The sequence below is a fragment of the Dermacentor variabilis genome, chromosome 1, assembly GCF_050947875.1.
Source record: "Dermacentor variabilis isolate Ectoservices chromosome 1, ASM5094787v1, whole genome shotgun sequence".
NCBI classification, from domain to species: domain Eukaryota; kingdom Metazoa; phylum Arthropoda; class Arachnida; order Ixodida; family Ixodidae; genus Dermacentor; species Dermacentor variabilis.
Genome location: NC_134568.1, coordinates 130,847,137 through 131,135,494, shown reverse-complemented (window position 1 = coordinate 131,135,494; position 288,358 = coordinate 130,847,137). Strand labels below are relative to the sequence as shown.

At 46.3% G+C, this 288,358-nt stretch overlaps 5 protein-coding genes across 6 annotated transcripts; 3 read left to right on the top strand and 2 right to left on the bottom strand.

Moving 5' to 3' along the window:
• The first annotated feature begins 52,428 nt into the window (after nt 1–52,428).
• ubl (Ubiquitin-like protein 5) lies at nt 52,429–79,194 on the top strand. The gene is made up of 4 exons (XM_075694974.1): nt 52,429–52,621; nt 52,759–52,842; nt 60,367–60,404; nt 79,010–79,194. Exons 1-4 carry the CDS (start codon nt 52,566–52,568, stop codon nt 79,051–79,053), a joined length of 222 nt encoding a protein of 73 aa, XP_075551089.1. The 5' UTR covers nt 52,429–52,565; the 3' UTR covers nt 79,054–79,194.
• A 3,624-nt stretch (nt 79,195–82,818) lies between these two features.
• Nucleotides 82,819–171,210, top strand: LOC142584730 (solute carrier family 25 member 35-like). 2 transcript variants are annotated; one of them, XM_075694958.1, is made up of 4 exons: nt 82,819–83,034; nt 161,157–161,330; nt 162,605–162,897; nt 163,724–171,210. In XM_075694958.1, exons 2-4 carry the CDS (start codon nt 161,213–161,215, stop codon nt 164,273–164,275), a joined length of 963 nt encoding a protein of 320 aa, XP_075551073.1. In that variant the 5' UTR covers nt 82,819–83,034; nt 161,157–161,212; the 3' UTR covers nt 164,276–171,210. The 2 variants fall into 2 exon arrangements, with proteins under 2 accessions (XP_075551073.1, XP_075551080.1); XM_075694965.1 differs by having other exon boundaries at nt 161,136–161,330.
• Nucleotides 171,211–198,206: 26,996 nt separating this feature from the next.
• On the top strand, nt 198,207–208,511 carry LOC142585143 (solute carrier family 25 member 35-like). Its single transcript, XM_075695681.1, has 3 exons — nt 198,207–198,453; nt 201,199–201,491; nt 207,284–208,511. Exons 1-3 carry the CDS (start codon nt 198,207–198,209, stop codon nt 207,836–207,838), a joined length of 1,095 nt encoding a protein of 364 aa, XP_075551796.1. The 3' UTR covers nt 207,839–208,511.
• A 17,449-nt stretch (nt 208,512–225,960) lies between these two features.
• LOC142585071 (uncharacterized) lies at nt 225,961–227,383 on the bottom strand. The gene is made up of 2 exons (XM_075695594.1): nt 226,807–227,383; nt 225,961–226,025 (listed from the first exon to the last, which is right to left on the bottom strand). Exons 1-2 carry the CDS (start codon nt 227,381–227,383, stop codon nt 225,961–225,963), a joined length of 642 nt encoding a protein of 213 aa, XP_075551709.1.
• Nucleotides 227,384–238,371: 10,988 nt separating this feature from the next.
• Nucleotides 238,372–239,922, bottom strand: LOC142584954 (uncharacterized). Its single transcript, XM_075695366.1, has one exon. It carries the CDS (start codon nt 239,881–239,883, stop codon nt 238,372–238,374), a length of 1,512 nt encoding a protein of 503 aa, XP_075551481.1. The 5' UTR covers nt 239,884–239,922.
• Nucleotides 239,923–288,358: the final 48,436 nt, after the last annotated feature.

The window sequence follows — 288,358 nt, the reverse complement described above, 5'->3', positions numbered from 1 at the left end:
TAGGCTTTCGGGGTGCGTTTCTGCGGCTTCTGAAAAACTTCTTATCTCATAGGCACCAACTTGTGTCTATTGGAAAATTTCGTAGCAACCTGACCAAAATTAAAGCTGGCGTCCCCCAAGGTTCAATTTTAAGTCCGTTATTATTTAATTTATATTTTAACGATTTGTCTAATGTTGTGAACGTCAATTTATATCAGTATGCTGATGACACTGTCCTTGTTTCACACGCTCGAAGTTACACTGACGCCATCTCTTCTTTACAAATGGCAACAACAAAAGTGATGGACTGGTTTCAGAATAATGTAGTCCATATCAATGCGTCCAAAACTCAACTAATCTGTTTCCACAACCCTGTCAAGCAAGTTACCCTATCGTCCCCATTATATTTGCACACATCACATTGCAATCACTGTTCGTGTGCCCCAGTGCAATACGCTTGTTCAATTAAATACCTTGGCGTGTTTTTTGACAGTGATTTATCCTGGAACTCTCATTTCGCATATATTTGTCAAAAACTTCGCGCAGTGTCTTGTGTTTTGTATAATATAAAATTTTACATGCCATTGTCTGTCCGAAAGCTTGTAGCACATGCCTTATGCTACAGTGTGATCCGGTACGGGATATCTACATATGGTCATGGCGCTCAACATTTGGTAAACCGGGTCAACTCCGTCCTTCGTGGCATTCTGAAGCATCTTGCTTATGATGTCTCCCCCAAATCTGATGTGTTCAAAACTTTGTCCTTACCTGATTTCAATTCTTTGCTGCTAGAAACTGTTGTCTTAAAGCATTTTTGGATAAGTCAGTATAAAATTCCTTATGTGCCTGTTCGTTCCCTGAGACCAAAGAATCCTTACGTTACACCCCGCTGTAAGACGAGATATGGTCGAAGACTCCGTAACTATTATGTCCCAGCAATGTTTAATTTACTCCCTCAAAGCATACAAGATGTTAAAACGAAATATGGTCTTAGAAAGGCTCTTAGACACTGTAATGCGTGATGGGAAGCCTGTCATTTGTGTTTTTTTTTCTCACTGTTGTCTAATGTGTTTCTGATGGCTCTGTCGCTGTCTGCCAGGCACTGCCGTTCAAGCCCACTGTGGCTTTGGCAGGCCCGATTTCTTCCACTGTAATGATTCTCAAGTCATCAATAAAGTATTATTATTATTATTATTATTATTATTTTTATTATTATTATTATTATTATTATTATTAATGGCCCATACCCCCGTAAGCAAGAAAAGAATGCAATGACTCACACCCCCTAAGGTAGAGGCAGCAAGCGCTCACACCCGCCGTGGTTGCTCAGTGGCTATGGTGTTGGGCTGCTGAGCACGAGGTCGCGGGATCGAATCCCGGCCGCGGCGGCCGCATTTCGGTGGGGGCGAAATGCGAAAACACCCGTGTACTTAGATTTAGGTGCACGTTAGAGAACTCCAGGTTGTCGAAATTTCCGGAGTCCCCCACTACGGCGTGCCTCATAATCAGAAAGTGGTTTTGGCACGTAAAACCCCATAATTAAAAAAAAAAACAAGCGCTCAGCAAAGTGAAGCTAACCATGCATACACTTTTCGGAACCACGCATGCAACATAAGCAACAGCACACGTTGTAGTAAAGACCAAGCTCAAAACAAGCATCTCAACCACATAATTGATGATAAAGCCTTCCTGATTATAATGCGAAGCACGTAGCGCTTCCCGCAGACGTTTCTCGGTAAAGATTACGGTTGCGCAAGCCGCGGCCGCTTGCACATATAAAATATATAAACACGTATATAAAATAACCTGCCTAGCAACTGATTTCAATCTTGTTGCATCTCCTCTATGGGCGGCGGCGTGCTGCCAAATTACCATTGCTCCTATTCCTACCATTACTCCAAAATAGCACTGCTACCATTAAAACTATAAAGCATTGCATGCCACCCTCAGCAGTTGTAGTGGTGGTGTTCAACAACTTCGTTGGACATTCACTTTGGCGAGTCTTTTTTTTTCTTTTTTTTTTTACTTTTTGCGCCGTTGGCAATTTTTGGTACTATCTTTCGGTCACACCGACGACGCCGACGGATTTTGGCGTTATGGGGTATGTAATGCTTTCGCATTCAAGACCGCGCTTTTTGAACAGGACAAGAGGGAATGACAAACACCGCGCTCGCCTCCGTCGTCTCTTTTTCACCCGTTCAAAAGCGCGGTTTTGTTCGCCGACGTTGATGTAGCTTTCGAATTATCGCGCCCATGCACTTTTCGTTCCCGCCACAGGATTATCTACACGAATCCTGTTGTTGCTTCCCACATAAAACAACGCGTTTAATCAAATAGCTCGAACTATACTTCGCAAGGGACGCGCAGGGACGATAGGATTTTATCGCGGCGCCTGATTTGGCTCCTCCTGTAGCCACAGAAGGGATATCACCACATGATTTCACCTGACAAAAAGCTTACGTCACTTACGTAAGCGTGCAATCTTCCAGAAACCTAAGGAGCTTAAAGCTAAATGCGGAAGTTTGCTTAGTCTATCCTCTATTTCCTTCTTTTGGTGGAAAATTTCAGTGGAAAGAAAGTTAGAAAAAATGATTTCACATTTACCTCCTATTCAAGCGTCATACTGTTATTTATCCTTTACGTTCTTCTGTTCGTGTATGTGCCGGTAAATGGGGTAACTATGTATCGACAAATCTGTTTCGCTGTTCCAGCAGATGTACCAGCCTTAAAATTTATTGTGCGTTTCGTAACACATGCGCTATCTTATACAGCGTATTAATATCTACGAAATAATTTGTCTATCCTTTCGAAGAAACGAAAGCAGGACGTTTCGTTATCTCTTTGTGCTGTCATAGGCGGCAGCAAGATGAGCACGTAGACATTATGCTCCTTGCGGTGGAAGTTTCCACCATTGTTGTCGTTTATATCCTTCAGCCTGTGTTACGTGATCATATGTAATAGCCATTCGCTGGAGCTGACAAAGGGTCAAAAACGTATTGAATATGTTCGAGGCTGCTATAATCGTTTTACTATTGCATTGTCTACTATTGTGCGCACCTTGGCCTTCGGCGCCTTGAAAGCAAGCCTGTGACAAAAGCGACATAACATAGCCGGGTATATAGCGTCGGAGAAAAAAAAAATAATGCGTGTAATGGAGGACCGTACACACATTTCTGGTACCTCTGGTAACGCCAGGAATGCGCTGGCGGCTTTCAAGATGTTATCTCTAATCGTCAAAAAAGGCAGACTCGAGAAATTTTTGCCGCTGATGCTATCTTTGCTGGTATCATTTGTCCTCTTGCTGTGAAAGCGTGCTGTAAACGCTAGCGTTTCGTTGCTGCTTTCAGCATTGGTCTTTATTTCTTTTTTTTTCTTCGCTGTAAAGTGCTCAAAAGGGCTGGTTACTGCGATGGCCTTCCTGTATATATATATATATATTTGTGTGTGTACAGAAAATGGTCACATGAAATTTCAGCCGTTGTCGCTACTCTGAAAAAGAAAACTCTGTGCTCTTCCACTCTGTGAAGAAGGATGACCAGCGCAGCTGTGTATGTGGGCCATTAATGGCGAACTGCACCTCCGCCGCGGGCCGACCCGGCATTGCACTAGCTCCGGGATCGGCCCACATATGGGGAGCTTCTTGCTTACCACGACAACAACGACACGAAAATTTCCTTGGACGGTAGAGGTATACAGCTTCGAAGAAGTGTATTTGAACACAAGACGGTTGATTATACGTTCCCTGTCATTTGTGGCACTTGCGGCCGGAGGATCCGTTCCCAGTGTGCATCTCTCTTCTATGAAAGGGTTCCACGATGTACATTGCGTCTACTCGGGCTGTTTAGATAATCAATGTGGTTAAGTCAATTACGCGTGAAATTATTCAATAAATAGTGCGCACAAGAGCTCGAGTCCCCAAACATTGCATTTTAACCGCAACACAAATGACATTGTTTGAATTGCTTTCAGCAAACAATACATCACTGATACCTTCGTTTTTGAGCTCTATATATTATAACAGTGGTGGGGGGGAGGTAAAATTTGGTTAGATATTTAAAGAGGAAAACCGGGGAGAAATCGAGGGGTACTTTTTGGTTGGCTGGTCGGTCAGTCGGTCGGTCGGTCGGTTGGCAGCCCAAAGTACGGGATTTTTCTGTTAGCTTTTGAAATGATTAGCATGAGCAATGGTCTCCTTTTGAACACAAACGTTACATATAAACAAGCGAAATCACCTACAAGGACACGCAACGATTAAGAGAGCTGCTCGCAAATGATATGACGAACTTATCTGAGCACAAGGATGGCTTGGTGGGTTAGTTGGTAAAGCATCTTAAAGGGCTAACAGCGCACACCGACAGGGACAGAGTGATCGCCGTGTCCTGCTGTTCCTCACTCTGTCCCCGACTGTGTGCTCTGTTAACCCTTTAAAATTATCCAAGCAATTCTTGTGGACAGGCATCATTATTACATTTAAAAGAAACAACAATAACAATAACCAGAAATAGAGTCGTACTTCGCGATCCCTTCTTTACTTTGTTGTCGCACTTTGTTTAACAAGGAATGGAAATACAAGTTGTAATGCTGGCGGGCATGCTTCGGTTGAGGTGTAATGCTTTTCCTTTCTTACAGACTCTTGAGCACATGCATCATCATGTGCATTGTGAGCAAGCATGTGTCCAGCTATAAACCTGTCGGGCCTTTGGTCCTTGCCTGCTGTGGCGCTGTTTTACTGGTTCCCAATATGCGCTCGTGCAACGAAATTAGTGGAACACCAACTAGCAGAATTAGTAACCACTCTCTGTACGTAACGTAGTCGGGTAAACGTCCTTTCAACGTCTGAGCTATCGCTCTCAGTGCAGAGCGAAGTTCGCTTCCTAGCGCATGAATTCTCGTAAACGCGGCTACTAAAAAAGAAGCAAGCTTTCGTTTACTCAAGGCCGGCAGGCACTGAATATATTATATTTTTATATATATGCCGGTTTTCGCTTTATTTGAAAGCGAAAACCAAGCATATATCAGATTCATATATGAATAATATCAGGGATATAATTTATCTTGACCACTTGTTTACATAAGGTGGACAGCGTCCATTAGTTTTGTAACACCTGAATTTATTATTATCCTTTTCGAAAGGTACAAACTTCGGGAAGAAATCAGGCTCAACCCAATTTGTCTTAAACTTGTTCGGGGAGGGGGGTGAAAACCAGCAATTATCGTGTTTTACCCGAAAACGAGGGACCCTACTTATAGGTCGCAATAGGACCCGTAGCAACCGCTTATAACGAAAGAATCAGGGGCAAAATCCTAAAGTAGATGAGCCGTTTCATTGCGCAAACTCAAGAACGCTCTTGTATAGTGTCGTCAGAAGACTACAGCGGGACATGGCGGGTGACTTCCTCGTTTTTTGTTTTTTTTTTTAGTTTGAACAGATGTTTTAAGGATTCCTCAATTTCACCTGTTCAGGTGTGGTACCTGAAGAGTTGGACATTATCTGCGCAAGAAATCGCCATGTCCAAGTAGCTATGATGTAGAATGTAGAATGTACACTTCAGCAAAATAATAATAATAAACTGTGATACTAATCCTGGCCCCATAAGCTGTTAGCTCGTGTGCGTGAAATGCAAAAAAAAAAGAAAGATCAAAAAGATAGAGAATAGAAAAAAATTATGAAAGAGATGAGAGAAAGAAAGGTAATTAGAAAGATAAAAAGAACAACCATAAATGCTCTCGAATCGGGAAAAATATAAAATTATTAACTGTATAGCAACGTGGTTATACACTCCTCCTCTATAAAAGAAAGAAGTGCAACAGTGACTGCCTATTGTGACTTGGGGGTGGAGGACGAGAGACAGACTCTTGGTGCACACGAAGAGGAAACGACAAAAAGCTTTATGCACAATGTGCAGATATAGCAGGAAATAGGACAGATGTAGCGGTAAAAGCGCACCAGACCGACGGGGCTGCTGGTGTCGACTCTCTCCCCTAACAATGGGCGGGTTCTGGCTCAAATCCTCTTGGCGACTCATCGACAGAACGAACGAGAGGGGACGGGTGCTGACGTCACCCGTGTCACATTCTACTTTTGTCGCGGTAGAAGTCACGGCGCGGCGTACCACCGAACTCGACGGGAGAGGGTGAGCAGTTCCGCGGAACTTTGAAGGCTGTCAGTGGATGTTTGAAGATCAGCACAAGGGCAACCACTTCAAAAAAACGGGAGGGGGTAGGGGGAGCGTCAGTTGCCTCGATGATAGGCACGTAGTGTGGCGTAACACAGACATGTATCGTGTACATGAGCGAAGAAAAGAAATGTTCTGGCAAACTTACACGGCAGAAACAAACAAATAAATAAATGATTTGAAGATTAGGCAAAAGTAAAAGAGAGAGAGAGCTATACAACTGTAATCACGAAACGGTTTCACTTACTGCAAATGTAAGCTCGTAGGAGCCTTTATTAATGCATAATTAGGTTAAATTTATTAATGTAATATCCTTTTTAATCTAAGGAAGTCACAAATGACCTGCACTAGTTCATCCACATGTTAAGGGGCCCCTGAAACCGTTCGGGCAAATTTTGTAGACGCGTAGGGTACAGCTAAAGTTAATCATTCACACCACAATTTGTGTGAAACGTCTCATATTAAGAGAGCTACGGACGATTACAAGTTACCCTCCTCCATAGTCATGCATTTTCTCCTCCACTCATTCGCCGAGTGATCGGGGCTAAGCTCCGCTTTCAGTGGCTCTGCGTCATGATGGCACGTCGTGTCGTCGAGTTCCGGTTCTCTAGGAGCGAGCGCGCGAAGCCTCTGCAATCTCTCCGTCAGCTGCTTGGCAGTCGACCCCAAGCGAGAGCTATCGAAGCAGCGTGCGTTGCGACCATTCTGTCGCAGCGCCGAACGTGTCTGGTATTCCGGTAAGCACAGGCGAGCTGGCCGTTTCGACGTATGGCTGTAGGCATAAACTCAAGCTGATGAAGGAACCTTAGCGTAGACGCACTACGTGAGCGGTCTGAGCGGTCTGCACGGTCCAGCCACCTGTTGGCGCAAAGCTTAACCAGCCAAGCAAAGCGCTAATATTGCTCTAACCAAGTGTAAAACATTTCAAACATTTACAAAAACAACGTGTTAACGATTGCACGCCTGCGAAAAATTTGCACCAGCAGCAAAGAAGAATATATTTCGTTACTGCTACTGTGCGTGGTTGAGCTTTGTGCAACCAGGTGGCTGCACCGTGCAGACCATTCGTATTTACGCTTCTGCTCATCCTGTGAAACGGCACGGTCCAAGGACCAGGCCCTGTCCCCTTGCGCTTGCGTTTACCCAATACCGCTCGCGAAACGCTATTGCGCTAGTAATCTTCCGGTGTAAAGTGCCGGTCGCAAACGCGCAAATCCTGGCGCCGATCGCATAGCGGCAGTCCGATGCGCTGCAGCCAGTCCGCTCGTCTGCTGCCTTGCAGAGGGACACGATGTCTCAGCTGGACATATTGCCAGTCGCTGCGTTTCCAGTCCACAACACAACAAAGTCGAATCATAGTGCTCGCGAAAAGACTGGGACCGACTCTGACCGTGGAGCTCTCGTCAAAATGCAGTACATTGTAACACAAGCAGACCACGCTTGCTGTGTGCCCCAATTGCTTAAGTGTAGTGAGCAATTGCTCTCGTGGATTCTCTTTCTGTTACTTTCTTTTTGTAGAAATACACTAACTAACATTTCAACTATTAGGAACATCGTTTGTTCACCATAAAGGCAAAACAATTATCAATGAAACCCCCTGAGCAGCCAATCGGATAGCTCGCCCTACTGACGTCAATTGGGTGATTTACGACATATGGGGTAGGGGCGGCTGAAAATTCCACCGAGCAGTATAATGCGATCGGCAGCGATGTACATTTTTAAAACCTTATAATAAATTACACGCTTTACGCGCAGCATGCGTCAATTAATGATCAGAAGGACCTAGTCTAACGACTCAGTACGTTTGTACAAAATCGTCAAAATCGTTTCAGGGTCCCTTTAAGTAAACATGTGGCAATTGAAATGCCTCTATTCATTTGACCTGGTGTACTTCTGTGTTACTGATTTTAAAATTACTGCAGAAGTAATGTTTATACACAGCATCAAATACGAACTGCCCATGAAGATTTAGTATACCGAAGTGATTCGTGCCGTCGGAATAATCACCTCCCTGACGCTGTGTACCATATGCAAGAACAACTGCTATCCTGTGTAGGATAGAATTTATCTAGTTGAACTTATAAATGAATGATGAACCATATACGGTCAAGCCGTAACGTATAATAGATTGATCAAGGACCTTGTATACCTCCTTTCTAAGAGAGGCATTGCAACAAAAAATTTTAATTGTACAAACGGACACACAACAATCTTAGTGCTATTTGTTACGTATTCAATATGATCATTTCACGCTAAATTATCATCAAAATGCAAACACAAAGATTTAACGTTATGCGTCAAGACGATTGAAGAACAAGAGCAAGACTGACAAATGCTGCCACATGAGTAGATTGGATATGTTGGAACTATCTTCTTATACAGACTTCGAAAGCATAACTGATGTTTTCAGTTTGTTAATACAAATTCGGTTTGCATCAAACGAGCCGAAATTACACGAAATATCTTGCTCTTGAAGGACACGAACTCCTTCATTATAGCCGCTACATAGTAAGTAAAGTGCGGTAGCTAGACGTACAAAAGAAGTTTCCCTGTAGTTAGAAAGCTCATTGAATAATTAATGCAAATATGGAACAACAGTGGCCCCAAAACTGAACCATGAGGCACACCAAAGGAAATTTTTAGGGGGTGCTGAAAGCGTCTTTGTTAACCGACAGTGCGGTCTGTAAAGTAACATTTAAAAAGTGCACTAAATGGGTCAGGAAAATCCACGGGATAAAGTTTGTCAATCAATAACACGTGATCAGTGTCAAACTACTGTTCCGGGTCTATAAAAAGTGCGAGCACCATATGTTGCTTTCGCCTATTTGCTTACATAATATATATTTTTTTTTAATTCCCGAGAAGGTTTGCGGTATTGCGACCCTTAGGAAACTGTAATGCACATCACTTAGCAAACTGTATTTGTCGCAAAAAGAGACCATAATCCTATGGAATATGTTTTACAATATACAAGCTAAGGAATTCAGTATTGCAGGTAGCCTATAGTTGTTAAAGGTAATTTTAGTGCTTTTCTTAATAATAATATTTGGGGTTTTACGTGCCAAAACCACTTTCTGATTATGAGGCACGCCGTAGTGGAGGACTCCGGAAATTTTGACCACCTGGGGTTCTTTAACGTGCACCTAAATCTAAGCACACGGGTGTTTTCGCATTTCGCCCCCATCGAAATGCGGCCGCCGTGGCCGGGATTCGATCCCGCGACCTCGTGCTCAGCAGCCCAACACCATAGCCACTGAGTAGTGCTTTTCTTGTGGAGTGGTCTAACTATACTTGTTTTATGCAGTTGGGTATCTGCCTTGTTCTTATTATTTAACTTATAATTATTCAATTTAAGCTAAATAAAAATATCCTCTATTTGCACTTCCTTTAATTATTCACTTAAGGGCACATATCGCAATATTGAAATTGTAGCCGAGCAATAGGGAAGTAATGTTGGCTTAGCAGAAATTCTGACTAGCACCAATTTCGAAATATGCGACCTTAAAATGTGCTGCGAAATACATTGGCGCTTCAGCTAAGTTTCCCAAGCCTCCATCAATCAGTTCGGCTTCGTGCCCGTCCGTGCAATCCGCCAAACAGTATGCTGTGACACATGCACGACTTGAATGGAAGAATGGGCTTGCTGCACTCATCCTGGCGTTTCAACTCGACGATCTTTAAACGTTTGTATTAGTGTTGTAGCGTCATTTGTAAATGTTTGTAGCGCGTAGCACTTTTCTGTCAGTGCTGAGACAGGCAGTGATGCCAAACCAGGTGGCTAATGTAGAAACAAATGAACAACTAAACTAAAATATGTGAATTCAATGAATAAAACTTGTTTCGCCTCTTTCCTGGTTGAAATAAGTCTCTAACAATGGAAACACCCCCTCGAAACTGTCTAGCTCATTAGCACCGTACAACCACTAATTGGGGAAGTATTCTATATCAATTGCAGATTCTGAAATTATTCTTAGGCCTCACACTGCTGCGAATGTACATTTCAGAAACAAACAAATGCCCAGATTCCAGTAACCTTAATTCAGTTGAAGTGCGCCCCACCAGGTTTGGCCATTTTTTAATAAAGAAGCGCAGCGTATACATGAGGCGCTGGCGATCGTGTCTGCAAAGTATTGCGGCGGCTGCGCGCCGCCGCCCTAAAATAGCTAAAATTTCAAACCAACGCCGCGAAATTTCCTTCATTTAGGAAGCGGATCCCAGCCAGAGAGTCGCGGTTACACGCACGTATGTCCCCTCGCAGTGCGCATTTCGTTACTCATCATGACTAATCATCCAATGCGTAAGGCGCAATGCCGCAAGAAAGGAGGCGGGGTTACACCACAGTGCGTCCCTACGCTCCGGTATGGGAGAAGGCAGGGAAAGGACACCGTTTGGGAACCCTACTAGAGGCAGAGAGAGAGAGAGAGAGAGAGCGTCTCCGTTGGAAGTGACGCTCGCCTTCTGGCGGTATGCTAACGGGCAGTTAATTTCTTCTATCTCCTTCAATAGCAGAGCCCACTTGAAAAAAAAAAAATTCGTTCGGTAAAACGCTTCTCAAGCGTCGGTTTAGAGCTTCCAGTGTATAACCAAAATTAGCAAACTCGCCTAGTGAGGAGCCCTTTAAAGGCCCACTGCAAGGGAATAATGAAGCGTTCCGGGCGAAATTTCACGCCTGAAATGCCACTGGATGGCGTAACGAAAAGCTCGCATAATTAGGCATTTTCATGCTATTAGCATTCTTTGCTTACATCAACTGTTTTGAATCTATCTATCTATCTATCTATCTATCTATCTATCTATCTATCTATCTATCTATCTATCTATCTATCTATCTATCTATCTATCCTCTTAGATCTACCCAGTGGCCCAAGTTGTCTACCAGCTTGGACCACTATAGGTATGGTCGTTCCATATCATCATTCTAGCTTGGTAATCCGAGTCTTGTCGTGCCGTCGTCGTCAGGTCGTCATCGTCGTACATTCGTCATGCATTCGCTATCATATCGTCGTCGCAATTTCCCCTTGGTTTTCCATCGTCGTCACTCCAGCTTTGTCATTCTATTCTCTTCATGCCATGACCGTGACGCAATCATTGGCATAGTGTCGTCGCCACGCCATCATCGTCATACTCCCGTTGTCATCCCATTGTCCTCATCGTCATCCCATCCCATCGTCGTCATCCCATTGTCCGTTGTCATCCCATCGTCGTCATTGCGTCGTCGTCATACAGTCGCCGTCATGTATTCGTTGTCATAGCGTCGTCAGGCCCTCGTGGTGGTTCCTTCATCTGTGATTCTAACTTCGTCATCCGGCTCTCGTAGTGCCATCTCCGTGACGTCATCATCGTCACACAGTCATCTTAATACTATTGTCGTCATGTCATCGTCGTCACGCTGTCGTTTTACCATTTTCATCACTTCAGTAACGTCCTCCCATTATCATGCAGTGGTCATCATATGGTCTTCGTCGTTCCATCGACATCAATTCTTTGTCATTCTATCATATTTGTGCTGTCGTCATTCAATTATGAATGTGTCGCTGTGGTCATGCCATGTTCGTCATTGCATCCTCGTGAAGCAGTCGCTATCATGTATCTGTTGTCAAACGTCGTCGTCATGCCGTCGTGGTAGTAGAACCATTGTCACTCCAGCTCCGTCATCACGACGTCGTGGTCACGCCGTATCACTCATACAGGCTTTGTGATACAGTCGTCGTAACGCCATTGTCGTCATACGCTCGCCAACACCTCATTGTCCTCATACCATTGCCAAGCCATCGCCGTCATTGCGTAGTCGCCATGCAATCACTATCACGTATCCCTTGTCATAGCGTCGTCGTCACGTCATCGCGGTCGTGCCATTGTCGTCACTCCAGCTCCGTCATCACGACGTCGTGATCACGCCGTATTCATCATACAAGCTTTGTGATACAGTCGTCGTAACGCCATTGTCGTCATACACTCGTCGTTAAGTCATTGCCCTCATATCGTCGTCATCCAGCTGTCGTCGTTATATACCCACCCCCCATCGTCATCATTTAAGAGTTTTCATCTCATTGTGATCATACCGTCATCGTTATACCGCCTTTGTCATTCCATCGACGTCATTTTTTTCTTCGTCGTTCCATCGTAGTCACTGCGTCGGCGTCATACAGCCGTCATAATGCTACCATGAGCGACCTTGACAAGTGAGTGCCATAGCAAAGTTGGACGATACCGGAGTATGTCGCTGTCTCAAAATGACCACTACATTGTAGATGTAGATTCTTGAGATATAGTGGCACGTACCCACTCTGGCGGATTTGCCAAGAATCGGGTGGGCCAAAGTAAAAATGTCAAATAAGAGTGCAAAATTGTATACTTGCTAAGTCAGAATCGAAAGATAGAGATGGAGAGCCTCCATGATTTTGCTAAATAAACCTCACTTCAGAAATGCGGTGTGTCGCTACATTGCTCGAATGCTAATCGCATTACCATCGACAGCCATCGTCAGACGAGTTCTGTCGCAACTTTTTGACATTGAAGCTGAAAAAAACGCCACCGTTCGCGCTCATCGGAAGTGACGCACGACCGAGAACGCGTAGCTCCTGGGCATGAACTCTGAGATCAGGCGGCGCCCGCGGCTGAAAGATTTCAAAGGCGACGTGCTGGGGGACTTACGTCGTATCCGCTGAGTACTAGACGCACGCGTCTTCTGCTTATAGGCGCTGTTTAAGGGCTGCTAATAAGAAAATTATATAACTGCCAGCCCTGCAGGCGTGTCAAGGTTGCTTCAATAGCGTAGACTATACTCATCTATAAACAATTTAGCCAAAGTAAATTTTAGTTTCCATTGGGGTTTACCTCAATAGATGCGAACAGCAAGCCTGAACCTCGTAATACGTGTGGAAACTATACCGACTATACGAGCATAGTCACCAGCCCGTGCTTGAAAGCTTCTAAGAGAACTAACAGTAATTGTAATTGACATACTTTTCACATGTGAATAGTCCGTAGAGAAGAAAAAAAAAAGAGGGAAAAGGATCTCTAACCAAAATAAACCACTGAAAAAACCGTAAGTAAGTCTAAGCGCTTCTCTTTATGTTAAATAGTATACAGCGGTGGAAATACGCCATGAATCTCCACCATCAACTGTCCTTCGGTTCGCAAGCCATTCGCGAGTATAGCGGCAATGATTCTCGTTAGCGCCACATGCGGGAACTCAAAAAGTTGAGAGTTTGCAAGAATTTGGAGCTACGAATCCGGCTCTATGTGACAATGGTTTCTTAGTTATTCGGGCACTACAAACGACGTTATTTTTTGACATTCGCGCCAAAGTGTCTACGTGCGTGACATATTAATGAGACAATGTCGCGGCGGCGAGTTCTTAAAATAATAGTAATAATAAATAAATAAATATAAATAAAAGTGGACACAGTGCCCCACAGGAAAAGTAAGCGCATGCGTAATGGGTATCGGGGACATCAGAATTTCGACGTTCGTCCATCGTACACGGCGCCGTGCACGACGGCAGCCCGACACAGCGGGCTCGCGGCGCATCGCGCGCGTCCCGCAAGCCGGGAGACGAGCTGACCTGCCGCAGGCGGAAGTTCTCAGCGTCCTCGTGCAAGCGACCCACTCGGCGCAATGCAGCTTGCAGGCAGCCAGCGGCGATCCGGTCGTGATCAAGGAGCCGGTAATTCAATCCCCGACTTATTGAAAAAAACAAACAATAATAATAAAGGGAACAGGTTGAGCGGCGGCAACGCTGAGCTGTACAGGCTTTAACGACCCCACAGCGCGTTCGTAGAACCATCGCCGGGACCGGAAAAAGAAAACGCCTGGGAAGAAATGAGGTCGACTGTAAACATCGCGTGCGACGAGGCGGAGTCGTAGCGGGCAAGAAGTTAATGACCCATTAGCTACGTGTAAACACCATCATTTACAAATGTTTTCTTTTTCCTTTTTTGCTTTGTCACAGTCTCTGCCTTTTTTATGGAGCCATTACTTCCGTGCCCGACGTTATAACTCGATTGCTGCCTTAGTGGCGGGTGGACACACAAATGAACGCACTTAACTAACCTGTTCGCTGCTGTGCGCTGCTAACGCTAGCGAAGAGGACGAACGTATGTATACCTGCTTCTGTCTTCGTGTGCCTGGATGCGAGCTTTTGGAATATGTTTTCGGGTCGGTTTCTGAGGGAATGAAGACTGCTCGTACGCGACATAACGTCGCGATATGCGATGCAACAACATGGTTGTAGCTATAGCGTCGTGTATACTTTTTTTAATGCGATCACATTCCCATAGGGTACCTCACGAACTCGCCGTGGGCTATCTATCTACCATGTATATTTGTATATAACCGTTTTGCCGCCTACCTGGGTAACTGGATAGTCCACGGTCGAATAGGCAGCTAATCGGGCTGCTTTGCTGAGGGTTCGAGACCAACCGTCGGACCATATTGGGTCACTGAGTACGTGGCAGTGTGTACATACGTACCGCTCTTCAACGAACCTCTTTCGCGCCGACATGGGTCAGTGTAGGTGCGGGACATGGGTAGGCACCACTGTTCAATGAAACACTGAATACCCAGTGACCCAAGTGGGTCCGATGGTTGGTTTCGAAGCATGTTACGTCAGCCCTGCAGCCCGATGCGCTGGCCATTCCACCACTGACTACCGAGGGACCCAGGCAGTCGGGAAAATGGTTAAGTATAAACATATGTAGAAGCATACATACACAGGTCTGAGAAAGTGCGTGAAGTATCCAAGGAATGCTAATGCATTAAAATTTCTGTTCAGCCCGAAAGGCGAAGCATTGATTGCGATAGCAAATCGCTAAGCAGCTACAAGAAGCAAGGTTGGCAGTTTCATCGGTCATATAAATTCCTGTAAACATTCACTTATTAAATAAATTACTAAGCACGGTGTCGCGCGCACAGGCAAACATGAACGCATCTTACTCGATGACCGCGAAAACTCGCTGTCGGAACAACGGCGTGATGAAGAGCGGTAGCAGCTGTTAATGAACGCTTCATGCTGCCTTTAGCTTTAAGGGGGCACTAAATCAGGGGCCCCGGGAGGCGCTAGATGGCGCCGCGCATTCTTAGAGAAGAGCCAAAAAGGAGTCTCGCTGCTGTACACGCCTCGTAGCTGACTCGTTTCGACAGTGGCAGTCCGATGTGTGGCTATATACTGATTCAATACTAGACGCAGTACCGTCGACAGACAACGTGAGATGGGTTCTGCCGTTTTTTCTTTAAATATCTAATGAGCTTCACGCCACGCGCCCCATCCAGGTACTAATTCAACGCATGATAAACTCCGTTTTATCTTTTCACGCCTTAATTTTTAGTAAAGAAAGTAAACTTAAGTTCATTGCTTACGGGTAAATTGGCCAGGCATCGCGAACGAAGTATTGATTTTTATCACCCTATCTTGCTCGCTTGCGTGATTCGCAGGGGATGGAATTGGAGGGCGACTGAACTCACAGAGGCATGATTACAAAAATGGATGACACTTCAGCTCAAGGTGGCCTGCAGGGCCTTTTCCGTCGTCGCAGGACCGACGTGCACATACGTATAGATACGAACGTGTTTCCTTGCAATACGTTTTGAACAAGAATAATTGTTTAGCGAACCAGGCACCGAAAGACCGAAAAAAAGAAAGAAAGGAGGTAGGCCTGATGGAGAAAAAGTGCCGATGCAGTTTAAAGCGGCCATGAGCTGTTTAAAAATGAAACTTTTTTTTAGCCGTCACGCCTGCCCTCAACTTTGAGTATAGGTCTGAGGTAATAACCTCGGCATTTTAGAGCGTTCCTCTACTCTACATTCCGCATCGACTCAATAGCGATGATGATGATGATGACGATGATGATGATGTTTGTTGGCATCCGCTTTGAAACGAGGCGGCGACGAATAGTCACCTAGCCTGTGCAATTTAATCAGATTTCACTAGATTTCTCGCCATCTAGCCGTTTGCCTATGTGATCTCGATCTTACCTTTCGCATTTAAAATCTCTATCACTATATTCCACTGTTACCTGAGCTTGCAATCACTCCGGTTCTATCAATGTCCTCATTGCTTTTTTTTTTTCTTCGTCACTCCTCTAAACGCCTCTTATTTATCTCGACCGCTGACCAGTTAATCCTTCCATCTTCTATGAATCGCAACGCTTTTGGAAGGTGGACATTCCGTACGCGTCTCGGTGGGTGAATATCTTGGCATTCCATTACGATGTGCCGAGTTGTTTCCGGGCTCCTTTTGCAGCACACGCATGCCTCATCGTGGGGCGCATATTTGCTCCGGCATGTTTTTGTCCTCAGGCAGCCAGCTCGGGCCTTAAATAGCAAGACATTATCATATTATTTTGCCGTTTTTGTAAATCTGTATAGCCTTTTTTGTTTCAATCCTTTGCATACAATTTACCGTATCTGTTTCTCCCACTTTCGCCTTTAACATCTGGTTGTCTATTTACACTTTCAATTACCCTGTACTTGGTTGCCAACTTTCCTGACCTCTTTTTACATTCTGTGTCCACACTTTTGTTGAGGTACAGATATTTGCGTCCTTTAGCCGGCCATTTATTTCATCCATGTTCCTTAGTCTTTCTTCAAAGCTGATTTTGCTCTGCGCTTCTCTGACTTCAAAAGAGGCCCAACTCATGTCACCCTGCACTGCCTCATTTGTGGTTTTACCGTGGGCTCCCAAACTCTTTAAGAAGTTTGAAGACGACGTTTCTTCGATAACTGCACTGAAGACCAAAGTTAGCTGCGTCAAGACAATTGTTGATAAAAACACCAAAGCCATTTCCGGCATATCACCGCTGCACGATTCAGAAGATAGAGCTCGTCGTTCTAACCTTGTGTTTTTGTTTTTTTTTGCGTAGCTGACACTGAGCGGGAAACGTGGCAAGAGTAGGAAAACAAGATTGGGGAACTTTACAATTCTAAGCTTACCATCAAGTTAGAGCTCTTAGATATCGAGCGCGCTCATAGAATTGGCAAATCCAGCGCTAATGGAAACAGACATTTCCCTTAATTAACTTTTTCTCTCCAGACTTGCGGGTTTTCGCAGAACAATTACGTCAAACTGTTGCCTTTGCTTCGAGTTGTGGACAAATTCGACTTCGCCTTGCCATCTGCTAGCCGCCTGGTTAGCTCAGATGGAAGAGCGGCTGCCTCGGAAAGGCGGTAGTGCAGGGCTCGAGTCCCGGACGAGGACGAATTTTTCTTCAACTGCGAGGCTTTTCTTTCAGTTAACCCGTATGGGTTTCATTTGTAGCAATTGCTACGACTGGGTGGATGTCTGATTCTCCGTTAATTAATTACTTCTCTCCACCTTGCGGGTTTCCGCAGAACTATTACGTCAAACAGACCTATAATTGCAAAATAAGCACATTTAAAGTGAAACAACGTATCCTTTCAAATGCTAAACAACTAAGAGGGTCCAACCACAGCATATTAGGAGACTTCCCATCTAACACTTGGCATGCATGTAAAAAACTAATCGCATTAGGCAAGTACCAACAGAAACCTTTTAAACTTCGATACGATAAACTAATCATGGAGAACAGAACTTACAAGTACGGTAACGCTACAAATAAAGTCATATGAACTTCATAGCTACCATCACGCACTACTGCAAAACCAAATAGCATTCCTGCATCATTTGTTTATACTAACATAAGGAGCTTGCTGCACAAACGCGAAGCACTTAGCAGCCTCACTGATTTTTTTTCCGATTGTAAGCTTCTCGTACTAACAGAAACGTGGCTGAATTCAAAAATCGATAACCAGAGCTTAATTGATCTCTCCCTGATTTCGATATTTTTAGGCGGCATCGTGGAGGCAAACGCGATGAGGTATCCTGATAGCTTCCCATCGCAGCCTTTGTCGCTCCATTGTCAATATCGCTTCACCTCTATAAATTTCATTCATTTTGTGCAGTTCTTCATACCTACAAATTCTTATCGGTGTATGCTATCGACCCCCAGATGCAGATGCTTCCTTCACTATTCACTTTCACGAGGCACTGCAATCTGTCATGATGTCACTCAGTCATGCGCAACAAACTCCTCTTAGGTGACTTTAACATTCCTAGTACAACATGGTACGGACGAGCCATAACGCTTTCTCAGAATGAACTCGAAAGTAATTTTCAACACATGCCTCACCTTTGCTTCGACACAGCTAGTATCTACCCCAGCGCGAAAAAAAACGATTAGTGCTCTAACATACTTGACCTTATCATAACATCCCATCCCGACTGCGTTTCTTCTGTAGCACATCTACCAGAACTAAGTGATCACTCAGTATTACATGCGAAATTATCCTGGCAACTACATCAGAGCAAAAAAAAAAGAAAATAACACTTTACGATAAGAGTGATTACATCAGTATTAACAATGCGCTAACCGAGTTTTACAGCTGGTATATTGTAGATTTCTCGAAGCGCACAGTACTCAACAACTGGAAGCTTTTCAAAAATAAAATTCTACTCAACTGCTTCTACTCAACAGCCCTCCCTAGAATGCTGCAAAACAATCCCAACCAATTCTGGAAACACATTAACCGAAATAACTATAGAGCGTTATTATTATATGATGAAGACAATAACCGTATTCCTGACCCTAAAGCATCTGAAGTATTAAACTCTTTCTTTTCTTCCGTGTTCACTTCTGACCCTAACACTGACCTCCCAGACTCTCCTTACCTCAACCACCCAACCATGCCAGACGTAACACTTGAGGCATACGCGGTGTCACCAAACAGACTGAATCCCCCAAATTAGCACCCTCGGCCCGCACGGAAGGAGTGAACTCCGAAATGCTTAAGAACACTGCGCACATCTCTAGTGTACTTTTGTGTCATATCTTTCAGCAGTCATTATCATCTCCCTGCAAGACTGGAAGACTGGTGCCGCAAGACTGGAAAATAGGCAGTATAATTTCAGTGCGAAAAAAAAAGGATTATCGTCATCGTGCCACAATAACCGTCCAGTTTCCCTGGCCAGTCTTTCTTCCAAACTAATGGAGCATTTAACTATTTAATATCCGCTGATATCTTCAACTCTAATTAACATGGTTCTTGCTAAAGCTATCGCGTCTTAATCTTTACCCTTGTGGTTGTTCTCGAATGGATACGCAACTTTCTGACTAACCGTCAACAGTTCGTTTACGCTAACCAATGCTCGCCTAATTTGTCACCCGTTACCTCAGGCGTGCCGCAAGACACTGTCCTGAAACCACTACCCTTCTTAATATACGTTAACGACTTACCGAAAGGCTATTTTTCGAAAAACTTGTTTATTTGCTGATGATTGCGTAATCTATCACCCTATTACAAATGACGCTGATTCTCGTGCTCTCCAGTCCGACATAAACGTCATTGAAGCCTGGTGTAATAATCGGCTAAATGTCTCTCAACGTCGAAAAAAAGTCGCTACTTACTTTCCACAGCCGCCAATAATTTATTTAAGCTAATTACGTTATCGCCGGTTCTAAAATATGTACTGTAACTTCGTATAGGTACTTGGGTATTAACTTGTCCAGTAACCTCGGTTGGCGCTCCCACATTTAATTGCAGCATTAGCAATGATGCCAATCGTGTTCTATGTTACCTGCGTCGTAATCTACGTCTTGTTTCCTCTTCAGTAAAACTACTAGCATATTTAACATTTGTTCGACCCAAACTGGAATAAGCATGCTCAATGTGGGACCCATACAAATCTAACCTGGCAACAGCACTGGAATCCATACATGATCGCACAGCAATGTTTATTCACTCGGACAAACCTTACCACACTAGCGTCAGTAAACTTAAGTCACCTCTGAACCATCCGACCGTCGAGCATCGTCGCATGATAGCAAGGCTATGTCTCTTTCACAAGTTTTATCACTCGCTGCTTCACCAGACCGACATCACGCCTGCGCATCGCACTTCATCCCGTCATAGCCATTCAAAGGCTGTTTATCCCCCTCCAGCTCGCACCGCCGCTCATCTGAACTCTCTCTTCGTTCAAACAGCGAAAGACTGGAATCATCTACCTACCGAAGTTGTGCACCACTCCAGTCATTCATCGTTCGAGTCATTCATTGAAAATATAACCTCGATATGTCCACCCCGCAGTAAAACCCCAAATTGAGTATTTGAGGTATAAATAAATAAATAAATAAATAAATAAATAAATAAATAGCCGACGTAGAGAGCCTGGTACAGCCGGAGTAGCGAATGTTCACATGGGCCCTACTTCATACCGGCCAGAAATCGAAAAATTTGAGCAATTCCAGTTAATTTTTTCTTTAACATTGCCACGTGCTTCGACCATGAAACACGGCGGTCAATCACAACGCTTAGGCATCTATGGTGGGTCGCATATCGAATGGTATTGCCGTTGATAATAATCTGATACCGAAACATAAGCTTCCGTGTGAACGCTATCGAAGCTCCCTTATCTGCAGTGTTTGGATCGGACTGCTGGTACGATCTGTTGGGAACTCGGCGCTGACGCCCGTGGTTGTACCTGGGTCGCAAGCCCCAAGGGTAGCGTTGGCCTGGCGGCCTGGGGTACAACTGGAAGCATCCGAAGGTCCCGGCAAAGCATGAGTCGACTGGTAACAACGAAACAACTTGTTTATTTTAACATCGCAAAGAGTTGGCGGTCAGGTTTGACCGAAGTAGAGAGACGGGAGAGCACTTCACTCAACAGAAGAAATCGGAGCCCTCCTTTTGGCGTCCGGGGGCAGCTGATTTTATACTCTCGCAGTTGAGGGCAAGAAGGAACCCCTCAAAAGACGAGCACGTGAATGTACAATGGGCTAATGGTGACGCACACTGTCGTAGCGATGCCGTAGCACCATGTCGAGCACGATCTCGTAGCACCCTGTCGTGGCGCTGCCGGTCGGACACAATGACTGTAATGAGAGGATGGTCCCTGCTTTGGCATCGCCTGTTTCGGGCACAATGACTGGAACGAGATCCCTGCTTTGGCATCGCCTGTTTCGGGCACAATGACTGGAATGAGATCCCTGCTTTGGCATCGCCTGTTTCGGGCACGATGACTGGAATGCGAGGATGATCCCTAGGCGGTCGCATCGCCGCAGTCGCGCCTGGAAACACCTGGCGATGAGTGTTGCGGCGACGACGATCGGGCCAAAATGTCTGCCGCCCCGCCGCAGTCGCGCCGGCAAAACCACGTGTCGCAGGCGAAACGCAACAGACCGCCCCGCCGGGGGAAGGAGATCCCGATGGACAGGGGACTGCATCCGCTGTCCGGAGGGATGTCACTCGATGATGCTCATAACCGAAGTCGGGCGTCCCTCGACGTTTCTTGAGCGCAGCGCACAGAGAAGGCCTCGTTCTCTCGTTCAGGTTCGCACGGGACACTGCAAAGTGACTTCGGGAGAGTTCACATTTTTGTTCTCGTTCCCGGCAAGCGTTAGAACTACGCTGAAACTCAACCGCTCAGTCAGCAAGCACGGCACAACCCTCACTAAGCCCTGCCAGGCTCTTTCCCCTTTTTATACCACTGCCTAGTTCCTTACAGTAGTCTAGCATCACTCAGAACGCGTCCACAAATTGAAAAATTGCACTAGAAAGCATATCATCACTTTGAAACACTAAACAAAAGCAATATGTTAAAAAAAAATCCTGCCTCAGGAAGAAAAACATCAGTAACAAACAATTTTGAGGCTGATTCCTACGTTAGGGGCTTCGACTTAAGCCATCGGCGTTACCGTTGAGACTCCCCTTTTTGTAACGCACCTCAAAGGAATATTGTTGTAAAGCGAGGCTCCAGCGCAGGAGGCGGCCATTTTTGGGAGAGATGGTCTGCAGCCATTGGAGAGGGCAGTGATCCGTCTTAATGATAAACCTCGAGCCGGCTAGATAGCATGACAATTTCTGAACGGCCCACACGAGACATGCACACTCTTTCTCGGTGGCGCTATACGCCTGCTCACGACTGGTCAGCTTACGACTAGCATACAGGACGGGGTGTTCTACTTCTCCATTTTCCCGTTGGCACAGTACAACGCCCATGCCTCGCTCACTAGCATCGCACTGAACAATGAACCCTTTTGTATAGTCTGGCGATCGTAGCACAGGCTGGCTTGTTAGGGCACTCTTTAGGGCGCTAAAAGCTCTTTCCTTGGTCTCGTCCCAGACGACTGTTTGAGGCTCTGTCTTTCTTAGAGCATCCGTCAGGGGAGCCGCGATATCAGAGTACCTAGGGATGTACCTCTGATAGTAGCCGGCGACACCCAAGAACGACCGAATATCGGTCTTGGTGCGCGGTTGCGGAAAGTCTCGCACAGCGGCCACTTTTATTTCAGAGGGGCGGCGACGACCCTGACCAATCACGTGACCGAGGTAGACAACCTCGGCCTGTGCTATCTGGCACTTAGGAGCCTTGACTGTCAAGCCCGCTTCGCGCAGGCGGGTTAGCACTGCCCGCAAGTGTGCCATATGCTCAGACCAGGATGCGGAGAATATCGCTACGTCGTCTAGATACGGTAAAGCGAATTCTTGCTGTCCCCGCAACACTTTATCCATGAGACTTGAAAAACAGTATGGCGCGTTCTTCAAACCAAAACTCAACACTTTAGGACGGAATGTTCCCATTGGTGAAATGAACGCCGCATACCTACTAGCCTCTTCTGTATGTGGAACCTGCCAATAACCCCTGACAAGATCTAGGGTGGAAATAAACTGAGCGCTACTAACTTTCTCAAGGCGCTCCTCGATGTTAGGGATCGGATAAATTTGATCCTTAGTGATGGAATTAAGCCTGCGGTAGTCGACGCAAGGACGAGGTTCCTTGCCCGGTACCTCAACTAAAATCAAAGGGGAGGTATAATCACTCTCACCTGCCTCAATAACACCGAGCTGTAGCATTTTCTTTACCTCAGCCTCCATAATATCGCTCTGGCGGGGTGACACCCGATACGCCTTGGATCGTACTGGCTCTGGGGAGGTAAGTTCTATATCATGAGTAAGTACCGAAGTCCTACCAGGCCTCTCAGAGAACAGACCTTGAAACTCTTGTAATAGCTGGTGTAGTTCGGTTTTCTGCTCAGGCGACAGCGGTGCTTTACTGATAAGGTCACTAATGACTTGACCGGTGTCTTCCCTGTTCGTCACTGAGCCTAGTCCCGGAAGCTCGACTGGAAGCTCTTCAGGAACGTTTATCATCATGCACACCACTGCTTCCCGTTGTCTATAAGGTTTGAGCAGATTACAGTGGTAAACTTTCTGTGCTTTCCGCTTTCCTGGCAGACTTACCACGTAGTTAACGTCCGACAGTTTCTGAACAATTCGTGCTGGGCCCTCCCACTGCACGTCTAGTTTGTTGTTTAGCGATGTGCGCAATATCATGACCTCATCGCCAACCTCAAAACGACGGGCCCTGGCTGTCCGATCATAATAAACCTTGGCCCTCTGCTGGGCCTTTGTCATTGCTTCACCTGACAACTCCTGTGCCCTTCTTAAGCGTTCGAGGAGCTTAAGTACGTACTCCACCACGACTGGGTCGTCGCCCCTACCTTCCCACGATTCTCGAAGCATGCGAAGCGGAGATCGAAGCGAGCGACCGTACACCACTTCAGCTGGCGAAAACCCCGTAGCCGCATGCGGCGCGGTCCTTAAAGCAAACATCACCCCAGGCAGACACAGCTCCCAGTCAGTTCGATGTTCAAAACACAACGCTCTCAACACGCGCTTCATGACGGAGTGGAGCTTCTCAACGGAATTCGACTGTGGGTGGTACACTGAGCTGTGTAACAGCTTTACCCCACACCTTTCGAGAAAAGTTGTCGTCAAAGCGCTAGTAAACACTGTGCCCTGATCTGATTGGATTTCCGCAGGGAAACCAACTCGCGCAAATATGGACAGTAGTGCATTAACTATCTCAACTGAGCTGAGTTCTTTAAGCGGCACTGCTTCAGGGAACTTTGTCGCTGGGCAGATCACAGTCAAAATGTGTCTGTACCCCGTGGCTGTTACCGGCAGAGGTCCCACAGTATCAATAACGAGCCGTCTAAAAGGCTCCGTAATGATAGGTACCAATTTCAACGGCGCCCTCGATTTGTCCCCTGGTTTGCCCACCCGCTGACAAGTGTCACATGTCCTCACGAAATGGTCTGCGTCCCGAAAACACCCTGGCCAATAGTACTCTTGCAAGAGACGGTCCTTAGTTTTCTTAACTCCTAGGTGTCCGGACCACGAACCCCCATGTGACAAGCGCAACAGATCCTGACGATAGCATTGAGGCACGACCAGCTGATCGAACTCCACTCCTCTTCGGTCTAGATACTTCCGGTACAGGACTCCACCTCTTTCCACAAAACGCGCAGTTTTCCTGGCGATACCATCTTTGACATTGCAGCGCACGTTTTCCAGGCTGCCATCCTTTTTTTGCTCGGCTATCAAAGCCGTCCGGCTGACTTTTAGCAACCTATCAAGTCCGTCTGACGTAGGCGCGATGAGCAAATCAGTAGATAGCTCTTCTAACTTTCCCGCGTCGGGCGTTTCCTCTCCAGTATCTGGCGCCTTTAACGTTACAGACTCAAGTTTATTCAGTTCGGGCGTGCTCGGAATATCAGCTTGCTGCGCCTCTGACCCTTTTTCGTTGTTTGATAACGTCGGCCCCGCAACTACCGCCTTTGCAGCGAGCTCCCGAACCTTCGATCTGGTTAAGGCCTGAACACTAGCTTCACCAAACAAAAGCCCCTTCTCGCGCAGGAGGTGATCGGACCTGTTTGAAAATAGGTACGGGTACTGGGGTGGCAGCATAGATGACACTGCCGCCTCTGTCTCAAGCGCTCCGAAAGGTCCTTCAATAAGCACTTTTGCTACCGGCAGACACACGCTATGAGCTTCCACGGCTTGCTTGATCCATGCGCACTCGCCCGTGAACATATGGGGTTCTACGTAAGACGGGTGAACTACATCCATCGTAGCTGCGGAATCGCGAAGCACTCGGCACTCTTTCCCGTTTACGAGGAGGTCTCGCATGTAAGGCTCGAGAAGCTTCATGTTCTCGTCAGTGCTGCCTATTGAAAAAAACACAACTTTTGGTGTTGTTTCCGGACACTGCGCTGAAAAGTGACCCGGCTTCTGGCACGTATAACAAACGCGCGCTTGCCTCATCTCGAACCGCTTTCTGCGTTCGGCTTCGGCTGCCGCCGTCTCCTTAGGTTCGGTCGCACTGCTTCCACTCGCATCCGCACTACGCGTGTTCCCCTTTGCTCTCATGGGTGTGAACTTCGGCCTCTCAAACTTTGAGCCAAATTCACCCTTTTGACCGTCCTTAGCTCCGCGAGCTCGACGCGTCACAAACTCCTCGGCTAGCTCAGCGGCTCTAGCCACCGTACTCACGTCTGGCCTATCCAAGACCCAGTATCGCACGTTCTCCGGTAACCGACTATAAAACTGTTCTAGCCCGAAACACTGCAGAACTTTATCGTGGTCACCAAACGCTTTCTCTTCTTTGAGCCACTCCTGCATGTTCGACATAAGCCTATACGCAAACTCTGTATATGACTCACTTCTGCCTTTCTCATTTTCCCGAAACTTCCGACGGAACGCCTCCGCAGACAGCCGGTACTTTTTTAGCAGACTCGATTTTACTTTGTCGAAATCCTCTGCTTCCTCTCTATCCAAGCGAGCGACTACGTCGGCCGCCTCGCCGGGTAACAAAGTGAGCAAGCGCTGTGGCCACGTTTCCCGAGAGAACCCCTGCTTCTCGCACGTTCGCTCAAAGTTAACCAGGAACAAACCAATGTCCTCTCCAAGCTTAAACGGCCGCATCAGGTCCGTCATTTTGAACAATACGCGTTCTCCTGCACCGTGTGCCTGACTTCCATTACGAGCGCGTTCCATCTCTACCTCAAGACGCTTCATTTCCAAAGCGTGTTGACGGTCACGCTCTTGTTGCTCTCGCTCTTTCTGTTCTTTACGTTCACGCTCTTCTTTTTCTTTCTGTTCTTTACGTTCACGCCCTTCTTTTTCTTTCTGTTCTTTAAGTTCGCGCTCTTCTTTTTCTTTTTGCTCTTTAAGTTCGCGCTCCTGTCTTTTTGCAGTCTCTCTCTCTTCAATGGTCTCAAGGCATTCCGACAGCTCGTCATCCTCAGCCTCTAACTCAAGAATAGCCTTTATCAGTTCCGGTTTTCTTAGTTTGTCTGAGACATCCAGACCCAACTCTCTTGCAAGCTCCAACAATTTCGGTTTGCGCAACGACTTCAAATCCATGGCTGCTCTGAATGCTGCTTTCTCTACTGCCTATTATTGTCTTGCCGCAACTAACCCGGCAGCAACGACAACCACAATTACCAGCTCTGTTTCTGACACTAACAAAAAGCCTGGCAAAGCTTAGAAGAAGAAAGTCCCGCACTCACCAAACCTCGCAGGCAGGAATTCCGCGCAGTCGTTCCGCTGCAGGCAACCAGTCGTCACTCAGGGCTCGTTGCACTGCTCCCGGATCGTCGTTGAGCTGTTCAGCATACAGTCAACTGCATCTCTTCGCTGCTGGCCTCCGTTGTCGCGATCTCACCGCTGGCAGACAGTTGTTTGAAGTCGTAGGCGATCTCACCGCTGCCAACCAGATGTTTGGATCGGACTGCTGGTACGATCTGTTGGGAACTCGGCGCTGACGCCCGTGGTTGTACCTGGGTCGCAAGCCCCAAGGGTAGCGTTGGCCTGGCGGCCTGGGGTACAACTGGAAGCATCCGAAGGTCCCGGCAAAGCATGAGTCGACTGGTAACAACGAAACAACTTGTTTATTTTAACATCGCAAAGAGTTGGCGGTCAGGTTTGACCGAAGTAGAGAGACGGGAGAGCACTTCACTCAACAGAAGAAATCGGAGCCCTCCTTTTGGCGTCCGGGGGCAGCTGATTTTATACTCTCGCAGTTGAGGGCAAGAAGGAACCCCTCAAAAGACGAGCACGTGAATGTACAATGGGCTAATGGTGACGCACACTGTCGTAGCGATGCCGTAGCACCATGTCGAGCACGATCTCGTAGCACCCTGTCGTGGCGCTGCCGGTCGGACACAATGACTGTAATGAGAGGATGGTCCCTGCTTTGGCATCGCCTGTTTCGGGCACAATGACTGGAACGAGATCCCTGCTTTGGCATCGCCTGTTTCGGGCACAATGACTGGAATGAGATCCCTGCTTTGGCATCGCCTGTTTCGGGCACAATGACTGGAATGCGAGGATGATCCCTAGGCGGTCGCATCGCCGCAGTCGCGCCTGGAAACACCTGGCGATGAGTGTTGCGGCGACGACGATCGGGCCAAAATGTCTGCCGCCCCGCCGCAGTCGCGCCGGCAAAACCACGTGTCGCAGGCGAAACGCAACAGCAGCCAGTTTCAGTCATTGGCACTGCAGGCACTGCGATGCTAAAGAAACAGCTCGCTTCAATCTCGCACGAATCTGCGGTCGCGTGACTCCGGGCGCCCACATGCATACGTCGTCGGCGTAGGTACTGATGCGTACTGTATCAGAGAATCACTTCCGCAAGGCCAATAAGGGCAGCGTCAAAAAGGGTCGGGCTGAGCACTGCTCCTTGAGGCACTCCACACACCACGTGTGTTCTCGTTTTGCCATCATTCGTGGACATGAAGACTGTGCGACCATCTAGGTCATTTACAATCCCCATGCATAGACGGCCGCCGATGCCCAAATTAACGAGGGCATCAAGAATGGCTTCGTGCAGTACATTGGCGTAGGCACCACTTATGTCTAGGAAAACTGCTCCTACAAGTCGGCACCTGCTTTTTTTCGTGTCCGATAATAGACACGAGATCAATGGCCCCATCTATAACAGACCGTTCACTTCTAAATCCAGTCATAATTTCAGGATAAAGCTCATTCTTTCCCATGAACCCCTCTAACCTAGTAAGCACCATCCGTTCCATCACCTTACCGACATAGCTAGCTAAAGCCACGGGTTGGTAAGATGACACTTCGTAAGGCGCTTTTCCTGGCTTTAGGATGGCCACCAAACGGCTGGTTTTCCACTGCTTTGGAACTGTACAGTACAACCACGTCAATTTATAGTACGAAAGCAGGAATTTCCGACCTTCCATCTCAAGGTGGCGCAGAACAGTATATGAAATACCGTCAGGTCCAGGTGCAGAGGATCACCTCGAAACAGCAAGTGCACCGTCCAACTCCGGCATCGTGAAAGGAATATCAAGACGAGCATCTTTAGGAGGTGGTGTGGGTCGATCCAATGTGAGACATATTGAAATATCTGTACTGGTAACTCTCTTACAGAAGTCTTCGGTGACCTGCACTTCCGGCAGTGATTCGTTAAGTTCTACAGCATGGAAAGGATGTTTTTGATGAGGAGGGGCACGAAGAGTTCATACTAGCTGCCAGATCCAGAAAGTGGCTTTCGAGGTTCCAGCGACGACCAGAAGGTCCTCCACCGTTGCTTTCCAATTTTTTGAAGTTGACGCAGTATTTTTAGTTGAGCTCGTCGACATAAGACCAGGTCTGATGAAAATTTAGTTCGCCTACATTTCCTTTCCGCTCGACGACAGATCGCGCGGAGCCGTTCATACTAAATACCAATTATCGTTCTTGATGTAAGTGCACTGATAAACATTGTTGTCATCTGCACTGACGATGCAATAAAGCTTCCTATATCAGATGGCGAAGTGATGTCTCCACAATACTCTTCGACCCTTGTCGAGAATGTGTATCAATCAGTGCAGCGTGCTGCAGACACAGTTGATTGCGCAAACCACTTCATCTGCACATATGTTGGTATATGATCGCTCCCATGCAGTTCTACGTCCGAGCACCAGCTGACAGAGGGCAGGAGGCTCTGAGATACAATAGTGTGACCTAAGCAACTGCCGTAGAAACTGCCGCGAATGTAGGTGGGAGAGCAATGGTTGATGACAGTGAGACCTAAAATCCATCAAGTTCCTACCAAGACAGTTCATTGCGGCACTTCCCCAGCAAGGATGGTGAGCGTTGAGTACTTCAATAACAACATGAGGGGCTGGTGAACCTTGTAATACAGTCGATAGGTCGGAGAGATCGTCTTTGTCTAGGATGTTCGTAGGCACCTATGATCGAAAATACATATAGCTTAAGCTTTAGCGTCACCCACACATACTCACTGCTACCATGTGGATTGATCGTATGCCTGACACCCGGCGCCTTTTCTTGAGGACGGAATCAGCAGCCTCCTTTTGCATGGAGTTCTCCCTGACCATTTGTCTCAGAATTTGTATTTCCTCTGCCAGTTTGGCGCAGTCTTTGTATGTCGCTTCATGGGCTCCGGAGCCATTTGCACATTTCATGGCGTCAGCCTCAGAGGATTCTATCTGATGTGCACCACCACATCTTCTGCACGACGCAGGATTCTCATATACAGCACTCACGTGGCCCTGTTTGAAACATTTGTGACAGTGTAACTGTCGTGGCACATATGGTCGAAGTGAGTTCCTCACATAACCTACCTTGATCGATGCTGGCAAAGAGTCTGACTCGAAGACCAACTTGATGTGCCGGGAGCGGCCGAATCGGTGGATGTCGAGGATTTGCACTGTCGATGATAGAAGGGCTCGCAGGTCTTCATTCTTGATGTCAATGTCCACGTCTGATACAACACCAGTGCAGGTATCCCTCCCGTACGCCAGCAATGAGTGAACTGGGATATTGCCAACCACTTGCATAGCTTTCAAAGCCTCCAGTACCGCTTGCAAACTCACGTCCACCGTCAGAACGTTCTTCCGAGCATTAATGCGGATCTTTCTCACATGTCCTGAAACTATTCGATCGAAATATTCGGTCAGCGATTGCCTGTTCAACGAATTCAAATTCACTCCTGCCGTAGTTGATGTGTAGCCAACGGAGAAGACCCGTTCGCTACATGTACTTTTATGAGTGAAATCACTGCCTGTTGAAGTGCTGCGAAGCTTGCGCATCAAGTGATGCGATTGGACTAGCGTGTAATCACTGTCCGAATCCACCTCTGCCGTTGTTGAGCTGTAAAAGATGAATCGGGAAGCCGTGATGAAGTCTGAGATGTCATGGTTTCCCACAGACTGTGCTACCGCCGCAGGACACGCCTTGTCAGGAGGGCGCGGAGGTTCTCCGTCCCCCATTTAGGAGGAAGACGTCTTCCGGGAAGCACCTGATAGCCAGAAATCGCACAACTTCGAGGAACCGCATAACAAGGACGTCCGTTCCGCACCATATCCATAAAGGTCTATTCCCAGCTATTGAACTCTCTATGCAGTGTGTTAGCACAAAAATATCCTCTAAGCGTCTGCTTCGTTTGAACTCATTCTGTAATTCCCCCAGCACATCATTTTTCTTCGCCCACTTTGACAGCTCTAACTTTATCGCTCGCATTGTCATTCTACAGGGTGTCCCACATAACTTGAGCGAAGAATTTATAAATGAAAGGCGCGTCGGAAGCGAACTGAACCGAACGCATACTATTCGTAATCATCATCATCATCATCATCAGCCTGGTTACGCCCACTGCAGGGCAAAGGCCTCTCCCATACTTCTCCAACAACCCCGGTCATGTACTAATTGTGGCCATGTCGTCCCTGCAAACTTCTTAATCTCATCCGCCCACCTAACTTTCTGCCGCCCCCTGCTACGCTTCCCTTCCCTTGGAATCCAGTCCGTAACCCTTAATGAACGTCGGTTATCTTCCCTCCTCATTACATGTCCTGCCCATGCCCATTTCTTTTTCTTGATTTCAACTAAGATGTCATTAACTCGCGTTTGTTCCCTCACCCAATCTGCTCTTTTCTTATCCCTTAACGTTACACCTATCATTATTCTTTCCATAGCTCTTTGCGTCGTCCTCAATTTGAGTAGAACCCTTTTCGTAAGCCTCCAGGTTTCTGCCTCGTACGTGAGTACTGGTAAGACACAGCTATTATACACTTTTCCCTTGAGGGATAATGGCAACCTGCTGTTCATGATCTGAGAATGCCTGCCAAACACAGCCCAGCCCCTTCTTATTCTTCTAATTATTTCCGTATCATGATCCGGATCCGCCGTCACTACCTGCCCTAAGTAGATGTATTCCCTTACCACTTCCAGTGCCTCGCTACCTATTGTAAATTGCTCTTTTCTTCCGAGAGTGTTAAACATTACTTTAGTTTTCTGCAGATTAATTTTTAGACCCACTCTTCTGCTTCGCCTCTCCAGGTCAGTGAGCATGCATTGCAATTGGTCCCCTGAGTTACTAAGCAAGGCAATATCGTCAGCGAATCGCAAGTTACTAAGGTATTCTCCATTAACTTTTATCCCCAATTCTTCCCAATCCAGGTCTCTGAATACCTCCTGTAAACACGCTGTGAATAGCATTGGAGAGATCGTATCTCCCTGCCTGACGCCTTTCTTTATTGGGATTTTGTTGCTTTCTTTATGGAGGACAACGGTGGCTGTGGAGCCGCTATAGATATCTTTCAGTATTTTTACATACGGCTGGTCTACACCCTGGTTCCGTAATGCCTCCATGACTGCTGAGGTTTCGACAGAATCAAACGCTTTCTCGTAATCAATGAAAGCTATATATAAGGGTTGGTTATATTCCGCACATTTCTCTATCACCTGATTGATAGTGTGAATATGGTCTATTGTTGAGTAGCCTTTACGTAATCCTGCCTGGTCCTTTGCTTGCAGAAGTCTAAGGTGTTCCTGATTCTATTTGCGATTACCTTAGTAAATAGTTTGTAGGCAACTGACAGTAAGCTGATCGGTCTATAATTTTTCAAGTCTTTGGCGTCCCCTTTCTTATGGATTAGGATTATGTTAGCATTCTTCCAAGATTCCGGTACGCCCGAGGTCATGAGGCATTGCGTATACAGGGTGGCCAGTTTCTTTAGAACAAACTGTCCACCATCCTTCAACAAATCTGCTGTTACCTGATCCTCCACAGCTGGCTTTCCCCTTTGCATAGCTCCCAAGGCTTTCTTTACTTCTTCCGGCGTTAACCGTGGGATTTCGAATTCCTCTAGACTATTTTCTCTTCCACTATCGTCGTGGGTGCCACTGGTACTGTATAAACCTCTATAGAACTCCTCAGCCACTTGAACTATCTCATCCATATTAGTAACGATATTGCCGGCTTTGTCTCTTAAAGCACACATCTGATTCTTGCCTATTCCTAGTTTCTTCTTCACTGTTTTTAGGCGTCCTCCGTTCCTGAGAGCCTGTTCAATTCTATCAATATTATAGTTCCTGATGTCCTCTGTCTTACGCTTGTTGATTAACTTAGAAAGTTCTGCCAGTTCTATTCTAGCTGTAGGGTTAGAGGCTTTCATACATTGGCGTTTCTTGATCAGATCTTTCGTCTCCTGCGATAGCTTACTGGTTTCCTGTCTAACGGCGTCTAACTTCCGGCGTTTCCTGTCTAACTTTCGGCTATCCCGCTTGCGGAAGAAGGTATTCATTATCCGCACATTATTCTGTTCCGCAAACTCTACTAATTATTATCCCCTGCCATTCCTAGTGCCTATGCCATATTCCCCCACTGCCTTGTCTCCAGCCTGCTTCTTGCCTACCTTGGCATTAAAGTTGCCCATTAGTATAGTGTATTTTGTTTTGACTCTACCCATTGCCGATTCCACGTCTTTATAGAAGCTTTCGACTTCCTGGTCATCATGACTGGATGTAGGGGCATAGACTTGTACCACCTTCAATTTGTACCTCTTATTAAGTTTCACAACAAGACCTGCCACCCTCTCGTTAATGCTATAGAATTCCTGTATGTTACCAGCTATTTCCTTATTAATCAGGAATCCGACTCCTAGTTCTCGTCTCTCTGCTAAGCCCCGGTAACACAGTACATGCCCGCTTTTTAGCACTGTATATGCTTCTTTTGGCCACCTAACTTCACTGAGCCCTATTACATCCCATTTACTGACCTTTAATTCCTCCAATAGCACTGCTAGACTCGCCTCATTAGATAACGTTCTAGCGTTAAAGGTTCCAGGTTCATATTCCAATGGCGGCCTGTCCGGAGCCAGGGATTCTTAGCACCCTCTGCTGCGTCGCAGGTCTGACCGCCGCCGTGGTCAGTTGCTTCGCAGCTGCTGGGGACTGAGGGGCCGAGGTTTGATTGTTGCGTTCATATAGGAGGTTGTGGCCAAGTACTGCACCAGGGTGGCCAATCCTGCTCTGGTGAGGGAGTGCGTTACCGGTTCTGGTCACCGGGATCAGGCTACACTCCAGGCCTGTTTATGCAATTTTATCAACACGCGGATTTTTTTTAATCCGGTGGAAAATTGACGGCACCGGGATTCGAACCACGGACCTCTTGCACGCGAGGCAGGTGTTCTACGTCTACGCCACCGCTGCATCGCAATTCGCAATTCGCAATAGCCTATAGTAACTCAGACAATTTTTTGTTTTCCCCGTAACTCACTAACTAATTAGGTTAATAACCCAACTTTTTAAATTATTGCGTGAGGACCCCAAGTATGATACGCAGATTTGTAGAGCGCCTTCAGAAACCACGTATCGAGTTGTTTCTTTTACCATACGTCTCACGTAGGCCTTTTTTCCGGGTGACAAAAAAAGCCCGCGAAATATGAAAAAAGCCCCGTGACAGAGCGCTTGTGCAGTGGTATCGTGCTGCTCTCAAGCGTGCGTTCGGTGAACCGCACCACTGAGCGGCCTGGCGTGGTTTCGCGCCGGAGGCCAGAAATGTAAACAAGATAGGATAATCTGCCCCGACAAGATGACGGAGTAATGCCAACTTCCGGCGTCACTGAGCTTCACAAAGAGTGACGCCAGAGCCTGTCAGTTTTTCCTTCCTCTAGGCCACCACCTCGGCACCTAGAGAGGTGCATCGAGGCAGAGCAAGGAATGCTACCAGAGACCAGGCGGGGCAGCAGTCGAGAACGAGATCTAACTCGAGACCCGGAAGGAGGTCCAGTTCGTGGTCCGGAGGGGGCCGCCAGCAGACTCCAGCCAAGGGGCCTGCCGACCAGGGCCGGCGACCTTCTAACCAGGGCGGGGGCCCGCTTTGCCGCCCAGGGACCCCAAGGACCCGCGGGGGAAGAAGCAGAAAGAAGAAACTACCCACTTGGTAAGCTTTGGTAGCAAGGGCTCCCAGGCTGAGAAAGATGAGATTAGCTTACTTTAGAAAGAAATACAGGAGCAGAAGAAAGCAAACATGAGGTTAGAACGATTGCTGAGGGAAACCCAAAATCGGCTGATCGCACTAAAAACAGAGAAGGTACCTGCAGAGGCTCCCAAAAAATGCAATACCCAAATCGCTCCTCCTGCTCCTGTGCCAGCTACATCTGGTCAAGAGGAAGAGGATATGAATGTTGATTTTACGAGACGACCCCCTTCCAAACGTAAGCCGGGGGAGACCGACCCGCTGGCGAGCTTGCAAAAGAAAATTGAAACGTGGCTGATGAAAATGGACAAGGAGAACAAAACCATGAAAGCAGGACAGCTACAGAATAGAGGAGCAATTGCGCTGTTACAGGCACAAGTGAAGCAACAATCTTGCAAGATAGACGCCCTAAGCACGTCGATGGATACCTTAGGCACGACAATAGTTAGGCTGTGCGAGAAAATCGGGGCAATAGAAGCGATTCCTAATAGAAGTGGATAAACATTCGGGTAAGAAAAATGCCTCCACATTCTGGCAGTGGAATTGTAGGGGGTACCAGAGGAAAAGAGGGTTGCTGTAACAATACTTCGAGCTGCAACAGGAAACACCCCTAGCCATAGTCGTGCAGGAAACGGGTAAGGCCCCTGTTAGATTATCGGGTTACCAAAGCTTTGACAGCGGCAAGGGGAATGAATGCCGAGTCGCCACCTTCGTAAAGCGAAACATTGCAACCATAGTCCATGATGTCTCCCCAAGCGAGGCAGAGGCTGTTCTCGTTGAGATTATCACAGGGAAGAAAAATAGAGATAGTATATTCCTGCTGCATGTGTAGAGCACACCCAAGCAAAACAAAATTAGATTCATTACTTTATTCCGCAAAGCACTCAAAGCCGCAGATGGGAGACCTCTCATAATTATGGGAGACTTCAACGCGGCTCACGAGTAATGGGGATATACATACAGAGTCCCCAAAGGTAGACGAATATGGGAAGATATGCAAACGCTAGGGCTTACTCTGCATACTGACCCATGCGTCCCTACGCGCACAGGCAATAGTATAACCAGTGACACTTCACCCGACCTCACGATAAGCCATATGGCGGGAACAGTAACGTGGAAAAACACAGGAAAAAATCTAGGCAGCGACCACTTTATTATTTCGCTCACGCTAGGAAAAGGGGTCAAGACTCGCCTCATCAAACAACCGAAATTAACGGAGTGGGATAAATTCAGAGAGACAAGAAAGGAGGCCTCACTGCCGGACGATATCTACAATATCGACGAGTGGACACACCTCCTTAAAACACACATAGGGCAAGTGACTACAACTGCAGAGGATCAGAACGCACCCCCAGCACTAGACAGCAAACTTCTGAACATGTTGAGCCGAAAGAGTAACCTGGAGAAAAGACTCAAGGCACAAAGATGGAACAGGAATATCCGGCACGAACTAGCCAGGCTCAACAAAGAAATAGAAACATATGCGATTAAGCTCAACGAGCAGAATTGGTACAGCAAGTTCGATGAGATGGAAGCCAATATGAGTCTTTCCAAAACCTGGAGCCTTCTCAGACATCTCATTGACCCTAGTAAATCAAAAATGCAAGCTAGTACAAACCAGGTGAGAGCGAGGCACGGCTTTGTTGGCACAGATGACGAGCTCATTAGCGATCTCCAAGAGACATATCTTGGAAAAGCAAAGAGCGAGGTGTTTAAGGACTACGAGGTGCCTCCCAACCCAGATCTTGATGCCCCCATCTCCACGACAGAGGTTAGAGCAGAGCTTAATAACCTCAGAAAGAGATCGGCCCCCGGTCCGGACGGGATAACGAACACAGCTCTCAGGAATCTAGATGATGAGTCCATCATTGCATTAACCAAATACATGAACCAGGTGTGGGAGATAGGAGAACTCCCAAAAACATGGAAACAGGCGGACGTAGTCTTTATTCCCAAGCCAGGCAAAGTACCCGGCTTGAACAACATGCGACCAAGCTCCCTCACCTCGTGTGTAGGGGAATTGATGGCGCATGTTGTTCAAACGAGACTCACCAGGTACATGGAGGAGAATTATCTCTGGCCACATGAAATGGTTGGATTCAGGCCAGGGCTCAGTACACAAGATGTCATGCTCAGACTTAAGCATGATATCCTAGACCGATACGACTCAACTGACACCAGGGCGCTCCTAGGCATCGACCTCACCAAGGCATTTGACAACGTTAGCCATAAGGCTATCTTGGTAGGCCTCGAAGAGGTAGGTGTGGGACACAGGGTATACGCATACGTCAAAGACTTTCTGTCACAGAGGGAGGCGAATATAAAATTTCTGGATGTAAAATCCTCTTCCATCACACTTCGGAGCAAGAGGACCGCGCAAAGGTCGGTGCTATCACCCTTCCTATTCAACATCGCGATGAGGGGTCTTCCGGCGGAACTTAATAAGATTAAATCGATAAAATTTAGCATGTACGCGGATGATATCAACATCTGGGTTAACAATATGACTGACGCAGCCATCGAACTTAAGCTACAGATAGGGGCGAAAATGGTGGAAGAGTATGCAGCCAGAGGAGGCTTGGCGTGCTCGCCACAGAAATCGGAGCTATTAAACATTGAGCCAAAACATCAAAGGGGACACGCTGGGAGCAGCAGGCCCATCAATGTTTTCGTAAACGGAAATGAGGTTCCCAAAGTGGAGGAACTCAGAATTCTGGGCATGTATATCCAGAGAAATGGATACAACCTCACGACAATCAAGAAGTTAGAAGGATATGCGGCGCAGGTCACGGGGATGTTTAGGAGAGTTGCACTCAAAGGCAGGGGCTTCAAAGAAAACAGCCTCCTCAGACTCATGCAAGCCTTCATTACCAGCCGAATAGCATATGCCACACCGTATCTTGTATTTAAACGAGAAGAAAAGGAGAAAATAGATGCGATCATTAGGAAGAGCGTTACCAGAGCCCTAAGGCTCCCAGACTCGACTTCGACAGACCTCCTTCTCAATATGGGGGTTCACAACACACTAGTTGAGCTCATTGAGGCAGTACGAGTGTCTCAGTTGGAAAGATTAGGCCAGTCTAAAACAGGGAGAAATATCATGGAATGGGTAGGAATCCAATGCGACAGGGGTGCCCCGACTGGCAAGAAGGACATTCCGTTGAACGTGCATAAACGCTTCCGAATTTCCCCCCTACCTAAAAATATGCATCCTATCTACAACAAAGAGAAGAGAGCTCACAGGGCTAAGGCTCTAGTAAATAAATTTAAAAACACACCGGCGCATAATGTAGCGTACGTGGACGCCGCTTGCGACAGAGACGGGGCTGCGGTATCGACGGTTTCGACGGTTGTTAATGGCGACGGGTGCGTTAAGATAGCGTGCTCCACGTGCACGAGTGACGCCTGTACAGCCGAGGAGGTTGCAGTAGCGCTCGCTTGTGCGGGTACAAAAGCGGGAGTCATATTATGCGATAGCAAATTAGCTATCCGAAATTTTAGCAAAGCGAGAATCCGGAAGAGGCCCTCTAAACTCTGCTCAATAACCCTCCTAGGAGGAACAACTTTTATTTGTGTTCCGCCCCATGAAGGAGTCCCACGTAACGAAGCCGCTCACGAGCTCGTTCGAGCACTCTACCACCGGGCAACTCTAGAGCAGCCAGTTCCAGGGATCAAAGATAACATCATCACGTAGAGGGAAATTGTAGATTATTACAAAGCCGAAAGAAGAATCTTTCCGCCTCCGCATCGGTCTCTCTCTCTCTCTCTGGAGGACGCTCGCATCTGGCGGCGCCTCCAGGGAAACAATTATACATCACCACATTGGATCTACTTAACACAGACGAGGGACTATAACGACGCCCTCTGCAAAATTTGTAAGCAAAAATGTACGCTAAACCATAATATGTTGGAGTGTGCTGGCACCCCAGGGGCCAACGAAAACTTTGACAGTAGAGAAGCCTGGGAGGCCTTGCTCCAGAGCGAGGCTAAAGACGACCAGCATCGAGCAATCTGCCTGGGCGTTGAAGCCGTGAACGCTCACCGTCCTCAACGCGAGGGGACTTCATCCTCCCCCCCCCCCCCTATCTACGTGTAGGTTAAGAGGCCGGCACCCCAGCTCGGTGGAATAATAAAGTTTTCAATCAATCAGTCAAATCCTCCATGGACGGCGCTATCACCTCGCCTCCCCCTCCCTCCGCGTCACATTTATAGCCACTTGCGCGGCCACGTACGCGCCGCTATTATTCCCGCTACCCCTTTTTCCCGGCGCTGCAGCGCACGGAACAAACGCGAGAGAAAAATAACTTGGGTTAAGGCAAAGTGGGAAGTGGAAGTAGTGCAGCAAGAGGCCGTGTTCAAATCTGGTACCCGTTGTAGGTGCTTTGTTGTGTTCGCGCGTTCTTGTGATACAGTGTTAAGGCATTTTGTGAAATGCAGATGTTGTCAATAAATATTTATTGTTTTCATGCACAGGGAAACAACATATACGCAACACATATTGGCAACTCAATATAGAATAAATGTAGTGGCGACTTAATATATCGAATAGCGGAATTAATTGATGCCATTAAGCTATAGGCTTCAATCAAATAATATTTGTTCTGGATCAAAGTTACGCAATAAGGAAGTAGCATATGCAGTTGTAAGCTTTGTGCAACAAGCCGTGGTTGCTTACTGACTTTGGCGTTACGCTGCTAAGCACGAGATCGCGGGATCAAATCCCGGCCGCGTCGGCCGCTTTTCGATGAGGGCTAAATGCGAAAACGCCCGTGTACCGTGCACCCATTGCACGGTAATGAACCCGAGGTGGTCAAAATTTATCCGGAGTCCCCCACTACGGCGTGCCTCATAATCAGATCAAGGTTTTGGTACGCAAAACCCAGGAGTCCAATCTAATCAAAGTTTTGTGCCACCTAGCTACATACTACTGGAATTTCAGGGCTCAAAATCGAGGGTACTCTGAGAGAGAGTAAAACATCTTTATTAATAATATCTGAATGGCGAGAGCAGTGTGGGAGGAACCCTCAGTCCAGGGTCCCTAAGATGATTCCGGCGATGTTTCGAGCCCGTTGTATCACTGCTCGGAGGACCTCGGGAGGTCCGTGGGGAGGGCAGGTGACCATCGCACACGCACAGGGAATCGGTATGTTGTTTTGGACCAGTATACGCCTAAGAAAGGTTTTTGCGATATAAAAAGAAGGAATGACTGTTTAGTACATGTTCGCATCTGTACTATAAGTAATGCATGTGGGATATTACGTATGGACCAGATAATTCCTTCAATGCCGGATGGTTTTGTACAAGTTTAGCATTTTCCTTTAAATATTTCACACAAGCTACCGGGGCGGAGACTTGGAGATAAGCGGCTACCTTGCACACATTTAGAGACTATCTTTGTTAGAGGACTTGTGTTCATTAGTTGTAATGTTGCAACTTAGGAAAATGTGAATATTGAATTGTGAAGATTAAACACACATGTCGGAATATACGTGAAGCGAAGCTTTATTGAAGCGGCGATTTAAACATTTCACAATTAACGGTCATAGCTACACTTGTGTTTGTTTTCATTCTATGCAGCGTGCCACCTGATAAAACGATTATCTTGATTCACCATACAGGCGAAAGCTTTAATCCAATGAAATTTGTTTTTGTTCCATGCATGTTTAGGCACTACACCGCGCACAAGTTACACAGAAATAGAAACACTAAATCAGATGGGTACAATGTGAGACGTGTGTGTAACGATGCTACGAGCATGAAGGCGACGTAAGGCGTTTGTGGAAGGAAGAGTAGTGATGAAAGGTTTATGTGTGACGTTACACTTACTTACCGGTGCCGATGTTTCCGCATGCAATTCGAAAACATTTGGGGTTTGGCCTTAATTTTCTCCAGTAACAATAATAATAAACCATTTTCCGTTACGCGAATAATAATGGAACTTAAAAAATACCGGTCCACAGAAATTTCGTGCTGTTCTTTATTGCCTCGGCCCTTAAAGCGGCCTTGTCGGCCACTCTCTAGCTGTGTGGACGGCTGACTGTAACTTTCTTTGTGGTGCAAGTGCAGACTTTTCTACAAGCGTGTGTGTCGCGCTCCTCTTGTGTTCTTTTCCTTTCTCGTCTCCCCCCCCCCCTTTTTTTTTTGGTTTGGTGCGTTGAGGTGGGTTCAACGCAGGCCGAATTGCAGGCGGCATTTTCTTCCCGCTTTGTTCCGCCGTCATCGAACGGTGCGATTTAGCCACGGGGGACGTGTCGCGGATGCAATAAGTTGAGCGGTCGAGGTCACTCGGCTTTTACTCTTGCCAGTGGGACATGTCTGAGAGTGCCGTTTACTCTAAGACTCATTTCCCCGCTTCACGTTTCGGCGTTTTCATGGGTTTAGGTTGATATCCATCACTGCGCTCACATCGCAATCCCGCGGTTCCTACTGCGGCAGTAGTTGCTGTTTGCTTTGTGCCAGTTGCCGTGGCCACCTGCGTATAGTGCCAGATTTAAGATCCGCTTTGATGCGACCCTCTCATGACATTTCCTCCAGTTCCGAGCTGCGGCCTGCAGAGATACCTGCCCACTTGAGCGCCACAGCATGTCGCCAGAAATGATCATCATCAAACCACTACCCAAGAACATGCTCTCGGGACACCACGAAGGCAGAGGAAGAGCAAGAACAAAAGCCCTTCACAAAACCTACGGGGAAAACACATCTGCTGTCCCCACAGACGCTGCACAACGGGAAGCATGTGCTGTCTGCGCTACAACAGGCCCAACCTCAGTCAACAGTGCCAAAATCGCTGCGGTAGCGACGATACGAACCAAAAGGACAGAAGTGGCAGAGGAGGCAGCTATAGCTTTGGCCATTGTCTCAACGACCTCTCCGATCATCTTAAGTGACTGCAAAGCGGCCATAAGCAGCTATGCAAAAGGAATAGCAACACCAACCATGCTAATCCTCCAAAGACAGCACTCCTGCATTGAAGTAAGAACAATAGAATTGGCATGGGTTCCGGCGCACGAAGAACCTCGCGAACGAAGCCGCCCATGAACACGCTCGAGGATTCGTCAGCCGAGCGATGGACCTCTCAGACTCCGGACGACCCAGCGAAGGCCTATAAACATACCACGATATCACGCAATATTATCGTCTAAAAAGAGAAACAAAACCCGCACCACACGAGTCACACACCAAACACCAAGAAATCACCATGGCGATGACTACATGCCAACTCCTACCCAAACACGCACATATATGCACACATATACTCCGACCAAGTGAGCCCATACTGTAGGTTCTGTGGGGAAGTAGCAACACTGAATCACATAATATGGGACGGCAAGGGCAAACTTCATCCTAGTCTCATAGACTCTGCCTCACCTGAAGCAAGGGAGGTGGTGCTGCTCAGTCCTGGCCTGGACACCCAACTCAAGGCCATAGAACGAGCTGAAGAGGTCGCCATCAAACACCGCTTGATGGCCGTCTGGCCGGCCTGAAGAAACCACGCCTAATAACCCAACCTGACGCTGCAGCGAAATAAAGTTTTTCCTACCTATGTCGCCAGGATTGCGTGTCATGCACTAATACCGCGCTGTGAGCATCGAGCCTCGACTACAGGGCAAACGTCAATCTAGCGGCAACTTTAGACATTAGCTAGCGAGGCTTACTTTTTTGCTTAGCACCGCGAACGTTTGATAACGCTCGATTTCATGAAGCACTTGTGTTTCATTGAGCCTGCGCAGCCAAGAATTTCGTTCGCAAGAGTCGCAGCACTTGCGTAAACTTTGCCCACCAACCATGTATACATCTAATATACTTACTGCGTGAATGAGGAGTAAGTTCATCTTGATATATATATATATATATATATATATATATATATATATTTTTTTTTTCAGCTTAAGCTCTACTGTGGGCAATATACTCAAAGGTCACTCACCAGTGCCAAGAACGTTTCAACTATAGGTGATTTTCTAGCTACTAATACTTCTTATTGCGATAGCACTTATATGGACACTCCAGGCGTATTTCTGTCGTTGGCGTCGCCGTCACCGTGACGTTCCATATAAAGTCCAAGGGTGATAACATCGTCGCTGCGCGCCGTATGTTGTATGTGCCAGTGAAAGTGCGGGAGGGTGAGCCGACGATGGCGTTTAAATCTCGCGCGCGCAAGGGAGAAAAGCGGGGAGGAAGCGCGCTGTGTTCCGTTGCGCGTAAGGCACCAGGGGAGGGTAGAGAGGGGGGAGTTTCTAGTAAGGCGGCTACTGCGCATGGCAGCATCTTCTAATGGCCTATCTTGAAAGCGATCTGCGATGGGGACAGAGTCTAGAGGTGCGACGAGGGCTGATAGCTTCATGTGTGCTGCGTTCTCGCCGCTTGGTTCGCGTTGAATAGAGAGGCAGTACGAAGGTCAATTGGCTCGCCGCTGCTGCCGCGCTTCCTTGCTCCAGCGTTTTGACACCGGTTTCCGCGATCATCGAGTGAGATGTGTTCATGTTTGCCATGTGCGCGCGTGACACCGTGCTTGTTAATTTAGTTAGTCTGCCTATGTTTACAAGGTTATACGGCCGGTAAAGCTACTATCCTTACTTCGTATACACCGTTTTTTCGTGGGCACCACCATATTGCTACGCAGTGGCGCCATCTATGGGCAGTCGGCATGCTGGCTTGGGCGAGCGCTCCGTTTTGCATGGCAGGTATACGTTTGGCGATAGTTTCTGGTGTTTGTTTTCGCGCTCGCGCGATCTATTTAGCATTACGTGCGTCTTCTACGCGCTAAACGGTTGTGTAAGACGTACTGAAGTGGTTTAAGTCGGTATGGCCGGATTCCGCTGGCATTGAGGCGGACGGAGCACGCAGCGCGATGTGTGCGCGCATGTATTTGAGCCTACAATCAGCCTCGGAGATCAGTTGTGTCCTTTTTGAGTGCTGTGGAACGCCGTCTGTCCAATCCAGCTCGTCCGGCTAATCCCCGACCAAGAAAGCGTCCTGCCATACCTTACTTTCCAGGGATAAGCGAAACCTTGACTCTCATTCTACGCAGTTATGACGTTGAGGTGGCGCACGTGCCCGTGTGTAAGCTGAGGCGAGCACTCGTTGGGGGTAAGGACAGGCTTCCGAGAGAATCATTTCCCAGCGTGGTCTATAAGATACCCTGCGCAGATTGCGACTACGCATTCATCGGTGAATCGGGCAACTTCAAACAGAGACTGAGGCAGCATCAGAAAGATGTCGAAAAGAAACGTACAGTTTCGAATGCCCTTGCCGAGCACACGGATGCAACGGGCCACAAGATTAACTGGGATCGCTCGAGAATTATCGGCCAAGAAAGAAACCTGAAATCGCGGCTGTATCTGGAATCGCAGGAGATATAAGACAGTTTTAGCAGAGCGTTTACGGTCCGCTCTGCTCAGACCGCCCTATCGCAACAATTGGCACGCAGCCGGTCAGCAAAACGCTACCGGGAACTCTGACGCGCATGCGCACAGCACACATAGCGGCAGCGGAACGTGGGACACTGACCACGTTCCGCTAGGAACCTGATTTAGCGGTGCGTCAGGGGGCGCGTAGTTGCTTTCGTAATCGTTTTACCGCCAAGCTTAGAGCACGTCAGTGACGTCTCTGGGAGACGCGCTTGTTAGATAAGCGAAATCAATGCATTCTATGCAGCCACCGGTGCGCGTGAAACGTGTGCGGAGCGGAGCGCAAGCAAACGCTCTGCTAAAACTCTCTATAAAAAACACGTCACACGCTCAATCGAAATGAGGGAACCCTCCCCCCGTCGTACACGCGCTGCTTACGTCACGTTCTGAAGTATACATAAGCTTCCATGAACCTTCCGTCATCCCATTGTGAACAAGGCTTCCGCAGCGAAGCCGAAACGTCTTTTAGATTTATTCACTTTTTTATCACTTCTTTTGGTCGGTGTCCTTCGTTTTATTACTTCATGCTTCATCCCGACCAGACGGGTTCCCGTCGAACCCTCGATTTCATGTAGTTACCGATGCACCGAAAGGCTTCCCTGACGACCTTATATGAACGGACATGGCGTAAATTTCACAAAGCACGATCTAAAACACCTCGAAATTGTTCAGCAGCACGCGACAGCAATGCTTTCAAGCAGCGCCGCGCCGGATCGCTCAAGCCAGGGACGAGGAAAGGCTCGCCGCGCGCCCTATCCTCCTCGCCCGATGAAAAGGTCTATAGCTTTCCACTAATTTGCTATCGCAATCGATGCATCGCCTTTCGGACGAAACTGCGATTTTTTTTCTGGGCTCCTAAGAAAGCACGCTAAATCTGAAAATGTACCATGTGACTAAATGCTTTAGTGCACAATCACATTAGTGCCATCAAGCATGCTTCGAGCAGATCATCTACATGGACTGAACATGGTGTATAGGGCGTAACGGAAAATTACAGGCGACGGCCACGGCCACGTTTCAGTTGCAGTCTGTCAAAAGCAACAAAAGAAAAGCTGACAGGGCTTCTGTGGGCTATTTATCCCTATATCCATTTGCTTTATCACATCAGCATGCAAATTGGCAAAAGTGGAAAGCGGGACCGTTGTCTTGGAACTACCTCTTTTGCTTAAGTCTATTCATTACAGGTGGGTGAATATCAACTTTTTCTAGTACGAATCGAATACGAATAGTAAGAATAGAATATGGAACAGCCTTACGCAGATGCATATATCTATAGCAAAAATATTTCAGTATAATTGGGTACCACGCCTGTACTGTTTAGTGCAAAAGAAGACAGCTAACTCTTCGAGACAAAAGAACAGTTTTAAACCCAAGGTAAATAATTACTTATCTTGCTATTCGTGCTTCTTATCGAGAATTAATTCTCATTATAAGAACACGAATAGCACCTCAACAACTTAAGAGCCCGGTTGCGAACAAGTTTCTGGGAATGAATGGCTGCTGTATGACTAGCTTTTAAAAAACGCTGAATAGGTGCAGAAATAAAGATGAGAATTGTGGAAAGAGAAAGAAACAAAATCACGAATAAACTACTCTGGCAGTTGCGGAAGTAGGCGTAAGCTTTGTGCCACTTGCTCATCTCCACGCCGCCCGGCGTCATTATCAATGTTATCAAACGTGATGAGTATAAACGATAGCGCTGCGGCGACACGAACTGCAGCAGGCGGCGGCGCAAGGTAAATTGACGCAAGCAAACTACCGCAGATGGCGGCGCCAGGTGCGCTGATTACGTTCCGATTATTATAAGCAGCTATCGCTCCTGAGCGCCTTATCCATCCGAGTCAAACCATTATCAACCGTACTCCGACGACATTTGCGCATGGCGCGGCCGCGCAGGCCCTATCTTGAAAGCGATCTGCGAGCGGGGCACAGTGGGCCGAGTGCTAACAGCTTCGTGTGAGCTGTGTTTTCGCCGCTTAGCTCGCGTTTTAGCGAGGCGCGCGGGCCCTGTCTTGAAAGCAATCCGCGATGAGGACACAGTGCGCGAGTGCTGATAGCTTTGTGTACGTTGTGTTCTCGCCGCATAATTCGCTTTGAAGCGAGAGGCAGCACGAAGGTGAATTCGCTCGCTCCTGCGAGCCCTATCTTGAAAGGGATCGCCTTACGTGACGGACGGACGGAAGGTCATGTTTCCTCGTTGGGTAGGCATAGAAATGCTTACGCAATTAAAAAGCTGCTGACAGACTTTTGTGCGTACACAAATGTAAAATGGCCCATTGCAAGGTAAACATAGCAGGTTGTAATATAACAGATGAAACTGCTACATGACAAGACTGCAAGAAACACTGATTCACAGACTACAAGTAAAAATCACACGTTGTCATGTATTCTTCCCCGTGGAAACCGAAAACGAAGCTTGAATTACCAATTTAGGTTCCGCTTTTGTCATGTTCTCACTTCTGCTGTTCTCACTTCGCCGCGCGCCATTCGCTGTATGTGCCGGTGAAAGCGTGCAAGGATGAGCCGACGATGGCGGTTCAGTCTCGCGGGCACAAGGGAGAAAAGCGGGGAAGAAGCGCGCTGTCTTCCGTTGCGCGCAAGCCACCGGGGGAAGGTAGAGTGGGAGGAGTTTCTAGTAAGGCGGCTACTGCGCATGGCAGCATCTTGAAATTGCCTATCTTGTAAGCGATCTGCGATGGGGACAGAGCCTAAGGTGCGACGAGGGCGGATAGCTTCGTGTGCGCTGTGTTCTCGCCGCTTAGTTCACGTTGAAGCGAGAGGCAGCACGAAGGTCAATTCGCTTGCCGCTGCTGCCGTACTTCCTCGCTCCAGCGTTTTGACAGCGAATTTCCGCGGTCATCGAGTGAGGTGTGTCATGTATGCTTGTGCGCGCGTGACACCATGCTTGTTAATTTAGTTAGTAAGCGAACGTTTACAAGTTTATACGACCGATAAAAGTACTATCCGTACTTCTTATAGTTGTGTACTAATTTGTTATCGAAATCGATGCTTCCCCTTTCGGGCGCTCGTTTCATTCTTTCCAATTATTCCCATCATACCAACGTCACGTCTATATGACGACCAGTTTAAACCTGTCAGATCTTTCAGTGCGTGGTAGGTATTTCCATCTTTGCCTCTTCCATGAGAGTTACCATTATAACGCTGAAAGAAGCTCTTTTTGCTCCATCCACCTACACTTCGTCCTGCACTCTTAGGCAAAGTTACACCCTTTGGCTTGCCCCTTCCGCCACACAACGATAATCGTTATCTGCCTTGATGCGTTTCCTTTCTTTAACGCTGCGAGCCCGGTACTTTCCAGTAACGAACGGCACGCGCGTTATCAGCATAGAACAGTTTACACCCTTTGGAGTGCCCCTTCTGATAACGGGCGTGCCGTTCGTTACTGAAAAGTTCCGGGCTCGCAGCGTTAAAGAAAGGAAACGCATCAAGGCAGATAACGATTATTGTTGCGTGGGAACGCCGACGGACACTTTTCTTAAGCAGTCATGTTGGACTGAGACTCTCTCTCAAGCAGTCATGTTAGACTTATGTACTTTCTCAAACAGTCATGTTAGACTGATATAAATACTGTAAGTAAACCCATATTCCTCGTTCTCGACGAGAAGCAGTCCTTCCCTTCATCAACGTCCTCAGCGTGGATAAGTTGGACGACGGCATGGGCCAACTACCTTCGAATTCATGCCGGACTCCAATCTTGACAACGGATCACGAGCGATGGGATTGAGCCCCCAATCCTGACAGTGCTGACGTTGGACCATTTCTGTTGTCAACCTAGTCAATCTTGTGCCTTGCATGTCTCGCGAGACATTTTTGGATGGTCCCGATATGTCGAATGGCTTCGCCCAAGAGACTACAAAACGTGTTTTGGGTAGACTGCAGAACTTCATAGCCACAATCATTATGTACCTTTCACAGAGCGTAAAGCATATCTCACACGGCTGGTGTGCAGTAAATGCTGCGCTCCTGGCTGACTTCGTTCTCCGGTAGGGCGGAGTGACAAATTAAGGATCTTAACGTCGCTGTCGTGCAATTAATAATTATTCAAGATGACATGTACAATTGGGAAATACTGACTTATTACTAGTTATCATAATTGTAGCACTATGCCGCCACACATCACGACACGACAATTATTCCAGCTTCGCAGTCCAGCTAGCCTGTTACGAAATTATAAAATGGCCTTTCTGCTTTCTTGGCCACAGGTGGTGCCTCCACAGGTCCGTACTAGCATATAGCTGGCTCCCAAACTTGGCCCGGCTGTTGCCTACATATGGCTGGCTGGACGAGATAATCAATAGATAACTATATATCTCCCAACGCTTTACGACACAAGACTTTGGCCAAAGCTGCAGAAGCAGCGTAAGTATACATTTCACTTCTCCATTCTACCTGCGCTGCTATCTTAATTGTAAGCAAGCTTACCGGCTGAAGGCAACGAATGTAACAGCCTGATGCTTGCTTTTCGCCTTAATGTTCTAGTCATTACTAGAACATGAACGGCATGTACTAGTCATTACTAGTCATAGAGTTGTTACGGCTGTGCGCAAGTCGTCTTTAACTGTATGTGTAACAACTTCGTTTGGGAATGGGCGTTGTAAGGATTGGGGTCGGGCATGAAATAGATGGTAGCTGGCCCATGCCATCGTCCAACTCATCCACGCTGAGGACGTTGTTGAAAGGGGAGACTTGTTTTCATCGAGAACGAGGAATATGGGATTTATTTGCAGTATCTACATGAGAACGTTACAGTTCATCAGTCTAGCATGACTGAAAGAGAATGCACATTGAAGAGCCGACAACAGCTGCTTATAAACACTGTTCTTCCTAGATCCCTAGGTGAGGGAAAACGGCCGTTCAACCTTCGACTGATTCGGAGCGTGCAAAGTCATCGTAGCCGACCCGCCTTCTAGGGGGAGGGTTTACACACTCACTTCCGCACGGGTTTCGCTGACCACACCGAGGTGAGAGGGTTTTCGCAGACACGGGTCTTGGCCTGAGCAGGCGCCTCTTGATCCCACAGTTGACCCCGCAGACAGTGGCCGCCGCGTCTGTCCATTGACTGACGACTTCTAAGGCCCGTGAGACGGCGCCGCAGAACATCTCCTTCCAGGAGTTCCCCCGCTCCAAACAAACCGTCACGGCGACGGCGGACTCACTAACAATATTTGGTCCGCCGACTGCGTCTAGACATCCCGGCGCCGTTCGGTTGGAAACGTGGCATATTGTCGTCCGTACAAAGCGAGTCGCCGCAGCAGACATGTGGGCGCCAACGGGTTGTTGACGAGGCGCATGGTCGTCCTTAAAAAAAGAAGTCGCCGTAGCGGGCCGGGCAGATTTCGACGGTCGCTTCCCCGAAGATCGCCAGCCCCCGCAGGTCGAACGTAACAGCGTGTGCGCGTACGCGCAGAAAATGCTTGTTTGCGGACTGCTCCGACCACGGTGATTAGTTCCGACGGCGTAACTCTTGTTGCAGACTGAAATGCAGACTGAAACCTCGTGGTGCCCGCCTATTGCTCTACGTTTGACTTCGCTATTCTGGAAAGTGAAGTTGCTCGATTATGTCAGTAGCGCTTGCGTGGGGAGTATTTAGCGCTGACTTCATGCTTATAGAAGTCCAACATTACGTCAGTGGTGGTGGTAACCCTGAGTTGTTGCTTCAAGCGGTGTTAGCCTGGCAGTCACTGCCGGCAGTCGGTTACCGGTCATTGCCGGCAACTGGCTCTCTTGCGCTGGCGGTAGAGCTCGTTGTGCTCGCCTTGCGGAAAAGGTGTCATGTCGCACGGTCGTAAATACGGGTACTCCTTGTGCAGTTGAGGCGGATGGAGCTCGCGCTGTCTCATCTCACACATTTCTTGCAGTTCACGACTTCCCACTGCTCTTCCACATTTTAAATAAATAGTACTAAGTGATTCTTGGCCTGTCAGCGGCACGTTGGTGGAGCGGCGGGCGGTGGCTGATGCCTGCTTGCTCTCGATTAGCCACTCCACTCTTGATTCAGAAGGCGTTAAACGGCGGCGGACCTGTGGCGGTCCCTGGTGCACGATGCGATGACTGCGCATTGTAATTAGAGGTTAGATTGCGAAATATTTGGACGACACACACAGAAGAGAGACACACACCACAGAGCGCTCTGTGGTGTGTGTCTCTCTTCTGTGTGTGCGCTCTGTGGTGTGTGTCTCTCTTCTGTGTGTGTCGTCCAAATGTTGCGCAATCGAACCTCTAGTATGCTATACCAGTCTTCAACCTTGCTCATTGTAAGAGGTCAAAGATGGTGCAAGAGCATCGCAGTCGCACACTCAAGAGGCAGGAAGGAAATCGCGAAATAAGCTGACTTACCAGCTTCTGCCCTTGCACTGCGCACACTCTTGTGCAAAACTTAGAGTGAATAGCGCAGATGGCACCAACCGTGATGGCGTAGTGGCTTTGGTGTTGCGTTGCTAAGCCCGAGGTTGCGCGATCGAATCGCGGCCGCGGCGGCCGCATTTCGATGGGGGCGATATGCGAATACACCCGGGTACCATGAATTTCGTGCACATTAACGAACCCCAGGTCGTCAAAATTAACCATGAGTCCCCCACTACTGCGTGCCTCATGATCATAACGTGGTTTTGGCATGTGAAACCCCAGAATCTAATTTTTAATAGCGCAGATGCCTAGCGTGACGAAGGCGCCGCGTGCAGCATAACTGAAAGTTATTGGCAGATTTAAACTACAATGACGTTCTTACTGTACTACTCTGTCTTAATACACTTTCGGGGAACACCATGTTGTAACTATCATCTTAGTTTTTCGTTGCAGTTTTCACTGCATCAGCTTTCTAAACGGGGGACATCCTGCACGGGCGTTACAGATCAGCTCGTTAAATCGCTCCCACGGCGGCCAGTGGCATTAATAATTATTGGAGCCCTCTCCGCGTCACGAATCACGGAGCGCTGCGCACCACTGAATTAACGTTCAGCCTCCTCTATCCTAGTTCCGGATGAAACGAAGATTAAAAGAAAGAGGGAACGAAAAAGCGCGCTGCTCGGCATGAGCGAGTTTCGAGTCACGCGCGCTTCCTGAGCCAGGCCTACCGTACATCACCGCTCACAACACGCGCGCTTGACGGCATCGTGTTTCAAGCGAGCGAGCGCGAACCGCGACGCCCTGAAGTTCAACAAGTATCCGCAGCGGCGAATCCCGACGTCGCTCTGGAGCGCACGCTCGCTCTTCGCCGCCGCCGCGGCGAGGCGTTTCGCCGCAACAGCTCCGGGACGGCCTTCTCCAGTGATTACACCCGATCGGGTTTCTTTTTTGTAATAACCTCATCAGCGGCGCTCGCCTTTAACGACCGCAATCCGAAAAATAAACGTGACTCCCCGCGGCTAACACAATGAGGGAGCGAGCAAAGCCAAGGGCTCTCTCCTCGCACTCCGCGACAAGAAACTCAATAGAAGAAAAGAGGTCCCCCACACCAACCTTCTTCGTCCTCGACGCTCACGGTTGTACGCGCGTAGCTTCAAAAGAGTAAAACCCGCAAAGACTCACGCAGAAGCGTGACTGGGTGGTGGTGGGTTATAATTGGAGAACGTGCGAGAGAAGAGGAAGGGGAAAAGAAATCGCGAGATGCGGTGTATGTGTTTATGGTGGACGAGTGTATAGCGAGATATGAAAGACGAATCGAGGAGATTCGATGGAAAGGAGGTAGACAAAAAGAAAAGCACTATACGCACGTTTAAAAAAAAGAAAAGATGGGCAGAAGAGAAAACGTTTATCGGAAAAGCGGTCATTAAAATAGAATAAAGGGCTCAGCGCAGGCGAATAGATTTCGCCTTTATTAAAGAAACAGCCACCCCGCGAGAGAACAGGCGGTTTGGGGAGAGACGAGAGTGAACAGCTAGCGACGACGAGTTGCCGAGAGAAGAAAGGTGAGGGAGAGAGGTATTTATTTTACTTTTTAGGCGCACGCACTCGCGGACGGGAGAGAATTTCGCGGGAGGAGGAGGGAGCAATCATCCAGTTAATTATCCAAATCCTGTTCTTTGCAGCAGCGGGATCAATAAGAGCTCGGCGGAGGCGGCCCTAATCGAATGCGTTTTGCGAGAACGCGTCCCCTCGCTCTTCGCGGCCGACTGTTCTGACCACCCTCTCTCCTTTCCTAGCCTCGTTGCCAACGGCCATGACGTCATGGAGTCTGTCTCGCGGCTGCGCGCTGGCATCTAGCGTGCTTCGCTTTCGCCATAGACGCTCAAACTCCGTGCCCCCCCCCCCCCTCATCCGCCCCTTTTCCCGGAGCCCTCCATACAACGTTTCTTCATCAACTTTCGTGACGAAACGAACAAATCGCTCCGAAAACCGGAGAAAGCGAGTGAACATGTGTCGCCATCTATGGATAAAACAATAAAATGCACCCTTCAAGGTTTGTAGATGGCATTAGTGTGCAAGTACGTCTATGCATCATCATGATGAAAAACACGATGGGTAAGAGTAAAACAAAATAAAACACTGTTATTTGTAAAGTACAATAACTTACCCTGTATTTATTTAAAATATACTTTCTGAGAGCTATTTTGGCGTAAGAACTTACGAACGTAGTTACTTTTTTTAATAACTATTGCATTGTGCTAATTGTAAAAAATCTAATCACGAAGAAGGGTACATATGCTTTAAAGTTAACGATAATCTGCGTCACTCTCCATATAACTGATCCCGGTGATCCTGTGCTGGAGAACGTTGGTGCTGGTCCGGTCGACCGGTCCGACCGGGCTTGTTCTTGCCGCGGTGCTAACAACTCTGTGCACAACAAACGTTTCGTGTTTCTGTTGAGTGGCCGAAATATTGGCTTGAAGTTGGAGTTCAATAGGTTTGTCTGCTGAAACAAATTTAGATTTACAGGCTAGATAAGTCATAATGATCGAAATTACATGCAACGACAGACTGGGAAAAAAAGTTCGGGTCAAGTGCAAGTATCCTTTTTTTTGCGCTCCACACTCGGAGTGTGCATACAGCGATTGCTTTTTGTGCTTTTGTGTAACACTGAAACTTTTCCATGCGCGGAAATGTTTTTTTTTTGTTCAATTGATTCCTTAATAAAATGCTAAAGCCAAGATGACACAATTGGAGATCTGAAGAAACTCATAGCCGCGCAAACGGGAACACGGTGGGAGAAAATCGTCTTGAAGAAGTGGTAGGTGCTGGCTTGTCTCTTCATGAAGGTTTTGAGTTGGATATGGTTCTGACGCTTAAACGGTTTTGCTTTTTGATAATCGCAGGTGGCATTGCTTCACATTATGCAATGCGCGCTGCACATCAGACATATATGGCGTTAAACAAGCGCTATTTACGCAGCGATTAGCCCGGAGCGTTGTATCGTCTAGGAGTAATACTTGTTCTGTTTGGTTTGTTGGCATATTCGTGATTCCCTGTGTGCGGTTTACGGTCGGAGCAAGATCCTGGCTATGTCTGTTGGTGCAAAAGAATATTGACGAGTTGCTTGTGGATGTTCTGCCCGCAGGCTTTGTTTCAATGTATTTTACAACAAAATGCCCGCAAAACACGAAACGTTGTATTCGTGAGTTTTCATCAGCTTGGACATTTTAGCGTGCCCAACGTGGAGTGGCAGCTGTGTTCACGTGACTGTGCCGGTTTGGCCATAGAATTGAAAGGTATCGATCAGCAGTATTTACTTAAATATGGGCCGTCCACGATTCTAGGCCGATATCTGAAATGAAGACCGTCTTCGAATATTAACTCACAGGGAAGAATAACAATAACAAAACTGACATTCCATGTTACTTGAAACACCAGTTGCAAATCATTTACATGATTGCATGACATATAATATGCTGAGCTACTTGTCGAATGCTGAGTCTTTGTCATCTGGGTCAACATCACTTCAATTCTTTTTGCTTTTTTCCTCCCACAAGTGCACTACCATGACCTACGTCCAAAGTAGTTTAAATGCTGAAATGGTCCTGTGCTCACTTCAGTAACTACACTAGTATAATAATCACTCCAGTGATATGCTCTTCAAAACAGCACTATTCAAGGGCTGTATTCTGACTCCTATCCATGCCATGACAATCCCCACCAAAGTGGGGGAAAGGGGCATGTGAAATAAAGAATTATTAGTCAAAGAAGCGAAAAGGTGCCGGTGTGGAACTCCGCGAAAGACGCTCGGTCATCGCAATGTGCACCGACTACAGAAAACAAAAAATAATGGAAATTCGTAGGGTGCTCCTAGCAAAGCTTAATGCCTTGGGGTACTTTAAAACATGGAGTTAAAATGAAATAAGCATTAGAGACGTCCCCCTGAGAGGTGTGTACAATATTGTTTTGCAGATGCACCTGCATAGGACTCATAACTACTGTAGAAATACTTCGCCACCAGGGCTGAAGGCTCTACTGGAATGTGCAAGATTAGCATGAATTGGTGCTCAAATTTTCTTGCGACACTTCCTGTAAAATACTACTCATTCTACTGAGACTGTATTTTTCTTTGCCTACTTGCCTACTATTTCTGGCTCATCTTCTTCCTCTCCTTTCAAGTTTTGTCCTTTCAGGTTGCTTCTTTCAATTAACTTCACTTAAATATCCAAATAATCAATTCTTGTATATACCTATGCGGCTCCATATGCAATGTGCACTGCATATGGCTATGCATACACTGTGCAGACATATGCACACACATATCACTGCAGTTCTTTCTACATTCTCAAAGTTTGCATTTCTTGTGATTTGTGTGCACATTTATTTCTTTAATGTTAATCTTGAGGAGACATTCATTGTTGAGCACTATTTCCTCTGTTTATTGAGATGTTCTTTTTTTTAAATAAAAAAAAATTCCTACCTGTTTTTGTGCCTGTTAATACAATATAAACATGTAAATACGTGCTTTCGATGTGATGTGCTGAATTGGGAGTTGTGTACTGCACGCGTTACTTTGGACACCAATGATGATAATAATAATTAGTTGTTAGTTACAGAACCAACTCCATGCTGAAGCAAGTCATGAGGACAAAATTGTGCTTCATTACTGAAACGAGAGGGTGGGGGTGGTGTCACAGTGGGCCTTGAGTGCTGTTGACTGTAGCGACACCACTGACTATAGGCAGGCAGTTTGTTTTTTGGCCACGTTTGAAATTTAAAATGTTGTTTGCAATATTACAAGCATAAAACACAAGTAAACAGCTTAAGATATTGCAAAATGTTCCACTCTTGTAGCATAGAAGTATGTCGGTCTGCATTTTTTTTATCTTTTATATTTTTTTCGCATGCAGACTTTTTCAGACTAGTGTGGATGATCGAATACTTAAAATTTTTTATGAGAAAATGGTTTAGGAAGTTCTGTCTTCAAATAAAAATTTTTTTGAGAGTGTCATATTGATATCTGCAAAATCTTTTATTTGCAATGCAAAGGTGTGAGCGCAAGTAGTGTCCAGTATTTAAAAGGGCCGTGACATGGTCCTCTAACTATGCTCAGTTTATTATTGCAACTGAGAGTAACTGTGCTCTCAGCACAAATTATAACTGGAACTATCAATTTGAAATCACTGCCTTTAAGCCCCTCCCACAGATAGTGACAGCCATTTTGGCATGGATTATGTGACATCAGGAACCATAGGGCCACTGCTGTGTTGACTGCTTTGATACAGTGAGAAACTACATTGGATGTCTCCACACGCTGTGGCACCCAATGGTTCAGCAAGGGTGTCGCCGTTGAATTGTGCACACAATTCTTTCACTCGCACGATAAAAGCAACGCAAACCAGAGAACGCATGCAGAAGCTATCTCGGGCTGACTACCGAAGCTGTCGAGTCCGTGGCGATCATGGTGCATTTTTGGTTGCTACAAGCGCTTCTGTGCTTATTGTACACAAAAGCATGGCCTCCGACATTGGCTTTTGTTACGTTGAAGGAGAAGTAGCTTGGGGTGCGATTCATTTGGTCACCAGTTATTGTCGCGAAATTGATGGACGTTTCAACTGTGATGTTAAAAAAACTACAATGCAAATTTTCTGCCACACTGAATGCACTCAAATTTTACCAGCTTGCTGTGGGACATGTTCCGTCAGACGTGCAATGTATAATGCAAGTGTGAAAATTGGGTGTAATGGCCCCTTTAAAGGGGTACTGATGCAAAAATTTTAGCTCAAAATTTTTAGTTTACATTGCTGGTGAGCTCATAGGTATGGTCTGTGAAGTTTCACTAGCAAATGCCACTTAGAACGCGTTTTAATTTAATTTTAAAATTAATGCGAGCGGCAAATTGGAAAGTGCAGCACCTATCAATGTAGTCATAAGCATAGGCCTTCTTTGTAAACAGTATTATGCCGTGTATTTCGGCGATTGATTTCGGTGACGTGTGACATCATTGGCATGTCTCACTGTTCAGGAGACATTTCAGCACTGTTTGCATTGGGTGTCTTGCACTGACTGCACGTGAAGTGCATGTACGTTTGTACCCGAAGCATAGGCACAAGCTTCTTGCCATTTACGGATTGCCAGATTACCAGTGCCATTGGCCGGCAGTAGCAGAGCTGGTGGCGACATTCTCTGACAATTCATTGAACTGCAATGCATTCAATTGTTTTAATATGTGTTTGTCATGTCAGTGTTATTGTCAAAGGAAATTATCATAAAAGTGCATACATTATTGATTATGTCACTACCAACACTTTACATAGCAGTTAGGTCGAATGTGTAAGTTGCCGTATTAGTTTTGCGTCATCTCTGAGACACTGCATCACCAAATGTTGCTACCAGTGTTGTTCCTGGTGTGCGCCCCTATGGTTACTCAGCAAACTACAAGCAGTACGAAGTTTGCGGATACGCCAAACCATGGATAAATCTCTTTAATGCCAGGATGATACCGCGTAGTGCACTTCTGTCCAACGAAGCATTATGATGGTGTAGCAATGCACAGGTTTCCGATCAAACTAGCAGAGGAAAAGAGGAGCACAGATGGCATGGTAGTCGGTGTGCTGATGTGCGTCACAGGTTTGCGTGCTCATGTGATCATTGCTGTTTACGTGCACACTCGTGCGTCATGGGGCATTAGGTGCTCCTCGAAACAATCATCATGTGCTGGAGCAAACGAGTTTCTGTAGCAAGATTACTCAGTCAATAGCTACTGACTAAGTGCAAGAAACAGAGTCCAGAGAATTTTGTATCGGTAATCCTTTAAATGGAAGAACACGAGTGTTTACACTCCCAGAAGTTATTAGACACATAAATTGGAAAGCAATAAAGCACTGTTCATTGAACACCTATTTCAAGCCTTGCAAGGTACTGAATTCCTATCTCTGCAGCCTTCTGGTTCCAATGTTGCAATTATCTGTACCACATTTGTTTTAGAAGGTGCTAGGTGTGGCTTGGCCCTTCCATGCTTTCATTTTCTAGTGCGCTGTATCTTTTCCTCACTAGGCTGCCTCTAATGTGCTTGCTCTCTGCATTACCATTTGCCATCAACGATTGCCACTTCTCTACCATTTATTCCTGTCACCTCTCTAGTGCAACAAGGCTTAGGCATGCTCAAAGCTACAATGCTGTCGTAAATAACAAGACATATTGTTCAAGAAATTCATGATGTTGGCAGGGTAAGAAATAGTTAAAACTTCCGTCGACATTCCTGATTCGCCAGTCTTAAGGACCTTTTGGTAATGACAGTGAAACTTAAACAAAATGAGCAGTTAACGCTTTGAGTGCCACCAAACTTCCAGTGTGTTTTTCAGTGTCACATATTGTTGCCAAATTGTCAGCCAACAAGTTGAAGCTTCTTGGCTACATGTTCACCAACCATTATTGTTAGTGGGGCAGACTATTGTTAGTTGTGCAGGGTGACAAGGCTGCCAGCGGCACGTTTGTTGTCATGTGGTTGTGGACATTATCGACCAACTTGTTGAAAAAGCGGTGCTGAAGCACCAAGAAATGATCACTGCAACTTTGTGTCTGTGCTCTTTGTATGTTGTTTATACTCCCCTACCCATGTTGGTGTTTTTCACATTCCTGCCTTCAATCAGGCACGGTACACGCACAAGTTGAAGGTGAAGTGTGAGATGCAGTCTATTCTTCAGAGGCTGAGCAATGGGAATTGCAGTTGCGCTCTTGCGCACATGTTGCAATATGCTGTTGCGAATGGGGGTCCGAAGATGTGGAATTTACTTTGCTTGTGGAGGAGTAAGGGAACGTGGAGCTGGGCCCAATATCCAGGACGTTTTACAAACAAGTTTACGTTTACATATTTACAAGAAAATTCAAAGTAGTACAGAAAAAGTTCATGAAGTTGTAACAGCCAATCTCTTCAGGGGTTCGTCACTCCTTTTATCCCCTGGGTGGTCATTGTTCAGTCACCTCCCCCAATCCGCCGTCAGGAGACCGATGACATCAAGTCCCACCGATCCGAAGGTCTATTGCCCTTTCCCTCCGAAAGGAGCTTTGTCGGAAATAGATGCACATCACTGGGCATAAACAGGGGAAGGGGGATTGTACACTGACTCCGGCGTGAACGTGCCAATTTGTGCGGCTGACGGGTGAAGAACCGTATCCTTGCCAATTGTCCAAACCTCTCCCGACTGAGGTACTCCCGTGCTGGCCATAAATCATACATCTTGAGAACCATTTTGACGAGTCCATCGGCCCATTCCCCATAATTGCGCTAGCCGTGACTGGAGGTTGTCGTGGGTTGAACGGCTGCCGATCACAACAATGTGGTCAGTGTGAGAACCAACTTACACTCGGAGCACCTTTCAAAGCGTTTCTATAACTTGGCATGTGGAAACGATCCGCTACGGTGGCGGAGTAGCTATGACATTCTTTTGCTTTGCATGAGGTTGCTGGTTCAATTCCCAGCTGCTGCAGCCACATTGATTCAAAAGAGCTTGCATACCGTGGTTTGGGCGCACATTAAAGAACACCATGTGGTCAAAATTAATCCGGCTCCCCCCCACTGTGGTATCATTTATAGCCTGTGTATTGCTTTGCGACGTTATACCCAACAAATCAGTTCTTTCTTTAAAGTCCTATTACTCAGATGGAGCGCCGACACAAGTCAGCAGCGTTAAGATGAGAGCTCATGGACAAAGAAATCCATAAAGAAGTTAACATAAATGTTAAGAAAATAAAAACAAGCATCATCCCCAAATGACCCACTACAACAATGATTGTGCTAGCATGTCTTTATTAGAAATGGTGCCAGATCCTGTTGGCTAGGTTAAACTGAAGTTGTGTTCAAATTTGCCATATACAGTGGCAGTGGAAAGGAAAAGATTTAGCACAAGTGGTTGGCGGGGACCAGAACAGTGAAATTGCGATACACAACACCGGTGTGGAGGAATTGGCAAATAGTGAGAGTGCTGGGCTCTTTCCATGTTTCCAGTGCAGTGTTTTACAAAAGGGATTGTGCAATTGTGAATTTATATCATGACATTTCCATCTCACAATCATAAAAGACGAAAAAGCACAATCAGCAGAAGCACTCCATACAGATGGTTAATCATTAAAGCTGAAATGGGCAGCCCCGGTGTTTATCACTGGGTAAATCCCCACAGTTCATTAAAGCCTTTCTCAATTATTGGTTACGTCTTTGTATTTCTTAAGGAGGTTACACATTCTGCTGCGATGGAGAGAACAACGTCAGTGATGGTATGCCTGCAGTCCGCCGTTGCTTGCATTTGATGTGTCGAGTTTGCTCGGTGGCATGGTTAGCGGCATCCGCCAAGCATTGCCGCTTGCGATTCTTCAAAATTAAATCTGTCCATCACGTAAAACACTGAATGGCTCATACCCCCTTAAGCAGTGGCTCATACCGCCGTAAACGAGGCCTCCCCATTACAACGACAGAAGAGAAGTGAAATTCAACGTTGGAATGACGAGCAGCAACGGAGCCAGCTGTGGAAGAAGGTGACGACAAACACGGGAACAGTGGCACGAGTGCATTCACGTGGTAGCGCTGAGGGGTGCCAGCGAGCCAGCTGTGGAAGACGACGCTCGAGCCATTGCTGATAATAGTTTTTTCTACACGTGTACACGATATTGGGGAAAGTTAACAGCTTGCCTTAACAGCTTTGCTGTAAAAATTCTTCCCAAGCCGTAGCTGTCTACTAAACTATCCTGAAGTGTGAGGAGTGGGAACGGCCTGTTACTTTTACTATCAGGGCCACTTACTGAAATTTCATTGCTCTGATCACTGCGCACTTGTGGTAATCTTTTTATTGTGATAACAATTATACGGATTCTCGAGGTGGCTGCGTGCGTCACCTCAAAAGGTTATGATGGAGCTTTCAGAACACACCACGAGGTTCTTGATCTTCTTTTATTGTGAACATCTGAAACATATTCATTGCTTCCAGGCATATGTAGCCAAAACCTTGCCTTCTCATGCATTCATATACTATAGAGCACAGCTGGACACAGACCGTACTATGGTTGAATGAAAATAGCTGTAGAAAGCACACATAGTGAAGCAGGAAAGCTTTTGTGCTGTGTAAAATTACTGATGCCATTTACATTTTCGTTTTCTCTGACATAACAATTATTTTTGTGAAACAAACATCCTTGCTGTTGTTACCCCATGCTGTTATCCCAAGAACATATTGAGAAAATGTTCCTTTGAGTTATGAGTGAGTTTGTAGAGGTTACCTTTAATTTCTTTTTGTGAACATTTTCCTTGCAGACATTTCCACATCAATAATAATTTTTTTTCTCTCCTAAGGTACACCATTTTCAAGGACCATGTCACACTGCAAGACTGTATCCTTTGCAAGGTGGGGAAATAGTTGCTTTGTGAGAAATTCTAAAGTATAGAAATGATAAGCTGTGAGGGAGTCTAGTGTCAGTTCAGATTTTTTTTATTTATTTGTTTAATTTTCCTGTGTTTCTTAAATTTGTTACTTCAGGACATTTGGGAACTGAACACTGTGGCATCTGAAAAGTAAATTTATTGCACTATATGCATGGTTGGAATAATGCCTCAGTTGAAACTGTATATAGTAAAGTGATTCGTGGTGTTTCATTATCCATTTGCTTCTTAATGCAAGGCAACCAAAAGAGATAGCAGTGTACTAAACACTGTGTCTTGTGTCCTTTTTCAACTTTGCTTTGTTTTCAAGTCTGAGCAGATACTTGTTGCTATTCTACCTCTAAATGTTAGCCATATTTTCAGTGATGATGTGGAGACCTGTTGGGGTGCACCGGTATTGATGGGGCATGGTGAGCAATGATCTGTACAAGTGAATGTTCGCGGGATGCTTCAGTGCTAAGCATTTCATTTACTCTTTTTTACCTTCCTTTATAGTTTTGCGCAAGAAAAATTAAACAGAAAAGTGCCAAGATAGCAACGAAATAGCTAGGATCTTCTATAAATAGCTAGAACTTTCAACAAATCATTGACTTCAGACGTTTTTCCTGCCAGTGCAGGAAGCTAGCCAAAGCCCTGCTCCTCTAGAAATCTGCTAAGCGACGACTTTCTTCTAACTGTAGACCTATATTGCTTACCTCCAGTTCTGGTAAACATCTGGAGTATATCACACACAAGCAGGTAATAGAATACTCTGTATCCAAGCTGGGAGGCTGCACAGAGGAAGGTGAGGGGTGAGAAATATGAGAAAGGGTAATAGTACAGTGGTGACGGCAGCCGGTGAGACACAGAGGTGCTATCTCGCATAACATAGGTGCACTGATGTCTTTTGGCTGCAGAAACACAAATAGTAGCAGTGCTCTATCGCACTCATCTTCTTTCATTGCAGATGTGTGCTGGGAGTAAACTGCAATGAATGCATGCTGTAGAAGTGAGCACTGCACATTGACTTCATTTTGAGGCCACCATCATCACAGTAACAAGAAAAATTACATCATAAAGAGACGAGGAAACACACTAGCTTCAAATCGTCCGGAAATAGGTGGCACTCAGTTTTATGCGTAGGCACTGCTACAAAGGCTTGGAGAGACTTCTCTTGCTACTCGTATTTGCAGCCCAAAAATAGTTTGTCGCATATAGAAGTAAAATATAGGTGCGTGTAATGCAATTTGATCTAAAATTAGGTCTCATACTTTCATGTCACAAAATATGACGATTTATTACATAGAAGGCGTCGGAGATCTGATCCTGTTAAATACCAAACGATTGGAGTGACGTGTTTCTGTGGCCAGTGGCCACAGTGCTTTACTTACGCTCGCGACGAAAACGAACTATGTCACATACCGGAAGCACAAAGGTGTACAAATAATACGTCATTTGATAAAAACGTGAGTCCACAAGTCCTAGTTGCAATATGTGATGTTGACTTATTCTGCAGAAAGTTTTGCAGATTAAGAACAACTGCACTGCGGAATGCATGAAGTGAGACCACACTACTTGCGTAGCTTCTGCAGCATTGCCTGCTACGTATGGGAGTATAGTGTTACTGCATGGTGTTGTGCCCAAGCAGATGGAACATAGCCATAGCCACATAAAATAAAGGGCGAGGGGGAATGCTGCAGTTTGAGAGGAAGGCAATTTTTAACCGCTTGTAGCTCTTTAAATGTATAATGTGCCAACATAAAATTCTTGAAAGGGATAAATTGGCATCCACCCGAATTGTAGCGTGAAGCTACAAAGGAAACTCATACGGGTTTCTCAGAAAGAAAGCCTCGCAGTTGAAAAAAAATTCATCCTGGACTGGGACTGGAACCCGGGACGAATGCCTTTCTGGGCGGTCGCTCTACCATCTGAGCCAGCCAGGAGGGTAGCTGATTGCAGAGCGAGAGCGAATTAATCGACAACTCGAGTAACTGGGGCACTGAACATCGCAAATCAGTTCTGCAGAAGCCTGTAAGCACTTGCAGGCTTTCGCAGAACTAATTTGCCATAAATTTCTTGTGAGAAAGCATTCTATGAGAGATATTCTCTATGTCTAGGTGGTATTCTTAGGCATGGTAAAAATCATTTCAAGGACCCTTTAAGAACACACTGTAGCATAAAGCTGTAAAAATCTTTAATTTTTCAGTGATCTTCTTGAGTTCATGTATGAGGACTCCATACCTCAAACCTAAGAAAATATTGCACGTGCAGGAATAAAGTTGTTTGTTTCAAGTGAAGTCTGCCCGAAAGGCACCTAGGCATTTAGGAGGCTTACCTTATATGCAATTGACCCATGTTAATGGATGGGGCCAATGAGTTGTTCGATGGGCCGCAGATATTTGTCTGAATTGTGCAGAGTTGTATAAGCGTTGCGTAAAAAATATGTACAAAGCAATCTTGTGCATCCCTCTGCACAACCTTAATGGTAATGCAGCAAAGTCATAAAGCTAATGTATGAAAGGAAAAAATTGTCATTCACCCGAATGTGGCATGAAGCTACAAAGAAAACCCATACGGGTTTCTCAGAAATAAGGCCTCGCAGTTGAAGAAAAATTTGTCATGGTCCCGCCTTGTGGGATTCCAAAGAACTGATTTGCCAAAGTTAATGGCTTTGAAAAAAGAACAGAGATCCTGTGCACACATTGCTGGGATATCAGAGCCATAAATGTGCAAGTGTGTTAGTTTGACCCTCTCTTGCCCTTGCCTTTAAATGTACACAGTAGCTTGAATATCAAACATATTTAGATACATTTTGATTACTTATTATGATTGTTGTTCCTCCAGCATTCTTAGATGCATTGTGCTGTCCTGGAGGCCGATAATTTGAATTAACCCAATTATTGAAAAGCATAGCTTGAATTAAGCATCTTCAATGTGCATTAAGGTCATAGCAGATCAACAAAAATGTTATATGTGTTTGAATGTACTGGAATTTTTAATTATCAAGTTTCAGTTATTCTAAGTCAACTGCAAACTGATACTATCGCAACTAAAGAAAAGAACTTGTGGCATTACCACTTGCTGGTGCCGCCATTAATTGCCTAGAGGCATTTTTCTTCCAATGCTTTCTTCTAGCACACTTTGTTTATAACTTTTCAGCAATTAGGTCTCTTAACATCTTACATTATACATAGTAAAAATGTTGCATACATCTTTAAGATGTATGCAATGCATTTTAACTCTTTTCAAGTCCATTCATATTTGGCACTCTTATTTTTAATGTCTTAAGAAATATCAGATGCGATGTATACTGTGCTGCATCAAATTGTAGCCGGATAATTGGTATTTTGATTGAACGCAAAAAAACTTTCCGCAAGATGAGTGAATTAAAAGTATGATTTACAATTTTGCTGAAAAGTACTAAGAGTTATAAAACTGCTACATACAAAATGTCTGGCTTGCCTGTGGTTTTCAACTTTTCGGAGTTAGAACATGCTAAAAACAATAATCAATAATAATGCGTGACATTCGCTATCCTCCTCATGCTCTATTAAACATTATCAGTCAGATTATTTCTGAAAGCAAGCTGGCCCCTCCATGTATCTTGGAACTACTGCCGGAGTTTCTGTGTTCCGTGTTCAATACCAGTAAAGAATAAGCATAATATGAACTGATTGTGTTACGCAGTAAGAGATTCTTGAATGCCAAGTTTCCTTAGAAGTTGGATTGAAATACACTGCAGGCTTTTCAGTGAAAACTCCAATTGACAGGAGGCATTTCGTGATACATTGTGATACGCTGCTAAAACACTAATGAATAAAAGCTACACACTGTGGGGAAATAAGAAGTTGCACTTGTTATTACTTCAATTATAAGAACCAAACACCCTGCATATGTTTGCGAAATAAACGGAACTTGCTCAGACTCATTCCCAAAATGTACACTGTAGAACCCCATTGGTGAATTTTTTATGGGACCACAGAAAACGAATGTATAACTTGGAAAAAATGGTAATATCCAATAACACTTGCAGCAGCACTGTTGATAATACAAGAATTTACTCTTGCACACAACCTTATCTGAAGTTGAATAGGAAGACGACAAACTGTTAGAAACCCACTCAATAAATATTGTTACTGCCGCCAGCTGTTCACATTGAATGTTAAACAGTTTTCTGTAGAGGCTGCAGCTATGAGTCACTCTAACTTAACTCTACATTTTCTATCTGGCACTTTGGTTGAAAATTAAATAATAACAGCATCATCTCTTTGGGTGCTCGTAGCCCTATTTCAGTTTTCGTGCAGCCTTGTATATCAAAGTAATTACACAAGGTATTAATGCTCACAAGACAGCATCCGCAACATCGGTGTAGGGTGACTGTTTCTTCCTTTGTTGACTTCATCTTGGCTTTCGACTTTGCAAGCCATGTTGAGATTGGCCACGATAGGAACATGGTGATAACAATCCTTGTACACCACACGGTACATTCTGTGAAGTAAACTTTTTCAGTGGTGATGTGCAGTCTTCAGTGTAACGCTGCCTTCGAACTATGCAATGTCAGTAGTCTCAATTTTTGTATGCAACAGTTAGGAAGAGAAACATAATAAATGGAAAATTAATATGCATGACCCTATAGAAACTAAACAGGACTGGTGCTCCGAGTGCAAGAGCTGGGAAAACAGAAAGGTATCAATGAGGTTCTACTGTGTTTTGCTGAGGGCCCACTTCGACTTATACTGACTCAAAATCAGACCTAGCCAGACTCACTTGGACTTAAGACTCGCCAAAAGCAGATACTGATAGACTCACTCAACTGAGACCCGCAAGAATCGGACCCAGGCAAGCTCACGGAAACTCACGGGCTTACGGGCTTGCACCCAGTAAGGGTCACTGGGGTTCACTGAATCAGTTTCACTTAGACTATGGAATGATGGGCTCTGTCTAATTTCTTGTCAACCAGCTTGAAGACGGAAAAAAATTGGCTGGGGCATAGCTAAGGTTAAGCCTGGATATCTCGAAGTGAAAAGGTTCGGTGATGCTTATGGTTTAGCTTATGGTTATGCTTTATGATTTAGCCTATGGTTATGCTTATGGTTATGCTTTATGATTTAGCCTAGAGATATGCTTGCGGTTTAACTTATGGATATGCTTTGGTTAGCTTATGGTTATGCTATACGTCCGCTTTGTGTAGTTATGCAAATTGCTTGGCCACTTGGCAGTGGCCACCTGCGCTGCGCATGACGTCACGCGCGGCAGCGGCGAAAGGTCAGACGATGGAGTCGGCGGCAGTCACCTGTGCCGTGCGTGACGTCACTCGTGCTCCGACATACGCCGGCTCGCGCGAAGCGCGGTGTTGACTAGCGTAGTGAAGCTTTTCGCTTCAAACAATCACTCAGTTCCATTCCTCTTAATTACAGCTGCAAAGCGAGTGTGGCACACATGAAATTCTCCCTCAATTTCCCGTTTCTTATGAAGGGCCATATCATGTCTCATTCTGTTTCATAAGGTATACTACCACAACCAATCCCTGCACTATACTTTTGTAACTCCACTGTCATTTGTGTCATTTCGTCTTGCCCATGCACGTAAGGCTTATGGTCCTGACTCCAAAACTGCGTCCTTTTCAATTTCATTTCTTTCTAAAGCTTACAGTGAGTTGAACCAGCTCCCACACAGTATTGTGAGTATTGTAGATCTGTGCCATTTCGAAACACACTATAATTAATCTCATTGCACCTGAATAACTTCAGATAATCTTCTATGCAATCCGCCTTTTTCATGATCCAAGTGCGCATGCGCTGTACCATAGCAGTGAGCGCCGGAAACATTTTGTACAGCATCGGTGGTTCGTGCACCAGACGATGCGCACGTATGCAATGCAGTGAAACCTCGTTAAACCGTAGTTGGCCGGAGCTCGGAAAAAGTACGTGCTAAACGATAGTACTGTTTAACCGAAATAGCATGAGCTCGACCACTTACCTTTCAAAAACGGAACTCGGAGAGGGAGTGATGAAAGGGGAAAAAAACATGCAGTATTTATTCACTTCGTGCGACAAGTGTTATTTTCGTTTCATGCCGCGGCGGCCTAGCAGCGACAGCGGCCTCAAACTTGCTGAAGCTACGAGGCAGCTTTTCAGCCAGCCCCCGCTTCTTGGCAAATACTCGCATGGTAGATTCCTCGTTGGTGTTACGTAATCTCCGTGCACGTGCGCGGTAGCGCTGCAGAAGTCGCGGGGCCCCTTTTTCATTGCGGGGTGCTGTTCTCGTCACGACGATTGCATTCATGAGGCTGACGTAACGCGCAGCTTCTGCCACTGTCGGGCCTGAATCGCCCGTGCTATCGCTTTCCGTGTCGTCCTCATCACTGTTGCTAGCCAGCACTTCGGCAACAACAGAGGCAACGATGGCGAAAAGTCGAACCTCGCAGCCGACATCTCTTCGCGGTCGCAGCAGCGCTGCCGCACAACTTCTTCGCATTCCAAATGCCACACACCATAGTCAACAGCAGATCCCTCTCGCGTGCCAGCGCCGACTTCTTCGTGTCACGTTCGATAGCACGAACAATGACCAATTTTTCTTCTATGCTGAGCATCCGGCGTCTTTTTATCCGAGCTTCGGCATAACGCGAGTCCTCGCTTGCACTACGCCACAACGCTCTCTAGCACGCCGCCGAAATGATGTTGATGTGGCTTCACGCACAAACGCACAGGGCGCTTGGAGGCCATTGTTTCGATCTCTGAGGCTAGTTGATCTGCCGGGTTGCCCGATGGAGATGACGCACCGCCGTGTTTGCGCGACGAAAAGTGGAAACACTACGTGCTAACCGATACGTACGCAATAAGCTGGTACGGTTTATGCGGATACAAAACACATTATGTTCAATGGCTGCTGAGTCGAGGATTTGACTGTACTATTGTTTAAGTGGGTACGGTTTAACGAGGTTTTACTGTAGTGCGGGCAGCCTGCAGCATAGTCGACGAGGACGCAGACTCATGTATCATAGGTGCAGTGCCAACGACGCGGTATTTGCGCTGTGTTTTAGTAGAAACTTCAGCTGTTCACAACGGTAGTCGGTTAACGTGCGGTATTTTTACAATATAGGCCGACACGACACTGATATCAATAAGAAGTCCACCTGATGCCAGTGCCAACATTCGGCCGACAAGTTGGCAGGCTTTGTCAGTGGGAGACCTATATTGTCACACTAGTATGACGAGGACGCGACCGACAGCACAGTGAGAGGCATTTGTTCCGCCGACGCCAACAAAATCGGTGTGCCGATCGTGGTGCGATCAGCCACTGAATGAGAACAATGTACCGACAACGTAAATATCGCATGCAACTGTGCTTGTGTACTTATTGACGCTCAAATTGAGTCGAAACATACTTTGTAATTCGAAGTGCACGATTTCCAGCCCTTGCCAGCCATCCACATAGAGTTTGAGGCTGTGTCAATCTCGTTCAGCGCAGCTTCATTAGGCCTAACACAGCCTACAAGTTCGTCCACTACTGGCGGACCTGAGACAGGATAAGCAAGTACAACGAAGGAAACTGCTTTTATAGTTGAGTCCTGGCCATACCGATTTGAAATGAACGACTCTTAGCATAATAAGACGCACATACAGAAAGTGGGAAGTGGCGGCATGGTGCAGTGCCAACACCGCGGTACATCACCATTCTTGATCGAAGGCTGTCAGTCGCGATTGCCGGCACTTCCATGAACGAATGGCAACTATGTGGAGTGGTAGATCTGTGTGTATTCTTATGCTGACAAATTTATTAGTTGCCAAAAAACACAGTTTGCTTCTAATGCGAAACAGCCAACAAGTCATGGCCCTTTCAATAGTGCAGTGTAAACAACATCAGTCAATGCCCTGAAATTACAGCAAGCATCAGCATTTTCGATTGGTAGCTATACGCGCTCTCTAAATAAGTGCATATGTGCGCAGAGTTTACTCTAGCAATACACTTTCAAACACACAAACTATATGGCTGATGAATAACTCGAAAAGTGAAGACCACCCGTCAAAATCAGCAGTACCGCCTTCCCAAAAACAGCGACTACGTGGCCGTACCACATCCCCGTTTTCAAAGTGCCCGAGGCGCTCATGCCTTTTGTCTCGGTCTGATACAACTGATATGCTGAAATGCGCATGGGAAGTGTTCATATACCTATGTTTTGAGCATTTCGTCATTATTTCGTGTCAGCCATGCACGGTTTCTACAGTACTTGGAGAGAACAGCGAGGGGTGTCTGTACATGTGCCAATATAAACAAATGTGCCATTCTTGTGTTGCATAAGTACTCTGCGCACAGTATCACCCCTTTAAAGAGCTATGGCCACTGCAGTCAAAACTGAGCTATAAAAGCTGTTTTTATCATCCTATTGGCATAAATTCACTGCAAGTCTAACAGTGGCAAATGCATGAACTAGGCTCCTACAATATGGCTAACCTCCGTTGAGCAGAATTGACGACAGCTTGAACTTGATGTGGGCGGCTGGCGAGTGCTCATGTTCGTGCATTTCAACTTCCGTAGCATGTTTGGATTCATATTGAGTACGACTAAATAGGAATACAAGCGTAAGTGCTGTGGCAATTGTGTTACGGGGCAATGTATCCGTTCAGAAGCACAACGCACGCTTACTGGTTTTGTTGGCATCATATATTTCAACGACTTGTAGTTCTATCATAAGAAGCCAACAAACAAAAACGCCAAGGACAACATAGGGGAAAGGAAATAGGAAAAATCCCGACACTGACTTGCCATGTGTGCCTTTCTGTCTCTATGCTGTGGCAGCTTTGTGTCTTGACCACGAAAAAAACTGGCAAGGTGTCTTTACTTGCCTTTTTTACAGGTGACTCCAGTTCTAGGTTGTAGTGGTGCAATAATTCATAATGCTGACATGCTTTTCAAGGCCATTATGACAGAAAGGGACACATGGTGAGTCATGTCTTACACTGTGATCTTAACAGATCACAGTGTAAGACATGTAAGACATGTAAGACACAGTGGAGTGGAGATGGTGCATTCTCATAAGTACTGTAACAATATGTTTCTTCAATATGTACTGTTTCAATAATGTTTCTTATATGCAGTTATCTTGTGCAAATTCAGGCACATTTATGTTCTGTGGCTAACGTGCTCACCCCCTTCTGTAAAGCCAAAATGCCCCAAGGGTAAAATAAATTAACTATATTGAACTCAAACTTACAGACTCATGTACTTAGACTCGCAGGTGTATAACTTACCAGGACTCAAAATCAGCTGTTGCTCACTAAAAGAATAGTCAGAGTCAAATCAGAATTGAATCGAATCTAAAAGTACTATACTCCCTTTTATGCATAGGAGGCAACACTACGAAAGCTAGAGACACTTTTCTCACTGTTAGCATCCACACCCAAAAAGTAATACATCACATTAAAGCATATTGGGTACACTCCGTGTAATTAGAAGTGAAATTAAGACCCATCCTTCTACATTGCAAAACATGATATGTGTCTGAGATCCAAACTTGTTTACCACCACACAAGCAGAATAACATGCTTCTGCGTACAGAAGCCGCAGCACGTCACTTGGACCATAACCAAAACAGTATGTCGCCTATTAGAAACAGAAATATGCACCGGTATTGCGTGATTTGACCTAAACTTTTGTCCAGAAGTAGTAGTTAGACTATATGACCTAGTTATTTCATAGGAAACATTGCAGATCAAGAACAGCAGCACTTCAAAGTGTGCATAATGGCCACACTACTTGCATAGCTTCTGCAGCGTGTCCTGTTATTTATGAAACGGAGTATAGTGGTCAGTCAGCGGGCTACAGAAATGTACCGCAGGGTGCTACAGGCATATCTGAAAAATATTAGGTGGGCAGGTGGAAGAGGAGTGGAGATGATGGTGCATTCTCATAAGTACTGTAACAATATGTTTCTTCAATATGTACTGTTTCAATAATGTTTCTTATATGCAGTCAACTGTATGTGTGTTTTCACTTCGAAATCAGGTGCTAGGCACTGCGTGCTCCAGCAACATCTTTGTCTGTTGGACTTGCAAGTAGGAGTATGGAAATAGGGATTTTTGAGACCAGATTGAATACAAATCGAATAGTGCCAGAAACAAGCCGGACCTAATATTGAATAGTTATCAAAAATGAGCAGCTGTTATCACAATATTGTTAAGGGGAAAAGAGAAGGCCAAATATGCGCCGATGAACACTATCATAATATAAAATGATGTTTCATTTCATTTCATTTATTCAATCTTAAGGGCCCGAAGGCATTACATAAGGGGGGGGCGTGCATCAACGTCGAACAGCTTCACAAGAAAGTTACATAATAAAGTGCATATTGGTTGCAATAGGTACAAAAAAAGAGAATTTCAAAAAGAAGAAAACGGAACATATACACAGTACCAACGAGGCGATAAATAAACAGATGTGGTATTCATATGGTTATGTTGGCATTATCAAAATCGTTTAGTTTTTCGCGAAATGTTTTGCGGTCGCTGCACGAAACAATGTCATCCGGGAGTGCGTTCCAAAGTGTTACGGCATGGGGGAAGAATGAGCCGCTCATCGCCGTCGTCCGGCACTTTATCGCCGCCAAGGGGTGAGTATGAGATAAACGGGATGATGTTCTGAACGGGCGTTTTAAGAGGGCATGTCCTGATTGAATGAAGCAAAAGAAAGTGTGAAGAAGGCAAAGACGAGAAGTTATGCGCCGTGAAGCGAGCAATGGAAGAGACAAAGTTTGTTTTAAGGTGCTTACGCTGATATGTCTTGAATATTGTGACGTAATGAAGCGAGCAGCGCGGTTTTGTACGGCTTCTAATCATCGGCGAGATAAGCTTGTGAGGGATGCCAGATGGATGATGCGTACTCAAGTTTGGGTCACACATACGTTAAATATGCTAGTTTTTTTTATTTCAGACGATGCGGATTTTAAGTTACGTCGTAAGTACCCTAGTGTGCGTGAAGCTTCACAGCGAATTGTTTGAATATGTTTCACCCATGAAAGTGATGGCGTCGTATGAACTCCTAGATATTTGTAAGTACACGTGTGGTCACTAGGAACAGAGTTAATGCGATAAGTGTGGTGTACAGTGGTGTGTTTACGCGTGAAGGATATTACCTCGCATTTAGTGAGGTTAAGAGGCATGTGCTATTTTTCGCACCAAGAAGCGATAGTGTCAAGGTCATGTTGTAGGGTGATTGTATCGTTAGATGTATGAAGGGGGTCACAAAGAACGCAATCGTCTGCAAAAAGCCGCAGCTTCTTTGATATGTTAGTGGGAAGGTCATTTATGTAAATCAAAAACAATAGAGGAGATAAACCTGCGCCTTGGGGAACCCCGGAAGTTATACTGTAAGGGTTGACTGAAAATTGTTAGCATACGTAAACTGAACGCGTCATGTTAAAAAATTTTCAATCCATTTGATAATCTTGGGGCGGATACCGAGGGAGGATAATTTTGCAAGGAGATGGCTGTGAGACACGCGGTCAAAGGCCTTTGAAAAATCTCGGAAAATTGCTTCTATTTGAAGGTGATCGTCCATGTGTAGTAGTAGGTCGTGAGTAAATTCGGCAAGTTGAGTTTCGCAATACAGACATTTATGAAAACCATGTTGTAAAGGGTAAAAAATTGACTGATTCTAGGTAATCCATTAGGTTAGATGCTATAATGTGCTCAAGGAGCTTAGATGGGACACTGGTTAGAGAGATCTGACAGTAATTAGTAGGGTTATCGCACTTTCCTGCTTTAAAAATGGGAACTACCTTCGCTTTTTTCCAATCGTCGGGAACGTTTCCTGTGTTTAAAGATTGAATAAATATAAGGTACAAAAATTTTGTAGAAAGAGTTATAGTACTTTTAAGTAATTTGGTGTTTATGTTGTCGCAGCCAGCCGAGGATGATATTTTAAGAGAGCGAATTAGATTAGATATGGGGGGGGGGGGCATCCGGGTTTATTTGCACATTAGGCATTGTTTTTGCGGAGAAGCTAGGTAAAGGTTCCATAATGCAGGGATTAGGGACATGAAATACCGACGTGAAGAATTCATTTAGGGCTGCTGCGGAATTATTAGGGCTTATTAATTCATCATCTGAGTCAACGAGATTTATTTTGTTAGTTTGTTGTTTTGTGGAGATGACACACCAGAATTTGTTTGGGTTTGAGCGAAGCATTGTAATCAGGTCACATCCTAATAATTGTAATGTTCACATCCTAATATTCTTACAGTTTGCAAGTTTCTGTCATTACATAGTACATTATGAAATGTTGTTTATTAAATGCACTAAATAGAGCATTAGACGCAAGCAAGTAGTTTCGGTGCATGCGCAGGACTCTTCAGAGAGAGTGAATGATCTCTGTATAGCCTGTAAAGCAGGGTTGCCTAAGCGACGTAACCTGGTCCGCTACGCAAGTTTTCATGTTTTATATCTATACTGTTATGCCTTCCGGAGTGAAAACTTGCTTTCGTTTCAATTATCTGTTTAATTGCATGCAGTTGACATTTTGAAATATTCTAAAAGTATTTGCATTTACGAATAGGACACTATTCGATTCGTTATTCGAAAGTTTGAAATATTCACACACCCATATTTGCAAGCATGCTCATGAAATAAGTTGGGCTCCGCAAACACAGTCAGAAGAAGAGAGAATGATATGCATGGTGTTGACTTTCAATCAGGGTGTAGAATGGAACCCGACCCGAAAATCGTACCGAAACAAACTAAAAATTTTCTCGTATTGAGCCCAACCCCGAGCCATTATTTTTTTAATGTACCTGAGCATGAACCGAAAGAAATAATGGTTACCAGTTGGGAATGGAATGGTTCGAGCATTAGCGGAGACAAGCAGTTGAGAAATTCACTACGCTCAAAATGACTATTTCTTCAGTTCGCATACCCCCTAGTGGATTTTTAAGACTTGCACGCTGCGCAGTAGGCAATAAATGGGGACAAATGCTATGGACATGCCGGTAACTATAGCCACCTTGTTACAAATGCATGCAGTGTTCAACTCGACCATGCCAGCTAAGCCACGTAGTCAAAATGTTGTTCGAGAGGCTCTATGGAATCAACATTCATGTTGAACCTCGCTGTTATTCCTGGTGACTCATATGCTATAGTACATAAAACAACTCAGTGAAGTTCACTGCAATAATTACAAAACCCATAAACATGCTTGTCCAGCCCTCGAACTCACTGGGTATTATTCATCAACATCACAAGTAAGTGCAAGTTGGACAGAATGAGCTCATGAGTTCGAAACCTATGGCCACAAGCTCTCACGCTTGTTGCACTTGGGGCCATTTGCACACGCCACAATTGTACTCATGTGCACACACACTCATTGCATCGGCACTCGCGTTCATTCTCTCAGACACACACATTAATACTCATGTCTGTTCACATTTACTGGAACTCTTTAAGGTCATATTCATGTTTGCTTACACTCACCAGCAATGACATTCATGCATCCACTTACATTCACAGGCACCCACTCACATGACTTCATAAGTCAGTTCACACTCATCTCAATGAAGTTTGTACTCTGTCCACTCTCATTCACGGGCACTCACTCGTACTGAAGTGTTCATTAATACTTGCCGGGAGTCGCTCCTATTCATACTCCTGTCCACTCACACCCTTCATCACTTACACGCATACTCATTTTTATTTATTTATTTATTTATCACAATACCCACAGCGCCCGTAGGCATTACAGCGGGGGGGGGGGGGGGAAGAAACAAAGAACCAATAAATAAAACAGGCAAAACAAAACGTACACCCGGAATGCTTTCATACTCGCACATACACACCAAAACGCAAAAACACTATCTTACTTCAGTGGACGTATAGAGTTTGAAAAGACATCATTTGATAGAATCATTGCAACATCGGATGGTAGCTTGTTCCATTGGCTTATGGTTCTGGGGAAAAATGACATTTTAAACGCTTCAGTTTTGCAGGCTATTTTTTTAACCTTATTTTCATGGTCCAGCCGTTGAGAAACGTAATCAGGCTTGGAAATATATTTCCCGGGATTTATACCTGTTCGAGAGTGGAATATGTTGTGAAAGAGTTTCAGTCTGAGATATTTCCTGCGTTGCTGCAGTGGCTCCCAACTGAGGCTTTCTTTTGCGCTTGAAACACTGAAATTCCTAGTGTAATTTGAGTAAACAAAACGAACGGCTATGCTTTGAATTCTTTCTAAACTGTGCACGTCACGTGCCGTCCACGGATCCCACACTGCACACGCATAATCCAGAACATATCGGACATTTGATTTGTACAATGATACCTTTGTCTCCAGTGGCAACTTTTTTGCATTTCTGCGCAGGAAACCTAGAATGCGGCATGCTTTAGATGTGATGTGATCAATGTGACGGCTCCAAGAAAGAACAGGTCTGAAATAAACGCCGAGATGTTTGTGCTCCTGAACCGATATCATGGTTGAATTTAAAGTGTAACAGAAGTCATGAGGGGTTCTTTACCTCGAGAAACGCATATGAACGGTTTTTTTTCATGTTAATGTTCATGTGCCACTTGTTGCACCACTCATTCACCTTGTACAGGTCGTTTTGTAAAACATTGCAGTCATGGGTAGTATGAATAGTCCTGTACAAAACACAATCATCGGCAAATAGCTTGATTTGCGATGAAATACTGGAGCAAATATCATTTATATAGATAAGAAATAAAAGTGGTCCTATGACTGATCCTTGGGGCACTCCAGAGGACAGATCAACTTCACGGGATGTTTTGCCATTAAGCACAACTTTTTGTTTTCTTAAATTTAAGTATTCTTTTATCCAGCTAACAACCGTACTGTTTATATTATATATTTCCAATTTTTCTATAAGAGTGAAGGACAACGTCGAACGCCTTCTTAAAATCTAGAAACAAACAGTCAACAGAAAAACACTTATCCAAAGCTCCTGCTAAATCATGCGTCAGCTCAAGCAACTGTGTTGTACAGGAAAATCCACTGCGAAATCCATGCTGCTGGGGGCTGAGCAAAGAGTGCACGTTCATGTGGCTCATAACATTACTGTAAAGCACATGCTCAAGTATCTTACATGCAACGCTAGTAAGCGAGATAGGCCGGTAATTCAAAACACTACTTCGGGGTCCACCTTTATGCACAGGGACGACATTGGCAAGTTTCGAGTCATCTGGTAAATATATTTCTAGTAAAGATTTAGTAAAGGTTACACACAGATATTTGGACACCTCCCATGGGCACAAGAAAAGCAGTGCTGGTGACAAAGCGTCAGGCCCAGTTGCTTTAGACGCATTCAATGTCCTGAGAGCTGCCTCTATTCCTCGTTGGTCGATCACGATATCGTCCATGGGCTCACCCACCACTTGGGTGGATCGCGCCACAGTGTTTTGAGTGTCAACACGAGCAGCATACACAGAACTGAAAAACGACATAAAGCACTCGGCTTTTTCAATGTCGTTATGGATGGTAGCACCGTCGCTATCAAGAGCAGGTATTGATAATACATCTTTACTGTTCATTTTAAAGAATTGCCACAGTTCTTTCGGTCTTTTCTGTATGCGCAGGTGGAATGTGCTAAAGTACTTATCTTTGGCTGTCTGCATAGCTACCTTCATCTCTTCAGTTTTGTTTTTGAGTTTATCTTTAAGCTTCAACGAAGGGTTTTTCTTATAAGCAGCGTCAACGTGAGCTCTCTGCCTGGCCTTGCATTTCACCTGTATTTCACCTGCATTTCACCTGTATTGCATTTCACCTGCCTGTAAAATGAGCGCAAGTCAGTGTACTCATGAGTAGGCATACTGATCTAGATTTTGCCTTAAAAGAGCCCGAAGAGAGCCATAAAGAGCACACTAATTGTCAGCCAATTTAAAAGCTAAAGACCATATTCCATAAAGGTAGGCTTACACAATTCACTACACCAGGTGTTCCAGCTATCATGCACCGAGTGTTAAAAAAAAAAAGCATGAGTCATTCTACATGAATAACACCAAGTGCATGTTGTTTAGAGTTGTTGAGCAACCGCCAGTGATTTTTTATATCCCGACATTGAACTAATTAAAAATAGTTATTTAATATTTTAATTGTTCGAATTGTCAAGATGTCAGTTAATCAGTCGTAAAAATTTGTGAGACATGTCAAAATGAGGTGTTTCCAACAAGGTACACATGGCATGCTTACATTCTGGCGAATAAAGCAGCCTGTAAAATATGAAAAATACAGTGCGACTGCATGCTCGTGTACCCGGAATAGCAGGGCCATCAAAGATTCTCACTGGGAAAGCAAGCTGTTCATCTACAGCTCGCCGTTCAGGGCAGCACATTTCCTTCACCTTGATAAACAATAATCACTGAGGGAGTTGTTTGCATGTTGTGGAAAGAATGCGCATGCTGTTATCATCGCCACTCGGCTCAGTAACAGATGAACAGCTTGCTTTCCTTATGAAACTGTCTAATGGAACTGCTATCTTGGCACGTGGGTGTGCGGTCACATGGTGTTATTCGTATTTTGTGGGCTTTCTCTAGTTGCCGAAAGAAGGAAACACGAGATGTGCACCTTGCTGGAAACACTTCTTTATGTCTCTACGATTCTCTTGAACTCCCTAATTGATATGTTGACAATTAGAACAACAATGAAAAGTTAGCTAATTACTTTCATTTGCTAATGTCAATTACTAAAGATTACTGGCAGTTTTTCAACCCCCTAAACAGCATGCGCTTGGTCTCGTTTGCCTAGCATAATCTGTTCTTTCTTTTTAAACTTCATGCACGGCAGCTGAGACACTGTATATTCTGGTACCTTACACATAAACATCTTAACTATATGGGCTCACGTGAGTCCACTGTTCACATGCTCACTCATGCTCACTGTTTCCAACAGACACCATTCCTGGATACAAAAATAGATTAACTTGAAATCATGTAAAGTAATTCTTGCAAGAAAGTTTCATGGACCAAATAACAAATGTAATTACATGCGATTCAAATGTACTTGAACTCTTGTTTACGTGCACTAGCTCTAGTTCACTTGGACTTAAATTCACACCCAATACAACTCGTGACTTGCTCATTCTCACTGCTGCTTGGACTTGCTTCGACTCACTCAGACTCAACACCTTGGTACTCGTTTGGGCTCACTCAAACTCAGACTCGTTTGCTAGTATGAGTTCGAGTGAACTTGGGGTCACTATTAAAGGCACTGAATCTCATGCTGCATCAATCTCATACTGCAAAAATTGTTTGAATGCTTCAAGTATTAGGGGAGTTATTGCACCAACTCGTGGCTTTCTCCCACTTTTCGTCTGCACTGGCACGCTGGAAGCTAAATGGGGGAGAAGCTAAGAGGGCAAGCCCCGCCCAAAAGTTGAGGCTCGTTGCAGCACCCCGTGGCGGCTGCGGTAGACTACACTGCGCAGCACGCCACTGCTATCTTGGAGGCTGTGTGCAGCAGATGCAGCTCCGGCAGTGCAAAGATGAAACAATTTTTCTATCTTTTTGAGATTGCAGATACATATATGTTTCAATTATTTAACTCAAAATTAGCAATTGTGTATTTCTAAGAATGTTCTCATGATAACGAAATCAGCCAATAGTGTTGGTGGGTCTGGCTGCTTGCGATGACGCTGCATGATGAGACTGCGGAAATGAGAGCATGCAATGTTTTGCTGTTTTTGACACGAGATTGTTAATTCCCTGCTGCATGCAGTGCAGTAATATTTGGTTCACACATTCACAGAAGCCGCTGCGACATATTGGCAACATTTTCTCACTATATTTAAAAATTGTTTCAGGCCCCTTTAAAAATGTTCAGCAGGGTCAGCTAAAGTGCACATTTTGCTGATTTTGCAATGTTTGATTTAAGAAGTGTAACATGCACTGGAAGCCCCCATTTCAATGATACCTCCCATCTTCATTTTTTTTTTTTTGAGACCCTAATATTCACAAATCTGACCAAAAATGAAAGTGCAGTTTTTCATACATTTCATGGCATTGCTTGTAGTGTAACAGCAAAGTTAATGTTTGGCACCATGTCGAAAAGCTATCAATCAAGTTGATCAATTTCCTATATGCCAGTAAGAAATGAGTTGAAGAACTTATTATGATTCCAGAGCATATACAGTTCTAGACATAGGTGAAGGCGTCATGAATACCTTTCTTGATCTTTCTTAAATTAGCTACTACAAACGCAACAGTTTATGTTCATTTTCATTTTTGCATTTTCATGTCTGTAACATCTCTATAAGCAGTTAGGTCTTAATGTAGTCAACCCCACACAGCTTGGTTGTTGTGTAGCCATTTACTACTCATTAGGCAGTTGTATTGCAATGTTCGCGCAAGTTTTCTAACCTGCTTGATATCCTTGGAAATCAACGTGTTATAAGGTGGCACCTACATTGTTACTCGTTTACAGCACACAGTCTGCTTTGCAATGTTTGTAGCTGATGCAAAGCTTGGTAAGGGATGTGTGGAGTGTATTATTTGTGAAATTTAGCACTGCTGGTTGGATTCACACAAAATGTGCTATGAATTCGAAATGCTAAGAGTGATGTTTCCTTAACTGTGTATGTCAGATGAAATTCATGATGGCATGAACTTGGAGCTCTATTACCAGTGAGAAGACAACGGTAATCTCTGTTTGGCCGTTGTACAGTTTTTCTCGTCGTTTATCTGTCGAAGATGTCTGTCATGGATGTGCATTGATCAAGCCAAGTAATCAGCAGATGAAAAGAAAATAAACATTGTTGTTTGCTTCATACTTATTTGTCTTGTCATGACTTTTGACAGCAGCAGTGCACCCATGGCCTCAGAAGAAGCTACACAAGCTTCAGCATAATGGAGGAGGTGCTTCTAATAATACAAGTGTGTGTTGATTGTAGCAATTAAACCATCTTTGAAAGTTTGTTTCCTAATAAATTGGGCAGAAGCCATTGCAGGGTGATTGTCCAGTAAAAAGTGATAGCTTCTCTATAGATCTTCTGAGATGTGCTGCTGGAGACACTTATTGGTCAGCTCTATTGGCTAAATGCTATGAGGTGTATGGGCATTGTGACGTTGCACTGCCTACAGAATTGGCCTGCGTTGTAAGCCACATTGAAACCCTTGCAAGCACATGTCATTCACTGCTCTCCAGATCAGACCACCCAGTCACCACCTTTGATTACTCATTCTCCAGGATCGGCCTAGTTTACTTGGCTAGACAGCCGTCAACAAAGGAGGGGCTAGGGGAGATTAAAACCTTAACAGCTATCATCACAGAAAAAATATTCACTATTTCTCAATAAGCTCTACACGTTCTGCAGCGGAAATTTTTGTGCTTAAAGCAAGGCTTCAGAAGTTGGTAAATTAATTACACTTATAATGACTTAACCTCATAGTAAAAAATATGTTGGGTTTTTCAAGAGAATAGTGAACAAGATGAAGTTTGTTGCATTCACGTAGCTCAGAGTGCATGGTGTCTCATTTTTGTTTTTGATTTTTAGTGCACAGAAAGACTTCACAGCAGTTCTAAGCAGCGGCTGAGCGAACTTGTCTCTCCAAATAATAAGACATATTTTTTTGGAGACCGGAGGCACGCAAATGTTTTTTTTTTCTTTGAACCAGCATAAACTAGTTCACGAAGCTCTAAACTGGTTCAAACCGTTATACTAATTCTTGCTGTGGATCTGAACCTGAGCCGAACCAAAAAGTGTGTACCTGAACCGAACCCAAAAATGTTTTGGTTCGACATCCTGGTGAGAATACCTAGAATAGTTGCGCCCCTTTCTTGACTTGGGATCAACAGTATCGGGGAGGGGGGCCGTACATCACTCCCACTCGGCTCATGGCCTGACTGAACATTCTATAATTTCCAGATAACAGCCGCTGGTTGGGGATAAGGAATAGTCATTTTCTATACCTCTCCTGTTCTGCCTCGCACTTCCAATGGCTGTGCTCAGAATCAACATGGCCTGTGCACATTTTGCTTAAGTAATCCATTTAATTTCTAAAATCTTGAGTACACCAAATTATATTACAAGGTATTTCATGCAACTTGAAGAAGTCTAGAAGTGCTGCGTAATAAGCAAATGTAACCAACAATTTATTGCTTGTCGTTGTCTTGGGTTACTCGGAATATTTTCTGTCATAAAATTGCTTCCATGTTCATACAATTATGCAATTTTTTTAGTGTCTGTTTTAAAGCACAATTCATATGTGCAAAACTTCTAGAAGGTGTTCAGAAATGCCCAGCAAGATCTCCATTAAGTCTTTCGGACGTGATACTTTTTTTTTTTCCGCTCTCTCAAGAAAGTCGGTAAGATAGGGAAAAAATTACATCACTACTAATTTGTACACCTGGAATGTAGGCTCTTAAGTGTGTTCTCGACAAACGACTCCAGCATAATGATAGATTATGAGAGTCATGGGAGGCAGTATGTGCTTAAAATTTCACGAAAACAGTGTAGATATAACATTTTAGCAATGCAAGTTAAGTACTGCGAGTGTCCGAGTGCCTGCATGTGTGATCGAACGAAGTGGCAGCAATTGTTTGGTTCTTCAAGCAGCTGAGTTGGAACTGCCTTGCTGAAGAAAATGCCATTTCCTTTGCCATGTATAATATATATAACATGTTAGTCAAGCCTGGGCATCGTGGTCTGCATGCTGTTGATAGTAAACATGCCAAAATGCAAAAGCAGATAATGCCCTGAACAGTGCAGTGCATGTGCTTATTGCTCCCTTTTCAAGACCAAATGCTAATTGCCTTAATTCTCTCGTGTCGTAAAGTAAGCAGCATCTAGAGACTGGGACCTCATCGAGAAAATAACCACAATTGCCTTCAGAGGCTGGACCTTGTCATTTATTTGCGTTATACCACCCACATTCAGTGCAGCTGCGCATTTTTAGTGTAGGCTAAGGCTTTGTCTAGTATTTATATGTCAACATATGTATTATTTTTTTTTGTAACTTGTGACATCTGCAGATTGTGAATCGAGCCATACATCCATGATCGACAAAAGTTGGCTGCAACTCCCTTTCCTCTCGTAACACAGCTACTTTCGGCTGAGGCAAATTATTTTGTGTCTTTATGGTGTGACTGTAAACCATCCTAGGCCATCGAGGCTTTGGATCCCTGGCTTGAATAGGTATATCCACTCTGTATTGCATGTTTTATTCCTTGTCATCATCATCACCTGCAGGCTGCCATGATACAGATGATACCTCACCAATGACCTCACTTTCTCCCACTGTAGAGTAGCCAGGTGGCGGAATTCACGTCGCACTGACCTCTAAAGCCCATCTTATTATTACAGGTATTGACTCTGCGTTTTTCAGTAATTGGGCAGAAGTGCTAGCAACAGTGCAGTACCTGTTAATGCAGTGTCATTGCTATGTTTTTTACTTTCTGGGTTGGCTTTGCAGTTTAAATTTGAAAGTAGGAATCTCTTCGTAGAACTAAATGGGTTAATTGCAATTTATTTATGCACAGTAACTCTCATGCATAGCCGATCTACATGGTCGAGCTAAATGTCCCCAAATAAGCTTAAAAGTGTACTGACATGCCATTTACAACTCGTAATTTTTTTTTTGCGGTAAATGAATGTCCGACACCTCTAAACCATAGAAAGAATCCTTCCAAGCCTCAGAGCGCCCAAGATAATTTAATATAATAGCTTTTCTACGGTCAATTTCGGTTTCGTTTCTACTGTGTATTGAAGTCGTGGTGCAAAAGGTTGTCTCGTGGGAGCAGGATATTGCAGCGTTTTGACACTCGCTCTGCCTCGTTCGATCGTCAACTACGATGTAGTTATGCTGCTACATCGGCCCTCGTACCGCGTAGCAGCAAGGGAGGCGAGCCGCAGCGAATGTCAAAAACGTCGCGATGTGCTGCTACCAAGTGACCACCTTCTGCGTGATGACGTCACACGGCATCCTCCAGTAAAACGAAACCGAAATCGACTGTCAAAAACTACTGTATATGTATGTATCGCCAAAGGGTTCTCGGAATAAGGAATCCTCCCACCTATAAACCGGGTTCTGACTCAGATTACCGTTTCAGAAAATAAAAGTTTGTTCGCTCTCTCTCTGCTTGTCGATATATTTTTCTGGGGTTTAGAGTTCAAAAAATGAAGAGTCGAAAATATTATGTCAGTAGTCCTTTAGAAAAATGCGCCCTGGGATGAGGCTTGTGTTGCCGAGGTGATCATGACCAATTCTGTATTAGTAGAGTGTACTATACCCTTATTTTAGTACATTCTAGTATTCGTCAACGACGGGCAAATGAAATGTATTGTAAAGTTGTTCTCATTAGTTGAGCACTCCCGTACACAGCTGCTCTCTCAAGTTCTACTGAATCGAAAGCGAAAGTGCTTGTAGTTCTTCCTTTCATCACGTGATGGCGGCACCCTACTGCGCTGCAGAAGTTTTGGCCGCTTTGACCCCGTTATTTTGTGTTGTCCGTGATCAGCTGTTTTTGTCAGCTAAGAATAGCTTCGCTTTTTGTTTAAAAGTTTAACTGACGCTGCATCTACTGACTGACCAAACATGCCCAACCAAGTAGGCTACGTGCATTCACCGAGCCCACATCAAATCTTCATTAGGATGCGCGGCACATCCTGAGGTATATTGCTTCGCAGTTTTGACGCTCTCGCTTCGCCCACTGCTTGGTTTTCCCTGCAAGTTTACTCATCGCACTTATTAAGTTCTGTTCACACTGACACGTGGAACATTGCTGCGTGAGCTGCTTTGCATCGCTGTCCTAGCAGGCATGTGGCAGAGATCGCGCGGTACGTTCCGAGTGAACGCACCCAGCGCGCCATGCTATGTCCGTCCTTGTGTTTTCCTCGTAGAAAGCAACGGAAATATGTGCGTGTGCCTGAGATAGAAATACCCCTTGTTAGCCGCTGTTTGTCACTGCACCGTCGCAGAGCGCCATGCTTTCCTGCGTGCTCGTGTGAACCGCGCAAAGGTGCAATAAACTATAATGCTGATGTGCCGCTCACCTGTGCTCAACTTACCTGGTGCATGTGTTTACAATTACCTACTTGCATGTATAGCACCAAAACCCATACATCTATGTATCTTCATTTGCGCCGTTCGAAAAGCGCAATGTCAAGTTTGTGGCACGAATCATAACGAAGAAACATTCTTTTTTTTTTTTTTTTTGTACAGAGTAGGGGGCCAGTAGCCTCTCCGTAAGCTGGTAACAGTGGTAACACACGAATTACATACGGCGCACTTCGTTGTGCTACCCGTAAATTCGTCCCTGCGACTGTGTGCTACATCTACTATATGCAGTCGCATGCCAAATAGAATAATAAAAGTAAACTCTGCAGGAAGGAGCTCGTCAGAGCATGGTTACAGAACCATACCAGCTAGCTTTTTTAGCAAACATTTTAGCACAAGAAAGCAAAAGTTGAACATTTCACCAGAGCAAGGACGAACGGTTAGCACGTTCGTAAATTTTATGCTGTTTTAGCACGCAAACATGCGGCCGAATGCGCAAGAAGTTTCGCTCGTAACATGCTGTTCGCCCATTGGCCGGCCGGCTTCACTAATAAGTTGCAATGTGCAGCCATAGAGTTTCTCACTATAACATGTAATGTAGTGAGAAACTCTATGTGTGCAGCAATAGGCATATCATAGACATATCATAGTTGGCTGGCACCTTAAGTGAGAAACAGTTCTGGCTTAAAAACTTTTTTTGCATATGAGGGTGCGGGGTCCTTACGGAAAGAGCGCCAGCGGAGGACACGGACTCCGTAGGCCGCAAGGCACAACACGGGTGTTTTTTGCATTCCACCTTCACCACAATGCAGCCGCCACGGCCGGTAATGGAATGTGTCGGTGCATAACGACATGCTCACGCGCTTCGCTACGTATCGTGTAATACGGTGTTAATTGGGAGAGAAGGGGTCATATCAATTTTATGCTCGAACGTTCGTTGCGAAGAAAGGCGAAAAGGAGGGAAAAAAAAAAAAAAAGAAAACGACCCATTTTTATGTATTTGTTTACTCCCCAGCAGGCTTGGTGATTAGGCTAGACATATACGGACGTCGAACTTCTGCTGAACCGGAACATTACAATATTTTTTCTCTCTCTCTCTCCCTTTAACCTGGAACGGAACAAGCATTGCGTTGACTTTATATTGCTCGCCGCATCTCCATTTAATTTGAACAAAAACTCAATCTAGGTCGAAACCTTAGGCTCCCGCAGCTAGCCGCCTCTCTGGCTTGACGCCTTGCCACGAGGAAGCTACGGTGTCCCCGTAGCCGACCTTTGCCAAACTAATGGTGCAGTGGCGCAAAGGTGGCACTGGAGCCGCCTGCTGTTGCAAGGCGAGATGTAACACCGGAGGGAGCACCTCCGTGCGGCACACACATCCATTGCGACGTCGATTGCCGAGAAAAGTCGACCAACGTCTCTGCAAAACGCGCATCCTGAGGCGAGAGTATTGCAAAAGGTCTGCAATGAGGGAGCACTTTCGTGGCAGCCTTAGCGCGCCTTGTCGTACAGACAACGCTGTGCACGCTGGGGTTTAATACGGGGTTTAATTAATTAACCCTAAAGCTGGAAAAAGCACATCAGCTACAAAAAGAAAAGGAGAGGAAAGAAAAAAACAGCAAGGAGGCCAACGTTAGGCCCTTGGTTTGGCCAACGTGTATAAATGCTTTGACTACACCGCGCCCTTCGCCAGCGCATGAACTTTTTTCGCTGCGGGGGTTGTCACTTTTTTCACAACTCCAGTATAGTGATTTGTTTTGTGTACAAAATAAGTTTGAGCTCTTGCTATTATTCTTCGGTTATGTGCGCGAATAAAAAACATGTTTGAACCGCTATTTTTCTATCGGCAGTCGAGCTTAAACTGAACCGCTTTCGCTGAACTGGAACGAAGAAAAATTCGTTACGACTTCTTGCACGTAAGGCTGGGTTACGTTACGTTGAATCTGGGACTAAAGCTCACCAAATAAATTTATTTGGAAGCGATGCTTTTCAGAGTGCCATATGTAGGAAACATTCTACCAGCTTCGCACTGCTTTGTCGAAAGGTATATGCCCCGTATTTTGCCATGTTCTATTTCATTTTTCTTCCATTTTTATTAATTTCCTATTCATTCTTTTGTTTTTTTTTCGTTCTTATTAATTTTCCATTCATTCTTAATAAAGATGTTAGAAAAACATCAATTTAGGCACGTGCGAATATTCGAAATTTAGAATACGAATCGACTAGCAGACTATTCGATTCGTTTTCACTTCGAAATTGTCGATTATCCGTTTCTTTCGAATATGTGATGGGCAACAAGACTTATTGGAGTCTCAAATAAGAGAGAACGAGGAAGTGAGGACTGTTCCGGATGATTCTCTACCAAGGGAGCAGCAGTCGCTGTGCAGGGGCGCCAGTTCCTGAGTGAAAGCACGGGTCTTCTGCTCGATAACTTCCAGTGATTCATTCTGAATGCCTCACTTCTAGGACAGCCTATATGCGGATTTGTTGTCTCGATGTAGGCCAAAGCAATCTTTTATTTGGCCATTCGCACCATGTTTGCACGTCTTTTAAAGCAAAGTGCGACGCTGTAGTATTGCATTTCTCTGCTTGAACGAACTCACTCTACATGCATCTGGTGACGCGCTGTTCCTTTCTAAGCATGAAATGCTTTTAGCTCCCGTTGTCGGCGACCTTGAAGCGACCTTGAGCCAAAAGCCAGAGCCGTTATCCGGGCAAGTTGCGAGAACGAAACGAGATCATCCGGCCAACCTGTCAAAACCTAAGAAAATGCGGTCTTTGGCCCCCGACCCTTTATACAGGACAGCATTACATACACTAGTTACTGTCCAAATAAGTTAGAAAAAATATTCCTTCCGAGTTCTTCCTAATGTTTGTTCACAATATCACTCAAGCTGTAACTTCTAGTGCACTGAAATTTTATTTGTCATTTCCAGTAGCGGCGTTCAAAAGGAAGATACAGGGCACCATACACATCATTGCCATCTTTTGGCGCTGAGCGCTTTTTTTGAACGCCAGCGGTCCGTGAGTTTCGCGGCGCAGGTTGTTTTGCGTCGCCTCGAGAGATGGCGCCACGCTGTGTGGCGCCTCCTTCAGGTGCTTCTACCCCCCGTGGTGGCTTATGGATTATGGTGTTGCGCTGCTAAGCACGAGGTCGCGGGATCGAATCCCGGCCGCTTTTCGATGGAGGCGAAATGCAAAACGCCCGTGTCCCGTGCATTGGGGGCAGGTTAAAGATCCCCTGGTGGTCAAAATTAATCCAGAGTCCCCAACTACGGCGTGCCTCATAATCATATCGTGGTTTTGGCACGTAAAACCACAGAATTCATTCTTCTACCTAGGCAGTGCGCTCTGTCTCCCTGGCGTCTTTCGCTGCCTGTCGTGCAGCCTTCAGCCGGTTTTCTTCTTCTAGCTGGGCAGCGTCCATATGGACCAGTGCACAGTATGGCGTGGTGATGTGTGGTGGGGTGTACCGTTGCGAACATGCACTCATCATCATCATCATCATCATCATCATCATCTTGTTTTATGACCACTGCAGGATGAAGGCCTCTCCCTGCGATCTCCACTCACCCCTCTCCTGCGCCAACCAATTTCAACTAGCACCGCGAATTTCCTAATTTCATCGCGCCGCCTAGTCTTCTGCCGTCCTCGACTGCGTTTCCCTTCTCTTAGAACGCTTCCTGTAACCCTAATGGTTCAACGGTTATCTAACCGGCGCATTACATAACCTGCCCAGCTCCATTTTTCCCCTTGATGTCAATCAGAATATCGTCTATACCCGTTTGCTCTCTGATCCAAACTGCTCTCTTTCTGTCTCTTAACGTTATGCCTAGCAATCTTCGTTCCATCGCTCTTTGCGCGGTCCTTAACTTTTTCTCAAGCTTCTCTGTCAGTCTCCAAGTCACTGCCCCTTATGTCAGCACTGGTAAAATGCACTGATTGTACACCTTCCTTTTCAGTGATAATGGTAAGCTTCCAGTGAGGAGCTGACAATGTCTGCCGAATGCGCTCCAACCCATTTTTATTCTTCCGAAAATTTTCTTCTCATGATCAGTGTCCCCTGTGAGTAATTGACCTAGGTAAACGTACTCCTTCACAGACTCTAGAGGCTGGCTGGCGATCCTGAACTCTTGTTCCCTTGCCTGGCTATTGACCATTATCTTTGTCTTCTGCATATTAATCTTCAATCTCACTCTTACACTTTCTCTGTTATGTTTTCTCCATTTGTTGTAACTCGTCTGCATTTTTGCTGAATAGAACAATGTCATCGGCAAATCGAAGGTTGCTGAGATATTCGCCGTCGATCCTTACTCCTAAGCCTTTCCAGTTTAATAGCTTGAATACTTCTTCCAAGCACGCAGTGAATAACATTGGAGAGATTGTGTCTCCCTGTCTGACCCCTTTCTTTATAGATATGCTCCTGCTTTTCTTGTGTAGAATTAAGGTAGCTGTGGAACCTCTGTAGATATTTGCCAAGGTATTTACGTAAGCGTTCTGTACTCCTTGATTACGTAATGCCTGTATGACTGCTGGTATCTCTACTGAGTCAAATGCTTTTTCGTAATCTATGAAAGCCATATAGAGAGGCTGATTGTACTCTGCGGATTTCTCGATAACCTGATTAATGACATGGGTGTGGTCCATTGTAGAGTATCCCTTCCTGAAGCCAGCTTGTTCCTTTGGTTGACTAAATTCCAGTGTTGACCTTGTTCTATTGGATATTATTTTGGTAAATATTTTTATAATACTGGGAGTAAGCCAATGGGTCTATAATTTTTCAATTCATTAACCTCTCTCATTTTGTGGATTAGTATAATGTTTGCATTCTTCCAGTTTTCTGGGACCCTTGCGGTCGATAGACAGTTTGTATGAACGGCCGCCACTTTTTCAAGCATTATGTCTCTTCCATCTTTGATTAAATTGACTGTTATTCCATCTTCTCCTGCCACTTTTCCCCGTTTCAAGTCTTGGAAGGCCCTTTTAATTTCATCGCTAGTTATAGAAGGAGCCTCTGTAACCTGTTCATTACTGCTTCGAATGGAGGTATCGTGGCTCCTCTGGGCACTCTACAGGTTAGTATAGAATTCTTCCGCTGCTTTTACTGTACCTTTGAAATTGCTGATGGTGTTACCCTGCTCATCTTTCAGTGTATACATCTTGGTTTCTCCTGTGCCAAGTTGCTTTCTCACTGATTTCATGCTGTGTCCATTTTTACGGCTTCTTCAAACTTTCTCGCGTTATAGTTTCGAATATCACTTATTTTCGCCTTGTTGATTAGGTTTGACGATTCCGCGAATTCTTGAGTTGGACAGTTTAATTCTTTGTAATTTCTTTATTAGGTCCTTTGTTGGGAGAGCTTGCCTACTGGTTGCCTTGGTGCCTTGCCTTCCACTTCAATGGCTGCCTCTGAAGCCAGCTTAGTTACGGCTTCATTCATTGCCTCTATGTCACCTTCCCCTTATAAAAATGAACGTTAACATTCTTTAGAACTCCTACCAACTTTCTATTTACTTTATTGACAGTCTATTTACATTTACATTCTAGTAACCTTTGTTCATACACAGTCAAAAGACTTCCTTCTTACTTTAGTATAAAGAATATTTTCAATACACCGTTAAAAGACTTTCTTCTGACTTTTGTATAAAGAATGTTTTAAATACACCGTTAAAAGACTTTCTTCTGACTTTTGTATAAAGAATATTTTAAATACACCGTTAAAAGACTTCCTTCTTACTTTTGTATAAAGAATATATTCAATACACTGTTAACAGACTTTCTTCTTACTTTTGTATAAATAATGTTTTAAATACACCGTTAAAAGACTTCCTTCTTACTTTTGTATAAAGAATATTTTCAATACACAGTTAACAGACTTCCTTCTTACTTTTGTATAAAGAATGTTTTAAATACACCGTTAATAGACTTCCTTCTTACTTTTGTATGAAGAATATTTTTAATACACCGTAAAAGACTTCATTGTTACTTTAGTGGCAGAATATTTTAAGGTCCCCATCAACATGTATTTTTCTAGCTTTTGTCTCTATAACCACTTTAGTACTGCGAAAAAAGGCTCGTTACTTTTGTGTAAAGAATGTTTTACTATACATCACCGAACTATATTTTTTTTTTGTTTGAAGGACATGTATCCAGTACGTCCACAGCTCGTACTGTTTGCCGAAAAATATTTACAATGGGAAGTAACTTGAAAGTTTTTGATAAATTTTTCTAACACACATTAATGCCGACATATGACATACTCAGGAGTCAAGCTCTTCGTTTTAAGTAATAGTCCCAATCCAAGTCGGTAGCCAATTGATGACGGAGTGCTACTGAAATGTTTAAAGAAATATGTTCGTAAACTGTTAGAACTAATATTTTTAAAGGTTCTACTGGACTACGTGAGCGTGCGGTGACGTCAGCACACTCCGAGAAAAAATGCTTGCGCTACACCACCTGACCGGTGTGATAGCGTACTACTATGCAAGCCGCGCACCAGTTGCAGAGCTTTATCCCGACCTTGGGGCTGGTTAATTAAAGGCCGATTTATGCTTGAGCCGTGACGCGTGCGGTCGTGCCAAAAACTGTACATTTCGCCCACCGGTTCAGAAATTTTGGCATTCACTGGGCTCGCACATGCAGTGTAAACCGAATTGTGTGTACCAGTCTACGAAATGTGCAAATTTTCACCCGACCACATGCGTGCGGGCAGGCGGGTGGTGTGGCGTGGGGCTCGAGCGTAAATTTGCCCTTACCACGCACTACTATTGCAATGCCACCAATTAGCTTTGCAACGAAATAATCAGGTCAGTGCATTCTGCGATATAAATAGTACGCCCTAAGCTGGAACGTGTCAGCATAGTAGCGTCACGATATTTGTTAAAAAGAAGAAAAAGAGCCGAAACTCAGGGTAACACGGCGCTGGAACGTTGCCGCTCAAATGTCCAAAAGGCTGCAAAATACAGCTGCTGCTGAGTGAGAGCGAGTATTGACCTGAGAAGCGCACAGGTCGAATAGAAAGAAAAGCTGAACACTGTGCAAGCAACACTTTTCTGTGAAAAAATAATTAAATTACCCTTACAGTATAAAAAATGTAGCTTTCTACGCGTTCCTATTCGCACGCTTTCGTCCCTGCCTCCTACCGACGGCTTCTGCATATTAAAGAAAATAGGACCTTGCATCAAAGTGAAGGCAAAGTAACTATGTCAGTTGATGTGCTTTATGGCGATGGTAGCTTGCTGTGTGTGAAAACAGATTGAAAAGAAATAATTATGCACTCTTAATATTCAGTGATCTTGCTTCACAACACGGCGACAAAATTTTGAGCTCCGACAAGAGGTCATTATGACATCTGTAATAATGGCATTCCGTATACCAAGAGCCAGGATATCAAAGGCCATGCTTTTGCCGTGCTTCGCGCGTCTGAAAACTGCTAACGTCATAGCCGCCACGCTTTGGACGTGTATTTGACTATAAAAATAGTACTACAATGTGCTTCACCGTTGGGCGCCAGAGAGCGAAGTTTTGTCTTCGAAAGCAGCAAGTGCTAAAGGATGCTCTTGCGCAAAATAGAATAAACACATAATATACCCCATATGATTTTATTTTACTATGTTTATTACATTTCGAGAAATAGTTGGTTTTCAGAACAATAATTGTCTCGAAAGATAAAACGATGCAGCCCCTAAATGCCCAACAAAATCGAGCCGGCTGTCCGGTCAGTTTTTTTTTTTTCAACCTTGGCCACGAGGGACATTCCTCCCTCTAGGTGTAGTTCCCAGAAAGGGGTGCGTACAAAAAGGCCGGCCACAGCTTTCACCGAGAGGCGAAGAATGTCTAGGTGTGAGTCAACCATCGCAAGGTAGTGGGGGAGGGGGGGGCATGTTTCGGCTTAAAGAGGGGCTTTAGTTCCGCGGTGGTCAAGGCGAAGCAGGTGGATGGAAAGAATGTCCCATGCCACTCCCGCGCATGCGCACAAATTTGACAGTTGGCCGAGTCGAGGCAAAGAGGGAGACCATCGCAATCGTCATCAGTTGCTTTGCGACACCTGCATGGCACGGTCGGAGCGATGTAGGTTTCGTGGCGTATTGTAGCAGAAATCTAGCAATTTTTGCTTCTATTTATTCTTATGCTGTGTTGTGGCTAATTGATCGATGCAAGCCAACCAGCAAGGTGTTTTCGAAGCCCACGGTGCTTTCTTCGTTCCGTGATGTGAGCGTTTCTGGAACTTCTCTGCAAGCTGCGATGCAGTGTCGTGTGAAGTGATTTAATATTGGCACTGTCCGTGTTTTAAACTGCGCAAATAGCGAACAGCTGTTCCTCAAGACTGCTATGCGCCGAAGTTTTCTCTATCTCCAAACTCTAATAAAAGGTATGTTCTTTTCCATCATTTTTCATAAACATATTATTTTGATGTTATTTTAATTCTGTTTCATACGCCGCATTTTGGCAGGTTATTATAGCGCGAACTGTAACGACGTGAAATGTTCTAAGAACGATTGTCTTACATTTTCCAGCTGCCCCGCGTCATGCGGTTCGCTTGAAGTTGCTATAAACAAGAAGCGTGCGAATACTTCGTTTTCACAGCGTTCGCAATGACTTAATGTGTTAAATATTGTCTGATATTAAAATCATTCTTTGCTCTTTCCTACTCTGGCTGCACTTAGTGAGAGATAGTAAAATATTGAGCGTATAGTTTCACGGTTCACAATTACATGTTTCAGCGAACCGGTTCACAATGCCATAGGTTGCACTGGTTAGACAAGTGCGAATGTGAAAGAAAATCATTCGCACTTGTTTAACATTGCAACCAATGTCATTGTGAACCGGTATTTTTTGACACTGATATTTTGTTTTCGAGTAAAAATAAACGATCACGTCAAATTACAGAAGCGGTCCATATAATAAGGCGTGCTTAAATATGCGTCAGTCAGCCATTGGTTGCTATCACTGACAAAGCATTTGTATTCTTGAATACTGCTTCAGGCTCTGTAATCTGCTTATATAAATATGGATGACACGTTTTTCACATGCTCGGTGCAGCTAGCTGGCGCTGTTACGTTCAGTCCTTCCAAAAATAACCAGCTGTGAGTAAGCGCTCGCGTGTCCACCGTCTCTGCGTCCGTGTCTGATGTGCGCGCTACAAATTTCACCACGAATAAACCATGCAATTAACTTTTTGAGTGAGTAACTCATTTATGCAGATAATTGGTAGAGAAAACATTTTGGACACTTTTCTAATTTTAATAACATGTAGTAAGTACAACGCAGCAAAAGATACGCATTGCAAAATGTTCCTCATCCTTGCCATCTCCTCTGCAAGTAAGCAGGGATGACTGTTACAATTTTAGGATTCATGTGAACCCTGTTAAAAAGCTGTTCTGTGTATGTGATATGCTAACCTGAACATGATGTTAACACTGACCATCTTGTTTCTGTGCAGGGTTGGTTCATTCTGCAAACATTCTCAGACATCAGTTCTGAATCTAAAAAATACATTATAATCGATGCTTGCTAGAGACTATGCGACAGCTGCCATGCCGCAATCAACTAAGTCATTATTCATTTATTATTTTTATCAATTTCTCTACTACTTCTCTCACAATTCTGTGTAAATATTTTTGTGTGAATAAAATTCTTTCAGTGCAAACTTGCATTTGTTTTCCATGTACATGCACCTTCTAGGTTTCATACTGCTTTTTACCAACATGTTCACGCATACTGACAAGTTTTTACACTATGCTACTAGGTCGTATGTGGGACAAATGTTACTAGGGGGATAATAAGACCTCAGTAGCAAGTACACAAGTACATGGAAGTAAAATATTGCCAGAGTGTTACTAAAGAGCCTAAGGACTTGTGTTGGTTGGTGGTTAGTAGAATGTTTACAGACCATCTATGAACATGCTTCAATTGAAGTACGGTAGCCAATTCTTGATGGCATCCAATTCTTGATAGGATGTTACTGGGGTGTTTAAAGACAAATGTTGATAGGTGATTGGTAGGAAGTTGGCAGAACGTTTACAAACATTGTTCAATTGGAAGAATGTTAATACGGTGTATAAAGAAAGCTTGTTAATAGGGATTGGTAGGAAGTCAACAGAAAATATATGAAAATTTTTCTTTTGAAAGAATGTTAATATGGTGTATAAAGAAAGCTTGTTAATAGGGGATTGGTAGGAAGTTAACAGAATATATATGAACATTTCTCTTTTGAAAGTATGTTACTAGGGTGTATAAAGACAAATGTTCATAGGAAATTGGTAGGAAGTTTAAAGACATCCTATGAACATGTTTCTATTGGAAGTTGGTGGCCAATTGTTTCTAGGATGTTACTAGAGCGTTGTTAGGATGTATAAAGACAGCTGGTAGGATTTCAATTGACTGTTGGTAGGTTCTAGTAACAAAAGTCTAAAGAGTGTCTAAAGAATGTTGCTAGAAATTTTTATAAGGGTCATCTGTCTGTTCTAAGGCTGCATATTTGTTTGCAATATACCAGCCTGAATTTGTCTGCTTTTACCCTTACTGCTTCTAGGTTGACCTGTTTCTTCTTGACCAATTTTACTCTTTCTTCAAATTGAGGTGAAACCTAGCCCTCACTAACATATGATCACTGCACATTACCCTACCTATAACTTCTACATCCTGCACTATGCTGGGATCGGCAGAAAGTTGGAAATCAATTTCATTCTTTGTTTCACCATTAGGGCTTTTCCAGGTGCACTTTCTGTTGCTACGCTTTCTGAAAAAGGTCTTCATTATTCGAAGCTTATTCGTTTCTGCGAATTCTACCAGCATCCCTCCTCTAGCGTTCCTAGAGTCAATGCCGTAGTTGCAAATTGCTTGTTCACCAGCCTGCTTTTCCCCCACTTTTGCATTGAAGTCGCCCATTACTACAGTATACTGAGTTTGCACTTTTCGCATCGCTAATTCAACATCTTCATAAAACCGATCTACATCGTCATCATCGTGACTGCATGTTGGAGCGTAGGCTTGTACTACCTTTCTTCTATAGCTCTTATTAAGTTTGATTACGACTACAGCTACACTCTCATTAATGGTGTAGAATTCGTCAATGTTGCCCGTTATTTCCTTATGGATTAGGAATCCTACCCCGTACTGCTTCTTATCTGGGAGACCTTTATAGCAGAGGACATGTCCGTTATTCAGCAATGTATAAGCCTCACCAGTTCGTATAATTTCACTAACGCCGATGATATCCCAAACAATGCACTACACCACATGCACTACACCCATTAAAAAAATTATGGGGTTTTACGTGCCAAAGCCACGATCTGATAATGAGGCACGCCGTAGTGGGGGACTCCGGAAGTTCGGACTATGGGTTCGTTATCGTGGACCTAAGTATACGGGTGTTTTCGCCCCCATCGAAATGCGGCCGCCGTGGTTGTGATTCGATACCGTGAACTCGTGCTTAGCAGCCCAACACCATAGCCACTAAGCAACTGCGGCGGGTCACCCATTTTAAGATTGTGGCTAGTATCATCTCCAACCAATCTGCTTTGCCGGTGGCCATTTCATGCTTATATCTACTCTCGATTACGGGAGGGCCAGCAATTCTTTTTTATTGCTGTCACGGCGCAGAAGACACCAGAAAGCAGTAGTTTTGATATACAAGCTCCTGAGTTGACAGGATGTCCATTTGAATACGGTATCACATGCATTCAACTATGCCTGGAATTAAGCCCGGTCAATATAATGTCAGTAATCCCTTTTTTATGTTTATTTCTTTTGTGTTTGTTTCTTTTATACACCAACAACTTGGTCTCTGAAATAAAGTTTATTCACTCACTAATTTTTTAACCAAGAGGATTTCGCGCAAACCACATTTCACTGTGTTTGGAAATATTCGATATTCTATTCGATATTCAGAGGTCGTATTTCCCGCATATTCGTATTCGATTCGATTCGCAAAGTTTACCATTCGGGCACCCCACCCCAAGTTATCGTGCGTCGCGCCGAGTGTCCGATCCCAGCGATAATGGCAGTGCGCCTACGACCGAGCATTCCAATGAAGTTGGCGAAAAGAATGGGAAATGCAATGGGCTGTTAGAAAATACAGTTGCAGATTTAAGACAACTTCGTGAGAAGTGCTTGCGCAGCTGGAACCTTTCGCTTGGGCACACGCAAAATGAGCTAATTTACGAGTACGTCGTCCGCGCCGTATGGTGGTAATGTCCATATATAGACCCGATAATAAAATAATAAATAAGAAGAAAAGGGAGGGGGGGAGGGGAAACGTCGCGAAAAATTTCTGTCTGCCGACGTTCTTCGTTTATGATTAAAAACATTTGAAACGTGATTAGCGTTCGTGCCATTAGCCCCCATTCTCTCTATATAGGTTTTCACTTAACCTTAGACGCACTGTAGCATGTACTCACAAGAATACGCGCTCAGATAGACTTCGTGGCTCGTTGGACACTGGATTTATGTTTAACGAATCAGGGTCCGGAGCGTCTTTTATAGTTCATTCTCTTTTATTTGTTTTACAGCGTGTCGAATTGTCAGCCTCTGAATCGGGGAATATAGTCATGATTAAAGGCAATTGTGCACAAAGGAATTGGTTCAGGCAGAACAGTTTTTAAAATATTAATATGAGTGGAAATTCAGGGGGGGGGGAGGGCAACGGTGGAAAGTAAAGGCACAAACTGGCCCAAAAGTTCAAAAGGCCAGGCGATCAAAGCGCGCCGCCCAGCGTTCCGGCGTCAGGGCCGCCAGCTCCCGACCTCAGCGAACTACCCCCCCCCCCCCCCTATCCCGTTGCGAATCTGAAGATACGTCTGAATCTGAAAGCACAAAGCGCGAATCTGAAACGGATTGGAATAGATTCGTTTCCGGCCGGGGCGCCCATATTTACAAAGCAGTCTGTACCTTAAACGGGTCGTAAGAAGTACCAGCCAATCGTGACAGCGACCATGTATATATGTTAGCAAAAGTGAGCGGCAAACGACAGGTCGTTTTTACGAACTAATATATTTCTGAATTAATTTGTGTAGCGTTTCTTTTGTAAGAGGTGCTTCTCATTGGTCGGCTGCATCCTCTAAAAATATATGTTCGCCGTAACTATTGGCTGGTACTTTTCACGAACCGATAGTGCTTAAGAACCGCCTCTTCAATACGGGCTCTGGGGGTCGAATTCACAAAGTCTTTGTTTCCTAAGAGGCGTTGACTGTTGGCCGGCCACCTTCGCTAATATTATGTTCGACATCAGCTCTTGCGGATAGTTTTTGCGTGAGAACGTTTTTGCGCATACGTGCCCTGCTGGCCGAATTAAAGAGATACTGTTTATTCTGACAAGTGTACAACAATGCATCTTGCCAACGAGATGAGGCAAAAGGAAACAGACAAAGCATGTTTCATGACTAGGCTTTCATCCAGGTTTGTAAAAAAAAAAAAAAAAAAAAGGGTCAGCAGCGGGGTCCGCAAAGAAACGTTCAATAACGGCTCAGTTCAAATACCATCGCATATATAAATTCACCAAAAACACTCACATGCAAACCTTAGCGATAAATATAATGAAATATAAACATTTCCATCTTATGTTAACAATATTATTACGATATCATTGAGCGATGCTCAAGAGACGAGCCGCCGCGTGAACGACGAAGTTGGTCGGTGCCCTTGGCACGAGCGAGTGTTAGCCTGGCTGCCTGGCTCCAGTGTAAATAACGTGTAAATATCATCTTCCGTCTGTGTCTTTCCACACGTAACATTTCTGGTGGCGGTGCGGGGTATCGATCCCAGTACCTCTCGCGTGATACGCAAAGTGACCGATGTCACCTATGAAATCGTTCTAGCCACGCCCACTACGTCCTCCGCTGTGACAACCAGTGACATTGTCCACGTTGCCTGACTCAAGCCCTACAACTCTCCATGCACCTTGGATATTTAACAGCACCGTGACGGTGCTTTTGCCGCCGGGGGTACTATTACGATATCATTGAGCGATGCTCAAGAGACGAAGAAGTGAACGACGAAGTTGGTCGGTGCCCTTGGCACGAGCGAGTGTCAGCCTGGCTGCCTGGCTCCAGTGTAAATAGCGTGTAAACAGAATCTTTCGTCAGTGTCTTTCCACACGTAACAATATGATCAATAAACATAAGCAAATCAAAAGGTGAATACTTCGAGCAAAATTTCAAGCAAAGCTAAACGATGTGCATGCATAACGTTACATCTGGAGCGTAACGAAGTACACTTAAGCAAACAGAGGAAGACGTCGCGGGTGGTAGGACACGAACGCATGTACAAAAACAAAACAAAACAAAAAAACAACAAAAAAAAAACCGGGGAAAGAATACGCACACAAAAACGCTTCAACCTGGGTCGAAAATAATCTTTCGCTTTAAAATGATATACAGATCTGATCAATTGTGCAATTTCCACTACAGAAGGAGAACTATTACATGTTTCTATTATTTGATGATGTAGTGATTTAGTGCCATAATTTGTACTCGGTCTACTCGAAATAAGTGAGATCGTTCGTAAGTTATAGCGAATATCACGGCTGATCGAGGTACATATATTGCTGAATGAAAAAAAAAAAGACTTGTTTAATACGATGATAGATAACGACCACTAGCTTAAACTTATAGCTCTCAGTAAAACGCATTACGTGAAAAACAATAAGTTATTATGACTACCTGGCCTTCTCATTAATAGTTTCAATGCTTCTTTTTGCATTATTATCAATTTTCTTTTTGCGTCGGCCTTATTACACGTGCCTTAAATTAAGTTGCAGTATGTGAGGCGCGAATGAACAAGAGAAAAGTGTAGCTGCTTTTCTACAGAATATGGAAGAAGATGGTTGCTTACAAGGGGCAGAAAACACAACACTTATTCCCTGCTTGTGTTTTCTGCCCCTTGTAAGCTTTCGGGTCAACCCGCCGTGGTTGCTCAGTGGCTATGGTGTTGGGCTGCTGAGCACGAGGTCGCGGGATCGAATCCCGGCCACGGCGGCCGCATTTCGATGGGGGCGAAATGCGAAAACACCCGTGTGCTTAGATTTAGGTGCACGTTAAAGAACCCCAGGTGGTCAAAAATTTCCGGAGTCCTCCACTACGGCGTGCCTCATAATCAGAAAGTGGTTTTGGCACGTAAAACCCCAAATATTATTATTAAGCTTTCGGGTCTGTGCTCGCGCATTTCTCAAGGCAGGGCAAGGAACCACGTTTGCACAACGCAGCATGAAAACTGTTTTACGGCATGTGTCGCAGGGGTTGTGTATAGGTTCCCTCTTCCATGCGAAAGATTTTACATAGGCCAAACCGGTCGATGTATTAATGACCGCCTGCGTGAGCACCATTCCTCCCTGGGGTCAGAGAACGGTGCAAACTTGCCTCGCCGTTGCAATGAATGTGGCTGTTACCCTTTGTTCAGCTATGTAACGATTCTTGGTAGGGGCAAGGGCCAAGAAGAGCGAGAAATCCTGGAAGCGTACTACATCAGTTTATTAGGTGACGACTGCATTAGTACAACCTCGGTGCGCTTACTTGAAAAATTGCATTTCTAGGTCGGTCACGATAGATGCGATATCTTGTCTTTTCATGCTCTGCGATTAGCTATGATGTGGTTGCGCATGCTCTGCTGGTCATGCTGGCCTTGCTGGGACTACGCCTTTACTTATAAAGCTCAGTTGATAGTCCAGTCGTTGTGGTGTGACCCTCGCCTCTTGTCCTTTGGGTTTTTGACAGTTTTTCCTTAAAGTATGTACCAACTGGCCTGGATTTCAACCTTTCTGCAAAGCTTGTGCTTTATTGCTTTGTTTTTTTGTATAGAATAGTACGACATTGGTTTTTTTTAACGTTTAATGTCATCTGATTTACACAAATCTGAACCTGGTAATTTGTCAAGTCACATATTCGCTTGCTGCTGAAGTTACTTTAGGTCTGAACCAGAAAAGGAGATGTTAGTATCGTCAGCGTATAGGATAACGTTCGGAGTTGAGGAAATGTTTACGATGTCATTTATATACGTAGTGAATGACATAATATGGATCCCTGAGGTGCACCATATCTTAATGTTCCATGGTCAGAGCAAGTGTTGTTATGCAGACTTGTGTACTGTTGTCTTCCAGTCAGGTAGCTTTCCATTAGGTCTTTAGCGATGACCCGAATCCCGAAAATTTCTAATTTTGTTAGTAGAATATCTTGTATCGAATCAAACGCTTTGCTGAAGTCAAGAAAGCGACCATTAGGAAAAATTTCATTTCAATGTTTTGAATTAGGACATTTTTTTATATAAAGTAATGCGGTCTCAGTCGACTTGCCGGGTTGGAAGCCATATTGATGATCACTTGTCACATTCTTGGAGGAAAAGAAACCAAAAATACGCGTGTAAATAATTTTTTCAGCAACCTTAGAAAAAATAGCAGAACTGAAATTGGCTGGTAATTGCCTACTTCTGTTTTTTTTTCCGCCTTTGAAACAACAGTAACACGGGCTACTTTTAGTAACCAACATCTGAATAAGTATTTAAGTCAACGGTCCTATGAAGCATCCAATAGTATGTTTAATTGGAAATGGTGGAAGGTCATCATCCCCAAGAGCACAGGTATTTCTTAGAGAACCAATGATGGTTGTAATTTCTGCTTCTGTTGTTGGTGTCACAAGCAGAATCGAGTCAGAATTTGATGTTGCATGCATGACATAAGCGAGGTATTATTTGGGAGGGGATTTGAGGCTGTATATTTTCCTGCTTCCAGGAAATGTGCTTGCTAAGGTAACTCCAGTATAAAGAAAACCATTTGTCACCGTTTGAAGAGGTGTTGTGTTAGTTTTGTTGCCTATGAGAGTTTTAATTTCTTCCCAGATCTGCTTAGGATTGTTCCCTATGTGCGAGAACTTATTTCCGTAAAAGGATCACTTTGCTTCCTTTAGATCTGTGTTTAGTATATTACGAAACTTTCTGTACTCGGCTAACATCGCAGAACTTCTTGTCTTGAGAAAATCGGAAAGCATCAAGTTTTCTTTGTGCTCACGAAAAGAGCCTTAGTTATCCAATATTTTCGAGCCTTTCTGTGCTAATCGTTACCACGGAAAAGCCACATTGTGGTGGTTAATCATTTTTATTATGGAATTATCTTATACTTCATTTGTGTCAGATGCACCATAAACACCTGCCCAGCCTGCCCAATTTGTTTGCCCGGGGGCATAATTCACAAAACTTTTTTTCGTTTGAAGTGCTCAGTGCCATCGGCCTGCCGCCTTCGCTAATAATACGTCCAGCATCAGGACTGGCTGGAACTTGCTCTTACGAAAAACAAAAGTATAGCGCAAGAGTCTGTTGTGAATGTGGGGCCCTAATCTCCAGCCTCTCCGCCAACGGATACCGGCGGCCCATTGAGGAGAAGCCGACACGTCCGGGAGACGAGAGTTGTGGCTGCCACACACCCCGCGACGACGGAGTGCGAACATGCAAGCTGTTGCTATAGCAATATACATTAGCGCATGTTCGGCTGCACAACTTGATATAGTGCATACGTGAGACACTTCAAAGACAGGTTCAACTGGGAACAGGTTTCGCATGCAGTTTCACAAACGACAAGCAGCTAACGATATTCAAGCGGACTCAGCAATAATATGTGCATCAACTATACGCTATAAATTGAAATATAAACGGAAGAAACAATCAGATACACGAATATCAATAATGTGCAACCGTACCAATGCGCCACACTAATTAGCGGAAACATCACCACAGATCCCTTTTGGATTTCATCGATCGTAAACAATACATATGCCGCCGGGCAAACTTTCTAATAAATAAAAGAAACTAAACTTTCGTTTTAGTATGCTCTATGTTACTTATTTTGGATGAGTGACAAAAAAATGTTCTCATTGTAATAAAATAACCTGACTTTGTTGTTTATTGGAAGGGAATTCAATAATTTACTTTTGTCTGCATGCGTCGCTGGCAGTACCCGTATGATATCCCTGCCTAGGAGGAAAAGTGACAGAAATAGTGCCAGAAAATGGTTGTGCAACAAGGAAACAACATCCAAGCCAACAAACGTTGTTTTAACGCGCTTCTATTGTTTCAAGTTTATTAAGTCTAGAGGTAGCCATAGAAACAAGCTCTTTAGAGAGATCCAAATGAAGTAAGTAATTAGATATAGAAATATACACGACAGTATATTCACGGTATAAGAAAGCTAAGCGTCCAGCAGTCTTTAAATTCATTAGGCTGATTCATTACATCAGAAGAAATTATCGAAAGAGCAAACGGAAGCAGTGCTCGAATCCAAAAGATGACTAGAGAGACTTATCCGTGAACGAAGCCCATCGCGCAAAAAAAAAAAAAAATGTAAAACGATTCCTCAAGGTACCATAAATCCTATCGGACGAAAACCAGCGAAAACCAGCGAAGGCCAGCTTTTGTCGATGTGACAATTACACGAACACGGCGTATGTACATACATGTGCGTGTAGCCCTTGTACGATCAAAGGAATCCGCTAGAAGCAGGGGTGTTGCAGGGGTGTGGCACGATATCGGGCCCTATTGGCTACGAGATCCAGCAGAGTCGCCGCCTGGCGGACAATGGCTGAATCACGGATAGCGTGGATGGCGCCGCGCGTCGTTCGCTACGCCCTATGTGCGTAGTACTTGTGCGCGTACCGCGTGCATATATTTAAAGACAATTTCTGCCGTGGATCTAGCACGGCCGTAAACGCTGGTATGCATATTTTAGGCGAAGTACAGAACCATTTAGTCTTGCGCTGTCATCTTTGCGCTGTGGTAAGATCAGTGACTACCCATGTCGAGCGCGATGTGTTACCGTTGCACCCTCCGTTCGCCACAATCATACCAATTTTAGTGTCGCTTTGTGTTTCGAGTAAACCACAGAAATTAGTTCCCCTCGTTATCTTTTTTTTAGATCAAATGATTGCAGCGATACGTGAATGCCACGCTCAATACGTGAATGCCACGCTCGTTCGCTCAATGGGCCATTTGATGCTTTCACATCAATAAATACCAACTGCATGGTCGTTTCCTGCAGTCTGAACGCCAAAATTTTGGTGTCCTCGTAGTTTCAGTAGTATAGCCTTTATTTAGACTGCACAATAAAAGTACAATACTGTTATCAAGAAGGTTGACGCAAATGCAGGTCAATGCCTGATCATATATGCCCCCGCTCTCCCCAACATAAATAATCAGCAAGTGCATTTATTTTCTATTAAACCTCGAACATATGCAAATCCATTTTAAAGATTTGAACGTCATTATGCACAAAAAGAAAGAAAAAAAAGGAGGAAAATAATAAGAAAACGTAGAAGGCGCGGAAGCCGCCGAATGTGGAGCTTTAGAGAGAAAAAAGAAAAAAAAATCAGGTTAGATGAAGGGTGCAGCGTCACCGCAAGCAAGTCAGTTTATATACATGCCCACTATATTTCCCCGACTGTCCGCTTTGTCCCACTCTCTTCTGCGCTGCAGTACGTCATTGTCTTCGTTGATCATGTCCTATATACCTAACCGCTTTGTAGCATGCTTAGTGTGCTCGCGCAGAATCATGCGCGGAAAGAGCAGCTGCAACAGCCACCTATAGGTGTTGAAGATGTCAGTGGAAAGCCCGCAACCCCGGACGTAAATTATAAGGATATAATAAGTAGAACAACGTCAAAATGCTTGTTTTATCGCGTGCAACAAAGTGCTGCATAATCAGTCTTATTTTTTAGTGGTGTACACATCGACAGGTTGCACGTTACCTCGCGTGTATAGCAGGCGACCGCCGTTTCACGTCAGGAGGCGCCCACGGGTTTAGCACATCAGTGCCTCTCGCCTCAGCGCAAAAGCTTCGCTCTCCTCCAATGTATTTGCCACTTTCCACACTCTCCTGGTGTTTTAGGCCACTACAACTCGGCCCAGTGTGCTTGGTTCCCGGTAGCTTTTAACCGAAGCTCACTTGTCGGGTGCCTTGCCAACAGCTCTGCTCGCATCTTCGGTCGCCTATTGCAACGTATACATTTATCGTCTTCGTTGCAACGTACAAGTGCGGCTGCCGAACGCAGCTGCAACTGATACCGCGGCACGATCACGTGTGGGGCCGACTTCTCCCGGCTTCAATTTCGTTACACAATGTTCCCTCCTTGTTCATTCCTTCCTCGATGTTCTTCCCTCTCACGCTCGTGACGAACAAGGGGCACTCGAATTCGAAGCGTACTTAAAATGCTGCAAAACTGTGCATAATATATATGTGAATTACTTTTGTAAAGTGCAAGTTATGCGATACAAATAGTTTTAAACTTAGGAATGGAGGGACCGCTTTTCAGAAACGGCATGGTGCCTTACCTGCGATGTCCTTCAACGGAACGTGGTGACAAACGCAACATTAACATGAATATTACGTGTGTACATATAGCTCGTGCGTTCTTCTATGCTCAGTGAGTCTAGTGTACTCGAAATTGTGTGCACGGAACCCCGCTATGTTTCAGGAGTGCATAAGTCAACGTCGATATAGGCGCGGATGTGTTGAACTCTCTCATAAAGAGCTACAGAGAAGGTCCGATATGTAATGCGCGGCCAGTAGTTCTGTGTTACTAAATGATGGTGGTTGATAATTAAATACGGCTTCCCCTTTGAAACATTGAAATGGGGCGGTGAGAAATAGTTATATAGCCTGCTTGAGCTAATCAAGTTTTACTGTATCTATTGCAGTCTAGCATTTTGTCTACCCCTACTTTATATTATTTCTCTTCATTAAAACCTTTATCTATATATTGTAAAGTTGCATATGCCTGTAACAACTCCCAATCTACATCTTAACTTTACCGAATCAGCGCTTTAGCGAACAGCGCCACAAGCGACGAAAATTTCACCCGCGTCATCTGAAGCCGACGACCGCTGTTTTAAATTAGGTGCCGATTTCGAAGTGACTGAGCTTGAAAGGACAACCCGCAGAACTGATTGGGTGTTTGCAAAATCAGGGTGGACGACTCTAACGCTTCTAGTGCGTACATTCCTGCTCATGTGTAAAAGTGCGTCACAAAGTTGGAGGACGCTGAAGCTTCACCTTTAAGTGTGGAACGCGATAGCATTCAAAGGCCACTGACTGCTTCTCACGCTTCCCGGCAACTGCAGCTTATGTAACCGTAATGTTTACCGGGAAACGCTGGCGGCGAACGCTATATATATGCACGAAGGCGAGCTTTCTGGTAGAAACGCGGCCTCTTGCGTGGGCCGATCTTCTATTATTGTTTCGCACTTTTAATATTTCGTTCTGAGAAGAATTGACATAAAAGGCATGCGCTGTCGGTGTTTTGTTTCATGACGTTTGTTTGTGGGCTGCCAATCTCAAAATTCCGAGGAATAACTTTGTAAATAATGTAAAACAAGGTATGAACAACTTTAGTGATACAAAAAGAACTTTAGTGCCGTATAGAATGTACACGGCAATTTTCGCTCACAGGACCCCAGACGACGACGCCGACGCCGGATTTTCTGCGACACGGGGCCCTTAACGCTGTCGCGTTAAAAGTCGCCCGCTCTATTGGGCTGTGTCGTTCTTCTTGTTGCTTATGTGAAATGACACAGCGTCTTGTGGGGGCTAGGCGAGTAATTTCACGGTTGGTGGACACATTTCAGCTCGGAGAGTAAGAATCCCCCCCCCCTAAAAAAAAAGCGTTCAAGTTAACCTGTAAGAAGGACAGAGCGAAGAGGACGTGCGACGCCCAATTTAAGAGGTAGACTTGAACAGATGTGATGATGATAATATCTATCGCATGCTCGTGGCCATCGTCGCCTTGTTGGCGACGGCTGTCGCCGCCTTCGCTTTTCTCTCTTCGGGAAGCACGACCTCGCCCTGCTTCCGTCTTCGCCGTTGCCGTTTTTCTCGCTGCTACTGAATTAAGTGATGGATTAGTGGCACCGCACACTTCAACCACGCGGCACTTGTCGTCTATCTTCGTCATCCATCTTACGCCGCGCACTGCGCAAGCAGCGCAGTACTATATATGCTATAGCGCATGCCTGAGCGGTATGCAGTGCCGGCATCGCCATCGGGAGGTTGGGGTCGCGGTTCCCAGCTTGCTCAGTAGATGTGGAATCGGCTTTGTTTTTGTTGCCTGAAAACTGGCGAGAGACGGTGCCCGGGGCGACACTCGGGCGATCTAGCAGCTGAATTAACTGTGCCGCTTATGACGGGACGTTTTTCCCTCGGTTCTTTCGCCTTCTTACTTTCTTCTCGTCTTCTCACCTTCAGTTCTCTTACCGTTCCTGTCACCTGTCGCGTCGACTGTCTGCTGCTACATAGTGCATGGCGCGCGGGTGAGGCGCTCGCAACTCGCAGCTCTGTAGCCATTCGCGAATCGCGAAAATAATCAATTTGGATCGGAATTTAAGTAGTATCTTTGTATTATTCTGAGCATGGCAGACGTCTTTTGCAAGCATTTTATGGTAGCAAGGGGAAAAAAAAGACGAAAAAGAAAGAAAAGGAAGAAAAACATGTTTGCTTACAGAGGAATGCGTTGGAAGTGCCGCGGTACGCAGTATACATGGTGTCCCAGCTAACTTTAGCCAGAGTTTAAAAACATGCGAATGCCACGTAGCTGGACAGAACCAAGGTAATGTTGTTTGCCGTCGCTTGGTGATACTCAAACTATCCTTTTTCATTCCGCATAATTAGATAATTATTCTTAATTATTTAAGCAACATTTCAAATATATTTAGGTGAAAAAGTGTCAATGGGAAAATTCTAGAGCAACATGAAAAACTCCCGATATAGCTTTCTGCTGCTCAATACGTGCTACGTAATAGTGCTTTTCCGAGCGTGAAAGAAGCCCGCGAATACACACAGTCTCTTGAGCTGCCACTCGCGGGGCAAGTTGATTAATCAATTAATACTAATTATCTAGTTAGGCGGAATGAAAAAAAAATTAGTATCTCCAAGCGACGGCAAACAACATTACCTTGGTTCTGTGCGGCTACGTGGCATTCGCATATTTTTAAACTCTGGCTAAAGTTATCTGGGACATGGCATAACAGTTTAACGGAAGAAGCACCATTAATGCTCTATGCTCACGTTTTACGGTTCACGAGTCTTGACACTGTCACGACTGCTCGTGTCGTGGGCTATCGTTGAAACTAATAGCGTGCCCGTAATATGTAACAAATAGTACTGTTACATAAAGAACAACAAGCAATATACCTAGCTACTTGCATCGAAAGTTTGTGTAACATTTGGGCTTTTCGTTTGGTTTCGTGAACAAATTGCCAGCCGTTAATCAGTCACATATTGCCTGACGCCGACAACATGAGCCTTTCAATTCCGGCTTAATGCGGAATGCTTCAATTCCTCCCAGCCAGATCTTGTCACACCATTCTCCAAGAGTACTGCCGCAGTTATGATGTCGGTGGGTATAGGAAGTCACGAGCGGTACTATATGAGGGGATCAAGCTCGGCGTTTTCCTCGAAACGATACTACAAAAAGAAGAAAAAAAAAAGAGAAAGAAAAATGTGCGCCAAAGCTTTTGAGAGCGGCGAACGAAATTGTTCGAAATGTTGCGCAGTTTGCGATCGTGGAGCACTACTTCCGCTGACACTGAGGATGAAGTTGATCCGCCAAGGTCTTCTCAGAGCCGCGTCTGCAGCCCGTAGATAGTCCTGTTTCTGATGCCACGCGCATTATGGAGAAGATAGGATGGACGCTTGAGCCTGATTTATGTTTAACGAGGCGATATATGTGCATTCCCCGTTTTTAGCCGCCAGTCTCTTAGAGTATAGAGCTATGTTTTCCAATTATGTCTATAAATTGGCCGCTTCCATTTTATATATATATATATATATATATATATATATATATATATATATATATATATATATATATATATATATATATATATATATATATTGGCGTTCCAGTTATTTTGTTAACAAAATGTCGTTTCATGCACTGAAGCACACAAGTAACTGCAACGCCAATGCATTTCTCCGCGAAGTTCGGCAATTTATATCTCGAAGCTGGTGCCGTCCTGAGAATTCGTTCCAAGTGGATCCGCCTTGCGATATCCACTGCTAGAATTTGAAAGTTGCAATATGGGTCATAAGATAATTAGCTAAAGGTTAATTAGGGAATTCTTGTTAATTAGTCGATTTTGCATTTCAATTTTTTGTGCAAGTAGTGTCCGCCGCTTCGAGTAGACCGGCTCATTAACTAGAATTGAGCTATCTGCCACAGGCAACCTTTAAAAAATTTTCAAAGCGTTCGCTGAAACACCCTGTGTGTGTGTGTGTGTGTGTGTGTGTGTGTGTGTGTGTGTGTGTGTGTGTGTGTGTGTGTGTGTGTGTGTGTGTGTGTGTGTGTGTGTGTGTGTGTGTGTGTGTGTGTGTGTGTGTGTGTGTGTGTGTGTGTGTGTGTGTGTGTGTGTGTGTGTAATTTGCGACATTTGAGCGCTGAAAGCCGCATGCTCACTCTACGTAAAATATTTCTACTTTACCGCTTTTCTTATTTTGATTTCTTGGCAGGTACTGAATAAGAGCACATATCCCGACACACGTAATGCCTTCGAACGGAGTGCACCTCCACGTAAAAGCAGCAGCAGCGAAGTATTTCTACTTCTCCTGAAATGTGCGAATAAACAAATAACATCACAATTAAGTTATAGGGCCTTACTTCCTGAACCTGCACAGTAGGTTATGAGGGACGTCGTAGCGGAGGAGCACCGAGTTAATTTTAATCAGCTGGTGATCTTTAACGTACACTTAAAGCGCGGTTCGTGAGCTTTCTTAAAGCGAAGCTTTTTTTTTTTTTTTTGCCTAGCCTTCCAAGTTTGACGTGGCTGCTGCTGAGGCTTGGTTGGCCTGTACCTCGGCAGATATATATATATATATATATATATATATATATATATATCGTCGTGCCATCGTGTCGTTCCGTCGTCATTGCATCGTCTTCATGCCGTTGTGATCATTCCTTCGTTGTCATGCCGTCGTCGTCGTTCCACCGGCTTCACTCTGTCGTCGTCACTGTGTGTCATTTCGTCACAAAGTCGGTGTCGTCGCAGCGTAATTCCGTCGTCATCGTACCGTCGTCACCGCGCCGCCGCAGCCATGCCATCGTCATTCCCGTGTCATGCCACCGTCGTCATGCTGTTGTCGTCACTGCGGCGTCGTCATGCATTCGCGGTGATACTTTCGTCGTGATGTTATTTTTTTTCTCTTTTACATCTAGTCCCCGCCGGGATGGTGTCATCGCTGCCGGAAATCGAACCTGCGACCTCGTTGTCAGCTGCAGAACGACATATATTTACCGAGCCACCGCGGCTGGTAAATACAGTAATGTTGGTGCAGTAGGTATGGGGTTATTGCAGCGTAACTAGAATACGAGTTAGGAAAGAATTACCGTTACCGTCCCTGTCAGATGCCACGTGCGTGAACTCTAGATAAACCTCATCGCTCACTCACCAGGTGGCACCTGTAAGTGGCGGTAGAAGTAAAGTTAGAGCGGTAACCCTGCCCTATAGAACGTCCTATCACGAGCACCTACCTACCCATGGAAACGTATGAGAGATCTCAGGTTTCGGATCATCTTTAACGAAGCTGTCGACCATGTCGCAAAAATTGTAACTGAACGAGAACACAAAGTGGAAAGAATAAACTTATTAAAAAGGGACGGCAATGTAGCCTGACTTTATAAGAGCAAGATGACCAAGTACATCGCACTATCGAGGCCTCGTATGTGAGTCTCTACAATGTAGTAATAGTAATTGCTTCTTTTTTTCTTCTGTCCCTTCCTGAACATATGCAACCTTCGTATGTGGCCACTGCCGTCACACTTACGTGTAAGATGTCTGATGGTGAGAACCTGATGAGCGGATCACGTGTCGCGAACATAAGAAAAAAAAAAACAGTAAGTGGCGGGTGACAACATTTTATGTTGCGAAAAAAAAAACGTGAAAATGTAGTAAAACTACACCCTGGTACCTTGCGCCGCCACAAGAGGGCAATATGTATGCGTGGTATCATCATCAGCAGCTGCAAGGTTGTAGTGAGTTCTGTCTTCTATTAGGGGGGTCACGAATCCATATACAAAGCTCGATAGTGCCGATAGCGCCTCTAGCGCCTCCGCAAACATGTTGCCATGCTGTTGCCTTTGTTCGTGCGGGCGCGCGGGTTAGGACTTCAGTCAGCTTCAGTCGCTGCAGTGTTGGCCTCGCCTTTTGTCTGACTAGCTGCCGCGTCGGGCGCAGTGCGACTCCGGCCTGTAGCGGCTTCGCAGTGCAATGGCAGGCTCGAAGTACTTCCAAGTGTTTTTGAAATCGTACACGGCAGAATTTCCGTGTTTCGTGCCGTTGAAGAAAGGGGAGACGTTCGGATTCTGTGCCACGTGTGCCTGTGATGTGAACATCTCGCATGGCGGCAAGTCTGACATCAAGGTCCGCATCGCTTTGAAAAACATCAGGGATAGGTGTGAGCCGCGGACAGCCAGCCAAGCCTTGCAAGTTTTGCACGCAGCGACAACGACCTCAGTGTGGTTCGTGCAGAATGCCTCTTCACGGCGTTTTTAGTTGAACACAACATCTCCCGCTGGAGTGTCAGCGATCATGCCGGACCGCTTTTCCGGAAGACGCTCCCCAAGTGCGAAGAAGCGAAACGCTACGCCTGTGAACGAACAAAGATGACGTCAATTGTTCGGGAAATGGACGCCAACGCGGAGACTCCTTTGCTGGATGCCCTAAAACAGCAAATATTTTCGATCGCTGTGGATGGCAGTAACGGTAGGGATACGTAGCTTTACCCTATTGTTGCGACATATTTCGTTAAAGAACCAAGTAGAGTAGAAAGCCGCCTTCTTCGCCTCGGGGCAATCCAAGGGGAGGCGACGGGTCACAAGATTGCTGATTTGGTTCTGGACGAGATGAAGTCTCGGAATTTGCCTGTTGGAAACCTGTTGGCTGTGTGTTCGGACAATGCCAATGTCATGATCGGCAAGAAAAACAGTCTTTCTACTGTATTGAGAGAGGCTGAACCAGGTTTGATAGGGGTTGGTTGCCCGTGCCATTTCATCAACTTGGGCGCCAAAAAGGAGCTTCATGTCTTCCTGTAAAGGTTGATGAGGCTTTGCTTGAATTTTTTTTTTTACCCAGAGAAAAGCTCGAAACGGCAAGATCGACTTAAAGAGTTCCCAAAAATGCATGACGCCGAGGTGAAAAAAATGTTGAAGCATTCGCCGACACGTTGGCTGTCGTTAGGAAAGTGTTTGGAGAGGATGTTCAACCAGTGGAAACCACTACTCAGATTTTTTTTAATCTGAAGCGAAGCAATGCAGCAAGCAGCGCTTGTTTGTGGAGTCATGCCAAATTCTAAAGACTTTCTCACAAACCCTCAAAGAACCCTGCACTGGCCCCAAAATCTGCTACACACCTTCATAAGACTGCTGCAGGCCTCGGGAAAGAAAGCACCGACGGCGATGAACTCTCGCTAAAAAGGAAAGGAGCTTATTCTGGACCTCAAGCAAAAAAAAAAAAAACCCTTCATACCAGGGATTCTCAAGAAGCCAGCCACGTGACCCCTGATGAGCGCCTGTGTGAGTGAGTGAGTGAAAAACTTTATCAGCTCTAGATTCACTGGTCTTCTGCGGTCTTCAGATGGAATCGTCCATCTTCTAGCACAACGGTCGGTTGCCCTTAGTCCAGGGCTCCGCTGGATGCTGCTGCCAGTTGTGCTCGCCGAATCAGACCTTCTTGGTCGACCTGGCGATCGCTGGAGAGCACTCCCTCCCATTGCTCCGCACTCGGGTTTGGTATAACGGGTACCACGTCTATCTTCTGGCATGCCCACGTTATGTGATACAGCGTGGGTGTTTCGTGGCACCAGGGGCATTTGTCATTGTATTGTGTGGGATAAATTTTGCTGAGTACGTTTAGGTTCGGGTACGAGCCCGTTTGCAGCTGCCTCCACGCGACAGAGTCCTCTCTGCTAAGGGAGTTGTGCGGTGGTGGATACCGCTTTCTGCAGCCCTTGTAGTAATTTAGTATCGCCGAATAGTCTTGGGGCACAGGTTCGGTCTCCTCGAGGTCGCCTATGTTGGATGCTCGGTAATAAGTGTACCCTCGAGCTATCCTGTCCGCCTCTTGGTTCCCTGCCACTCCCGTGTGTCCCGGCGTCCATACTATCGTATGCCTAATTGGTTCTTCTTTTGTTTGTCGTTCTGTTATGGGGTCTCCGGAGCGGAGTATGCGGAGCGCTCCGTGCCCTATTCTGCCGCGTAGGTAGTTGCGGCACGCTGTTTGCGAGTCTGTAAGGATTGTTAGAGACCGTTTAGACCGATATCCCTCCGCTGCCGCTAGAGCGACGGCCGCTTCTTCAGCCTCGACTATCGTACAGCCTTGTAGTGATGCGCTGGTGATCTCGCGTAGGGTCGAATCAATCACCGTTGCTACCGCGTTGCTGTTGCTCTGCCCCGCTGCTCTGGCGTACGTGGATGCGTCCACGTATACTGTCGTTTCTTGGGGTGCCAGTGTCTTTTGTAGGTATTCAGCCCTCGCTTCTCTGCGTGCGTTGTGTAGGTTGGGATCCATGTTCCGGGGTATGGGTGCTACTTTCAGTGTGTTGCGATACTCGTCTGGAATTGTTTCGGTCCTCTGTATCTCTTGAAGTTGATCGGCGCAGCCTAGTTTCTTCAGGAGCTCCCTGCCAGATGGGGTCTGCTGTAGTCTGCGTTGTTGGGAGACTAGTTGCGCCTCTTTCAATTCGTCGAAGGTGTTATGTAGTCCTAAGGCTAGGAGCTTTTCGGTTGAGGTGTTGTGGGGAAGGTGGAGTGCGGTTTTGTAGGCTTTGCGTAGAATCGCGTCCGCCTGTTGTACCTCACTCTTGATGGGATTGTAGTATGGAAGGGTGTATGCCACTCGGCTGACGACCAAGCTTCTGACCAGCTTGAGTGTGTCTTCCTCTCGCATGCCGTGGCGTCTGTGTGAGATGCGCGTGATCATGCGGGCCACTTGTAGGGTGGATGCCTTGAGTAGGGCGAGGGTGTGGGTGCAGCGTTGGTTTGACTGTATCCACATCCCCAGGATTCTGATGAGCGTCTTTTCCGGTATCGGCTTCCCCTCGAGGTAGACGTGGAGCTTTAACTCGTCGCTGGTGGGGACTGTGCGGTTTTGCTTTCCTCTCCAAACTCTCAGCAGCTCGGACTTCTCAGTGGAGCAGGCTAGCCCTCTTGCTCTGACGTAGTCCTCTACGCAGGTGGCTGCCTCTTGTAACTTCTCTTCTTTCTGTCTGAGCGAGCCTGTGTTAACCCAGATGGTGATGTCGTCGGCATACATGGCATGGTGTATGCCGTCGATTTCATTTAACTGTTTTGCCAAGCCAATCATTGCTATGTTGAAAAGCGTGGGGGAGATGACCGACCCTTGAGGCGTCCCTTTGTTTGGAGTAAGGAACTTCTCTGATCGGAGCCCTCCGAGGCCAATCGTTGCCGTTCTGTTTGAAAGGAAGGCTTTGACGTAGCCGTAGACTCTCCTCCCGCAGTTCAGGTCGTTCATGCCCGTGAGGATAGCTTCGTGGCTTACATTGTCAAAAGCCCCCTTGATATCCAATGCCATTATTATATTCTCCCCACTCCTGGGGACGTTCCCGAGTACTTCTTCTTTGATTTGAAGCAGTACGTCTTGGGTCGATAATTTTGCTCTGAATCCAAACATGCTGTGGGGATACAGTTCGTTGTCCTCCATGTACTGTTGTAGTCTCAGCGTCACCACTCGTTCGTACAGTTTTCCCAGGCACGATGTGAGCGAGATCGGTCTGAGGTTCTCAATTTGCAGTTTCTTGCCCGGTTTAGGAATCATCACTACCTCCGCATGCTTCCACTCCTCGGGAACGGTCTCAGCTTCCCAGTGTTTGTTGAGAAAGTCGGTTAATTCTGCGACTAACTCTTCACTGAGGTTGCGGATGAGTGCGTTATTTATCTTGTCTGCACCCGTGGCTGTGTTTCTGGTTGTGTTTCGAATCGCTGCGTAGACCTCTTCTCGCGTGATGGGCCTGTCCAGGTTAACGTTTTCTCTTCCGCGGTAGCGCTCTGCGTAAGCTGCTGGGTTTGTGTCCCCGAAGCATTTAACGCGTACCTTCTCCAGGAGTTCCGAGTCTGGTCCCTCGAACTGGTGGATGAACCGGTAGATGGTTTTGTTGTTTTCTGCCTTGGTCTTGGTCGGATCTATGAGAGCCTTGAGGATATGCCACGTCCTCGCTGTGTTCAAAGTTCCGTTGAGGGAGTCGCTGAATTGCTGCCAATTTTGCCTTGCCAATTGCGCCGCGTACTCCTCTGCTTTCGCTGTGACTTCTGCGATCTTTATCTTTAGCTTCCTGTTGTATTTTTGTTTCTTCCACCTCTTGGTGAGCCCGCGTCTAGCTTCCCACAGCTTGAGTAGTCTGGCGTCTACCTCGGGCGTCTGCGTCGTTCGCGCGATTTCTTTGGTGTACTTGCGCTGTTTTTCAATGAGCATTTTCCCCCACTCTTCTATAGATTGGATCCCGTTTTCGGCGAGATTCCTATCGCATGCGTCTCGAAAAGCGCTCCAGTCCGTAATTTTTGCCGATCCCAGCTGACGCCTTAGCCTGTCCGAAGTTACTTGCGTCTTGAGTATGTAGTGGTCACTACCCAGGTTCTCTAACAGGTTCTCCCACACTGCTTGTTCCGCTCCTCGTATGAACGTGAGGTCGGGGCAGGTGTCGGTACTAACGCTGTTTCCGATTCTGGTTGGAGTGTCTGGGTCTGTGAGGAGGTTGCAGTCGGTGTTCTCTGCTGCCTCCACTAGCGTTTTGCCTTTTGGGTTTGCTGTTTGGTATCCCCAGCTTTTGTCCATGGCGTTAAAGTCTCCTAGGATGATTAGCGTGCTGTCTTTCGCTAGTTTGCGTGCGCCATAGAAAAGCTCGTAGAATTTTGCCTTCCTCTGTTTCGGGGGGCTGTATGCATTTACAATAAATATACTGCCCCTCTTTCTTTTCTTCTTTGGTATAATTTCTACAATCACGTGCTCTACGTCGGTGTCGGCTATCCTGTCGTGGCTTATGGCGATGAGTGCCTTGCTGACTAGGGTTGCCGTTCTTCCTTTCTCTTGAGTCTCGTAACACGTGTATCCTGCGAGTGTTGGTGTCGTGCCCGTCTCTTGAAGCGATATAATGTCGGGCGGTGTTTGTTGTGTGTGAATGTGTGAATGAGCGCCTGTTTTATTTTTTGTCATAGGAGCTAAACAGGGCATGCTGTCTTTTTCTCCAAAATGTTATACCACTTTTTGAGAAGGCAAACTGCCTTCTTCAGGCACAGGCTTCTCAGATTCATGCACTGAGGGGCCTCATGATCCGCCTTTTCGAGGATCTCCTGACTAGATTTGTGCGGCCATGCGTTGTCAAGGCATGTCATTAATTGCTGGAAGTTGACTATGGAGCTGCAGAGAACCAGAAAGATTATGAAGACATAGTCATTGGCAGCACAACCTACTCTGTGGTTGATACACTGAGCTGCATTGAGAGAGAGCAGTTCTTCTCTGCTGTACGTCTGTACTTAAACGGCAGCATGCGATTACATTCGCCACAAATTCCCGCTAGAAGGCGTCAATCTCAATATGGCTGAAGTTGCTCAAGTACAAGCTCTGGAAACTGCTTCATTCAATAGCGTACGTCATATTATTGTGGCGTTCCCTGCTATCCTACCCCAGTAGAGTGCCAAATCAAAAGAAGAAGCAATCGACGCACTTGAAGTCGAGTTTGCCAACTTGCAAGCATATCAGGTTCGAGCCGACATATTGAATGAGCCAAGGTGCGTCGTGTAGGTCGCAAATAGTAAGCGTTCGAAGTGTCGACTGATCGCTCAGGTTTCATAGAATTTCAATGGTTATGCTGGTATTCTCTCCATTCCCCACAGCAATGCTGAATGTGAGAGAATATTCATCACTGTGAACAAAACTCGAAAGAAGTTTCACTCATCTGTGTGTGAGAAAACACTCGAAAGTTTGCTGATGGTCAAGGGCCACCAGAGTGGTACTTGATTTGAGCAAACCTACACGGTGAAGTTTCCGAAGCAGATAAAGTCGGCAACAGCAAAATTATTGCAAAAATAAATTGTGCCTCTGGAGTTTTCGCTTTTTACTCTCCAAGACACGGATTTCATTTGCGGTTGTGAAAACGTGATTAAGCTTGTCGCAAAAGGTCAATTCCTTAAAAAGAAAAAGTGCTGCCGCGCATCGCCCCCCCCCCCCCGTATCCCTCCGCCGCTATAGTTTTACGAATTTCCAAATCTTCAGGTTGGTAGGTATGCAAAGGCGACTAACAGTGGGACCTCTTGTCCGCCTCCTAATGCACCTGCAACGCTCGAGCGCTCTGGATAGGGAGGCGAAATCATTGTCCTCTCTTATGCCTGCACTTTCTTGCGCCGAGATGCTAACATACGCACCCGGGTGCACCTGAAATGTGCACCCGTTCTAGTTTCTGGACACATATATTTTGAGCTTTCAACCGGCCACGTTCATCCACGAATACGATAGACACGGCAGGACTTGGTCCGCAAGAAGTACGGACAAAATAAAACAAACATCATGGGTAAGAATTTTCTTGTAATAATATAAAGCGTGCGTAACCTCAACTTTTCGAGCACAAAGTAGTCTGATTACAGACTCGTGCTGCACCTTCCGCTGATTTGCCGCAGAGACTGCTCGGCCGAGGCGCCACAACCGATATCGGCAGCTGCAGCACGCGCCGCGTTACTAGCGATGGAATTCGACACTCACGTAAAATCACTTGCTTCACACAAGTCACTAACTACGGTTAACTGGAGTCAGGCGTGTTTCGGCAGCACTTTCATGTCGCAGTACTCTCCGCAGCGGAATTAGTGCTGCAGCGCCAGTCTGGTGCTATACACACACTGTTTTCAGGCCGGCGATGCTGCGTGCCGATGAACAGCGGTCATCTGGGGGACAGCCGGTCTCTCTCCGGACGCCGCTGAGTGGTCGTCGTTGCGTGCGCAGCGAACCGATCTCAGGTGCAACACCTGCGCGTCTGTATAGCCGCGGTCGGCACGTCAGCTACGGGTGCGCGCCCTTGGGAGAAATCAGCGCGCGGTCGAACGTAGGTTTCACACTGGGCATTCTCTCCCACGCCGTGACGGTCGGTGCTCAAATGTACAAGCTACATCAGTAAGGTTTAACATATTCACGCCAGATATACGTGTCAGCACAGTAAAGTTCCCATTTCAAAAGATAAATCATCAGCACATAAAAGGTTGTTTTGAAGTAGATGATTCATCTGTCGCCTCTGTCGCGAAGTCACCGGCCCCAAGCCGGGCCTGCTGGACGAGCTTTGCCCACGGCGTACCTGGTCGCAGTCGACCAGTTCTGGCGAAGCGGAACGCTGCTGGTCGTTGACTGAGTCCCAGGCTTATCCAAGAATGATTACCAAACGTCGAATTTGCAGCAGATCAAACTTCCCCAAACTGCCTTCTATCTCTCTGACAACTCATGGCGTAATCATAATAATCACGTCACCAAGAAACGTTGGTGTATTTCATGGTGTTTTAACGGCCCGTGTTGCTAGTTTTTGCTACTATTGTGGCCTGGAGGTAACGATGGTGATGATGATCCCTTCAACAAAAATTAAATTATGGGGCTTTGCGTGCTAAAACCACTTTCTGATTATGGGGCACGCCGTAGTGGAGGACTCCGGAAATTTCGACCACCTGGTGTTCTTTAACGTCTACTTAAATCTAAGTACACGGGTGTTTTCGCATTTCGCCCCCCATCGAAATGCGGCCGCCGTGGCCGGGATTCGATCCCGCGACCTCGTGCTCAGCAGCCCAACACCATAGCCATTGAGCAACCACGGCGGATCCTCCTTCAAAAATGGCACCCGGTTCTTGGACTATCCGCCACAGTGGGTTTGTCCCTTCAACAATGGCACTGTGGAGGATAGTCCAATAACTGGGTGGTATCATATTAAAAATTTTAAACAAAAGTATGAAATGAACCGATCATAATACAAATAAAATATTGTGCAAAGCAGTGTTAATATACATACGCACCAGCGCACCACCGTGAAAAAAGGAATTCCGCTTTGTAACAAAAAAAAAAGTGGGGGGTGGCGGCAAGATTTTGACTGGTGTTGCAGAAGTCTAAAAACTCGCCTGCTTAATCCCCTCTAGTGGGAATGAGCCAGTGTTTGAATACAAGAACACGCCGAGGGACACTGTTTAATGTGAAGCATTCTTCTCCGAGGGAAGCCACTTTGTTGCGAGCGGACGCTGTATCTTGCTGTTCAGGTGCGCCGATCCCCGCGATGTGCTCTCTCAAATTATGAATATGGGCCGGATCCCGGGTATGTGCACTGGCGCCACCGGGTATGTGCCACTGCGGGTCTAATTGGCCTTTAATCTTATATCTCACCATTACAAACATTCTTTCTTCCTACAAATATAAACACTACACTTAATAGTCAACTACAGTTGATTCTGCCAAATTTCTTCGTCGCGACGATGGATTGAATTTTTTCATAGTCGTACAGCCGGCGGAGCGTACTACACGTGCCGGCTGAGTATATAATATCGGCTGTCTACGGGGGGGGGGGGGGGAGGAATAGTGGACAGACCCGCTCCTCCCCCCCCCGTCCCTCCCCCTCGGCATGCTGCGCTCTCGGTGGATCGAGACCGTGGACCGCCAACAGCTTTTGTGTTCCTGTTGCCCCTTTGGGGCCTAAGTATACTTAATAATGACACGTTGTTACAACGTGTAAGAGAAGGAAGAAAATACACTGAAAAAAGAAATAAAATGATGTTGGCCGGAAACCACTGGTTCTCGGAGCCACCAACTTGTGACACTAAGTTCAACGTTACTGCTGCCCGCGACTTCTGCAACACCCATCAGAACCTTGCCAGAAGAGGACTAAAACATTTTTCTCTCGAAGCCATACTATTACGTTTTTTTTTTCTGACCTTCCAAAAATGACAATTCTCGCTCCTTCAGCATAGCAGATGGTTGGCTGATACACGTCTCTTTTCGTTTTGCGTTATGAAATGAAGGAGGGTTTCCGCGTGCTTTAGAGGAACAGTAATTGAGCTCATAGCGCTGGATTCCCACGGACAAGAAAGAAAGACGACAGGACGTGCCCTAACTTTCAGCTGATCTTATTTCAGGTCACATACAAAAGGGCCTGTTGTACTAGAAGTGAAATCCAGGAGTGCAGATATTTGGGCTAGTTGGTTCGTTGCAGCATGCGAATACTGCAACGAACCAACTGGCCCAAGGAGTCTGCACTCCTATATTTCAGAGGAGCGGGTCACTGGATGCGAATACTGCAACGAACCAAGTGGCCCAAAGAGTCTGCACTCCTGGATTTCAGAGAAGCGGGCCACTCACGGCAACCGTCCCTGAACGGCTGCTCTCAACAACTGCAGGCCGGCCGCGACTCAAGTTTACGCTAGCGCCGTCTTCGCAGCAGCCATTTTTCTTATAGACGAAAGCAGTTTCTCATTATTTTCTAAATTAGAAATAGCTGTACCAAGTGTTACACTGAACGACGTAGACTCCAAACTGCGATCCTTCTGCGAAATTTGAGCAAGAGCAGTGCAACGGCAAGCGGAAAATCGTTTTTTTTTCCCCGAACATTTTAAGCTAAATATGCGCGTCTCTGTATACTGCAACTGATGCTGGTGTGCTCCTGACCCTACCGTCAGTTCTTGCACTTCGCTCCTCTAAGAGGCAGGAGGACGTGTGGCGAGTGAGCTCGTGAACAACGCTTTGCAATGCGGTGAACGCGGTTTAAGTCATAGATCCGGGACCTCAAAGAGACGCGACGTAATGCCAACGCATTTCTCTCGAATTTACCGCTTAATCGCCACCGGAATGTTTTAGATACCGTTTGTGGTTTTGGTGTGGAACATACCCATTCTAAGTGGCATATACCTATTCTGAAGGACTGGTCAGGAATGAACACCCACACACTGGCGTATCACGAATGGCCAAAACACAGAAAATCAATTAAATCTATGAAGCCGCTGAATATAATGCTGTATATCTTTAAGAGGGGATGGTAGGGTAAAGGGGTTACCTTAGCTTTAGCGTTATGTTGTAAAAACTGATGAATGTGTTAATTTGAAAATTTGCGTGCTGAATAGGAGATGCCCGTTAGCTGAACATTTTTGTGTAGTTATCTATCAAATTTTAGATAGTTTCAGATTTCGACGTACCTTTTCTCAGAAACTGTTGACAGGATGACCATTTTAATTGAAAGTATGTTCCACATATTACTGTCCTGAAACCTAACCTTAAAAATTTTTGCGTTGTGCAGGCATCGTCCGAGAAAGAAAAAAAAACATCGTTCACATTTGTCGTTACTTGTAAGAGAACCTAAAGGTTTTAACATTTGTCGCCAATATGACATAAATAGTGTTCTATATTTTGGGTTCAGATTGTTGGCACTACAATGTGCCAACAATCTGAACCCAAAAGCTGTAAAAGCTTCGCGATTATCCGGAGATTATTTTTCTAGAAAAGGCACATTAAAAAAATTAAAAACTGCTAGAATGGCATTTTAAGAAGAGCGCACTTTTATATTTCCATGTTTACCACAATGATTAAAAGCGCTCCAGCAGAATGCACATTATTTCTTGCTTTGTTTTTCATCATCCTCAAAGCCTTTATGGTGTTCTTTTTCTTAATTCATTGCTCTCTGCTGAGCCATACATATCACTCTGCTTTCCCAACCCTCTCTTTACCAAGGCGGGTGAGAGAGACCTCGCAGAATTAACGTGGTTTGATGCCAAGTGCATTGAGAACAGCACTAGATGTTGTATTTTGACCATTGCCCACTTAGCGCACGCTTCTGGGATGTTGGGGCACAACAACGTAGATAAATACGTGGTTAAAATTGGACAAGCGTCAACGAAACGGTCATTTGGACGCAATACACTACCATCAGCTTATGCACTATGAAAATTTCGAGCGTGACAACTAAGAAACACATCAGGAACTGAATCTATTTTTATATGAAGCCGGCATTATTCAACAAAACATGCAAATGCGCCGTCCTGAACTGCTAGCCGACATGCAAACACAGTGTCTTTTTAACTACCTGAATTCGCGGCTTTGGCGACAATTTTAAATGGCTTTGAGCCGTCGTCCACGCACGCTGTTGCATTGCCTTGTTCCTCAGGCTGTGTATAATTTTCGTGTGCTAGAACCTCAAAATTAATATTATTTTCTTACTTTATCTCCACCATAGCCCCTTAAGAGGTCAGTGTGCATTAAAGATGCCCTTGAGCCGACATAATGTTCATGTTTTATGTGGGAGTTGCTGTATGCTTACCGCTACTTCGTCGGTCAGTGTAGAGGGTTTATATATAAACCCGTTTACTGATACTTGCCTTAGGAACACATAGTATGAGCTTCGTATAGCCACAAATATATCCTACACTGACGGCTCTAAAACACAAGAATACGTAGGCGTCGGAGTATAACGAAAAATTGGGAAAATAGCATTCAGATAAATAATTTTTCTTCAATTTTTACCTCCGAAGTTTATGCGATATGGATGGCAGTATAAAAGTTACCGCCGACAAGCAGATAAAAGCTATCATATATACCGATTCGTTAAGCGCACTCAGAGCTCTGAACCTTAACTCCGCGTCTGAACCCCCACTTGGCGATATCTTAAACATGTAACATCTTAACATGTTCCTATAATGAATACGGAACAACCATACGATTCTGCTGGGTCCCAAGCCATGTTGTGATACCAGGGAATGAAGCAGCAGATAGATGCGCGTCCATGGCAGCGCAAAAAGGCATAACGCGCACGACACTTCCATACAATGACAGTATCCGAGCGATTCATCAAAGTGGCAACTAGAATAGGAATCTTGCATAAATAACAAGTTACACACAACAAAACCCCTGCTTGGCGAGTGGAAGTTGTGCAGTCATCAGCAACGCTTCTATGAGGTGATCCTATGTCGACTTCGAATTGGGCATACACACCTGACACACAATTTTCTACTTCAAAACGAAAACCCGCCAACTTGCAAGAAGTGCCATGAACCACTTACAGTAATGCACATTATTATGACATGTCCACATACTGAAACACCGGGACGGAAGCTTTTACAGAATCTCTGTAACCTATACATACTTTTACACCCCGCCTCAATACTGGGAGGTGATCCGCTATAGTGCCCTTCACTGATTTGTTGAGCTTTTTGGAAGAAATCGGTTTTTCGCACAGACTATAAAGTAACGCAGCTTTCGCTGCTTTAACATTTGATCGCTTAATATCTTGTGGCTGGCGCAGTATAGCCTTATAATACATGGCAATATGAATCAGTACCATTATGATGTTTCGTTATATTACAGTATGATAAGCAGTTAGACAACCGTAGTGGTCGCCGGTGCCAGCAATGGTACGTTTCGTTTCAAGACAGGTTCATGTGACACGCAGTGTACTTATAAAAATAAAAGAAATGCGAGAATCCCAAACGATTCCTATAATAATAATTGTTGAAACAAAGATACCCGGCTGGACTGTGCACATTTTTCTGGTGTTAATGCAATATGCCCTTGCCGAACGAACATGCTCAGCATAGTGACTGCAGTTTTGAACAATTACGTTAAGAATTGCAATTTATTTCCGCTTAGAACAGTCTGCAATGTCCCTTTTCTCATACTTTGAGATGAATACATTTGCCACACTTTCAGTAGAATGCACATGAATGGGGGCGTATTGATAAGGTTATTAATCAACTAAAACATGCTACGATCTCTTAGGTGTGTTGATAAGGGTAGAGCATATGCAATGTCCACTAAATTATTTGAATAATCTGCGCGTTATCTACTAAGAAAAGACCACCAAATGGATAATCTGGCTCTTCTTTTCTTTTGTACAGCGCATATAGTATACAGTCTGTCCGAGACGACGGCACTACATGCAACAGTAATGAAAACCGGAACACTTGTTACGCACGACAAGGGCTTCATACCATGCACGACTGGCACAATGCGAATCTGCGCCAGCAACTGCCTTGTGATTAACAGTACGTAAACTGCATAATGCCGAAGCATCGAAAGGCGCATAACGCTTTTCATATAGCCCGAAAGATAATTTCTGCTGCTAAACTGTTTATAAAAGAGGCAAAAAACAAATCTTCAAACTACCGTCAAACGCAATGCCTTCAGTTTGAAACGTGTAAAGGTGCTTCCCGGAGCGACTAATTTATTGCTCTCTAATTTTTTCGGCTAAGTTGCGAAGCTGCGAGTGATTGAGCTTATCGCAGGTTTCATGCTCCAAAAACGTTTGTGGTTGCGTATAAATAGATTGGGTGAATCGAGATATTTCTGCTAGATATTTCTTCAAGTCTCGTGTTTTGCTTGCGGTAACTTCCCAAAATTATTTAGATCGGTTGCCAGGAACCTTAAAAATACTGCTATTTTTAAGCTATACGAAAATGGCAGCGCACACACTGCTGATGCATGCCCCGCAAACACGGCCTTTCATCCGAGTACGCTAGCATTTATTCAACTATACGTGTCTGTTTGAAAATTCTTCATGCCAACACAATTTCGAGATACATACGTAAAGCGTGTCACGAGAATTTCACTGCACATGCGGCGCAGCATTCATCGCCGCCGGATCGACCGCCACGAAATGAGATCTACCACACTGGCTGCCCAGCACACACAATCCGCTTAATGGCAGCTCAGTATCAAGTTAAAACATGGTGTACTTCCTTTTTTACACACCTAAACTATAACGCTAAAATCAACAAGCCCGAGCGATCGCTCGCCGTAAAACATTCCGTATAGTAGAAGCGAGAACAAGAGCGCGTTATCAAATCATGTCAACGACAAACCGACACTATACCCGAGTCTCCTGCGCTACATGCAGCCGGTTCGCGCTACGATATGCGCTCACATAATCAAGGGCTATTGACGCAAAACATCTTTGCTAAAGCTTACCGTGAAGTGTAGTTGACGTGTGATGCCACAAAGAAGACACGCATACACAGACACCAACGTTCAGGCAGACACCGCACACCGCTACAAGCGTTTACGTGCCTGGCGGACTCATTGAGAATTCAAATTGACGCGGACAGACGGCGCACCGCCGCGCATGCGCAAGAGCTCCACGCATGCGCAGGAGCTCCGCGCGCCAGAGCGTGCGCGCTCCGAGAAGTGTGAGCGCCTTTCCCTTTTTCTTTTTTTTTTTGTCTCTCTCTCTCTGCGCCCCATGCGCGCCGGAACGGGTTGCTTTTCCCTTTTTCATCTTTTTTCATGGACGAAGGAAATGCGCTGGCAGGTTGTATTACAAACGCTGTGGGCTATCGTATGAGACTGGAACGCACACATGGATGAACGCGCTGTTTGTAAAAGCCGTTACAGGGCCCTTCAGATGCTTCAGACGCACTATCGCCAGCGACGATGAGTAATACAGCGCATTTGTAGCAAATCTTCCAGCGTACCGCCAAATGTGATGCCCGCACGTATGTTAGTGCTAATTTTCCGTTCCGATGATAGGTCAAAGCAATCAGTACAGCATTGAGGTACTCATATGCGTGGCTGCGGAGGCATACCGCCGGCGAAATACTGGGTGGGCTCAGAGAATTTGGCACATATTTTAAGTGAATGAGAAACTTTGATGAGTTTATAGTGCAGGATATCAGTCAACAAAAAAACCACCCGATGTTAGTGATGCAGCCGAGATATGAAGACAATGTGAAAAGTATCTGAGAATCGTACGACACACAACGCGCACACCACATGCGCGACATCGGTTCATCACACACTCACAAAGTCCGCGTTGTCAGCTACAAACATTACGAGTCTCTGCGCTGTTAGCTTGCTGCCTGTTTAGAATCCACTCGTAGCGGAAGTTGGCGTTCATAACATCTATTATCATAATTGGATCGGCGTTTTGCTTTCTTTATTCTACTGCCGCAAAAGTCATGCTATGACAACTGTGAAGACCGTCTTGGGGTTGCCGAGAGCGACCACGTAGATCATATCATGTGGTCAACAAATGCGGAGGTATACACTATGTGCATACTAAAGTCTACAAATAGGCTCTACAGCAATCTCAGCTGTATACAACTTCAGTGTCTTATACCAAACGCAGCTCCGTATTATCCACCGGTACCTGCAGGCGCTTGGCTACAGCGTACGCGGGTTGGGCCCAGATTAACGATGTTTGTCTATTGTCAATCTATAGACGCCTTGTAAACCTGAAGCAATAAGAATTTTACAGTATCGGCTGTTTTATTTTTCATCTGACGCCTTACCACAATCGCTATACGGGCTGTTCACGCAAGTTAACATGACCTTTGGTGACGTCCCACCCTATGGCCTTCACCGGCGGCGATATAGGAAACCGTGGAAAATAATTCGAATTGCAAAGAAGTATACGGGGTATTTGCCTTAATTTGAGCCAGGTTTTAAGATATGCAAATGCTACGTAGCTGGAGAGAACCAAGGTAATGTTGTTTGCCATCGCTTGGAGGCACTCAGAGTATTTTTTCGCATTCTCCTGATTAGGTAATTAGTGTTGATTAATTTCTCTATTATTTAAATTAGATGAAAATTCTCAATGACACAATTGTGAAGCAACATTAGAAACTTCCGATACAGTTTTCTGTACAACGCGTGCTTCATAGAAGTGTTTTTCCTAGCGTGAAGAAGCCCGCGATTACACGCAATGGGGAAGTTGTGGGGAAGTAGACGAAAAAGAAACACCACATGTACTTTTTTGTGTAGACTGTCTATAGACTGCAAATAGACAAAAAGAAACATAAATCTTATCCACTTTCGTCGATAGAAAGTCTACAGGCAAACAACAGACAAAAATAAATAGAGACTGTATCGACTGTCGTCTATAGGTGTCTGTTGGGGGAAAGTAGACAAAAAGAAACGAACACCATATCGACTTTTTTCTATAGACTGTCTATAGACTGCGAATAGACAAAAAGAAATAGAAAGTTTATCGACTTTCGTCTATAGACAGTCTATAGACTTTGTATTAACAAAAGTCCAAATCTATAGAAAGGCAAGGTCGTCTATAAAATGTCTATAGACTTTCTATAGACAGTCTAAAGTCATTTTTGTAAGGGATAGTCCCTTTTGCGCCATTAAACCCGAATTAACTAACTAACTAACAAATATATCCGACGAGAAACCGACCCACGCCAGGCCGCGGGCACGATGAGACAAACAAAGCCTCGCTTAAAGATAGAGGTTAACGTCCAAAACCTTTTTTTCTCGTCGTAAGAAATATCTTGCCCAAAATACTTCTCCATGTCCGTCCGCGCCCCTCGTTTCCCTTACGCCGTCGTCGCGTCGACGTTACGGTCGTGTCGTCGCCAGGCCTACTGGTCGTGTTCAGTTTTACCCCCACCACACGGTGAAGAGCAACTTTCGAACTGACGCCCGCGCGGCAGTGGGGAGCCACACGCGCTAACCACTGAGCTATCGCGCGACAGTCGAGTGTGGCAATCTCCGCGGTGTTTCGTGCCTCGTGCCCACTCGTGACACGAAACACCTGTCGCGGGCGAAGGCGACGTTTTGTGCATCGCGAGTTCAGTGTGCATTATTCTCCATTCCTTTGATTATTCCCGAAATGTGTTCATCTCTGAACTAGGTGTCTTTTAATTACACCCGAATCTTGGTCAATCCCTCATAGTGGGCATGCGCCACTGGATAAGAGAAACCAAACCAAGCAAGTAACGAATTGTTCTCGAGAAGGTGGTGCTGTCCGCTGCGAGAATAAACTTGATGCTGTCTCGCAGTAAATGCATTCAGAGCCGCAGGATTCGCTGCAGTCTGCTGATTGCCTTTGCATTTTAAACAATCTTGAGAAGCCAACAAAGACACCAAGGACAAGTCAGGGGAAATTACTTGTACTTACTAACTGAATTAAAGAAATGATAAATTAATGGCAATGAAAGTGGACGAGAAAAACTTGCCGCGGGTGGGGAACGATCCCACGTCTCCGCATTACGCGTGTGATGCTCTTCCCGGCCATTAATTTATCATTTCTTTAATTCAATTAGTAAGTACAAGTAATTTCCCCTATGTTGTACTTGGCGTCTTTGTTTGTTGGCTTCTCATGATATGATTAATAAAAATCGGGCCCATTGGTTTGATAAGCACTGCTTTTTTTTAATGGTTTCAATTGTATGTATCCACCTAACTGTATTAGGTTGTACCATTAAAAACTGGATATGCGCGTGACATTGTAGCTGCTACTGCATATATGACTATGGGCCTACACTAGCCTTTGGCTACTGGCCCAACAGTTCCTTTGCACAAATTATTATCAATGAAAAATAAATTGAATTGAATTGAAATTGAAACCCTCTTTCTCCTCGTTCATTTTATACAATGCAATATAAAATTGTAATGCTGCCACCTGTCGTATTGCCTGCAGGTATTCCGTATGACGGAGAATCGCCTAATTTTAGGGGCGTGCGCATATTCAAAAAGTTCGAATATTAAAGAATGCTACATTTCGAATATTCGTATTCGATTCGAAAAATAGATATTCGGGAACGTTAGAATATTGGGTTGGATACGAAATATTCTAATCAAATCGAATATATCTGGCTGTACGGGAGCAAACACAGTTCTTTTCATTCGTTTCTATCTAATCCAAGAATATTGAGGCGATATTTTGCCGAATTTTGTGATGATTTCGTGCTACCAGCGAAATTTTGCGTGTAAAGCATACTTAGCCATTAAACGTCTAAATCTTGCGGAAAAGCCAACCTCTCAGTAGCAAGGGGCACGGGTTTGCAGACAGCGAGGGTGCACTTTATTTTTTCCATGTTTTTTTTTTTTTTTGCAGCGCCATCCCCAATTCTCAGCGTATTTCTTGACAGCAAGTGCGATGAGTGACGACTGGTGCAGGGTCAAATGGCTTCAAATTTAAAGATACTTGATGCGGTATAATAAGGCACAGGCCGGCAAGGACAGCTAGTGGGAATTACTAAACTTTCCAAGTTAACATGAACCAAATGCACAATGTATTAATATAATGGCTCACTAGTCTAGTTTTTGAACATTGACAATTCATATTACAACATGACAGGTTAATCCAACTTGCTAATAAATGGATGTGCAAATCATTATTCGATATTCGATTCCGTATTCGAAAATTTTGATATTCGCTGACCCCTACCTAACATAGATTGTTGGCCTTTGCAAAGAGAATTCGCATTGCCATGGAATGACCGCTGGGCTCTCTCGTGAGTGTGTGCACACCTGCTTTGTCTACCTTAAGTTGTGCCCTGAGCAGACGGGCGCTCATTGGTTTCGTCGACATTAGCAATGAACGCCGTGCCACCAAGAGAGAAGCTATACGTTTTGAGACCTGACTGCGGCTGTCGAATTTTGATAGGAGCGGTACGCAATAAAGAAAGAAAAAAGATTGGATGCTCAGATGTTGGCGCATGTGAAGAACTTCTGAATATGAAAAATAAGATATACTTGCTCTCTCCGCCCCACCTCTTCGCCATCTTACATGCGACGGCATCTTTCACAGCGCTTGGCACAAGCGTACGGACATCAGTACACCCAGACATTAGTGCACCCAGGATTCCCCAGTGCGGCGTACACGCTCGTCTCATCGGGAAACGCTCCCCGAGGAAATTAGATGCGCTGGTCTCGAAAGCTGCAGAAGTCTGGCTTAAAGTGCGGCAGATCATGTGCTCGCCATTTTTTCTACATCTTTGGTTTCTTTACTTAAGGTGCTTGAACATTCTAACGCTTTTATTTTAACTTCGTGTTTAATATATTCATGTAATCTTGGCCTAATCCCCCTTATTGTGGGATTAGGCCACGATCGCACGGATGGATACCTTAAACACCAAGGTAAAATGAAAGCGTTAGAACGCTCACGCATCTTAAGGGAAGAAAAAAAAAGTTTAATAAAAGCCAACGCAGGCAAACTTGCAGCAGCTCATCAAAGAGAGAGAGAGGGGAAGAAATAACATTTATTAGTTCCAAAGGGTCTAAGACCCCAGTGCGGGCTTTCTGGTAGGCTCATGCCTCCTGCCCGAGCACGTTCTTCATGTGCTGCATCATAAGCGGCCACCATAGCTTTTCAAACTTTCGTGGGGGTGTGGTGCACTCTACACAGCGGCCAGGAGGCTTGTTAAGTGGTAGTTTCGAAGGTATTGTTTTTCTTAATGCGGAATTGGGGAGAGTGAGAGGGCATTCCCACAAGGGGCCGAGGAGAAATGTAAAAACAAGTTTAAAGACAGTCTGGAACTGAAACATAGCTTACAACTATTTGATTCACAACGTATCGAGGCGCGTTGGTGAGGGCAAGGGCTGAAGGAGGGGTGACGGGGGAAGCGCCTGCGAAATGAGCGCTCGGCACAGTAAAATGGCAAGCGCGTAGAAACACGCGGCGCACAATAATTGTCAAGGAACTGGTACGAGCGAACCAACAGAAATTCCACACGCTTTTTGTCACTACTATAGTGAGCTATTTGTGCGCAGAACCGTAGACTTGGATCACTTTAGTACATAGTTTCCTTCGTTGCTGCCGCGTCTCGAGGAAGATGCAAACTAGTATTTGGAATGGTCAATTAGTGAGGACGAGCTAAATTGGGCCATTGACAACCTCGATCGCGGAAAGCTCCCGGACCTGAAGTGAGTGCATCTTCTTAAGAAGCTCCGAAAGACAAGTTAGCGCGATCATTCTATGGTTTCACTGAATGAACTGTCTATGGCTTTTAATGAAACATATGATCTTATTGTATTGGCCCTTTCCTTTGGAATTGTTAACAACACTCAGGATATACTCAAAGCAGACGACCCGGAAAGCTTACGCAGTGTCACGCCCTATCGGCCCATTACCTTAACTAATGTAGATTATAAAATCCCAATGAAAATATTTGCAAAAGGAGAGCACTTTGCTATTAATGAATTAGTAGCGCCTCACCAAACGTGCGGAATAAAAGGTAGATCAACCTTTACAAACATCCATGTAGTGCGTTATATCCTACAATCCTGTAATGCCGCTGGGTTTGGGGGAACGATGATCTCAATGCTTTTTACAAAATAGGCTATGACCTTTTGCTGTGTTACTGTTTTACTTTCTACTGTGTTTAGGATGATGATGATTATTACTTTGTGACTGCATTGAAATTCGCGCCGGCCTGACTGGGATATCCTTTTCAGCCGGGAGAAAGCAGACAAATGGAAATGATGGCAGCAGCTTAAATTTGGTAGGTCCACTGTGCGTAGACTGTTTTTGGTGAACAACATTTAGTATGTCCTGCAGGTGCCGCACTGTTCCAGGGCTAACATACAAAAGTTCCATCGAGTTCTCGCGGCTTCCTTTTGGGAATGCTTCTGGGAGACGACGAGTCGTGCACACCTTTTCCGTCTGCGACGGCGGATTGGGCTTAGTGCACCTTTAATTGCGCCAAGAGTGGCTAACTGGTTTCTATTTATTAGAGATAATCATCATCAGTCTATTTTATGTCCACGGCAGTACGAAGGCTTCTCCTTGCGATCTCCAATTAACCCAGTCCTGCGCCAGCCGATTCCAACTAGCACCCGCGAATTTCCTAATTTCATCGCACCACCCAGTCTTCTGTCGTACTCTCTTGGCACACCTTCTGTAACTATAATGGTCCACCGGTTATCAACCCTACGCATCACATGACCTGGCCAGCTCCACTTTTTTCTCTTAAATGTGAATTAGAATATCGGCTATACCCGTTTGCTCTCTGATCCAAACCGCTTTCTTTCTGTCTCTTAACGTTCTAGCATTCTCTCTTCCATCGCTCTTTGCGCAGTCCTTCAGTTGTTTTCGAGCTTCTTTATCAGTCTCGAAGTTTCTGCTCCATATGTTAGCACCCGGAAAATGCACTGATTGTATACCTTTCTTTTTAAGGATAATGGTAAGCTTCCAGTCAAGATCTCACAATGTCTGCCGTATGCACTCAAACCCATTTTTATTCCTCTGTAAATTTACTTCTCATGATCAGGGTCCCCTGGGAGAAATTGACCTAGGCAAACGTACTCCTTCACAAACTCTAGAGCCTGACTGGCGATCCTGAACTCTTGTTCCCTTGCTCGGCTATTGACCATTATTTTTGTCTTCGGCATATTAATCTTCAACCCCACTCTTACACTCTCTCTGTAAAGGTCCTCAATCATTTGTTGTAACTCGTCCCCAGTGTAGCTGAACAGGACAACCTCATCTGCAAATTCAATCAATCAATCAATCAATCAATCAATCAATCAATCAATCAATCAATCAATCAATCTTTTTGACGAAATCAAATACAAGATGGGTATAAGTACACATTCGGAGGTCCCGAAGTAACAACTGTCGGGGGGACCTCCTAACAAGACATGAAAAGGGGATAGTAGGATCGTGGCAAATAGTGAGTCATGTTATATATTATACAATTTCTGCATCAGCCTCGGAAACAATCGGTAAGATTGAAAAAAAAAGAATCTATGAAAATATCACAAGTATAATCACACAGTTAAAATGAACGAAAAATAATTGAAAAAATCTTAAAAATAACTCGCAGAAATTCAAACGAGGATAAATGGCACGTAAAACTAACAACGAGGAGAAGTATCAATTATAGGCGAAATTCAGTGACTCGGTTATTGAACAGTACATTGAATGATGGTAAAGCAAAACAAAATATGATTAATTCTAGGTTCGTTAGATTATACTATGCGGCAAATAAAGTGTTCATGAAATGCTATTTCGTTCTACGCTTGAATGATAATAATGTAGATGACTTCATATCAGATGGTATTGAATTCCAAACAGAATTCCCTGAAAACGCGACGGTAAATTTCTCATAATTAGTTCTTGCTTTTGAAAGGAGAAGATTGAGTTGTGCTGAAAATCTTGTGTTGTTATAATTGATGAGGCTAGAGCGAGTAAAACCTGGAATATTAAACTCGGTATATATAAGACGAAACATAAGTAGTGACAGCTTATAAGTGATTAACATGCGTAAAGGTAAAACATTTAGGGAACGGAATATGGGAGCAGAGAGAGATGTATGCGATTGGAATGCAATTAATCGTAATGCCTGCTTTTGCAAAACTTCTAGCTGATGAAGATGTGTGGCATACGTATTACCCCAAGATGACAGGCAGTATGAGAGATGACTGTGTATATACGCGTAATATAAAGACATGAGAAGGGTTTGCTGAAAAAAAGAGCGAGTTTTTATGATGATGTGAATGCCAAATGAGATTTTTTGAATAAGTGATTGAATATGGCACTGGAACTTTAGGTTCTCATCTAGAACTACACCAAGAAATTTAATTGACGCGGATCTTGCAAATACATTATTATTTAGAGACGCTACGACAGTCAATGTGCAAAGTTTTTGAAGAATGGAATACCATAAATGTTCTCTTAGATGGGTTAATGGTTAGCTTGTTTTTTACACACCATGAATGAGCATTCGCTAGGTCAGGGTCAAGTTTGTCCTGCAATGCGAATAAATTTTTATCAGATGCGAAAATAATGGTGTCATCAGCATAAAGAAGGCAGTGCGCATGTGTTAATATTTTTGGCAAGTCATTAATGAATGTGAGAAATAAAAGTGGCCCAAGTATTGATCCCTGAGGGACGCCTGTATTTACAGTTTTTGATAAGAAGACACCATTAACTTGGACCATATATGGTCGGTCTATTAGGTAGTTGCGAAGTAATTGTAAAGGCGGCCCAGAAATGCGATAAGATTCAAGTTTACTTAAAAGAATACGATGGTTAATTGTATCAAACGCCTTAGTGAAATCAATAAAGAGAGCACCGACTAAGAGGCCTTGATCGATGGCTAATTTAACCCTCTCAGTAAAAGTAATAAGCGCTAGTTCAGTTGAAAAATTGTCACGAAAGCCAAATTGATGAGGAGTTAAAAGATTAAATTTGGATAGGTATTTAGTTAAGCGATTGTGTATTAGTTTTTCGATCACCTTACTAAAGAAAGACAAAATGCAGATAGGACGATAATTACTTATGCACTTACAGTCACCTTCTTTAAATACTGAGATTACTTTACCTGTCTTGAGGCGATTAGGAAAGATGCCATCTATAAATAATTTGTTTGCTATATGTGCTAACGCAGGTGAGATTTCGTTAGACACAAGCTTAATGCTAGAGGCGCATGTAAAGTCGAGGCCTGGACCGGTTGTTTTAAGAGAATTGATAATATTACATACTTCTAGTGATGAGAAAAGGAGAAAAGGAATTCCGCTGAGAAAAGGACTAGCCGTCACCATTATAAGGTGACTACGTCTCTTTCTTTTATTTTAATTTAAATAAAAAAATTAAAGGTTGCTGAGATATTGGCCGTTGATCCGCACTCTTTACCCTTCCCATTTTAATAGCTTGAATAATTCTTTCAAGCACGCAGTGAATAGCTTTGGAGAGATTGTCTCTTTGTCTGACCCCTTTTTTTATAGGTATCTTCTTACTTCTCTTGGGGAGAATTAAGGTAGCTGTGGGATCTCTGTAGATATTTTCGACCCTCCACCTTTCTCCCTCCTATCCTCTCTCTCTTTTAACCCCATCCCCGCCACCCTGCTGGCGCTGAGCCGTGCTCCCGCATGGGTTGCAGAAAATAGCGCTAGCCTTTTCTCCTTCCCCACAAGAACCACTTCTCTCTCCAAAATATTTACGTACACGTCCTGTACTCCTTGATTACGTAATGCCTCTATGACTGCTGATATCATCAGAAGCCAACAAACAATGACACGAAGGAAAACATAAGTGAAATTACTTGTACTTACTAATTGAATTAAAGAAATGATAAATTAATGGCAATGACAGCGGATGAAAAAACTACTTGCCGTAGGTGGGGAACGATCCCACGTCGTCGCATTACGCGTGCAATGCTCTAATCAATTCAGCTACCGCGGCGCGGTTTCCCCATCCACTTCCTTGGGTATTTATATGTTACTGGTAGAACTAACCTTGGAAGTGTTAGACAGCGCCACCACTCACAATCGTTGGCGGCAGATGTGGAACATCCTTTCTGCCGCAGGCGTCACGAGTACGTGATCTTTCTGGATGAAAGCAACATGTCAATAAACCCGCACATGCTACCTGAAGGCATCGATATTGCCGGATTCGAGACCCTCGTTATGCATGATCACATCCACGTCACTGATGACGTGGATGTGATCCATTGTAGAGTATCCGTTCCTGAAACCAGCCTGTTCTCTTGGTTGACTGAAGTCCAGTGTTGCCATTATTCTCTTAGAGATTATCTTGCGGAATATTTTATATAATACTGGGAGTAAGCTAATGGGCCTATAATTTTTTTTCAATTCTTTAATGTCTCCCTTTTTGTGGATTAGCAAAATGTTGGCATTCTTCTAGTTCTCTGGGACCCTTGAACTCGGCAGACAGTTCGTATGAAGGGCCGCCAGTTTTTCAAGCATTATATCTCCTGCATCTTTGAATTAACCGACTGTTATTCCATCTTATCCTGCCGCTTTTCCCCGTTTCATTTCTTGCAAGGCCCTTCTAACTTCATCGCTAGTTATAGAAAGAGCCTCTGTAACCTGTTAAAGACGGAACCTCTGTATCCTGTTCATTACTCCTTCGAATGGAGGTATCGTGGCTTCTCTGGGTACTGTAGGTTAGTATAGAATTATTCCGATGCCATTACTATATCTTGGAGATTGCTGATAATGTTACCCTAGTTATCTTTCAGTGCATACATCTTGGTTTGTCCTATGCCAAGTTTCCTTCTCAGTGATTTGATGCTGCGTTCATTTTTTACTGCTTCCTCAGTGTTTCTCGCGTTATAATTTCGAATATCTCGTATCTTCTCCTGGTTGATCAGTTTGGACGGTTCCGCGAATTCTATCTGATCTTTTGAGTTGGACACTTTCATTCTTTGTCGTTTCTTCATTAGGTCCTTTGTTACTTAGGAGAGCTTGCGTACTGGTTGCCTTGGTGCCTTACCTGCCACTTCAGTTGCTGCTTCTAAAGCCTGCCTAGTTACGGTTTCATTCATTACCCTGTATGTCATCATCATCTCTCTGTTCTAAAGCTGCATATTTATTTGCAAGTACACTCCTGAACTGGTATGCTTTCACCCTTACTGCGTATAGATAGGCCTGTTTCTTCTTGACCAGTTTTACTCTTTCTCTCTTCAAATTGAGGTGAATCCTTGCCTTTACTAACCTATGATTACTGCACTTTACCCTACCTTACACTTCTACATCCTGCACTACACTCTTAAAATTTTCACACCCTTATGGGTGTAATGCGGGTGTATTAATCTTTTCACCCTTGTAAACACCCCTGAAACGCCCTTTTTTAACGGAAAAGGGTGTTCAACAAGAAAACACCCTTGGAACACCCCAGTCTTTCTAATTTACACCCTAATTATAAGGGAGTAAGTGAACAAGCTTACAGTATATGATAAATGAACATTGCCAGTTAAGGCGTTGATATTGGCTATACATGAAACGCGCGCTACCTGCGCTTGAATCAGGTAGCTGGAATGATTAGATCGGGGCATCTAGGCAGCAGCGCACTGGCTCCGAACAGTGGTCAAAAATGAAGTTTCCCACGAATGTTGACATCGAACGGATGACACTAACGCGCAGACTTTGCATAGCCAGATATCTGCAAAACGCTTCATATGATCAATGGCAAAATATTTACAATGCTATTACTGAATACTTAAAGGTGTGCAACCAGTTAGACTGGGAATGGTTAGGAGTGAGGGCTAACGGTAAATAGCTCACCAACTTACGGTTTGTAAATGACATTGGCATACTTAGCAACGGTGCAGACTATTTGCACCAAACGTTTGAGGACCTTGTCGAAGAAAGTGTAAGAATCTGATTGAGAGTTAGTATGCACAAGAGAAAAGTAATGTTCCGCAGCCTGGCTAGAGAACGAATGTCATGGTCGGCAGTCAGCCTCTAGAACCTGCGCAGAAATACGTTTATTGAGGTTAATTACTCGCAGGGGCCTCTAATCAAGGAAATTAACAAAAATAAAAAATTAGCTGGAGAGCTTACGGCAGGCATTACTAAATCATGACCAGGGAGCTTACTGCTAACCATTGTTTTCTACAGTTACTAAAGTATGGGGCCGAAACTTGGAAGTTACCAAAGAAGCTTGGGAAGACGTTGAGGACCGCGCAACGAGCGATGGAATAAAAATTATTAGCCATGACGTTAATAGACTGGAAGACAGCGATGTGGATTAGAGAGCGAACGGGGATAGCTGATATTCTGGTTGACATTAAGAGGAAGAAGTCGTGCTGGGCAGACATTGCAATGCGTAAGGGAGAGAACTGCTGGTCTATTGGAGTTGCAGAATGGGTGCTAAGGGAAGGGAAGCACAGTCGAGGACGGCAGAGAATAAGGTGGACGTGATGGAATTGGGAAACTTGACGACACGTGGAACCAGTTAGCACAAGACAGGGGTATTGGAGATCGCTGGAGAAGCTTTCGTCCTGCGATGGACATCAAAATAAGCTGATGATGATGATGTGACGACATCCATGCTAGCTTCGCGGCATGTCATTTATGTTATGTCATGCATGCGTGTCATGTACGTTCTGATAGCTCGATTTGCGTCGATTGCGGGGGGGGGGGGGGGGGCGGCTAGTAGCGCCGTAGCCAAGTGGGGCACGCCGGGCACTTGTACCGCTCACTAACAGTAAAATTTTTGCTGCTATGGCAATGGCCCCGCTGGGGGGGGGGGGTCAATTGGGACCCCCCCTCACACCAAAAAATTTGCTGGTTACGCCACTGTGGGGAGGGGGGTGTAAGATTGCTCTAGACCCCTCCCCCTAACTTGTCAACGGAAACGGGGGACGGGAGGGCAGCTGCCGCCGGGCCGCAAACCTTAGGCAGCCCAATTACCGGCTGCATTTCCCTTTGGACGTGAATACTGCTCTAATGCCATTGCACTGTAGGATTGTGGCGGTTCGAGGGCATGCGACAATAAAACAAAACACATACAGCCATCAGCAAGTCTTAGCATGAGCAGGTCTTTGGGAGCTGGGCAAGACTCTCACAAAAAAGAAAAAAGCTTGGCACCCCTCTTACAGGCATTGTCAACTCTGGGTCCTACCGCTCACTGCACATTTCCGGTAAAAAAAAACCACACAGGAACTCCTCTCGGATTTGTCTAAGTGTGCGTAAGCATTGTGACTCTTCCTCATCTACACACAGTCCATGTCGTTATCAATGTTATGAGACTTGATCCGACAAGTATAAGCGACAGCGCTGCGGCGACACGAACTGCTCTGGTCGGCGGCGCAAGCAAAGTACTACAGGTGGCGGGGCCAGGCGCGCTGGTGACGTTCCGTTCGTTTTGAGCCGTTATCGCTCTTTAGCCCTCCTCATCCGCGACGAACCATTATCAACCGTTCTCCGGCGGCGGCTGCTTGTGGCACGGCCGCGCGAACCGTATAACTGCATTGTGGACAGAGTGTGCCCACTGCTGAAAACTTCACGCGCTGTGTTCTCACCGTTTACTTCGCTTTGAAAACAGACGCGCGTACACCTATCTTGAAAGTGATCTGCGAAAAGCGCATAGTGCGGCATATGCTGAAAGCTTCGTGAGCGCAGTGTTCTCGCCGCTTCGGTCGCGTTGAAGCGAGAGCTAGCACGAAGATGAATTCACTCGCTGCTGCGGGTTCTATTTTAAAAGATATCGTGCGGTACGGACTGACGGACAGACAGACAAAGAACTTTTATTACGGACTGACGGACGGATGGTTTTTCTTGTTGGGGAAATATAGAAATGCCTACGTTATACAAAAAAAAAAAAAATCGCAGGGTTCGCGAATTTCGCGATAAGAACCAACACCAACCTTGTCCCCCGCCCCCCGCTTAGCGATGCTGTCTTGATCGCCCCCACCCTACCCCGGGAAAAGGAACACTACCTCTCTATCTCAGTTGAAGAAAGGATGATGAAACGTTAACAACGACAATAACTGCATTTACTAACGAGCTGTCTTATGGCCTCTGAGATTTGCGCGCGAAGCTGGCGCGCGCGAACCTGAGAGGCCATAATTGGCCGCTTAATAGCATAAAAAGACAAAGATAATGCCAAACGACACAGTTAAAAATTCAAACAAAGAACTGATCTTAGCTATACTGTTTGGGGAAAAGAAATAAAAAAATTAGACAGCCGCAACGCACGCCACTAAAGCCACCACCGCCGGCATAACGCGGAACCAACAGTTGGCAACATTTATTCGCGCGTCATTGCTTCGTCCGCTTCGTCTCCGCAACGAGAGCCGCCATCTTCTCGCGCCTAACGTTTTGTATGGTTTTGTTCTCTGCAATCCGCGCACACAGCTCATCGGTGGCTCACATCTGCTCGGCGTCGCAATGCGGCCTGCGTCATTTTCTGGTGTTCGCGCAATCGGTGTGAAACATGTCGCATGTGAAATGTTTGATAGAAGTGCCTCACGTCCAAGTCTAGCCGCCGTACGGGTGTATGGCTGTGCGCCCCGTTCTCGGAAGCGTCGACGGGTTTCCAGCATGCGGATTTCAGGTACGTGCAAATGCGTTTCGCCCGCCTATTGAGCTCCGGAGCAAAGCGTACAATATTTCATGTGAAAGATGCAGTGCCCGTCATCATGGTGTGAATTTCGAGCGGCAAACGAGAACTTTGGCACTTAGAGCACACCGCGGCTGCTAAGTCAGCGTGGAGATTGTTTTACGTTACCGTAATATGTTGCTGTCAGTCTAATCTGCGGCTTGTGGACAGCTAGCCCATTGACTTTTGCTTGTGGCAGCGATAGGTATATAAATGGAAGCGGTAATAATTTTCGAGAGCAGAGAGTTGTTTCGCTCGATGTTTAGTCGTGTTCATGGCGTTATGAAAGCTAGAAAACTAACTGGCTTAATCGTGCTTAGTTCCAACTCCAAGGGGCGTAACGTTGGCGCTGTATATGTTTATTTTCGGTGTCACGAGTACCACTTTCATGCTTTTGTTGCATGAGAGTGGTAGCTGCTGCATGCCGTCTGGGCAGAACACAATAAAAGCAATTTCCTCACTCATACGTATGCAATGTGACGTAACAAAATTTCCAGAGTTTTATTCGGAGCGTAAATATCTAGCATAGTTTAATAAGAAACTCGAATTCTGTCTTAGCTTAGTAGGCGTGAAACAAGTGAAACTCTCATTCCTTTTTGAATTGTTCGCCCAAGCCGCACCGCCCGCAGATGCGTCATCGGGTAATTGACAGTAGCTTCGCTACGTGAGTTGTTTTATGCGCCAATATTACCCGGTTAAGTATCCTGTTAATTTATGCCGACGCTCGTTCATCTTGATTTTAAGCGGTTACTATCCCCGAGTACCGGACGATGCCAAACTTGTGAGGTGTAGCAAACTCGGGAAATTCGAAGTGGCGTGGCTGCAAGTTCCTGTTTTTACGTCTCTTGCATTCAAAGCCAACCGACACAGTATCACTCATTTATTTTCCATTTCTGCTGTACTTGATCAATCTAATGTGGCAACTGCATTTGCTCTTTAATGTTCTCCATTTACTGTGTATTCAGCTTGGCTGCCGTCCTCTCTTCAGAGGATGCCGCTGTGATAGCTCTTTCGTATAGCACATGCCTCTAGGCCCTTGTGTTTCAAGGGCTCTGGCGAGGCAGCAGTGCTCCAAGTAATTTTGCCATCCTATATATCTTCTATTTTGCATCATTCTTCCACGATGGATGTTAATGTTCATAGTATTCGTCATTAGTCATCGCCATAATCTTATAGCACGTAGATTTTACGCACTCTACAGCGACAATTTTAGGCCAGTTTACAGCCAAGTCGCATCTTCCATAATACATCGTCAACATTACCACTTGTCATGGCGCTCTCTGGCCAAACCTGGCCCTTGCGCCGTAAAACACCACACATCATCATCATCAGCTTGGTTGCCAGAAAACGCTTGAATTTTTTTCAGTATCCAAGTGACGAAATATTTCACTGACGGCCGTGTGTGAAACACGCAAGATGACAAAACTGATAGCAAAATGATGAGATATTTCTTTTATAGCGTTTGGACTCGACTTTTCGTGAGGATGTCGATCGACCTTGGGCCTGGTGACAGCGCACCCGACATCGCCAAAGTGCAGCCTATCAGTTGATTGCCCCCGAATGGACCATCAACATCGGAAAATGAAGCAGAGCCAGGTAGGGGCAATTTTTACTTTGGAACAGAGTACTGACAGCTGCCTCTTTTTTTAAGAACTAAATAACATATTTACAAACCAACCCTTTCTCTTTGTGCAGCCTACATAGAATCGTTTTTTGCTTGTTATACAGACCTTCAGAAAGCAGTTCTTCTGAACCCTTTTTGCATGCACAAAAAATAAATAAAGAGGAGTGCACTTTCTGAAGAAATTGATGCACTGAAATGTGCGTTCGACACATAGTGAGATGCAAAATAACCAACAACTTTAAAGTGGTAAAAAAAAAGTTTGAAACATGTTCTAACATCATAACCCGCCTTAGCATACGGATCTAAATATAACAGCAACAGAGGTGCATGCGGAGAAGTGTTTGTAAATGTTTGCAAGATATGTACATTGTCTAAGAAATTGTTTTTATTTACTTGGAGCTTCTTGGTGCCATGGCAGTGCAGTAAAAGCTCAAAATGATGCCCCTGCTCCTAATAAAGCACCTTTAGCTTTTAAAATTAAATTATGGGCTTTTACATTCCAAAACCTAAAGTTTTGGGAACCTGCCCTTCTTTAATGTACACCTGAATCTAAGTGCATAAGCGTTATTGCATTTTACCCTCATCGGAGGGCAGCTGCCTTGGTCTAGATTGAAGCTGGGACCAGCATGACTGAGCAGCATGGCATCATTGTAAGTGGGCTATAACACCAGGTCAAAATGAGAAATACTGCTTAGAACTACCAACTTCTTGGCTCACAAGCACTTTGCAATAAGTTAAAGGAGTATGGAGTACTGACAGCGACCGTTTATGTACCAATTTCTTTTTAGGCTGACTGCATTATTAGGATGCGAAGCTTCAATTAGTCAAAACCAGCCTAAATTTCAGAACCAGCTCAAAACACGCACAATGTATAGCTGGATTTGGACATGAAAATGGAGTCAATTCATGTCGCCGAAAATGGAGGTGGCAGTCACACCATTTCATGCATTTTGCCTAAAACATAGTCAGCAATAATTAATTGATTTCTAAAATATTCTTTTCAAAAAGTTTTTTTCAAGCATGAAAAGAGGAGCCAAACGGTGTTCAGGTGCACGAGCGGTTAGTTGCACGGCACTTCTTGTATGTGTTCACTGGCTTCTTTCAAGCCTGAAAAAAAAAATTTGTTGCACCTATTGAGCAGTAGAAAGCTGGATTGGGAATTTTTCAGGATGCTCTACAATTTTCGCACTGACACTTTTGCTTTGAATATAATTCAGCAGTTAAATAATCTTTAATAACTAATTACCTAATTAGGAAAAATGTAAGAATTGGTTTCACTTCCTCAAAACGATTGCAAACGACATTACCTTGGTGCTGTCCAGCTACGTGGCACTTGTACATATTTAAAGCTTGCACATGTCATACAGGCCACCTGGTAATTACAAGGCATGTATAGAAGTGGCTAAGTTGTGTGAGCCAGCCATGTGTAGCGAATCATGAAAAATAGCCATGTTTCTTTGACTTAAGAGCATGATAAGATTTACATGCTCGACACCTTGTATCAGTGTGTTCTAGGCCTGTTCGTAGTTTAGCTGCTACATAAACAATATTTCTCCACGTGTAAGCTCATATGCATCTTTCAAGTATGTTGCCTCGTGTGTCCAAAATAAACCATCCTCGCGCTTCCTTCATTATGTCTTCATCTGTTGCTGTGCTAAATTTTTAACATGCAACTGCACAAATTTTCATCTAGTTTTCATATTTCCTCGTTGTTTGGTGGCTTTATTTCTGAACAAGTTGTTTTCGTTAAACCCTGTTGCACACAGCAGTACACAGCATTTCTGCCTAGAGTGGGAATTGTTTTTTTTTTCAGATTGACATTAATACACCTTGCCTGGGCAATGTAAGGCATTCTACATAACATGACCCTGCAATAATGTTTTATCTTGCATTCCAGCATCATGCAAAACTGTTTACTTACCAGATTAGAATATGTATAAGTGTTGGAAGTAACAGAACGGGAAGAAGCCAGCAGATAATGAGGCCAAGGAAAGCATACAGGAACATGTTTTAAGTTTTTTATATGAAGTATAGAAATGATAAATTTAGGTAAGTGAAAGTGGATTAAAAGATATCCACCTGTGGGTGGGGAACGGACCCATAACCTTCACATTACGCATGTGATATACTAACCACTGTGGTACTACGGCCGTGTTCGAGCTTCGACAATCTGAGGGGCCATAGTGGACGGTTGAATGCTGCCTCGGTGGCATAGTGGTTAGTGCATCGCATGCCTAATGCAAAGGCTGTAGGTTGGTTCTCCCCCCATGCCTGGTTTTCTTTTTACCATTCTCATTTCCCTTCATCATTTCTACATTTAAATAGAAAATTACAAATAAGTTTCCACGTGCCTTCCCTGGCATCTTCCAGCTGTGATTCAGAAAAACTTTGACCCTCAGTATCCTTTCTTCTCGTTTGGAAGAACAGGAACTTCATTTTAAAAATAATGAATTCACCTTGTTCAGCATCTCAATGTGGTCTCAAATCTTATCACAGCATGTGTATTACTAAGTGAAGTTTTTGTTAAGATGATGATATAGCATGGGACCTAATTTGTAGCCTTTGTGTACAGATGTAGGACTAGTCTAATAAATAGGAGGATATTAAGAAGCACTTCTAACATGGTCTGAGCATGTGTTTAAAAAAACTAATCTAGCATGATTTCAGGCATAACTGTTGCCCCTGAAAAATATTTGGATCATCTGCATTGGAATTCTTTTTAGAGAGCACCAATACTGCTTTGATAGGAGTAGCCTCGTGGAACATGAAGCATCGCTTCTTGCTGAGTCAAGGAAATATCTGCATATCTGAGGTGCATGTGTCATATGCTCGAATGCTGTTTAAAGGCTGCTAATAAGAAAATTTATTCACTTGCCTTCCAGGGGTTGCTTCAGTAGTCTATGCTACTCGATCATAAACAATTTACCAGAGTGAACATTCATCACAGTTGGCTTTGCAATGTTTATGCAAAATACCACAATTGCCTACTAGACATGTGACTGCACTAAAACTTGGAATTAATGACAAGTAAGATTTATGGGACCAGCAAAACTTAGTTTATTACTCCAGAACAAAATGCGAGGCACTTCGGTTATTTCTGCCATAGAGTTTCTTACAGTAATTACTAGAGGGAACTCTGGCGCTGCATTCGTACCACCATGGGAATGATGGGAAGCACATGGATTTGTCTGATATTCGCGCTTGTGAATTCAGACGTTCTTGTGGCTTCGTATATTATACGCTATATAAATCTTATTGTCGTAAATTTCAGCGCAATCTATGTCTATACTCTTCGAAGTGCAGAAGACGGCGCCAACACGCACAATTGCTATTAATTGCAACGATTGAGCTTGTCAAGGTGGCCAAATCGAAAGGCGCCAAGCGTCTCAAGGCACTGGTATGCCCGCGATAAATTCATCAAGGCGTTGCACTCGCTTGTCGTTACATGCCTCCGTGGCTTAATGGTTTCAATATCAGACTTCTGTTCTAGAGTTCCTGTGTCTGAATCCTGTCGTCGGACGATTTTAATGTTTATTTATTTATTACACAGTATATTGTTGAAAATGACTAGTTTACAAAGTCACAAAGCCGTTTGAAGCCAAACAGACAAAGTTTAGGCAAATCCATGTACTTCCCATAATTTCCATGCTGGTACAGCCGTTCTTGTTTGATCTCCTGTGAACACTAACGTCAGAGTTCCCTCTAGTAATTATTGTATGAAACTCTGATTTCTGCACCTCGCTCGTGCAGAAGCGGCACCACACCTGCTGCGTAAACATGCACTACCTTTCGGCCATGTGCAGGGAATGCTGTGAACTCGCCCTGTACAAAGCCTGCACTAAGCAAAACAAATCACAACGTGCAGTTGCTGTCACGTTGAACTGGTGGAATGAGTAGTGAAATGCAGCACCTCCTGAACTAGTTCAGAAAGTGCAGGTTAATCAAGTGGAGATTATATAGTAACAGAAGTTGAGTGATTCTGCATTACATTCACGAAATATACTTCATGATACTTTTCCATTTATTTCCTCAGTTATTAAGAATCCCTTTTGCATTGTTGGACAAAACTACAGAATGCCAACATATTTTCTAGCATTCACTGGTAGCAAACATATCAAAACTTGTTCTAGTTTCTGGATTGCCGCTTTAGCCGTTAACCCTCAAGTTAATTTCGGAAAAATGTACCAAATTTTTTACGTACTCAATTTTTCGGTGTCATTCTCATTCTAAGAATATATTACTTCATTGGTCTCTGGTTAGAAATAACACAAAAATAAGAGCTGCTCTTGAGGGCAGCTTTCCCTCAATGCCGACTGTAACTCATCTTTGACAATAAGAGCAGCATAACATCGGTCAGAAAGAGTGCGACTCGTCATTGGTGATATTGGTACTACCTTCAGTCACTAGTACAGCTTGGGATCAATGGTTAAAGGTTGCGACTTTGTTGCTGCCCAATTTTAATTCTGCAGCTGTTACACTTGGGTGTAGCGTGTGTATGTACGTGTGCATGCATTAAAATGACTTCACTCTAGAGCAAAGGAACTGTAGTGCAGAGAGGCATTAGTCACTTTTATATATTTGCTTTGTAAAGATGCGCTAAGTTTATTTTTTGCAGTATAGACTTGGCGCTCATTGGCCAGAGATGCCCTTGTGCTACTAAAACCTATCAATTCGCTTTTTGCAGTAGTAGGTGCTTATTCCTTTTTCAGGACCCGGCTGACAGTTTTAATTTGTTTTTCTTGAACTGTGCAATTCCCACTCACAGGACTGCATGTCATCTGAGGTGTTCCTTTTTCAATCAAGAATGTTGAGGTTGTGTTTGTGAAACTCGATTTCTGGCCTCAAACGAGCTTGTACAAACTGACCAAGCTGATAATTCCACCTGCTTATATAATAAATATATTGCGGTTATGAACCCTCATAATGAATGAAACACAGTATAAAAATTTTATCTAATAAAACAATTTAATGAAATTTTTCATGTTTTGCGCGTTCGTGTTCACTTCTCTACTCTCGTGTCCTGTCTGCATGCCTCACCTCTTTTTTTGCATATTAAATATCGTAGAAACTTAACCATGCTTTTTTACCACAGTGCAGGGGGAAAAGGTTCCGGTAACACCATGCATTCAGTATGGTGGCCCAGATGTGTATGCAAGCAACCTCCTTCATGTGGACCAAGAACTACTCTGCAGTGTCTCGCAGACTTCCATGCGAAGCCCTCAACATTCTCGTCTGAGTGGAATGGCTGCTCATCTATCTGCGTGTCCATCACCAAGACGGCCAGTAGTAAAGCTCCTGTACCCGTTTAACAAAGCTTAATGATTTTTTATTTAGTTTTCACGGTTGGCCGTAGAATCTTAACATTTTTGATGTTTCTAACATTTTTACCTGGCACAAAGTGGTGCAATAACTTTAAACCAGTGTAATGTATTTAAGTGATGCTCACTCTAATGCCTATCTGGTTTTGTTTGTGTTGAAGAAATTTGAATGTCTGATGAGGTAACGGCATTTGAATTTGTCATCGTGGCTCGTTTCAATGAGCTGCTAGGAAATAAGACGCAAAACTTATCACACGCCAGTTGTAGCATTTTTGTTTTCATGACTAAAGTATACACGTTTCAAAAGATGGAAAGTGGGGGAAAAAGCCTCAAGAACATAATCATCCTAGGATTGTCATGTCCTTACAACTCTGCAATGACTAATGCCGCAAACATCTTGGGAGCACATTGGTCGCAATGCCTACAGGTATACTTGATAAGAGAATAGCTTGCACTCAGATTTGCCACGCAGTTGATGGCTGATGGCTTTTGTTTGTCGTCTTCATGTTACTACTCTGTATTCAATATTCGTTTAGATGTGCTGCGGTTTTTTGCAGTCACATATATATATATATATATATATATATATATATATATATATATATATATATATATATATGTTCGTTTCAATAAAAATTTAGTTGAGAGTTAGTGCTCATCCTGTCTGCTTCTAGTCTGTGTCCGTGTCACTTCGCGCTACAATCCAAGATCAATCATGTTACTGTACCAACTCGCCCAACTTTCTATCCTTGTGTTAAAGACACACTCTGACTTGTTCTTACTTATGTGACCGGTTATTTTTGTGCTTTATAATAAGATGCAGTGCTTTTCGAATGAAAACATGTAATAGTTCGTAGTCAGGTTATTTTAAAAAACTGTTCTGCTTAAAATTTAATTGAGCAAGCCTGTGCCATTATTCGGTGCTTATGTCTTTGTATTGGTATGGTTTTACTCCTTATCTTCCTTGTTACTTTTAAAATGTGCAAACATTATTATGTAACCATTTCTCTTTAATTAAATAAATACTTTTCTTCTGACATTTCGTCACAAATTTTACAATGATTTTGTTCAATTAGGTAACCTTAGACTAGCTGATTGTTGTTCTGGTAGCTTTACTTACAATGCCTGTGGAATATTCAATGCAAGCACATAGTGAAAAATAAACTAAATTATTGGGTATAAGCAGGTCACTGGCAGTAAATGGAGCATACATATATTTCAGGAAATAGTGCATGCTTATGTATTGAACAGCATGCACAGCTACACATGCTGTTTTGTTCGTAAATGCTGAAACATTATTCGACGTGGAAGCACTTTGTTCTTTGGCTTTCAGTGCTACCTTTAAGTCGTATGTGTGAAAGTACTAGTAGAAGCATCCCGTGGAGATAAATGACAACTTTGATGAATAGAGGTATAAAATGTGTGCTTAAAACGGCAAAAAACTGATTGACAGGCAGACGTATGCTTCTGTAGTACTGCACTTGTTACCGCGGCCAATGCATGCATTGCTTGCGCTCTATTGCATTCAATATGAGCTAAAACAACGAGCTGTGGTGTCTTTCCCTCCTGGTCGAGCTGGTGTTGCGAAAATTTTTGACCAAGAAAAGTGGAGGTTTTCAATTATTTCTGAAATGCATGTAACCATGCTTTTGGCTGTGTGCTGTTTCCACGGGGTTATAAGTACTGGTGCACCAAGGTGCGGGAGATCCTGTGTCCTTAGTGCAGCGCGCATTGTTATTGCGCTCTGCATCCTGCCGGCAGTGTACTATCACTGCAGAGGAAGATTACGAAAAGCATGGCGTGTGTGCCTTGCTGCAATGGCGAAACCTTAAATTGTTTGCCTGAAAGGGTCGCACGTTATGCTACCACATGACGGACCAGAAGCGCAACATGACGACGCCTCACAGATTCTGGCTCATACTGAACAAGGTAGTACCATAGCTAAGGCTAGGCAGCATTCACAACAGCTAGTCTGCCCATTAACTACATGGCTGTAGTGAACGCTAAAATACTTGCAGGGATAACACCCTTTTGGAAGGGTTTTGTCCATGCTACACCCATATTGAAAGGGTGGTGTCTGTGTTACACCCCATATAGAAAGGGTGTTGTGTGTTTTACACCCATAGGCGAGGTGACGTCATATTAACACCCCTTCTTTTGTGGGGTGTTAATTTGCATCCCGTTGCTTGGGGTGTAGCAATACACCCAAAAAGGGTGTCACCCATGGGACAAGTCATTTACACCCTTAAGGGTGTTAAAATTTTTAGAGTGTACGCTGGTATCGGCAGATAGTATGATATCAATTTCATTTCTTGTTTCGACATTAGGGCTATTGCACGTCCACTTTTTGTTCCTACGCTTCCTGAAGGAGATGTTCATTATTCGCAGCTTATTCCTCTTCGCGAGTTCTACCAGCACCTCTCCTCTAGCGTTCCTAGAGTCAACGCCGTAGTTGTCAATTGCTTTTTCACCAGCCTGCTTTTTCTCCACTGTTGCATTGAAGTCGCCCATTACTACTGCATACTGAGTTTGTACTTTTCTCATTGCTAGTTCAACATCCTCATAAAACTGATCTATTTAATCATCATCATGACTGGAGGTTGGAGCGTAGGCTTGAACTACTTTTAATCTATACCTCTTATTAAGTTTTATTACGACTACTACTACCCTCTCATTAACACTGCAGAATTCTTCAGTGTTGCCCGCTATGTCCTTATGGATTAGGAATCATACTCCGTGCTGCTTCTTATCTGGAAGTCCTCTATAGCAGAAGACATGGCCATTTGTCAGCACTGTATAAGTTTCACCAGTTATTCTAGCCTCACTAAGGCCAATGATATCCCAAACAATGCCTGATAGTTCCTCATAGAGTCCTGCTTAGGCTAGCTTAAAGACGCATTTCTACGTACAGTCTGCCGGATCCGCTTGGGAGTATAGCTTTGCCTGATATTATAGTCGCGGCTGACGAAATGAAAGCCCCCCCCCTCCCCCACACACACACACTTCATGGATTCTTTAAATAAGTTGTGTTGGTTGTCGGTCTTTGTGTGTACGCTTTTCCTTAGAGCACTTAAGTGAAGCCGCAAAAAGTTGCACAATGATGTTTGGGATTTAGTTCTCCCTGTGCCATTTTATCTATGATTGTATTAGTCTACAGAACAATTTATAGATGTTTTTAAGCGATTTGAGAGAATGATGACACAAACAGCGGCAAAAGCATTCTTCTTTGGCCTGCACGCTGGTGCAATTGCCAATAAAGAAATGTCTGAGCGGAGAAAGGGTAATTTGTTCCATGCGACGTTTATTGTGCTGTATAGATGCAGAAAGGAGAAAACTACTGAACACGCATTTCATCATTGTTGGAACGGTGGCTTTCTATGGGACGTGATTCAACGTGCTCTCAAAAACGTAACTTCCGATGGACCCATGCGGAATCCGTTTCTTGGCCGTTCAATTTGATGATGGCACCCCATTCGATGTAATCATGCTTCTGGCCCTGCATCAGCATATGTAGGTACAGGATGGCAATACGACATGCGGACATTGACGCCCGCTCATCGACGCAACAATTGAGAGGAGATATAAGCAATTTTCTGCAAGCCCAAAATACCCTGAAATGTGTGCCAGAGTGGTTGGAAAACGTCAAATCATTCAGGACTTTAAAAGGGTTTTCATATGGTGTCAGCCCGAGGGAAGGCTCTGCCGACGTAGATAGAATTGTTCACACCTCCATAGTTTTCTTGTTTTGCGTAAACGTGATGTATGGGTTGCTATTGTGCGTTAACACCAAGTGATTCCTGTATTGTTATGGATTATGCAATCAATAATGAAACAAAAACAAACAACCACAATAAAAAGAAACGGTCGTGGTTGAATTGTTAGAGCATCGGGTTGCTGTGGTCGAAGTCAGAGGTTCGGTCCCACCGTCTGCCCCGCATTTATTTTTGTTTAGGAGGTCCGAAACGAGGACATATGTCTCACTGAAGCTTCGGTAAAGGAGCTAAATAAGTAAGTAAGTAAGTAAATAAATAAATAAATAAATAAATAAATAAATAAATAAATAAAGTGAAAAGGTATGTTAGGATTGTAGCGAAGGAGTGAAAAGAGAGGTGAAGAGCAAACGTCAGCTACGTGAGAGATGAGTTCCATAAATAAGATGAGATATCATAAGCACTGATATAAAAATGCGAACCTCTCCGTCGCCCTGGAAAGAGCTAAGAAATATAGTTCTGCTTACTTTGGTTCTTCTGAAACCTTGAAAAACGGACTGAAGATTGAGAATGTAAGCCTTGTGACTTGGGTGGTCGTGCTTAAAAGAATGCTGCGCTCTCCACATAACACCTTCGATGCGGTGTTGCAGAGATCGATCGGGCACTGCCTGCGTGTGCGTATTACCTGCTCTCTAGTAGACCCAGCTAACCCTATACCGCGCAGAGTGCCTTTGGGAGATACTAACCACGTGGCAGGCAACTCTGCAGGTATTCGGCACTTAAACTCTGCGTAAGGGTGGCGGCGGGCAAGTAAAGCCAGCCGGAAGAGTTTCTTGGGCCGCATTAATGACCGACGGTTCGGCGTCCGCGAGCTGCGCCAGGCCGTAACGGGTTCGTTACTTCTTGCCGTTCCCTCTTGTAATTGCGCGCGTACTACTACGGGATACCGTATACGACGGGGCTGGTCTTTACACGAGATCAAGAGAAATGTGGTCGTAACGGTGGCATTCGTATTGCTTATCGAGAGCTACTCGGGTAGGTTTGCGCGTATACCTATTAGCCCCCATGCCAGCCACACGGCATACCACACCTTCCCCCGCGTTATTTATTAGTGACGTCTGTGCGAGAGGCAGATCCTCCCTCCGACTCCCAGAGAGAGCAAAGAAGAGGGAACGACAGGGCAGAAAGAGGCGCCTCAGGGCTACAACTGGCGCCAAGCCGCGTAAGTGCTGGTGAATCCGGGGCCGCTAGTCATTCATAATGAACGAGACAGCGGACACGCTGTGTACGGCCAGCACGTGCCGGTAGTATCTTTGCCGAATGGCAATGCGTCACCCTGGACGCCGCAGTGGCTCACGCGTGGAAGAATGGAGCACGTGAATATGGCTCGTGTGATAACACACAGTAACTTAATAGGAAGCACGGGAACCTCTAAGTGCAACTACGTGATTCGCCCAGAATCGCACGCGGCCCACAGCTGCCATGTGCTTCATGAATATGACCGCTGTCGCTACTCCCATACATCGAAGGAAAGAAGACGTCAGTCTCAACGGTGAACTTCAAGGTGAAATGGAAGGGAGGGCGCCGGGAGAAGTGGTAATGGTACAGTGCGCTGCCGTCTGCGCTCTTGAGAAAAAGATTCCTGGAGGGATGATTGCCGTGTTACGTTGGTGTTTGGCGATTTGTGAAATGTATATTACTGCAACACGTGCGGAACTGAAGAGTTTGCGTGAGTGCTTAGTTGAAGATTATTTCTCGGCTTTGTTTGCAGTGCGTCGCATTTGAACAGAAAGAAAAAAGGCGAACACAAAGAAAAAAGTCATAACGGATACAATATTTTAAAGCAAAAGATATGCTTGGCACACCTTTCACAAAGGGTATAGAAGAGCGGGACTACTGTTTTCTTACCTTCTAATGGCGTTATGATTGGTTTTGTACTTCAATAGTATTTTTTATGTTCTCAGGTCAACAGTGGTGCTAATATAGCTACATTACAGGCTATATGTACATTAAGCTCGCCGAAGGAAAAAGTCACTAGCGGTACCTTTGAAGGCAATATTAGCAACAACAAAAAGAAAAGGTAAGAAGAAGAAGTTTACATTTTGACGTTAGAAGCAGAGGTCGCTCGGGTGTCTGGCCACACGATCCCGTTATTCAGCGATAGGTATATTGCCCTCGCCGAGGCTGTTCATCGTGGGCCACACACCTCTAGAAACGCGCCGGGACGACCTTTTTCGCCCCGCTGTCTTGCGGAAATTTCATTGCCATAGCAATTATATGGACACTCCAGGCGAATTTTGCCGTCGTCGGCGTCGCCGTGAGGCTCCGCAGAAAGCGGGACCGTTTGCTGTGGGAGCGTGGGAAAGCATGCCAGAATGAGCCGAGAAGGATGGTAGCCTGATGCGCGCTGTCGTCCTCCCGCGTGCCCAGTCTTGGAGGTCACGTGATCAAACGCGCGCTTGATTTGGGGGGGGGGGGGGTGGAGGTGACGCGAGCGTCTCTCTCCTCCTCGGCCCCCGCCGTGGCTGAGCATGGCTACTCCGCGCGGCTGAGCGCGTGCGCGGGCCATGCGCCGTATCCTGGAGGTAACCTGCGGCAGTTGCAATGGCTGCACGAGCTGATATTTGCTGTTCGCTTCACGGGCGCTGTCTTCCCGCGCCTATAGCGTTGGAGGTCCCGTGATATCAAGTGTCGGACACGCGTTGAAGTGCGAGGCAGCCCGAAGCGTTCGCTCTCCGAGACCTGCCCTCTTCATCACGCCAACGTTTTGACAGCGAGTGTGCGCGGTCATCGAGTGAGATCTGTTCATGTTTGCCTGTGCGCGCGCAACACCGTGCTTGTTGATTTGATTAGTAAGCGAATGTTAACTGCACTTCACACGGCCGATAAAACTACGAACCTTACTTCTTGTAGTTGCTGAATACATTGCTATCACTATCAATGCTTCACATTTCAGGCGAAATGGTGGCTTTCTTTCTTCTTTTCTTTTTCGAGCTCTACATTTTCCAAGGAAGAAGCGGTTTGCAAACTGAGTGTGAATTTTTTTTACTCGTTCAATCGCTAACAGTGAAAAAGCAAAAAAAAAACAATGAAGAAAGCTGGTAGTCTCTTGTCTCAGCTGCAGCGCGCAAATAGCTGTAGTAGCACACACAGTGTACAATGAAGCCAACGTTTCCTTGCACATATCGATGCAGAGAATTAGGCGGGCTTGCAAAAGTCCCGCAATTAGTGTCAAAAGAGACATAGCACATACTTCTAAGCCTCTTTTCCTGCATGGTGCATGGAGGAAGTAAAAAAAAAGAAAGCGGAGCTCCTTGACACATTTCTTGCTCTAGTTTCCTTTACGCTGTACATTGGCAAGAAATAAAAAGGAAGCTCAACATCAATGTGTGCTTCGTATGGAGCGGGTAACTGAATCAGCGTGCAAGGCGAATGATATGAAAGTGGAAATTGAGAATGAATGGCGCAGGAGCAATTAATTACAGGAAAAAAATATACACTGCCGCTTGGCAAGTGAAAGCCGCTAGGCGTGTTGCTATTAACATGGTGCGCAGAAATTACGAGCACCTCATTACGGAACACAATGCGCGTTTAACCCAGATGCAGCAGTCGCGTGTATACTTAGTTCGATTGCATAAAAGGCTCGCAGACAATGGCCTTTTATGCTGGCCTCGAAGTTTGCGCAACCGCTTTGTGAGGGAAAAAAGTAACGATGTTGAACGCGATAGAACCTCCTATCCGCCACTTTGCCTTCTGAGCACCTCCACCGATATGTACAGCTGCTTCATTCGCGACATTCCCGTTGCGACGAACGAATTTGAGAGTTTTCAAGATGTGATATAGAAGCCGATAGATTAAGCGTGCACTATAGTACACAGAAACTTGTACTTGTAGCGTGAACGGCAGCCATGCGAACCTCGACCACCAACACATTTTTTAAGTCACTACTTTAAAAAAAAAAGGGGGGGGGGGAGGGGGGTCGCGCATTACTTTCAAATGGGCCCCACGAGGCACCTGCCACGTCTGCTATTCTTGAGTTACAGCCCTTCGTAATGTTTTGTCGGCGGGTATCGGTGTTGCCACTGCTGCTCGATGGAAAAGGCGCACCCGACAATTTTGCTGAAAAAAAAAAAACACATTTCCAAAGGAGAATCGCAAGATCCCGAGTTTGTCCTTTCCTGCGTTTCAGTTCTTTCATAATCTTTTTGCAGGCACATTTGTATAAGTATGTGCAAAAGTGTGTCAGTGAAACGAGTGCAGCTGCCTTCAAATGTTAAGATGTGATGGTTGTAAAAGGTAATTACAGTGTTGGTCCCAGAAATTGCTCAGTGGTTTATCGCGGGGAAGGCGGGAGATCGAAATTCAAGACGACGACAAAACGAGAACAAGGTAAAAGCGCGAGCTAATTAACGTTTCGACAAGGGGACTTGTCTTCTTCAAGGCCTTGAAGAAGACAAGTCCACTTGTCGAAACGTTAGCTTCCGCTTTTACCTTGTTCTCGTTTTGCTCATCAGTGGGTTATGAAGGACGACGTAGAAGGGGAATTCCGGGATATTAATTAATTAATTTATTTATTTATTTATTTATTTATTTATTTATTTATTGAATACAGCCAGCCTGCTATCCAGGCCTTAAGCAGGAGTGGGTTACACTTTCGGTACAGATGTACTTGGACAACAAAAGAGCAGACATACATATAAACGCAACTGGAGAAATGCGATTGGTGGGTCAAGTACGGCACTGAATACAATAATATAATTTCATATGGTAAATATTCCATATATCAACACGTGGGGTGACGCTTTATACAGAGTGTTGCTCAACACTTGGCAATGTGAAAAAATAGAAAGATATTTATTAATTTAAAAACGTTAGACATGTCAACACAATGAGCAGTATCAAGAAAACATAACTGGAAAAGCATAAAATAAAGAAAAACAAGAGATAAGTGCGCTGCTTTCATGGCACGTTGCGAGACCATTGGTGATAAGACACTATCATTTCATGTTTTGAAGTGCGGCAGTGTAACTGGAAACAGAAGAGCACTCGATCACTTCTCCGGGTAAACGATTCCAATCACGGATGGTACACGGGAAAAAAGAATTCATATAGTGTTAGTTCGGCACGAAGTTTCGCTAACTTTTTTTTTAGTGGAAAGAACTTAAAAAAAATTAAATTATCGGATTTTACGTGCCAAAACCACTTTCTGATTATGAGGCACGCCGTAGTGGAGGACTCGGGAAATTTCGACCACCTGGGTTTCTTTAACGTGCACCTAAATCTAAATACACGGGTGTTTTCGCATTTCGCCCCCATCGAAATGCGGCCGCCGTCGCCGGGATTCGATCCCGCAACCTTGTGCTCAGCAGCCCAACACCATAGCCACTAAGCAACCACGGCGGGTAGTGGAGAGAACGAGTGGGACGCTACATAAGAGGTTTAAAGTTCATGCTTCCCTTCATTCCAAGCTTGTCATGGTATATCATGTAGAATGTTTTTAGCCTTTCGCGATAGCGTCTTGTTTGTAGAGATTCTGGATTTTCAGAAATTAAAAGAGCAGTTGGTGATGTTTAGCTGCTGTGCGAATTAGAAATATACCGAGCTGCCTTTCGCTGAATAATTTCGAGTTGGCTTATATTTGTATTTGCGTACGGATCCTGTACTGCCGCTACGTATTCGAGTGCTGGTGTTGCGTACATTTTATAAGCCAACCGTTTTACATCGCTCGAAGCTTTGGGAAGTGTTCGCCGTAAGTAGCCTAGTTGTTTCATGGCTTTTTTTGTGTACTTAGGTGACGTGATTATTCCATCGAAGATCAGATGTAATAACCACGCCTAGGTATTTGTAGCTTAAGACTACAGACAGACAGAGAGAGAGAGAGAGAGAGAGAGAGAGAGAGAGAGAGAGAGAGAGAGAGAGAGAGAGAGAGAGAGAGAGAGAGAGATGCAAATGAGAGGAAGGCAGGGAGGTTAACCAGACTTAAAACGTCCGGTTTGCTACCCTGCACTAGGGGAAGGGAAAGGGGAAGTAAAGACGGAAAGAAGAGCGTGACAAAAATAAAAGCGTGAGAAAAAAAGATATGAAGAGGGACGAAATGGGGTCATTATAGTCTTTCTAATAGGCCACTGTCACGTAGAAAAGTCAACAGAGCTTTGACCGACTTTTGCTGCGACGACAGTTAACGTCGGCATTCCAAAACTGACTGTTCTGAAAGTGGCCTGTCGTCAAGGCGTGCCAACGCGGTCGCTAGTGACAGCCGGTGCGCGTTGTATCGAGGACAGTGGCAAAGCACGTGTTCGATAGTCTCTTCGCCGCCGCAGTGTCTGCAAGCCGCGCTGTCGTCCATACCGACTCGGAAGGCGAAGGATCTTGTGTAGGCGACACCAAGCCACAGTCGGCAAAGTACTGCTGTTTCGAGTCGAGAGAGTCCAGGTGGGGGTCGAAGTCGAAGGGATGGGTCCAGTCGGTGTAGACGTGTATGCTTTAGGCTGGGTGTGTTCCATAAAGTCTTGATGGCTTCATTTGCAAGCACACGAATTTTCGTTGCAGCGTCTGTTCTTGAGAATGGAATGGAGTCTTGCAAGCCCTCCTCGTGTGCAGATCGTGCTGCTGCGTCGGCATGTTCATTGCCCATTATGCCACAGTGGCTTGGAATCCACTGCAACGTGATGTCGTGTCCTTGCTCGACGAAGTGGTGAAGCAGCAGTCTGATTTCTAGAACTAGTTGTTCGTGGCGTCCTCGGCGTAAGGCAGAAACCAAACAATGAAGAGCAGCCTTGGAGTCAGTGAACACGCTCCATTTCTTGGGTAGTTCTTCAGAAATTACACGAAGTGCACAACGAATAGCAGCAAGCTCCGCGGCAGTCGATGTCGTCTGGTGAGATAGTCGAATCTTTATGGTTAAGGGTTTTGCAGGAAAGATCACCAATCCTGCAGACTCATTCACCGTTGTTCAAGCGTCAGTATATAGATGATGATGCTCGTTGTATGTCTCGTACAGCAAGAGCAGTGAAAGCTACTTGAGTGCTGGAGACGAGAGTTGGGCTTTTGTTCGTATTCCTGGTACCATTAGTCGAACGTTTGCTTGAGCCAAGCACCATGGTGGAAACGGAACTTTCGCTGGAGCTGTATAACCTGATGGAAGGTACGCACGATAAGGCAGGACTGTTTCACAAAAGGAAGCACGTGGTCGATCCTCTGGCAGTGAGGCTAGATGATGGGCAGGGGCTCGAGCAAGGTATCTTACGTGTGCTCTGAGCGCTTCCATGACTATATGGGTCTTGGCTGGGAAATCGTGTGCAATGGCAATTGTTTCAGCCGTTGACGAACACCGCGGCAATCCAAGACACACTCTAAGTGTCTGGGCCTGGACGCTTTCGAGTGTACGGATATTACTTCTGCAGGTGTTGGTCAGCACAGGCAAGCTGTATCGCAAATACCCAAGAAAGAGCGTCCTGTACAGTTGCATCATTGCATGTACTGAAGTACCCCAGACATTTCCTCCAAGAAACTTAAACACATTAGAGATATCCGTCAGGCGCTTCTTTAGGTAGGCCACATGAGGACTCCAGCAGAGGTCACGATCAATTATTACGCCTAAGAATCGGTGCGTGCTGACATAAGGTATGTTTTGACCATCGATAGAGACATCGTATGATCTCATTGGCTTTCGGCTAAACGTGACCAATGCGCATTTTTCTGGCGAGGTCTTGAGGCCTTGTTCATTTAAGTACGCCGTGTTGACGTGGCAGCTTTTTGAAGCCTGGCGCGTACTTGCCGCCGTGTCACACCAGATTCCCAGACGCAGATGTCATCGGCATACATTGATATTTTAACTGTGTTCGGAAGTCGTTCCACGAGACCAACGAGTACAAGGTTGAAAAGCGTGGGACTCAAGACTCCGCCTTGTGGAACTCCATGGTGCGTATAGTATTGCGAGGTTAGGCCAGCTTCAGTGTTAAGAAAGAGAGTGAAAGAAAGAGAGAAGAAAGATTGTTACCGCTGATATTAGAGGTGAAACTCAGTGGACTGCTCTTACCCGTGTCATTGCTACCGTCTTGCTGTGGTTTATTTGCATCTTCCACGAAGTACACCAATTTTTAATCTGGGCTAAGGATTTGTTAAGAGAAACCTGGTCATCAGAACTATGAATTTCGTTATACAGGATGCAATCGTCTGCAAGTAAACGATTTTTTATCGGTTTGTCTTGAGCAATGTCGTTTATGAAGATAAAAAAATAATAATAAAAATTTTGACCTCCCGGTGGCTTTGCACTGCTAAGCCCGAGGGCGCGGGATCGAATCCCGGCCGCGGCAACCGCATTTAGATGAAGGCAAAAAAAAAAATAGAGAAAAAGAAAGCTGCCCGTATACTGTGTATTAGGTGCACGTTAAAGAACCCAAGGTGGTCAAAATTAAGCTGGAGGCCCTACTACGGCGTGCTTCGTAATCACATCCTGGTTCTGGCACGTAAAACCTTGGTATTTAATTTTAATATCTTTAGCCACCTGTTATTTAATGTGAACGTAAATCAAGGTGCACGAGCGTTTTCGCATTTCGCCCCCGTCGAAACGCGGCCTGCGTGGCCAGGATTCGAAGCCGCGACCTTGCTCTCAGCAGCAGTACAGCAGCCACTGAGCCACCGCGGCGGGTCGTTGTAAAGAAACCATATTTGTAATGTTGGTACACGTGATTTTAAAAACAATTGATATAGATACAATGTTTTTTCTGAATGCATGAAAAAGACACGTTCTACGCCAAATATAATAGGAAGGGAGGCTTTACCCTTCCACATCTCAACAACGAAAGAGGAGCATGGTCCGCAAGCTCACTGGCAGGCGTCTTAAAAAAAAAAAGAATTCCCAGGATCCAGTGACTCCTATTCCCCTAACTCAATTTCAACGAACATGCGTTATGAGTACTCGGCTCCTCGATAACATTTATATCCTCCCACGTGATCATGAGGAGGTCCTCCCAGTATTCCTGGAAGACTTTGAGAGAAGTCTAGTACGACTAAAATAACCACTGCAGCAAAATTTCAGGGCAACGCTACGAGGCTCCCACGCAATACGAAGGAGCAAGCAGCTTGCGTGCTGCAGCAGACGTGCTCCGTCTGCAGTGCCATCCATGGGCAAGCAGGACATGCAAAATAAGACACGCCCGGATAAAAAAAAAGCTTTCACGAGATGGATTTTACTGTATCTGCATTATTTCCCCGCGCAATCTTTCTTGCACATTTGCTTCACTAAGCCGCGATTCTCTCAGAAGGCCCGTGATCGTCGCTGGAACGAAGGATGAGCGCGCCACGGGGAATGTGCGCCAGCATTCGAAGCACGTCTCGGCAAACGCTGTGCACGGGAGGGTGTTGTGGTATAACGTGCACGAGATGAGCCCGACGGAAAACTGTCGGCGTTTGTCAGCGTCTAATGTATTTGTTAGCTTGTAGAAAGCCAATGCGGCGTTTAACACTATTTTTCCTTGGATATATACGGAAAGATGTCGTTTCCCTTGGGAGTATCAACGGTTTGTTTGATGGTGCCCCATTTGCCGGTGTGATTGAGTAATTGTATAACCACCATTCTGAATGTAGCTGTATGCGCATATGGTTATCGTTTTATTCTGTCACTGTGTCCGTCATTGGTTTCACTAGCAGTCTATTAATCAGGTGCTTGCAGTTACTTGTACATGTCAATTCACTTGTTGTAGCCCATGGGGAACCAGCGATGGCCAGGAGGCGCTACGACAATTTTAGTGTGCCACTAAAATATGCTGACGCCGTCCGGTAGGGAGGCTACTAAGGTGGCACAACATATTTAACGATAACAGACGCGCGCCTGTATCACCGTTTGCTTAGCCCGATGCGGCCAGCCAAGTTCTGTCCATGCGCATGCGCGTTGCGCTGAGCGCATGCGCTGCTATGTCGTAGCACGTCAGCTCCCTGCGCTGAGGAGCCGTGAAAAGTGTGCCTCGAGATGATCGGTGAATTTGCTGACACGAAATTACGGTATGTCCTACTGAAAACTGTGCCCACCGCTCGCTGTGTGTTACGGCGCTGCTGTTAGCACGCGAAGCTCCAGCGCTGGCTGCAACCCACACCGTGAAAGAACAATACAAAGCGGTCTCGGCGTTGTGGCTGAAATTCTCGGTTTGGAACAGGGGGATCACGGAGTTTTACTTTATTTAATAGTACTGTCGATTGCATCGGGGATAATAATACGATTCGTTTGCAGGTCGGATATCTTTTATTATTATTTTTTTACGACACGTCGTGCCGTCTCTAAAACGAAGTGTAACGCACTAACGAACACGAATGGCCTATTTTCTATAGATCACGATTACTAAGATATATATAATAAAAATAAGTGCGTATTGCTATTTGAAAGGTTTAATACCCGCTCACGCGGGTGTAAATATTTAACAATGCACATTACAGTAAATAGAGGAAAATGAATACGCGGAGCCTCACGGCTCAGTCAGTATTTGCGGAAAGTGACCAGAGTGATTTTGCCTCAAGTGTAGTGGTCGCTCGGGTACTAGTTTATTTTATCACGAGCGTTTCTTTTCACTGCTGTGACATCACTGCCGGAGCTTTGCTAGTATATGAATGGCATTGTGCGTGATTCAGTTCAGGGACGGGCATTGATTATATATGAGGGCTGCAGCATGTTCGGCAAAAGGCTCCGTAGCGATTTCGCATTGAACTCTCAAATACCGCCACGTGATAGGCATTCTATTCCGTCTCTACGTGTACGTTCCAGTCTCAGCTTATGCTTGATGTGAACACTACCTAGAGCTAAGAGCAAGAACTCGCTCCCATTTCCATGCGGCGCTGAACACCTTTCGATTTTTAGGATGGGAGTGGCCTAAACGGAGTCACCTCGACCCGCCATGGTCTTTTTCGGACATTAAGTGAAGCCTCAGTGTACCCCATCTACCGGCGAAACGCACCATTCCAACTGCCGAAGCAATGTTTCGTGTGCTAGGCCACCTGAGCACAGCATTTCAAAGCCACCTGAGGACCTGAGGAAATGTAAGTGGGTGTGTGCACAGAAAAACAGTTGCGCAGCGGCATTCTGCATACCCTCCCTTGATGTGTCATGGACTGGCCGCCTTGATCGCGTAGTTTCTTCTACAACAGCAGAAAGTGCCGCCATTACCGCGGCCTTGCGCACTTATTCCGCACGTGACGTCGCGGTGCTGACGGACTCAAAATCATCGTTACAACGATTACACCATGGCCTACCTCGAGACAAGTTTGCAAGGCAATCTCTGGTACTGATAAAAGTTCTAATGAGCAAGGGATTTAACGTAAAATTTCAATGGATCCCATCCCACGTAGGAATTGAAAATGACAAAGCTGACGCTCTTGCACGCCTGGCACTGATATGTGTCCCAAAAGTAAGCGCGCCAAAAATGTTTTCAGAAGCCTAAGAATGCAATCCGCATTTACTTTAGGGCAATCCACCAACTTCTGTTACGTAACTGCCTTCCGCGGTTGGCCATTGCAGCGGCAACTGTCTCGTTCGGTGGCTGTGTCATGAGCGACAGGCGCCCGTGCGCCCGGCCACTCAGAAAAACGCTGTTGCGCAAGAGAAAGTTAGTCGACACGTGCCCTCCATTCTATAGCGGTGGAGCTTTATTTTTCTCCCTATATATGGGCGTTGAGAACCAGTGTTGTAGATAAAGAACTGACCATGCTTGCTATAACATTTCTTTTTTAACTTCTCCTCCACTCTCAATTATTCCGCTATTTTACCCCCCCCCCCCTTTCTCGTTACACCGCACACACATCTTTCTTTCGGCTACATTAGTTTCCGCTTTGTCCATGAAGAGAAATCCTGTTTATTTGTTGGTGTTCTAGCAACGGCTTCCGGTGCGCCATTGCTTCTTTTGTGGATATGAGCATAGTTCTGCAGCCAAAAGCTACTTTCTTATAGAAAACAGGCGAGCAAAACAGACATAGGCACAGTCGACCACTCAAAGCACGGCCGCACCTTTTGCGTGCGCTTCAGTTTCCCGAGGCGTTTGTTGTCTTGTTCTGCTGGTACATTTGTTTTGGTGCTGAGTGACGTGTGAGAGGTGCCACGTTCAGAGCCCAAAACTGACAACTCATACTATTTTGTTTTCTTCAGAAAAGTGAACATAAGTGGGTGGTTAGCCGTCAGCGGAACTCACCAACTGCATTTTGAATGAACGAATTCTGTGGCTTTGCGGGCCAATACCACGATTTGGTTATGAGGCACGCTGTAGTGAGAAACTCCGGATTAATTTTGCCCACCAGTGGATCTTTAATGTGCTCCCAATGCACGGGACAAGGCTGTTTGCATTTCGCCCCCATCGGAATGTGGCCGCCGCGGCCGGTATTTGATCTGGCGACCTCGTGCTTAGCAGCGTAACACCATAGCGGTACTGCGGCGGGTCAACTGTATTTTGATGGACTTCTGAAATCTGTATGACGGCAGTGACTGTTGGGGGCAATGAAGCTGGTATCTGGCTTGGTTGTGGTTGTATATTTTAGGTGTCGCCGGGGTGCTTGCAGGATCCTGTGCGGGTTGCTGTCAACTTTGAAGAAAGAACCAAGATAGGGGAGCTCCAATGGCGGAGATAGTAGTCGCCGCTGTGGCCTCGTGCTCGGCCAGCCTGATCACGCACCCCATCGAGGTAGCCAAGATCCGTATCCAGCTACAAGGGGAGCTGCAGCCACCGATGAAAGGTACGTCTGTCCACCTTGAACCAGCCCTGAACCTTGCACACACACGCACACAGATGCACGAGCGCGTGCCTCACGGAAAGGAAATTTTCTCTCTTCCCGGCTTCTCGGAACGGGAAAAGACGATATTCAATTTCATTTCAGACTCGAGCACCGTCTCTTCCTTTCGGGATTAGCTGGTATTCGATTCTATATTAACGAAGACTTGACCTACGTTCTGGCATGCACGCAGTGGTTGCCGATCTGTTCGTCTATTCGTGCTTCGTGCTGCATGCGCTTTAGTGCGATTAATGATATACATGCTGCTTGCTAAATCGCAGGTAGCAAAGACTAGGTAGCCTTCTGGGATGTAGTAGGGAAAAAAAGACGTACCAGTGACTGATGACGGCTTGCAAGGTGGTGTACTGCGTATGTTCAAGCACATTGTTTGCTCGAATAATATAGCGTTGGTTGATAATTTGTTTTGATTTGGTTGCAATCGTCTGTTGCGAAGAGCGTAAAAAGAACAAAGCAAATGTCTGCATCCATTACTGCGCAAACGGTCGGTTACGGCTGAGGACGTCATAACGTTCTCATTCGTGACCAACTGTTTAAGCGATCGTGTGCAGTGGTTGCTAGCGCTCTTACAGACGGGACAAGAAACAGCTGTCACAGTAACTGGCTTTAAACGTCATAGCAGATGCACTTCTGCGGCAGACTTGCACTAAAGATGGGCGCACATATCCACATCTATTTCGGGATAAGTTGCAATGGTAGTTCGAAGCTCTTAGATTATATCACATCACGTCTTAATCGCGTTACGGCTTTCAAAGGCGCATCGTGAACTATTAATGATTCTACGTTTCGCTTCTGTTACCGGAGCACCTTTCTCGTAAATCGACTATCATTTGTCGGTGCGGCTTGAACAAACCTTTGGTTTGTTCAGGAAGGCCGTTCGATGATGGCTGTCGGAAGATACGTCTTTGTTGTGGTTGTTTGATACGCTAACGTCTTCTGTGACTGAATATTGCACGACACGTAGTCGATGAAATGTACTACTTACAGCTGTAATATTTCCTCTGTTTAATGGTTGTAGCTCTTCAAAGTTTTACCGAATGAGGTATAGCCACGCACAAGCGTGAGCACTCTTGTAATCATCTATATATACCTTTGGGATCAACGATTGGAACGCTATAAATAAGAGCTGTACAAGGGTAAACAAAAAAACTTTCACGGAAGTAATGGTAGGCTGTGCAGAGTCGGGTGGACTTCAAGTGACAGCGCATGTTTTGGCGCAGACAAGTCGGGGCGGATGCGGCCCGTGTACCGTAACGTGCCCCAGGCGCTGTACACGGTGGCCCGCTACGACGGCATCCTCGCCATCTACCGCGGCCTACTGCCGGGCTTGGGGTACCAGCTGTTGGCGAACGGGCTCCGGCTAGGCATTTTCCAGACTATCGAGGACTTCGGCTTCACGATGGACGAAAACCTCGAACCCAGCATCCGGCTGAGTGCAATCTCCGGTGGAGTGGCTGGCGCCATCGGGGCGTTCGCCGGCTCGCCGCTTTTCCTTCTCAAAACACACATGCAGGTTCGACATGTTGAGAATTTTCGTGCGTTTAACGCGCCGTCCGATTGATTCTGTTCGTAACCGTGGAAGAGCGCTGCTTGCCGTGGCGCGCTAGCATAATGTGCACGTGCTCAAAAAGCGCTCACTATAATCTTATTGCCGAGCCTAGTCACGTCGAGGCCCGTAAATTTCGTAGGTTGCACACTTGACAGCGACGACATGCTGCTGCATATGGGATGACGCCTTACGGGCCTTACCGTTGTAGCGTCCGCAAATCTTCGCGCACTCGTGACGAGTCACGTATTGGAACGGCAACGCCAGCCAGTCGACCATGCGATACCACACACGTGCAAGCCTGGGCCAAATTTATGGGTAGTGCTCGGAGGCGTCGGTGGGAATTTGGGAAAGCCGTTGCCCCCTTGAAGAGTCAAACTCTGTGTGTTCTTTTCATAATGCAGTTATTCCCACTCCACATCATATATCGAGTTTAGATCTGGCGCACCCGGATGTAGATTGAGCACGGGTGAGCGACCCGTGTCATTTTATTGTCGCTCTAAGTACTGACCACATAACAGTGTTACATCTCTTCCTCACTGTGTGGTATCAGGAAGACCACCTTTAAAAAAAAAAGGCACTAAGGAACAAGGACGTGAACTTGTCCCTTGTTTCTCGATACTGTTTTTCGCAAGGCAGTACGAACCAACTTACTCAACTTTGCACCTTTGTCACAACTGTAGTAAACACAGTCGTACGTTTATGTTTAACCATGCATGAAGTAAAAAGCTGGAAATGCGCGGGTGAGCAATCAATAACGCCTCGCTCGTCGGCGCTGTCCGCGTACTCGCAGGTGCACTGCGCCACGGCGTCCATCGCGGTCGGTTACCAGCACGGCTTCAGGACGGCGAGAGAGGCCTTCATGCAGATCCACCGGACGCAGGGCCTGTGGAACGGCCTGTGGCGCGCCACCTCCGCCAACATCCTGCGCATCTCCACGGGCTCGGCGCTGCAGCTGTCCACTTTCATCGGATTCAAGACGCTGCTCAACACGGCCACGGAGGGCCGCGAGCGCTATTTCTTCATCAACACGGTGCTGGCGGCGCTCATCTCTGGCCTTGTGTCGGCGCCCTTCATTGCGGCCGTGGACGTACTGCGGGCACGCATGTACGCGCAGCCGTCGAACGCGCGCGGCGAGGGCCTCTACTATCGCAGCATCTGGGACTGCGTGCGCAAGATCAAGCGCACTGAGGGCCTGCGGGGTCTTGGCAAAGGTGCTGGGGGTGCTTTCCTCTACACGCTCACCACTTCGTCCATCACGCTCATCTCGTGGGACGAGCTCAAGAACGCCCGCAGGGAACGTCGCCACTCGAGGGACTACTATATCGACTTCGGCTACCAGTGATGCCCCACGTTACTTCTAGCCAGTGGTCCCGGTTACCTGTATACCTTTACTTTTTCCCCCGTATTCGAGTCTGGTGGAAGACTATTTATACCATGACAAGTTTGCTCGGTACAGCAACGATCAGGAGGCTCCCCTGGAACACATGCATACCTTGTTACTGCTGAGGGTAGAGGGAAAGAAGCGGCACTAGGCCATTGCATGCGTTTTTGGTCAGCGCTTCAGGGGCGCAAGTTGTGAAAGTCTATAGTCATGGACAGTTAAAGAATGCAAACGGTTCCCACGAAAGGTTCCTGGGTTTGCTTCTGCGTAGTCTTGAACAGGAGGCGCCCGAGTGTTCAGCAACCAGGAACACGCTGCGGTCACACTCCATGTGCATCAACAGCCAATAGCGGCAGGGAACAGGAAGGCCACCTCACGTGTACAAACAGCGCATAGAACTCTCGAAAGTGATTATAGGGGGGATATATGTGACATCGCCTAGCCTCCACGTAACGTCCTTGCGCACAGTTTGGGAGTACCACAGAAGATATAGAGCTAATCCAATTTGACACTTAGGGTGCATCGACGAACACCGTCCCTACCCCAGTAGACTTTTCCGAGCAAACCGAAAGTGGGGACATGAATAGCAAGGAGAAAGGAGAGGTAAATTCTAAATTTCGAGGTGGTTTGCTAGCGCCATTATATGCTTTCTCTTTCAAGGACATTTGCTGCTGCATTCTTGACCAGTCATTTACTATAGTGAAAATGCTCCACGAAGGTAGTACGAACCTTAGCGCAAAACTCGGATTACGTACGTATCCACCAATATCGTTCTCCGAAAGCCAGCAAAAGGACTAACACGCATTAGAGTGATCTGACTACCGCTCCGCGCATGTATGTCAAGTAGCCCTCTCGAACTTCCGATTCTGAATATGCGCTGTTGTTGACACTGCTTGTTTTGACTGAGCAAGTCTATTCTAGGCTGAATTATTCCCCCGGTGCTCACTGCCTCTGGCGATCCTGAGATTTCACAAAACAAAACAGAGGAAGCGTGAAGCATCTTATACTCTTGTACAATAATAGTTTTAGGCTAAATGCTTCAAACGCATACTGAAGGTTAGAGCGAACTTTGATCGCTTGGAGAGAGAGGTACTGTTGCGCGCAAAGTTAGTGGGTCTTTACTAACGGGTCTGTGCACGTGAATTGAAATAAAGCTAACGAACGAACTACGCAGATAGCAGGTAGGTTTTGACACCAACTGCCGAATCGCAGAAATGCATTGTCACGCTGAGAAAATTATTTATGTCGGTGAGGAGAACGTGGAAGCCACATAACTACATAGCATAAGCTTGCCTTTGTCCGGTTAGTTAACTTACTTGTTGGTCATTTCAATAGCAATAATGCAGTAAAGCCGGGGCCTGATGTCCGTGAATTGCGGTTACGAAGCATAACTAATCAAAACCGAATACACAAAAGGCAAAAAAGTGAACCAGAAGCCCTGAGGTATTTCTTTATTGGTTCATGCCTTTTAGGAGCACTCTGGTTCAATTCTGCTAACGCTATTCCTTTAATAAGTGAATCAAAAGACTTTCTTCCTTATTTACGCGCTGCATGCCGAGCATTTTAACGCTACAGATATCATAGAAAAGGTGGCTAACTGGATTGCAGTGGCGTCGCGTTTATGTGGAAGGCGACAGGGTTTTGGCTATCGATACCAACTTTGTTAACTTGCAAACCTCATGTGTACAGGAGGTAATGACGTCGCCTCCTTTCTGGTGACCAGTTACTGCTGTTCAGTGCGACTCGTGCATGAAATTATCTCCGGCTTTGTGTGCGACGTATTTATTGGTACATATCTGTAGCCCTGTCACATAATGACATAACTGCGCCACTGCTATTATAGCTCGATCGTGCCTACTTACACGGCAACAAATCACAGGTACGTCCTTCATACTCGAGGAATAAGTGATTCGATTCAGGAGATATCCGAGAACGAGGGAGGGCGACTCTTTCGTAAGGCGGTGACGTTTGGACGAGATGAATTTCCATCGTTCGACGAAGACAAGAAGAGAAGTCCTTTTGTGGAAACGTTTGCTCTGGACTGAGGTATCTTGTTCACTTGTTCTCCCGTATATCCTCTGCAGGTCTCCATCTTACATATACCGCTTATTATACCTTGTATTCGACACAGTGGTGCGCTAAAGGAAGTTTAGTGGCAACAAAGCAACGCTATCGGCACTACAACTTTGAATATGAACATGCGTTGTTCCTTTCACAAGGTGCCTCTTTTCACATTATTTTCCTGCCGTCTCACGTGAAACATGGTACAAGGTAATAATTTTCGTTTTGGGCTGCTTTATAAAACCGACACAAACTCTATGTTCTGAACCTGTGCGGAGCGTCGCCAAGTCATCAGCTTTCAGACACGCGTACACGCAGAAAGTTTCCGTGCGGAATATCCACTGCATTCTTAATGGGGTGCCCATTCGTAAATATATGTCTAAGTACGTGCGTATTTGAAATTCAGTTTATAACCACCTAGAGCATAGAGGGGAAAATTGTTTTGTTCTTTGTGACGTCAGCCCGAGCGCCAAATATTTCGCTAATTCCTTGATAACCCTGATCGCATAGAGATAGCTTTTTTTTTTTCTCCATTGCCTGGGAAAAGTGGATAACTTCAGTTTCATTCGGAGTGTAAGTTGTGTAACTGCTATTTAAGGACGCATTTTTTACACCATTCGCCAGCAACAGGCGTTTCTACATGTGCCACTACATTCAGGATTACAACACAGCATATCTGTTGGGACGTTTGTGTCAAAGCTAGGGCCAGTTTGCGCGTGGTATTGTGCAAGCCATTTTTTTCAAGGCACTTATCTTTTTGCGAAACTATCTAGTGAAATAGAGGCATTGACGTACCTTGGAGAAACTAGTGTAGGTTTATGTCTTGCGATTTCTGCATTTTCGCTGCAACTCTTATGGCTTTTTCCTTGGGAAGTCATCGGCGGTGGCCAATTCACGATGTATAAGGCAGTAGCACTGAGCGATCTGCATTGTTCAGGACACAATGCTCGCGTGGCAGGGCCTTCTTAAGGAGAATCGATCGCTGCGTGCACGAGTGTTTGTATTGCAGTGTCCGACTAGCGAGTGAAGGAGGCCTGACGGCCAAGACACAACGAACACGCTTGGCCGCTGGAGCTTTCGTTCATGCTCGTCTGCTACCTTGGTCGCCCGATCAGCTTAAGCTGTAGCTGATGATGCCAACCAGTTGCTTTGGCATGGCCGCGGTTGGCGTGTTGAATCTGCTATAATCAACGAACTACGAGGGTTCAAGTATACGCCGGTTCTACTAAAACTGCACTGCGCCGTAGCCATGGTCTGTCGACGAACTTCGAGTTCTACTTACTTCATGGTGATCCTGTACTATAGCAGCTGACATATTCCTTGATTCATGTACTGGACAGCTGTGTGCGGTCCGGTGCACTGTAGCCAGTTGCTGCCATACGCTACGAAATAGAAGTGCACTCTACGTATTTCGGTAAAAGAGCATAGCTTTATGTTCGCATAGTATTTGTGGCCAGTGTCAAATACACTTCTACTGAACATCCACGCTAAAGGCCTTACTCGCGTTATTCAGGTTCCTGCGGTCTGCGGGGCTACACGATAGACTGTAAGAACGCCGCCCCCTACCGCTCTTTAGTGTACGCGGTTTGGTCGTGCTTGTCTCTGTTTCTTTATATCGCCCCCATCCGCTGTCTTTCTCTTTTTATCCCCCTTCACGCTTCCACCCGTGCAGGGTAGCCAACCGGAACTGCCTCTGGTTAACCTCCCTGCCTTTCTATGCATCCTTTTCTCTCTCTCTCTCTCTCTTTAGTACGCTTGCGCCTTCACCCATTGTGAACTAAGGTTTAAACCGCCTTAACCCTTTGTTGCATGAAGAAAGATTACACATGTAAACAGTTCTTACTTTTAATTTTTTATTAATGTGCATCCAGAAAAATTCAAGATTTTTTTTTTGTGCGCATGTGCTTGCAAATGTTTATTTCACAAGAGGGAGAATGTCCGCCACAGTGAACAACATGCGCACCAGTTCTAGTGAGCGTGGATGCCGACAGCTTTCTTTTGTTCCAGCAGGTGAAGTTCCTGCCCTCACATTAAGAAATGTAAGCTTTAATACAAAATGTTTGGAGCGGCCCACGTTACTCTACGTTATTGAATACGAAAAAGCAGTCAATTTTGCAGGTAGTACGCAAGTATAGCTTGGCAGTGGGGTATCCAGTAATGTATTTCTTGGGGAGGGTGGATGGGGGCACACATTTGAGTGGGGAGAGGGTGACTGGGAGTGTTGTTTGTCGCACATCGCTTTATGCAACGTATTCTGATATGAATGCAATTCAGGGCACTCCACGGCTACGCCCCTAATACCTTGCATTTCGCGCATCTATGTCGCTTCGCACTTGCCTACGCAGATTTTGCATATTTGTGCTTTGCATTATTTCTGAGGGGGAAATGACTGACATTGCCATAACGCACGCAGCAGCAACTAAACTTGCTTTCACAAGCGTCATTCATTTCACTGTGGCAGGAGCTTCTGGTAAATCCTTCATTTATGTTTTCCTATTAGCTCGCGGCATAATAAGATGAGCAAATTGTTATTACATGAAAATATGAGGCAAATATATATAAAAGAAATTGAAAGTCAAAGGGGCATAAACACTGCGCAGAATTGCTCCAACGCACGTGTTGTTGTTCCTGCCATGCGTGGTGTCCACTACAGTGGACATTTTAGAATATGTGTTCCGAAGAACTTCGTTTCACTCAGCCACAATATTTGCAGCTTTTGCCTCCGAAGGCTTCTTAAATCACGTGCAGGCAATTACATGTACCAAACCGCAATGTCACGAGATGTATAAGTAAAAGCGCGAGGACCCACGTGGGTATACCCGCCGGAACAACGGGATCTTTGAAGCCGAGTGGGGGAAAACGGTGGTTGGTGGCACCGTACAAGGGTGGCTATAGAAAAGTTCTGTTGCCCACTGAAAGGGACACTATGCGGAAAAACTTCTCGGAAGCACTAGCTCCGAAAATCGCTGAAATTTGTCCGTTGTAGTGAACAGCGTGGAAGAAAAGGTTAACGGAAGAAACTTCGATGCCGCGAATGTGAATTGGTTCTGCTATGCACTCGAAACTCGCATTGTGAGTCGCCCTGTGGTGTGTCTTCATCTGATATTGTTTTGGGTGAACGTGAGCATGGCGTAATGTCCCGCGCTGGGGAAGAAGTAGGCTGACTGCGATGGAGCACGTACCTGTCTTTGAGTGTTCGTCTAGTTTTACTAGCTTTATGACACGTTTTCCATGACCGAATCACGAATAATGTGGTATGAGAATCTGAATTCTGCGCGCAGCACCTGTAAGCGATGTCAGATCTCCGGCGTTAAACCCGAGAGTTGTTCCTGCATCGGAACGTTACTTAGGAATTTATTATTTGTATTTTTTGCCGAGCAACGCAAATACTGAATATTTCGGTATCGATACCTAAAATATGTGATGGAAATCATATTTATTTTATGATATCGGCAAAGAGGGTGGACAGCGCACTGCGTTTGCTGGCGCCACCACTCCTTACGGTAGACGACAGACCTTGTCTCCAGGCGTCCCAGCATTTTCATTGTTGCACACATGCACACGAATTGAATGCAACTTCGACTTAATTGTCTCGCAAAGTTCGGAAACCTTCATTCTTGTGAAAAAAAAGCTTTTCCGTTTCTCAGACCTCAGGAGACCTCAGACCTCAGGAGACCTCAGACCTCAGGATCTCAGGAGGAAGTTTTGTCGGTTCAGAAGCGATATTCTGCCAGGAAAAAAATGATTAAGGCATGCATGATGGCTGGAAGAATATAGATCATGTAACGACACGCAGTTGACGCCGAGTGTTCGGGTAGTACTGCAACCGTGCACATCCCTTAGATCGCAGAGACGACCTTCACTTCTGTAAACAACTTCACTTGCAAGCAGGAGCCAACGTTTCGACAAGTGGGCTTCTCTTCTTTAAGGCCTTGTCCACTTGTCGAAACGTTGGCACCTGCTTTCACCTTGTTCTTGCTTTGCTGATCTTCTTGAATTTCCATCTCCCGCCTTCCCCGTGTTTTCGCTTCACTTGCAAAGACATGCTATCTCAACAGGAACCGAGAGAAATAATCCCGGGCAATGTCCACAGGAACAGATGTTAATTCCAAATATTAGACACCGATGGCAACTAATCAGCATGCAGTGTAAGTTAAAATAATTGTTCTGTTTATGTCGTCAGAGATTCACCTTAAAAATATCCGTTATGTTTTCTTTACGAGGAAAAAAGAGGTTAAGGGGCCTATTAGTCATGTATATACTAAACTAAAACTGAAGCATTTATAAAGTAAGGCAAGAAAGAGGAACCAGTTATGACTTCAAGAGCACTTTATGCCTTCACCGTTTGCTGAGTCACATGTACAAAACAACCAAATTCAGTGGTGATTTAGCGGTAAATGCGACAGAAATACGTTGTCATTACGTCGCACCTCTTTAAGTCCCGGATCCATGATTGAAACCGCGTTCACCACATTACAAAGTGTTGTTCAGGAGCTCACTCGACGCACGTCCTGGCTCTTCGAGGAACGAAGTGCAACTGACGGTGGTCCTGGAACAGACAGTTGCACTGACGTTGGTCTGCTCGTGACAGGCTACCGCTGTCACGTGGCCGACTGCCTACGCTTGCACGCACATACATTTTTCCCCGCTTTGACAGTATTGATGCTAGCGCATTAAAAATACTGCAAATTTTACCGAAAGGCAGAATCTACAGTCACGCCACTGCCGTGCGCCACGTGCCTTTAAAAATAATGAAGAAAGAAGAAAAAAACTGTTTCCTTTTCGACAGAATGCTCAGCAGATCATGTGCGATTACATAAAGCATCAAAACTGAACGCTACTTGTTTCATGGAGCAGCTTACCTTTTACCTGAAATCAGATTGTCTAACTTGCTACTTGGTATTCAGCAGCTGAACGCCGTAGCCACCGCGATGTGTGGGGGCCATTTTGTGTCTTTGACTAGAACGACTATGCGTCACTGGCTATAGTATACTGGCCGGAAAACGATGCATAAAAGCGAGTGCCAGTCACCCTAAAGCATTAGTACGATTATTCTGTATTACAGAATAGACCGAAGAGAAACTCGACCTTGACTAAAGTGACGTTGCGTGTGCGTTCGCTCGGAAAGCGCTCACGTAATCCCTGTTTTTTTTCTCTCTCTCTTATTTGTTTCTCGGCGTCCGCCTTCGCATTGTAACGGTTGTAGCAACATGAACGCATTCCCACTCGCCCAGTTCTCTATTAGTGTGCGCACACTGTCTTAACTACAATATGCTTATGTAACCTCACCTTTCTACTCGTTTCAACCGTATGTTTTTTCACCACATATGAATCTTGCGATGACTTCGAAAGCATCGTTCTTTCTTGTCTTTTCTTACGTTTGCCCTATTTTTTTGTGACGTAATTGCACTATTGATTGCTTCCACCCTTTTAAACATGCGCAAGCTTTAGTTGGTCGACAGCACGTATAAAATGGACGCGCAACAATGCAGCAATACTTTATTTGTTCAATAACGTGCCATTGACAAAATGTAGTATTTACTCCTAAAGGATTCGCTCGCAGGCTAGTTGGTACATATATTTTAGTGCTATGTTTGTGCAGCGCAAAAATGAACAGAATGTGAAGGAACACAAAACGACGTAGACAGGCGCTGCTCTTTAGTATTTGCCTCACTTTGTTATGCTATAGGAGAAGTACATGGCACGTAGGTGCGCGCTACGGATAAGATTGGTGGTACAGGCGGTGCCGGATTAGTTTTACCGCGCTAGAGTCTGACAGGCACATAATGCTGCCTCACGTCGCTACTTCCTCGCACGGGCTGTTCTCACAGACGTCCATACACGCGCAAGTATTTACGTCACCCTTGGATTCTGCCAAGTAGGCGACAAAACGACACACGGTTTGAGCAAGTATTCTACCAAAGTACCGGGGTTAACGTCCAAGAACAACGCACCGCATGAGACGGACGCCGTTGTTGGGGACGCCGGATTAATTTCGGTGGTCACGAGCGCTTTTGCATTCCGTTCCCGTCGCAATGCGCCCGTCGCGACCGGGTATCGAACGTACGACCTCGTGCTCAGCAGCAGAATGTTGTACAGCCACTGAGCCACCGAAGGAGGTCGGCAAGTATTCTGTCACACTGCCATGCTTTCACTTTTGCAGCGCGTGGCAACTTTCCGTATTCGCGATATGCCTGCTCATTTACGCGCGTTTGTTGAGACGTTTTTGCGCCAATTTACGAGTGACGCCGTTTCAACGCAGAAAAACTATAGCCATAGCGCTATTCTTCCTCGTCTTCTCCCCGGAACGAAAGCGGCCGAGGTTGACTGCACTCGTCGCTGGCCTCTCGCGCCGCTTGCCTTGACAATCTTGATCTCACATGCGCACTGTGCGCAGGCGCGCAACGTGCAGGCGAAACGTACGCCACTTCTAGGCAGTGCGTATGCGCGCACTACACTCTGGCTATGCTACGATCCACGTACTGGCTGTGCCATGTGACTCCGCCGCCGTGAAGCCACTGTATGCTTTAAAACTTGGCCGCTGTAATGTAGCGATTCTTTTCCCTTGATTCTGTTCCTTTCTTCTCATCCACCGCTCATGAACCGCCGATCACAGTGATAAGGTAGGTGGAGCGCCGCTCGTACCACTGACGAAGGGCTAAAAGGAAAATAAGTGGAATAGGATCGTTACATTATCCCGACCCTGGATTCAGTAAACGAATGTGTATTCAAAGGAGCCTCTCCATGGTTTAGAGCTGCAACAGCACGCGCAATGATTGTGGCTAAATAAAAAGAAAGTGATTTCGTGGGAAAGCGTGACAAAAGTTGCGCGTGTATTTTATCCAAGAAGAGCATTCCCCCAATGTTACAGTGATGTTTTGTTCAAGAGTTTTCGTGCTACCTATGCAAAGTATATTATCTCGCAAGTTTGCACATGTGTCAACCGAAATCTGCGCCCACGCACATCATGTGATTGAGAAAAGTGCATGCCGAAGTGGTTGCTGCTATACGATGAGTGTTTTTGGAGGAAGCAGCAAGACTCCAAGCATTGCTCGAGCTTGAAAAGATCGAGCTGTCTCCGTGCGAAATATAAAGGAGTGTTATGAATGTTGTTTACAGTTGTATTGTGTACCAAAAGGAATAAACAATTGCGTTACGAATTTACCTTTCTTATGTTTTTCTTCAGGAAATGGACAGTTAACCGTGCTAGGCGTTAGCATTGAAGTAGCTGTGCGTAACCACGGGCGCTATAACGTAAAACTATTCCAAACTTTTCTATTCCAATTCTGCAATCAGCCTACCGCGATTGGTAAAAAACGTTTTTGGACCACCCCCACTTCACCTGTCTGTCACGCAACGTCACGAAAACCGCGATAGCTCACCATCTGATATGGCGTGCACACAATGATTATGCGTAATTTGACCGAGCAAAACAAAAATAGTCACTTCTGATTCGACGCCTTTTTGCCATAAGCCCTCGGCTATTGGTCAAAAGTTTTCGGGCTGCACCCACTTCACCTGCCTCTCACGCAACGTCACAAAACCGCAAAAACTTACCACGTCAAAGTGACGCGTACGCGTTAAAGATGCATTAATATGCCGAACAAAACTGAATTTTCTACTGAATAAGCGCAGGCTGCCCCGTTCCGAAAGGAATAAAAGATGGCTGCCGCCGATCGCTCCGGCACTGGCTACTCGCTCCTGCCGGAGAGCATGGGTGTATTTGCATGCAATAAAACTTTTTGCGTGACCTTGTAACGTTTTCCTGAAATTTCGGCACGTTTACGACCTCGTTCTGCCAACTCTTCTTTGCTGAGGATCCGTTTTAGCGTCATTCTTAAGCTTCCGTTGCATGCCGCCGCGATAGTCGACGAGCCACCGCAAGCTAAGTAAGAGAAAGCGGACCAATCGCAGGCGCCGGCACCACCCTCTTCATCTGGTTATCGATATTGAGTGTAGTGGCTCGGCCCATCGAATCCCTCTGCACTTGAGCATGCTCCTCGCCTCTTGTGAGCCAATTAGATAAGACAAGCCGCTCACAGCAGGCAATGTTATTCGTTTTTCAAGCAAACAAAAGCGACCTCCTATGACCAAGGGGAGCATTTGATTGGTCTGTTCAGACAACCCTACGGGTGACCGCCCGATGCTTGCGTCGCAAATTTGACGTCAGGAGATTGGAATAAAAACATATTGGCATAGTTTTACGTTATACGGCCCCACGTTTTCACACAGTAACCGTGAACAAAAAATATACCGACGATTACAATACTCCCTAATTCGAAGCTTGATCGCAGCTCTATACGTGTTTTCATTTCCCCAAATATGACTGGCGAGGACAATCTGTCTCGTACAGCACACTGCAAACGGAGTGAAGTGTGGCGCGACTGCCTCGCTCATCGGGAGATCGCGAGCGGCAGCGCATGGGTGACGCGTGAGCGTGATTCACAGCAGCCGCCGCAGACAGACCTCCGCTCATGCAGCGCTTTTTTCCATATTGGGGGAGTGGAGTTACGGAGACGGAGTCGCCATCTGTCGGAAGCGCCTCCCTTGCATAGTATGAGGGGTCACGCGGCGCGCTCTTCATATAGACCGTTTTTTCGTAGGCGCCGCCATATTGTGAACGCAGTGGCGCCGCCTATGAGCTGCGCCATACTGGCTTGGGTGAAAGCGGTCTTTTTCGTGGCAGGTATACGCTCGGCGGTAGGTTCTAGCGTTTGTTTTTGGCGGTCGTGCGGTCTGTTTAGTATGACGTGCGTCTTCAACGTGGTAAATGGTTCTGTGAGACGTGCTGAAGTGGTTTAAGGCCTCATGGCCGGAATTTCTGCTGAGCGTTGAGGTGGACGGAACACGCAGCGCGATGTGTGCGCGCATATTTGAGCCTACAATCAGCCTCGGAGATCAATTCTGTATTTCCGAATGTTCCAATCACTAATGTGACCTTATTGCAGTATTATCCTCTATTTCTAAGCTTCGGTTTAGGAGCCATGAAACGTACGCGACGATCGTAACAGCGTGGGTACCGTTCTGATACGATAGGAGCTGTGCTGTTATACTTTGACAAGTGTCCAAACTGTTCGCTGCAGGTTACATTGCGTGACTACTTGGTTGGATGGATGAGATTTCCACCCATGAATAAAATAGTTTTGGCTAGTAATAGCAGCATACCTTACAGTCTGAATTAAGCTTGTCCAGCAAAGCGGTCGTTTACGAACTGCGCGAGCGTCCTAAGTAGTTGTAGGTGCGGGATTAAAGATATCCTTGTTCTATATAGCGCATGGTCCAAGCATACGGCATCAGCGGTTATATATTTATAAACGTTGTGCGGTGTTAGCCCGTTTTCTCTTGCTTTTTAGAGAAAGAGGATGATAACCGAATTTTTATTTCGGTTGTGTTCGTTCAGTTCTCTACGACGCACACACACGTACTACGGAAATTTTGCGCTCAAAAATAGCCATCGAATTCTTTTTATGCGAACCCTCTCATATATTACGGCTGTATACAGGACAAAAAGGCAATGCCGAAGGACACAGCTTATATATGTATCGTGCTGCCTCACCAACCGTAGTGATCGCTGTGTTGAGCAGCGCCATGGGCCTCATGCAGCAAGGCTAGCGTAGACATATGGTAATTTCAAGCATACTAGACTTGAAATGCGTGAGAACAATGCCAGTGTATCACAAATATTTGATAGCGCCTGCCGCTCAGATGTTTCGTGATTTCCTTAGGTTGGCCGTGCACGAGCGTGCGCTCTTATGTTTTATGTTTTACTCCCTACGCCAATCGATCAGACAGTGAGCTGATTTACCATTTAATGCTGGAAATACAGAGACGCCGGTTTTCATAGTTGAATTAAAACCGATATAAGCAAAATAGTAAACAACACATACACGCACCGCGACTGATAATGCGCGTACACCGCGGCTGATTGTGCGCGTCACATTTTTGATCCCCCAAAAGATATTTCTGCCTACAGTAGTTACCCATGCACAGAAAGGCTTCCCTGACGACCTTATATGAACGAATATGGCGTAAATTTCACAAAGTAAGACCTAAAACATCTCGAAATCGTTCCGCAGCACGCGACAGCAATAATTTCAAGTAGCGCCGCGCCGGATCGCCCAAGCCAGAGAGGAGGAAAGGCTCTCCGCGCGCCCTATCCTCCTCGCCCGATGAAACGGTCTATAGGTTTCGCTTACGGCGCTCATTAAAAACACCACGCGGCAGCCCTCCTGGACATAGATGTAGGTACTCTCAAAACGTGGACAGTTTTTGACGGTCCATATAATAATCTTGGGCAAATTGAAAGCGCAGAATCGTTTACAGACGCTATATCTTTACCGAATATGTACAGTGAACGCCACTGCGCGCGGTCGCCGCGATGGAGTCTCCCGAACCGGTTTCTTGCGTGAAAAGTGGACAAACGCTGGGAGTAAACTATGTGAAATATGTTCTTATAGTGGGCTGTCTGTATAACCAAATGGGGCACAAGAGGATGAAGCCTCAATGCAGTGATCGCACGTGTTCGCAGCAACCGACTGCGCGTCTGCATGCACGTCCGCGCACAATGTTTGGCTTTCGCTGTGAGCACGTTTTCGCACCGTGCCGTGAGCTTTAGGCCGCAGAATATGAGCACTTGACAGCACACTAGAAACCACTGTTGCGTTGGCGCTATCAGAACTGTTCAAAAATAATTTCGTTATAGAGACTTCGACGCATACGGCGACTGTGATATGCCGTCGCGACGATTAAATCTTCTTTTGTCTTCCAAATTCTTGGACATTTCAACATTATTTCTCAAGTTGCGTCGAACTGTTTGTTTATCGGTCTTCTGAGCGTGCGATTTCCCTCTGCTTCTTTTTCATAATCCAGTGCATTAATTCTTTACACAAACATGACCATATGTCATGCCTTGTTTTTTAATGTGCGCCTTACCGCTCCCTTTCCGTTCCAGTGAACTTGCCAGTATCTAGCATCCACAAGTTATTAGAACAAACCGTCATGAAATTAGCCGAGCAGCGGGCGCGGGCGAGCGTCTCAGTGGACGTTTTCTTCTACTCACCGAACATCGCGCAGTCCCGGCGCCGTAGCAGAAATCCTCGCGTCTGTGCTTGCTGCATACCCGAGTTATAGCCGATGGCTGTCTGCCGGTTCTAAGTAAATTTCGCCAGCCAAGCTTCACGCAGCTCCTTGTATACTTGTGAATAAGGCTGACACCGGGCTCTGTTGCGTACGTCCGGCACTGCGGCACCGAGCAGTAGCCTACCATGTTGCACGCCTCCAAAGGCAGCCACTACCTATTACAGTACTTTCAAATGTTGTCAAGCAGACACCCAAGGCGGTAAAGCCTCACCATTTAATCAGAACATCGGCGCAGGTGGGACTTTAAACTTTCGTTTTCAGCTCGCTTCGGCGCTTCCGAAGCAGCCGACGCTGCCGCTGTGTCCACGTGATCGCTCATGCCACGTCACGTCGACGGTGGCACCAGCTTTTCCAGTGGTGGAGCTCGCCCCAAATATGGCATCGGTGGACGCGCTCGCCGCATGTCATTGGTGAACGGACGACGGCGCCCTACTCCGGCGCCATCTCGTAGCGGTCGTTACCGTGGAGCCCGCCATGCGGCGCTACGCTTCTCACGCTTTCGCCATACCCTCCTCCTCCGCATTCCCCCTCGCGTTATCTTCGCTATCGCCGCCTTTCTCTACGTCTCATTCCGACGCCTCGGACTCCCTGCGGTCTCGACATCCAAGCTGCTGTTTCCCGGCCGGCACCACGGCTTCGCCTTCAGGCTCCTTCTTACGCTCCTGGAGGTCACGGGGCTTTCGTGTGTATTGTGAATTGCGCCGCATGGCTACCGCTGACAGCGGTACCTAACGGTACGGGGTCTGCAATCGCCTCTCTCTTCTCTCCTCTCTCTCTTCTCTCTTTCCTTTCTTCTCTATGTCCTCCTCCCCTTCTCCAAGACGCTGAGTCGTGCTCCCTAAAGGGCTGCAGAACATAGCGCCTCTTCCTCTTCACAATCACACTCTCTCTCATCCCCCGCTGCGCTCCGCTTTCGCTCTTTCATCCTTCGCTGTGCTCTTTCGCTAGGTTACGCCGAGGCAGCCCGCCGGCACCGCCTTGGGAAAGCCACCTCGCCAGCCTGTGCCTCCTGTGGTGAACCAGAAACTCTCGAGCACCTCCTGCTGGCCTGCCCTGCTCACCTGCAGCACCGCGGTCGACTTCTGCAAGAGTTCCACCGCCTGGGGCTCCCATGTTCACGACAGGAAGATATCCTCTTCCCCACTCGTAATCAGCTACCAGCCTTCCTAAGTGTCGTCGAGTACCTCGACTCGTCGGGGCTCTCGGCGAGACTATAGGACATTTCTACAAAGACGGATGGCCTAACGGCCATCCCACCACCTCGGGCTTCCTGATCGGCCACTACTTCGCTTCCATCTCTACGTCCCTCTACCTTTCTCCCTCCTACCCTCTCTGTCTTTTAACCCCACCTCCGCCACCCTGCTGGCGCTGAGCCGTGCTCCCGCATGGGTTGCAGAAAATAGCGCTAGCCTTTTCTCCTTCCCCACAAGAAACACTTCCCTCTCTCCCGAGGATCAATGCCGAGGGACGCCGACGCCAAACGCAGGAACGGGCGCCTAAAAGCTGCGCTCTGAAAGTTATTGCGGAGCAGCGTACAGGGCGCTTCACGAGCAGTATAGATATCCAATCTGCGTGGCGCAGAGACAGCGCTGTAATACTGGCATGGCCAAAATGTGTTTAATGTGGTTGCCGGTTGAAGCTGATAGCGGATGACCCGCTACTCGTCCGGGATAACAGCGTGGTCACAACACGGCATGAAATGAGCGCTTCGACGCTGGGCGACTACTCCACGCCAGAGCCGAAATACCCCGGAAATACGCTTCACGTGGTTGCCATTTAAAAGTGATACCAAGTCCGAGCCTACTGTATACAATGCCTTAAATTCCCATGGTAGTTACATTGAACCACCGTTAAGATTCCAAGTTAATCTCGACACTCCTGAAGACGTGACAACTCTGTGACATGGGCGATTTAGTTACACGCGAACTAAACACATTATGTAAGTTGCGCATCGCCTGGAAGCAGTGCAAAACAAAATGAAGGTGGCGCTGGTGTAGTGTAAGGGAATTCCACCTTAATGTGTACACTTTTGTGTGCGCATGCTGGGCTACATTAAAAGGCAAGCGGGAGACCGTCAATGCAATTTCTGCTATACATGTAGTAGAAAAGTTACAAGCAAGGGATAAGGTGCCTCAGAAAGGCTGGCGAACGTTTCGATAGAAGGATCTCTCTTTGTCAAAGGTCTCCTATCGTCATAGGACCTCCTATCAAAACATTGGCCAGCCTTTCTGAGGCACTTTTATACCATTAGTGTGCTACTCCTGCTATCGGCGCCCCTTTTAATTTGGATTATATACGTAGTTATCGATGTGCACTAGTGATAGATGACGCTTTCTTTATTATTCTCTTGCAGATGCGGCACTTAGCAACAGAAACAATATATTTCGAACAATATATTTGCTTGGCCTACTGGGCAAGAAACGAAACTAACATCATATCAAGAGGTGTTAGGATTGAGGGCTCAATCCCATCGCTCGTAACCCGTTGTCAAGATTGGAGTCCGGCATGAATTAGAAGGCAGCTGGCCCATGCCGTCTTCCAACTTATCCACGCTGAGGACGTTGATGAAGGGAAGGACTGCTTATCATCGAGAACGAGGAATATGGGTTTATTTACAGTATTTACATGCAGTTCATCAGTCTAGCATGATTGCGAGAGAAAGTACGTCAGCCTAACATGACTTCTTTAGAGAGTGTACTGAGCATCCGCACAACAGCGGTTTATAAACACTCGGTCCTCCCGCGATACCCAGGGGAGGGAAACAGCCGCCTCTTAACGCGAGAGCTTACACACACACACACACACACACACACACACACACACACACACACACACACACACACACACACACACACACACACACACACACACACACACACACACGCACGCACGCACGCACGCACACACACGCACACACACACAGGTTCACGGAGCCCGCCGCCGTCCGACTGTCTTCGCAGAACTCGCGGCTTACTTCAAGAACGGTGCGTGGGAAAGGGTCTTCGTCGATGTTCCCGCGGCACTTCCCCGCTTGCGGCCAACCAGGGCGGCGGTGGCGAGTCCAGGCACAAAGCCTGCTTCGTCGAACCCGGCTCCAGCGACGGAGAGTGGAGGACGAGCGTATTGTTCTCGACACAAAGTCGATTTAGTCACGCCGTGGCTAGAGGTTTGCGGCGACGCTCCAGGAAAAGATGACGCCCGCGGTCGCAACTGGTTGGCAAAACTTGCACGTTAGCGGGCCGTTCTTAACAGCGCCTGCATGGCCCGGAAAATCTCGACTGTCCAGCGCTGAAAACCGCTGGGCAGGAATAGAACGGCTGGTGGCCAGGGGTTGATGCCTTGGCTCGCAACGATCACTTGTGTAATGATGTCACCGCCCCAAACATCCAACAAGGACAGGCAACTGCAAAACGAACCCCACAACACGGCTCTGCGCCGAGATGACGTACCTTGGCTCTCACCGTAGACCCGCTAGGCTTCAAAGAAAACATAAGTGCAGAAACAAAAAAAAATGTTGCATTTCGCTATGCCAATTTCTGAAGCAATTTCATGCTGACAAATTCAACAATCATGGAGGGAATCCTGCTAAATGAGAGGGGATCTTCTTGGCTTAACAAAATTAACACTAGTAACGCTAAAATTCAGGCGGGACCGCAGAATTCAGATTAGCCTGCTCAAACCATCCGCATTGCTATTCAACTTTCCCTTTTAATATCTAACGGAGAAGTTGTACTCTTGGAGAGTGAGGCTTATTCGGAGCAAGCGGCCATTTTTGTGTGACATTTGATTGAGCCACGTCAGAGGACAGTGGTCGGTCTCGAAGATGAACTTCGCTCCGCACAAGTAACACGACAACTTCTGGGCGGCCCAAACTAAACAAGCGCATTCCTTCTCTGAAGCGCTGTAGGCTTCCTCTCTTGCATTTAGTTTACGGCTGGCATAGAGGATAGGATGCTCCTCGTTATCGTCGCCGACCTGACTAAGTACCACGCCCATACCTCTGTCACTTGCGTCGCATTGAACTATGAATCCCTTTGCGTAGTCTGGCGCGCGAAGCACAGGACGAGAAACCAATAGCGTTTTCAAACTTTGGAAACCGTTCTCTTTGTCCTAATCCCAGTGTACGCTACTCGGTGCTCCCTTTCGGAAGGCTTCCGTTAATGGATTTGCCATTTGCGAGTAATTCGGAATGTACCGTTGATAGTACCCCACAAGTCCCAAAAATGAACGAAGGTCTGTTTTCGTGCGCGGCTGAGAAAATTCTCCAATCGTAGCTATCTTCAGCTCGGCCGGCCGTCTCGTGCCCTGGCCGACAGCATGGCCCAGATAAGTAACCTGTGAACAACCAAATCTACACTTTTCCGCTTTCATCGTTAAGCCGGCTTCCCTCAACCGTCAGAATACCTGTTTGAGGTGCGATACGTGTTGTTCCCAGCTGTTCGAAAAAATTGCTACATCATCAAGATATGGCAAGGAGAACTCCTGCAAGTCTTTTAGAACAATATCCATTAACTTAGAGAAGCTAAACGGCGCGTTCTTCAGCCCGAAGCTGAGTGCGAGAGGGTGAAAAGCGCCTACAGGTGAGATGAATGCGGCATAGCAGCTGGCACTTTCTGAAAGGAGAACTTGCCAGTACCCCCGCACGAGATCTGTAGTTGATATGTATTTAGCAGCGCTAACTTTTTCAATTCGTTCCTCAATGTTGGGTATCGGGTGCAGCTGATCCCTAGTGATGGCATTTAACTTCCTGTAGTCAATACACGGACGAGGGTCCTTGTTAGGGGTTTCTACCAGTATTAGCGGTGACGTGTAGTCACTCTCAGCGGGCTGAATAACTCCCAACTCTAGCATGCGCTGTATCTCTGCCTCCATAATTTCTCTCTGTCTTGGAGACACCCTGCAATTCTTAGATCTTACGGGTTCGGTTGATGTCAGCTCTATTTCATGCGTTATTAGTTCGGTTCTACCCGGCCGATCGCTGAATGTGTCGAGATATTCTCCTAACGCCCCTTTTAGCTCATCTAGCTGCTCGGGTCTTAGAGCGTGCGAGCTTACCGAATGTTTTACTACTTCTTCTAGGCCGATTTCAGAGTTGGAGGTCGCCCTATACTCCTTAAACTTGGTACTAGTGCCATCCTGCTCTTTGATGGTATAGTTAACGACTCCGCTCCGCTCTACATACGGCTTCATCAAATTGCAGTGATATATCCCCACTTCCTTCCTGCGACCGGACATTTTGAGAGCATAGTTGGCATCTGAAACTTTGTGCAACACTTTAACGGGCCCGTCCCAGTGAACTTCAAGCTTGTTCTTTCTTGAAGGTTTGAGGATCATCACCGGGTCTCCGGCGTTAAAAGCACAAAGCCTCGCATTCTTGTCGTAATAGAATTTGGCGTTCTTTTGAGCTACTCCCATGTTCTTTTCGACTAGTTCTTGTGTATTGCTTAGCCGTTCCAGCAGATTTAGCACGTATTCAACCACTCTAGGAATCTCTTTTCTTTCCTCGCACATCTCTCTTAACATTCTTAGTGGAGAACGGAGTGTCCTCCCATACACTAGTTCTGCTGGCGAGAACCTTGTCGCTTCATGTGGAACCGTTCGCAAAGCAAACAAAGTTGCCGGCAGACAGTTCTCCCAGTCCTCCTTGTGCTCGTAAAAGAGCGCACGCAAAACTCACTTAAGCACTGAATGCCACCTCTCTACACTGTTTGACTGAGGGTGATAGACGGAACTGTGTAATAACTTTACCCCGCACTTCTGCAAGAATGTGGAAGTCAGTGCGCTGGTGAATACTGACCCTTGATCTGCCTGAATTTCGGCTGAAACCCAACTCGTGCAAACACTGTCAAAAGCGCGTCTACTACTTCGGTGGAACAGAGCTCGTTCAGAGGGATTGCTTCTGGAAACTTTGTAGACGGACACAGCATGGTAAACAAGTACCTGTAACCCGATTTTGTTTTTGGCAGAAGCCCTACCGTGTCTATCACAAGTCGTCTGAAAGGTTCTGTTATTAAGGGCACTACCTTTAGTGGAGCTTTCCATGTCTCTCCTGGTTTACCCGAGCACTGGCAGGCGTCGCATAATCTTACAAAGATTTCTACGTCTTTGAAACAGCCAGGCCAGTAGTATTCCATAAGCAATCTTTCCTTTGATGGTTTTATGCCTAGGTGGCCAGACCACCCATTTCCATAACAGAGACTCAAAAGGTCCTCCCTGTACTTAGTAGGTACGACTAACTGATCTAAAGTCCTACCCTTTCGATCTCTGTAGTGCCGATACAACCATCCTCCTCTCTCATGTATCGTCACGTTGCGCCTAGCAGTGCCTTCTTTGGCTGTGTGATGTAATTTAGCTAAGCTCTCATCATTCTTTTGCTCGGCTGCCAATGACTCTCTATCCACACGTAAGAGCTGACCAAAGTTCTTTGAGGCCGGTGATAATAACGACCCTGTCTCGCTTGCGATTGCGTCAGCTTGCTCTTCCTGCAGGCTTGAACTTTGACACTCTAGTGCTACGCTCTCTTTGAGCTGGTCAGCTGGCAGGCACTCCTCAACTGTTCTTTTGTCCCTCGGGCCTAGCTCGGATTCGGGTATTGAAGTTATCCTGTTTTCTGCTTCCGCTGGAGCAGCTTGTACATTTTCAGCCGAAAGCGACGCGATTTTACGAGCTTGGCCTCGGGTGAATGCCTGTACTATGCCCCTTCCCAGTTTAAGCCCTTTGTCACGCGGCAACTGATTCGAACGATTCGAAAAGATGTAAGGGTACTGCAGTGACAAAAATTTGGAAACTGCCGCCTCAGTCTCTAGCTCCCCGAATGGTCCACTGATATTGACTTTGGCCATGGGCAGACACACGCTGTGTTCTTCTACAACCTGTTTGATCGATGCTACTTCTCCGGTGAAGTCATCTACCGTCACGTAAGACGGATGGACAATGTCCATGTTGGCGGCACTGTCTCGCAGCACCCGGCATGGTTTACCATTAACTTGCAGGTCGTGAAGATATGGGCTTAAAAGTTCCATATTCTCGTCCTTTTCATCCACGTAGGAGAAAACTACGCTAACTTTCCCGCAGTTTACAGCTATATGTCCCAGTTTGTGGCATTTATAACAGCGGATCGGCCTAAAAGATTCGAATTTTCTTTTCTGTTCCTTTTGTGCGGTTTCCCCGTTAAGTTTCTCTTCGCTCTTTTCTGCGGGCTTTTCCTCCCCGTCTACAGGCTCCGATCGTCTAGTCTGCGAACCCTCTTTGAACGGAAATGGTTTCCGCGGTCCATTTCGACCGTCCCAGTATCCGTCCTCGGCGTTCAACTTTCTACGCGTTGCGTACTCTTCGGCTAATTCAGCCGCCCTTTCCACAGTGTTTACATTCCCTCTGTCTTGCACCCACAGTTTCACAGCTTGGGAGATGCTTTTGTAGAGCTGCTCTAGACACATGCATTCTATGATCATGTCTCTGCTGTCGTACGCTTCTGCGCTTTTCAGCCACTCGACTAGGTTGGCCTTTAAGCCATATGCAAACTCCATATACCCCTCGCTATCTTTCTTGTCTGTGCTCCTAAACCTTTGCTGAAAAGCTTCGGCTGAAAGGCGGTATTTCTTCAGGAGACTAGCCTTAACTTTTGCATAATCACATGCATCCTGTGCACTCAGTCTGGCGATTACTTCCGCCGCCTCACACGGCAACATAGACAGCAACCGCTGTGGCCATGTACTCGGGCCGAAGTTCATCTTCTCGCAAGTCCTTTCAAAATTGCTGAGGAACAAGCCTATGTCAGTCCCGACCTCAAATGGATTTAATAGCCTTTCCATGCGGTATGATTCTGCCTCACTTGATCGTCCCAGAGCCCCTTCACTTGCTTCAGACAACTCCAAACGTTTGCTTTCAAGTTCAAGTTGCATTTTTCTTAACTCGCGATCTTTATCGCGTTCCTCTCTCTCTCTTGGTCATTTCTCTCTCGTCCTTCTCTCTTTTTCTGAAGTTCAAAGCCCATTTCAATTTCTTCCTCACTGGCCTGTTCGGAAATTAGCTCCAATATTTCCGATTTTAGCATTTCCTTGCGTACATCTACGCCCAGTTCCTCACCAACAATCAACAACTCGTCTCTCAGCAGTGTCCTTAACTCCAAGATTGCTGCTTTACTGCCTTGGTCCTGCTCGCTAAATCTAGCTAGGAAAACACAACCTAGCTAACACTTAACAGTCTAGCTTCCCTACTGTTCTAAACAGAACAGCCACAAAATGAAGCCTAGAGAGTCAAAGCAAGAACCAAGCACTCACCGCAGACACAGCACCACGTCGCAAAATCCATCCCACCGCTGTCAGCCAGTTGTCAGGATTGGGGGCTCAATCCCATCGCTCGTAACCCGTTGTCAAGATTGGAGTCCGGCATGAATTAGAAGGTAGCTGGCCCATGCCGTCGTCCAACTTATCCAGCTGAGGACGTTGATGAAGGGAAGGACTGCTTCTCATCGAGAACGAGGAGTATGGGCTTATTTACAGTATTTACATGCAGTTCATAAGTCTAGCATGATTGCAAGAGAAAGTACGTCAGCCTAACATGACTGCTTGAGAGAGTGTACTGAGCATCCGCACAACATCGGTGTATAGACCGTTTCATCGGGCGAGGAGGATAGGGCGCGCGGAGAGCCTTTCCTCCTCTCTGGCTTGGGTGATCCGGCGCGGCGCTGCTTGAAAGTATTGCTGTCGCGTGCTGCGGAACGATTTCGAGATGTTTTAGATGGTACTTTGTGAAATTTACGCCGTGTCCGTTCATATAAGGTCGTCAGGGAAGCCTTTCGGTGCATCGGTGACTACAGTAGGCGGAAATATCTTTTGGGGGCGCAAAAATGTGACGCGTTTTATCAGCCGCGGTGTACGCACATTATCAGTCGCGGTGTGTGTATGTGTTGTGAACCATTTTGCTCCTATCGGTTTTAATTCAACAAAGAAAAGCTGTGTCTCTGTATTAGCAGCATGAAATGGTAAATCTGCTCAATATCTTATCGCTTGGCGTAGGGAGTAAAACATAAAGCATAAGAGCGCATGCTCGTGCACGGCCAACCTAAGGCAACCACGAAACATCTAAGCGGCAGGCGCAATCAAATATTAGTGATGCACCTGCATCGTTCTCGCGCATTTCAAGTCCAGTAGGCTTCAAATTACCATATGTCTACGCTAGCCTTCCTGCATGAGGCCGATGGCGCTGCTCAAAACAGCGATCACTGCGGTTGGTGAACCAGCACGGTACATATGTAAGCTGTGCGCTTCGGCATTGCCTTTTTGGCCTGCATACAGCCATAATATATGAGGGATCGCATAAAAAGAATGCGATGCCTATTTTTGAGGACAAAATTTCCGTAATGCGTGTGAGTGCGTCGTAGAGAACGGAACGAACACAACCGAAAAAGAAATTCGGTTATCAGCCTCTTTCTCGAAAAAGCAAGAGAAAACGGGCTAACACCGCAATAGGGCCTCGCATAGTTACGCCGCACAACGTTTATAAATATATAACCGCCGATGCGGTATGCTTGGACCATGCGGTGTATAGAACAAATATATATGTAATCCAGCACCTACCACTGCTTAGGACGCTCGCGCAGTTCGTAAACAGTCCCTTTGCTGGACAAGCGTAATTCAGACTGTAAGGTATGCTGCTATCACTTGCCAAAACTATTTTATTCAGGGGCGGAAACCTCATCCAACGAACCAAGTAGTCACGCAATGTAACCTGCAGCGAACAGTTTGAACAATTGTCAAAGTATAACATCACAGCTTCTATCGTAGCAGAACGGTACCCACGCTGTTACGATCGTCGCGTATGTTTCATGGCTCCTAAACCGCAGCTTAGAAATAGAGGATAATACTGCAATGAGGTCACATTAGTGACTGGAACATTCAGAAATACACAATTCATCTCCAAGGCTGATTGTAGACTCGAATATGCGCGCACACATCGCGCTGCGTGTTCCGTCCACCTCAACGCCAGCACAAATTCCGGTCATGACGCCTTAAACCACTTCAGCACGTCTCACAGAACCGTTTACCACGTAGAAGACGCACGTCATACTAAGCAGACCGCACGACCGCGAAAACAAACGCCAGAACCTACCGCCGAGCGTATACCTGCCATGCAAAAGACCGCTTTCACACAAGCCAGTATGGCGCTACTCATAGGCGGCGCCACTGCGTTCACAATATGGCCGCGCCTACGAAAAAACGGTCTATAAACACTCGGTCCTCCCCCGATACCCAGGGGACGGAAACGGCCGCCTCTTTCCGCGAGGGCTTACTCTCTCACACACACACACACACACACACACACACACACACACACACACACACACACACACACACACACACACACACACACACACACACACACACACACACACACACACACACACACACACACACACACACACACACACACACACACACACACACAGGTTCACGGAACCCGCCGCCGCCCGACTGTCTTCGCAGAAGTCGGGGCTTACTTCAAGAACGGTGCGTGGGAAGGGGTCTTCGTGGATGTTCCCGCGGCACTTCCCCGCTCGCGGCCGACCAGGGCGGCGGTGGCGAGTCCAGGCACCAAGCCTGCTTCGTCGAACCCGGCTCCAGCGACGGAGAGTGGAGGACGCGTGTACTGTTCTCGACACAAAGTCGATTTACCCCCGTATTCTTAAACACGCCTTCACTTGAAGCTTCTCCTCGACTCAGCCAAGTCGAGGCGACGGGGCTTCCTTCACTCAAGGCGCCGTTGCGTTTCATGAACGCTACTTCACCTTTCCTCCGCCAAGGAACGCCTTGAAAATGCGCCCTCGACTTAAGTGAAGTGTATCGACCGAGAAAAGCGTCTGATATCGAGACTATTCTTCAATGTGCTTATTAAAGGTCCCATTATTTAAGACAAATATGTGTTTCAGTTCATTCGTCCTCCTAATCAAACAATTTACACGGCGCAATGCACAACTTTATCTCGGCAACGCTGCCACTGTGAGCGCTCGACTGATAGAGCAAGCGGGAGCTGTGTTTGAGGTCTGGCAACAATCGCATCCCAACAGCTGAGAGCATGGCTCATGGCTCATAATTTCCGCCGGCATTTGTCCGCTGCTGTTTGTTTCCTAGTGTTTCATTGGTGACTGACGTTGCGGTTGTTAAACGCGGTTATGATGGGCAATTCTGTCCTTCTGCGTATGGTGACCGAGCCTGAATGACTTCTGAGGCCACAGATGGAACGGCCGATGGGCAGCTTTGTTTACCTTCAAGACCGAGTGGTGCTGCGAGTTTGCTGAACGCAACAACAGGACAGAAAATATGGGTGAGTGAGCCATTTTTTCATGGAAGCACAGTATGTTAATGAGGTTTTCTTGAGGTTGCCGCGGCGCTGTCGATAAGCCGTTTCCGATGTGCACAAGCATGATTGACTCCAGTTGCTTATGTTGCAGGCATTAATTAGTACCTGGAACATATTCGAGGCAGCATAAGCTTGTGCAAAACACATATATATATTTTTTTTGCTAATGGGAACTTGTGGCAGATTCGGCACGACAATCTGTTGTTGGTTTCGCTTTTTTAAACGAAAATGTGGAAGGTACGGATCGGCGCCTGCATCCAACGATCATTCCAGTATCGCGTATGAAATCTTTCGGTAGAGGAGAAGCAGTTACAGTATACATGTGGCAGAATGCGTATATGGTTGAGTGCGTAGCTCCAGCAGGTTGGGAGAAAAAAGCGTCTTTTGAGTCCTGTACTTTGTTTTAGAAGACGTGGTGGTCAGTCGGCTTGCTCAACTTGTAGCACATATGGTCAACGAGCCAGCACTGGTGCCTGCATTTCCTGTGCTTTCTCACTTCACATATGCGCTACGCAATGTTTTAATCTTCCGAAAATTCACTTGTCAATACTTCACCGCCATTTGTTTTTTCGTCTTAGCTTTTTCAGTGTGCTATGTGGTAGCAGCTGATGTGCGTTCCGTAAACTATGCTTTCAAGTTCACGCAATTTCGACATATTTTTAGTTGGGCTACGTCTTTTCTTTTCCGTTGCATAGGTATATTGAATTTACTTAGCGCGCGAGCGCCCTGTCTACATAAAAGTTTTGGCATTCTGGTGCAGGATGTGGGCTTTGGAAGGACCAGCTGATGAAAAAATAAACGCCTGTGCTGCACAGTAAGGCTTCTGGCAGACCTGAAAGCAACGATAGATATGGTGCCTGCCTGTACAAATCGCAGCAGCTCGCTTCCCTGAAAGCTAGGCGCTGAAGAAGTACTTGACTAACCTACCCGCTAATTAGTCTGTGCTTATTTTCATAAACTTTGTAAAAATATTCATGTTACGTGTCCCCACATTCACAAAATGGCGAAATGGACACCGTGTTATTTAGAACCACAAACATGAAAAAGCCAGGTCAATGAAATCAAATTAATTTTTTATTCCCCTTCAGCTGTCATATAATTTTTGTTTTAAATCGCATGAATATGATGGGCGAGGTCATCAGTTGCCCGTGGTGCTTTGCAGCTGCGACAGGATCTTTTTGTTGCGCACAATTGTGAAGTAACACTTTCGTAGTATTTGTAGCCAGCACTTCAGTATTTTGTGGCATGCTGAAGCTACTTTAGCATGAGCAAGTGTAGATTAAAAATATGCCATAGCTTTGTGGTTGATCTCAGCTTTTCTGAAATAACGGTAGTAATGCGCTCTATACTGTATTTTTCAGCATTGTCATTGTGACAGTCTGCATCACCATTTGGCCTATTTTGGGATCCCACAAGACACGCTGCTACCCTGGGTAGTGTACCTCGGTCAGTTGCTGAAGTTCTGCAAGCCCCATTGAAGCCAACTACCATCCGCATCCAATGGCAGAAACTCATTGTTCGGGCCGTCGTAATTTATCTTAAGCTGAAGCTAGAAGCAGGGTAGAAGCAGCATATATTCTACAAGAATTTACCACTGCATGCCGTCGGGTGGCTACACCCGACAGACTACTGTCTTGAACAGAGATGGTGTTTTAGTCTAGAATATATTTGTCAGCAGTACTACTCCTTCTGTTTATATCCTTGGAAACAAACAAACGAAGACACCAAAGACAACAGAAGAGAAATTACTTCTACTTTCTAATTGAATTAAAGAAATGACAAATTAATGGCAATGAAAGTGGTTGAGAAAACTTGCCATAGGCGTGCGATGCTCTAACCAATGGAGCTACCGCGGCACCGTTTTCCCATCCACTTTCTTGTGTATTTACATTTTACTACTAGAACTAACTACTACTACTACTACTAGAACTGCACCATTTCCCATCTGCGGCAAATTGTTTTTTCATCCACTTTCATTGCCATTAATTTATCATTTCTTTAATTCAATTAGTAAGTACAAGTAATTTCCTTATGTTGTCTTCGGTGACTTTGCTTGTTGGCTTCTCATGATATGATTATTAAAAATCGCGCCCCTCGGTCAACCCCCTTTCTTCTCCTTCATTACTGCATTCTGTTTGTAGGATCAGAGTTCACGCTGTATTGCATACTATCAAAGTACAAAAAGGCGAGAATAATGTTAATTTATTGTTTTAGAAAAAAAATTGGCACTTGAATTGACCATAAATTATTAAGGGGTACATACTGACTTAATAAATATGACTGAAGAAAGGCCATCTGGATGAAAAATACAATGACTTCAGCTACAACGCGTCTGTGAAGGCAAATACATGCGGTCAAACTGCTTTTAGTGGTGACGTTTGAGCTGGGGGGTAGGATATCAGGAAAATGATAGATGTCTTAAGCAGAATATTTCGACGGCTATTATAGTGCAGCAGGACATTAACTGGACCTCTCCTCCACTTGCACACCAATGTAAGCGCAGCACACACAGCACAGTTGGAAAGGCAGTTGCTCTTCGTGCGTGTGTTGGCAACCTGGTTCCTGCAAAGAGAAGGGGTTGGTAATAAACATACAACGATGTTAAAGAAGGTCCATGAAACTAGCTTAAGTACTGTATTCGTTTTCTTTAGTTTACATTTCGTAATAATACATTACTTTAAGAAGTTTGTGTTCTAGAGCGCGATTTTTTTGTACTATAATTAGCTCATACTGTTTTTATTTATTTTTATTTGCAAAGAAACATTTTTCAGCGGGTCTACCGCTTGCTCAGCAAGACCGACAACAGCGATCTAACACTTACATAATGAACCCTGTAGAAAGCTGGGATGTTCGCAATAAAGGTGTGCGAGATATATCTGCTCCCACTTGCTTGCACTGTCTGTATAAGGTGCTGTCACTACACTGCTACACCTTTATTTATCGCAATAAAAAATAATGTGATGCACAAAACTCTACTCTGTTGTATTGTTATTCTGTCTCTTTTATTCGAACAAAATATTACATTAACCTGTGTATACGTGCAGGTATAATTCTGAATGCCATTTCATGGTTGGTGACTTCCTCGTTGAGCTTGGATCTTCATAGGGATGACAAGCTAATTAAACTGAATGGTTTGAAGCAAGGATTACGTAATTATTGCTTACGACTTTAAATTGCACCAACTGCACACGGTCCGCGCGAAATTACAGTCCATTTCTTATTTTCCTTAGCGCAACTAGCCGCATCAAATTAAAGAAAATTGCAAAAATTAAAGTGAACGCACCTGCTCGTTTACAAAGATGCTCGCTTTGCTGCGGCGTGTTTCGCCGTCCTTGGATTAGCGTAGGCAGTGACGATCTTCCTGAGTACAAACAGCGCCGACGGGGCGACGGCCGGCGCTCGCGCAAGCGACACACGCACACAGGCAATGCACCCACTGGTGACAGGAATCTTCGTAGCTGTTTTCTTTTTGCAAGTTCGAAGTCCGCCGCAGTTATGTATCGCGCCGTGCTTGAACTGATGCGGAACTGACACGTGAATGCACTGACGCCGATAGTAGGTTCGGAGCACTGGCACGAAGAATACCCGTGTGCAGGTCATCAACTGGCTCATGCACGGAGTAAGACGACAATCACTGCACCAGCTCGCAGTCTTCGTGACAGGACGGCCGATCTGTCTCGGCGCTGCAGTGGAATAATTCCGGTGCCGAAGCGCTCCAGAGGAGGGCAACGGTCCCTAAAACGAAGCCCTTGAAAATGCGCAGCACGGTTAAACCAAGATAAGCTACGGAGGCAACTGGCGTCCATCGGAAAATGCTGACGAGGCGAGCGACAGATCGCAAGGCAGCCATGTTTACGCACTAACTTCACTCGAGGAGCGATTCAAGGTAGCTGCGAGGCTACCTTGAGATTCTCGAGTAAAGCGCTCTAGCTTTCCTTCACTCAAGGCGCGTTTCAAGTGGAGGGCGATTTGTGAAATGAAAAACCGCCCTCAAGGAGCATTTCGAGTGGAGGGTCAAGTCGAGGGGCGTTTGTGAATACGGGGGTAAGTCACGCCGTGGCTAGAGGTTTGCGGCGACGCTCCAGGAAAAGATGACGCCCGCGGTCGCAACTAGTTGGCAAAACTTGCATGTCAGCGGGCCGTTCCTAACAGAGGCTACATTAACTATCTTTGAACCGGGTGCTACAAGTGCCTCGGCCAGTGGAAGCGTGGCACTTTCGGGGCTTTTAATGAGGACGTACCTAACTACTCACTCAACCACCACTTTTCAAGGCACCAGCATTTGATGGGCATGTCAATGGAGAACAGATTGATTAAGAAAAGAAGCAGGTGACTGACTTGACTCGGTGACTGAAGTTGCTGGAGTCAGCACTATAGCGTGGCTGCGGACAGGTACAGAGAAAAGTGGCTCTGCCAACACTTTCAATTGTTTTGTTTCTACTCTTGAAACGGCCGTGGTTGCATTTTGCTGAATCGGGATAAAACGTTATATGCGACAGTTCCTTTTAAAGCAGGCTGTGCGTTGGCACATTTTGATTTAAAAGGTCACGTCGTTTCTCGGTGCCGTTTTGCTAGCAGCCGTATTTTTCTCGTGTGATATTTATGCACACCGCCCGACGTAATTTAAGTGCTAGGTGCATGGATTTAAAATTGCTCTGCGGACTGCGCGCATATGAATGTTTTATGCGTCTGAATGCTTCTTGGTCTCCTTTCAGCAGATGCAGCACAAAACCAAGTGCTATATTTGGAATCTTCTGTCGGCTGGAATGACTACATACGAAAATGAAGTACTAGGAATTTCTCGTTTTCCCATTCGTTAAGAAGGGAATTATTAAAATCCATAATCTGCTAGAAAGTCAACGTTGTGGCTTGGCACATACTATTTTTTGTCGAACAATTTTAATTGAGGGCTCCGAAAAAAGCTGGGAATCCGCTGAATGTCAACACGAGGCGTCCTGCTTACGAGCTGTCGGCAAAGTGGGAGCCTTAAGCAGGGAATTACAACCGCACAGCGGCGTACGCTAGTTCCTTTACGTTATGACAGTGACAACGTGGTGATGTTTTGATATCTGGGAATAGTTGTTTTGCGTCTTGACGGGGTCGTTGTTTTCAACCGTGCGTCATATGCTCGGCTGATTGTACCTCGCAAAACAGCTTAAAAAAAGGTAGGCAGGCTAGTTCGACGTTGCGTAATCACAAACCCAATTTCCAGCGAAGCTGGAAATCGGGCAGTTGCATCGAGAAGCTAAGTTCCCTTTAATCAAACCACTCACTTTGAAACGTTGCCCTCATATTACGAATGAGTAGATTAAAACGCTTCCCGCATATTCCGCTCTTGAGAACTTGTTTAAGGAATTTTTATCACAGGTCGTACTTCACCAAATTACTTCTAACTTCGCATATATACATCTCCAATAATGTTCTCCCCTTTTCACCTAAGTTTGTCACCGTGGCTGGTATATGGTTATTCCAGTACAGTCAGCAAAACTCTACGCAGTTCGTGAAGCCACTTATAAAGCTCCGGAGCACATCCATAAGTAATGTACTATAAGTGCCGCAATTAACCCACACACTTTGAATTTTGCCTACAATTTCAGCCACAAACTGCCCCCAATCAAAGAAATATAAACAGCATGATCGTTTAGTTCACAAATTACACCGGACAGGCCTATATATTACCAGTATTGTACAACACATGGAAATAGGGAGCAAACAAGGGTTCAGTATTTGGAAAACTCATCATTCAGCCAGGAACAATCTTTCGCCACGCATTATACTTAACATTCCTTCCATTTTCAACAAGTATAAACTCGGTGTGATGTAGAGCACTCTTAGGACACTAGGAAACATAGAAAATTATGGCCGTGTAACGCTTTCGAGCACTCGCTGAATGAATTTTCACAAGCGATGTAATTCATCGACACGCATGTAACTTCGCATGCTCATTGCCCATAATTAATTTTCGTCTCATTTTCATCAAATGTGATCTTGGTGGCTTTTATAGTTCTCCCGTAGACAAGGGGTCACACTCTGTACCGTTCGTAAAATAAATTTGTAACACTTCTGAGCTCTTGCATACGCAGTTCACTGCATATGCCGCAGTTAACCCACACACTTTGAGCTTCGCCTACACATCGTCCATAACTTGCCCCTTACTTTTACCAAAAATAAACACGGTACCTGGTTTAGTTCACTGAATACACCAGCGAAACCTACTACGTGCCTCGTGAAACGCATGAAAATAGGCAGAAAACGAGTATTCATTCATTATTTACAAGGCTCATAATAAGCTAGAAACGTTAATGGTCCACATTTGCTCCTAATTAGAACTTGACATCACATATTGGGCACTGTGAAACCTTGCGGATAACTGCTGTATATATGTGCTTTGAAGCACTTAAGGAAATAACTGGGCCTCTTGAAACTTTGCCCACACATGACCCATAAGATGCTTCCTATTTTCTCGAAATGTCAACATTGCGGCTCGAGTCAGTTCTTTGAGGACCTTAGACAAACTTTCTACGCGGCCCGTAAATTACCCTAGTAAAACCCCGAAACGCTTGTATAAGTAATTTCCTACAAAAAGCTGTATTTAACATACAGTGTTTAAACTTTTACCATTCATCACCCACAACGTTTTCTCTACTCACCGAAATGCAAACAACGTCCCTCGTTTAGTTCAGCAAGGTGATCGGGAAAACCGACTACGTGCCTCGAATAACGAATGAAAATAGGGAAAAAACTAATAGTAAATTATTCTTTTCAAAGCGCAGAATAAAGGCACACACTTCAAAATTTCGGTTCACGTCTTCCATAGCAAGGCCCCCATTTGCCCCAAATATAAATTTGCTTGCACCTTCAGTTTTTACCAGATAGCGGTAAATGTTTGTAAGCATTTCGTGTAACATTTATAAGCAAGCAGACGACAATGGCTTCGTCATTTTTAGTTAAGCGCCTAATAAACCCATGCACTTCAAAAGTTGTCTGCACATCACCTATACCAAGGCGGAAATCGACCTCACGACGTCGTGCTCAACAGGCCAACGCCATATCCACTGAGCCACCATGGTAGGCCGCACATAAAACTACCGGGGCGTAATTAGTGTAGCGCATACTTTTATGGTGTTTGCTGTTTTCTTTTTTAACATGCAGCGCATTGTTCTGTGCTTAGTATTGCCACTGGTACCAGCTTCTTTTAACAAGTACAACAAAAATAAACAAAAGGGAACACGCCGTCCTATTCACATCCGAAAGTTAGCGGAAGCGTGTAGCGGTTCTTTCCCGAGTATCTACCAACATAGGTGTATCTAACTGAGTACAATAATTGGGGGGCACTTCTACATTGCAACGCGACAAGATGGTGGTGCAGGCACGTTTGCGGTATTGAACTAAGCTGTTGACGCCACAGTCGATGGTGTCTCAAAGGCTGCTTCTGCAGGAAGCATTGGCCTATAGTCGCAACGCGCAGCCGGCTCTTCGTCCATTTTCTAAGCGGGCCCCACCAATGCCCTCTCTTCAGCATGACTTTACTGACGTCTCCTTCCTAGCGACGGAATTCGTGACGGCGGTGGTCGCCTTCGGTTTCTAGTGCCAGCCTATCCAAACTCCTCATTCCTTATCGCTGTCGGGGTTTTGTGTATGCACAACCTCGAAATAACTGTATGTGTTGCGTGTGAAGTGTGGGAAGCCGGTTACGCGGTAGAGGTAGCGAGGGGATAGAGGATCGTAAAGAACGTGTATGTATGTATGTATGTATGTATGTATGTATGTATGTATGTATGTATGTATGTATGTATGTATGTATGTATGTATGTATGTATGTATGTATGTATGTATGTATGTATGTATGTATGTATGTATGTATGTATGTATGTATGTATGTATGTATGTATGTATGTATGTATGTATGTATGTATGTATGTATGTATGTATGTATGTATGTATGTATGTATGTATGTATGTCGCCCACAATCTAGAGGTTTAAAGTTCCATTCCCATTTGTTTGTTGGCGCGTTTTTTTTGTTAGATGTTTTGATGGCGGTGAGAGACTAGCTTAGAATTTTCCTTAACTGTTCTTTTTTTCTTTTTGTAGCGAAGAACGTGTCACTTTTGGGGCATAAGTTGTTTGCCGAACTCCGGGAAGGCGTGGTTTCAAAATGGAATTGAGCCAGTGCTAAAAGCATAAAGTTTTGCTAGTGACTTTGTGCCTAGCACCAGTAACCAGACACACGGCTCAAAATGCTCTGCAAAATGTATTGCTGTTCCAGTTAACATATTTCCATACTTCATTTTTCCCAAATGCAGGAACGTTAAGTGTAACAGTAATGCATTCCGCTGGAAACCTTGAGTACTCATTTCACGAGAGTGATGCAATGCAAAGATTCTCTACCAAAAGGTGATCTTTCAAGTGCCGGCTGACTTTAGTTCTGCAGTTATCACACGCTCCTCGGAAGTCAGCTAGCTAGTGAACTTTGTGAACTAATCGTGTTGTTCATTATCGCGCAAGTTGTGTTCTTCCCCGCACAATGAGGCTTGGGGAGTAAAAATAATCTCGAATCCCCATTTTAAAAGCGAAGCTTTTCTTGCCTCGTGTGCTGGATGCTGTCTTGCACCATTGGCCGGCGCCGAACACTATGCAAACAATCACTGGATATATACAGTCGACTCCCGTTAATTCGACCCTAACAAGACGAAAGGTTTGGACGAACTGTCAGAAAGTTAAACTACTTAAAAAAAACTCCGTGCTCTTCCACTGTGTGAAGAAGGATGACAGCGAAACTGTGTATGTGGGACCCTTAATGGCGAACTGCACCTCCGACGCGGGTCGGCCCCCCTGTATTGCACTGTCTTCGGGATTCTTTTCGACACGTGGACACGATAGTGGGGAAAGTAGCCTTTAACAACTTCGCTTTAAAAAAAAAAAAGACATCGCCCAGGGCAAAACTCAAGTCGACCTCATCATTGCAGGACTGGTTGCTGCCTTCAGCGTCGTTGCCTGTGTAAGCAGTAGCGCCGTCTACTGAATTTCGTTCGCATGCTCTCGCGTTGGAAGCAAACGCGTTATCCCTCCATAAATTTTTTTTGTCTGTCCAATCATAATGACTGTTCAAGAAAAGATCGCTGTATTCTACTCGCTTTAACTTATTTATCATAACTGGATATTTCTAAATTCATACCTCTAGCACATTTCTTAAATCCGCCGAATTCTTGGCCAGTCCCCCTGAGTGGACAGGTGCCATTGTATTTGAGATCACCATCATCACAACATTACGCAGCGCGGCACTGCTTTGCTTAGCAGCTCGCTGGCTCAGAAGACGACGACAGTGACGACAGGATGCGTCCTTCGGCGTCACCGAATTGGAACGCCGGCTACGCAGCCCGGCGGTGGCCCCACGGAGACGCTTGGACGCCGCGGCTACTGGCTCCGCTGAGCGCCTTCTTGGAGGCTCACGCCAACGAGCCGGTGACGAACATTGTGGTAGGCGCCATTGCCGCCTGCTCGACCTCCTTTGTGACGCACCCAATTGAGGTGGCCAAGCTGCGCATACAGCTGCAGGGGGAGCTCCAGCCGCCGATTGCAGGTTCGCCACCGAATACCGTTCAGCTCTGTGTGCGCCTGTCTCGGGTATGCAATGTGTTGATCCCCCACTAGCGCTTCCTGATACAAGTGGAGGCTGTATATGAAAAACGTCTCAGGGGCGCTCTGCCCTTTTCGACGACGCTGGCCTTCTAGCACATGGGCGGGCATACATCAGAAACATGATAACAGCGTTTGTTGCTGAAGCCAGAGTTGAGGCGCGTCGATACGAACGCACAAAATAATTTCGCTTACCGCAAAGGCATATTTCACGCAAGGAAAAGCAAGGACTGCAAACGCAATCGCCATTCCGGGAATACGCTAAGCGCCACGGTATATGTATATCAGGGTGCCTACCAACCGGGAAAACCGGGAATTCTCCGAGATTTTGAGTAGTCTGGAAAAGCTCAGGGAACACTCAGGGAATTTGTGCTTCTATCAGGGAAAATTAGCTGTAATGTTATTGAAAGAGAACGAAAGTCGCGGTAATGCTGGCTCGAATAAGAGACAGGAATCGTAACGAATCGTCTTTGACGCCCTGTCGTCGGCTGGAGGAGTTGCTAGTGTACAGTGAACCACCGACTTTCCGGATGCCCGATAATTTGGCTGGCTTCGCGGCACCATGCACGTATCCCATAGAGTCAATGTATCAGAACGTCTGAAATTTCGCACGCAAGAGCCCTTCGCCGTCCAATTTTTCGGACTTTTTGCCGTGACCGCTGGTCCGAAACGGCATTAATCAAAGCCTCCACCGCTGCAAACGATTACCTCGCCGCCTCGAACCGGTGCTCTCGTACGCCGATCCGCTGGCAGCCGTAGCCACCACTGCGGCAATGCTAGGCCTAGCTACTTCGACGTTTGCTATTAAACTTCTTGCCGTTGTGTGCCGTGTTTTTCATTGAAAGAATTCGCGTTGTCAACAATGGCACCGATTACACCTTTTTGGTCCTCGCGATTGGCTTAGAAGCTCGGAAAGCACGGTGCGTTGCATAATGCCGGTTCCTGAAAGTCAGTGTCGCCTCTATACAGAAATGTTACTTATTGAAGCATACGCAAATGTATTGCGGTGAAGCATAACAAGCGTGAGAAGGGGCTATTGCCACGGGGCACAGCATGTGTTCCCTAATTATACAGGCGTGCACCCGGTATATCCTGTTACAGTACGAGCACCGATATGCCTAGTACGTGTACCGACAGGTCTTTAAAGCTTTTTCTAATGTGCTTGTGGCCATTTGTGCCCTTAAGGGCAGTAAAAGACACGCATTCATTTTTGTCCAACTGACCGATTTCTCAGACGTTTTCGCGGCCCCGAGGGAGCTCGAAAAATTAGACGTTGACTGTACAATTAACCAAGAAGATGCTTCAAATGGACCGTGGGGCGAACGAGGGAAGGAGGACGAGAACAGAAATGATTTACGCATTGAGGAATGAACGGGAAAGGAAGCGTGCTGCCGCCGTTTTGAAGGAGCTTGAGCTCAAAAAACAAAGCGTTGTCTGATGCCGAGATGCAGGTGTCCCTCATCCAAACCAAATAAACTCTTTAAAGCAGTAAAGCACAACTCTGAGGCGTCGTGCGCGGGCTGAGAGTATGTCAGGACTGTTGAAGTTGACTTACGAGCTGTTGAGAGAGAATCTCAATTGTGACAAAGTTCGGGCCTCATACCACTGGGCTTGCTATCAGTTGATAGAAATAGCTCATTTTAGAAAATATTTGCTTGTGTATGCATCTCATTTTTATTAGTATTTGAGAATGTTCGACTCGATTTGCAATTTTTTTCGAAGACATTTTATTTGCTGTGCATTTTGCTAACCCCTCCCTTCCGTTTTCTTTTTGAATAAAATAAAAAATACTCCTTACTAGCAATTTGGATTAAGTCGTTTTTTGTCCTTTATCAAGCTTACTAGACAGTGATACCATCGAGTGACATGTTGTCAACCCGTCTTGACATAAAATAAAGTTACTCAGGGAATTTTGCAATGGCATTCAGGGAAAACCTGGAAAACTCAGGCAATTTGAAAATGTCAACTTGGTGGACCACACTGATGTTATATATATATATATCACAGGGAAACCAGTTCGTCCTTTCATAACGCTACCCCTATATTTGCAGTTTTGACGCTAATATTGTTATAAGGACCTGCATGTGTATACGCAGTTTTCATGAATGCCAGATTACATCGATTTTACAATACAGGTGAACACCATTCAGGTTGCATAACTGCATGGCTAACGAAAAGTGGAACACTTCCGAATAACGTCGATGTAAGCGCGTTTGTACAACATTATTCTCAAAATGCCGAGACCACGTTTGTTGAGCGCATAGTTCAAACGGGCAAAATCATTATCATGCGCTGTTCCGCCATTAGTTCTGAACACGAAAAGTAGATAAACATGCACAAAGAGGGAAGCTAAGCTTGCAAACGAATATAACCTTCGCCATCGCGATCAATACGATGCGTTGGTCACCTGTGTGGAGACAGCAAGCCATGCTGCGATGTCTATGGAATAATTTATTGTAAAAGTCTGAATATTTTTACCCAGGTGCCACGAATACGTATACCACTCATATCTTGTTCAATTTTTCTATTGTGGGTACGATGTGAAAGACAAGCGAAATGAATGGGAAACGTGGTGTGTCGTTAGGCGTGATTTTTGCAGAAGCTAGTGTATGTCAGGCCTAGAGGTACCTGCATGACCTCAGCTGCTTTCCCGTGACACAGCACCACTGTTGCCTCCCGGCTTGCGCAGACAGGTCGGCGCGGGCACGCCCCGTGTACCGCAACACCCTGCAGTCTATTTACACGGTGTACCGGTACGATGGCTTTTTCGCCGTTTACCGAGGGCTCTTGACGAACCTTGTCTACCAGCTACTGGCCAACGGCTTGCGCCTGGGCATCTACCAGATCAGCGAAGACCTCGGCTTCACGCTGGACAGAAACCTGGAGCCCAGCATCCGCCTGAGTGGAGTCTTCGGCGGCGTGTCTGGCGCCTTAGGGGCCTTCGTGAGCTCGCCACTTTTCCTGCTCAAGACACACCAACAGGTGCGATCACCGGGAGCCGGGAAATAACGGTCAAGTAGAGCGACGTTGGTTTCGTCAAATGTCTTGATGGGGCTAGTTGGATCACGATTGCCATAGGAAATCATACTGCGCGAACGGAAGAAAGAGACAGCACGCAAGAAGTCGCATCGAAATGCTACGAGGTTCATATGCTGAAAGTAACGAGCAACAACTTTTCAAAAAAAGTATTACGCTGAATTACTGGAAGCAAAACCTTATCACTTTATTTTCCGGGCTTTTGTTTATATTTACATGTGGTCTCCATTTCCCTGTATGCATTTTCCCCACAAATCGGGAAGCTTGAATATACGCTTCCTAGTTTCGGCTGAGACAGCGACGCACTGCTGTACGAATCGCTTCTGGTGTTTCTTGTCGTTCGCTTTGCATTTAATCGTGTTTGTGGAGGGTGTACGTGGAAAGGCTTCCTTTCTGATTCTGTCAATTCCCTCCAGTGTAAAGCTACGAGTGTAAAGGTAAGCATTGTCGTGCTTGGTGGTAACTTTTCTGGTAGGTCGCTTATTGCGAAATCAGCGATGGAGCTTTTAGAGTGATTCAACTTATCAAACAGCATTTGTTTTTCGGCAACCTAAGCTGTAAGTCATCTACTGTACGACACTCTGTCTGTTTTAAGCATTAGCGCTATCCCGTCTCTTGTTACTCGCGTGCCTTCTATGTTGAATGCATCAATGGTCTCCTTATTGGCGTCAGTCGTGGACGTCTGAAAGCGACCTCTCCGAGGCTGATCTTCAGTGCTCATTTGGCCATCTTTAAAAGGCATGTCCCATCTTCACACAATGATCGAGCTTATTCACGCGTTGCCATACGCAAGCTGAAAGCCCTTATGAGTCTCTGGGGCTAAAATTTGCGCTTTCACCAGAAGTTTTATCACCGCGCATTGACGAAGCGAGACGTCGTGTGCTGCCATATTGTTTAGCGTACTGGTGGCTCGGTTATGCGACCTATTGATACCAAATGGCCACCCATGATTGCAGATATCATTGCGACACATACAACCAAACACCTGTTCTTCTGCGCTTTCTGTCTTTTATACAAAAAAAAAGTTGCTGATAGTTACTTTGAGTATGGCTTTTGCATGAGCGGAAATAATGGAGACGATTTCCGTAGATCTATGGGGGTAGACACAGCGCTCCCCGCTCCATATGCTGAGCTGCGTTTTTGTGTCTACTGATGGGAGTACAGTGTTGTGCCATGTCACTTAATTGCTGCTGTGCGACTCTTGAACAATGCTCTAAAGAATAACTGTCCAGTCCCGAATGCGAAGAGAACAGTCGTACTTTGGTTCATAGGGGCCATTGCTGGATATTGAAAAAAAAAAGAAAAGGAGAAACAGCATATGATAGCAGTATTTGCGTTCCGCTTGCGATTGCAAAAACAAAAAAAAAATGATTGCAATGAAACTGAAAGTCAACTTTCCAACTAATGCTTATACTATTGAGCGTGGAGACCACCGTGAACTTATTATTTTTTTACCGGCTACAAGTAAGGTAAATCATGTAAACTAACTATAAAGCGTTTGTCGAGGCGCAGAAATCACCACATGTGAGAAGGCATACATGGAGACGGTAAAACATTTTAATGTCTTGATAGTTTGGCTGCCGAAGCACACTCGGATATGACATCAGTATGTTTTGTGACCTAGAACCACCTCCATTCGGAGTTTCAAAGGACACTCAGACATAATGATCATCAGCGTAAGCACATTATATGCTTGTGCCACTTGCTGCACATAGTCATATCATAAGAAGCCAACCAACACTGACACCAAGGACAACATAGGGGAATTTACTTGTGCTTAATAAATGAAATAAAGAAACGATAAATTAATGTAAATGAAAGGCAATGGAAAAACAACTTGCTACAGGTGGGGAACGATCCCACAACCTTCGCATTTCGCCTGCGATGCTCTCCCAATTGAGCTACCGCGGCACCGTTCTCCCATCCACTTTCTTGGGTAATTATGTTTCCTAGTAGAACCCTGGGTGGTGTTAGCCAGCAGCACCACTCATAGACCTTGGCGGCGGATGTGGAACATCACTTCTGCCGCAGGCTTCACGAGAACGTGATCTTTTTGGGTAAAGGCAACCGGTCAATAAACCCACACACGCTACCTGAAGGCATCAATGTTGCCGGATTCGGTGCCGCGGTAGCTCAATTGGTAGAGCATCGCACGCGAAATGCGAAGGTTGTGGGATCGTTCCTCACCTGCGGCAAGTTGTTTTTTAATCCACTTTCATTTCCATTAATTTATCGTTTCTTATTTCATTTATTAAGCCCAAGTAATTTCTCCTATGTTGTCCTCGGTGTCAGTGTTTCTTGGCTTCATATGATATGACTAATAAAAATTGGGCCACTCGGTTAACCCCCTTTCTTCTCGCTTGCTGCACATAGGAAGCACCAAATATTTCAAAGACATTGCAGTGAAAATAATATTGTTTCCTTTTCAGCGACGTGTTGCTAGCTGCGGCGGACATTGGTAAATGTGTGATGATCGATAATTAGTATAACTTCATGTGGACTTAGTGTGTTCGTATTAAATTGCTATTGCTATTGTTTCTATTAAATTGCTTTTTATTAAGTTTTATAAACTGACATGCCACCGTGTTTCACTTTGAAACCGACCACTGAGTATTAAATAAAACACTGTGTCGAGTGTGATCTCAATTTATATCATGTTTTTATTCAGTTTGTACGAGGCGAAAGATAATTTAATGGGCAGTAAACCACCTAAATGTGGGTACATGTAATAGGGACAGCCTTTAGCTAATGCAAGTGCAGCAGGAATATACTCGACAAACAAAGCAGCTACAACACTCATCACCTAGCAAGCACGTACTTTCTTACATCGTAATATAGCCCACAAGAAAAACAACACCGCAGGCTCCAGTGAAAAGTAGCTCAAGATAAATAATTTTCTCAGTAAATATTAATGACACTAATCCTGCTCTGGGTCGTTACAAATTGAGACGCAGATGCAAATTTGTGTCAATTTGCATAATTCACTGTTGAATAAAAGTGACGAATAACCACAGAACATTGTTATCAAAGTTATTTTCTTGGGATCGCAGTCATTAAGGACTCATTATATCGCCTATTGACGGTCACACAATGGGGAGCCTATTTAGCTCAAAATGATAGGATAATAATTCTGTCGTGCCTGACAGAAGGGCAGCGTAACGGTGGAGCGAAAACAATACGGCTTTATTTAGCCACCAACTTAAGAGGAAGCTTTAGCTCGGGTGCTCCTATCTAAATACATGCAAACGGAGAATTCGTTTTTATCAGCAACCAGTGCACCCAATTTGGCGAGGTTTGTTGCATTTAAGAGAAACACTTAATCTAGTGACTGTTGGTTTCGAATTTTGATTTAAACCGTCAATTTTTTATTAACAATTGGCAAAAATAGAAAATTTTCAGAAAACTAAACTATCAAGTTTACACCTCTGTAACTCAGCGTCTAAAGATGATACCACAATTCTGTGAATGGCATCTCATAGTACATCTAAAGCGGACAAAATTAATGTGTTACACATGACTAAAAAAATTTAGTAATATGGAAATACAGCTTTTGCAGAACCTTTGTAAACAGCCTAACAAATTTGCATAATATATTAAATGACATATCGAATTTGTCCGCTTTTAATGATCTAATGGATGACGTTTACAGAACCGCGATATCGGTTCTTGATGCAAAGCTATTGATTTGTAAACTTCGTGCTTCTATTTTTTTTTCAAAGGTTCCAATTTTAAAAATTTCTTAAACAAAATACAGGCTCTAATCGAAATTCCGCTTGCAGCAGTCACTAGAATTTAACCTTCTCTCTCAAATGCAATAAATTTCATTAATATCGGTTCAGAAGTTATCTCAGAAAAACGTTTTTTTTCGTTTTACATGTATTTGAATAGGCCGCGTCGGAGTTCGGCCCGAGCTAAAACTGCCCGGTTCTGTTACAGGAATGAAAGCCCGCGCCACCTTGAATGCCGGCGCTTATATCAGCACAACCAAAGGGTGATAACGCTCGCGCCGCTGCCACGGTGCATTTCTAGCTGTGACACCTTATCGCCTGGGCGCGTGACATATCAAATTTACTTTTTTTGTTAATTTTGCTCACTTAAATGAGAGAGGACTGACCAATGCATAAACTGTATCCTCGCTTCTAACATGTATCTTTCTGAGCTACTGGTAAATGGATGATCTGCAGTGTCAGATTAACAAGAAGCGTGCAGATAGAGTGACTCTACACACTCAGCAGGAGCTTGACTGAAGATTTAGTAAATCTCAATTATGTCTAAGTGAATTATCTTTTGAGTGATATCAGTAGAAGCCTACTGTCTTCTTATTGGACTTGCTCGACAGTATTGATAGTGTTCCTGTATATTATAAAGGAACACAAGAGATTGAGGCACGCCTCTTAGTCGCTACTTGGCGTATTAACGCCAGTGGCAAAATATGGCCTGATCTGTCGCGTTTGCGCCTTGTGCACCCAGGTGGCAAAGCTGTAGTCAAGATGGCGCAGTAAACGTCTGCTTATTTAAGTGGTCTATAGGTGTTTTCTTGGAAGCCGCATTTGAGTTCGGGATTTCAGACCTTCACAACTTTTAAACGAGTATCAAGTAAGCCAAGAATAACTATATACAAAATTAAAATTGAACAAACATCTTCAGGGAGGTTGCAATGGTGTAATTGGTGTAAAAGTGGTGGTGTAAATGTACCTGCCACTTCGCTGCTACGGACGACAGTCGCTGGCTTTTTCGCTCAATGGGCCATTTAACACCTTCGCACCAAAATAAAGTTAAAGCAAAGGAAGAATGTTCACTCAGTAGGAATTTTGTAATTATCACAGGATTCAAGATGGTGGTCCTCAAAGTCTCTCAAAATGAGTTGGCGTTCAACTTACTTACGCGCGACATTGTCACAGCTAGGCTCTTTGGCAATTTATTAACCGGAACGCCGAGAGATTTCTTCGCGAGATTGAGGGACGGTATCTAGAAAATGACGCTAGTACACCCGTGAGAAAAAGTGTGCGGTCCTAGGAAAAAGCTGAATTACATCACAGTGTAGCCGACTATGCTGAAATTGACTAATGTACTACAAAGTTGAACTGCATGAAAACCACATTACACTCGTTAATTTTCAGCTGTGCGTATACGAAATCGAAAAAGCGAATTTTTTTTCGAGAAACCTATGGTCCGTTCACGTTTGCTGTGAGCACTGGCCAGCTTCAATTCCACATCGACAACATGTGCTATAACATAATGAATGAAATATTACTTAGCAATTATCGGTAGGTAATTAGCTAGGCAGTGGTTATTGCATATTCATGTATTGTCCGCCGCAGCCGACGCAAAAAGTTTACTGCACTTTCTTTTTTTTTTCACTTTGCGCTTCCCATTTGGCGCACATGTTATGCGACGTACCCGCACCTCCCATGTGCTATGTAGTTTCGGCAGCATGACTGCATCGAAAGGAGCGCCTTAACACCGACTACCATGGCGGTCACCTCTCGTCGAAGAAACTGAATGTATTCGTAATCCAAACGCAGAAGTTGAAACTGGCGAATGTAGTGGAAACCTTGCAATGCCCAAGTTTGAACGGCAGTCCTCAAGTTCACGCTACATTCGTAAGCGAAGAAGAAAATCGGATTTATTGCACCGTCACCGGTCCGTACACTTTTGCTCGATGAAGTGCTACCAATCTGCCTTACGCACTTGCGGTTCCATAGCATGACGTGCGCTGTTCATTGCTTTCTATCCAGCTGTACTCATCGACAGCGGCCATTGCCGTCGGCTACCAGCACGGTTACGGGAGCGCGTTAGCGGCGCTGGTGAAGATCTACAAGACGCAGGGTGTCTGGAAGGGGCTCTGGCGCGCCACTTCTTCGAACGTGCTGCGGCTGTCCACGGGGTCGGCGCTGCAAATGTCCACTTTCAGCGGCTTCAAGAGTCTGCTAAACACGGCGGTGGAAGGCCGCGAGCGCTACTTCTTCATCAACACGCTGATTGCGGCCTTCTTGTCGGGACTCGCCTCGGCGCCCTTCATCGCGGTGTTGGACGTGCTGCGGGCTCGCATGTACGCGCAGCCTTCGAACCCGCGTGGCGAAGGCATATACTACAACAACATCCGGGACTGCGTCATCAAGGTCAAGCAGACAGAGGGGCTTCGAGGCCTGTCGCGCGGCGTCGGCGGTGCTTTCTTCTACACGATGACGTCGTCCGTCTTAACGCTCGTCTCCTGGGAAGAGATCAAGAAGCAGATCGACAAAATCCGACAACATTCGGTGGATGACCTCCTTGATTACGGCATTCACTGAGCTGAATTTCGTGCGTTAATTGAGAGGAGCGAAGGATTGATGCCGTGACAGAGCGCAAGTATTTGTATGTATGCTTTTGCCAAATATTCATACTGTGAATGGCCTTCCGTCACCCGACGCGTTGACAGTTTTCTGAATTTAGAGCTTGGCGTAATAATCCAAAACATTTTGATGGGGTCTCCTGAAAGTAAGGATTTATCTTTTTTTTTTTTCCACGCACAGAGAACGGGATCCATATTTCGAGCGTTGTTTTCCGCGCGAAATCCCTTTACAGGGCTTCGTACGACAGATTTATGTCAGCTGAAGGCGTCACCGTGGACACTACACATTTTTGTTTATGCACTTACGTGCTTTGAGTAAGACAGCTTAAGGCTAATTTATGGCCCAATGATATTATTCGTGATTTTATGTACACCGCGCTTACTGCAATCATTTCATAATTTGTATAAAGTAATATTATGTGAATTCCTCTAAACAACAATCTTCTACCTTCTTCCGTGCAATCACGCGTCATGTTTCCCCTGCCGAATACTCTGCAAGGTCTACTCGTACTAAATGTGTCTGGTTAGTTTACTGCGCCCTTGATTCATCTTTGGAAAAAGCGGGCTCTGTGAAAGACTCCCTAAAAAGCGCAGGAATATCATAAAAACGAACGTAATGATGCCCGGCTGGACTTGCCCGTAGCTCTTAATCACTTCACTGCTACGGTCCTAATCTGATGTATTACACATGAAATAAAGTCTATTTCATAAATGTTTTTGCGCACACGCTACTGTATCAGAGGGACCAGCGAAATGGCAGATTCACGTGCGCCTGCAGGCTATGCCTTGACGCGTATGCGCTGTCGCTGGCAGGTAAGTGCCGCAACGGGCGCGGTAAGGCAGTATACACAGTTCACTCTCACCCACTTACAGGGTCCCTGCAACGGATTTAATGGAAGGACGTCTGCTATTGTAGGGCATCTCGTCACAAATCCTTTCGAACACAGAGTTCATGAATGTTCTGAAATGCCCATTGTGCTAACTGAGCTATCGGCAATCGCGTCGGCAATCAAACACTGCTGCGTCCGCATCCTCGTGGTGTTGCCTTCCTTTTCGTCGCTCCTGCTGCAGTTGAAGCTGCGCGCTGCGACCACGCGGTGCGATGTTAACCATGCTCCGCCCTATCACAGCACCGAACTTTTGTATCGGCATCGAGATAGCGCGGCTCTGTCCCACTGTAGCGCCAACCATTCCGAAAATTATGCTCGGAGGTATTACGGGTCGAAACCTCGATGTGAGACACGCCGTGGCGGGGCACTCTGAATAAATTTTGATCATCCGAGGTACTTTATCGTGCACCCTTTGCACGGTGCACGAGCGTATTTTGCATTCCGCCTCCATCGAAATGCGACCGCCGCGACCGGATCGAACACGCGTCCCCGAGCTCAGCAGCACAACGCCATAGCTACGGGGCTAGCGCGGCGGGTATACTATTTTGAAAGTACCGAGGATCGGAACAGTACATGATATTGTCTATATTGCTATCAGAAGGTGCCCCCACCCTATCAACCGCAAAGTGAAGAAGCAATGTTTGGTGGGAAGCGAAGAAAAACGACAGATTGTGGAAATAAATCGGGGGTGCTCACGAAGAGCTGTCCCGACCGTTCAAAGAACTGCATTACACGCAATAGATCGAATAAAAAAAAAGACGAGATATGTTACAGGATGAAACATACGCGAAACGGGAATTATATTGTCAGCCGAAAAGTGTGGATCCATGGCTGAGAAAATCAAAAGAAATAATCTGTCAGTTTCGGGAGTACGCTTTGGAACCAAAAGTGCGCCAACGATATTCAGCAATTATGTGAAATATTTTGGGGGAACAAATGAAAAAGTGCAGCCCTCAATTCAAGATGAAAACTCTATCTATAAAGGACTCGAAGGCATGCGTAATAAGTGAGACGAAACTTAACTCAGTCATTCAAGAGTCGGCATCGTTCAATTTCCCTGTGGCAGGCATGATGACACACGGAAGTTATTAGAAAACAAAGAACGCACGACAAGGGAAGCTCAAACTATCAACTGTCGATGAAGTAGATGTTGATAATTGTGACATACTGAAACTGCGTTTTATTTAAAAATAAAGAATTATACCCGTAGATTCTTATCACTATAGCAGCAGCCGTTTACATGCGAAAATAGAAAAAAAAGGTGTAAAGCACATAAAATTTAAAAAATAACAGCATGAAAACAAAATTCTGACGCACATCCCCACTTGAGTCATAAAAACAATATTATCTGAAGAATTGGGTTTGAAGGCGAAATAGTGATACTGACTACTGGCTTACGCAGGCTTCTCCACCAGCTGCAACCATGGGAAAACGCTTCCCATATCTCTCTTGTCACTTTATTGTTGCTTCTGACCAGAACTTCCGTGCTGTCAAAAGATGTCACTCAACAACATTTTGTGCAATGTGCAGCCAAATCGTCCGGTGCATTAACTAGGCTGACAGCATATCTATGCTCCTTAAGCCTCTCGTTTAAGCACCGACTTGTTTGTTCAACGTAAGACGAACTAGGCCATTTTCAAGCTCTGCTTGCCTTTATTCATGAGTACGCACTGAAGTTGTTGTTGTTGTTGTTGTTGTTGTTGTTGTAGCCTATGGCACGTGGGGCTCCTACCCACGATGGGGGATTGGCCAAGAAATGGGTGGATTATTCCAAAATAATATAGAGCATAAATTTCCTAATATTTATGGGAATAGCATTGAATAGGGTTGAATTACCGGCTAAAATAAAATCAGGAAGGTGCTGTTGAATGAGTAATAATTAATTTAAAAGTAATAAAGAAATAGAATTTAGCAGGACATTCATTTAGATTCTGTAAGGAATGTTTGGACAGCGAAGCATGCATCCCTGTGGCTGAATACCAAAGTGGACGCCCCGAACGAAAGAATTGCAGGTTCTGTCAAGTCCAGGCCAATTCTTCGAAAAGGTATCTCTAACAATCTTTTTCTTAACGCAGCAAAGCGGCGACAAGATAGAAGAAAGTGCTGTATCGTCTCCCCCTCCTCACAAAAAGAACAAAGGGGAGAGGAAACCAAACCCGACCTGCGTAAATAGAAATTTAGGGAGGGAATGCGGCAGCGTAATTTGGTGAGGCAGACCTCAAGCATCTTTGTGCAACAAGATTCGCTATGCCAGGGAAATGCCAGGTGTTTATACTCTGGAGAAGCTGTCAAATGTGGGTTTGATAAGGCTGATCTAATTGATCTCATCCGAAATATTGCCGCCGTGATCTGTGCTGTCACTGGTAGAATAGGAAGAACAGGGCCCGCTAGTGATGCATGTGCCAGTGAATCGGCAGTTTCATTAAAAAACAAACCTTTGTGACCAGGCACCCAAATCAAATGAATGCATTGCACACGGGCAGGAACTAGTAAGTGGAAGAGTTTTAGCATGGGTGACTCATTAGTAGCGGTAAGGCAAGAGCATACAGAAAGGGAGTCAGTAAGAATAGCAGCCGTTGTAATCATTTGGTCTAATTTACGTAAAGCTAGGATTACTGCTAACAACTCGGCCAGAAAAATAGGCACAAGATCAGGCAATCTTAAAGGAAAAGACCAGTCGAGCGCAGGACAAAATATTCCAATGCCAGCTTTTTCCTCGCACTGATAATGATAATGTTTGTTACTAGGGTGCTTAGGTGGTCTTGCAACATGGCATTTAAGATGCCGTGAGGGAGTAGTTTCGCGTGGTTCGGGAAAATTTCCTCGAACCTGATCTCTGGGTAATTTGAATGCGTATTATTAGGAAGCACATCACGAATTTGCACATTTAGTGGTTCAAGTAATGTTTGCACAAATATAATCTGTGGTCTATGAAACCTGGGCCAATGAACAGGAAAAAATAATTCTGGATCGGAGATGAAAATAATTTGAGGATGGTTTAATGGTGATTCATACAGCCTTAAGAAGGTCTGAATGGTCAGAAGGTGAAATCGGCATAATATGGGTGGGATTCTTGCTTCCATGTATAATACGGCATTCGGAACGTATTTTGGGAGGCCTAAGCACAGTCGTAGCGCCTCTCGTTCTAACAAAACTAGCGGCCGAAGCTTGTATGCTGGAACACCTGAGAATAAAACGCATCCAAATTCTAACACTGGACGAACGTACATTTTATATACCATCAAGAGGGATTTTCTGCGCATACCTGTTCTTCGATTACTTAACTTGCGCAAAATGCCCATTGTACGAGCTCCTTTTGTCGCAATATATTCAATGTGTGGCCGCCAGTTAAGATTTCCGTTGTAAATAACTCCAAGGTACTTTAGTGACTCTACTTGCGGGATATCTTCGAGATGGTAGTTCAGCGATATGTATACTGGGTCTTTAACTGGAAAAACAAGTATATCACACTTATTAGCATTCAGGTTTAAGTGTAAGCTATCCAGCCAGTGTTCCAGTTCCCTTAGATACGACTGCAAAATTTCGTAAAGAGAGTATATGTCACTAGCCATACCAAAAAAGGCAATGTCATCAGCATAAACGTAGGTACTGACTCCTGGGTGAACGGGGATTCTGCTCAGTAAAATATTAAATAATACTGGTGAGAGTACCGATCCCTGAGGCATACCTCTTGTTTGCTTATGTTTTCTAGAAGAATAGCCGCTTCGAAAACAATAGAATTCCCTGGCTTTTAAAAATTCATGCACCCATGCTACAATATAGCCTGGAAAACAATGGCTCTGTAACCGATTTGTTAAAATTCTGTGTTCAATGCTGTCATAGGCTTTACATATATCTAAGGTAACTAAAGCCGCGTATTGCTTTTTCTGTCTGGCGATGTTAATTCGACTTTCAAGGTCTACATGCGCTTGCCATATTGAATAGCCAGATCGAAATCCAATTTGGCAAGGGCTCAACAATTGATTTTCGACAATAAACTCTATTATGTGTCCGAGAAGCACTCTTTCAATAAGTTTCACTATGTTTGATGTCAACGCAATTGGTCTGATGTTGTCGATAGTGTACCCTGCCCCTTGCTTTTTAAGTAACGGAATAATTTTGGCGATCTTCCATTCTTGTGGAATCCATGCATTGCTAACAGAGTAGTTTACCAAGTTCAGAAGCTCACGTGGAGCTTCTTGAAAGAAAATCTTTAACATTGCATTTGTTATTCCGTCCGGGCCAGGCGCTGTAGTTGGCAGCCGTAACATAACTTGTGCTACTTCCGAATAGGATATCTCTTTGTAGTCCGATAATGCAGGAGTAAAAACAGAAGCTTGAAGGCGCGTTGCGAACCGGCTCTCCAATCCTTTAGCCAATAGCTCTAAGGACTCATGCATTTCCTGTGAAGTATAGACGATTGAGTCTACATTAACGGTCATTGCGAGTCTGTTTCTAAACCGAAGGTAATTAAATAAAGCACGTTTGTTTTTGGATTTAGATAGATAATCGAAATGGTTTTTATCGTACTCATCTTTTGCGTGTTTATTCGCACGTTTGAAGGTTGCCGAAATAAATTGATAATCTTTCCAATATTGTGGGCTCTGATTATATAGAAGTTTTTTCCAAGCAGCTTTCCTTCTTCGATAAACTCGTGTGCACTCACTGTTCCACCAAGGACTAGATGGGGAACGCTTAGCGGTCTGAATTACAAATTCAGAGTTTTGTCGGGACATCTGTAACGCTGAACAAATATTAAAGCCAATTTCTTCGTTATTACTATTAGTTAGTGATGCAATGGTGGAGCGCAAGCAGTCTTTAAATTTCTTGCTATTCACAAATATTCTGCCGTGTCGATCAACTGATGTTAAAGGGCATGCAATTTCAAAGTATACCGGAAGGTGATCACTGTTTCTACCGAAATCAATCGTAGTCCAAGATGTCACGGCGACGCTTGTGCTACAAAACGTCAAATCTAACACTGAGCGAGATTACCCACGGATAAAAGTAGGTCGTCTGACATTAGGCATGAAAGATCTTTATCTATGGTCCAGTCCCGTAGACGTGTCCCACATGCATCTGTTTTGTAACCCCATGACACGTGATGCGAGTTGAAGTCACCAGTAAGGACGACTTCATTTTTGCAGCTGGCAAGCGCACTATCCAATTGGTATGTACTGTGTACGCCCGTAGGGAAATAAGCATCTATAATAGAAAATGAACGGTAGCCTGGGATGCTAAGGTGCACTGCCAAAATTTCACATTCTGGAGACATTAACCTGAAAGCTATTTTCGCCTTATGACAGAATTTAGATAACAAAATCATTAAGCCACCTCCTAGTGAAAGGCGATCTAATCGAAAAGATCGAACTTCTTTAAAATGAAAATTTTTCTCAGGAGTAAGCCAGGTTTCTTGTAAGATTATGACGTCAGGATTAATTTCAGTTAAGTAATTTAAGTCTGTTGAAGCAGAGAACAAGGAACGACAGTTCCACTGTAGCACTTTTAAAAAAGCTATGGTGAAGATCTAATTGATATTCAGCGGCTACCGTCGCGATGAACTTTCTTGGATGCCAGAATGAGAAATAGGATTACCCTTTTTGTTTTTGGTATAAGGACAAGAAGTAGTTACTGGAGACCCAGTTCGCTTTTGCGGCCTGATATCATGGCCCGTTTCCATGTCGACCTGCGAGACTGACTGACGCGAAGAACAAGGATCGGATCCTGCAAATGTTGGGTCCGATGTGGTACTCGGCGCTAGTACTGAACTGGCTACCTGTTCTGCAGCACAAACAATCGATTTGGTGATTGGTGTGGCAGCTGTTTGCAACAGCTGTGTCATCTGCGCAGTAAACACTTGTCAAATACATTCGGTAACACTTGTGACAATATGTTGCATAGCCTTTGTCATTGCTTTTTCTACTGCTGATTCAATAAGTTTAGGCAAGTTGTCTTCATGGAAAGTAGATTGCCTCGCAGTGACGCCAGCGTATCCAAAGGCTCTTTCCTTGACGACTGCAATAGCTTCTCGCCGCGAACATCGTCGCCTGTCAATTATCTCTAGTAACTGTATTTCGTTAGCTCTAGCCGAGCGGCTTCCATAGTCAGCCGCATGGTTTCCTCCACATAGGCAGCACGTCTCGGTTTCAGCTGTGCATTCATTGGGGGAATGATCGCCACCACAGGCGCGACAGCGTCCATTTGATTTGCAGCCTCCTGCACTATGGCCAAAACGCCAACAGCTCCGACACTGAAGTGGACGGGAAGCGAGAAGTTCCACTCTAAAAATAAGTGGCCACACTTTTAGTTCAGATGGGCAGGACATGCCAGCAAACGTAGCAATAACCGATTTTGTGGCAACCTTTTCCCCGTTTACGAGTCGGTTACATCGGTATAGAGCTATGATGCCAGCATCAGACAGTTTCTCCAGAGTCTCAGTTGGGCTCAATCGAGAGTCTACGCCCCGGACAATGCCTTTAGTGCATGCTAGATGAGGAGGAATGAACGCACTCACCGGGACAGATGCGAAAGTCTTACACTTTAAGAGGTCTGCAACACAGGTCGAATCTGATGGCCTACAAACTATCCCACCTCTTCCAAATTGTCGGTCATCGCTTATCATCTGGAAATTATGCGTCATGGCTTGGAGTTCGGCCTGAACAGCTTGTGGGTTGTTCAGCTGGATGAATCCACCGTTCGAGGGCACCAGCGCGACAGGGATGCTGCTAACACCGCTGCAGAAGAAAGATTGCAAAGGCAAATCATCAGGAGAAAGGGAGGCTGACCAAGGGCTGGGCCCTTGCCCAGGAGAGTTTTTAGACATCAGTGCTGATTCAATCACGAAATAAGTCCTACAAAAAATTAGATAAGTGAGATAACTAGGTCAAATCCACCCAAAACTCAGCCAAACCACCAAGCAAGTTCCAGCTTGGGCACACCGGGGTGGAGAACCGAACTGTTGCGGCTTCGGACGTTGCGCTGCGACCAGAAGGAAGTCGAAGAAGGACAAAGAAGTGAGGCTAAGAAAGAAGCAGAGGAGCAATTGCTTATGAATAATCTCAACTCGAAAAAGTTCAGATTCGAGACTTGAAACACGTAAAAGCTCGAGCTTGAAACTGCACGAACACCGGATGGATGACATACCTGGAAGGCTAATGAATGAACCGGGACCAAAACAGCAAAGATTGTTAAAAAAGTCACTAGAAAAAATCATACCAGAAAATCTAATCCCTATGTTTGCAACAAAACTACTAAGTTACAGTGGAAAAGGAGCCACAACTACAAATAACTGCTACAAATATATTTCAGTAAATACAGTAATATACAGGCTAACAGTGCAAGAAATAAAATCAAGTTCATGTCTTCCATTGTTAGCCTGTCTATTACAGTATTTTATAGCGCAGCTCTTGGGCAGCCGTTCCTGGGTAGATTGTCGGCGTCCCTCGGCGTAACCGCGCGAACGTGCTCGTGCCACTGCTCGCGCGTTCGTCGTCGTCTTCCACAGCTGACGCTGATGCCGCTCATCATGCCAGCCTTCACATAATGCCTCTCCCTCTGCGAAGGCGCTGATGGCACTGGTCCACTGTCAGTCGGTGCGGTAACATTGGTCTCAAATTCTTTGGCATAATATATCGCGAAATGAAACTACGGGCCCTATAAAGTAAAACTATTCCAATATGTTTTTATTCCAATGTACTGACATCAAATTTGCGTGACCACCGACGCAAGGATCGGGCGGTAACCCGCAGGGTTGTCTGAATAGGCCAATCAAATGCTCTCCTCGTTCATAGGAGGTCACTTTTGTTTGCTTGAAAAATGACTAACATTGCCTACACTGAGCGGCTTGTCTTATCTAATTGGCAGACAAGAGGCCAGGATCACGCTCAAGTGGATAGGGATTCGATGGGGCCGAGCCACTGCAGTGAAAATCAATAACCGGATGAACAGGGTGGTGCCGGCGTCTGCGATTGGTCCGATTTCCTTAATTAGCTTGCGGTGCCTGGTCGAAACTCGCGGCGGCATGCAACGGAAGCTTAAGAATGCCGCTAAAACGGATCTTCAGCAAAGCAGAGTTGGCAGAACGAGGTCGTAAACGTGCCGAGAGTGCTCGAAAACGTCACACGGCCACGCAAAAAGTTTTAATATACGCAAATAAACCCATGCTCTCCGGCAGGTGCGAGTAGCCAGTGCCTGAGGGATCGGCGGAGCCATCTTTTATTCCTTTCGTATCGGGGCAGCCTGCGGCTATTCAGGGGCGCTACAACATAAAACTATTCCAAACTTTTCTATTCCACTTCTGCAATCAGCCCTCCGCGATTGGCCAAAAACTTCTTTGGACCACCCCCACTTCACCTGTCGGTCACGCGGCGTCACGGAAACTGAGATAGCTTCCCATCTGATAAGACGTGTACACACTGATTATGCATGATTTGACGGAACAAAAGAAAAATTATTTCTGATTCGACACCTTTTCGCCATTAGTCCTCGGCTATTTGTCAAAAGTTTTCGGGCTGTACCCACTTCACCTCCCTGTCACGCGACGTCACAAAATCGCATAGTCTCACCGCGTGAAAGTGACGTGTAGGCGTTAAAGATGCATTAATATGCCGAACAAAGCTGAATTTCCTTCTGAATAGCCTCAGGCTGTCCCGTTCTGAAAGGAATGAAAGATGGCTGCCGCGGATAGCTCCGGCACTGACTACTTGCACCTGCCGGAGTGCATGGGTTTATTTGGGTATAATAAAGCTTTTTGCGTGGCCGTGTATCGTTTTCGAGCACTTTCGGCACGATTACGACCTCGTTCTGCCAAGTCTTCTTTGCTGAAGATCCTTTTTAGCGTCATTCTTAAGCTTCCGTTGCATGCCACCGCGATTTTCGACCAGCCACGGCAAGCTACGAAAAGGAAAGCGGACCAATCGCCGACGCCGGCACCACACTATTCATCCGGTTATCGATTTTCAGTGCACTGGCTCGGGGCCCCATCGAATCCCTCGCCACTTGAGCGTGCTCCTCGCCTCTTGTCAGCCAATTAAATAGGCTAACCCGCTCAGTGTAGGTAATATTATTCGTTTTTCAAGCAAACAAAAGTGACCTCCTATGAACTAGGAGAGCGTTTGATTGGTCTGTTCAGACAACACTGCAGGTGATCGCCCGATGCTTGCATCGGTGGTTACGCAAATTTGACGTCAGGAGATTGGAATAAAAACATATTTGAATAATTTTACGTTATAGGGCCCCAGAAGGAAATTCAGGTTTGTTCGGCATATTAATGCACCTTTAACGCGTACACGTCACTTTGACGCGGTGAGTTTCTGCGGTTTTGTGACGTTGGGTGACAGGCAGGTGAAGTGGCTGCAGCCCGAAAACTTCTGACCAATAGCCTAGGGCTAATGGCGAAAAAGCGTCGAATCATAAATAACAATTTTTCTTTTGTTCGGTCAAATCATGCATAATCAGTGTGTACACGCCATATAAGATGCGGAGCTATCGCGGTTTTCGTGGCGTCGCGTGACAGACAGGTGAAGTGGGGGTGGCCCAAAAAGTTCTTGACCAATTGCAGAGGGCTGATTGCAGAATTAGAATACAAAAATTTGGAATAGTTTTACGTTATAGCGCCCTACGTATACAGCTGCGCTCAAATTTCGCATTATAAGGGAGTATCGTTATGGTCGGACGTTTTTTGCTGCAGCATTCGTATTCTTAATCTTGTTGCGAATACTTGCTCCGGTATGCTTTTGTCCTTGGACAACAAGCTCGAGCCTCAAATAGCAAGGCACTGCCCTTTGTGTTTATCGTACAGATTTTACCTTCTAATTTCTTTGTTCTCATTCTTGTAAATCTCCATTGTCTTTTTTGTCTCCATTCTTTGGGTCCAGTTCACTGTCTCTATTTCTCTCACTTTCTTTTTTGATGGTTGTCTTTTTACACTTTCAGTTACCCTGCGCTTGGTTGCCAGCTTTCTTGACCTCTTCTTCGATTCTGTGTCCACGCTTTTCAGGTACACATACTTGTGCACTTTAGTCGCCCATTTATTTTATCCATATTACTTAGTCTTCAAAACTAATCTCGCTCTGCGTTTCCCTGACTTCAAAAGAAGCCCAACCCATGTCAACCTGTACTGTCTCGTTTGTGGTTTTACCGTGGGCTCCTAAAGGCAACCGGCCTACCAACCTTTGGTTAACTTGCAGCCTCGCCAAGGCATCTGATTTTAAGAACAGACGGGCATTTTGCCAAAGTTAGCGCTGGCACCATTACCTTTTTCCAGATTCCACAAACCACCTCATACTTATTGTGGGCCCAAAATGTGCTATGTTTCATAATCGCTGCATATCCACTTCCCCTTTATGTTCAGATTATCGTGGTGGATGCTTGAGTAAGTCCTTCCTTCGCTTATGTATACGCTGATGTACTTATATTGTTTGACTATGGGTAAGACTTACTGTTCAGTTGATAACACATAATTAGTCATCTCTTCATTAAAGATCATAATTCCGGATTTCTGTGCTGAACTTAAGGCGTAGATTTGTCGCTGCGTTGCCACACATATTCGCAAGTCTCTGTAACTTCCTTGCATTGTCTGTGCATTGCGCGGCGACAGAGCGCCACCACCGACCACTGCAACATTCAGACGCGACAACTGAAGCTCTCGCGCTGCAGCCCGTGCGTTTCAACGATCTAGCTGGCGTTCGGAGACAAACGCGGCTCCGCAACTCGGTTGCGCGAGCGCACATGCTTTCTGCGGAGAAAGTCCGACAACTAAAATGGCTGAAAGAGCAAATAAAAGCTACTCGCCCCCCCCCCCCCCAAAAAAAAAATCAAGGTCATTCCGCCTTGCGAAGGTGGAGGACCAGCGGAGCGGCAAACATCGTGGTAAGAAATGTTCGTAATCACCGATAGATCATTTTCAAACAACAATCGCTCACACACACGACAACTCAAGCCAAACGTCCACAAGACTCGGCGGAATCGCGCATCCGCACCACTATAAGGATCGGCCTTCCGAGCGTTGTACCTCCGTCGTTGCGCCTCATTAATCGCTTCGCGATCTGGGGGCTTTCCTCGGCACGCTCCTCGCCGGTTCGAGCGTCCCGTCGCTCTCGCTCACATTCACTTCTGCGGTCCTGAAGTCGGGCCTCGTGAGCAGCTTGTTGTTCGGCAGTACGCACTACACGCGGCCTCTCCATACCAGCGCACGCAACATACTAACTGCCTATTCGGTTCTTTGCGCAGGCGCGGAAATGCAGCAAATGGCTTCTTAGCAACCACCTGTCACATCAAATGATCGATGCGCGCAACAGCCATTAGCGCTCCCTCGGCGCAGCCAAACCGAGCAGCTGGCTAAATTAGTAGCTGGGGTAGCTGTCAAAACGGCATTACGTTCACTCTTCGCGTCATCTCGAACGTTACCAATCACCATCATGTCGTTCTCGAACCACAGTCTGTCGCACACTGCACAAATGAATCTTAAACGTTTGTCGAAAAAGTCCCTCTGAAATTTCGCATGCGCACCCTTGTGCTCGTCCAATTTACTGGCGAGGTACCTGCGTCGCTTCGCCGCACTCTCGATCGCTTCGCGGCAACCGTCTTCCTGTCCCGCCCGCCGCTCACGGGCAGCCTCTCGGGCACGATCTTCGCTGCTACTCGCCGCCAGTTTCCTACAGCTTCCCTCTTGCTGCGCGAGGTGTCATCACATGCCTTACATGTTTGCTTTGCCTTCTCATAGAGGGCGCGGGAATTTTGAGGCACGGACATTGAATGTTTGGGAGGCTAGACATATACAGCTCCACTGTAAAACGCGTAACAACGTATTGACGTCAGCAAGCGAAGCTGCAATTTAATGGCTACAGCGTGGCTACACACGCTGGGTTTGTCATCATAATTCAGTATATACACTATTTAGCTATTCACAAACAAAAACCCTGGCAAGCTTCGGTTTTTCTTCACAGAAAAAGAGCGGGCAAAAATGATTATGGCTAGCAGCAACAAGGGGGCAGCTAGAAGCCTGCAGATTTCCTTCTGCAGAGTAAGTTTCGCAGTATACTAAACGGAAAGTGTGTGCTTCAAATGTATTAACATGCGGATTTCTTTTACTTGAAAATCAAAGCTCTGGTATGTTATGCCAATTTCAAGGCATTTTTTTTTTCGCGGCATTACCAAGGTGCATGCAAAAATGCCTATGCGAAACCATCTTGTAAAATAGAACATTTATTTTTCCGCATCTGGGTTCGAACTCGTGCCTGTGCTGGTACGAGTCAGGTGTTCTAACAAATGCAGCACCGCGGCAGTTGCGTTGAAGTGACGAAATGGTAGGAGCATGTTGCCCAGCTGTACGCATGCATATGCGGTGAGGTGTGTCACGTTGCGCGTGCTATGCGGAGGAATATAATCTATAGCACTGGAGCTCTATGGGGCAGTGAGAAGACAGTTGTACTAAAACCTGTAGTTGCAGGCATTGGAACGTTATGCGCGACAGATGAAAATTAGATGTGATGAGATACGCCTTCTTTCGCGCATACTTCTCGCCGAGTTAGAGTCTCCGATCACGTTGCATTTCGATGGGGGCGAATGCTGAAGCGCCCATGTGCCGTGCATTGCGTGGAGGTTAAAGATCCTCAGGTGGTCAGAATTAATCCGGAGAGAGAGAGAGAGAGAGAGAGAGAGAGAGAGAGAGAGAGAGAGAGAGAGAGAGAGAGAGAGAGAGGCAGAGAGAGAGAGAGAGAGTTATACAAGCTTTAAGGATATGTTGGAATTGTTTGTCTGGCTGATCGCCTGAAAGGCTAATTCAGGTGCTGGGTGATGATTATGAGGTACACAGGGATAACCATATAAACAATGAGCCACCGTGGTTGCTCAGTGGTTTGGTGTTGTGCTGCATAAGCACGAGGTCGCGGCATCGAATCCCGGCCACGCCGGCAGTATTTCGATGGGGGTGAAATGCAAAAGCGTCCGTGTACTTAGATTTAGGGGCACGTTAATGATCCCCAGGTGGTCAAAATTAATCCGGAATCCCCCAATACGGCGTGCCTCATAATCAGATCTTGGTTTTGGCACGTAAAATATCACACACACACACACACACACACACACACACACACACACACACACACACACACACACACACACACACACACACACACACACACACACACACACACACACACACACACACACACACACATACATACAGAGAGAGAGAGAGAGAGAGAGAGTTGGAAGCTCGAAGTACAGTCGAAATACGAGTACACACACACGCACGCACACACACTATAGAGATATTTACAAAGTTTTGTTAAAGCTTGTGGCCTGCAATATCGTCAGCGGCGCTTTCGTGGCGCGTAACGCAGAGGGGGTGCTTTGCCGTAGTGCCGTAGTGCCAAGCTCGAGTCCCATTGCAGCTGTAGTGACGCCTCCAAAGGCTGTCATTCTGACACGTACCACCAGCAGTCGCACAGAACATGGTGCAGGTCTCCAGAGGCGTTACATTCAGAGCACATTGGCGAATCCGTTAGTTGGATCTTGAACTTGAAGTAGTTTGTGTAGCCCGCGTTGAGTCTGGTGCGGTGAAGGTATGTTTGGAATTGCCTATTGAGACCTTTCGGCATATAGAAGCCACAGGATGGATCGATGTTATCTAGGGGTGCGTACTGATGGCTTGCATCTGTCCAGAGGGATCGCTGCAAACGCCAAACGTGTGCAGACACCAGTGTCGCCACGTCTTTTCTCGGGGCAGGTATCTGGACTGGAGTCCCCCACTGCGGCCTGCCTCATAATCAGGTGGTCGTTTTGGCACGTAAAACTCCATAATTTAATTTTTTAAGCATTCGAATGGGTGCGGGAGCGAGAGAAGAAGTGTCTCTTGTGTGTGCAGTCTGATTCCTCGCACGATAAACGAGAAATATCTAAATATTGGTACAGAAAAGTCCCAATTTAATCAGAAGTCTCTACATATCGTAACATGACATTCTCAACGCCATTGTAAGTTTACTAACAACAGCGCGAGAAGATTCGGACCGTGAGAGACACAAGAAGAAAATGGAGAATTAGAGCGACATTAAAGAGAAACAATAAGTCAGTTTGAATTGGTAAATTCTTTCAAAACTCTTTTTCTGTTAATTTAGCGGTAGGATACTGAATACAAGAAAAGGAAATGAAGCAGAAAGTTCTTTTTTTTTTATTTCCCGTGGAAAACTCAGCACATGTATTTCAGTGTGATGTCATGGATTTCAATGTTTCTTCTTCTTTAAAAAATAATTTGGGCTGTTGTGACGCAGTAAATGTCCTGGTAACTTGTAAACTTCAGTCTTTTGCTCATTTTGAATACAATGTAATCCATCTTTACCGATAAAAACTTAACTAGGCCCGAGAAGACGCCGTCAAAATCCATCACGCCGCCGCAAGCTGGCGTGGGAACTTCAAGGCAGGCGTCTGTACACCCTACTACTCTTCTTGCGCCTTTCATGGCTTATAAATCCGTCTCTCGCGGTAAGAGTAGCTTTCCTTGTGTTGTAAAAGGGAAACTTAATAATACATCTCAAGTTATGTTTTTTTTCTTTAGTATCCTTTAAAACACTGACTTTCAACTGACGCTTTATTCTTTAGCCACCCTCTACTTGTAGGCGACATGCTACTGCACAGCGCATGTTTCTTGTTAAACAGAAAGGAGAAAAAAATAAGAAAGGTAGAAGAAAAAAATCCAAAGGGTGAAGGCCACAATGCCAATTGTGTTTCATACGATGTGTACCTCGTTCGAGTTCTGGATCATACATGTCACGCAGATTCACGTTTGCGCTTAATACGCAGCACCAGCGAAGCCGCCGAAGACGAGTACAGGACGTTCCCAGTCAGAAACGCTTCGCCGTTCCATCCGGCGATCCGGCCGCTGCCGTCTCGCCCAGCGTAGTCTAGAAGGCAGGGCGAAATAAAGGAGCGCCGTTCACTGCCAGAGCGAACGGCGCACCCTGGCTCCGTTTTTAGAATGGCCCGGGAATAACAACGGGGTGTCGGTCCACGTGGTCGTGCAACACTGAGGCGCCGCTTCTGCCCAGAATGCTCGAAGCGAGGGAAAGCGCTAGTGTAAACACGAACTGTCATTAAACCTGTATGCACTGACTCACCCGTCTTAATCAGGTTACGGAAAACGTGATGCACTGCTCGCCTACGAGCGTGATCGCCTGTATACGCACGACGCCGGGATGCTAAGCACGCTGTTCGTGTATACTGTAGGGCCAGCACCACGTTCCGTTCACTTTTGCTTTCACCTATACACGTGCCAGCTCTGAGCTATAGCACAGCTGCGCAATGGCCAGACTAGTCTAGATCGCTGATTGTTCTGTGTCTGCCACCGATTGACTTCACTGTACTGCAATTTCCGCGCCATGAGTTGAGTTGTTTCTTAATACACAGATCGGAAGGAGAGAAAAAATATTGCAGAAATGAAAAGAGAGGAGTGTGGCCATGGCCACTGTAGCTGCCTCACTGCCTTGTGGGCACATGAACTATCCCGCAGGCAATGATAGGTGAAACGAGTACTTTATGAACAATGGACGGATGTTGGGCAATAGATTGAAAGAAAAAAAAAAGAGCTCGGAAGATAGACAAGAAATCGGTAGAATAAGTTCTCGGGATATGTGGTAGGGTGGGGCTTTGCTGGCGGAAATCCCGCGCTCACGCATTGTCAAGCACGTGAGGTGCTTCAGGTTATCCGCAACGCCGCCTTAGAGAGAAGATCCCCATACTTTCATGCGCACGAGCCGGACGTTTGGCTGTAGCTACGGAGAAGATCCGAGCCGTCACCAATATACGTATGCAGCAAGCGGGCCGGCGAAACGCGAAGAAGCTAGTAGCAACATTGAAATTCTTCCAGGTGCTAGATTTGTCGGACGATCCCACCGCTGGCATACAGTTGTACGAGTTGTCGGACGATATCGCCGCTGCCACCATTTGTAAGGGTTGAAGGTCGTAGAAAGGAACTTGGGAGGAACTAGGCGTACAGGGTTTATTTACAGTATTTACACTTTAAACAAGAGATACATTCGACAGTCTAGCGTGACTCCCAAATGGAGCACGCAAGACGAAGCATACAGCAAACGAGCACACAGCTCACGAGTACGATCACAGAGCACACTGACGAGCACACACTAGCAGCGACAAACAGCTGCTTATAAACACTCCGTGTTCCCTAGATCCCTAGGTGAGGGAAACGTTCGACCAGTCGGCGTAGAAACTCTTCGTGGCCGGCCCGCCTTTGATGGAAGGGGGTAGGGGGTTTACACACACACATTCCGCACAGGTTTCCCTGCCCCCTCCGTGGTGAGACGGGCTTCGCAGAACTCGGGGCTTACGTCTTGAAAGGCGCGTTGGTTCCCAGAGCTGACTCCCGCAGCGTGGCCGCCGGTTGTCCATTGTTTTGCGTCCTGTAGTCGCCACGAGTGTCAGCAGACTGTGACGAATCCTGGGGCCCACGTACCGCAAAGCACCCTTTTGTTAGGGAAGCTCTTTTTGCTGCAGAGAGACCATATCGGCGGTGGCAGGTTCAGTAACAATAGTTGGTCCGCCGATCGCGTTTAGTCACAACGGCTCCGAGGGGGTGTTGAAGCGGCACCTCGAGGTCCCTACGAAATGAGTTACCGCAGCAATTGTGATAGGCTTCCATAGTTCTCTTCGGGGAAGCCCGCAACGCTCGCAGCTGCAGCTGGCTGAGAAAACTTGCATGTTACCACCTCGGCAGGCCATTCCTAACAAGCCTCAGTAACAACTAAGGCCGTGAAGGGATGCCTTTGCGGTAGAATAACTGGGTGCTTTTCGTCATACGTAGCGTTCATTCTTTCAAGTCGGCCACCAAGTCGAAGCTGCCCGCTGTGATCAAGGTAAGGGTGGAGATCGCGCAGTACGGAGTGTTTCTGGACAGTGTCTCTAAGCCGAAGGTGTTCAATGTCATTCGTGAATACTTCGAGCTGGACACGACAGATCCAGAACATTTCAGCCTTGTTTAGCTCCTCTGTCGAAATAGTTCCACCGAGCGACGTTTGAATACGACGACATCGATCCACAAATCGAAATCCCCAGGCGGTGACGCGCAGGAGCTTGTGTAGGTTGCCAAACTTCCTTAAGTCAATCAGGATGTCCACTATTCTCGGCGCTTGAAGAAGTACATGTTGCATGTCACACTCTGACTCTTCGTAGATCGGTGTGCTCATGTCCGAGTCTGTAGGCCAGGTTGACCTTCGCTGTGATAACCATTCAGGTCCCCTCCACCAGCTGCAACATGTACGTAGAATCTTTAAACATACGCCCCTAGTCAATAAATCTTACATGCTGTCTTCTGGACAGTAACGCCATAGCAGTGGGTCAGCAATTGCAGCGATTTGAGTCACTCTGTGCTTTACAAACTGACCCCACTTGTTACGGTCACCCCGGATCCAGCTCAGTGTGATCGTTGAGTCTGTCCACATGACGCAGTGAAAATGCGTTGAATCCCACGATTAGCGGATGTATTTTAATAATCTGGCTCCTACTAGAGCAGCCATAAGCTCGAGCTTAGGCAGTGTTAAAATCTTGGTAGGTGCTACTCGAGACTTCGCTACTATTAGTGATGTAGCTGTATTTCCGCCGTCATCAACTGTTCTCAAATAGGCACATGCTCCATAAGCCTTCAGGCTGGCGTAGACGAATATATGCAGCTCGGCCTCCTCGACCGCTCCATATAGCCCATCTCTCACGCAGTGCGGAATTTTGATGAAGCCAAGCTGGATTGCGTCTGCGCACCATGCTGTCCTTGTCGTCTTGATCTCTGGTAACTGGTCATCCCAAGACTGGCCTAAAACCCACAGTCGTTGAAACAAAAGTTTTGCAGTGACGGTGATAGGCGAGAGAATACCAAGAGGGTCGAAAATTCGGGAAGCAGCCTTGAGAAGTGTACGTTTTGTGTCCGGCTGCGCAGAGGCTAAGCATTGGGCTATAGACTTGGAAGAAAATTTGAAGTAATCAGTTTCGGTATCCCATCGCATTCCCGAAACTGCAGTTGATTCCCTTGATGTACCTTCCACTTGTTCCTCCTGGTTGTCGAAAATGTTCTGTAGTTGCTGGTTATCGGTCTTCCACTTTCTGAGACTCATGCCTGCATCTCGCATAATAGCCTTAGATCGCTCATAGATGCTCAGACCATCTTCGAATGTCTCTGCACCCACCACTAAGTCGTCGACATAAAAAGACTTCTTCAAAATAGAAGCAAGCGCTTTGTCCTCACAAGCGATGTCCAAGTGGTGATGAATAGTCGCCATGAGCAAGAAAGGGCTTGATGTTGATCCAAACAGTACCCGGGTCATGCGCCATTCGACAATGTTACTGTTTTGGGCATCAAACCAGAGAAACCGGAATGCATATCGGTCGGTCTCCTGTATCTCAATTTGTAAGAATGCCTTCTCGATATCCGAGTTGATGGCGACCGGAAACCACCGAAAGTGAAGCAGTACTTGTAGTAACTCTGGGTTGAGGTTCACCCCTTTATCCAGGCTGTCGTTGAGTGATGTAAAGCCTTGAGCGTGTGACGATGCGTCGAACACGACAGGGAGCTTGGTGGTCAGCGATTCCTCTCGTATAACTTCCCGATGTGGCATGTAACAGGTGGCCCGATCAATAGGAACACTCTACCACTTCAGCGTGTCCCAGCTCCAGGTATTGTCGGATGACTGCGTTGGATCGCTCCAATAATCCTTCATTCATTGATAGCCTCTTTGCCAGTTTTTGTAGACGTGCGAGCGCGGTATCACGGTTGCTTCCAAGTAGCTGTTTCTGATCTTCTTTCCAAGGCAGCGCCACGGTGTGTCTGCCATTTTTTTGCGAATTGTTCCTCGGAACCGTGCAGTGGACCCAGCAGAGGGAGGTTCGCCAGAATCTGTGACGCCCATTGCTTCGAGCAGCCAGAACGACTACAGAATCTGCGAGGTTGTGTCATCGTCAGTAATCGTTTCCACTCGCAGAATGCAGACCATAACGTTAGCGTCGCAGTCAAGGAAGGCTTTTTGGCGATTCGGTCCTTGCAGTGTCCATCCGAATGCCGTGTTGACTGCGACCAGTCCTTGAATTTCTATGCTCCTTGCAACTTCTCCCGTCATGATTTCCCAAGGGTGGTCAGCTCCAATCAACAAGTTGAGGCCGTTCTCAGTATTCGCTTCAAGAAAATTCTTGTCAGCAAGAAATTTGCCCTCACATCGCAGCTTCCGAATGAAGTTATCAGCTGTCGGCGCAGCAATGTCATGACAGATAACTGGAACTATAATTGCTTGAACAATATGGATGTCGGAACAGTGCTGACTACGCAGTGGTACTTCAACAACCTTCACGTATTTCAGCAGAACTTGGGGATGCGTTGCCAAACGTCTTGAATGAAATTCTGGTTTCTGCCAGTACCTGTACTTCAACAACCTTCACGTGTTTCAGCAGAACTTGGGGATGCGTAGCCAAACGTGTTGAATGAAATTCTGGTTTCTGCCAGTACCTGCAGTTGTAGTTTTACAGCCAGATCTTCTGTGATAAATGATCTCTGACTGCCTCCATCCGTAATCTCTCTGATGTATCTGGACCTATTAATTTTTCACGACAAAAGCGTGAAGAGTCTGCAGGTACACTTCTATGTCCGTTTTTGCGCAAGCGTTTGTGGAATCTCCGTCGCAAAGCATTACTGATTGCGACGAGGCTATCCCTGCTGTGCTACCTGAAGCCACCGCTGGTCTCGAAGTTTGCACTGTAGTAACTTTCTTTCTGTAGTTCGGGTTACACATACTCGAGGCGTGTCTTCCGTGACAAGCTCAGCACGTGAGTTTGGCATGGCAAGACCGTGCCTGGTGACCTCGTGATGTACATCTATAACAGGGGTTATCCTTAGCTAACTTCTCTTTTTTGGAAACAAGAGATAGGTTGGCGTCGCAGGCACGTGTACCGTGCTTCTTAGATCGACAGAAGAAATACTTGCTCCAGCTGTATGATGCACTGTGCAGTATGGAAGTTGTGAGGCTCCCTCGAGTTCTCTCAGCACGGTCATCGACAGATCGTTGTGACGACGTGTTGCACTGCCCTCGGCTTTCTAACTCAACACCTGTGAACATGAGCAGCTCTTTTAACTCCCCTTCCGATGTTGCAGCTGCCAGTGCTCGCTCCGAGAGGTTCGTATCAGGCCCATGTTGACGTAAAGTCTGACTTCGCTTTCCTCGCGTATATGCAAGAACGATCTCGTATGGCAATGCCTTCTGTAGAATATCTATCAGCATTGCAGAAAAACTGGAAGTGGGTACTTTTAGTGCAGTAAGACAGCGGATATTTAGTTGCGCGGCATCATACAGCTGCCTGAGGCCGCGTACGTCGCTTCCGGACTTTAGATGAGGTAGATGGCGAAGCGCTGTCAGGTGGTGCTGCACTATCCTTTGACGATCGCCAAAACGTTCTTTGAGAAGTTCTACGGTATCTGAATAGCAAGCTTCAGAAGTCGGTAAACCGGCAATGGCCGCTGCCGCTTCCCTGGCAAAATAATGCCGTAAATAGAAAAACTTCGTCGTTGTCGATATAGCGTTATTGAGATGAACAGTCTGCTCGAACTGCTCCCAGAAAGGTGCCCATTTGTGAATGTCGCCTTTAAATGTCGGCATATCAAGATTCGGTAGCCTTGGGCCAATTCTGGGCATAGCGTCAGGAACTGTCGGGGTTGCATTCTGAGGAGCAGACTCTGCTGTACGGTCCACGCGTCCCAAAGCGTCAATCTTGCGTCGATCAAGCATGCTGATAGCTTGATCGTTATATTCTGCCGCAGTTATGTCTTCTGCTTCGAGCTCATCGTCGGCAATGTGCTCTTCGAGTTCATCGTTAAGTTTCGAGAGCTCGTTGTCGCTAGCAGATAGACGGTCAAAAATACCTGAAAGCTTGGGCTTGTCCACGGTAGGATCTGTAAGTTGCAACTGTGCTCCCTGCAGAATCTTCGTATTCTGTGCTCGTCGAGCCCACCGCTTGGTCTTGAGGCGATCCATCCGATTAGCTCTTGATAGATGTCTGGTCTCCACGCCGATCATGAACGATGCGTTATCCATTCCTCGCCGCTCGCAGCGCGAAGCGGTGGAGCAGAAGGCCCTTGGAGATGTGCGATGAAGGTAACGAGTCCGCATGGAGGTTTTCGGCACCAAAAAATGTATAAAACTAATGAGACCCGAAGAAACCAGACAAAGAGCTACTCATTGTTCCAACTTCTTTTCGCAGTGCCCGCCTGCCCCGTTTATTCGTCTTTTTCTACATAGGCAACACTCATCACAGCCTATATTTGCTAAAACAAACTCATTTAAGCACAGTTTCTTCCCTCAAACAATAGCTGATTGGAACGCGCTTCCTGAATCGGTTTTTCGCTCTCCTGACGTGGAACAGGCCCTTCAAACTTTGTTTCTTCAGTAGAAAGGAAACAATTTTCTTATCAGAAATTTCAATGTTCATTACTTTCGTTTCTGCTCTGTCATCTTTTAATTTTTGATTCTGTTGTATGTCACATGCAATGTAATTTTTTTTCATGTATGTACATGCCGTTATGATTTATGTTTTCATGCCCCTCCTGCTTGAGCCAATCTGGCCTGCAGTAATGTTAAAATAATAAATAAAATAAATAAAACAAATAACTTCCTACGTGGCACTTCCAGATCAAGGCCTGTGTGATTAGATAATATCTACAAAGAAAAAATGGAAAACGGCGTTCCAGCGTCGGCTCCCATTTTTGTGCCCGCTATAAACGCTGGCTGCTCGTGTCAACAACATGCAGTTGATCAGCTCAAGCAGACTCTATCCTCCATACGCATGGTGGCTGCACGGCTGCCATTATGTGCCTTGTTTACTCTCTGATTGGCTGTCGACAGGCCACATGTTTCAAAATTTTTGCCGGCAAGCGGAAGTTTTGCAAAATGCAGTCTCGATATTTTATTAAGATGACAAATGGGGTGACGTTAAGGCGCAAATTTTATCGACGAATACTTTTTCCTGGTCCTTGGCAGCTATATTGTGACGTCAGCGCTTCAAAAAGTAAGTGAACTGTAGCGTGCAGAAGCCCATGCAATGCTTCTGCAATTTGGCGAGTATGTGGTGGCGGTCTAAGATAGCCGGCATGTTACTTTGATGATTGGCTGAAGGAATATGCCGTCAGGAGCGTCACAGGAAGGGCCGTTTCGCAAACGTCAATTTCACGTTCCGTGACGTTGGGCTTGGCCGCCATTGCACATATTTTCTGCCATAATATGTAGCGTGAAGAGCGGCGCAAAATTATCCTAATGTACGCCCATATGCAACTGCGGCCGAGAGGCATGTGTATCACCGTATTTCCAACGGCATTTAGGGCCAAGAAAATGTTTTGTTCATAACGCGTGCTCATAGCGTTTGCATCGCTCTCGGGTGGTGTTGGCATTTGTGTTTTGAGCCATAACTTTTTTATAAAGTCGCAGTTTCACCCGAAAGGCGAAGCATTGATTTCGACAGCAAATTAGTGGCAGCTATACGAAGTAAGGACAGCAGCTTTAGGTTGTATATATTTTTAAACATAGGAACACTAAGTTAACAAGCATGGTGCCACGCGCGCTCAAGCCGACATGATCTCACTCGATGACCGCGGAAATTCGCTGTCAAAACGCTGCAGTGAAGAAACGCGGCAGCAGCAGCGAGCGAATTTATCTTCGTGCAGCCGCTAGCATCAACGCGAAGTACGACGCGCAAACACAGCCCAGCGGGGACTCCGTACCCGTCGCACATGGCTTTCAATATACAGCGGCCCGGCGGGAGGCGCGCGACCGTCCGGACCAAACGGAGTGGAACGCCGCCCCCCCTCCCTACCCCCCCCCCGAAGCCTTGCGCGCGACGGAAGGCGGCGCGCTTCGTTGCGTGCCCGAGATCACCGGGTCGCCCTCGCACGCTTTCAGTCGTATATACAGCGTACGGCGCGCGGCGAGAATTCTATCGACCTTGAACTTATTCGGAACGTCACGGCGACGGCGACGCCGACACGGACAGCAGAAATGCGCCTGGAGTGTCCATATAATTGATATCGCAATAAAAGAAATGCACGCAAGGCGGCGCCTAGAAATTTCTTCGCGTAAATCTTCACGCGGTGCGAGTAAGCAGCGAAGTGAACAAAGATCTGGCAGCGCCGGCGCTTGCGTTTCACGAGATAGCGATAACGCGGCCTCTGCTCGGTCGCGTATGCTGTCTCAACGTAGAAAACAAGTGAGTTGGTGCCAATACACGATGTATCATTCCGTTTCTAGGAGACACGCATCGTGTCCAATAAAGCAGTCGAGGTCTTGTATACAGCAGACAATGGAGGCGAAATACGCTTGTGACGGAGTAATTGTACGCTCTGTGCTAGCTGCTTTATTTTTACTGAGGAGGGAAACTGTTTTGCTTTATCAGGGACATTAGGCTCAGTACCCACATTACAATTTCTTAGGCGAAACGTCAAATTTGCGTCACGTTACGAAAGCAAATCGGGGCCATCAGCGCCATTTTGTACGCATAGAGCTTATGTCACGCCTGGAAGAAAATGGCGGAATATCCATAATAGAGCCCTAGGTGTCTGTCGCTGCTCCGTTTCAAAGGGGATATCATTAGAAGTCAGCAATCATCACCATCATTGAGAATTTGCGTTCTTGCAAAGCGAGCTGTCGGCGACAAAAAGAAAGAAAAAAAACTGAAGCAGCTAATTATATTTTAACCCGCTCAAGTACATAATAAGTAACTATATTTAGCTGACTAAAGTTTAAGCACAAAATTTTTAAATGAAAGAGAACTGTTAAAAATAAATTTCGCAATAAATCTGCAATGGTAAGAGTTGCACATTTAAAATAATTTAGTTGTACCTTGCATGAACATGACCTTATAAGCCATGCATGACCCGAACAAGGAAATTAGTCGGATTATGAAACGTTAACGAGTTAACCGGTGCGTAATGTATATGCATGAAGAGTTGTGGGGTCTCGGGGTCTCACAGGAGTACCGACCACCGCGGGTTCGAGCTTAGCGAGCCACAGGGCCGCGTCAGCCGTCAGCCTCTAGCGCCGCTGCGCGCGAGCTCAGGCCACAAGGGGCTACTGAGCGACGCACGCAAAAACACAGTATTGCCCTAAGATGAAGGAAACCGTTTATTGTCTCCAACGGCACCCAACACTGCACAAACGCCCGGTCCCGGGACGGCGGGGAACCAAAGGGGTCCCGCACCAAGGGCGAAAAATACAGCTAGGGGCGCCTGTAGCACGTCGCTGCGAGAGCACAGGCTCAAGCTGGGACGCGCCGCTAGGAAAAGTCCCGGCGGCTATGCTACTTGCTCTCGCGATAACCAATGGGCCAACTCGCGAGAGCTCGGGCAATCTCCTTCGGCTTGGGCCTCCGATGAGTGCGGCTCGGCGTGGTACGACCTCGCGCGAGCACTAGGCACCCGTTCTTCGGCTCAGCGTCGGGATAGGAAACAACACGAGGTACGCGCTCCCCGCACGGGCAAAGGCGCCGTGCGTGAGCTCAGTCCCAGTCACAAAGGTGTCGGCGGACGAGAGGAACCATGTACGTACCGGGTGCCGTCCCAAGGAGAAGAGAGCCGGTTCCGTCACGGCAGTAGCCACCAGGGGCCACTGCGTGACGTCACTAGCTCCGCCCTCACTGCGAACAATGGCGAGTGGAACGCCACCGCTAAAACTGGTTCGGAGCAAGGGCGAGGTGGCTTGGATTACAGACATGGGTGAAATGCGCCCGCGCAATGGCGCGTCGAATTCCCCAAATCCCCACATCCTCCTCTCCTTAATTGCCCCCCTACCAGTCTGGCGAAGAAGCTGGTAGGGGCTAATGCACCAAAGACAACTGAGCCTTTCATGCACTAGCTAATTGCTACCTCAGCCCAGCAAGCCCTATGCGTACACAAAAAAAAAAAGCATAGATACAATGATAACGGAAAAATAATAAAAAAATAATACACTCTACAATACAAGAAAATGACGCCGCGAAGGGGGGGAAGAAATATTAACAAGAGAGTCTGCAGCTAGCGCGGGACAATGTCCGGGGGTGCGAAGAGAACGCGGCGCGTATAGTTCTGTGGCTAGGGCGGTGGCCGAAGTCGCGGGAGTTGCGAGCGTAGGCTTGATTGCAGGCCAGGTAACGCAGGAACGGGCTCACCGTTGTTCCATCGAAGTTGCCGGCGAGCCCGATGAGTTCCGCTTTCGTGGAGGTGGTGGTCCCGTCCACCATCGTTGTCCGCGGCGATCCGATGGACTTGGTGCGGCTCCTTCAGCTTGCTTCAATGAGCAACAGCCCTCACGCGCGCACGCACGCACACACACACGCACACACACACACGCACACTCTCCTCGTGGCACCGCGCATCACTCCTCGCCGTCCGCCATGCCGCCCGTCGGCCACAACGCGCCGCGCCGATCCAGGCGCGAAGCTTCCCTCTCTCCCGCACCAACGAGTCAAGGGGACCACTGTCACCCCCGCGCTGCACGACACGCCAGTCACCGACCCCCCTCTTGGCAAAAAAAGCAAGAAAAAAAAAACGAAAACGAGAAGAAAAAAAAACACGCACACAGAAGAAAACAAGAACGGTCAAAATCTATGTACAAGTAACAAAAAATGAACTATACAACTGTACACTTAAACATTAAAACAATAATTACTCAGCATGCGTACCCAAAAATAAAAATAAAATGCACACTGCTACTACACACTGCTAACAACTGTAGCAGAAAGCTGGGCTGGGGCCAGCTTCTTTTCGTGCACTGGCCGCAAAGAAGCTAACCCACTGAGGCTAAGCAATATTACTGAGGGCCTTCGGTGGCGGAAAGAGTCCGCCGTGAGGCGCGATATCACACAGGTGACCGTCTCCTCAGGTTGTACCGGTGCGAGGTCCGAATGCGGTCCTTCGCCCCGGGTGTGCCCTGTTGCTTGCGGGTGGTGCCACTGGGCACCGGCGCGAGCTCGTCGGACCGCGACGCAAAGGCTTTCAGGTCGGCGATATGGGCACGGCTGAGTTTTCCCGAAGGGGAATCCTTCAGCAAGTACGCGAGCGGAGACCAAACTTTCTCTACTCGGTACGGACCAAGCCACTTAGGAGCGAGCGAGGCTGAGAACCCCTTGCTCGCGTCGCTAAGAGCGTGGTTGCGCTTCAGGACTAAATCACCTACCTTAAATGAAAGATGGCGATGCTTCCGGTCGTACTGAGCCTTCTGCTGGGCCCTGGCCGAAGTCAAACTCTGCCTTGCTCTACAGAGAGCCCGACAAAGCCTGTCCCGAAGTGCTGAAGCGTACGCAGAACAGTCTGCCGGCGCCTCCTCATCCCCGAGCTGACATTGAATGACACTGGTCACCGGATTTGCCAGCTCCCTTCCGAAATTGAGGAAAGCGGGAGAGAAACCAGTCGAGCGATTCTCGGCGGTTCGGATTGCGAACGCGAGCTCACTCAAGTGGTCTGCCCAATCCTTTTGACTCACGGCAAAGGCCGCCAACATTGGTTTGAGGGTTCTATTGACCCTCTCCGTCAAATTGGACTGGGGATGGTAGGGCGACGTGGTGCAGTGATTAATTCCCAGGGAACGGCACGTAGCACCAAACACCCGAGCAGTGAAATAAGACGCGTTGTCCGTAATTAGTCTTTTCGGAAAGCCGAACCGACAAAAACTTCCTGTAGCCTCTCCAGCACCGCTCGCGCGGTCACTTTTCGAAGCGGTAACAACTCCACCCACTTCGAAAAATGATCGACGACTACCATCAGGTGTGTGAACCCCTGCTTACTCCTGGGGAAAGGCCCCATAAGATCGCAGGTGGCCACTTGCCATGGACGCTCACTGTCAATTGGTTTCATCAACCCGGGCGGCTTGCCACCCCTTGATTTCACCGTTTGACAGACATGGCAGGAACGGCAATAGCGAAAAATGTCCCGCTTTATGCCAGGCCAGGTCACAGTTTGGCTTAGTTTCGCAAAAACTTTGGAGCCACTCAAATGACCGGCCAATGGTTCGTCATGAGATGATCGCAACAGTGCGCTTCTCAGACTCTTGGGGATAACCACCTTAAACGGGTCCACAGCCTCGTCATCGGTGGCTATGTATTTCAGCAGGAGCCCATCGTGATCCAGCAAATATGAATCCGCGGGGGACCCAGCGACACACGCTGGTTCCGGCCCCCCTGCGCCCGCCGCACTACCAGCAGCGTCTCGGCGCTCCGTCTCCCTGAGACCGTCGCTCATTCCGCGACAAAACGGATCAATTTGCTGGGCCTTCAGTAGCTCTTGCCTGCTGAATGCGATTCCAATTCTCCCAAAGGGGAGTCTGGTCTCGTCCCCACTCAGGACTGCAGCCAACGGCGTTGTAGGTTCGCTTTCGAGAAGCTCCCCCGCTCGCTCGTTTTGCGGCGCGCTGCTTGCCTGGAGAGCGGAATGACAGGTTTGCCCGCTTGCGGACTCGCCTCTCTCTGCGCTCGTTTCGCCCCCGACGCTTGCTGGCGCAAAGGCACCGGCAGCGGTTGTAACACCTGGAGGAATGTTCTTGGTGCACAGTGGGGCACGGGATAGCGCGTCAGCTACCACGTTGGTGCTCCCCTTTCGATACTGCACTGAAAAGTCAATGCTGTATCAGGAGAGCCCAGCGCGCCAGCCGGCCCGCAGGCTCACGGAGCCGCATCAGCCAACTGAGCGCACTGTGATCCGTTTGCACTACGAATTTCGTCCCATCAAGGTACACATCGAACTTACGTAGTGCAAACACGATAGCGAGGCACTCCTTCTCGGTCACGGAATAATTCCTCTCTGCCAGAAGCAAGGAGCGGCTGGCAAAGGCCAACGGCTGCAACACACCATCGTATTCCTGTAGGAGGACTGCTCCTAAACCCAGATCGCTCGCGTCGGTCTGGACAACGAACGGTCTGGTCAGGTCGGGGAGTCTGAGCTGCGCTGTCTCCGCAATGGCGCTAGACAGTTGGCGAAAGGCCTGCTGCTGCTCAGGTCCCCACTGCCACGCGGCCGACTTACCCAAGAGCTTGCTCAAGGGTGCCTGCACTCGGGCACAGGACGGAATGAATGACCGGTAAAAGTTGGCCATTCCCAAAAAGCGGCGAAGGCCACGTACGTCCTTGGGCGCGGGGAAATCGAGGATTGCCCGAAGTTTCTCCCGGTCCGGCTCAATGGAGCCTCCGCCCAGCGTAAACCCCAGTAACTGAACTCGGGTTTGCGCTAGTTGGGCTTTCGCAGGATTCAAAGTCATCCCGGCGGCCCGCACCCTCTCGAGCACATCGGCAACATGGGCCAAGTGTTCATCGAAGGTTCGTGAATAAATCACGATGTCGTCGAGGTAGCACATGCAGTATGACCACTTTGCTTCCCCGAGGACGCGGTCCATGAGTCTCTGAAAGGTCGCAGGACCGTTGCATAGACCAAAGGGCATACGAGTAAACTCAAATAACCCTCTGTGGGACGTGAACGCGGTCTTGCACCGGTCACGTTGATCCATCCGGACCTGTAGGTAACCTTTGGAGGCAACCAGCGTAGTAAAGTACCTCGCACTGCCCAAGGTTCCTACGATGGAGTTAATCGTGGGGAGCGGATAGGCATCCTTGCGAGTCACTCCGTTCAGACGGCGGTAGTCTACGCACAGGCGATGACTGCCATCTTTCTTAGGCACCAACACAATTGGAGACGCCCAGGCGCTGTACGAGCGGCGGATAATGTCGGCCGATAGCATCTCGTCCAGCAAACCATCGATCACCTGCCTTTTGGCTAGGCTGACGGGCCGGGGGTTACACTTCAAAGGAAGCGCGTCTCCAGTTTCGATCGCGTGGCTCGCCAAATCGGTACAGCCAGGTTGATCGGTGAAGAGCTCTTCGTGCTGGCATAACAGTGCCGACAAGCGAGCCTTCTGTGTATCATCCAAATGAACCGCACAGGCGGCCAGAGGATGTGGTGCCTCTTCGTGCCGTGTCGCTCGATCCCTATGGGGACTTTGAGTCGACAAGCGCATAGCGCAGGGGCCTGCCCCCGCATTCTGCGCGCGACGCGGTTCGTGCCGTGCCTCTCGTTCCCAAAGGGGAGTCTCAGCAGGCGAGCGCACAGCTCGAGGGCTTGCCCCCGAGCTCGGCGCGCGGCACGTTTCCGACGCCCCATCTGCACAGGCAAGATCGGACGCCGGCGGGCTGATGAACGGCTTTAGCAACGTGAACGGTCCGTCGCGATAGCCGCCATTCGCAATGTCCACAACGATTCCTGTTTTAAGGAGAAAGTCCCTTCCGAGGATCACAGGAACACTGAGCCCGGGGAGATGAACGAAACGCGTGCGTCTCATTCGCTCTCCCCACCTGACAGTCAGCCTTGCGGCGCCCGCCGAATGGGCCACGCCTTTCGCAAGATTGAATGTCGTTCGGCAATCCCGCAAGTGCACTGAGTGCTTCTGCAAGTGGGATAACACCTTTTCGCCGAACAACGAAGCGCTTGCGCCCGTGTCCAGCAGCGCAGGAAATTCGCGGCCGACAATGGTCACCGGAATAAAGGGCGCGTGCGCCCCAGCAACACAACCTGCTCGGTACGCCGAGGGGACAAGCAAGGTTTCGGTCACCCGTGCCTTCACGAGCGACCCGCGCTCCCGTTTCCCGACCTCGCAGGAGGCCTGGGCGCGGTGCAGTCCCTTGCTATATGCCCTCGCTGTTGGCAGCGAAAACAGCGCACTCCGCCGCGGTACCTTTCCCGAGGCGGAGCGGCCTCAGCTCCCTGCCGGGGTCGACTCGCTGCTTGACCAAAGGGCCTGTTATCACGAGCGTCCGCCTCTGCGATGCGTTGGGTCGAAGTGCGTCCCTGCGCATGCATTTCGGGCAGCGGTGCAGCACAGGCTGCCCGCCTCCCGTACGTGTAGGGATCTAGAGCGCGCGCGCTCAGCTCCCAATCACACCCGCTTGTAGCCGCAAAGGCAGCTTCGCCGGGTTGTTGCCGTTGGGGGAGGGGCACAGGCCCTCCCCACGCGCAGCGTGGCTCAAGGGCCTCGCTGGCGGGCGGCGGTGGGCGATAGGCTCGCGCGGCGAGAATGTCGCCTTGAATGCGCTTTGCCTCGGCGGCCAATTCTTCTAAATCTCGGAAGCGGCCGCCGCGCAGGTACGCCGAAAAGGTCGGATGTGCCTGCCTGATCACCCGCTCGACGCGTTCCTCGTTCGAAGCTTTGGGCTCGGCGATTAAGAAAAGGTCTTGCATCGCGCGTACGTACTCCTGAAGTGACTCGTCAGGAGCTTGTGTACGTAGCTCAAGCTCTCGCCGCATCCTACTCTGGTAGTCAGCGGGTAGGAATTCGCGCAGGAATGCCACGCGGAACTCCTCGAGGGTTGTTGCACGGTATCCGGAAAGCCGGTACCACCTAGCCGCCGTGTCAGTAAGCGCTACCGGAACGACGCGTTCCAGCACCTCCTGATCCTCCAAACGATTTGCCATCTGGTAGCGTACCAGGGAGTCACAATAATCCCTGGCACTGAGCAGGTCACCGTATCCGCTGTAAGTCGGGACTGCCAACCGTACAGCGGGGTGCGCGCATTTCGGTACAGCCGAAAGCGCCTTAACTGCCCCCGAGAGTGACTGAATCATTTCGGCGGCGTTTTGCAACAGCGTCTGTGCGCCTGCTCCAAAGGGAACCGTTGGCGCGTTAGCGGCGTGGTCGAGCAAGGGTGAACAGTCCTCCAGCTCGATCAGCGGCGCGGTTTCCACAGGGATACCGGCCGCGGCGCCGCCAGCCCCAGAGCAAAACGGGCTCCTAGCGGGGTGCGCCTGCTGTCGTTCACAGCCGCCACTTGAGGCAGCTATACGTGAATTGCTTAGGCCGCTTGCAGCCAGCGTCGACAAAACAGGTCCGCGCTCGAAAGTTGCGCCACTGGGCACAGCCGAATGTACTCCAAAGGGAGACGGGTGAGCGAAATTCGTGGCTGCAGCATTGTAATCCCCACAGGGGGCCGTGGCAGGCCACTGGTTTTGGCTGCTCATTTGAGTAGCAGCCATCGGGCAAACGTCGGAGAGGGCTAAGGCCCCGTTTCCGTGCTGCGCTCCGTAAACTCCACAGGGAGCCGATCGAGAGCGCTGCGACATCGCACTGCCTTGCATTCCGAAGGGAATCGTGGCAGACGAATGTGCTGGTGTGCACTGTTCGGGGAGGGCTCTGGCCCCGTTCTCAAACAACGCTACTGCTCCAATGGGAGCTGGTACGTAGCGCCTCGTGTTGTCGTCCCCACAGGGGGCTGCGACAGGTGAGGATGCATAAGTTCGCTGCTCAAGGGGAGCACTGGCCACGTTATCGAGCAACGCGGCGTCTGCTCGCGGTAACAAAGGGCAAAAGTCACCTAACAAATGACAAAGGTCACTCGGCCTAGCAGACATAACGCGGCAAGTATAATATGCAAAGGCGTACTAACTCGGCTAAGCACAGACAAAGGCTTAATGAGCCTTTGAATCCGCGTTGGGCGCCAGTGTGGGGTCTTGGGGTCTCACAGGAGTACCGACCACCGCGGGTTCGAGCTTAGCGAGCCACAGGGCCGCGTCAGCCGTCAGCCTCTAGCGCCGCTGCGCGCGAGCTCAGGCCACAAGGGGCTACCGAGCGACGCACGCAAAAACACAGTATTGCCCTAAGATGAAGGAAACTGTTTATTGTCTCCAACGGCACCCAACACTGCACAAACGCCCGGTCCCGGGACGGCGGGGAACCAAAGGGGTCCCGCACCAAGGGCGAAAAATACAGCTAGGGGCGCCTGTAGCACGTCGCTGCGAGAGCACAGGCTCAAGCTGGGACGCGCCGCTAGGAAAAGTCCCGGCGGCTATGCTACTTGCTCTCGCGATAACCAATGGGCCAACTCGCGAGAGCTCGGGCAATCTCCTTCGGCTTGGGCCTCCGATGAGTGCGGCTCGGCGTGGTACGACCTCGCGCGAGCACTAGGCACCCGTTCTTCGGCTTAGCGTCGGGATAGGAAACAACACGAGGTACGCGCTCCCCGCACGGGCAAAGGCGCCGTGCGTGAGCTCAGTCCCAGTCACAAAAGGTGTCGGCGGACGAGAGGAAGCATGTACGTACCGGGTGCCGTCCCAAGGAGAAGAGAGCCGGTTCCGTCACGGCAGTAGCCACCAGGGGCCACTGCGTGACGTCACTAGCTCCGCCCTCACTGCGAACAATGGCGAGTGGAACGCCACCGCTAAAACTGGTTCGGAGCAAGGGCGAGGTGGCTTGGATTACAGACATGGGTGAAATGCGCCCGCGCAATGGCGCGTCGAATTCCCCAAATCCCCACAGAGTTTACAAAGAACTGGATTGTTCAAAACCGGTCAACTTGCAAACGCAACCGTTATATTTAAGTACAAAATCACTACTTCTCCTTCTCCGATCCAGCGAAACTGGCAGTAAGCAGAAACATAGAGATAATGAAATGTTTGACAATAACTCGGCCGAGTTCGTTACCGTGTTTCCTGAACAAAAAAAAAAAAAGAAAGTCTGGCTTCGCAATTGTTGTCGTTGCAAACTGTACGAGAAAGAGCCTTCTAAGCTTACGGTTATCTTCATTACACACACAGAATAAAATGGGAGTTTTGATAACAGCGGGCGCAAGCCCTTTAGTGTATTGAAGAAATAGCGTCAACAGCAGAAGCGAATTCGCAGAAGCTTAACTCTGCTTTGGGTTATTTTATGCGCATGGCTGATAGATTCCGCTTATTTGGGTCTGGCATTCCAAAAGCTCGCAAATGACTAACGGATTCATACCATGGATCCACGCTGGTGTAAGCTTCCAGCATCTCTGTGCACTTGGCAGGATATCGCTTATTTAGGAGCACAATGCAAAAAAGAAAGCTTCACCTAGGCTTATTCCGACACGTGCACTGTGTTAAACGATAGCTCTCAAGAGCGAACTTCTCATATTGCGTTGTCTCTAGCAATTTATGCGGCAAATGAAACAAAAATCAATAAAAGAACGAAAGAAGTAAATGCAAGGGGTATTATGTCTCTTATTACTGGGCTAAAGCATGTGCCATTAGCAAGCCTGATCCCCTGTATAATTGCTTGCAAGTGAGGGCCTTCAAGATAATGATGTTCCGATAAAGGGCACAGCAGCATGGCATTTACATGTAGTTCCCGCTTAGTCTTACTTTGTAAGAAGAAAAATTTATATTAAAGGCAAGGTCGATGCAAGAGTATGCAATATGACTAGAATAGAACGAAGAGAGCGCTGGGGAAGGTCGACATGGGAGCGGAAGAAGCCGGGTCCGGGCTAACAATACACGTATATGCACTCCTCCTTTGGCGTTCCCCATTGCTCTAATTTTTGCCTTCCCGGAACGCGCTGGAATGAATGGGATAGTTCGGCCGCCCTCGTCTTCGGCGAGGCAAAGAAGGACGTTAACCGCAGGCCAATAAACACGAAGAGAGAGATAAAGAAATACAGAAGAAGCGCGAGGGGGCGGGGGGGGGGGGGTTCTGCGCACTGCGCGTGCGCGTGATCCGTGCCTCCAGATCGACGTCACGTCAAGACACGGCTTCGGGATACAAGCGACCTCCTACTTGAACTTGCGCTCCAGGTGGGCGAAGAGACAGGGAAGGAAGGGAAGAGGGAGCGCGGCGAACGCCCCCTGGCCCGGCGCGCGCGAAGCGTCCCCGGCCAACAACGGCGGCGACAACATACGCGCTCCTACGCGCTTCGCTGGCCGAGCACGCGTTTCTGTCGCTGAGCGTCAGACGGGTGCGCCGGTCGGCGCGCGCTGCCAAAGTTTTCTCGCCGCTGCAGGACGCTCGTCGGTGGGCCGTCAGTGCGAGCGGCGCGTGGCCGGCGACCGCGCTTCGCTCACAAGCTGGGGCCCGTTTTGAACGCCGAGACCGGTGAGCGATGCTTTTTTTTTCTTTCATATTGCTTGGCTCCTTGGTTCGTCTTGTAGTATTTGGAACAAGCGCCAAGGAAGCATAGAACGCAAGACGGACGTAAGACAACGCTATCTTGAGTCCTTTCCAAGCGTGCTGTGCTTCATTCGTGCTGGAGTCAAGGGTACTACTACGTATACACCAACTTGCCCAACTATCCGCTCTTTTTCCATGGACAATTTGTTGTCAGCTTCCAGGCAAATCTTTCGAGCGCGTCAGTCAGCACAGGATAGTGTGTATATAAGGTAACGTTATACGAGAAGAGCTCATGTTCCTCTCCGAGATCAGTCTAGTGTGACGAGGCGTACAGTCTTTGTGAAGTTTCTAACTCGTTCTGAGGGTGACAATATCATCAGACATCGGGCCCACTTGCAGGGTTCCTCTAGCATGTCTACAGCTCCCAAGCTTGGGAGAGTGAGCTGCGCTCCCCCTCTGACTCTCTAAAAGGATCTATGTTGAGCAATGAAAGTTCTACAGGGGCTACTATACAGTACGCAGCCAAAATTTTCAGATGCTGTCACGTGTGCAGCCGTTTCGAAACTTTGTGTAAATACTGCACGTATCTCCGCATTCTCAAATCTCTCAGGGCCATTGTGACCGTGTACTAAATGAACGACGCGTGTAGCGACCGCTGGGACGCCTTTGCGTCAGTTAACAATCTCATCTCCAGGCACTCCACCTGCGACACGTCAGCTTACGTTACGAATGGTGTGTCCCTTGTGGCAGATTGTCTCTTCTTACTTGCTTAAGACTCATTCACACTAGGCGAACACGACGCCGATTTCGCACTGCCGACTGTCGGGGACACCGCTTTTCCTTTCGTGTCGGCGCCTCTGTCGCACTGTACCGACGCCGAGCTCTCCGCCGACCGTCGGCAGATTGTCGGCGTTGGTACAGTGTGACAGAGGCGCCGACACGAAGGAAAAAACGGTGTCGCCGACAGTCGGCAGAGCGAAATCGCTGTCGTGTTCGCTTAGTGTGAATGAGACTTTAACAACACCTCAGCAGTGTTATAATAGCAAGGTGTACCATTACACGCTTCAGAAGAGTGTTGCCTTCCATCTAGTCGGCAAATCTACCGCAGAATTCGAGGGAAAGTGAGGAATAAAATCTACTTAAGACAGAGCAGAGAAGTAGGCCGGTCGTTGAGCTCTCTTTCCTGATGCTGTGTGCTGTTGGAGCAATGTTAAGAGAAGAGGAAGGAGCTGACAAAGTGGGCGTAGAGTAGGGCCTGACATTGGCGCATGACTGGTGAGCTCGCTAGTCAAGACCCTTTGTGCTTAACAATTTAAGTGAGGCCCGGATGACTCGGCAACTTTGTTTTCAATGCTGCCGCCTTGTTAGAGCTATCAGTAGAGTTGGGGAGTCGTAAGTCGAAAAGATTTACGCCCCTAGTAAACCGTGTTAATATATCACAATGTTGACCGTGGCTTGTCATACTGTGGCACTGCTTCACGCTAACGCAGTTGTGCGTTCGTCTTGTGAGGTGATGTTTGCTTAACTATCGATGTTTTATATGCCAGAAATTCTAATTGATGACAGAAGTTATCTGATGAAGAGCGGCGAGCGTATTTATTAGAATGTTAATATAGTTCTGATTGTTCTTCCGTGCGCTGACCGATTTCATCTCTCCGATTAGCCAGTCGTTTATTGGAGACTGCCTATGCACTGTTGTGACGATCACCGTGGGAGCGAGTATTCAACTGCTTGCCTGTCTTTGAAGTTAGACTGCATCGATAAGTAAACGCGCGATAACGACTTTCGTAAGTTACGAGTATTGAACGAGCTTTTGTACGTTCGTTGAAGTGAGCTGCTACAAAAGGCGTGCTCATATCTTAGCGGTAAAGAAAGAAGCGAAATTAAGTTGTGGGGTTTAAGGCCCCGATACTGCACGGAGGGTAATGACATGCGCCGTATCAGAGGGCTTGTCTGCTTCAAGTCTTCGTCTTTGTCCCTTTGCGCTATAACCAAAGAATTAATTTTGAACTTCTGGGTTTTTTAAGGTGAGCTTAATCTAAGCACACGTGGTTTTCTTCTTTTTTTTGCATTTCGCTGCCATCGAAATGCGGCCTCCTGGGCCGGGATACGAACCAACGATCTCGTGCTCATCAACAGAACGCCATGCTCACTGAGCCACCATGGCGGGTAAACAGAGAAATTAGGGCGTCACTGGAGTGCCGTAGAAACACGCTACGCTTGTACGTTGGCGTTTGATTTATGCCAAGAATATGTTTTGACAATATGACAGCAGTGTGGTTTGAGAGGGCAACAGGAACCAACTGCTGCATCACTGATGTGTACAAAACACAAAGAAAATTGGGAAAATCCGAAGTGAGAAAAAGAAAAAGCTTGAACAGGCATACTGTCGTATTTCATTTAAGAAACAACTAGAAATGTGAAATAGGTCATCTAAGTTATTGCTTTTTTATAAAGATATCTAGACTTATGCTTGTTGGTCCTACTTCATTATGAAAAGCAAGACACTGTGCAAAGCAAGTATCCGAGGCACGCAAAATCATCAGACATCTCTGCGGCACATATGACTCGCAAGGCGTTTCAGTACAAACACTACGTATAACTGCCCATCGCAAGTGTGCGCCAGAATATACACCGGAATATCAATTGCACCCAACAGTTCGACACCAAGGCCACACTTACTCAAGCACAGTTTACCTACAGGATGAGCTCACCGGTGCTTAGCTGGCGATGGGCGACGGGAAGTCAGGGCAGGCTTTCCCGCCTCACTGTGAAGGCGATTTTAACAGCTGCCATCACTCACAATGTAACTATCATGTACTGGAAGACAACAGACTATGTTACTTCTTTTTAACTAAAATGTAGAAATGATAAAGCACACAGAAATCAAAGTAGACGGAAAAAGAACTTGCCGCAAGCGGGTACCCAACCCACATTGCTGCGTTCTTATGCTCTTATGCAGTTGAGCTACCGCAGCACCCTTTTCCCATCCAGTTTCGTGTGCTGTGCTAGATCTAGCCGCGAAAGTCATATAATGCATAGTCTGGGGGATTGGTCCAGTCGGTGCAGACGGGTATGCCGGAAACCTGGCGTGTTCGACGTGAATGGGTCTGGAATGCTGATAGAGATGTTGAAAACGGCATGCTTTCGGCTGCTACACAATGCTAATGGGGAAACGAGCATATTTACAAAAAGAGCAACAACAACAAAAAGGACATGCTATCGCACGGCAAATTCTTACAAATTGAAACAAGAATAGGCTAAAGAAGTAACTAAAAATTAAATTTTGCACTTTTTCCTGCCAATATCACGCTCTGATAATGAGGAGGCACACCGTAGTGGATTACTCCGGATAAAGTGTCTTCGTGGCAGAAGACTTGTTTCTGTGCTCTGTTAATTTTTGGTGAAATCTTCGCCTTTCGAGGTGCCTCGCCTCCCCGTGTTGCGGCCATGGACGTGGAGCATGCCAGAAGTCATCACGGCCGTCAACCGCAAGGAAGCGAGTAGGCTCCCCCAGTGACACCGAAGACACCGAGCTCGGAAGGCGACTCATCCGACAACAGCTTCATACCCATGCGGAGTAAGAGGGCGAAGAGAAAGATCGACAACACAGCGCCGTCAACTCCTGCGAATAAAACGACTATCAAGTGAAGGCCTACGCGCTGCACACACGTCATCATCTTTATGACGGAAGAACCCTCAAGCAACCTACGATTGCCGAACAGGCAAGCCCTATCCATTCTTCTGGAATGTGCGATGTCGGATCAAATTAAATACATCAGAATAAATCCACGAAAGAATACACTTCCCATAGACGTGTACAACGCGAATGCGCTTGGAAAACTTCAAGAAATCACGGAGCTAGGCGGAATCAAAATGCGCCCCTTTATCCCGATCGACGATACGTCCATAGCCGGTGTAATTAAGACAGTGACATTGTCATTCCCAATGATGACCTACTTAGCCTCATCAAGCCGGCAAACGAGGGCACGATGATTAGGCAAGTGCGCCGCCTTGGGAATACGCGCTGCGTAGAAGTAGTTTTCAAGGGGGATTGTATACCATCCCACGTTAAAGTCGGACATTTCTGACATCCGGTTCAACCATTCATCCAGAAGCCGCTTCAATGCCATCAGTGTTTCAGGCTAGGACACGTCAAGGGCGTGTGTACCAACTCGCTACTGTGTCCCCGTTGCGCTGAACCTCATGCAGAAGAGACCTGCGGTGCCACGGTTCTGAAGTGCGCCAGCTGTAGCGGCCCTCACGCGGCCTCGTTGAAAGACTGTCCCCGCATCAAAAAAGAGCGCACGGTTCTCAAGCAATAGGCCACAGGCAATTCGGCCCAAAGGGAGGCAGCCGAAGTAGTCCGGCGTCGGCGTCAACGTCGGCGCCATCGTACGTCTTCAAAGAAGGCGCATGCGCGAAGTGATAGTACTCACTACCCTGCAGCACCACTTAGACGCGCCGCGAAAAGGCCCATCATTTCCACGAAGGAAGCAGATAAGTCTCTTTCTTTAGAGGAATGGCCTACGCTACCGAGCCATCCCCTTGCTAAGGAACCTCAGAAGGTTGCGGCCCCACCGGAGCCTTCTCCGGCCATGGATGATTCACCCAAAACAGATCGTCAAGTCATCTCGGTGCTACGTTCCCTCACGGAAGCCATCCGAGCAATTTTAGTGGACATGGGGACAACCCCTGCTCGAAGCGCACCTAAAGTGCTGGACGCCTTAGCCCAGTGCTTGAACCCCTCAACGAGAAAGATGGCTACCCATACCCCATCCTTCCGCAAAGAAGTCAGGGCAGCGTCCGTCATCCAATGGAACGCCAGAGGGCTAAAATCACGTCTTTCTGATTTTCGTCAGTTTGTGTACGCGAATGTGTTTCCAATCATCGTCATTTGTGAGCCCAACTTGTCGAAATCAATCAGACTGTCAGGGTACGAAGTTATCATGTCTTCAACAAATCACCGTTTTTGTTCGTCGTGAACTTACCTATGTTTTGCAACCAATTCCGCCCCACGACGACAATCAATATATATGCATCACAGTTAAAAAGAATAAACACTTCTTTACTCTCATAGGCGTGTATATATTGCCTTCCAGCAATTTTGACACTAAAAGATTAGCGGATATCTTGAGCGTTTGTGCCTCCCCATGGGTCATCATAGGAGATTTCAGTGCACACCATCCAGCATGGGGAAGTACAAGGACAAATACAAGAGGACGAAGATTAGCAAGCATCGCCTACAGCTATGGCCTTACTCTCCTGAAGGATGGTAGCCCCACCTTTCTTCGAGGCGTGACATACGGCAGCTGCCTCGACCTTGCTTTCGTCTCCAACTCTCTCGCCACATGTGTGAAGTGGTTTCCAGATATTGAGACACATGGGAGTGATCACATTCCCACCTATTTGAACATCAAAGGCTTGTCGTCTAGATCTGGCCCACGGAATACCATTCGGACGATTCAATGGGCCAACTTCAAATCTGATATGGAAGATGCCTGCCGCGAGGGCCTGGCCTCTGGGTTAGAGCAAACAATTAAACATACGATGCAAAACGCCACTCGCATGTTGATGATCTATTCCACGCGAAACGACTTCGACATGGAATTAGAGCGACTTCGTCGCTGGGCGGAACGTCGATATCGGCGTACAAATCAATCCATGACCGTAGGGCAGCCAGGGGGATGCAAAAGAAGATTCAGCGTCGTATGGATAGATTAGCGTCGGAATGTTGGACAACGTTCTGCCAGACACTAGACCCCTGCAAGCCACTGTCTCACATTTGGAAAACGGTGCAAGGTCTGCGTTGCCTTCCGGAACAGCGTTTTCCATTCAAGGCGCTCGCGCTTTTCCAAGGGCGGCAAGACATCGATGTTGCAGAAGACTTTTGTGCGCGGATCGCAGACCAAGCGACTCGTCCAGATCCTCCAGCCCGAGGTGACGTCCCCCATTCCTGTGATTGCCGCATGGACCTTCCTTTTACAATGGAGAAGCTCGAGGCGGCACTAGTCCTCTGCAGGCGCTCTTCATCGCCGGGTCGAGATGGTATATCATACCGAGCCTTGTGCTATCTTGGAGAATCCGCACGGAGAGAATGGTTGAGTCTTTACGACTCCTCGTGGCAGGAGGGGAATGTTCCTGACGAAAGGAAAGTAAGCCGCTTGGTGCCACTCTTGAAGCAGGGCAAATCCCCACTAGAACCCAATAGCGCTGGCCAGCTGTGTACGAAAGATAATGGAACGGATGATCCTTGGCCGCCTGGAATAGTACCTTGAACACTACAAGATCTATCCGAATTCCATGGCTGGTTTCCGATGTGACCGCTCTTCCATCTACAATGTAGTTGATCTCGTTTCATATGTCCAGCACGAAAGGTTCTGTGAGCGTTTATCTACAGCTTTATTCTTAGATGTGATAGGCGCACACGATAACCTGTTACATGAGACCATTCTCGACACTCTTGCGACGGTTGGCCTTGGTGGTCGAGTCTTTCTGTAGACTGAAAGTTACCTATCTGCATGATCATTCTTTGTGTTAACTGACGATGGCCCAACTATGCGACGCTATACCAGCAGGGGCTTTCCTCAAGGCGGTGCTCTCAGAACGATGCTATTCAACCTCGCTCTTGTTAGACTTGCTGAATACTTGCCAACTACCATCAAGATTTCAATATACGCAGACGACATCTGTGTTTGGACTTCGGCAGTTACACGTCCTCAGATACCTGCGCGACTTCAAAGAGCGGCAACTTTGACAGCGAGCTATTTGTGTAAACAAGGTCTCAGCATATTACCAGAAAATGCGCACTAATGGCATTTACTCGCAAACCAATGACGCCTTATGTCATCTCAATAAATGAGCGGACCATTTCCTATGTCAGAACCCACAGATTTCTCGGTGTAATTATAGACCGAGACCTCTGTTGGAGCCCGCACGTGGCAACATGAAACGGCGCCTGACAGCAACTTCCCAGTTGTTTAAATACTTGATAGGAAAGACGTGGGGGATGTCAGTATACAGAATGCTGAAACTCTACAGAGCTCTCTTTCTAGGTTTTTTAAGATATAGTCTACCTGTACCGAACAACACCTGCGAGACAAATATTCGTGTTCTGCAGGCAACACAAGCTCAAGCACTCAGAGCTTGCCTTGGTTTGCCCAGATGCACGTCAACAGAGGCAACTATTGCGATTACTCGGGACCATCCAATGCAAACTCACATTACGGTGGAAGCCCTGAGAACACACATCAGACATTTTGCACGTGGCCCCTATCACCACCTTGCAACACTCCCTTGAGACAGGCACCAAGCATCATTCTCTAAAACTATCGTCAAGTACAACGACAAACTTCCCTCGGGCTTCACAGCTGCATCTAAACCATCGATACCCCCCTGGTGTCTTATCAGCCCCACAGTACATCTCAGTGTGCCAGGAATCGGGAAAAAAGTCTGAGCAGTCGTCGCCTGTACTGAAACTGTCTCTCTTTCTTCTGCACGAGAGGTATGCGGACAGTGTACACATTTATACTGATGGTTCCACAAACATCCAATGTTCGTCCGGTGCTGTGGTTGTCCCAGCAAGAGCTATTCCCATTAGGTTTAGGACTGACCACCCAACGACATCGATGTCCGCAGAACTAGCTGCTCTTCGCGCTGCACTTTGTATCGTCAATCGGGAACCGCCTCGACAATGGTCAATCTTCAGTGACTCAAAGACAGCCCCACAATCTGTGCTATCAGCTCTGCGTCGCGGGCCATACGAACAGCTCGTATTCCATATTAGATGCCTACTCCATACATCACATGAGAAAGGACGCCACGTGATATTTCAGTGGCTGCCAAGTCACTGCGGCGTCATAGGAAACGAAGACGCCGATAATGCCGCTCGGGCACCTCTTGAACACACACAGGAAGCGGCCATACCACTTTCACGGTCCGACGCAGCCAGCAGACTTCGACTGCTTGCACAGGAGATCACGCTCTCTCTATGGTACACACCAAGCAGCCAGACCAACCGGAGCAATCGTCAATACCACCAACCCTCTTTGATGCATCTCTGTATGCTAACTGGACTCCGCCGAAGAGAGGCCACTCTGCTTTATCTCTCATGGTTGGGGGTGGCATTCACGAAATCTTACTCATTTCGCATTGGAATGGCCGACAACGCTCTCTGCAATGCCTGTCTTTGAGAGGAGACGCTAGAACACATTCTGTGCGACTGTCTTGAATATAATGTTCAGAGACAGTCCCTGGCGTCCGTTGTGGCGCACCTTGACATAGACCATTGTCAGTTGAAACGATTTTCACAGCTGAAGGCGACGAAGGGACTACTTCGGTTTTTGAAAGAGACGGGCTTAGACAAGCGGCTGTGACAGTGACGTCACGTACCACGCAAAAGTGACGGACTGCAACTGACGATGTGTGTGCTGTGCTATGTGTTCTCTCCCCTACCCATCTTTCATCCCCCCATCCCGCTCCCATCTGTAGGGTAGCAAACCGGTTGAGCTGAACTGGATAACCTCCCTGCCTTTCCTTCTCCACTTTTTCCTTCCTTCTTTCCGGATCAATCTTGACCACCTGGGGCTCTTTAACGTCCACCCAATGCATGCTACACGAGCGTTTTTGCATTCTACCGCGATCAGAATGCTGCCGCCAAACCCGGGTCTCACGCATGGAGCCCGCGACCTCACGCTCAGCAGTACAACGCCGTAGCCACTGAGCTACCACTGCGGGTCAAACAAATAATTAAGGTATAATGGAGAACAATAAAACAAGTGCGAGTCCCTGTACACGTATACACTTTATTACTATACCTCGGACACCCATCCCTACTTAAGGAAGCCTTTCACGGCAGCGAAATCTCCCCTTTCAGAACACTGCAACATGACACGGTCCAACTGATATATGGTATCTACTGGCAGTTGGTGGTTGAACAGCACTACCTTTGGAAGGGGAATAAAAGGGACAGTCTAGCAACACATGAACTGCCTCTTTATCCGTCCTACCACATGCGCACAAGCTTGCGCGATGAAATTGGAAATAAGTGTATACTACATCAAGAGGAAAGCGTTGAAACAAAGTTTTCACAAGTTGCTGCATGTTAACAAATGTATAGTATTCATACCCAGGGTTTGTCGTATACAAAACGGATCCTCTAGTTGATTCGTCTTAATTGTTTATTGTTTATTTCAGGGCTTGCCACCGATGTTCGAGCGTCGTCAAATGTTCGCACGATATTATACACAGGTGATAACTTTGGAGGCGGTGCATGCAGCGCAGCTGCGTATCTAAAGGCTAGTGAGCTCAGACTACAGCGACGCAGTGCTCGAGCAACTCCGGACTCGATGTCAAATCGCATAGCACACTATGTTGGACGCGATTATTCGAGGAAGTTATGCAGAACCCACGGTGACTATACTTCCGCTTATTAGAAGAGGATTTAGGCCTGTCGGTTTCTTCGAGGCGCTCATAAAATTCTTTAAGCCCTTTTCACAGTCCTTTATTTTTCTTTTTGCTAATCGGCGCTCGAACTTCTTAAATTAGAAAATGGTAATTTGGTGTATAATCTCTCAGTAATTAGCCATTTCGCAAGAAGAAAATTTCCAGCTGACCGGAACTGAAGTATTCAACATTAGCAGATTGCACTTTACCGATTGAAAGCCTTGCAGCACAATAACAAAACGAAGAGAACAAAAAGACGACACACAAGCATGTGTGCGCCGCCCTTTCTTTGTCTTACTTCGTCTTCTTCGTGCGCTAAACGCTTTTTAATTCTGTCATTTAGATCCGTAACTATCGCTGAATACGAGCAAAGCAACCGCAAAAAAATGGTTTTCATTGCTATACTCAAGGTAGCGTTGCTGTATAATGAGCACGTCCAGTTTACCGATCGCTATTGCTTATTTCTAATATTTACCGTACTTTGCCTACTCAGAAAGCGTGTAGGAAAACATAAGGCACGATTCACGTTATTACTTCAAAGGAAACCGGATGTATCGAGATATATTTGTTAAGTGAAATATTCCGCTTGTCTCGGACAAGCCATGTCACTTATTTCGGTTTGTTTCGGAGTGTGTTCCGCTTGCTGGACCGAATTCATCTGGTCACCCCGATAGAACAGCAGTCATAAACCGCTCACGGTATTGTCAGCGCTGAGGTGCCGGCATGTGAATGGTGGGGGAAGGGAGGAGGGTGAGGGGGAGGCAGCAGGGACCCCAGCCCATTCTTGTACTGTGCTATGTGTGGACTGTGCTACGCGATGTACGAATGGGCAGGTACGGGAGCCCCCGTCAGGTGCTTTGCGCCGGTTGAAGCATTGTGATCAATGCAGCCAGTACAACGCAAATGTGCCCTTTATATGCAGCGTCCACCACGTCGTGTTGCACAGCAAGTCGATGGAACAAGTTCTCTACCATAAACCTGTACAGTTGTACAAATTTACTGGTGTAGCCAAGGTCTCCGACTGAAACAACACTGCTTGACGACACTAATACATCGCTACTACTTTGCGCAACTGTACTTACATCGTATGTAAAGAATGAATAATACTGCGTGGATTCGAGAGAAACTACGCGGGTGACCAACTTCTTAAAATGAACGAATCTGACAACGTTAGACTGCTAGAGCCGAGCGTGACCAACCAAGCAGGGTTTTCGACTCTGGCTCGTAATGTGGTGCTCAAGTAAATAGACACATCTGAAGAAATATCATTTATATACATGTTAAAAAGAAGAAGAGACAAAGTAGAGCCCTGAGGCACTCCAGCTTTCAAAGGTAATTTGTTATTGATGAATGACTGGTTGTATAAAGATATCACCTGCGGGCGGCGGGCAAATAGTTTTTTAGGAACTGGTAAAAAGGCCCCCTGAAACCGAGCAGGTATAGTTTTTCAAGCATGAGTTCGTGGTTCGTAGTATCGAATGCTTTAGAAGTATCGAGAAACAATGCACATGCAAACATGTTTTGTTCTGAAGCTGTGTTTAATTCGCCCGAAAATTCCTCGAGCAGACCCAATGGTACCCCGTCCCGCGACGAAACCAAACTGACGGCTTGATATGACTGAAAACTCATCTAGAAATGACGTCATCGTTTCTAAGAGAAATTTTCCTATTTGTGACATGATCGGCCAGATCGAAATAGGTCGCTAACTGTCCACGTTACCTTTATTTCCTCCTTTAAATAATGGCGTTACAATGGCCGTATTTAATTTCGCCGGTATCGTAGCTGTCTCTAGAAGTCCATTAGGTATGGCAAGAAGAATAACCGATAGCGCGCTGAAGTTTCGTTGGAGCAAAGATACCGATATACCGTCCATACCAGCTGGCTTATGTCGCCTAAACCCAGCAACTATTCTTGCGAGTACGTCAAATGTTATCGTCGGTAAGAAATTGGAAGTTGATATGATTTTTTCTTTTCCAGAGCGGCCAGCTGGCATCGTTGTGCGAAATGTTGATTGAAGACTGTGGCTGTCTCCACGAGATCACATGGGAAAGCGTCGGCTAGCTTTGAATTGGTAGTGTGTCTTTACCGCGTAGGTGGTTTATCAGTGGCCGCGTCTTCGTCATGTTTGGAACGGATAATTGAAACTGCCGTTGAAATTAGCGTCGTTTTGCGCATCGTATAAGGGTGACGACTGTATTCCTTGCGATTCTGTAGCTAGTGCGAAGCAGAGCATTGCTTGGAGCTCGCTTAAGCCGTTTTCACTGCAAATCTCGGTAGGCGATTGCATTCATGATATACACGGTAAGCCAGCTGTGATTTCTTCTCTGTTATAACAATTCGAGTACAGGCTTCTTGAAAGTTGCGTATTTGCGAACAAAATTGTTCATAAATCAACACTGGTGGCCCGGAAACGATCAGTGAAGACCAATCGAACCTGCCAATCATCTCATCCAATTTGCGTTGATCAACAAAGGCAACGCGCGTTCGTCTATCTGAGCTATTTACTTTACAACCGTGAGGTGCGTTAAAAAGGTGCCTCAAGCTAAAACGACCGACAGTGTAGTGGTGGTCTGTTAAGCGCTGCGTGATCACGCGTGAATGCGTTGTTCGGCCATTCACAACTTCACGTGCGAAGTTGGTGACCATGCTTTCGTGGTCAAAAGAAAGGGCAAATAATCCGACACTTTGAGCTTTGCCTGGCCATAATGCGTGAATATTTAAATCACCGGTGAGGCAAAACACCTCCTCATAACTGAAACGCTTCAAAACAGTTTCTAATTCTAGTATGAAGTGACCGACACTGTTTTCAGGAGGCCGGTAGGTCGCTAATAAAGTAGCAGCGGTCTGAAAAAAGCTTACATTCAAACACAGGCATTCCGCATGAGAAAGATCTACATCAATGCATGATACTGTGTATTTTTCGTTCACAAAAACTGCAATTCCACCCCCTCGGCCGTGCGAACTCCCCCCCCCCCCCCTAGTCACAAATTCTGCACTATAACCTTTTATTACAAAGAACTGTGCGCTTGATTCGGTAATATTTATTTCGGTTAGCACAAATACGAGTGCAAAATTTGTTGCATCTTCTGCAATATTTCTAAACTCATCCCAGTATTTACGTAGGCTGCGAATATTTATATTGACCAAAGTAAAGCCTAATTCAGAATTCGGACCGGAGCTGTCCTTAAAAGTTAGAAAGTTCGGAAAATCAAGTAAAATGGACGAGTCATAATCATTTGATTTTTTTCAACATCCGTTTCATTGGTAATGCGAATGCGCGGAGAGTCTCGTCATTCTTAGCGAAGATTTTGCCTGCTCTCACCCAAACGAACTTGTACTTCTCTTGCTTGCCTGCGGCCCTGGCAAGCGAGAACAGATGCCGATTTGCCTTGATTAGATAGTCATTGAAGTATAGCTTCGAATAATAATAATAATAATAATAATAATAATAATAATAATAATAATAATAACTAGACTTGCACAAGGGACCAAGCAAAGTGGGGAAGGAAGTCGCCTACCTTGTGCTTATTTCTGTGGGGTATTAATTTAATTATCACGTGGTGAAACGTCTTTGTGAATCGGCAAGGTGCGCCCAGGCGGAGCGCTTGCAGGCCCAGATTACCCAGCCATTCCGCATTCCTTCTCGATTAATCATAATTTCCATTCACCCCCCCCCCCCATCCTCCAGTCTCCCACACACACACACACACGCACGCACACATACAGACCCACTTTACGCATTCTAAAGCAGTTATCGGGACCACCACCACCACAAGGCATGCACCTCTGTTGTAATTCCGACAGCAGCCCGCGCTCACAATTACTCACCATGAATACGGAGCCAACAAAGGGACGGCTGGTTACTTACACACTGTTTGGATCGGACCGCTGGTACGACCTGTTGGGAACTCGGCGCTGACGCCCGTGGTTGTACCTGGGTCGCAAGCCCCAAGGGTAGCGTTGGCCTGGCGGCCTGGGGTACAACTGGAAGCATCCGAAGGTCCCGGCAAAGCATGAGTCGACTGGTAACAACGAAACAACTTGTTTATTTTAACATCGCAAAGAGTAGGTGGTCAGGTTTGACCGAAGTAGAGAGACGGGAGAGCACTTCACTCAACAGAAGAAATCGGAGCCCTCCCTTTTGGCGTCCGGGGGCAGCTGTTTTTATACTCTCGCAGTTGAGGGCAAGAAGGAACCCCTCAAAAGACGAGCACGTGAATGTACAATGGGCTAATGGTGACGCACACTGTCGTAGCGATGCCGTAGCACCATGTCGAGCACGATCTCGTAGCACCCTGTCGTGGCGCTGCCGGTCGGACACAATGACTGTAATGAGAGGATGGTCCCTGCTTTGGCATCGCCTGTTTCGGGCACAATGACTGGAATGAGATCCCTGCTTTGGCATCGCCTGTTTCGGGCACAATGACTGGAATGCGAGGATGATCCCTAGGCGGTCGCATCGCCGCAGTCGCGCCTGGAAACACCTGGCGATGAGTGTTGCGGCGACGACGATCGGGCCAAAATGTCTGCCGCCCCGCCGCACTTGCGCCGGCAAAACCACGTGTCGCAGGCGAAACGCAACAGACCGCCCCGCCGGGGGAAGGAGATCCCGATGGACAGGGGACTGCATCCGCTGTCCGGAGGGATGTCGCTCGATGATGCTCATAACCGAAGTCGGGCGTCCCTCGACGTTTCTTGAGCGCAGCGCACAGAGAAGGCCTCGTTCTCTTGTTCAGGTTCGCACGGGACACTGCAAAGTGACTTCGGGAGAGTTCACATTTTTGTTCTCGTTCCCGGCAAGCGTTAGAACTACGCTGAAACTCAACCGCTCAGTCAGCAAGCACGGCACAACCCTCACTAAGCCCTGCCAGGCTCTTTCCCCTTTTTATACCACTGCCTAGTTCCTTACAGTAGTCTAGCATCACTCAGAACGCGTCCACAAATTGAAAAATTGCACTAGAAAGCATATCATCACTTTGAAACACTAAACAAAAGCAATATGTTAAAAAAAAAATCCTGCCTCAGGAAGAAAAACATCAGTAACAAACAATTTTGAGGCTGATTCCTACGTTAGGGGCTTCGACTTAAGCCATCGGCGTTACCGTTGAGACTCCCCTTTTTGTAACGCACCTCAAAGGAATATTGTTGTAAAGCGAGGCTCCAGCGCAGGAGGCGGCCATTTTTGGGAGTGATGGTCTGCAGCCATTGGAGAGGGCAGTGATCCGTCTCAATGATAAACCTCGAGCCGGCTAGATAGCATGACAATTTCTGAACGGCCCACACGAGACACGCACACTCTTTCTCGGTGGCGCTATACGCCTGCTCACGACTGGTCAGCTTACGACTAGCATACAGGACGGGGTGTTCTACTTCTCCATTTTCCCGTTGGCACAGTACAACGCCCATGCCTCGCTCACTAGCATCGCACTGAACAATGAACCCTTTTGTATAGTCTGGCGATCGTAGCACAGGCTGGCTTGTTAGGGCACTCTTTAGGGCGCTAAAAGCTCTTTCCTTTGTCTCGTCCCAGACGACTGCTTGAGGCTCTGTCTTTCTTAGAGCATCCGTCAGGGGAGCCGCGATATCAGAGTACCTAGGGATGTACCTCTGATAGTAGCCGGCGACACCCAAGAACGACCGAATATCGGTCTTGGTGCGCGGTTGTGGAAAGTCTCGCACAGCGGCCACTTTTATTTCAGAGGGGCGGCGACGACCCTGACCAATCACGTGACCGAGGTAGACAACCTCGGCCTGTGCTAACTGGCACTTAGGAGCCTTTACTGTCAAGCCCGCTTCGCGCAGGCGGGTTAGCACTGCCCGCAAGTGTGCCATATGCTCAGACCAGGATGCGGAGAATATCGCTACGTCGTCTAGATACGGTAAAGCGAATTCTTGCTGTCCCCGCAACACTTTATCCATGAGGCTTGAAAAACAGTATGGCGCGTTCTTCAAACCAAAACTCAACACTTTAGGACGGAATGTTCCCATTGGTGAAATGAACGCCGCATACCTACTAGCCTCTTCTGTAAGTGGAACCTGCCAATAACCCCTGACAAGATCTAGGGTGGAAATAAACTGAGCGCTACTAACTTTCTCAAGGCGCTCCTCGATGTTAGGGATGGGATAAATTTGATCCTTAGTGATGGAATTAAGCCTGCGGTAGTCGACGCAAGGACGAGGTTCCTTGCCCGGTACCTCAACTAAAATCAAAGGGGAGGTATAATCACTCTCACCTGCCTCAATAACACCGAGCTGTAGCATTTTCTTTACCTCAGCCTCCATAATATCGCTCTGGCGGGGTGACACCCGATACGCCTTGGATCGTACTGGCTCTGGGGAGGTAAGTTCTATATCATGAGTAAGTACAGAAGTCCTACCAGGCCTCTCAGAGAACAGACCTTGAAACTCTTGTAATAGCTGGTGTAGTTCGGTTTTCTGCTCGGGCGACAGCGGTGCTTTACTGATAAGGTCACTAATGACTTGACCGGTGTCTTCCCTGTTCGTCACTGAGCCTAGTCCCGGAAGCTCGATCGGAAGCTCTTCAGGAACGTTTACCATCATGCACACCACTGCTTCCCTTTGTCTATAAGGTTTGAGCAGATTACAGTGGTAAACTTGCTGTGCTTTCCGCTTTCCTGGCAGACTTACCACGTAGTTAACGTCCGACAGTTTCTGAACAATTCGTGCTGGGCCCTCCCACTGCACGTCTAGTTTGTTGTTTAGCGATGTGCGCAATATCATGACCACATCGCCAACCTCAAAACGACGGGCCCTGGCTGTCCGATCATAATAAACCTTGGCCCTCTGCTGGGCCTTTGCCATTGCTTCACCTGACAACTCCTGTGCCCTTCTTAAGCGTTCGAGGAGCTTAAGCACGTACTCCACCACGACTGGGTCGTCGCCCCTACCTTCCCATGATTCTCGAAGCATGCGAAGCGGAGATCGAAGCGAGCGACCGTACACCAGTTCAGCTGGCGAAAACCCCGTAGCCGCATGCGGCGCGGTCCTTAAAGCAAACATCACCCCAGGCAGACACAGCTCCCAGTCAGTTTGATGTTCAAAACACAAGGCTCTCAACACGCGCTTCATGACGGAGTGGAGCTTCTCAACGGAATTCGACTGTGGGTGGTACACTGAGCTGTGTAGCAGCTTTACCCCACACCTTTCGAGAAAAGTTGTCGTCAAAGCGCTAGTAAACACTGTGCCCTGATCTGATTGAATTTCTGCAGGAAAACCAACTCGCGCAAATATGGACAGTAGTGCATTAACTATCTCAACTGAGCTGAGTTCTTTAAGCGGCACTGCTTCAGGGAACTTTGTCGCTGGGCAGATCACAGTCAAAATGTGTCTGTACCCCGTGGCTGTTACCGGCAGAGGTCCCACAGTATCAATAACGAGCCGTCTAAAAGGCTCCGTTATGATAGGTACCAATTTCAACGGCGCCCTTGATTTGTCCCCTGGTTTGCCCACCCGCTGACAAGTGTCACATGTCCTCACGAAATGGTCTGCGTCCCGAAAACACCCTGGCCAATAGTACTCTTGCAAGAGACGGTCCTTAGTTTTCTTAACTCCTAGGTGTCCGGACCACGAACCCCCGTGTGACAAGCGCAACAGATCCTGACGATAGCATTGAGGCACGACCAGCTGATCGAACTCCGCTCCTCTGCGGTCTAGATACTTCCGGTACAGGACTCCACCTCTTTCCACAAAACGCGCAGTTTTCCTGGCGATACCTTCTTTGACATTGCAGCGCACGTTTTCCAGGCTGCCATCCTTTTTTTGTTCGGCTATCAAAGCCGACCGGCTGACTTTTAGCAACCTATCAAGTCCGTCTGACGTAGGCGCGATGAGCAAATCAGTAGATAGCTCTTCTAACTTTCCCGAATCGGGATTTTCCTCTCCAGTATCTGGCGCCTTCAACGCTACAGACTCAATTTTATTCTGTTCGGGCGTGCTCTGAATATCAGCTTGCTGCGCCTCTGACCCTTTTTCGTTGTTTGATAACGTCGGCCCCGCAACTACCGCCTTTGCAGCGAGCTCCCGAACCTTCGACCTGGTTAAGGCCTGAACACTAGCTTCACCAAACAAAAGCCCCTTCTCGCGCAGGAGGTGATCGGACCTGTTTGAAAATAGGTACGGGTACTGGGGTGGCAGCATAGATGACACTGCCGCCTCCGTCTCAAGCGCTCCGAAAGGTCCTTCAATAAGCACTTTTGCTACCGGCAGACACACGCTATGAGCTTCCACGGCTTGCTTGATCCACGCGCACTCGCCCGTGAACATATGGGGTTCTACGTAAGATGGGTGAACTACATCCATCGTAGCTGCGGAATCGCGAAGCACTCGGCACTCTTTCCCGTTCACGAGGAGGTCTCGCATGTAAGGCTCGAGAAGCTTCATGTTCTCGTCAGTGCTGCCTATTGAAAAAAACACAACTTTTGGTGTTGTTTCCGGACACTGCGCCGAAAAGTGACCCGGCTTCTGGCACGTATAACACAAGCGCGCTCGCCTCATCTCGAACCGCTTTCTGCGTTTGGCTGCCGCCGTCTCTTTACGTTTGGTCGGACTGCTTTCGCTCGCATCCGCACTACGCGTGTCCCCCTTTAATCTCATGGGCGTGAACTTCGGCCTCTCAAACTTCGAGCCAAATTCACCCTTTTGACCGTCCTTAGCTCCGCGAGCCCGACGCGTCACAAACTCCTCGGCTAGCTCAGCGGCTTTAGCCACCGTACAAACGTCTGGCCTATCCAAGACCCAGTATCGCACGTTCTCCGGTAACCGACTATAAAACTGTTCTAGCCCGAAGCACTGCAGAACTTTATCGTGGTCACCAAACGCTTTCTCTTCTTTGAGCCACTCCTGCATGTTCGACATAAGCCTATACGCAAACTCTGTATATGACTCACTTTTGCCTTTCTCATTTTCCCGAAACTTCCGACGGAACGCCTCCGCAGACAGCCGGTACTTTTTTAGCAGACTCGATTTTACTTTGTCGAAATCCTCTGCCTCCTCTCTATCCAAGCGAGCGACTACGTCGGCCGCCTCGCCGGGTAACAAAGTGAGCAAGCGCTGTGGCCACGTTTCCCGAGAGAACCCCTGCTTCTCGCACGTTCGCTCAAAGTTAACCAGGAACAAACCAATGTCCTCTCCAAGCTTAAACGGCCGCATCAGGTCAGTCATTTTGAACAATACTCGTTCTCCTGCACCGTGTGCCTGACTTCCATTACGAGCGCGTTCCATCTCTACCTCGAGACGCTTCATTTCCAAAGCGTGTTCGCGCTCTTCTTTTTCTTTCTGCTCTTTAAGTTCGCGCTCCTGTTTCTCTTTTTGCTCTTTAAGTTCGCGCTCATATTTCTCTTTTTGCTCTTTAAGTTCGCGCTCCTGTCTTTTTGACCTCTCCTCAATAGTCTCAAGGCACTCCGACAGCTCGTCATCCTCAGCCTCTAACTCAAGAATAGCCTTTAGCAGTTCAGGTTTTCTTAGTTTGTCTGAGACATCCAGACCCAACTCTCTTGCAAGCTCTAACAATTTCGGTTTGCGCAACGACTTCAAATCCATGGCTGCTCTGAATGCTGCTTTCTCTACTGCTTACTATTGTCTTGCCGCAAACTAACCCGGCAGCAACGACAACCACAATTACCAGCTCTGTTTCTAACACTAACAAAAGCCTGGCAAAGCTCAGAAGAAGAAAGTCCCGCACTCACCAAACCTCGCAGGCAGGAATTCCGCGCAGTCGTTCCGCTGCAGGCAACCAGTCGTCACACAGGGCTCGTTGCACTGCTCCCGGATCGTCGATGAGCTGCTCAGCATACAGTCAACTGCATCTCTTCGCTGCTGGCCTCCGTTGTCGCGATCTCACCGCTGGCAGACAGTTGTTTGAAGTCGTAGGCGATCTCACCGCTGCCAACCAGATGTTTGAAGTCGGAGGCGATCTCACCGCTGCCAACCAGATGTTTTGATCGGACCGCTGGTACGACCTGTTGGGAACTCGGCGCTGACGCCCGTGGTTGTACCTGGGTCGCAAGCCCCAAGGGTAGCGTTGGCCTGGCGGCCTGGGGTACAACTGGAAGCATCCGAAGGTCCCGGCAAAGCATGAGTCGACTGGTAACAACGAAACAACTTGTTTATTTTAACATCGCAAAGAGTAGGTGGTCAGGTTTGACCGAAGTAGAGAGACGGGAGAGCACTTCACTCAACAGAAGAAATCGGAGCCCTCCCTTTTGGCGTCCGGGGGCAGCTGTTTTTATACTCTCGCAGTTGAGGGCAAGAAGGAACCCCTCAAAAGACGAGCACGTGAATGTACAATGGGCTAATGGTGACGCACACTGTCGTAGCGATGCCGTAGCACCATGTCGAGCACGATCTCGTAGCACCCTGTCGTGGCGCTGCCGGTCGGACACAATGACTGTAATGAGAGGATGGTCCCTGCTTTGGCATCGCCTGTTTCGGGCACAATGACTGGAATGAGATCCCTGCTTTGGCATCGCCTGTTTCGGGCACAATGACTGGAATGAGATCCCTGCTTTGGCATCGCCTGTTTCGGGCACAATGACTGGAATGCGAGGATGATCCCTAGGCGGTCGCATCGCCGCAGTCGCGCCTGGAAACACCTGGCGATGAGTGTTGCGGCGACGACGATCGGGCCAAAATGTCTGCCGCCCCGCCGCACTTGCGCCGGCAAAACCACGTGTCGCAGGCGAAACGCAACAACACACACACACACACACACACACACACACACACACACACACACACACACACACACACACACACACACACACATATTATATATATATATATATATATATATATATATATATATATATGAAGCGCCTACGTAAACGTGAGTCAGTTATTAGACACTATTAGAATAGCGTTTGCAACCAAACGTAAACGCATTGCCTACATGCTCCGAACGCGCATGCTACGAACGTTATTGGCTTTCTGTGGTTTACGTGCGCTACGATAACGTACGTTATTTTGCGAGTTTAACGTTCGTAACGTTTACGGACGCTAAGGAATAGCATTGTCGAACATGGCGGCACCCATGGCTCCCACTTCAGCGTGAATTCTCGTGATGGCTACGCTCTCATTCTCGTTGATCGCCTGTGACTATTGTAATGAGCTTTAGCTTTCGCTAAACTCACCTGAAATGTTAGTTATGAGTGCATAACGCGTCCATTTTCTGAGATCGTTCGGCGATTCTGGCCCCGGTAGGCCTAATGAGACGCGTCCGCATAGCAGCAGCAGGATGGTTGCTAATGGATCGTCTTGGCTTGGATACGTTTGGCACGAGGCACCAGATGGTGCCCTGTTTTATAACGTCTTAGAAAGCAGTTCGTTATATGTGGCCTTTTTAGACATTACAGAAGCGTATTACAACGTAAACGGCAACATTTTGTAGGATATACTGGAAGGGGAAGGCTTAGGCAACGATTGTCTACAGCTTTTGAGAGAGATTTACCTAGAAAATACCGTTTGCGTTGAATGGGAAGGCATGATGAGCGAGCAGAAAGTTGATATCCACAACGGACTGAGGCAAGGGTGCCTTTTATTTTCACTGCTGTCTATGATGCACATGGTGAAGATGGAGAGGGCGCTAGAGGGAAGTAATATCGGGTTCAATCTCTCATACAAACAGGCGGGTACAGTAGTAGAGCAGCAGCTTCCAGGTTTATTTCATGCGAACGACATTGTGCTGCTAGCTAACAAGCAAAGTGATTCGCAACGTCTGGCTAATATCTGTGGAGAGGAAGGCGAAAATTTAGGTTTGAAATTTAGCGTTAGAAAATCAGGTGTTATTATATTCAATGAAAACAGTGAACAGACAGTGGCAATACAGGGCCAAGAAATACCTCGGGTAAAAGAATATAAATATCTTGGTATGTGGATAAACGAAGGCAATAGATATATATGGAAACACGGGAAAAAATAACAGTGAAGGGGAAGCGAAATGCAGCCATAATAAAGCACAGAGCGCTATGGGGATACAATAGGTACGAGGTGCTCCGGTGTATCTGGAAAGGTGTAATGTTTCCAGGACTTACATTTGAAAATACGGTTGTTTCCTTGAAATCAGGGGTACAATCAGGACTCGATGGCAACCAAAGGTCAGTGGGACGCCTCACATTTTACAATGAGGGAAGCTCACAGTAAAATTGATTATGAAGAACGACTGAGGAATATGGAAGAAAGTAAATGGGCTGAGAGAGTGTTGAGGTATTTGTACAGAAAAAACGTTGATTCACAGTGGAGGGAAGGAACTAGGAAGCTTACCAGCAAGTATGCGGCCTGTAGGGTGAGCAACACAGCAAATAAAGAACGTCAAGCGGAAAGTCAGAGACGCTGAAATAATATCATGGGTGGCGGCAATGGAAACCTGCCATGAGTAACTGCTTAAAGGGGTGGAGACATCAAAATTTTCGTTCATGCGTTTGTTGATTCAAACGTTGCGTCATGCTTCAGGGAGCACGATACACACAGCGGGATTCATATATATCCGATAAATAATTTAATAATAGCATTATTATACCGAGCGATTTCGGTTTCGGTTTCTGGGCTCCGGGGGATGCTATGACGTCACAGAGGAGGAAACGCAACATGGCTTGGTCACGTGGCCCACGAAAAATAGTGACGTAAAACTATGCTGCGTCGTCTGCTCGCGCATACGCGTGCTCTGCCAGCAGAGGTCAACCAGTGGCGATTCGAAGTGCATGTCGCGATTATTATAATCATTGCGAAGAGCGACAACAACGGTAAGAAAATATTGCGGCTTGTGAGAGTCGGTGATTCATTCCGAAGCGCCGTAAGCTTTAGCTTTGAAGTGAACCGGAAAAGGCCTAGCGACGATATCGGCGGCGCCGAACGATCAGAGGCGGTGAAGCTGCCGTCGATGCCAGAGCGACCACTCCTCGGTCGCTGATTGGCCGCTTCGCCGTACGGCTGCCGCACAAATGGGTCCCGGGCCCGTCCTCTCTACGGCAAGGAAATCTCGCTGTTCGCGAGCAAAACCGCCGTCACACGGGAGCCCGCGAATTGCAAACGGCGTGCGGCGAGTTTCCGTGCCGGTAACGTGGACGGGCCGGTAACGTGGAAAGGCCAAGCGAAGGAGAGTCCGCTCCGAGCTGCCGAACTACGCGACTCTGCGAAGAGAGAAGCAGACAACACGAACGCCGCATATCCTGGTCCCTTTCGGAGTCGGCCGGCTAGTGTTACACTCAAACGTGTAAGGGCCCGTCCGCAGGGCAACTCGCCGCACGCAGTTTGCCGTTCGCGGGCCGGCGTGCGGCGTTCGTGTTGTCCACTTCTCTCCTCCTGTGTCCGTGTCTGCACGCCTTACCCCTTCTTTGCATTAACAAAGGATTTCTATATGCCTGTAGCTTGGTCGTAGTGGAGGCTATGCTCGGTTGCTCGGCTCAGCAGGCTCCGTAATCGGCATTTCATCGCTACTTATCATACGTCACGTTTTTGTGCTGGTGTGCTATGACGTCAATATTTTCGTTCCTCCTCTGTGACGTAGTAACTGCCGCGCTAGCGATGGGTCTCGACTACGAGAAGGAGTTTTTAATGACTCTTTGGAGCTCAATTAAAATTATTTTGAAATGTTTGCAGCGTCCAATACCTCGTTCTGGGTGTCCTTGCATACGGAAGTAGCCTACAACATGCTTTTTATAGCCTCAAAATTTGGTGTCTCAACCCCTTTAAGAAGAAAAAAAAAACAAAATCAGCAAAGAAACAATCTATGATAACTGAAAGGGAAGCTCATTACTTTTCGAAGCGAGATCAGGATGCCTATAAAGCGACATATAAGAACGAAGAAGAAGAAGCATGTGCTTGCTGCGGTAAAGCTAGGGAAGCGATGGAGCGTGTTTTATTATAATGTGAAGATATCTGCCCAGTGGTTGATTTAGGCACCACTGGCCTCCTTGAAACCCTTGGGTTCAGCGAGAGCAGGGGGAAAGTAAACATGTCCGCAATAGAGATTAGTAAGAGGCGATAGGAAGATTGGTAGAAGAAAAGTAGGGAAACGACTAAAAACGGAGACGTACAAAAACAAAGTTCACAATAGGAGGTCAGAAAATTTGGTTATGGCAATTCATCGTGCGTTTTCTTTTCTTTTTTTTCTTTTTAACCTAGATAGTACATTAGGCAGTATAATAGCAAGGGCTTGGTGGCGCAACGCACCACCCCGTTCCAAAGGGGACGCTCATAACATACATACATACATACATACATACATACATACATACATACATACATACATACATACATACATACATACATACATACATACATACATACATACATACATACATACATACATACATACATACATACATACATACATACATTTTCTTTAAGTTTGTGCTTGCTTACGGTAATCTAAAAGACTAGAAAGGACGCGCACCGTAACGTCCCGCAAAGGTGCTTACGTTTAACGCATGTAAGGCGACAAACACTATTCTAAAACTGTCTAACTTCAGTGTCGTTATTCAATGTGAAATGACCAGCCTTTAGACAGTTTTAGTTGGGCGTCCGTAACAGCCATTAAGGGAGGAAAAATATAGGAGCTAGCATTACGTCCCGCAGCCAGCCTTGGCAAGCGAACGCTCCGTGAAGCCACAGTCGGCCCAATACGTCGCCTCTCGCGTCGAGATCTCGGAGGAAATTCGAGATTTGCCGAGACGTTTGGTTACCGGTAGTTTTTTTTCGGTGCGCGCTCGGCCGGCAGCTGCTAGCTGCTCACCTCCATGGCTGCTCAGCTTCTCTGCCTGCATCTCTGGTCACATTTTTTTCTGAATGCTTGTTCCACTTCGGTCGTTTCCTGCAAGGCATGTGTTCTGCACTGTGGGCGAGTTGTGAGAGGTTCACAATCCAACGTCAGCGCATTTAGGCTACATGTTATATACTTTGGCCAAGTAAACAGACCGTTCTGAGCGATAATAAGCCATATGTACTCGTCACATTTTTGACCGAGAGCTTGCCCGTGTTTTACTTCGCCCTGTTATGCGAGCTTTATTGCTTTGCACTGTCGCTGGATCAGTGGCATCTTACGCATGAGGGTTTGCATGCATGCGATTGATCGCAGTGCGGCACCGGAGTCATCCTTGCAGGCCAAACGAGGTGGAGCAAAGTAGGTCATTGGTCCCCCACCACTCTTGAAACCCGGGAATATATTTATTTATTTCAAGAGTTCTGCCAGCCTCTGATTAGAGGCCTTAAGCAGGAGTGGTTACATACGTGACAAACAATACATTGAGTACAAGGTGCGAAGCGTGAACAAAAATAAAATAGCGCTGAATTTGAATATATGAACAGCGTGTCATTTGCGAAAACGTAGCGTTTAGCGCTAACAATGTCAAACTATTCCAGAAGAAGAAAATGCAGACTGCTCTTAGCGCTAAGTTGATGAACATTTAAGAGACAGAAAAACAAAACTAGAAGAATATATGTAAACAACGCGTGGCAAACGATTTCAGAACATACATGCATAATGGACAAACATAATGAAGTAGTGTGTGTAAAAATATGTAGCAGTGGCAGACGCATCAGAATGCGCCTAGAGTTCCAACCAAGATCACTCGGGTCTACAGAAGGCGGCTTGAAGCACTGGTAATGGGGGTCTGGCCTCTCCACCAGCCGCACATGGAGTCTCGACCACATTGGTTCCTCGGCGCACTTGTCACTGGCATTTATATAGCACACACAGCATACGTAGTAACAGGTCGTAAATTTGCCCACCTCTGCTAGTCTGCGGTAGTTAGTCTCAAGTCTTCATCTATACATTGATTCGGGCTACTTTGTCTGTCAATAGTGCAATTGAACTTCAATAGTGCACTTGAGGTTCCCAGAACTTTCAAGTCTATTTTCACTTATTTGGTCGTGAAAGGTGTTCTCCCGGTGAAACTGAGGCAGCACGAAGCGTTCGCTTCTTGCTGCCGGCGGTTTTGATCACGTCAGTGTTGTGACAGCGAGTGCTCGTGGTCATCGAGTAAGATGTGTTTATATTTGCCTGTACGTGCGTGACACTATGCTTGTCATAGGTGTATCTACCGGTTCGGGGGGGGGGGGGGAGTGCACGTGCCCCTCCTCCCACAGTCAGAATTGAAAAGGAAAAGTAGGCCATTTATTCCCCCCCCCCTACGCACACACACTTGTGAAAGTTGGCATTGTCGGCTGCACACTGCACAAATACAAGAAAACAATAGCTGAAGCCTAGTTTTATCTCAGAATTGGGCTCACATAGGTACATTATTACGTATCCTCTGCTTTCGGGCCTCGCCTCCACGTGCTGTAGCAGATGTCGCGTTACTCCGTACTTTGCGGTGCGAGACACCTGCGGGACGTGCCTTGTAAGCCTGCATTGCTGAGAAATCTATCGCTAGGCTGTCCAAAACAAGTTTGATCTACCATCACTTGCATCATCCCGTGTTTGTTGGGGCCGTTTAACCTAATCATCTTTGAACACACAAAATCAAATTTGCTTTCGTAATTTACCTGTACTTTATCAGTGCTGCCATTTTAAAGATTTTTGACACTAGATTTTATGACTTTTTGTCTGTTTAGGGCAAAGCTTGCTATTTAGCAATCAGTGAGTTTTTTAGGGGCTTGAATGAACAGTTGGCGATATCTTAACCACTGATAAGTTAGAAAAATTGCTTTGATATTGAAGAGCCGCATGCAAGTGGCCGAAACTCGCTGTACGATGCACAGGCTCCGTGACCATAATGACCCAACGGTTTCCATCACATTGGTAGCCTTCACATTTTGATAGTGCTGTACAGCACAGTGGTCCCCATAGCCTTGACAGTGTGGTCACAAAATTGAAGTTTATTTATTATTTACAAAACCTACTGAATATACGAATAATTGAACATTACAAAATCTATGTCAACCCGCAGCGTTTAAGCGCTGCGGGTTCAGCGGTGTCGTCACTAAATTCATTCGATTGGTAGACGCTTAGCAAGCGTGTCAGATAACCAATTTACCAAAACCAAGTCGAACAACTTTTCTCTTCCGGCTTAGAACACAGCAGACGAATAAGACATATGGACTGCGTAAAAGCGTAAATATCGGAACGGCTTAGCTTGTTCACGCGCGATTGAACAAATCGCTTCCGTTTCTCACACCTTTCGGACCAATCAGTACTTCACGGCGGATTTCAGCTAGATCAAGGACGAAAATATGGTATTTAAAACCTGCACAAAGCTCGGGTAATTGTCATAGCCACGTTAATAACATGCGGCCAAGCGCTTTCCACAGAATCTAGTTCTGCTACCGCGAATGTCGACACAAAAAATTTAGGTATAATATGCAGACTAAATTTATTTTCGTGCTATGAAAACTACGTTGCTTGTGTTCTTTTGTATGGTGATGTGTTTGTAACCTTCCAATCTGAAAATAATGAAAAACTTAAGCTATCATAATCCAATGTGTAAATATTAGAGGTAGACGATCTAATATCGACTTTTTTCAAACACGAATCGAATACGAATAGTAAGTATTGAATAACGAATAGACAAACGCAGACGCACACATTTACAGGAGGGATATTAGTTTCAAAATAATTAGGGATACGCTTTCACTGAATGGACGGTCAACTATCACGCAGAATTAAGATCGTTTTAAACACAAGATCACAACAATCATGAAAAGAACCACACAAATTTTTAAGCCTGGTGCCAAAAAAGTTTTCCAAGAATGACAGGCATTTGAAACTGACCAATTTTTCAAAAACGCGTAACAAATAGTTGTTGAAAAAATATCAGAAGTTATGGAAAAGGAAAATAAAACGCTAAGGAGGTATTTGTGTGCCCTAGAAAGAATAGAGATCATTTTACAAGAAAAAAACATCACTGGTTGTAACGTAAGAGATGAAACTCCTACATGACTAGGCTGCAAGAAAGACTAGTTGGTAGGCCATAAGCACAATGTAGCCGACTGTCAAGTATTGGACGAAAAGAAGGGGAACCGAGGGGCCCGGTTTTGTAAGAACGCTCGCACGTATTTGTTAGTCAACAACAGATTATAAAGAAACGGAAAGCATAGGATAAATTATTTGTAGTTTCTAATTGAAGTGCAAAAATGAGAGGCTAATGGTAAATGGAGGAAAACTCACCTCGCTGACGGTGAGAGCCGAATCCACAACATCTGCATGCATTACGCGCGCGTTGCACTACAAATTGTGCTACGGCGACGACGGCAGTTCGCACGCCCATGCAGTCTTGGGTATTTATCTACCTACAAGATCTAACCCAAGGAGTGCAAACCAGCGCAAAACTTCCACCGCAAAAAAATTAATTATGGGGTTTTACGTGCCAGAACCACGATCTGATTATGATCGAGGCACGCCGTAGTGTCCGGGTACTCCAGACCACCTGGGGTTCTTTAACGTGCACCTAAATCTAAGTACGCCGGTGTTTCCGCCCCCATCGAAATGCGGCCGCCGTGGGTGGGATTCGAACCCGCGACCTCGTGCTTAGCAGCCGAAAACCATAGCTACTAAGCAACCACGGCTGGTCCCGCAAAGCGTAAAACAACGCTTGTATTACCGGTTTCTGCATTGTGTCAAAAATCTTGTCGCTGTTTTACTTCTTATAATTATAATTTGCAATACTTTGTTCAGCAGGGGGAGAACAGCAAGCCGATTTGAACTGTCGGTTGTTGTGAAATATTTGGTTAGTTTTGATATTCGAAAATACCGAAAAGTTCATTTTAGAATACGAATAAAATATTACACACCAACTATTCATATTCGAAACTTCGATATTCGTCTATACTATAGTAAATGCATTACGAAAGCTAAAACCCTCTATACTCTGTCGGTAAATTCACTGTTTTCTTTCAGCTGCACGAACATTAGACAAACGGGACACGTCTACGTAAATTATTTACTGCACGCTAGCTTATATTAGAGTGTTTCAAAATACCTACATTCTTAAAATCCACTTCACAGTTAGAGCGAGAGCTTTAGTGACTTTTTTTGTCTCCCTTCAGTGACACACTTCCTAAAATATTGGAAACACAAGACTGTAATGGTTCATAATGTACGATTGAAAACTAGATCTGTCGATGACAAAGATAACTTTCGCTGACGCATTTTTCGGCATTACTTTATTGCGATGGCCATCGGGTAATCCGCAAGGGAGGCGAATATTACAGCATACGTGCCACCTGGGCCCGCTGTGAGTATGCATCCTCCGACCATGCAGTCGTGAACGTGAACTTCGGTATAGCCTCCATTGAATATTTTCCAACAAATCAACATGCCTTTGACACATGAAATAAAAGAACGTGTCATCGTTTATTGGTGTATGGCCGCTAAAGCGGCATCCACCTAACCTCCCTCCCACCCGGAAGGAGCCGAGTGGGAGGGAGGTGGTGGGTGCCGCTAACCTAACCTCCGTTCCCCTTGGAAGGAGCTTTCCATGTCGGGCTTTGTGGTAAAGCATACGAACAACGAACAAGTACTTCAGAGAAGTCAAAGTCAGCAATCCCGCTCTGAACTTCTGCGTCCGGCCAACTATTAGGGAGTTTTAGTTTAGGGGACGCAAGCCGCTTGCGTCCCCTAAACTAAAACTCTCTATATTGCCGTTTCATGCGCGCGCGCTTCGCTACGTACGCACGAGCTGGCGCTCTGCGTTCGTGGGTGGTTGCAGGCGCCCAACTAAAGCTCTCTTTCTTCCGTCGCTAAGGTCATGCAATTTATGTGCCGATTGGCCCAGTCATACGTTTGGCTATTCCTTGTTAACATGTTTACATGTTTCATGTGTTTTGTGGTCCGTTTAGCTCTGCAGCCCCCACCCCCCCTGCCCGCCAATTTTTAGACATGAATCAAAAACAAATTTTAATGCGCTTCTGCATGGCATACACAGCCTGTTTATGAGGCACGAAAAACTAATCGAAATATTCGGCGTGTTATTGAGCATTTGTTACGAAAACCGATGGAAGTCCTTGCAGCACTCCACGACGAAATTCAGCCGTGTCTACTAAACCGGTTCCCTCAGCCTTCATCTCTTTCTCAAAAAGAAGAAAACTCGGGATATCTTTTTTTTTTATGAAAAAAAAGAGCTGTCAAAAAATTACCCGGCTGCGTTTCAATGCCCACGCCCATAGCCCCTCCTCGAGACACTTCTTTCAGACGAACAGAACCTCGTTAAATTTTCAAATTCTGTCAGAAAAATACACTGGAGTGCGTCTTATATCGACATTGCTTTAAGTTCCAGGCTACAAAACTTAGCCTTTCAGTGGTCATCGTAGTCTTAATCGTAGTTCCTGTCTAGGGCTGTAAAAAAAGAAAAAGAAGAAAGGAAGTACACCCTGTGTAGTGTTAAATAAACATACAATCAAGACCATGGGCAATACTGTCAAGTGCAACAAAGCTGCAGCGCTAGGTAGTTTAAAAGAAGAGCCTTGGCGCGGGAACGCTTTGTACTCATACAACCCGCATCAAACGTGTCTAGGCTGCGTGAGCGGTGTGCGCTCCACAGCGCAGCAAAAGTTACCGCCGCTGCCTGCTGGGCTCGAGATAGCTGCTTGGAAGACACGGGTAACAACACTGCGTGCACGCGCTGTTCCATGGCAGCGTATATCCGCAGTACGAGGCTATTTCGAGACCGTAGCGACGACACATATAAGCGTCGTCTCCCTGTTCCAGAGCATGCCGTTCACGTGCTCTGCACGGTTGTAATGCAGGCTGTACTTTAGATGCTCAAGCGCCCGAATTTATGTGTACAAGATGCGTCGGTGTGAGGAGCGCTGTCACATATGTCCCCGCTTGTTTTTTGTTTTTTTTTCCTTCGCCTTCTTTCCTTTTTTTTTTATTTTCCAGCAGCAGCACCGTTTCCCCACTCGAGAAATGTGCTGTGATCTCACGAGATGGTATGAGATCCTTATATGAGGTGGGATGTCATCCCTTCAAGATCGCTAAATTGAACAGTTATATGAAAACACAGGAACCAGATCAAGATTTCTTTGGCTAACAAAAATAATAATAATAAAAAAACATGTACCTCAATATGTCCGATAGAAACACAATGACCGCAGCTGACACGTTTTGTTTATGAATTAGTCGTGGTTCCTATATATGCTCAACAAAGGATCATGTAAACTTCGGGAACTCTTAAAAGATTAAGGTGGATAAGGAGATTAAGGTGGTAGCCAAAAAATCGTGCACGATACTGACAGAATCGAACATGATACTAATGGTGCAAAGAGCGATTTCAATTTTACGTGGCCACCGAAAAACGCGCAAGGCTTCACGAAGTGACATTTCACTGTGGAACTTCGGTACTAGCGTTGAGCCCATTCTCCGCTCCTAACGTGATAAAATATTGGTATACATAACTTCGCTTTTATTAAGTGTCGCCGTGATTCTTGTTTAAAGACCTGTTTGTTGTGTTCTGATAACCACTTCGATTTTTGAAATGCGAAATACATTGAGAAGAAAGTTACACATGTTGAAGTGCGGTCTTCCCTGAGTATATACAAGCGGCACGGCCATACTTGTACACGTTATACAAAATAAAAAGCAATCCATTACAATTACTTCATTAAACAAGTAAATAATTTCAGTGACCAGTTACGACTACACAAAAGTAATTGAGCAATTACTAAAGCGTAATAGCTCACATTCGCCTTACTTTCTTCCCAAATTGTATTAACTTTCTAGAGATGCAGTAAATAGAGCGAGCTCGCCTCGCTCTTTCAGTGCGTCCTCTGGAGCCGTTATTTATTTTCACTGACAATTGTTTTTTTTAAATTTGTGTTGGTCATCTTCCTTCACATTCTTGTGAAGACACTAGCAGCGACACTGAAAACTCGCTCGATGTGCGCGTTGGAGGGAAGGGCGGTGTTGTACAGTCCATGAACGTACTGCGCACATGGTTGTGGACTTGTGATTGCTCAATGCATCACGGTGCTCGCGTCTGGGTCCTCTGTGAAGCGCAATACTCTATTATTGCTGGGATTTGGAGACTGCGATCCCGGTAGTGCCGAGGGAAAACTGGGGGGGGGGGGGGGGAGGGGAGGGGGGAATCGTCCCTGTTTCCACGTTTCAACGCCCCAGTGGCTTCCATTTAGCAGCACCAGTTCGAATCGTCGGCCAACATCCGGTGAAGCCTTAAAATGAGAAAACACAAACTGGGCGCCCAGGTTTGCCTGTCTGGACATGCACATTCACGAGGCGGCTGCGTGGCACAACCGCGTTCATTATACCGTAGTTCCTTCCATGTTAAGGTGGTCAAATCTTTCTTGCCTGTTACAGCTGGTCTCGTCAATAATGTGACTGGTTAGATGTAATTGGTTGTTTAAAAAGTTGTGGAACTACCACGAGCGTCACCAAGTAAAAAAAAAATAATGATCGACCAATTATAGCAATATCAAAAATATAATTGATTACAAGTGATTATTTACACGTAAATTGTTAATTACAAGTGTGGGCACGGCTGAACAGCGCAGGGGCAGTTAAATTAAGCTACGTTCCTCTTTAGATGGCGGCGAGCATCCAAAGTCTTTTTGTAAAGGGTGAGTTTCCTGGTCTCCTGTGATGTACAAGATGCCTTCAACTCTGCGCCGCGAAGGAGTGTCGGCACTGCCAGAGGTGGAACTGCGCAAACACTAGTCGTGGTGTTCTCGTGTATTTGGCTTGCATGGTGAAATGACCGGAGCGCAAAAAGTCAACTCGACAGGACATAACAAGGGCCTGTACTACGTAACATAGAATCAATTAAGGCAGTGCTGAGGGCGTGAGCAATATGACAGTCGCGTGGATAAACAAAATGTAACTTTTTATAGGGCTGCTACTGCACCTGTTTTCGGCTTCTCTTATGTGACAGCGTACAGTCGCTATCACGCTCACTTATGGCTTTTTCCAGCATATGACAATACCAACAGTAGTGTGACCACAGATATAACAATAACTATAATTCGTTTTTCTGCGGCATTTTCCACGCAATCGCTACAACATTGGGCACTGTGGACGGCAAGGTTTTCGTGGTACTATAGAACAGAGCTGCGTTATATATCAGTTGTCAGTGCCTTTAACGTATACGTAATCAAATGTCCAATAAAATATTATCCTGCAGACATACTTGCTACACACTTTGAACAGATGTTCTCAGATACTAGGCGTTATCCTACGTTTGTCATGTTTCACCTCACATGCAAAGTAGTTTCATAAATTAATTTACAGACGATTTTTAAGTTACGAGTGATGGTAATGTAACAATAAGAAAACGTTGAATGTTTCAAAAACAAAATTGGGGCGAACACTGCTGCTGTGATGATTCGAAGATTTGGCACGTGGCCGTCTGGTCGTATCAAGCGTCCGTCGCTGGGGCAGGGGGCAAGCTGGATTGCGACTTAATCGGACGAAATATAGTGATCGGTTGCACGCAATAAGCTGCAGCAATTCGCCGCTAGTGTCGTGCTCTCGAAATAAGCATCGTTTGAGACTTGTGGGGTCTTCGTGTATCACAGGAGTACCGACCACGGCGAGTTCGAGCTTAGCGAGCCACGGGGCCTCGTCAGCCGTCAGCCTCTAGCGCCGCTGAGTGCGAGCTCAGGCCGCAAGGGGCTACCGAGCGACGCTCGCAAGAACACAGTATTGCCCTGAGTTAACTGATACAGTTTATTGAGTCCGGCGGCACCCGACACTGCACAAACGGCCGGTCCCGGGGCGGCGGGGAACGAAAGGGATCCCGCACCAAGGGCGGAAAATGCAGTCAGGGGGTTCGAGCTACGTGCCCATAGCACGTCGCGGCGAGAGCACAGGCTCAAGCTGGGACAAGCCGCTAGGAAAAGTCCCGGCGGCTATGCTGCTTGCTCTCGCGATAACCAGTGTGCCAACTCGCGATAACCAATGTGCCTTCGGCTTGGGCCTCCGATAAGTGCGGCTCGGCGTGGTACGAACTCGCGCGAGCATTAGGCACCCGTTCTTCGGCTTAGCGTCGTGACAAGATCAACACAAGATACGCCCGCCCCGCACGGGCAAAGGCATCGTGCGTGAGCTCAAGTCCTAGTCACAAAGGTGTCGGCGGACGAGAGGAAGCATGTACGTACCCGGCGCAGTCCCAAGGGAGAAGAGACACGCTAACACCACGAGAGTAGCCACCAGTGGCCGCTTCGTGACGTCGTAGCTTCGCCCTCACCACGAACCATCGCGTGTGGAGCGCCACCGCTGACAATTGGTTCGGAGCCAGGAGGGAGTGAGGCGTAGGGATTGCAGAAACAGGTGAAATGCGCCCGCGTAATGGTGCGTCGAATTCCCCAAATCCCCACAGACTTGAAAAGAATAGCGCCTTTTTTTCTTGGTTGGCTTACATTGGGGGATATGCTATTTTTTTTTTACAGCTAGACTGTTAAGGGCTACTTTCCACACTATAGTGTCCGCGTGTAGGAAACATCCCGAAGTTAGTGCAATTCCGGGCTGACCCGCGGTGGAGGTGAAGCAGGCGTTAAGCACTCCCCATACGTGGGCCTATCCCGAAGATACTGGAATGCCGGGCCGACCCGCGGCGGAGGTGCAGTTCGTCATTAAGGGGTCCACATACACAGCTTAGCTGGTCGTTCTTCTTCATAGAGTGAAGGGCACTGAGTTTTCTTTTCTTTCTGACATTTTGACTTTCGGGTGTCGGCTCAAAATCGGGATCGGCTTAGAGTAGAGTAAACACAGTATGTCTTTTTTTTTTATGGACACTTCGTTTCTGCGCGCTCCGTTCTCAACCACAAGCGAATCAGCAGTATGGTGTCACGGTGGGACAGACAGAGTAGCAGACAAGCCACCGTGTTGCTGCTTTGTTGCCTGGCGGATAAACTTTTGCATCGTAATTCCGAAATTGCGGCCCACAACCGAGATCCTGGATGCGAGTGGGGAGAAAATGCTATGCAACTTTGAGATTTTATGCTTGCTGGGCCCCATGCCACTTTGTGTAACTGTGACTCTCCGCTCATCCTAATTGCATTTTAATCCACGGACGGTTGTCTATAGTCACGGCCATAAAGTATACGTCGCTGGAAACGTTGGAAGAGTCGAGCCTTGTTACGATCGGCCTGCAGGGGTACTGAACTGCAAACCTTTCACCGCCCGCTGCAGTTGTTTCGCTCGACCTGCGGGGATAGCGATCTTCGGAGAAGCGACCTTCGAAACCTTCCCGGCCCACTGCGACGACTCGCTTTGTAAAGACAACAACGTGCCTACTCGAGAGCCCAACGGCGCCGGCATGTCTAGCCATATTCGGCGGACCGAGTATTGTTAGTTGATTCGTTGTCGCATTCACGGTTTGCTTGGAGCAAGAGAACTCCTGGAAAAGGGTGCTTTGCGGTGCTTTCTCACGGGCTGCAGAAGTCGTCCTAGTCAATGGGCAAACACGGCGGCTAGCTGCGGGGTCAGCTCTGGGATCAAGAGGCGCCTGCTTGGGTCAAGCTTATCAACCCCTGTCTATGAGAACCATCTCACCTCTGTGTGTTCAGTGAAACCAAAGTGCAGAAGTGAGTGTGTGAACCCTCCCCCTCAAAGGCGGGTTGACTACGATGACTTTGGACGCTCCCATTGGACGAAGGTTGAACGGCAGTTTTCCCTCACCTAGGGATCTAGTGAGGACAGAGGGTTTTTAAGCAGCCGTTTCCGGCTGTAAGGTGTGCTTTCTTTTTCAATCATGCTAGACTGATGAAATGTATCGTTCTCCACCCTCCATGTAGATATTGTAAATAAATCCCATATTCCTCGTTCTCGATAAGAACAAGGCCCTCCCTTCAACAACGTCCTTAGTGGGGATGAGTCGGACCAGTTACCACTTATTTCATACCCGACCCCAAACCTTACAGCCTGTTGAACGAGGTTGTAACAAGGACACAAGTACACAGAGTTCTGGGAAGTATACTCGCAGTCGCGATAGGCGCATGTAGTCGTATACCAGCCAGCTTATGTAATACACCTGTTGCAGTTCTTGAAGTCTACTGACCCCAATGGCCATCTATACAGTAGCGCGTATGCGCCATCCTTCCTGCGCATGATGGTCACTCTCGAATTCATTATTTTATTGCTTCGTCCTCTCGATTATAATTTTTAGGGTGGATAATAATTTAACCGTGTAGAACGTGGAGTCGAGAAATGCCACTTGTCGGCAGGGTATTATACCCGTAAAGTCTGAAGGTGGTGCTTATGTACCATGTCAACGCGCGGATAGCTTGCATTGGGCCTTAGCGTTACTGCAAATATAGTTTTCGAGCCATATTTATGTTTTGCTTTAAAGTACGAGCCTAGACCTGTATAGGCTGCAAGTAGATTTCCCCAATATGTTTTTTCTCTTCACTCTATCGTCATCGTCACCGACCTTGTTCATCTTACTTTTAATCTCCTTCCCTCAGCGCAGAGTAGGTGGCAAGAAGAATAGGCCTTTCTGCCTTTCTTATCACTAAATTTATTTCTCTCTCTCTTCAATGCTTCAGCGAGCCATTTGATGGTGTTCACCATGACATATTCCTCCATGTGCGTTTGAACAGTTTACTAGGAATGCACCACATGACGTTGTACTTGGTTAACAAGCATGCGAACTCCGTACTGCTAATATGCTACGCATGGATTTCCACTGGTGTCAGGAGTTTCCGTCGTGTCCACCCGGAGTTGCAAGTCGACGGTAAATGTGTTGAGCTATATATTTTCACAGTAGATATTGGAAGAGAACTTCTCGCAGCAACTTCAAGGAAACGGCGGCTAGACTTTGCTTTTTCTTTGCTTGCTTGCATGTTTGTTCGTTTTCGTTCGGCTGGCCTTTAAAAAAAAAGAAAAAATAGCGGTTCTGACGGTCAGTAAGTACGAGACACCTGACGCTCATTTTACTGCTGTTTGTTGGTTCCGTGAAAAAATATGCATTGCGTTGTCCAGTAACGGCTTAGGCTGGCGGTGCTCTGACACGTGTTTATTCTATGCACTAATTAAACAGGTTCATCAAAACAATGCTTTGCAAGTAAATTACCTTAAATACCGTGTACGCACGAATACAACGCGATTTTACGATGATAACGAGAGGGCTACCTATAGAAGCTCAGAAAAAAATATTTCGAAGAATATATTACGACTACAGTGTCACTTACCGCCGTGTACAGCAACAGCCATCAGGCGCTTAAGAACGCTAAAATAACCAGAGTAAATATATTTAACATGCAGGCATTCCTAGTACTTTCATACAATACTATTTCTATCGTCACAAAAATTCACACAATAACGCGATGCTAGGCGTTACAACGTTCAAAGGCGGTCGCACAATTCACAAGCTCTTAAAAACTTCAGCAGAGCCCTTAACGCCTTGAGTGCCGAAACCCGTCTGGACCAGTGTCCTAGAACTTTTTCTTCTGTGGAGGGGAGATTGTAAACTTTTTCGAGCGCTGTCACGAGCACTTTTCTCGACACATCTATTTTCTTCTTTCTTCCTTTCTTTCCTTTATCCCTTTCCCCAGCACAGGGTAGCCAGCCGGTACTAACACTGCCTAACCTCCCTGTCTTTCCTCAGCTTCTCTCTCTCTCTCTCTCTCTCTCTGTCGTGCGTGATCAGCGCGACCTGACGAAATCCATGTTTCGCCAATATCGTACAGCCATCGCCCGAGCACCGTGTTGCACCAGCTTGCATTGTAGGTATGCTGAAAAGCCGAATTACGTGTTATGGTAAAAAAGAGTGCGCTATTAGAACAACAGCTTTTATATGGGCTTTCAAGCATGCATTCGCTGCGGCGGCGTATATAGGTCGCCGCCGTAGCATCTTCTCGGTAATGATAGCCGTGTCGCCAATGTGAGCATTAGACTAGAAGTTGAAGAAAATAAGGCACCTCGGCTGCCCTTCGAACCTTCCCGTCTGCAGAGGTAATTCTGTCCAATCATATCAGTCGTGACCATGACGACCGCATATCGATGGGGGTGAAGTGCAAGAACGTTAGTGTAATTGAATTTAGGTGCATGTTAAAGAATCCCAGGTGTTAAAAGTTAAATCCGCAGCCATCCACTACGGCGTCTCTCATAGCTCCTGTGTTGCTTTAAAACGTTAAATCAATCAACCGTGTCTGTCACCAAGACATTAGAAACACAAACAGCAGCTACGACTTCCGGTTACAGTGTGCGCCACACTGCACGACAATGCCAAGAGTAGTTGTTTACGGAAAAAGAAAGAAAGACTATAAAGCAGCAAGGAAACTCTGCTGAGCGGAAGCTCAATTATCTGACGCTAAAAAAAAGGAAAAAAAAAACACGATTGCCAAGGACAACTGCCAGGCCTCAGAGCAACACGTTCTCGTTCGACATCTTCGTCTGACATACGCCGAGCACGTCGTTAGATTTTTACGAGCACATAGTCGTTTCAGTATGCTCCCTATTATCTGAGCAGTGAATCTGGTCCGGCGTCACACTTGACAGAGTCAAGCTACAGCGGAGACTTTAATAAAAAACCGTGGCGAGAAAAAAAAAAAGAAAAAAAAAGAAATAGTCCACCCCACCAAGCACGGGAAAAAGAAATAAAGACACGGCAGAACATGTGTTTTGTGCCTGAAAAGAAAGAAAGAATGAAAGAATGGAGGCACACAGGCGTAGACGAAATGCAGGATCGATACGGGCACGAGCGTTGAGACGATTGATTTCAATGGATCGTCGCCCCTTTGGCAGCTGGGAGGCGTTTTCTCCGCTCTGATTCTTATAGATCGCGGCTTCTGCTTGGGGTTTGTTTCTCTCACGTGCTCGGCTCGTGTTGACGGCAACCAAGCTGCAAAACCTAGCACCTCTGCGCGTAGGAGGCGGCGCATCCTTTAACTTATATACACATGCGCGGAGAGAGCGAGAAATATAAGACAAGAGAGGCAGGGAGGTTAACCAGACGCACTTCCGGTTTGCAACCCTGCACTGGGGGAAGACTTATGGGGATTGAGAGAGAGAGTGAGTGAGAGAAAGAGAGAGAGAGCACAATTTCACGCACAGTTGAAGGTTCGCAACGAGTCTACACACGGTTGAGGACCTGTCGACTTGAGGTATTTCAACAGCGCTTTCGTGGCTTTCTGTGCCATCGATGCGTACGGCCATGGTCCATGTCCTACTCTTGCGGAACCACAGAAACGATTGAACACATTCTACGTATCTGTCCCCAATATACGACGTCGAGCGTGAAGCTCTCCGGACAGCTTTGAACGTGTGCGGAAAAGCCTGATATCTTTCTACTCTGACGGGCGGAAAGAAACTTCGTTATGTGGAGCCTTCCGCGTCAATATTTTTTTCTTCCTCTTTCTATTCCCCTTTCCCCCACCCCCAGTGTAGGGTAGAAAACCGGATGCTGTTGTGGTTGACCTCCCTGCCTTTCATATCCTTGTTTTCTCTCTCTCTCTCTCTCTCTCTCTCTCTCTCTCTCTCTCTCTCTCTCTCTCTCCTTTTTTTTTCACTAAAACTGAGGACGCGATTTCACACGTTCTGCGGCGACTGTGTATTCACCTCTTTCATATCCCAAACACCCCAACTTGAACGAAATGGGCACAACTTCACCAATACCGTTTTGCTTCTTATGTGTCCGCTCGGAAAATTTATATTTTACCCGGCTTAAGCACTGGCGCTCGAGTGCTTTGGCTGGACGAACGCACTGATGCGCAACCACGAAGTTATTGACTGAATGCAGCACGGAAAGGGCAATACCGTTCGAAGTATATAGCGTTGACAAAGAAACAAGAAAGACAAGATGGCACTTCCACCATGTGAAGCAGTCATAATGTTTAATTGTTGTGGCGCATGTGCGCGTAATCAACAGTTAATCCTCGAGGGGCGTGCTTAACATTTTCTGAAGAATCGGCTGAGGAACGTTGCCGAGGATTATTCTACATATTTGCTTCAAACTGCCGTTGCTTTCCACATTGCTCAGCTCGCTTTTTCGAGGCGTATGTTAAAGGGCCCCTCACCAGGCCCCATATCAAATTTTGGTTATACGCTGGAAGTTCTTACGTGTAGGGAGCGTTCTGCCGCAAAGATTTTTCAAATCGGCTAATTGATAACCGAGATAGAAATATTTCAGTGCCGCCAACCCATGATTTCAGGAAGCGAGCTCCACTGCCAAACAAAACAGTCTCTCCACTGGCCCCGTCCAACCTCCCAATGCGAAATGCCTTCCCTGTGTTCTCCCATGCCGGACCTCGAGGATCGCGTGACGCATACGTCATGGGCTCTGCCCTCGTTTTTTTTTCTCCTCGATTTTCTTTTTCGACGCTGCGCGTTTTCGCTGACGGAGTTGCGCGCGAGCTGTTCTGATTGTCTGGTTTCGCGCAGCGCACGATTTTGCGCACAGTGCACAAGGACACATGACTACCGGTATAATTCAGTGCTACACGAATACTGAGGCAGAACAAGCGGATCGCAAAGCGTGATCACGCGCTGGAACGCGGTAGAAGGTGGCATAGTTTCGGTACCTGCGCACGTGACTGCACGACCGTGGGAACAAGCGGACGTAGCGGAAGTACATCATTCTTGCTTCGGTGCTAAGTAAAACAAAAAAAAAACACGTAGACATTCGGTTTTTGTGTTTTATTATTTCTATAAAGTTAAATTTGTCGATTCAAGCAACACATCACACAAATAACGATGTTGCCTTGAATAATTCTCGAAGTCACGTGTTACCACGAGCGACGTCACACTGCGAACACGAGTACGTAGGCGCAGGGACACGAGTACGTCACCGTACGGCTTGGAGCACGGTCGCCACGAGGAAAATGAGAAACGGCGTTCGTATTGAAATTTCAGACCTTTCCGCGGCGCGTAGCGATGTAATTATTTGCGAACACGATCGTTAGCGCGCATTGTATGCTCTGCACTTGTCAGCTCAAGATGGCCAGACCTGGTGTGGGACTCTTTAAGGGGAGCAGTGGGCAAAAAAAGTCGCAGCATAGCACTGTTCATTGTTGAAGATGATGTATAAGAATATACAGAAGATCGCTTAAATTTTCACAGGCTACGCCAGTATCACTCTGTGGCTCCCCAAAACACCAGTGAACGACAGCCACCGCTGCTGCAGCTGTACCAAAAAGTCACGTCGGTGGAGCTGATCCTGCGACACTTCATACGCCATGAAGCTTACTAACAACTTGGTGGAAACTACACGTGCTCCTAGAAAAATGTTTATATGCAAAAAAAAAAAAAATTCGCACTTCTGCCGGAAAGGCGAAGCACCGATGGGAATAGAAAATTAGCAGACAGCTGTACGAAGTAAGGATAGGAGATTTATCGGCCGTATAAACTTGTAAACATTCTCTTACTAACTAAATTAACAATGATAGAGTGTGTAAGCGTGACTCAACGAGGACGCAGAAAGAAATAGACACACGGAGACAGCGCTGTCATTGTGTGTCTGCTTCTTTCTATTTCCTTGTTGAGTTGCGCTTACACATTCTATCATGGTTTCAAATTAACGAGCCCATCAACGTATTTTCACTAATTTAACCAGCATGACATTACGCGCGCGCACAGGCAAACATGAACACACACCGCTCGATGACAGCGAAAACTGTCTGTGAAAACGCTGGAGTTAGGAATCGCGGCAGAAGCCGCGAGGCAATTGACCTCCGTGCATCTGTCGCTTCAACGCGTACGAAACGTCGAAAGCACAGCGCATACGAAGCTACCGGCACTACGCGTACCTTGGAAACATAGCAGATCGCTTTGAATGTGAGGCCCGCGCGGGCGCGCATTTTGGCCGCGTCGCAGACCGCTTTCAAGACACACGAGCACCGACGACGCGTCCATACGGCCTCCGCCAAAGGCGTCTACTACGGCGTCCGCGATTCGCGTGGCCAACGCCGTTAGTAGACGCCGCGGTTGTGTCCACCCTATCTGCACGGAGCGGCGGGCGAGGAGGACATCGAGGCACCGTAGCAGCCGCCGGAGAAGAACGCCCCTCCTCCCTCACCTCACTCCCTGCCTCGCGCGCCACAGGAGAGGACAGGCATCCGGGCCGCGATCCTCGCTCGCGTACGCGAGATTGAACCGCGTTCGCCGGCTCACCCTCAAACGCTTTCACTCATACAGAACCTCACGGCGATGGCGACGGCAGCAATGCGCTAGGAGTGTCCAGAGAATTGCTATGCCAATAAATATAAATAAATAATAATAATAATAATAATAATAATAATAATAATAATAATAATAATAATAATAATAATAATACGTTTTTGAAGCTTTCCAGCTCTTAACGTTATATATATATATGGAGGGCACCTTTCACACTACCTGCAGTATAGTATACAGTATAAGCCATCCGTACCCCCTTGTGCTACACCGCATTGTGCGTTGCTATTTGGCGCCAACACAGAAAAATGTACAAGCACAGATCCCGTTTGCTCCAGCAAAGGTAGCTAATTTAGTGTGCGTTGCCATGCATCTTGCGCGCTTAGTACCATTCATACTACAAATGCGAACAAAGCTGTATATGTATTCATTCATCTTTGTAATGGCATTTAGTAAAACTGAGTATGACTACTAACACGCAAGGACGCATGAGACAGGATGACAAGTCGCTCTGTTGTCCTGTCGGGTGTGTTTTTCCGTGTTAGTAGCCGTAATCAGGTTCACATCACGCAACATGATGAGTGAAAAGCAACTAGCTCAATTCCTCGCTTTACTCAACGTCATTGGTATTCATACTACGAACACCAAGAAAGTGTGCTAACATGCGAGCAGATCAGCTGAACAGAAACCCAGTACGTTTTTATTACGGTTGTTTTCGTTTCTGTGCGTTATACTGAAGTTTCATGCCCGAGTGTCGCAACTGTTTTATTCTCTTTATTCAAGTTTAGCATCTGTACTGATTTCGGCTACTTCGTCGCCGTTATTAATGACATTGCCACGTTCATTCGTGAGAGGGGCAATGTATTAAACCTTTTTCCTTACTCTCACAAATGAAATCTTGATTCAAATGCTAATCGCATCACCTTACGTTAGCTCAGAACGCATAAGAAACTACCTCCAATCTCAAGTACCTATAATCAGATACCTACGTTATATACCTATCGTTTGCACTGTGAAACAACGCTGGTGGTACCGATGAGTGGTCAAGTTATAGTGGCTTCTACATCTAGAGCACATGAGTTTGAATCCGATGTGCGCCGAAATTTTTTCTTTCTCTTTTCTTTTTTTTCATCTTTCCTTCCCCTATTTAGGCTAAATAGCTGAACATGCCTTAATATAATACGAAAAATAAGATTCTCACGTGAGTTGCGATGCTTTTCGAAGGGACAAGAAGAAGGACGGGGACACAGACGTGTACATTTCTATATGCTCATGAACTCACGCAAAATGCATACTGCATAAGAAATAAAGTAATCGTTTTTATGCTTTGGAACAGTTTAGAATGCGACTGATCGTAACCGCTGTCTCTTTGCTGCCAAAGTAGACAAATGCTTCTCAGTTTTGCCCCGAAAAGCAACGTGAAGAAAGTGTATTGGTGGCAACAACTTTATTGAGATTCTGCTCAGTTATGATCTGGCAGGCCCGAGTCCTAGGATGGCCCCTCACGAGGAGCGACCCTTTAGGCTCAGGCAACGAGGGCTTTTTGTAGTTCTTGATCCGGCGTTCTGAGCAGCTCCTCCCACGTCTGTTGTGAGGGAGCTGGCAGGAGCGACCTGGGAGGGGGTAAGCCCTCGCACCCCCAAAGAATGTGATTTTAGGTAGAAAGTGTATTACTTCGTAAAGTTTATAGCGTGCTCAGTTTCGTTTCTTCACACCTCGGCTACACTAAATCTGCTACGGCGTAAGCACCGTTGGCTTGTTCTCGCGTCGTTCAACATTGAACCTCAAAGGAATCTCTTTGGTGGTAAAGAAAAGTTGACGATACTGAACTCATTCTGAAGGGAACATGGCCATGATAAATGAGCCTTTATGTAAGCAATGACACACGCGTGCATATAGCTTTCATCATAACTGATAACCGGCGAACATTAAAATCCGTAAGCATCATCAGACAGAAAAGCAAGGGGGGCAGCAGGTATTCTGTTAAAGCTTGCCTTGGGCACACGCCTTTTTTGGGATACGTATGCATTTTATTGACGATGGCTTAGCTATAGACGCAGCACAAGCAGCAGCAGCAGCAGCAAAGCTGGAGCAGCCGAGAGTGACAAGCCACGCATTGCTTATATCACAGCAAGTAATTCAGCGCCTTTGCTGTCGAAGGTTTCGCCGGCTTCAGGAATTTGTATGTATCAACTTGCTCGAAGCAAGTGCTCCTCTTCCACCGTTTCACCTAGGAAATCTTCCAGCGGGAGGTACGGAGACTGACGAGTGAAACTTTTTCACGAACAGGATTTTGCGTGGAACCTAATTTTCACAACATCAAAATCGTAAAACGATCCCAAATTCGTGAAGCTTACGAAAAATTCCGAAGAGTGTGCAGGTATATGCTTTCATGTGCACCGTTCAATGCTATAAACGTGCATTTATCGTGTTTTATGGGTGTTTTATCTTAGCGTTGTTTTGTTTTATTTTTTGTGTTTCAATTTTTCGGAGACATGCGCAAGAGTCTGCAAACAAATGGCTTAATACACTACGTGTCGCGTAACGATGGGGGTGGAAACGAGTGACTCACAGATTGGAGCACAGCTTCTTTCCGTGTCATGGTGTACACGAGCAGTTGGGTGGAGTGGAAAACACTGAAGGGAGAATGCGTTCCTGGAAGTGTGGCACGTATTGTTTCCACTCTTTTTCAAGCCCTTAGCTCATACTTTCTGCTGTTCCGTGAGTTCGTGCTTCCCGTATGCCATGTCGTGTTTTTTTTTTTTATATATCCCAGAAAGGTTCCCCCCACGTTATACTGTTGTTGCATTATAAGCACTAAATAGGGCACCAATGTTTCGTGGAGCGAAGCTTGTCTATTTGTATTGGTGTATCCATTCCTGTTGAGATGAAATCTAACATAATTTCAGAGATGTTTATAACAATCTGACCGTCGTGACATGGCAACATAGTTGCTAGTTTAATCTTTCGCGAACATTCTTGCGCACTATCATCTGCTGCCGCGTGATCGCGAGAAGCTCTAGCGGAAAGCCCTGTTTCAGGGAACGTCTCCAAGAATTTTTCCAAGGAAAGCAGTCAGCGCGCCACAACATGTCAGAGAAGTATTTGTGCTGCACTTTGCAGACATTATACCGCTCACTCATTTATCACTTGGCGAGAACTCGGACAAACAACAGGATAAACTGCATGCTTAATATTGTGGTGGTGGTGAATTGTAGCAACAGGCGGGTTTAGCCTGGCGATCAAGGCCGGCAATTGCTCCGCCCGAGCGTCTCGCACAATACCGCTGAAAGGTTTCATAATATGTCCATCAAACCAGTCTCTCTCTAGAATTCGATGAGGAGACGTGAATAATGCTTTTTCGCTGTCTATCTCGAGCGCCTCGAGCTGGCAGGGGTGGGGCCGTGCATAGAGTTCAGTGAGACAAAACAGCATCTCTGGATTTTGTTATGGCGGTGAGGTATAACGGAAAAAGAAGAGCGCCTAACATAACGGACGTCTGCGTTCCGTATGTTGCGGACAGGTGCTGGCACGCAACTGTGCTGGCATGTTCCTCCCGCACTGTCAGGCATTGTCCTCTGACATGGCTGCTCACAGAGCGCCGCTGGAAGAAGCGTAGAGCGAAGGCTTGTCTGGAAGCGGCTTTTGTGTCACCCGATACGTCTGCGGTGACTGACACCGCCGCGCCACGTGTCTCCTCCTTCTCTTTATGAAGGAAGCAAGTGACCTTTCGGTGTGACACGTGCTGCACACGCATACTGGTGGCGTGGAGTCTAGCACTCGTACGTTTCTTGCCCACGGAATATTTTTTTTTCTTTCGGTTCTGGCATGGAGGGGGTATTACGTCACGCGGCCCGCCTTCGCAAGCCAACTCTCTGTGAAGTCATCCCCTTCGTCACTTCCCTCCCATAAAGTAGGCTCAACACGTGACCCTGAGCTCGGCGGACCCGGCCAGCGTGCTTGGTTCCCAGTATGTTTTAATCGGCGCGTACCTGTTTGGAAGCTTTTCAAATCACTCCGTGCACATTTTCTCCCGATATGTTCGTGTAACTTCGGTCGTTTTTGCAACGTATACATTTATCATCTTCGTTACAACGTGTGAGCGCGGCAGCTGCACCTTGCTGTCGCACTCGTTGTCTTTTCCGAAGAGCGTGCGCTGAACGCGGTTTTTGCGCTGCCAGCGCGGCAGTGGTAGGCATTTGTTGGACTGACTTTTCTTGGTTTCAATTTTGTTACCAATGCTCCCTACT

Bases quoted from the DNA above. Each gene is read 5' to 3' on its own strand.
- ubl (XM_075694974.1), top strand. From the start codon at position 52,566: ATGATCGAAATTACATGCAACGACAGACTGGGAAAAAAAGTTCGGGTC. The intron at 52,622-52,758 runs GTATCCTTTTTT...AAAATGCTAAAG, and splicing joins AAAGTTCGGGTCAAGTGCAA to CCAAGATGACACAATTGGAG. The intron at 52,843-60,366 runs GTAGGTGCTGGC...TTCTCTCCTAAG, and splicing joins AAAATCGTCTTGAAGAAGTG to GTACACCATTTTCAAGGACC.
- LOC142584730 (XM_075694958.1), top strand. From the start codon at position 161,213: ATGGCGGAGATAGTAGTCGCCGCTGTGGCCTCGTGCTCGGCCAGCCTG. The intron at 161,331-162,604 runs GTACGTCTGTCC...GTTTTGGCGCAG, and splicing joins GCTGCAGCCACCGATGAAAG to ACAAGTCGGGGCGGATGCGG. The intron at 162,898-163,723 runs GTTCGACATGTT...GCGTACTCGCAG, and splicing joins TTCTCAAAACACACATGCAG to GTGCACTGCGCCACGGCGTC.
- LOC142585143 (XM_075695681.1), top strand. From the start codon at position 198,207: ATGCGTCCTTCGGCGTCACCGAATTGGAACGCCGGCTACGCAGCCCGG. The intron at 198,454-201,198 runs GTTCGCCACCGA...CGGCTTGCGCAG, and splicing joins GCTCCAGCCGCCGATTGCAG to ACAGGTCGGCGCGGGCACGC. The intron at 201,492-207,283 runs GTGCGATCACCG...CTTTCTATCCAG, and splicing joins TGCTCAAGACACACCAACAG to CTGTACTCATCGACAGCGGC.
- LOC142585071 (XM_075695594.1), bottom strand. From the start codon at position 227,383: ATGCCACATCGGGAAGTTATACGAGAGGAATCGCTGACCACCAAGCTC. The intron at 226,026-226,806 runs GTACATCAAGGG...TACATGTTGCAG, and splicing joins CCAGGAGGAACAAGTGGAAG to CTGGTGGAGGGGACCTGAAT.
- LOC142584954 (XM_075695366.1), bottom strand. From the start codon at position 239,883: ATGCAAGGCAGTGCGATGTCGCAGCGCTCTCGATCGGCTCCCTGTGGA.